This window comes from Lonchura striata, chromosome 21 (genome assembly GCF_050655825.1).
Source record: "Lonchura striata isolate lonStrDom1 chromosome 21, ASM5065582v1, whole genome shotgun sequence".
NCBI classification, from domain to species: domain Eukaryota; kingdom Metazoa; phylum Chordata; class Aves; order Passeriformes; family Estrildidae; genus Lonchura; species Lonchura striata.
This window is the reverse complement of record NC_140723.1, coordinates 712,783-951,492: the sequence shown is the minus strand read 5'-3', so window position 1 is coordinate 951,492 and position 238,710 is coordinate 712,783. Positions and strand designations below refer to the sequence as shown.

Below are 238,710 nucleotides of genomic sequence, written 5' to 3'. Positions count from 1 at the left end.
AGGACCGGTGCTGGGGAGGTTCCTGCTCTGGTTCTGTCTGTGATTTATCAGGAACAGTGTTGTGGCTCCAGTTCAGGGTGATTGCTGCTCTGAGCACAGAGTGCTGTTCCTGCAGCGGGCTCGGGGCAGGCAGGCAGGGCCTCATGACAAATGGCACGAGAGGCTGCTCTATTTATACCCCGTGGCATTTTATGAGGGGAAGGTCAGCTCTTGTCTGCTGCAAATAGCTTCTGAAAGTGCCTTTCCCGAGCCTGTGCTATTTATTTTGACATTTCTTTTTTAATTCCTTGTGCTCAACATAGAACTTGAGTGGGCTCAGGCTGCCCTACCCTGCTTAACAGGTTTTAAGTTTCCAGATGTAAAACGATGAATTCCACGGGGACGGGGCTGGAGAGGACTTTTACCCCTGGATAAATTGAACAATGCAGTTATTAACTTGTGGTTCTGTGTTAATGGGGTTGTGCCGTGGCAGGGTGAGAGCTGGAGGCCATCAGCTGCGTGGCTTTGTCACCTGCACCTTGGCAGAGTTTCTGTGGGGCCATTTGGGCTCCAGCAGCACATTAAAAAAAAAAAGTTAAATCAAAAAAGTTTAAAAAGTTAAATGGTGAGATTTGATCCTTCCTGGGCCGGGAATCCCCTTTGGAATGCCATGGGATTCCATGGAATGGGGTGGGCTGGAAGGGATCCCAGAGGCCATCACATCCCAGCCCCACCACGGGGCTTGCTTTCCACACCTGGACTGGTTCGGGGATTTAACGAGGACAGGAGGGGAAGGCGGGGTTGTGAGGAGTTCCCAGAAAGGAGGAGATGAGGGGAAGGCGGGTGGTGTGAGGGGTCCCAGTGCCAGGTAACAATGAGGGGAAGGCAGGGGTTGTGAGGGGTTCCCAGAAAGGAGGACAAGAGGGGAAGGCAGGGGTTGTGAGGGGTTCCCAGTAAGGACAGGAGGGGAAGGCAGGGGTTGTGAGGGGTTCCTGTGCCAGGCGAGGAAGGCACAGGTTGTGAGGGGTTCCCAGAAAGGAGGAGATGAGGGGAATGCAGGTGGTGTGAGGGGTTCCCAGTAAGGAGGACAGGAGGGGAAGGCAGGGGTTGTGAGGAGTTCCCAGAAAGGAGGACAAGAGGGGAAGGCAGGTGATGTGAGGGGTTCCTGTGCCAGGCGAGGAAGGCAGGGGTTGTGAGGGGTTCCCAGTAAGGAGGAGATGAGGGGAAGGCAGGGGTTGTGAGGGGTTCCCAGTAAGGACAGGAGGGGAAGGCAGGTGGTGTGAGGGGTCCCAGTGCCAGCTGACGAGGAGAGGCCACTCAGGTGTTGCTTGTTGGGAGATTTTGGCACTTTCGAAGCCCTGGAGCCGCTTTGGGGGAGTCGAGGGCGCTCTGAGGGGAGGGTGGGGCCGGGGCCTGGCACCTGAGGGATTCCAGAAGGTTCTGGAGCAGCCGAGAGAAGGTCGCAGGTAAGGTCCCGTCCTGTGCAGGGCAGAGGTGGCGGGAGGACAGCAGAGAGATCTGGGGCAGCCCAAGAGAGCCCCGGGGCTCCCTGTCCCTCGGTGCTCCTCCATCCCACCTCCCCCGGTGTCCGGTGTCCCCAGGCCAGCCCGGGGCTCACCTGGAGCTCACCTGGAGCTCACCTGGAGCTCACTCAAAGCTCACTCAGAGCTCACTCAAAGCTCACCCGGAGCTCACCCGGAGCTTGGTGTCCTCCGTCCCAGCGGCTGCACACACGCAGCTCGCCCCTCTGGCCCAGGCAGCTGTCCTGCACAAAATCCAGGTGTTCTGTGCTCCTGCGGGACAGGTGAGGCTGAGACAGCCCCGCTGGGCTGTGCTGGGTCCGTCCTTGGGGGTTTCTCACCCTCGGGGATCAGAAACATCTGAGGGGGGAAGAGCGGGGACATCCAGAGCAGCCTCTGCAATCTGCTGTGCTGTTTGTGTCCCGCTTTAATTAAAGCTGCTTTTTCTCTGTTGACTTTGCAAAACCAAACTGGAGCAAAAGATAAAAGCAGCGTAATGCAAACCGCAGATCCCACGTGGACAATTTAGCCAGGTTGTTTTTTTGTTCTCTGCAAGTGCTGATCTCTGGAGAAGTGGTAACTTGGCCCCTGCAAATTCAGCTACTCTTTCCCTCTTTCTCCCTAGAGAAATATCCAGTGAAGGAATCTGGCAAAAAAAAAAAAAAAAAAAAAAAAAAAAAAAAAAAAATTATCTGCGTGAACTCTCAGAGGTTTTTACAAAACTGAATTCTGGAATGGTCACCTGTGGCACCTGAATGCTGGTGCAGAGCAGGTTTCTGATACAACATAAGCACATCTTCCTTGGGCCTCACAAATGAGAGAAACGAGCCTTCACAATAAATATTGATCCATTTTCTGCTCAGATGAGTCATGGGAGAGGCTCAGGAAAAGATGCCACAAAAGATAGAATTTAATGAGGGGATAGCATTTAATGAGGAGAGGATGCTTGGCCGGTAGGGGTCAGGTCACATCCTGGGTAGGATTTGATTGTTTTACACATTTCAGGTTTTTAAAGTCAGAGTATGCAAATTTTAGGACATTAAATCAAGCCCAGCTTCATGGTGAGCACAAATAACTGCTGTTTGTTAATATTAATGCAGTAATGTGCTTTCCCAAGCACCAAGGCACCCCTGGGTAGCTCAGGAGTGCAGCTGTCAAAGATGTGGAAAGACTGAAGTGATTGTTGCCTGTTCTGTTACTCTGGGTGACTTTGCTGTGTCTTTCCGGTTTCTGCAATTCCATTCCACCATTTGTTAGCTCTTCCAGGGCTTGTCCCGTGTCCTCACCCGTGGCAATGTCAGCAGGAAGGAACGTTCCCTGTTCCCTGCAGAGGTGCCTGGCTGAACTCCCTGCCCGGGGAGAGAAATTATGGATAAATGCTGGGCTGGCCTTGGGAAACAGCTCGGTGTGAGGCCAGGGGAGCTGTATCTCACTTTGCCCGGGGTCCTGGCTCTGCTGGAACAGACTATTAGTCAAATCTGGAGGATGGAGGTTTCTCTGGCCTTGCAGCTTGTTGGAATGAGCCCCAATTTCAAAGTCTGGGCGGTCACAAGGAATCTGCTGCTCTTGCCTTGGTAATGTGGCTGAATTGGAGCTTTCAAAACACCCTCGGTGGGTTTTTCCTTCCTCTAAGTTGGATTGTTTTAGTGTCATCCAGCTGTCACTTTTATCCTTCTCTCTAGTTCACTCCTTCACAGTTTAACGCTCTTTATGGAGTGGCAAATAAAATGGACATCAGCAGCAGTGTTCTAAATGAAACGGACATCAGCAGCATGTCTGAAGCACTGCCAGAGGACCCTACGAGTAAAGGAACACACTGTGGGTGTCACCACTCTGCTTTCACGTTCCTTTGCTGCAGATTGTGTGATTCCAGACTACAGCATTCAGTGGATTGCAGAAACAAACTCCCTTTTCCGTCTATGTTATTTAAAGCCAAGCTCCTTGGCTTCGCTGATTTCTTCTGGAGACAGTTCCGGGGCCAGAAACTGTTGGGAGGTGTTGTGACAGAAATGCCTTCATCTAAATGTAAATGTTGCTGCCCTGCCTCGGGCTGCCTTTGAGAGGCTTTTTTCTGTGGCAAGCAGCTACAAAGTAATGGTCCCAGTCAATTTATTCATGTCAATAACAGCTCTTTTATATGTTTATTTGAAATGTATTCTGGGCTGATGGGACCGGTTTGTTTTTCAAGCAGGTGTGTCAGATGGAGCGAGGGATAGGGAGGAAAAGGAAAAGGAATCCTGTCGGTCTGGCTGGGAGCAGTTACAGTTTGGGGTCTTGAGGGGGGAAGAACGAAGGTGCCTCAATAGTGGGACACAAGGAAATGGGGGAAAACTCCTGGTGTTCCTCCCCGAGCCTGGGGCAGGCTCAGATTGGGCTGGGGTGCAGCAGAGGAGTTCAACGCAAAGTCCCTGACACAAACAGAGATTTTCTGAGTCACCCGAGCGCAGAAACATCTGCTTGTACATCTCGGACAAAGCTCGATGTTCTCTGGGCCCACCCCTCCTGTGTGCTGCAGGTAAGAGGGGCCACACAAACTGCAGAGCACAACTTTTAAATGTATTTTGTATTCCGCATTAAAGTGTGAATACTGTATGTGCCCCTCCTGCCAGCACCGCCCATGAGCAGGGCTCTGTGTGCCTGTATTTAATTTCCTTTTGACCTGAGCTCCAGTTTGGGGTGACCCCAGTGTGTTCTGGCAGCCACGGGCTAATGGGCCCGGGCAGGTGTTGATGGCAATTCGAGCTGCTCTGCCCCTCGGTTGTGTAATCCTGCCTGCAACTCCAGGCTTTTCTTTCTCTCCAGTACCAGTTTGGCATTCGTGACAAATTATTTAATGGCCCATTGAGGGATAAACCTGTGCCGCAGGGCTGGGCGATGCCTGTGCCAATCTGTCCAGGTGCAGCTCGGTTCTGCCACCACTCCCAGGGCTGCTGGGGCTCTACCTTGGCTTTCCTGTGTACAGAACAGGGGGAAAGCTTCTTACTGCCTCTAAATTACAGTTTAGTTCTTTCAAAAGAGCTGCCAACAAATGCATTTCCACTATTTATGCAAAAGCGATGGGAGAGAACTTAGTAAAGTTCTGAGAACTTAGTGAAGGGTTTTGAGAGCCTTGAATCCGAATGGCTGCAGGATTTGCAATTGCTGTGCCATAATTTCAGCGTGATTTGAACCTTGGCTGCTGGGTTACTTACACCTTGTGTTCTGCCCTGCAGTTCTGTGCTGTGCAGGCGGGAGGAGGGAATGCTGGAGCCTCTGCAGTGCTGCTCCCGACCTGTGCCAGCCCCTCTCTGCAGCTGCTTCAGCCCCACTGCTGCGTTCAGCTGCATTTACCCCGAGTGAGGAGAGCAGGTGAGGTCTGGGTGGGAGGAGAGCTGTCTGGGACACCGCAGAGCATTGCAAATGAGGTGAACCCAATGGGAAGACATGAGGATGTCTGACTCAATTCAGAAGACTGAATTATTTCTTTATTATAACTATGCTAAAATACATTAATATACTATATAAAAGGAGGATACTAAAACTCCACACTACTTTCTCTGACTCTAACACAACTCATGGGCCTCTCTGAGAGCCCAGCCCCAGGTGGGTTGGATTGGGTTGGGTTGGCCATCAGGCTCAAACAATCCTCACCAGAACCCAACCAAGCAATCACTTCAGGTAAACAATTTTCCAAACACATTCCACATGGGAAAACAAGGAGCAGAAATAGAAATTGTTGTCTCTTTCATTTCTCTCTGTGCACCTCTTTGAAAAATCCTGAGTGGGAGAGAAATGTGCTGCCACAGCAGAGCAGCAGCTGAGCCTGCACTGTGACATTTGTGCAGCGAGATCTGTGCTCTGCTTCTCCCGTTCCTGCGTGTTCTGTGCAGCCTCTCCAGTGGATTAGGTCCCTCTCTCACAAAGACATCATGATTGGCTGAGGAGTGGCAAACAGGCTCTGTCCTCAGAGCCCTGCTGTGGGATTCCTCCTTTGTAGTCAGCGGTCTGACACACTGGCAGTGCCTGCAGACTGCCCAGCGGGTTCTCACCGTGCCAGCCGCAGCTCTGGGCACTGCACAACAGACACTCCGTGTGTGCCTGGGCCCCAGGGCTCGTCTGGCTGGCTTTTATTTACCAGAGTGCAAATAAGTAAACATCAGCTGTTGGCTGATGGCCCTGGCATGGGTTCCTGTGCCCAGCTGGGCTGTGGGGGCTTGGCAAAGCTGCCTTTAGGAGGCCTCTGGCTCCTGAGTGTGGCCCTGGGCAAGGGGAGTCCCTGTCCCCCTGGGGCGAGGGGCAGGAGGGGAAGGACAGTGACATCGGCCCCAGGGATTGAGTAGGTTTGAGCTGAACAACTGTCCTGACTGCAGCTCTGGTGGGATTGGAGAGGGGGCACTGACCATGGCACCGACCAGGGCACTAACCTGGTCACTGACCTGGTCACTGATCATAGCACTGACCATGGAGCACTGACCATGGGGCACTGACCAGGGCACTGACCATGGCACTGACCATGGCACCGACCAGGGCACTAACCTGGTCACTGACCTGGTCACTGATCATAGCACTGACCATGGAGCACTGACCATGGGGCACTGACCATGGCACTGACCATGGGGCACTGACCACAGCACCAACCAGGGCACTAACCTGGTCACTGATCATAGCACTGACCATGGGGCACTGACCATGGGGCATTGACCAGGGCACTAACCTGGTCACTAACCTGGTCACTGATCATAGCACTGACCATGGAGCACTGACCATGGAGCACTGACCATGGGGCATTGACCAGGGCACTAACCTGGTCACTAACCTGGTCACTGATCATAGCACTGACCATGGGGCATTGACCATGGAGCACTGACCATGGCACTGACCATGGGGCACTGACCATGGCACTGACCATGGCACCGACCAGGGCACTTAACTGGTCACTAACCTGGTCACTGATCATAGCACTGACCATGGAGCACTGACCATGGCACTGACCATGGAGCACTGACCATGGGGCACTGACCAGGGCACTAACCTGGTCACTGATCATAGCACTGACCAGAGCACTGACCATGGGGCATTGACCATGGGGCACTGACCAGGGCACTGACCATGGCACTGACCATGGCACTGACCAGGGCACTAACCTGGTCACTGACCTGGGCACTGACCAGAGCACTGACCATGGGGCACTGACCATGGCACTGACCATGGCACTGACCAGGGCACTAACCTGGTCACTGACCTGGGCACTGACCAGAGCACTGACCATGGAGCACTGACCATGGCACTGACCATGGAGCACTGACCATGGGGCACTGACCAGGGCACTAACCTGGTCACTGATCATAGCACTGACCAGAGCACTGACCATGGGGCACTGACCAGGGCACCAACCAGGGCACTAACCTGGTCACTAACCTGGTCACTGATCATAGCACTGACCATGGAGCACTGACCATGGCACCGACCAGGGCACTAACCTGGTCACTAACCTGGTCACTGATCATAGCACTGACCATGGGGCACTGACCATGGCACTGACCATGGCACTGACCAGGGCACTAACCTGGTCACTAACCTGGTCACTGATCATAGCACTGACCATGGAGCACTGACCATGGGGCACTGACCATGGCACCGACCAGGGCACTAACCTGGTCACTGACCTGGTCACTGATCATAGCACTGACCATGGCACCGACCAGGGCACTGAGGGGCTCCCTCCCTTCTCCAGGGTGGCCGTGGTTGCTGTCCCTGTGCCCCAGGTGCCACGGCAGGATTTGCCACGGGATGGCAGCAGATTCTCGGGAATCAGGAATTCAACCCTCGAGCATCCGTGTCCTGCTTGGGAGCTCACGGGAAGCAGAGACCTCCACAGGCTGAGAATTTGGGCATCCCCATGGCGGGGTGAGAGCCCCGGGGGATCCGGGGCACTCCCACCTGCTTCCTGCCCTTCTCCCCTCCTGGGCGGGCACCTTTTGGCTCTGCCTGGCCGTGCCAATTCTGTTTCACTTTGCTTGCTCCGTGTCAGGGACTGGCAGAGCCGAACCTCTGAAGGGAGCTGCACTGTGTGTGTGTGTGTGCACATTTCTGTCCCAGAGCAATTCGGGCTGGGAATTCCTGTCTGCTGGCTGGGAAATGTCCTGCTGGCAGCTGTGACACCGCTGCACTGCTGCACTGTGTGTGACACCACTGCACTGCTGCATTGTGTGTGACACCACTGCGCCGTGTGTGACACCACTGCATTGTGTGTGACACCGCTGCATTGTGTGTGACACCGCTGCATTGTGTGTGACACCAATGCATTGTGTGTGACACCGCTGCACTGCTGCACTGTGTGTGACACCACTGCATTGTGTGTGACACCACTGCACCGCTGCATTGTGTGTGACACCGCTGCATTGTGTGTGACACCAATGCACTGCTGCATTGTGTGTGACACCACTGCACTGTGTGTGACACCACTGCATTGTGTGTGACACCAATGCATTGTGTGTGACACCGCTGCATTGTGTGTGACACTGCTGCATTGTGTGTGACACCAATGCATTGTGTGTGACACCGCTGCATTGTGTGTGACACCAATGCATTGTGTGTGACACCACTGCCCTGTCCCTCCCTCCGAGCAGAGCCTGCACGCCTGCTATGGTCACAGGGATAGAAACACAAGGCAGCTGCACTGCCAGTGTTTGTTTCTTTTAGATGGTCTCCACTTTTTAACTTGAAAAATGCACAAGCCATGCAATAATATTTAATAAAACCACCCCAGCTATTGCAGCTCTCTTCTTCCACACCTGAACACTGCACAAATGGACGTGGAATGGGGCAGCATTGCTGAGAGAGCCTCCTTTGGCTTTCATGCATCCTCCCAGCCAGGTGTTAAAGCTCTCCCAGAGCCCCTGCCTTGGTTGCCACCAGCCTCTATCCATAGCTTCTTCTGGTTAAATTTTATTTATTTCCCTGGAAATGAGCCTGCTTTAATGCCTTCTTAGTGTCTCCATATATAAAAACATCCGTGGAATGGCCTCCTTTGAGTTGCCTTGCCTGTATCGACACACAGGGATGGCCAAGCTGTTCTTGTCTTTTTTAATGGCTGAGAAATGGCTGCTGTTAATTCCATGTGATGACTGAGTTCACTGGGTGAAGTGCAGCTCTCTGTTCGCTTCTCTGAGCTCTCCTGTACTGTAAATACTTTTTTCAGTATGAAAGTCCTTTCTGCCATTCCTGATGTCCCTGCTCCAATGGCAGTATTGATTTCTTATATGAAGTGAACAAGATTTACTACTGATTTTCTGGAGACATTTCCTTGGACTACACTCCATCATTCTTGCTTCCAGAACTGCCCTTTCATTTAACTTTTCCTGCGAGGCCCCCAGCCACTGTTTAGCTCCCCGTTCCACATTCACAGCTTCACCTCATCTCCATTTTGGTTCAAAGACACAAAAAAGAGAACCCACCATGAATTCGCCAAAAAGGAAACCCAAAGTCTGCGATTTCAGCTGGGTAAACTTCTTGCCATTTTCAAAGGCAGACAGATGACTTTGAGATCAACAAGGTTCCACCCTGGAGCCGGTAATCAGTGTTTGGAAGGGACCAGAGGGGGGAAGAGGAACAGTTGCCCTCAGGACTGTTCTTTTGTATTGCTTTTTCCATGTCAATATATAGGCTTGGCCGGGCTGCTGTTATCCTGTGCTTGGGTGAAATGCAGGAATCATTGTGCTGATACCTGGACTTGTGGGTAAAATCCATCTGCTCAATGCTGTGCTCTCCGGGCAGTCCGTTCTGACAGGGATGTGCCCTGCACAGACACCCAGGCTAATTAACAACGGCTGGGGAGCAGCTCGCTCTCAGGGCGAGGGTGCAGTAAATAAAATATTAGCAAGGGTAGATGGGTGAGCCCAGAGACACAGGGCTGTGCAGAAGGGTTTTTCAGAAAGAAACGCTGTGGGGAGCCCACAGTGAAGGCAAGGCTGTCAAAAATGCACACAATAATCCATTTGCTGCCTGCCCCGCCGGAATGCCTGGGATTATGCAGTGCTGGACTTCTGGGAAATCAATCCCATGCACATGACCGTGCCTCTCTTTTCCCAATGGCAAGGAAGGATTGCAGCACATGGTGGGGAAGAGACGTGAGGAGCTTCCCTAACTGCCTTGTGCTCCAGCATTCGTTCCATTCATTAAAGGAGCCCTTTAAAGCCACTGGTGGAGCTTGTTGATGGTTCGGTGCACGGCGTGTTTTTATGGGGAGGTTGATCTGCCACTGCTGGCTCAGCCTTTCCCAGTGCTTCAGCTCCTCTTCTGCAGCCCCGAGAGTGGCACGAAGTTTGCACCGAGGGCTGTTAAATGCTCTGAGATCTTCGGTGGAAAAGATTCCAAGGGGTCTCGACACGATTTTGGGAAGCCACGGTGAAACCAGCTTGCCCCTGTGTCCTAAATGAGAATGTGTTGGACTTTAGCCTGGTTACCAGCAGCTTAGGCAAGGATGAAGCAATGTGGAGAGGCTTTGGCCTAAAAAACCAAAACCCTCAATGCTTAAAAAGTGGGTTTTGACCCATTCTTTCTTTTCTCCAGATGTGTAAAACAGGGAGCACCCAGGAGGGGAACTGCTCCTGGGGTAGAACAAGGTCAGAGAAGTCCTTCTAGGGCAAAAGAGCAGTTAAAAAACCATTTTGGTGCTTAACAGGGAGGCAGTGAAGCGACTAAAAAGCGGGTGTGATATGTTGAGATAATCTAATATAAGAAAGGACCCTGGAGGCAGAAGAAGCCATGGTTAAAACCAGCAGCAGGCACTGGAAAGGCTTATCAGGAGCAGCAGGAAGTTGGAATAATCAATCCTGGAAGGAACATGGTTCTTTGCTGCAGCAGGTAGAGCTATGAAACATTTCACATCTTGGTAGTATGACCTGGATTATCCAGAGTCCAGCTGCTGGATAAGACTTAACCTAGAAACAAAAACAAACAGAACAACATTTTTAAAGAAGGGGAAAAAAAAGGCAAAAACCAACCCTGACTCTCATTAAGGGTCACGTGCCACTTTTATCAAGAGGTCTCTGAATCCAAAAGCTGGAAAGAAAAATACATTCTAGAGCTCTGCTGGTTAGCTGAACCATTTTCATGTGTTCTGTTAGTCCTGAACTGAGAATCTAAAGCAGAGTATATAGAAAAAGGCTCATGTGGAATTCACTTAGGACTCCTGAAGATTTGTGACTTAGAATTGCAAAGATTTGGGTTAACCTCACCCTCCTTGCAGCAGTTTGGTGCCCAGTTTGGTGCTGGGGGTCTTGTATGGGTGCTGAGGGTTCTGTGCTGCCCTGGAAATGTTTTCTCCAGCTGGGGCAGGTGGGCACAGCCCTTGTTCCTTTGCAGGGCTCTCAGCCCTGTGTGCAGGTGACAATACAAATGTGGGCACGGCCAAACAGTTAAAGACTCATGTGTGTCCATGTTCACAGCCATAAAGACAGGGAGGAGAGAGCAGAAAACTTGTGAGTGAACGACAGGGAGGATGTGGTGTGCAGTGCAGGGCTGAGGGAAGAGGAGAGAGGAAGAGAAGAGAAGCCACCAGCTCTGGAGCAGTGGCACACGCAGCTGGCTCTGACGGTGGCATGACGGAAATGGGGCAGAAGCTCAGCCTTGCCTCTGGCTGAGCACGGGATAATGAGGGCACAGACAGCCACGGCCGGGCTCATTAGCCATTCTGCTGCCCAATTAGGCTGGGAGCTAATTGCTCATTAATGAGACCATACCTGCTGAGGCAGCTGGGCTTCCCTGGAACTCGCGGCTGGAGCGCAGCAGACGCTGGGGGGAACAGAAGCGAGGGTTGGAGCCAAGGAAATGGAAAAGCTGCTCTGCCACCACTCCCTGGGGACAGCAGCTTGATTCCTGGCAACGAGCCCCGAGTCCTCAGGGCTTCCTCTGCCTGGCATCCTGCAGCCTGGCAGGAGAGCCTGGGGGGATGCTGAGCCGTGCCCCTCTCCCGAGCATCCTCTGGAGCAGCCAAGGCCTCCCGAGGGGAGGAAGGCGGTGATGGGGACCAGCAGCCACAGCCAAGGGTCAGCCCTGGGGTGCTGGAGGCAGAAATGTGCTGAAGGCCACAGCTCAGCTGTGCTCTGGCATAAACATGGCTTGTTCAGTGGTGAAAGCACGGGGATTGTGGTGGGAATGAACCCTGTGCATGTCCCAGGTAACCCACTGCACAGGTGAGAGTGAACTCTGTGCATGTCCCAGGTAACCCACTGCACAGGTGAGAATGAACCCTGTGCATGTCCCAGGTAACCCCCTGCACAGGTGAGAATGAACTCTGTATGTGAGTCTCTCAGGTGAGAATGAACCCTGTGCGTGTCCCAGGTAACCCCCTGCACAGGTGAGTCTCCCAGGCATTGTGTGCACACCTGTGTCCCCCCAGCAAAACTCGTGTTACCAGCATCCCCAGGCTGTGCCTGAGAGCTGCCATGGGGGCAGAGCTAAACATCCTGTTTTAGTCTGGAGGCTCCTTGTCTCAAAGGGAAGCAGAGAGCCTCTGGCTTGGGCTGCACACTCCTGTGGCTTTTGGAGCAGACCCACACGGATTTGCTGTCAAGACGTGGCTGCAGGAGGAGGGAAGGCACAGGGAAGGAATGCATTTCTCATTATGTGCTGCAGCCTCTCCGCTCTGGCAGCCTCAGAAGAGAAATTCTCTCTCCCTCCCCAGGCCCTCTACCCCCTGCAGCTCGCTGATTATTTTTGGCTGAGGTGGAAAGCACAACCCCAGCATTTTTCCCAACAGGGAGTGACCCAGGCAGGAGGAGGGCGAAGCCTGGCCTGCTCCCTTTGTGCTCTCTCAATCAATAGCCACACCTTTGCTTGTCTGGAGCTCCTTTCCTCTGAGCACACCAAAGAGCTTTAAGAGCTGTTCCCCAGATCACCCTGACCTCAGCTGAGCAGGGGGGGTGAAACTGAGGCACAGCTCCCTGAAGTCACACAGGGGCTGGGACTTTCCATCCATCATACTGTGGCTCCTGCACAGCGCTGTTGGTAATTCCTGTGGCTACAGATTTTGAATGGGAACGTTCCTCTGTGTTGTGCCTTCAGTAAAATAGTTCTTGAAATAAGTAAAATACTCCTGCTCTGCCAGGCAAAGGGTTTGGCTTTTGAGGAATAGCTGTGTGTGAATGTGGGAGTCAGTCTGGCTACAGAACACGCCCAGGAGTTGGAAAGCTGAATGGAGAAGAGAATTGTGTGGAAGGGGGCTCGAGGGCACCCCAGGGAGCCTGAGAGGGGTGTCCACTCCCACCCACAGCACCTTAGTGCAGGGGGAAAGCCCAGCTGGGGCTCCCAGGTTCTCCCCTCTGCTCTCCCCACTGCACCAAGCCAAAGCCCCGGTGCTGGAGCAGCCTGCCTTGTTTTCCCAGCTAATAGAAAGCACATGAGGAGCACAGTCAGGCACGGCCACAGCTGCTGGGAGTGATTCATGTGGGACACAAACAGGAATGGAGTGCTGGCTGCTCCCTGGGCAGAGCTGTCCCTGCTCCAGGCCATTCCAGGGATGACTGAAGCTCCAGCCCCAGCAGTGACTCACTTCCTCCAGCCTTGCAGAAGGGCTGTGCACGAGGGCCAACGATGCTTTGGGGCATTAAACCTCCCAGAACTCTTCCTCCCTCTGCCCTGCCCCTTTGGAACGTGGCTTGTTCTGCTCTGAGGGCAGAGGCCATCCCTGGTAGATCTGCGGGGCCAGGAGGGAGGCTGCACCAAGGTCTCCAGGCAGAAGTAAACTGTGTTTTAGGAGCCAGCAGCAATGGGAGCTGAACTGGGAAGGCAGGAATAGATGTCCTGGCTGGGGATCACTGAGTGTGTGCAGCTAAAGGGGCAGGAGAGAAGGCAGCTCTCGAGTTTTGGGGTTGCCTACTGCTTGTTCACACCCCTTGCTGGCCCCTGCTGATTTTCTGTGGCCTTCCAGGACCAATGCACAGCCCGTGGAAGGTACAGGCTGTCTGTGATGGCCTGGGTTGGGTTTTGCCTGTCCTTTCTGCTTGTCTAACAGATTTAGAGCCTGTTCCAAAGTCTGATATGCTTTGAAGCAGCAAAGTCAAGAACAGCAAGGCTGGAGCGTCTCGGGGCACTGAGAGTCTTGGCTTGGCATGAAGGGCAGCCTGATTTTTCTCATCCTGACACACCAGATCCCAAATCCCAGGGGTGGAAGCTGCCAGTCCCCTTGCAGATCTGCTCAGTGCTCTGTGCCCCAGCCGGCGTCTGCTGCTCTGCGTTGTCCCTGTCCGTGTGCCAGCAGCTGGGAATTACTGGAGCAGAAGAGACACGCTGAGGTGCCCAGGCCTGGCACCAGCAGCAGAAAGGAGCTCGGGATGGGAGCGTCTCCTCCCTGACCTCTCTGGAGGCTTTGCAGCAAAACAGATTTGGAAAGACCCCGGCTCCGGCCGCTTTTGGAAGCAGGAGGGCTCTGTTTTAGGAAGGCTGGGCAGGGATGGTGGCACCTGCTCCCCCCGGTGCTCCAGGGCCATGTGTCACCCGCAGGAATCCCAGCTGCGCCGGGGAGCCTGGACGGCGCCACTGGGCCCCGACGGGGCCGGGCTCTGAAACTGGACCCTCTGTGCCCTTGCTGCAGCAGCCTGTCCCTGTGCCTCAGCAGACAGAGCCCTGCGTAAACTTGTGTCCCGTCAGCTGCTGGGCTTTGCCAGAGACCTCAGTCCTGACCCGTAACATCTTCTGCTGCTCCGGGCTCTGACAAACATCATGTGCTTCCAGCCTGACTTGCTGCGCTGGCTCCCCCAGCCAGGCACAGCCCTGATCCCTGCTTTCTGCTGTCCCACCCCGGGTTCCTCCCTTCTCTCCTGACAGATCCTGTGTGTCCTCGCTGGGGATCCACTCGGGTTTCTGTGACTCTTCTCTCAGCCCAGCTCCTGCAGTCCTTCTGTCCCTGCGCTTCTCGGAGCACCGCAGCACCTCAGCCAAGGGGTGTTTGCAGCAGCCCTGTGCTGCCCTGCTCCCTCAGGGAGGAGGGAACAGGCTGGGGAGGCACCTGCAGGTACCAAAACCAGGTGTGTTGGAAGGTGAGGGGAGCTCTGCTGGACTTGGTTCGTGGGATTGTAGGGTCAGTAAGGAGGATGTACAAGGTGGGAGACATCATGATCCTCCCTAGAGCCAAACCCCACTGACATTTCCTGGTATTTACATTGGGATTCAGGTGCTGCTATTCACTGCCTGACCACTTCTTCCACCCTGGCATCCTTTGGAGGGCAGCTTTGTGTTTTCTGGCTGTTGTCTCACCTGAGCATCCCCTCCTTGTTGCTCCAGTCTGTCTGGGCTTGCCTTTCCCATTGCCAAATTCCTTGGCTGGACTGTGCCAGCCCTGCTGGGCTGCTCTGGGGATGGATTTTGTCTGTTTGGCTTTACTTTATTCTATTTCCAGTCTGAAAAGCAAGGCAGGGATTAGGGAAGGGGAAGGTGGCTATTTTGGATGTTGCTGGTCACAAGCCAGCGAGCAGGGAAGGCAGGGGATGTGTGTGGGGTGTGTGTGGGGGGAAGCTGGGGTTTGCCAGGTCTGGAATCCCTCCTGTTTCTGTAGGCATGAACGCAAACCCCAAACCAGAGGTGGCTTTGGTTTTGACCTTGTAAAATGAAAACACGAGGGCTGAGCTGGTGCCAAAGCCCATCCCAGCCGCCTGTGCTGCAGCCTAGCTCTGGTCCCTGCTCCTGCCACCCCTGCTGGCTCTCCTGGCAGGCAGAGGCAGCAGGAAGCAGGAGGCTGGTCCTTCCCAGATGGGCTTGAACACATTCCTGCAGCAGCCGGGGCTGGGGGCGTCTCAGAGGCTCCCAAAGCGCCGCTCTGTAATCACAGCTTCCTCTGCAACTTTATTGTGCAAACCTTCCCTGGAACAGGCTCTGGAACCACGTTTTGGGCCCTCCAGCACACTTAAAGGCAGGAGCTTCCCCAGGCAGGGAGCAGAGCTGCTGGATTTGTTGGAAGGCAGAGCAGCCAGATGGTGACAAGGAAGGGGAGGGGAGGAGAAGGGGAATTGGTGAGGGAGCAGCTCCATATTCCAGTTTCCATTTGGGGCCCTGCTGCCGTGAGAGCCCTGACTGAGGCTGGCTGTGACAAGCTGCAAAGGCTGAGAACTGGGGAGAAAAGGGAGCAGGGATGTGGGAAGTGAGGGCAGGGGAGAGACGTGGCCATGGCAGCACGTACTGGAACGAAAATTGATATATGCACTTGTATCTTCCAAATAAAAACTGGGGCTAATAGTGTGGGTTTGAGGAGAAGTTTCCTGATGCTGTTGGGTGGACACATTAGAGTTTAAGGAATGAATTTGACTGCTCCCAAATCTTCTGGCAAGATTTCCACCAGAATTGGCCCAGATTGTGGTTTTATCAGTGCTACACCAGGAAAATGTTTACTGGCTTTGAAGCCACCCATCCCTAAACTGAATTTAAGGAGCAAATTCATATGGATGGGAGATGTGAATGTGACCCCGTGTCTGCTTTAGAAATGCATTTTGGTGTTTTGCTCTAGAATTTGTCTTGTAGGGTCTATGAATGGGGTGGGTGAGATCAGGACCCGTTTTTTGTGTCTCTGGCTTTAGCCCTTGGTGTTTGTCTTTGAGGAGGATGGAATTTCCTACTGGGCATGTAAACAGCATGTTTGAGCTTAAGTCAAGCCCTGCACGTAGTGATGGGAATTAATCTGTTTGGGATGTTTGTTGTCTACACACAATTCCCCTTTTAAAAGGGGCTGCAAGTGTGGGGAGGCCTCAGCTCTGCACGATGGGGAAGATCGGCTATAAACAAATTTGTGACACAGCTACTGGGGATAGCCAGAACGGCTCTGAGTTTCCTGCAGGCTGCAGCAAGTGGTGGTTTAAAACAAAATCAGGGGAAAGGGAACAGTCTTCCAAAATATGGAACACCTCATAAAGCTGGGGAGGTAGGAAACAAGCTGAGCAGTCCCAGCCATGGCTCAGGCTCTCAGGAGGCGAACTGTACAGTACATAAAGCCCAGGGAATCAGCTCAGGATGCCAACTAATGAGCTTTTTAATTAGCTGCAATTGCAGGCAAGGTTTAAAACCCAAAGAAGTAAGTAAATTAAAGATTTAAAAGACTGAACAGAATCGATGAGGGGTCAGCACTTAAAATATTAAAATGCCAAAGCAGTTGACTTTAAAGGAAGTTTGCAGCGCTGCAGCAGAGCCCCTTTAAGGAAGCAGCAGGCTCTGGGGTTCTGGTCCAAAGCCCTGTGGCTGGAACAGAGACCCATCAGTCACCCTGCACGGGCAGCCTGCAGTCCAGCAGCCCCTCCACGTGTGCTGGCCCCAGCCTGGAGCCTGCAGGGTGTTTCCTGCAGCTCCTCTGGGCTGCACCCAGGTGTTCCCCCAGCCACATCCCCGGGGCCAGGGGAGCACGGCCAGGAGCTCTCAGCCAGCTTGGCGTTCTGCCCTGCTCCGTGTGCAGACTGCAGCACTGATCCTGACTCTCAGACCCAGAGGTGTTGGTGGGTGTCCAGGGGAAACGGGGCATTGCTGGCTCCAAGCTGCCCCCTTTGCCACCTCCTCGGTGTCACCTCTGTCAGAAGCAATTCCAAGTGACCAAGGTGTCCCTTCCTTTGCAAGCCCAGGCTGCCACTGGCTCCTTCTCTATGCACCAATAATCACCTCCTGTGCCTGGGAGAGGAGGAAGGGAAGGTGCCTGTAATCACCATGATTAACTAAAGTCTCCTGTGTGAAGATCTCAAACAGCCTTGGAAGTATCAGCTGATGTAGCTCAGCTTGCACTTCTAGGAGAATAAATCTTCCTGTCCTGAGGCACAAAGGGGTCAGGGGAGAGCAGCAGAACTCTGGGGTGCTCCTGTCCTGCACTCAGTGCAGTGTTCCAGAGGCTGAGCAAGGTAAGTGCTGTGTGGAATGGAAACACTTTGCTCCGTTTCTATCAGCTGTGGTTTCAATTGCCAGTGTCCTCCTTTCCTGCCTGCTCTGTGCTCCCATCCTTGAGACTGCCCTGAGGAGAAGAAGCTGCTGGACCAACGTTCCCCTCTGGGTCAAACAATGCTTTGGACTTGATAAACCCCTGGGGACTCAGAGTAGAATCTCAACCCAGACTCTGGAAAACTCCTCCTTCTTTTCCTTCTTGTTTCTTTTTCTTTTAGACAAGACAGTAATGCACTAATTCAGAGCTGTTCCTCCTTGGACGTGCAACCCACATTGTGCACAGGGGCCAAATGGGTTTGTTCAAATGAAGATTTACTAAGACCTGTGTAAAAGAGGGGAGGAGAGGAACCAGAGGGGTGGGAGGCAAAGAAGAATCCAGCCCCCAGTGGCCTTGAAAGCAATCTGCCAGGGAGTGCTGTCTCCATGCTGATGGATTTGCTGTCACCTCTCCCTGGCATGAGGTGACAGATCTCTCCATGGGATGAAGCCAGAACCAATAGCCATCCATCACTGCAGGACAGGCAGGAGCAGCAGGAGGCACGGGGGAAGGAAGCAAACCTGGCAAAACATCTCCACCCTCCCTCCCTCCCTCCCTGTCAGTGCTGGGTCGGGGGGAATGGGACTTCTGCAGGCACGTACTGAGGGTGGATACTGGGAGTGGTTGGAATATTGCTGCCAGGAGGGATCTGAACAGCTCCTGCCCAGGAGAGCTCTCTGAGCGAGTTAAACACAGCACAGGTGGCTCAGGGCACAGACTGGGTGGGGGACTCTGCTGGAGTTGAGGAGGTGCTTCTCTGTGGCTTTAGGGTACCACAGATCCCGAGGTGGGGCAATTCCTGTGGTGGTGCAGTGTGAGAAATGCAGATTTTCTTTAAGATGAGTCCTGGTTGGCTTCAGGCAGGTGTGCAGCTCTGTGATGGGAGGAATGGCAGACACTGCCATCCTTTCCTGCCTTGTGGGACTTCTCCCTGGTGAAATCACTGTCCCTTCCACGTTTCCACGGTCCTGCCTGTGCTTTTCCCACTCCTCTGTCACGTGTAATAAACAGCAATGAGGTTTGGAGTGTGGATTTTCCTTTTGGAGAAAATCCAGATACTTCTCTACGTGGCTGATAAATGAGAGAATAGGCCAGAAACGTGGAATATTCCTACATGCCAAACAATCCCCTAAAGCCAAAAGGAGTCAGGCACTTCCTTCATTTCAGTGTTCCTCTAAATACTGCTAAGCATGTTTCTCAGTCTGTTGTAATCTAAAGAACTGGGTAAGTCTGGCTCAAAAATCTTTATGTGGAGTATTTATTTCTAAACTATTACAAAGAGCTGAAAGGGGGATCCCCCCCCCCAGCTGTTTGCTGAAAAGCAAAGAGCACAGGAGCGTTCCTTTAAACTGAATTAGCATGCACAGAGGCTGGGCTGCTGCCGAAGCTCTGCTGCTCCCAGGCCTCAGACTCTGCATCTGGTTTTTCATTTCCAATAGGCTAATGTGCTCTGACACTGCACCCCTCTGGGAAGGTGCTGACAGGCACTGTCAATATTTCCTTCCCAAAAAACCCCCAACCAATGCAGCCCTCCAAAGTGTTGCTTTCTGGCTTCAAATTATGCAGCGTGCAGCCTCCACCTGGAGAGAAGGTTCCCAGTCCAGCCCCTGCATTTCCTGCATCCCTGGAGTCCATTTTTTTGTTGTTGTCGTTTTCCTTCTGCTCCTCAGAAAAAAGAAAAGGAATGTGAACATCATTCGCTGTCATTTTTGGCAGCTGCTGGACTGGGTTATGCTGATGTCTATGCCAGGCTGTTGTGCTGTCAAACTGGAAGTGCTCCAATATTCAGGAGTCAGGCACCCAAAACCTGGAGTTGGCATGAAAGTCAGGAAAATTAAACACAGACGTTTGGAGGAATGTTTCCTTCCACTTTGTTTATGTTGTTCTGCTGTTCTACTCCTTCACTTTGACATTCTAACAGTTCTGCTTTCAAATTTTTCTATAGTATCAAAGGCCAGGAACTCTCCTTGAGAGTGAGAAAGATGCAGGTCTCAGACATCAGCACTTGACTCCAGGGGCGCAGGCTTTGAGAAACCCACTAAATATCCAAAGGCTTTGGTTATAAATCACAAGTGCTGACAGCAGCTGAGGTGTGTTTTCCCTCTGGGAAGGTGGAATTCACACCATTCCTTTCCATCTGGACAACTCTGTCCGTTGAAAGAAAACAAGAAAGGATGCAAAGGACACATCCCACCTCCACTGGTGGCATTGCTCCTGCCCACACTGCCCAGTGGCTGATTCCTTGGTTGTTGGAATTTTGGAATATTCCTTGGAATTCACTGAGCTCCCAGAACCCCAGGCAGGTGAGCCACCCCCAGCCACAGTCCTCAGCAGCCTCACTTATTCTGGTTGGCTGTGCAAGGGTTGAATTCCTCCTGTGGAATTCTGAGGGTGAGAATTGAGTTTGCATGGTTCACACAGAATTTGAAGCAGTTCCTGGTTCAGCAGGGAGCTGCTTCCCTTGGGGCAGCCTCACTGGATGGGCAGTGCTGGATTATTGAACTTCCTTTTAAAGGGACTCGGGGCTCCTGATCCTTCACACATCCTTCTTGCTGCTAATTGAGGTGTCCTTTTGGCTTAAGAGAACCTTTACTGTGAGTGCATTTCTTCTCATGTTAATAGCAACTCCAATTTCCTGTTTGAAACTCTAATGACACAGGTTATATTTCAATTTTCATATTAATGGGCTATTGTCCTATTACTCAAGGATGCTGAGAGAATTTCATTCATATTTTCTGGACTGTCCTGATTTCATTCTACCTCCCTGGAATCCCAACCTCCTGTTGCAGTGTCCAGAGTGGCTCAGTAATGAATGGGATGGTTTTGAATTCGCTTTCTTGATTCCCTTTTCTTCTAGATCCCTATGAGTAAGGATCTAAAAGGGCCTAAAAGAAAAAAAAAAAATCAGTCCTGTGGTTACTGCATCTTCAAGTTGTGCCCTTTGAATCAATTCTGCAACACCCCTGTGTTTTCTCCTACAATTTTAATTTCTGTTAAGGGGCAGAAGTGAGCACCCTGTGCCTGCACCAAACACAGAAACAACCGGGAACACACAACCCTGCAGTTTTCTCTTTGAGAAGAGCAGGAATTCAGGTCTGGATGCACCTGGAATGTCTACATTGCCCAGCAGGGCTCTCCCACCTCCCCCTGAACCAGCTAATCCTGACTCGGGAAGGAGAGGGAACTCCACCCAGGCTAATTACCTAATTACCGGGCCCAGGTTAATTAACCTGGCTGGCCACACAGGGCTCTGCTGCCTCGGGCTCCCCGGGCTGTGGGGCTGGCCAGCTCCTGTGGGGCTGGCTGTGCTGCTCCTGCTCTGCCATCCCCCTGCATGAACGTTGAATTAATTAACTTTCACTCCGATTTCATGGCTGTTTAATGATCTCTTTGTTATGGGTGGAGAACTGAGGCACAGAGCAATTAGGGACTCTGCCAAGGTCACCCAGGAATTCTCTGGGAGGGCTGGAGATGGAATCCAGCCTTGCCTGCCTGTGGCTTCTTTTTGGAAGGGCTGTGGCAGGGCCTGGGCTGGGAAGTGCATCCCTTGGCTGGGGTCTGTGGGGTGATCAGCTCCCCAGTACTGTGGGTTCATCCAGAGGCTTTTGGATCAAGCCTGGCTGTGCCACCGCAGCTCTGCTCAAATGCAGGAATGAGATTAAAGGTGAAGTTTCAGCCCAGAGCTCATCCCCGGGCAGGACAGAAAATAGAACCCAGTGAGGTCTCTGGGTTTTTCCCCAGCCTGGAGATGCTCTGTTGGCCAGAATGTCATTTCTGATTTTATTTGTGCTGTTCTCTCGTCCTTTCTCATTAACCCCTTGTCCCGTGCGGCTGCTCAGCCCGCACAGAGCTCTGCCCTGCAGCCACCGTGGCTGCCGGGGGATTTCTCTGCCTCTCTGAACTGGAATCCCCAATATGTGGGTCCTGCTCTTCTCTCCAGGCTCTCCTCCAGCCTTCCCCGATGTGTTGTTTACATTTTAACTGTTTGGTGGCTCTCCTCTCTCACAGCATCCCAGTCTCTGCCCCTGCTAACATCAAATGCTCCTCTCCTGCCGTCCCACCCTGCCCTGAGGATGGAGGTGGAGCAGGGTGCTGCCCAGTCCATCTGGCTGTGTTTTGACAAGGTTTATCCCCCAGCTTGTCCCATGCAGAGGGTGCCAAGGTGAACCTCTGGGCTCCCTCCTTGGTGGCTCCTCCTGCCCGAGGCTGCCCAGGCTGGGTGCTCCTCTCAGGGCTTTGCTGATGCCTTTCTCTGCCTCTCAGTAGCTTTTGGGAACATCTCCCTCTCCTCTTCACAGCGCTCTGTAGATGTGAGCCCATCCAGGAGCCAGCCCTCCTGGCACAGGGCACTGCAGCTGCCTGTCAGGAAAGGAGAGCTACAGCGTGACCCCAGAGCTGTTCTTTGGGGTGGAAAGTGCCCTTTTGGAGGGTGTTTCCAATCTGTGCAGCTCTGCAGGGCTCACTCCTGCCCACGGTGTCCACGAGAGGTCCTGCAGGGCAAGGAGTGGGCACAGAGCTGGTGCCAGAGCTGCTGCAGGGGACGCCGTGGGGACCACCAGCAATCCCAGCCCTCTGCCTGGCTTGGCTCTGCAGCCCTGCCCACCCAGCCCCTGCCTTCCTCCTGCCAGGCCTCCCATGCCAGAAAAGCCTCACTGCTTGGCTCTTCTCACTCTGGAGCAGCACAAATCTCTTTGTGCAGCCCGGCCAGCTCCTCTTTGTCAGGAGGAGGGACAAGCCTGGGTTATCACCTGCTTGTGGTCTCATCTATCACCTTGAATTGTGTTGCAGGATGAAATTACTCATCCAAACCTAATGTTAAATTTAATCAGGTCTGGAGCAAAGAGGATTAATGGGCTGTGCAGCACAGGCACACGTCTGGCACGGTGGCTGTGACCCAGGTGAAGTTTGAGAAGCTCGCTGGAAATGATGAAGCCAATCACCAGGTGGGGAAGGCTGCAGGAGTTCCTGCATCCTTTCTGCATCCCCTCTGCAGGAGTTCCTGCATCCCCTCTGCAGCAGTTCCTGCATCCCCCTGCAGGAATGCACTGGCTGTGGGGCCACTGCTCCTGCTGCAGGTGGAGGTGGCTCCTGGTGGAGTTTCCTGAGCTGTGTAGGGATTTCTCCAGAGAGGAGGAGTGTCTCTGCTGGGCTGGCAGCTGGCAGGGCTGGCTCCTCCTCCCTGCTCTGCTCAGTGCAATAGTCTGGGACAGCTCTGGGGCTTCACTGTGGCTCCGTCTCTGGTGCTAAAGGAAAGGGACCATCCCGGGATGCCCTTCAGCCTCGGAGCTGTGAGCATTCCTGAGCTGGCAGCCTTCCTGTGCCTGCTGAGCCCTTCAGGGTGTGAGCAGTGCAGATACTGAGCATCCCCATGTGCTGGTGCCCTGGAGACAGGCCTGGCTCAGCCCTGTTGGTGCCACGGGGACACTGAGGCACAGGGTGACAGTGGCTGCCAGGTGCTCTGTGCCCCCTGTCCTCCCTCCCACTCAAACCCTCAACAGCCTCCTAAAGCCTTTCATCATCCCAGCAGATGCTGTGAGGAGCCCCTTTATGAACTTCATGGGGGAAAAAAAAAGCCAAAATGAGAACTCAAGCTTCCCCTAGCCCGCCACTAAAACCTTGCCAATAATTAAAGTCAGCGTGCTTGAGGGGTGGGTGGTTCATCCCCAAAGCAAACAGGGCATTTCTCTGCCTCTCTCAGGTCTGGCTAAAAAAAGCAAATAAACCCCAGAGGAAGCACGTCATGGTGCAAAGCAGAACCAGATGGTGCCGTGAGAGCGTGGGAGGGGCCGGGGGCTTTCTCTGAACAGAGGGTGCCTGTGAAGGAGGAAAATCCTGAGAAAGGCAGCAGAGAGAACTCTTGTTTGGGTGACGCCTGGGGTTGCCCCAGCCCTGGCTGAGATCCTCCCTGGGGGAAGGAGGGGAAGTCTGTGACTGAAACCAAGAGTGGGGCTGTGGGTGGAAAACAGGGCAGGGCAGGACTCCCCTGTCAGCAGCAGCCTGCAGAGCACTCCCTGGGCTGCTTTCTTCTCTGATTCACTGCCCTGGCCCGTGGGCAGCGGGGACAGACCTGGCTACCCCCTGTCCCGAGTGTCCCCCTGTCCCGAGTGCCCCCTGTCCTGAGTGCCCCCTGTCCTGAGTGCCACCCCATCCTGAGTGTCCCCCTATCCTGTGGGCAGTGGGGACAGCCCTGAGTGCCCCCTGTCCCTCGTGCCCCCTGTCCCTCGTGCCCCCTGGCCCATGGGCAGCGGGGACAGACCTGGCTACCCCCTGTCCCGAGTGTCCCCTGTCCCGAGTGCCACCCCATCCTGAGTGCCACCCCATCCTGAGTGCCACCCCATCCTGAGTGTCCCCCTATCCTGTGGGCAGTGGGGACAGCCCTGAGTGCCCCCCTGTCCTGAGTGCCACCCTGTCCCTCGTGTCCCCCTGTCCTGTGGGCAGTGGGGACAGCTCTGAGTGCCCCCTGTCCCTTGTGTCCCCCTGTCCCCCGTGCCCCCTGTCCTGTGGGCAGTGGGGACAGCTCTGAGTGCCCCCTGTCCCTCATGTCCCCTGTCCCCCGTGCCCCCTGTCCCATGGGCAGCAGGGCCGTGGCTCCAGGGACAGGGACGTGCCCCGTGGGCACAGCAGAGTTCTGCCTCTCCCAGCCAGGAGCCTTCCCCAAAGGGAGCTGGCTGACAGGAGGGAGCCTGGGGCAGATCTGCTTCACCCAGCAGAGTGCCGAGGAAAGGGGAGAGGAAGAACCCCCAGGACACATCAAACTCCACTTGTTTTTTCCTCCAGCAGAGATGTGGGCGTCAGCATTCCCCCAGACAGGGACCCCTGGATCAGTAGTGTGTCTGTGGAGCAGAGCTGCTGGCCCAGGCATGCAGGGATATTTTCAGCAATACAAAATGCAGATTTGTTTTTTCCCAGTAAGGACTTTGTTATCTTTGCTTCCCTTCCCAGCTGCCAGCCCAGCACACACAGGCAGCTCCATCCCGAGCGCTCAGCTCCTGCTGCTGCCACCAGTTGTGCCCTGGGGGTGGCAGGGGGTGGCAGGGGCTCGGGAGGGATGGGACACGGGAGGTGAACAGCAGCAGCACTGCCAGGACCTCAGAGCAGCATTGCTGGAGAAGAGTTTGCTTCTCCTCTGGCTGCCTCTTGTTTCTCCTCCCTGTGCCTGAACTGCCCATCTCTGACCTGGGGCCACTGACATGAGCTGCTTGTGGGGTTGGTACTGAGGCAGAGTGTGGCTCCCAGCCTGTAATCCCTGAAAAACGTGCATCCTGAGGGAAAATCCATCTCCAAATCCAGACTGAATGGCTTAGGCTAATTGCTGGCCACTATTAGCAAAAAGCACTGACAGGACGTGGTGTTCACAGCTCGTTGCATAGGCATTGCCTGGAATGAACTCTCATTTATTTAATGGATAACTTGGATTTTCCTTCATTTGAGTGCTGGGAAGCATTTCTTGATGTCCTGGCTGAATGTCCCCACTCTGCAGTGTCCCTGAGGTGTGGGGAGAGCCGGTCCAGCCCCGTGTGCTGTCTGGGAGAAGGGTTTTGTGTGGCTTGGGCTGGGACACGGCTCGGGCTGGCTCTGGGTGACTGCAGTGGATGAACTGGGAGTCACAGCAGGGCAGGGTCCCTTCCTGCGTGGCAGCAATCCCATCCCTGCTGAGATGCAGCTGCTCTCAGCCCCGGGGCCAAGGCCGTGTCAGGAGCCCCAGAAATGTGAGCCCAGTGAAGTCCCAACAGCCTGAATCTGCTCTCAGCACCCAGGGGACTCCCCCACCCTCCCGCTCCTCCTTTTGTCGTGCCTGATGCCTTCCTCACTTGGTTCCTTTTCATTTTGTATTGGTACGTTTGGTTTTCTGTCTTCAGGCTGTCTCAGGGCAGAGAAGGGCTGTAGGGAAACCATCAGTCCTGCTTGGATGGCTTTGCTGAAGGATGGAGATGCTGTCTCCAGATCCCGTCTGGAGGGGCTTTGGGGCACATCTCTGCCCCTCCTGCTGCTCCACCTCTGCCGAGTCCTCAGCAAAGCTCCTTGTGCTCCTGGGAGCAGCTCTGGAGCCTCAGCCTTGCAGAGCCCCGCTCCACCAGGCAGGCTGGGCAGCAGTCTCAGTGGACATAGCTGAGGAGCCCTCTCACTGTTCTCAGCTTCTCTGCTCTAATAGATGGCAGGGACCAAAATAAAGCACTGGATGTCAGGAGGAATCCAGAGTATTTGGACATGCAGCAATTCCCTGAGTATTCAGAAAGAAAGAAAGGGAATTACTCAGATCAGAAAGCAACTATGAATCTAAAGGAAATATAACCACGATAAAATTCCTGAGCATAAAATTCTGATAAAATTCTGGAGCAGCATGGAGTTTAATCATTGGGGATTTTGAAAAGCTTTGGTATGTTTTGAGACATTTTTATTCTTTCAGGCAGGTATTTTGAGATAAAAAGCAATAAGCTAATTAAAATGTACCCAAGCGTGGCCGTGAGTAATAAGATGAGAGTATGGACATTAAAAAACCCAAACAAACATACATTAAATCCCTTCAGCCAGCTCAGGGTGTGGTCCCAGCCCTGTGAACTTTAGAATGATAAATCTGGGGACAATGTGTGGCCAGAGCCCAGTGGCCAGGCAGGAGCTGGCCCAGGGGCTCTGGGCTTGCAGCCTGAGCCCCATGCTGGCCCCGACCATCGAGGCTGAGGGACCTGATAGTGAAAAGTGAGTTGGGGTCACTTATGGGGTTTGGGGGTCACTTATGGGGTTTTAGGGTCATTTATTGATAACTTCTGGGTCACTACTGGGGTTTGGGGGTCAATTATGGAGCTGGTTTGGGGTCACTAATGGGGTTTGAGGGTCACTTAACCCTAACCCTAAACCTAACCCTATTCCCCAAGCACGGGACCTGCAAATGCTTGGATGTTCCATTCATCCATCAGGACTGGGTCCCTCTGCCATGGCCAGTTTTGCTCCTTTTGGGGCCCTGCATGAAGCAGCGCTGTCAATCTTCAGCTGAGCTTTCAGGGAGGTGCAACAGGGCAGGTCTGGAAGTTTGCTGGGACTTTGTGTTCTCTTCCTGCAGCGCCAGAGCCTGGAAAGGGATGGGATGCACGGGAGCCAAAGGCTGAGCAGCACCTGGGGGAATTGGGGGAATGAATGACTCGTTTACAGCCAGGGATGGAGAGCAGCGTTGTGCAGAGCTCCAGGGAGGCTGAGGGCACCCGGAGCTCCCTCCCCGCGCCCTGCTGTGCACACCAGAGTGTGGCTTGCATTTCCTGCAGCAGTGCTGGGAGCAGCCGGGCTGCCACTGCCTCCTCCTGCCCTTCCCAACGCCCCGTGCCCAGCCCGGGCTGCTTTGGGCACAGGCTGTGCCCCTGTGCTCCTGACAGACCCAGCAGGGCTGCAGGGCTGCCCCTGTGCCCCTGACAGACCCAGCAGTGCTGCAGGGCTGTGCCCCTGTGCCCCTGTGCCCCCTGACAGACCCAGCAGTGCTGCAGGGCTGCCCCTGTGCCCCTGACAGACCCAGCAGTGCTGCAGAGCTGCCCCTGTGCCCCTGTGCCCCTGACAGACCCAGCAGGGCTGCAGGGCTGCCCCTGTGCCCCTGTGCCCCTGACAGACCCAGCAGTGCTGCAGGGCTGCCCCTGTGCCCCTGTGCTCCTGACAGACCCAGCAGTGCTGCAGAGCTGCCCCTGTGCCCCTGACAGGCCCAGCAGTGCTGCAGGGCTGTGCCCCTGTGTCCCTGTGCCCCTGACAGACCCAGCAGGGCTGCAGGGCTGCCCCTGTGCCCCCTGACAGACCCAGCAGTGCTGCAGGGCTGCCCCTGTGCCCCTGTGCTCCTGACAGACCCAGCAGTGCTGCAGGGCTGCCCCTGTGCCCCTGTGCCCCTGACAGACCCAGCAGGGCTGCAGGGCTGCCCCTGTGCCCCTGACAGACCCAGCAGGGCTGCAGGGCTGCCCCTGTGCCCCTGCCCACACACTTGGTGACCTCTGCTTGCTCTTGGAAAGAAGTGCCTGGTGCTCACAGAGGTTCCAGTAAACAGGCAGTGAGTGGGAGCTGATTTGCACAGCACAGATGGAGAATTCTCCTCTCTCTGACAGCGCTGGGCTCAGTCCTGGTGCAGCTTTGCTCAGTGTACGTTTGACCCTTGCCTGCTCCAAGGCTGCTGAGTGTGCTTTAAGCCACAGATGTCTGAACTCGGAGTGAACCCGTTCCAATAAAGGTTCACAAAGGTGTTTTTGCAGTGTGCAGGATGGGGACAAGCCGGGACAGCAGAGAGCTGGTGTCTCTGTGTCACCCTGTGTCACACCTCTGTGCCACCCTGTGCTCCAGCGGCCAGCAGTGGTGGCAGCTGCTCTGCTCTGGTTTCCCCACAGTTCCAGGGTTTATTCCAAGGGCTTTTCCTGCCCAGTTTGGGCATTGCTGGCTGACTCTGGGCAGCCAGAGTGAGCGCTGGGATCCCTGTGAGCTCAGCTCTGCTGCAGGGCTGAGCCCAGCTCAGGCTCTGGGGGCATCCCAGCCCCAGCACTGCAGGGACCTGGGAAAGGCTCAGCTCTGCCCCGATCTCGGGCTGAGGGCAGGGAGGGTTATTCTGTGGATGCACTGGAGGTCTGATCCGCCTGTTCTATCACTCTGTTCCACCTGCCAAGGATGTTTAATGCATAAACCTCTTTCTGTGGGCAGGTAGGCTTGGGTGAAGCCTAAGGAATTCCAGCTGCAACCCTTCCCAGCATCCAGCAAGGGGAGCTGAGAAGCTGCTGGGCTCCCTCTGCCATCCCAGCGGCACAGGCTGGCCCCAGGGGAAGGGGCAGCTGCTCTGCTCAGCTCCCTGAGCCCAGGGCTGATCCTGCAGCCTCTGCTGGGCTGGGGCTGTGAGCAGAGCCCTGGGGGAGCCTGCCTGATGTGCAGGGCCCTGCTTCACAGCCACGCCTCAGGCTTTGGGTTCCTGTGAATTTGGGTTTGGTGGGGACAGTTCTTCTCCTCGAGCTGTGGTTTTCCATAGCCATTCTAGGAAGCTTCTGTGGAAGTTTATAATCCCTGGCTTCACTGTGGAGAAATACAGTTTTGTTCTTTTCTGCTTCCCTGACAGGGAAAGGAGAGAGATGCCGTCGATGTGAGATGTGCACAGCGAGTGATTCCTGAAGTAAGAACAGTCTTGAGAATGTGAGTAATAAACAGCTTCTAAAATCTTTTGGGAAATAACCCAGGAAACTCTTGTGAGCAGCACCACAGCTTCCATGTTCTCTGGCTGTGGATGCCCTTTGGACAGGGAAGTCGAAGCACCACTTTTCACTTCCTGGGCTTGGTGCTCCTGGCATTCAGCCTGGCAGGGCTGTTTGCCTCAGAGCTTTTCCATCCCTTTGAGTCACTTCCCATTGGGATCAGCCTTTGGTATCGATGGATTCCTGCATGCAGCATTCCCATGCAGGCAGTCAGATCTTTGCAGAAATTAACATTTAAATGACCTGGACTCTGCTGCAGCATTGGGAAGTGCTGGGATGGCAGAGCTCCCTTTGCCTGCTCCCTCTGGATGAGCACAGGAGCTGCAGGCTCGGGGCTCACACAAAGCTCCAGTGACAGCCAGAGAATGACCCCAGGTCCCCCTGGCAGGGCTGGGCTGGTGGCAGCAGCTCTGATGTCCCTGGGGCGCCCCTGCCCATCACCCTCTCCCCACACACTGAGCTCCAGGGCAGCCTGGAAAGAATGCCATCATTCATTCATTCCTGCCAAACCCCGAGGGCAATGCCCCAAACTGGGGGGACTGGCTCCTCCCCTTCCTTTCCTTGCCTTCATGCTTTGATTTAAAATATAATTTTTTTTTAAAGAGGCTTTTCTGCCTCCCAGATGCACTGTGGAGGTTGGCCCTGCGAGCCTTTGCTGGCCAAACCCCGTGGCTGCGGTGCTGGGAGTGCACATGTGGGCAGAGAGGGGACAGAGCTGCTGCCATAAGGCTTTTTCTTCCCACTTCTTGCCAACATAATCAAAATAACTCACTTGCACCTAATAAAATAAAATGCAGAATCCAAAAGCCTTCCTTCCCTCCAGCAGTTTGTCTGCATCCCATTCCTTGAAGCTGAGCTGAGAATGCCAGAGGGGGCTTTATTTTGGTTTTGTTGTTAACTTCTCCAGAATGAAAAATACCAACAGTGGGTCAGAAGGTGCAGCTCATTTCTGACACAGATGGAAGCTGAGTGTTCCTAAAGCTGCTCCTTTACGGGAGCCAAAGTTAATCTCAGTGTTTTTCCTTTTCTTGCTTTTCCCTCTCTCCCTTTTCTTTCTGTTTAAGGCAGATGGGGTTTATCCCCTCCTTCTCTACTCTAAATACAGATAATAATGTGTGCTTTTCCCATCAGTCCTGGTGTGCCCTTCCCTCTGCTCGTTTCCAGTGGCTCTTACCTGTGCCTCAGATTTGGCTGATGACAGAGACAGGGATTCTGTCCTTCAAACACATAAATGGTCCACTGAAGCCCCCGGGGCTGTGCTTATGCTCTTGAAGGTTCTTTTGGTTGTCCACCTTTATTACTGGTTAAATCATGTCTTAGAAACTTTGTTTCCAGTTCAGTCAGGACTTAGAGATTAAAAAATACATATATATATATAAAAGCCCACAGATTGATAGACAAAGGTCAGAAATGAAGGAAAATTATGCTCTAGGGCATGAAGGTAGAGGAACAAGGTCCATGTGCCTGCCCTGCAACCCCCAATTATTCAAAGAGGCAGCTGCAGAATAAGTGGGAAAATTAAGAGCACTGATCAGTCACAAAACCCTGCTCTTTTTAGATCATTGCAGTATGAAACATCCTTGAGTGAAACAGAGTTCTCATCCAAACCTGTAATTTTCAAGTAATCACTGAGTTTTGAGTGTTGTCATGTTAGCACCAGCAGTAACCAGCCTTTGGGGAGGAGGCAGCAGAGAGGTTCTATTAATAGGCAATCAGTAATATTTTCATCAATGGTGTGGTTAAAAGCTCACTCAGCCCTCCTGAATCCCCGTCTGCATCAGCAGTGTGGCAAAGGAGGGGAAAATTCTGATCATAAAGAACTGGAGACATGATGTGAGAGTCATAATGCAGTAATTTGCAGTTGGGATGGAAAAACATCAATGCTCAATTCTGCGTATGGAGCCGTTGTGTGTAAGTTATTATTAAAAATATAATTGCTCAGGCTCAGGTGCTGGTGGCAAGAGATTCCCTGTGATAAATCTGCCTCCAGCATAACTCAATTCTCTTCACTGGTGTTTGACCAAGGACAAATTAAGTTGTTTGCGTCTGAGAAGGAATTTGGTGGAAAAAGACTATTCCAAAGGGCCTGGAATATTGAGAAGGCAGGGCAAGGAAATTCTCCCTCACAGCAGAACCTCTTGGTGCAGGACTCAGAATTGCACCAGTCAGACACCCAGAAAGCAGCAGGGATTCTTTCTGCAGGCAGCACCTGCAGGTAGCATTGAACCACCAGCTCCGTTTTCAGTACCGAAACTCAGGAATTGTCACCTGCAGCTGCAGACACAAACCCATGGAGATGCCCAGTCCCTCAGGCAGCACCAGCTGCACAAACCCCTCCTCTTCCTCAGCATTTCACAGCCAGGCTGTTAAACTTCTCCATCGGTTTTGTAGGAATAGCAATGCTGAGATACCAAAAAATCACCCTGAAACATCAGGCAGGGATGAATTCTGTTTTTGCCTTTCTCAACGGTGTGTTACCAGCAGGGAGGGGCAAGGGGAAAGGGGAAAAGGAGAAAAGGAGAAACTGAGAAAAGGAGCAAAGGGATGGCTCCTGCTGTCCCTGGGGCTGCTGGCTTGGGAGAAAAGGAGAAAAGGAGAAACTGAGAAAAGGAGCAAAGGGATGGCTCCTGCTGTCCCTGGGCTGCTGGCTTGGGAGAAAAGGAGGAAAAAAGAAAAGGAGAAAAAGAAGAAAAGGAGAAAAGGAGCAAAGGGATGGATCCTGCTGTCCCTGGGGCTGCTGGCTGGGCTCTGGCAGGACACAGGGCACACTCTGAGCATGGAATGGGGACTCTGGATGATGCCACACAGCCAGTTAATGCACCAGCTAAAAACTACTTTTATACCCTGAAGAGATTAGTGTCTGTCATTTGGGCTTTTACTTTGGAGTCTAATAGCTGGAGATTTAATCCCTTATTCAGAGCAGTAATTATTGCTCACATAAATAGGTCTGGTGGAGTCAGTGAGCTGAGCTCCCTGAGGAGAGGAACAGTCACTTTTACCAATCCAACTCCCCACAGTGTTGTGCAATGCCTCTAGAGCTTGGTGCCTGCAGGAATGGTGGAATATATCCCACTTTTTCCATGGAAAAGTGTGGAAACATCGGGGTTTGGTGCTGAGCAGGGACTCCAGGGCTCCAGCTGCATGGGATTTCTCCTCCTGCAGAGCCCCTGGGCAGTGCTGGCTGCATGGCAGGACTGGAATTGAAGTTGTGCTCTGAGAGCCTGCTCTGGAGCTGGCTCTGAGTGCCCAGACCCCAGCCGAGCACCTGGCAGGGTCTGCTGAGGGAGTCAGGGGCTGGGGTTTTCCCCACTGAACAGAAACGTGCAATGGCATCGTTTTGAACTGCTAAATCCATTCGGGGTGCTTGAAACAAGGCAGCTGTGCAGGGATTTCTGGTGGGTTGTTCCCCTCCTGCCTGCACAGCTGGAGCTGGGTCTGAGGCTGCTCTCGGCAGTTGTTGCCAAGGAAGACAATTTAATAAAAAAAGAGTAAAAATCCCCAAACAAGGGGATGTTGTTTTTGTGCAGTCCCACTGCAGGCAGGAGCCCCAGCCCAGATGAGAACCTCAGCACCCTGAGCTCTTCCTCTGACCCCCAAATCTTGGCATTGGCTCTTCATTTCTGGGTTTTGTTTTGTTTGTTACCACCTAAGATAACAACAGGTCTGATTCTGCTCACAGCCTCTGTAGGAACGGAGCTGTGCCAGTATTGGTAATTTTGGGAGATCATTTGGCAGCGTGTGCCCAACCCCTGGAGGGGTTGCCTTTCGGAAACACAAAAATGAGGAGAAAAGATTTGGTCCAGTGATGCAGTTCCCAAACTGTTCATTGTATGACCTCAGGCAGCTCATTTAATTTCTCTGTGCCACAGTTTATCTCTCAGAGAAAATAGGGGGAAGCTACAAACACCTATTTATCTCTTGCAATAGGCTGGCAAATCTAATAAACGCTGGCAATAAGCTTCTGATCCCGTAAAATAACAGAGAATGGCAGAAGACAGCATTATTTACAAATTCATGTTTCCTTTCCCAGGTAATTGGCACTGTTATGGAGCTATTTGGGATTAAGCTGATGCTCAATAGTTTACTGGAGCAGAGTTAAACAGAGTCTGGGTCCTGGCACGTGGGCTGGGACTCCAGTGTGGAGATCCTCTTTATTTCAGTCCTTTTGGGCACAAACCCCAGCCAGGCCACCCCGCAGAGGATCAGAGCAGAGCCCTGCTCTGCTTTGGGACCACAGGGACAGCCCTGGCCGTGAGCAGGCAATCCTCTGCCCCTCCTCAGGAGATTCTGGGCTTGGGCTCAGGTGGAGTGAGGAGGACACACGTTGTGCTGTGGTTTGATGTGAAAACTGGTCCATAAACAAAATAAATCACAGCCCCAGGTGGAGCTGGAGCAGTGGAAGGAAGCAGCACTGGAAAATGAGTTTTGGTTAGGGGGATTTGTTGAAATGAATCATTTACCAATTTATATAATGTGTGCGCTCACCTGTGTCTGTAGCTGGGTGTGTTAGGAGGGTGGATCTCTGATGGTCACAGAGTGCCCACACAGAGCTTTAGGGAAGAAATGAATGGAAATGACAAAGTATTCAATTCCCTAATGACAAAGTGAAAATTAATGTAAGAAAGAAAGAATTCAGCCAATTCAGGAGGAGCAGAACCCTGTCAGCTGCACTGGAGGCATACACAGGGACACAGCAGGTTCCCAAGGCTCTCCAGGACTGCTCTGCCTTTCCCATAGAACATCAAATGGGTGATGAGAGCAGATCCCAAATTCGGCTCAAGGTCTCCCAGCCCTTATGGGGCCAGGGGCACAGGCACACCCAGGAGAAACAGGAAAAATTGTGCTATATGGAGGGAGAGGCTATAATTCAGGCTTTGAAACACCTAAAGGGGGATTAATACTTTAAAAATTAATAATATTAAAATCTCCCATCAGCAGGAAAATGCTGTGCAGGAGAAGGGAGCCTGGGAACTGAGAGCAGACTGGAACCCAGTGAATTAGGCTTAACTACAGCAAAAACAGCACTTGTGGAAACGAGGCCCCCGAGGGCCCATAACAGAGCAGTAAAATGTTACAGGAGGGAAGTCAGGCAGGGCCATAAACCTGGGGAGGCAGGAGAGGGGAGCCAGGAGCTGAGGCAGAAAGGAGGAGAGATGAAAGTGATGGATGAGGGCTGGGCAGGATGCAGGAATCCTCCCCAGCCTGAGCATCCTCCTGCCCTGGCCTGGGACAGGCTTGTGCCTCTGGCACTGCCCGGGGGCAGAACATCCCTGAGACACCCAGAGGGGCACAGCAGTGAGCAGTGCATGGTAAATAAAATAAGGAAATACAATCAAATCAACATTGAGTGTATTTGATTTAGGAGGACACCAGTGAATAGGGAAGGGGAGGAGAGTGGCAGGGTGAGAGTTGCTGTTGGGTAGGACCCCGGCTTGAGTGAGATATAGCTCGAGCCCTAAATTATCATCATCATTATTTTTTGGTTGGGCTGTGCTGTGACATCAATACCAATTTACACTCTGGGTGAGTAGCACTTACTACCTTCTTGTCTTCATAAATTGTGCATTGTCCTTATTTATTTGCCTCCCTGTCCCCTTCCTCCCTTCCTGCATTGCCTCTCTCCTTCCTTGGAAGCGTGATGAGGATGGAGCATCCTCCTGTGCCCTTGATGAGGCTGACATTTAACCCCAGTTCACTCCCTGGGAGCCAGGGATGGGGATGCTCAGCTTGTTTTCCTTGCTGGGAGGGGATGGGGTGCACAGAATGTTGGCACTGCTCTTGGCAGAGCTGACAGCAGCAGAAGCATTCTCTGTTTTCCAGCCTGGGAGCTGAGCTTTGTGAGTGCTCCTCACTGCTGGGATAAAGGAGGGTAGGGAGCAGCAAGGGACAGAGAATGCCCTGGTGTTCACTGGGGTTTGTGCCAAACCTCTGGGTTTTACCCTGAAAACCCTGGGTGCTGCACGTTCCACGTCCTGCCTTTGTGACTGGCTCATAATTAAATGAATGAGGCAAAGTCCATTTGGAAGTGGAGGCGTGCCAGCTTCCTTTCCCAGTTTCATCTGGAACTCTGATAGAAATTAAACTGGAAAAAGCCTCGTTTGGAATTTGAATTCTTTTTCAGGAGCTTAAAATCACACCTTAAATTGATCTGGTATCCCTCAACATATGGGATAACTCTTAATCTGCCCAGGAACTGAATTTGGCTGTCAGAGGGGCAGATGGTGAAGCTGAAATTCTCAGAATTACCTGTTTGGGATGAGGCAGGGGGAGCTCCTGGCTGTGGCAGGACAGCTGGTACCAGCTGGGTTATTTCAGAGCACGGGGTCCACCTGCAGCACCCAAAGGTGTTCTCCAACAAAGCCCAGGGAACAGGGTGGTACAAAGGCTTGAGCTGAGATTTCTGCTGTGTTCTCTGCACCTATCACCAGCATGTCTGTTAAAGCATGTCTGCCGAGGGCCCACAAAAATGCCTTTAAGGCAATTAATTTCCATTCTGGATCAGAAAATAACCCTGTTTACTTAAGGGCTTTCCTCAGTGACTCTGCCATTGTAACTGAAGCCATGGAACTGCACTGAGCCCTGCTAAGGAAAAGTCATCACGATGGCAGAGCTGCATCCTTTCAGGCCTTGTACTGTCAGAACTTTTCTGATAGAATCAAATTCTTCTCCTCTGTCTCTCCTAAATCTGCTAAAAAAGCTTTGCAAGGCCACACTTCAGAAGTCCTGTCAGGACTCCTGCTCCCTTCTGGCTCCTGGGACTGAAATTCTCCACCCTTATCTCATTGTCTCCTTTTGTTCACCTGTTTTGGCACCTTGTCACTGGCCAACAGGTCCTGACTCGGGATGTGCCAGGTAAAATTACCTCTGCCTCTGCTGGAAAGTTTTGCTGCTCCCCAAGGCTGGGCTCAGTTCCTGCAGGCTTTGCCCGGCTCTCCAGCCCGGGATGGTCTCAGGGTGGGTTTGGTTCCTGCAGGCTTTGCCCGATTCTCCAGCCTGCAACGCTTTCCCCGAGCCTGGGTTTGGTTCCTGCGGGCACTGCCCGGCTCTCCAACCCGGGATGGTCTCACTGAGGCTGCGTTTGGTCCCCACGGGCACTGCCCAGTTCTGCAGCCCGGGATGGTCTCAGGGTGGGTTCGGTTCCTGCAGGCTTTGCCTGGTTCTCCAGCCTGGAACACTTTCCCTGAGCCTGGGCTCGGTTCCTGCAGGCACTGCCCGGCTCTCCAGCCTGGAACACTTCCCCGAGCCTGAGTTTGGTCCCCACGGGCACTGCCCGGCTCTCCAGCCCAGGCTGGTCTCACTGAGGCTGGGTTTGGTCCCCACGGGCACTGCCCGGCTCTCCAGCCTGGAACACTTCCCCGAGCCTGGGCTGGGTCCCCGCGGGCTTTGCCGGTCCCCGTGTGCTGTGCCCGGCTCGGGGCCGGCCGGTTCTCGGCAGGGCTGTGCTCTGCGGCCCCCCGGCCCCGGGGACGGCGGAGCGGGGCGGATCGGAGCGGGGCGGCCTGGGGGAAGCAGAGCAGAGTGGAGCTGCCCGGGGAAGGTGCCCGGGGAAGGTGCCCGGGGAAGCAGAGCGGATCGGAGCTGCCCGGGGAAGGTGCCCGGGGAAGCTGGCAGGGGAAGCAGAGCGGAGCAGAGCGTAGCTGCCCGGGGAAGGTGCCCGGGGAAGCAGAGCGGATCGGATCGGAGCTGCCCGGGGAGGCAGAGCGGATCGGATCGGAGCTGCCCGGGGAAGGTGCCCGGGGAGGCAGAGCGGATCGGATCGGAGCTGCCCGGGGAAGCAGAGCGGATCGGATCGGAGCTGCCCGGGGAAGCAGAGCGGATCGGAGCTGCCCGGGGAGGCAGAGCGGAGCGGAGCTGCCCGGGGAAGCAGAGCGGAGCGGAGCTGCCGGGGCGCGGCTGCGGGCCCGCGGCCCCGCGCTAATTGAGCCGCGGCGGCGGCTCCGCTCCGACCGCGGCGGCGGCGGCGGCGCCCCGGGGGGACCGAGCGGCGCCAGCGGCGGGGCCGAGGCGGCCCGCCCGCCCCGCATCCCGCCGGGATGGCTCCGGGAAGGCTCCGGGATGCTGCCCTGCCCCCGGGATGCCGCCCCGGCGGGGCAGGCGGGGGGAGCCCCTCAGCTGCGGATGCCGGGAAGCGGGGAAATTCTCCCCTAATTCCCGTCCCCGCTGTGAAAGTGATTCTGCACGATGAGGCGTTCCCAGAGATGGCGCTAGGATTAGGGGGAAAGCTCTCTCCCTCGCTGCTTTGATTCCGGAGAGGAGATAATCGGATTACTCACAAAGTCCCTCTGATGCACAGCCGTACACGGGAAGTACAATACCGTATTGTTCTGTCTCCCCGTGGATTCCCACACCCTACCAGAGACACACCTGGAAATGCTGTGCCTCTGCAGCGTGGATTTTTTCGTTATTTCCCCCCTGTTTTCCATGTGTAGTTGTCACAGAGATTAAAAGAAAGCCTTTACCCCAAGAGGCGGCAGGGCTGCAGGAAGGGCATCGTGAAAGTGTTTAGAAATGGGGGGAACAGTTTCCCTTCTGGAAATACTGGAGTCAAATATCAAATGTAAGGAATGGGGTGGAGGGGTTGGGAGGGCGAGCAATTGTCCCCAGGTGGGGATCCCCCACAGGCAGCGTGGAGACCCTGTTTGACAAATCCTGCCCGTGGCACAACTCCAACTTATTCTGCAGAAAGCACGGCCCTGGCAGGTGTTGATGGCAGCAAAACAAATGCGGAATAGGTTGTGATAAAGGGAGTTCTCCTGGGAAGTGGAAAAAGCAGCGATAAATATCTTGAAACTGTTGGATCACAGGAAGAGTGAAGATGTGTTTGTTGGAGCACTTGGGGACTGTCCTCCAATGCATCAAATATTTCATCTGGGGGCCTGATGAAAGCCTAAGATTTCAGTTAAGTTTGTTTTCTTTTTTCTTTTCAGTATTTTCCTCTCCAAGGATAGACATTTGCCTATCTCAAGGAGTAGCAACAAATTTTGAATGATTTTGGGACCTTTGTTCTCAATGCGGTGAATGAAGCCCTGATTTGGGGGTCGCCTCTCATCTGATCTGGGTTTGAACCTGGTGGCTCCATTTCCTCCTTATCTCTGGGTCTTTCTGCTGCCAGGTACTTTCCTGCTCAACCTTTTTTTCAGTGCCTGCTTCCCAAGCATTTCACAGCTACAGCCAGGCCTGAAACTTCTCAATCTTCCACCGGAGCAACAACCACCTTGTGCAGGGCCTGACTCCCTGCCAGGGCTTTCCTCCTCCTCTTTCCAGGACGGTCTGAATTCCAGCCTCCTTTAGCTGAGCTCCACACATGGGATTTGCTTCCAAACAGCTCCGTGACAGGAGCTGGCAGGGTGCTGGGGCTGTCACTGCCTTGCTCTGGCTCTTGTCAAAGAACGGGGTTTTCACCAAAACCCAAAATGGCACAGGAGCCACAGCCCGGCTCAGGTGGGGAACTGGGAGGGAGGAAAGCAGGAGGGAGCTGTGTAATTAAAGATGGAAAAGCCATCTTTGCTGCCTTCGCCGTGCAGCATAAAATAAGAGCGAGGCTGAGGGGTTGGCTCCTGGCGATCCGGCTGTGGCAGCATGAAAAATGAGGAGGAGCGCGATAAGAAACTAATAATTTATGTTCCAAGCACAGACTCACACCAGTGCGGAGGGAAATTCATGCCAATAACTCCTACTAACTCAGAAAGGCACGCAATCTTTTATTGCACAAATTATTAACGACCAGAAAATAAATGACTCTGTAATCAGATTGGTGCTGCCGGCGCTTTTCGCTTCTCCTTTTATTTGTGTAAATTCTGCAGCCAGTCCCCCCCTGAAGCTGAGGCAGTGGGAACTTGCACTGGCCCAGTGCCCTGCCTGACAACAGAGCAGATTAAACAAGGATGGAACAGGAACGTCCTGGTATCTCCCTGCCTATCTGAGATGGGTTTGCTCCACAAGCTTTTCTGGCCCCTTCAGCAGCAGCGGCGGCTCTGGAGGTGCACAGGGCTCCCTGCTTTGGGTCTCCAGTGCAGAATGACTGCAACAGTCAAAGAAGAGCACAAAAAACAGCTCCCAGTGTCTCCCCTGGGCCCTGTCTTTTCCCAAGCTCCTGTCTTCACGTCCTTCCTTTGTCCTTGGGCTGCTGCTGTTGCGTTCCATGTGCTCCTGCTCTGTTTTTTCAGCATTTGTGCTCAATGTTCAGAAGTGCTGAGCACCTTCAGCAATTACCAGCTGTACTGGAACGGGGGATCCTCAGGCCAAGGGGAGTTTGGCCCTTGTACCTGCATGGGGAAGAAGCACGAGGAATTGCTTCATTTAGAGACCACATGGAAACAAAGCATGGAACACTTCCCTACCACTGCACTGCATCCTGTGATCTCTGCTCAGTGAAAATCCTTGTCAGGATGCTGAAGGAAAGAAGCAGTGCTGAAGAATGAACATGCTGAAGAGGAAAGCCCTGCTGGCAGCCCCGGCCTGTGATGTGGGCACGGGGCTGTTGGCCCTGGGGGGCTCCTGGCTCTGATCCCCCAGGTTTGCTGTGGTCCAGGTGAGCTCTGCCAGCCCAGGGACCTGGCTGAGGCTCCTTCCAGCCCCGTGCTTGAGGCTTGCAGGGTGATGCTTCTTCAATAAACAGGAACCTGAAGGCGAGGGGGTTCTCTGGATGGGATGCCTTTACTCCCTGCATTTCTCAGCTGGTGGAGGAGACTTTTGAAAGGCTGAGACTTTTCCTCTCCCCTCCCACTCCCCTGCCCTGTTTTGATTATGTGAACCATATGATAAGGAAGAAAAGTGTTCCTATTGTTAATTCAGCCCATTTGTTATCGGTGGCACCATCTCCCTGATGGCTTCATCTGCAGGAGGAGGGGGAGAGCTGCTCTCCCTGCTCTGGTTTTATGGTCAGGGGGTGTTGGGGAGGCTGCAATAATGAATAATGTGCAGATTGTTCCCGGGCCTGGGAGTGTTTTATTAAGGCAGGTTTTCTTAGACTGAATGCCCAATCACCACAGAACCATGAAACTCAAATTGCCTCACAGCTCTCTCATGAACATAGTTTTAATCTCATTGACCTGTCGTTATACTACAACACATAAATCCAGATTTGGAGATCTTATGTCCAATCATAAATTGGGCTGGCAGACTTCCGATCAACAGAATAAAACTGTCTCCTGTGAGGGGGGGTTTATTCATCAGTGCTGGGGGTGCAGTCAGCTTTTCTTAATAAACCATGCCTTAAAAAAATGGAGGGAAATAAGAAACCCATCATGAAATTCACAGAGAAAAAAAAAATAATAAGGTGGCGTTTAAATAACATTAACATTAGACATAAAGGCAGAATGTGGAAAGCTGTGAGTTAAGGGATGTTAACTCCTGCTAACATCCCAGAGAAGGGAGAGGAGAGGAGCAGAGGCTGTGCAGTGCCAGGCAGGCAGACAGCTTGGCCATAACTCTGTGTTTGTGGGGCAGGCACGTATGTAACAGGGTCAGACAATTCCTTCCTCTTCCCTTGTGTCCTTTTGTTCTTTTGCTTAAGTGAATAACCCAGAGGAAATCTGATTTCTCCCTCCCTGTTGTTCTGCTGTGTTTTGTCTGCATTCAGCAGTGGGTTTGGTGTTTCAGTGGGAATTTGGGTGGGAAGGGAGGCTTTGCTGTGCTGGTATCAGGTGTGGGTGCTCCTGCAGAAGGGCTTCCCTGATGATGGAAGTTCACAGCCACTAAATTCTGCTCAGGAGTTCAGCAGGGCCCCTGTGAGTGCTGGCATTGCACAGGGACCGTTCCTGCTGTCCCCAGCAGAGATGTGACACCTGAGATGCTGAGCACAGGTGGGAGAACTTTGGCTCTGCAGGGATGGGCACCCTCTCTCCTCTCAGTGGCTTCAGCTGGGGTGCATTACTGCTGAAACCCCTCCCTAGAGACAAAGAACAGCTCAAAAGGTCTCCTCAAACCACGCAGACCTCTTCCCAAGCTTTCCAGAAGAGTCTGTGGTGGAGAGGCTCATTTCAGGAGTGTCCCAGGCTGCTCAGGACCCGTGGAGCACAGGCAGGTGAGAGCAGCTCTAGAAGCCAGAGCTATTGCAGGAATCCCAGGCAGCTGTGCTCCCTCTCCCCGGGGGCTGGGCGGGCAGGGGAGCCCCCTGCCCACCCCTGGGGTGTTCTCTGCTCTCAGGGCCCAGCTTTGGGCAGAGGAGCAGCTCCAGCCCGGTGACCCTGGCTGGGTTCCGCTCCCACCTCGTACCTGGGCAGCTCAGCAGCAGCCACGGGGGCAGGTGAAGCACTTGGAGCCCTTCCCCCGGGCTTTGCTGTCCTCACAGTCCATTTTGGAAGGGCTGTGTTTCCCTGGTGCTGGGATGGATGGACCCCTGCACCGCAGAGCCAATTATGGAGCAGAATTTATTGGGCTTTATCCCGGAGCACGTTCCGTGCTGGGGCTGGGGGAGGAAGGAAACCCATGGCAACTGGAAATGTGAGGACTAGAAGCCCCCATAAATATACCTGACTTTGCCATCTCTTTTAATTAAATGCAAGCCGTGAAACACGGGCAGGGAGCGTGTTGGTGACAGGGTGCAGCAGAGCTCAGAGGCAGCACAAGAGTGAGGGGGGACTGCCAGCCTGGCCTGGGGCTCAGAGCAGAGCCAGCAGGGTTGAAGCTGCGGGGCTGATTTAGGGCAGGCCCTTGCCAGCCAGGCACAGGGAACCCTGCACTCGGTTATTAATGGTTCCTGGTTTATCTTCTCATCTTCACGGCTTTAATTGTAAATTATCCAGCACGCTGCGCTGCTCCGCTGTGTTCCCTTCTCCCAGCCCAGGGAGGTGGTAGAAGAGAAACTGCTGATGCTAACGAGGACAAGGGGGGGCTTAGGAAGGGTCTGTCCCCTCTGAGCTTTGCCTCAGGGCTCTGCAGCTCTGAACTGTGACATTTTGGGGGCTCTTTGCTGTGACTGGCCCCTCCTGTCCCCAGAATGAGAGCCCAGAATTGGGCTGTGAGCAGCCTTGCCTCCGGGGCTGGTGTCTGAGAGCCTGGGATGAGCACTGTGCTCATCCAGCCCTGCTGTAATGTAAACAGCTTCCTCCTTTTCCCCGTCCTGGGATCCAGGCATTTTCCCTTTCCCAGCTCACCTTCTCCCCCTGTGCTCCTGTGGGGCTCCTGTGTGCAGGAAATAAAGCCCATGCTTCAGCACTATCCATCTAATATCTTCTGACTGCCTTTAATCATAGCTTTTTCCATTTAATTGGGAAGGCAGGCACACTTTGCATATTAATACAGCACAGCCTGAGCACTGCAGCCGAGGCTGGGATGTGTTTCTGTGTTCCACCATGGCTGGGAACCTGCTGGGGTCCTTCAGCAGCTCTGTCAGTGAAATTCAATTCAAATCGACAGCCACAACAAATTCCCCCTTCCAAAAACCACATTTCTATGGATTGTCCCCATTTAAAGAGCTGCTCTGCTCCGTGCCTGTGTCTGGTGCACCCATGGTCTGCCTCAGATCCCAAAGGGAAAAAGATCATTTTTCCATGGGGAGCTGCTGGCTGTGGAGCACATTCCCCTTATGTGATCCATCCCTCCATCCCCAATTCTTTCTTTTCTTGGCTTCATCCTGGCACCCTGAGTGAAACCACTGGGTTTGTCTTGATGCCACCGTGGCTTTCATGACTTGTTGGTCAGACTTGCTTTGGGACAGGTATTTTGGGGTTGATTTGGAAAAGGTCTCTGGCTCCTTGAGGTCAAAAAAAGCTTTTTAGGATCACACACACCTTGAGGCACTGTGGGCAGCTGGGGCTGATTCCTGTCACCAGGAGATGATTGTTTCCTGTCCTCAGGGACAGCACAGGTCAAGAATTTTGGAAGGGGAGCAGTAAATGTTGTTCTAGTTATAAAAATTAGTCAGATTTTTTTTCCCCATAGGTCTGGAAATACAGCTCAAAAAAAAAAAACCAAAATAGAGACAGATCTGCTGCAAGGATTTTCCTTCCTGATCTGTCACTGTTCCTGCAGTGTCAGGAGCCCTCGTCACTCCTGTTTTTCTGGTCTAGTAAGAGCTATGTCATTGCATCTCTGGCTTGACCTACAGTTCCCTGCAGACTCCATAATTACAGCCTTCTTCAAAACAGACATCGCTTCCCATGCCAGGAATTGTCACAGTGTGGAGAAGTAGATCAAAATCCATTAGGGAACAAGAGGTGGCCAGATTAATTTCCACCTGAAATTTCAATTAAGCTTTTCAGGGTAGAATTAGTGTGTAAGCCAAGCCTAGACACGATGACTCTGGGGTTTGAGTTTTAGAATTGGTCTGGTGGGGAGAAACGGAGTTTTCTCTCGAGCCTGTGGGGCTGTGCGCGGCCCTAAATGTTCCAGAGGTTGAAAGCCACAAGTATGTGGAGGCTGTCGTGGTGTTAAATGTGTCTGATGGGTTTAAAAGCCCGAGATCCCCCTGGAAAGAAGTGGGAGCAGATCCTGCTGGAGCTGCTGAGCGCCGGGTCCCTGCAGGATCCAGGAGCCCGTGCTGGGCTCGGGGGAGGGCTCTGTGCATCGCTGGGCCCTTCTCAGGCTCCCTGGTGATGGTTTTGGGGACGTTTCCTGCTTTGGGGGAGCCAGGGCTCACCTGGTGCTGCCCTCGCTCTGCTCTGGGCGAGGACAGCACCAAGGGCACACTGCAAATGTTGCTGCAGAGCCAGACAAACCCAGCAGGGCTCGTGCTGCTGCCCAGGGTCCAAACCAGTCCTGAGAGGGTCCTGCCTGCAGGAGCTGCTTGGCTGCCTCGGGGTTTCTGTTCTTGCTGAAGCACCACACCTGAGCAAAGCTACAGAAACGTGGAGCAGTTTCTCTTTCTCCGTGGGCAGAAGAGAAAGAAGCTTTGTAGAATTTGGTACTTTTTTTTTTTTATATATAACTTACAGTAAGACCATGAGTTGCCCCCTCAAAAGCACAAGGGGATATTTTGAATCCTATTTTTTTTCAATTTGGCACAATGTCCCACATTTTCCCAACGTCTCCTTCCACACCATCAGTGTGTGTGTGTATAAAATGACATCAGTGCCTATTCAGTGCACACAGATCCACACAAACTTTGTGTGTTTGTGTGTCTGTGCACTTCACACTCACTGAGGTGCCAGGGACAGCCTTGGGTGTCCCCAGAGGACACTTTTCTTGCACTTATGTTGTGTCACCCTCATTCCTGATCTCGCAGGCTCTCCCCTCTCCCTGGCTCTCCTCAGCCCTGGATCTATTTCCTTTTATTATCCTGGCAGGAGCTGAGCTTCATTAGAGGAGTGGAGTCTCTAACAAGGATGGGGAATGGCAACAACAAAAGGATGCAGCAATATAAACTTATGTCAAAAAACCTTTACAAGAAAAACGGCTGACATTAGAAACAAGGGGCATTAAAAATTCAGCAGGGTTGGGAGGGAGGGGGCAAGACTGGGGAGAGAGAAACAAATAAATACCCAGGCTTTAAATTAATAAATCCTTTTATTTGGGAAATGCATCAAACCCTGCATGCTATTAGAACTGGTTTTATTTCTATTACTGTTAATAACGATGATAAATACATTTTTTCTGGGGTCTCAGTGTGGGCTATCAGCATTTTAAATACACATTTAACCAGGGAGGCAATCTTTCCCTTGTGCTCTTTCTGCTGCTGATGTTCAGTGCCTGGAAGCTGTTTCCTCCTGCCCAAAATGGAACTGCCTTGCTCAGCCAGCAGATAATTCTGGATGGATCTTGACCAGTAGCCCGAATTTAGTCAGCTCTGTAAAGTTACACCACCCCCGTTGTTTGGCTGAGCAGATATCCTGGGATCTCGGGATCCCTGAGGTTTTCTGCCCAAGTTCTTGTGGGGAATCTGTTGAGCTGAACACGCAAAACTCCCCAAATTCAGGCTGATCTGCAGGCAGGGGATGAATCGGTGTGTGTGAGGAGCTGAGCAGGCCAGATCTCCCTGGGAGGAGGAGGAGGAGGATGTGGAACTTGGCTTCCTGCGCTCTCCAGGCACTGGGGATTGACTTCAGCTGCTCTTTGCAGCCAGCCCCGACCATCTCAAACTGGGATTTATTCCCCTCCCTCGCTGCACGCTGACAAACACGTCTGCCCAGGGCAAAACTGGGGTGCTAAGCCAGGGCTGCAATCAGCAGAACTGGGAATTAGGACTTCCCCTTCCATCCCCTGCCTCACAGAGGGGTGCAGATGTGGGTGACGGGGAGCAATGTCCCTGTCCCCATCACCTGAGACAGGCAGGGCCTGCTGGGGTTAATTTGCAATGTGGCAGAGGGGAACTTTGTGTGCAGGCAGGCCCAGGAGCTGGGGGCTTTAAACTCCTGCTGTGATTCCTCCTGGGACCCTCTGAGCACTGAAATTCCTGCGCTGGGTTATTGCCTGCCTTGCCACGGGCAGCAGGGCAGGGGAGGAGGTGGTGCAGGGTGGTGGGGTCTGTGCTGGTGGGGACAGCCACCTCTCCTGCCTGTGTTTGCACAGCTCTGTGTGTGTGTGTGTGTGTGCAGGCTCTACCACACAATTCTCCCCTTAATATTATTCATCCTTATTACGTATCATTATTCTTTATTATGATTTATATGCCATGCCATGGCTTTATTATGATTTATACCCCCATCCCCAGAAGAGCTTATGGAAGGCATCACACAGCAGAAAGACAGCAGCCCTGCTCAGGGGAAGAAACATGGCTTTCTCCCCGAGCACAGCTCTAATGCTCCTTCTCAGCCATTAAGAACCTCATTCCTGGGCTCCCACAAAACAATTTGGGTGTAGTTGTACCAAGGCTTCAAGTCAAGCTTTTATCTAAACTCATGCTCTCCAATTTCTTTGCTGCTGTCCTTCCTTCTGCTTCTTCTAGGTCTTCATTTTCATCTTGCCTATTAAAAGAGATTAATTTAATGATTGCCCTTGAAGCAATCTTGGTTCTGTTTGGGGAGGAACCTCCTTGGCTGCTTTAGAGCAGCTGCACCCAGTGCTACTCTAAAAATCTGTCACAACTGAGGGACATTTCCAGGGCTCGGGACAAGAGTGGGAGCTTTCCACCTGGGTCCTTGTGTGTAAATAACAATGATCAAGTGCCAAATGCTTTCTGAGCTGCCAGTTATGTTTCAGTGTTTGCCTGGAGGAGCCTCAGCCTCTAAGTGACAGGTTTTGAGCCAAAAGGTCCTGTTTTGGTAACAGGATAACTCAGCTGGAAGAAGGAGCTTGCTCTGCAGGTGAAGGGCAGAATCTTCAAAGAATTGTAAAGGAGGCTGAGGCTCATCCCCCCAAATTCCATCCTGTGTCAGAGCCACACTCCCCACAGCCTCCTCCTGTCTCACCCCATTCACTGCTTGCCTCGAGGACTTTTCCTGGATGCACATGGGGAGAGGCAAAGCTGCCAGGAAACGGATTTCCCAGAGCTGGTGCTGTTCATGGCAAGGAAGGTCAGGGTTTGTGAGTGATGTGGAACCCAGGACAACCACAAAAACAGCCCCACCCAACCTCCCACTCCCTGATGGGCACAGGGATGGACACAGCAGGGGATGATCTCCACGGGGGAAATGGCTCTGAGTGGGGAAAAGCTTCTGAGAACCTTCCTGGGCTTGGGACTGCAGCAGTGAGAGGGCTGAGGTGTGGCTGCCAGGCCAGCTCCGTTTTCCGTGGGCTCTGCAGCATGAGGAGGCTCCAGCCCCCTTTGCTGGGCAGCCAGAGCGGCTCGTGGAGCCCCCAGAGAGCCAAAACCTTCCAGCCCAGCCCCTCCGCTGGGCCAGAGCAGAGGAAACAAACCCTGGATCCACACTGGATGCCAGGAGTTCCTCAGGCTGCTCAGGGTGGCTCTGATCCCGTCTGGGCCATTGGCACAGCCCACGTGGAATCCAGCGGCGCAGAGGAAGGGCAGAGCTGGGGGTGCAGCAGCTGTGTGGGACAGGGGCTGTTCCTGGTCCTTTGCACAGCCTGGGACGGTCTGGCCCTGCCTGGGAGAGAAGTGCAAATGGTAAATAATGTTTGAGGAGCTGCTCAGGGCTTGGGCAAGCACACATGGGTGCTCCCTGTCTGTGTGTGTGTGTGAATAAGTGTCAGAATTAGGGAGCAGCAAGTATTGAATCACAACAAATAGCCACATTGTCTTCCCTTTTCCTGAGGAGCATCCAGAGCATCCAGCTATTTTATTTATTTATTAAATATCGTTGGAGATAGTTCAGCAGCAGGGGAGTGCTCCTCTGTCTCCCAAACGATGACTGCCGTCGGGCTGGAGAAATCAGTCATTTCTGGCAAGGAAAAAACCCCTCTTTGGTGGGTTAATGATGCAGGGTAAATCCTGACAGTGGCCGGTGGTCTGAGCACATGAGACATGACCTAAGGGAATCATAGATTCTGGGGGGGCTGTTGCTGCTGCTCCTCTGTAATGGGATTGCTGCTTTATAATGGCTTCAACTTCTTCTCCTTTCCCCCCTTTATCATTATTGACCAAGGAGCACCAGTAAGGCTGGAGAATAAATAGTTCCCTGATGGTTAACAACAGGCCCTCCACCAATTGGAATTCAAGCTGTGCTCCCTGTTATATTCTTTATAATCACACGGGGCGGCAAATAACGCACCTCTCTCTCCATCCCCCCCTTTCCCTCCTCGCCCCCCGGGGAAATTGGGTGCTGCCTTCTCCTGGAGCAGGTGAGAGGAGGCTCCAGGGCTGAGCACCCACCAGCGGCACAGGCGGAGGATGCGCGGACAGGACCGTTCCCAGCAGGACCGTCCCCCGCATCCCTCCCGGCCGCTGTGCGGGACGGTCCGGCTGTGTTTGTGCTGCATCCCCATCCCCTCCCTGCATCCCCTCCCTGCATCCCCTCCCTGCATCCCATCCCATCCCCTCCCTGCATCCCCATCCCCTCCCTGCATCCCATCCCCTCCCTGCATCCCATCCCCTCCCTGCATCCCCATCCCCGCATCCCATCCCATCCCCTCCCCGTCCCCACCGCGGCCGCCCCCGCTGCCGCCACCCCCGGCGGCGCGGCCGGACGGGCCCGGCTGGCTCCGCCGCCCCCCGCCCGGGGCCGGCCCGGGGCTGGCTCCAGGCTCCCGGGGGCGGAGGTGATGATTTTCCAGTGGGTATTTGTCAGGTCGGAGTCTGCGCCGCCCGCCGGGCTCCGCGCCGCGCTCCCCGGGTTATTTATTACCTCTCTCCCCGGCGGCAGCGCTGCGGCTCCGGGGCCGCTGCCAGCAACCCGCGGCGGCGGCGGGGACCGGCCGGGGGGATCCCGAGCAGCGACGGGCGGCAGCGCCGCTCCGAGCCGGGCAGTGCTGCTCCGAGCCGGGCTGTGCCGCTCCGAGCCGGGCAGCGCCGCTCCGAGCCGGGCTGTGCCGCTCCGAGCCGGGCTGTGCCGCTCCGAGCCGGGCAGTGCTGCTCCGAGCCGGGCAGTGCCCCCCTGAGCCGGGCAGCGCCGCTCCGAGCCGGGCTGTGCCGCTCCGAGCCGGGCAGCGCCGCTCCGAGCCGGGCTGTGCCGCTCCGAGCCGGGCTGTGCCGCTCCGAGCCGGGCAGTGCTGCTCCGAGCCGGGCAGTGCCCCCCTGAGCCGGGCAGCACCGCTCCGAGCCGGGCTGTGCCACCCTGAGCCGGGCTGTGCCGCTCCGAGCCGGGCTGGGCCACCCTGAGCCGGGCAGCACCGCTCCGAGCCGGGCAGTGCTGCTCTGAGCCGGGCTGTGCCACCCTAAGCCGGGCAGCGCCGCTCCGAGCCGGGCTGTGCCACCCTGAGCCGGGCTGTGCCGCTCCGAGCCGGGCAGTGCTGCTCCGAGCCGGGCTGTGCCGCTCCGAGCCGGGCTGTGCCGCTCCGAGCCGGGCTGTGCTGCTCCGAGCCGGGCTGTGCCACCCTGAGCCCGACAGTGCCGCTCCGAGCCGGGCTGGGCCACCCTGAGCCGGGCTGTGCCGCTCCGAGCCGGGCTGGGCCACCCTGAGCCGGGCTGTGCCGCTCCGAGCTGGGCTGTGCCGCTCCGAGCCGGGCTGTGCCACCCTGAGCCTGACGGTGCCGAGCTGTGCCTCCCTGAGCCGGGCTGTGCCACCCTGAGCGTGAGAGTGCTGCTCCGAGCTGGGCTGTGCCACCCTGAGCCAGGCTGTGCCACTCCGAGCTGGGTTGTGCCACCCTGACCCTGACAGCGCTGCCCCGAGCCAAGCTATGCCACTCCTAGCCGGGCTGTGCCACTGTGCCACTCTGAGCCGAGCTGTGCCACTCCTGGCCCGGCTGTGCCCTGCTCCTGGCTCGGCTGTACAGCTCTAAGCCGGACTGTGCTGCTCCGAGCCAGGCTGTGCCACCCTGAGCCTGAGAGTGCTGCTCCGAGCCAGGCTGTGCCACCCTGAGCCGGGCTGGGCCACCCTGAGCCCACTGTGCCCCTCCTGGCCCAGCCGTGCCTTGTCCCTGTCCCCCGGATCATTCCCAGCACCCTCGTGGCTCAGAAAGGGACAGGCAGCAGGAAAAGGCTTTTCTGCAGTCTGGTGGTGAAAAGCTCCTCAGCTGAGTGAGGGGAAAGGGAGTTTGATGCTTCCCTGCTCGTGATTCTGTTCGGTGGGGCTGGAGACGGCGTTCCAGAGGAGAATCCCAGCACGGATCGCTGAGCTGGGACTCCTGGCTCCCCAAACACGTTCAGGCCTCCCTCGATCCCCAGCTCTGTCGAGCAGCGGGGAAATGTGGGTTTGCAGACTGGCAGGGAGTGCAGCCATGCCCGGGCAAGGCTGGCAGAGCCTGCAGCTGTGCTCGGGCAAGGCTGGCAGAGCCTGCAGCCTCGGCTCTCGGCTCTGGAGCCGGATGCAGAACCGGGGCTGTAGCTCGCTTTGGCTCTCACGCCTACCTGAGCTCAGGTGGGAAAAGCGAGGCACTCCTGTGCCTGGGACAGCTCTGGGGTGGGTGCTTGTCTGCTCCAGGAGTGCCCAGGCTGGCCTGGGCAGTGGGGTCAGAGCCGTGGCATCCTGCCAGCCAGTCCTGATAAAAAACTACTCAAAACCCACAGGGCAGCACCGTTACGCGATTTACATTTCTTACATTTTTGTTGAGTCACCGTATGCAAAGTTGGATTTTTCGATAAAACTGCATGCAGTCCCCAGGCTGACCTTATCTGCTGTCACCGGCTGTGTTGTGTTCCTAGGATACCTCTAATCCAAGGATTTCCTACTGCTTTCCAGACGTTCATTAACATTTCAGCCTTATTTCAGCCCGCTGATTCCTTGCATGCAAATTCCTCGTGAGCCCAATGAGTTTGGTTCCCTTGGCAGTAGCCAGTGTGAGCGCGGTGCTCCCATGGGTTGTGTCCCTGGGGCTGGGACATGAGCCAGCTCCAGGTGCTGGCACAGGAGCATCAGGGCAAGGCCTGATTTGTTGGCTGACTTGTCCAGGGAAATTCCCCCGTTTGTGGGGAGAATGTTTCTGTTGGTGGCGGGGATTCCAGGCTAAGATTTCCTTTCTGCACCTCTGGCCTGGGCTGTCCCTTGGATGGAGGAGAGTTCCTGGCTGCTGCTCTCCCTGGAAAGCACAAGCACTTAACCCTGATCCTCTGAGACAACTCCAGAGTCCCCACAGGTGACAGACAAGCCACCCCCATTTCTTCTGCAAGGACAAACAACTCACAATTCAGCCTGGCTCCTGACAGCTGAGCCCCCTGATCCTTAAGGTGACTTCCAGACTTGAAACTTCTGTGCTGCTTGCAGGTGAAAAAGAGTGAGAACCCCTCTCCCATCCTGATCAGAGCTCCTTGGGCACAAGGGAAAGCAGGCAGCAATGGAAATATTATTTAACTATTCTTTAGCTGTAGATTGTTTATTATTTCTCTCGTGATGTCCCCCGACTGTTGCCATGTCCAGGTTCCCCAGTGCCCCCGACCTCTTTTCTCCCTCCCTCCTGTCCCCATCCCAAGCAGTGAAACCACATCCCAAAACGCTCAGGGTCACTCCGGGGCTGGGTCAGGGCAGCTGCTGGGGAGGAGAGACATGAGGAGGGGAGCTGGGAGCTGGGAAACGCTAACGAGGGAAAGGCACTCAGGGCTGCTAATTAGCCCACACTCCTGCTTATCCTGGAAGGGAACTCTCCCTTTGATCCTCCTGCATTTCATCTGGTAAGGGGATGGGGGCTCCTCAGGTTGCTGCTGAGGGTTTTGGGAGCTGAGGGAAGGAGGTGTCCTCAATCAAGGGACAATCCCAGAGGTATTCCAGGAAGGAATGCTTGGGACACCACCCATCTTCCTGTCCCTGCTGAGGTACTGCTAAGATTTATTCCTGTTGTCTCTTGAATGGCCTCTTCTTTGCCACACACATCCTTACGGTTTCCCTTTTTTACTCAAATTTCATGGGGAGTGGAGCTAAACGTTTATTTCCTCCTGCTTTGAAGAGGTAGGAATTGGATTATGTTTGTGTCTCATTGCTGCAGTCCTGTATGACCATTCCAATAAATGGATTTACTGATTTAGGTGCATTTTGTGGTAGCTACTGCAGCAGCCAGTCTGAAGACAGCTCCAAGAACATCCACAGAAAGGGAATGCTGAATCCTGAATGCTGACAGCTCCAGAGGGAAGGAAGAACTGCGTTCACCCAGGAATGTGACAGAGAGGAGCCTGTGCCCCACCACCCCCAGGTCCTCAGGAGGTACAACAAGAGCACTGAGTGCCTTTTCCCCTCTAAAATGTTGAGTTTCCTTCCGAGATAAAGGTTAAAATCCTTCCCAAAGGAATGCCAAGCCCAGTGTCTCTGGAAGTGCTGATATCCCCTTAGCCCTGGGCTGGGATTTCAGTTCAGGACTGGTGGGATGGTCCCAGGCTGGTTCCCAGTGCAGATCTGTGAATGCCCACAGCCCTGGGCCTGCTGGAGGGGAGCTCTGCTCCACTGAGCAGCACAGAGAGCAAATGTGCAGCAATTTCAGATATGTATGGCTGTGCTGAGCTCCATAACCACGGACAGAATCTCTGTTGGGTTCGGAGGTGAAATTTAGGACTGGTATTACTGCAGTTTTTTGGAAGAAGGGAGGAGAAAGAATGGGAGGCTCAGCCCAGATTAATGTGGATATAACATCCCTAAGCAAATCCATCTTCCTGGGTTTTACCCAAACTTCTCAAAGTTGACACTAAAAGGGTCACGTTAATTTCATAAAGAGAGCAATAAATGGAATAACTTGCATTATTGCATTTGAAACTACAAATCTGATTAATATTATGTATAGAATGGCATGGGTGCACATGGCCACTGTGTGTGTGTGTGTGTGTGTGCAAACACGGATCTCTCCCAACAGACACAACACATTTGTGCTGCTCTGAAGGTTACTCCAGACTGGGACTTGATTTCCATTTCCACTCAGCAAGAGCTGATCCAGTCCCTGGAGCTCTGACAGAACTACTGAATGGGCTGGAACACCAGGCATTCCTGCAGTCAAACACAGAGAATTCCCTGGTGAGTTATGCTGGGGCTGCTCTCTTGGGTATCAGCAGGAGGAGGGGGAGAATCCTGTACTCAATAATTGATGGATCCATAAAGATTTTTTTTCTTTGAGCAAGCAATAATTCTTTGGAAATTAAAGTTAATTAAAAGCAATACCATCCTTACAAATGCACTCAGTTACTTGGTTAGGACAATTTTATATTTGCTTCCTATGCTGCTCCTACGTGCACCCTAATCAGTGTTTTGCTGTAATTGGGAGTACAGAGCATAGCAGAGAGACAGACTCCTGAAAAACTGGGTTCTAATAGACTTGAGGGGCTCCTGGATATTTACAGTGCATTAGGCTTTTTTAGTTTGGGGTCAGTGCAGCTTTAACCCCTGGGCAGTGGTTTATGGCTGATGGCTGCAGAGCACGGGTGAGAAGTGCCTGCTGCTTGCTGGACTTCAAAGGGACAGCAGGAACTTCTGAAGATCTCTTTCCTCTGCTCCTCATCCTCAGTGATTGGCCTCAGCTCCCTCCCCAGCCTTTCCTGGGTGATCAGGAAGGAAATGTGTGTTGGAGCCCAGGGGTACCATGCCTGATACAGCAGTTTTGGCTAAAGGGAAGATGTGTGACAAACAAAATCCTTCCCTCCTGCTGTGAACAAAACAGCGATTTGTATTTGCCAGAGAGTTTAGATAATAATTTTAGGCACCAGGCATTAAAAAGATTCATAAACAGCTTGCTCTGACATTTCTGCCTCTGCCATGTGTGCTGTGACTGCTCACAATTCCCTGGCTTTGCTCAGTGGCTGAGTTACTGAACCTGAGAGAAACAGAGCTCTGCAAATCCACGGAGTGGGATGGAAACGCCTCCGGAGTTTTGCAGAGATGTTTGCTCCCAGGCTGCTGAGGGAAGCACCTGAGTTTGGAGTCCCCAGGTGCTGCTGCAGTCCCACAGTGAAGCACAACAGGCAGAGGTTGGAATGCCTGACTGTGTAGAAAAGATCCCGTTTGGAAGTCTGACAACAAATAAAACTCAGTGGTAAGCAGCTGCAGCAGCTTTTCTCTCTGCACTGGCTGTGAAGGAGCAGAGAAGTTGCTCCTCTTCTGAGAAACTCAAATCACCATGAGGCGATCCAACTATGCAAATGCTTATTTACATGTTTTTTGAAATCCCCTTGTTTTGTTTTGGTTATCCCATCCTTATCTCTTATCTGAGTTTCTGTTTGATTGAAGCCCTCTGTTGCAGCGTAGTCATGGCAGGAGGTTTATATCAAGATGTCTGTTTTTATTGGGTTGTAGGGTTTGAAAAGAAAACGGAGCCCAACAAGATGAGCCCTCATGTGGTCCTGAGCCAGGAGCTCCTCATGACGAGCTGCGAGTGAGGACTGAGTACAAAGTTCTTGGAGCGTGTTTGTGAGTTCACTGCTCATGCCTGGGACTGTCTGGGGGGATGTTTTGGGTGTGTCTTGTTCAAATGTAAGAAAAGTGTAGAAGGGACCATGTTCTGGTCAGTGGTTCAGGAATTGCCTTCCTGAACTCACACAATCCATGAAATAAGTGCAGGGAAGGCCCAGCCCCAGGGCCTGCAGTGAGAATTCCCTGCAGAGACACAGTTCCACGCTGGGGAGCTCCTGTGGGATGTCCCTCCATGGGAGCTGTGGCAGAGGGACCCTGCTGGTCCTGTGTGCCCCTGCAGGACAGACACAGCCCCGAGCTGCACGTCCAGCTCCTCATGCTGGAACAATTAATTATTGCTGAGTTCCTGGGGGATGTGCTCCCTGCTGGAGAGGTGCTGGGTGCTGACCCCAGGGCAGTGACTCCACTGCAGCAGTTTCTAGAAAGGAGAAGAATCTGTTCTCTCTCTGCAGAGACACTCGCTGATTTAGTGACTTTAGAAGATGTTGGCTCTAATTAATGTGTTGGGAGCTGGGAGCCAGCTCAAGGTAGCACTTGAGCACCTCCTAAATTGGTCAAGACAGGTTCTACTGAGTCCTTAATTTGATCTTCCTAGTGTGTATTAAAAGCAGTCACACCTTGATTCCACCAGACCCTTCTGGCACATCACTTCCAAAGGATTCCTGAAAAAGGCTCGCCTCTCTCACCCAAAAAAGCTGCTCTGTGCACTCAGGCTTGTGTTCACCTGGGAATTACAGGAGTCACCCATGGCTTATTCTTTGTGGCCCTGCTTGATGCCAGGAGGGCACACCTCATGTTTTCTGCTTTTCAGTGGTCACTAATTTATCCTGGCTGGAAGCTGGCTGTAGATTCCAGCTGGGCAGCCAGCTCTGGCGTCCCCAGTTTCTGTTGCAGGGAGGGAAAGCAGGCAGGACCTCGGGGAAGTGGAGTGGGAAAAGGTGTTGGACACAGCCAGGCTTAATGAATCCACAGCCAGGTTAATGAATCTGCTCAGCATCTCCTGATGCAGCGAGGTTTCCTCAGCAGTGGGCAGAGAGGGATAAAGGTTTCAGGAAAAATGGAAATCTGGTGGGTGCCTGACAACGCTGATCTCTTTCACACCAGTTACAAATTAGCAATAAATAACCTCTGAGGAGAGAGGAACAGGCAAGGGAAAAAGATGAATTTTTAATTCCAGTGTGCACAAAGAATGGTTAATGCAGAGAGGAGGACAGGGAGCTGCCCAGCGACTGGAGCTGCAAAGAAGGGCCAGAGAACTGTTATTTCTTTGAAACTTAAGGTTTATTCCATTGGTGATTTCTGTAAGGGATTTTTTTGCACCATGGAGGCATGGTGCTAAACTTGTTTTCCAAAATCTTTGCAGAGAAGGGCAATCTCTTGCCTCTTATGGGGACTGGACACTGAAGGGGGTAGGTACTAAAAAATTGTTGTTGGTTTTAATGGAAATAGATTTGTGCCCTTATTATTTAGGAGAAAGGAGCAGCTGGTTTAGAACTGGAGTCCTTGCCTCCCAGATAAAAGTTCCTTCACTCCTTCCCAACAGACATTTAATTCCTCCAGGTTTTTTGAGTTCTGATCTACTCAGGTTATGGAGCTGCACAGGGCGCTGGCACGGGAGGCATTTTGTGAAAATGGTTGGGTAAGGAGAGTTTCTCAATCCACTGGAGGCAGCCAGAACCCTTCAGAAGGGAGGGGGACACGCCGTGGGTGAGCCCACAGCACCGTGACACTTCTCCCCAGAAAGGCAGGAGAAGCTCCAGGTTCCATCTCCACTCCAGCAAAAGGCAGAGTTCCGCAGCACCAGGATTAAAAGGTGAACAGCGTTCCTGGGAAAGCATTTTTTCAGAGGCAAAGCCCTTTGCAGTGTCCTTCCCTTCCCCGACAGGCAGGTGTGCCCTCCCCCAGTGCTGGGCTGTCAGAACATCTCTGCTAATGAAGCAGTCTGGCCCGAGGCTGCTCTCACTGCACTCCCCATCCTGCCACGGAGCTGCAGGAGGAGAGGACAAAGCCAGGGAATCCTGGCTCTGCCACCAAGGATGGGTCTGGCTGCCCCAGGAGGTGCTGCTGTGGCTCTCTGGTCTCCTCCCAGGGCAGCCACTTGCCAGGGAGAGGGTTGGCTTATGCAGGAATCTGTTTATGGATGGATCCAGGAGCTCTGGGTGGAATCTGTGCTGGATCCTATAGGGACACGAGCTCTGGATGGAATCTGTGCTGGATTCTGAAGCACAGGAGCTCTGGATCCCTTTCTGATCTGACAGGTAGCTGGGTTCCTCTCTCCTCCCAGCCTCAACCTGTCTTTCCTGTATCTGCAATGAGGGCCTGCATCTGCAGTCAGGTTTTAAAACAGCTCAAAGGACCTTTGATGTGAGTTAGAAACTCAGAGGTTTGCTGAAACACATGTAAATGAAGGTTTCCCTTCTTTTATTGGTTTAATAGTGGAGGAATATCCAGGATAAGTAATTTGTCCCTGAAACTGGTGATAGGATGCGGAGAAAAATCTTTTTCTCTTAAGTTTAAGAGCTGTTCTTGAAGCATTATCTCCACTTAGAAAACACTTTCTGGCACAGGTAACTCTTGGCAGTTGTTGACACATTTGACCTGAGAGAAAGGTTTTGTTTCAATCCGAGGTGATGTATCCCAGAGGTGGGGAACTGAATGTTGAAAAATGATCACTATTTCCTCTGTTTGCTGTGGCAGTGCCTCTGTGAGCAAATTGGGAATCGTGCTTTCACTTTGCCGGGCGCCCTGAAACACACACACAACAAAAAGCCACGGAGATTGCTGCCCCCAGCCTGGGAAACCTGTTCCAGTGCTCCGGGGGGGTTTGCAGAGCATACCTGGCTCCCCTCTAGCCACATGTGCAGGATTTGCGTGGCGCTCTCTGATCTGCTCTCCAGTGGTGAATCTGTTTACACTAATCCCAAAAGCTCTGCTATTAAAGAGGCTGGGGCTGAACAACCCCAGGCTCTGCTGCTGAGCTCAGCCAGCCAGAGCTCTCGCTCTTCACTGCCCCAGGACTCCGTGGTGGCTCCAGTGCATGGAGGAGGCTGCTGGGATCAGTCTGTGCCTCTCGCACCCCCGAGATCTGCCGAGCATCCTCCCCGTGTGAGAAAGGTTCCTGCAGGATCGGCCACGCCTGTCCTGCTCTCCTGAGACCTCTCCTGGAGGAAACACGGAGCCTTCCCCTGGAGGAGGCTGTGGCCAAGCCGTCCCTGCACTTGGAGCTGGAAGAGAAATAACCCAGGAAGCTTTGAGAGATAATCCCCACTCCCTTAGAAAAAGTGAAAGGAAATCGGGCCAGGAAGTCAAGTTCCAAAGAAGATGGAGTCCAGGGAAGTCTGAAGAGGGACCCAAGGCTCTCAAGAACCCAGAGCAGTTGGATGTGCCAGGAATGAAGGTTTCTGGGAGCTAAGAGGGAGCCCCTCTGCCCTCCATCCAGAATCCTCTGACTGCCACAGAAATGTCTGTCTCCCACAGCCTCTTCCAAGCATTTTCCTTGGATCATTAGGTGATAATAGAAAGTGATTTTTCCCCTGTCATCTTGAGCAATCAGAAGCATTAAGAATAAGAGCCTAAGCCTGAAAGCCTAAATGAGAGGGTTTGATGGGTCTGTGGATCTGCCTCCTTCATTAGAGCCAGAAGCAAAGATGGATCCCAGAGCTGGAGTTCCTTGAGGATAAAATGGCAAGAAACACGGATTGTGGTCAGGTAGCTCAGAAACGACCCTGCCAGCTCTGCCCGTGGCTGATGTCACACAGCAAAGCCACTTCTCACTGTCTGGCAGGCAAGGTCAATCTGCCCCCACCTCGCCCTGCAGGAAGGCAAGTCAGGGGACACAGCGTGGGACAAAGCTGGGGACTTTGTGTTGTTCTGGGAGCTCTGAGGCAGAGCTCACAGAAATCTCACTGTTCTGCCACGTGGTGGACACTTGTGGGCCACATTTCTTGTCCCGTGTTTGGGGGATAATTTGCTTTTGTTCCTCTCCTGGGTAGGATTCTTCCTGCCCAGTCGATCCCACATTGGCATCCAAAGGCAGGGAACTCCATCTTGCTGAGGTGACACATCCCTGTACCAACCACACAACTTCATTTTGGGCCACCTCGTCCTCTGGGGGCAGTTCCACACGGACCTCGTGCTGTGTCTGCCACAGCTTGTGACAGAAATTCACCCTGTGTGTCCTAAGCCTCCATCTGTCCGTCCATCCATCCATCCATCCATCCATCCATCCATCCATCCATCCATCCATCCATCCATCCCTCCCTCCCTCCATGGAACAGGGAAGGCTGGAGCCGGGTCCCAGCTGCCAGGGACTGCGGGCACGCAGCTCGGGGGTGCGGAGGGCCGGGCAGCAGCGGCTGGGTGCCCCCGGTGCCCCGGGCAGGCGGCAGCCGGCGCTGGCCCCGCCGTCCGTCGCTCACCCCCTCGCCGCCGCCGGCGCGGCGCTTCCCAGCGCCTCCGCTCTTTAAATGGGCCAAGTTGGAGAAGCGGCGGCGGCGGCGGCGGCGGAGGGAAATCTTGTTTGGTCGGAGTCTCCGAAGTGTGCGGTGACTTCTGAGCACCGATCAATACGTGTCTGTCCCGGCTCGGGGCCCGGCCCGGCGCTCGGGGGCTGCGGGCGGCGGGGGAGCGCAGGGCCGGCGGGGATGGCACTCTAGATGTCCGCGTGTCTGTGCGTGTGTAGCTGTGCTTGTATTTATATATATATATATATATATATATATACACAGAGGGTGTAAGGAGCGTAACACCGCCTTTCTTAAAATTTCCCGCAGGAGTGGGGATTAAAGCCCAGCTGGCGGGGATCAGAAAGGCTTCGGTGGGAGCGGGGCGAGTCTGCAGCGCGCAGGTGAAGGTGGGCGGCCCCGGGGAAAGTTCGCCGCCGCCGCCCGGGTGTCTGGAGCCCCGCGGGCAGAGCCGGCACCGGCCGGGGCTCCGTCCTCCGGCGGGCGCCGGCGGGGCGGGGAGGGGTCGCGGAGCGGCGGCGGGGGCGCAGCGTTTAATTTTAATTATTGCATATAAATAAATAAACCAGGTGTCAGTTTAAAGGAAGCAGGGGGGCAGGGTGAAAGGGGGCTGGCTGGCTAGGCGGCGGGGAACCCTCCAGCCTGGCGAGAAGGTGGGTTGATCTAGGGGAATCAATAAGCTTTTTTTTTTTTTTTTTTTTTTTCCTTAAACCAAAATAATGTCTACGGCAGCAGAGACCTCTCCGAGATGTCAGGTATTAGTCCGGAGGGGCAGATCTGCGAGGCACACAGCAGCTCCCGGGTCTACGGTACATTAGGCTCTCCGTGGGAGAGGGATCCCAGACAGCTCTGCTGGGGAGCCAGCCCAGGAGATTTGTTAGCGGGCTGCTCCGGGGGATACCAGCCACCTCCGGCACCCGAGCGCCAAAGGTGCTTGTGCTGCTGCTGCTGCTGCTGCTGGCGCATTTCATCCAAACTCCAGCCAGAGCCAGGGCAACTTGAACCGGAGACATTGGAGCCGCTGTGCTTCGGAGAGACGAGGGCGCACGGGGAGCGCGGCGGCACCATGCCTGCTATCAAGAAGGAGCGACTTGACAGGGAAGAGATGGCCCTGGCAGCTTTTAACCAGCCCATGGAAACCTTACCGGACTACCTCGCGCCTCTGGCCGCCGCTGCCATTCCGGTGGTCACCCCGCACCCGCCGGCTTACGACCAGATCTTCGCCCACCGCGCGTACCTGGGCTTCCAGGAGCCCCACCACCCCCACCCGCACCACCCCCACCACCTCCCCGAGGACCTGATGCTGGAGAGGTTTTCCTCCATCCCGGATTTCCAGCCCTTCTTTGACAACGGAGAGCCTTGCATCGAGGTGGAGTGCGGGGAGAACAAGGCGCTGCTCTACATCAATAAGTTGTGCCAAGGGAGCAAAGGACCCTCTATCCGGTACCGGGGAGAGTGGCTCACGCCCAACGAGTTCCAGTTCGTCAGCGGCAGAGAGACGGCCAAGGACTGGAAGCGCAGCATCAGGCACAAAGGTAAAGGCAGCGCTCGCCGCGTGCGGGGTCCCCGCTCCTCCTCGCATCCTCCCTCTCCCCCGTGCCCGGGCAGAGCCGAGCCCGCGGGGCAGAGCCGAGCCCGCGGGGCAGAGCCGAGCCCGCGGGGCACAGCCGAGCCCGCGGGGCACAGCCGAGCCGCCCTCCCCGCGCCCCCGGCCCCTCTCTGCCGGATCCCCGCGCCCCGGTACCGCCGAACTTTTCCGAGCGCTTTGGGAGCGGCTGCCTTTGGTGAGGGGGGGGTTGGGAAGCGGGGGGATACTTGGGGGGCTCCTCTCCGCCGGAGAGAAGTTCCGTGGGGCGCGGGCGGGGACCTGACCCCGGGCGGGAGCGCGGGGCTCGGGGCGGCAGCGCGGCCGGGCCGGCACCGGCGGGGCGGCGGGCGGGGCGGAGGGGGTGTTCCCCTCGCAGCTGGGTGGTGCGGGACCTCCGCCGCGCCGGCGGCTCTGACGGGCGCCTGCCCTGCCTCCCTCCCTCCCTCCCCGCCCGAGCCGGCGCCGCAGTCGCTCTCCGCGGCGGAGCTGCTGCTGCTGCGGGCGGCAGGTGGGGAGCGGGGCCGGGCGGCGATTAGGGGCGGCTGACGCCTCGCCTCGTTATTGAGCGGGGCTGCTTTGCGGCCGGGCTCCGCTGCCCTGGGGAAGCCTCCGTCGCTCCGCGGTGAGTCCGGAGGAGCTGCGGGAGCTGCCCGGGGCCGTGCCCGGAGCGGGGGCGGCGGGAGCGGCTCCGAGCCCGGCGGCACCGCGGGGGCTGTGCCCGGCTCCCCTCCGCCGGGACCTGCGGGGCAGAACTTGGCTGCAGGGGCAGGCGGGGTGGGCGCTGTAGGCAGGCGAGGGGAGGGCTGTTTATATGGAAGCAGACGCGTGCCTCCCCCTCCCCCCCTTCCCTAGATACTTTCCTTTTATAAGCGTGCTGATTCTTTTTCTTCTTCTTCTGCTTTTTCTTCTCTTCTGCATATAGGGAAAAGTTTGAAGACTCTTATGTCCAAAGGAATCTTACAGGTACATCCTCCAATCTGTGATTGCCCTGGGTGTCGAATTTCGTCTCCAGTGGTAAGATTATTGTTAAACTATGTGCTTTAGTTAAGACATCTTCCCTCTCCTCTGCCTCCTAACCTTAAACAAAACAAAAAAAATCCCTTTGCTTCTGTGCTCGTGGAACCGTGATCTGCGAGGGTCACGGAGGCTGCCAGAGCCCTGCCCGCACTGCTGCGGGTTCCAGCAGCGTTAGAGAGGAGCTTGGAAGCAGAGCAGACGGGAAGAGCAGCGCTTGACCTGAAGGAAGCAGCACTCGGTGGGAATTTTTGGTTTTCAGGGGGAGCTGTGTGCACGCAGAGGCAAATCATGGAGGAGCCTCTTCCGTGTTCCCACCCCTTGGTTTCTGTGCGTTGTGCACAGGTGTGAAAGTGGCTAAATAAAGCAGAAGGGAAATGTAATTGCACCCACGTGTCAGAGTCAGAGCCGGCACGGTTTATAAACCATCAGCTAGGTGAACTGCATGAGGAGCAGCTCAAATGCTGACAACTTGAGCATCGTTTGTGGCTTAGATCACTGGTGGCTTTTATAGGTCTTCCCAACTTTTGGGTTCCTTGTGTGTTCTTGCTTTTATCCTGAGACTTCCAGAATCTCTCATCAGCATTTTTGTGGGAAAGATGTTGATGGTATAAATAAAAGGTGACAGAAATCGTAGTAAAGTAAGGCCTTAAAACAGTTCATTGTGTGTGAAAGTAACCATGAAGTACAATAGCATCTAACTGGGAAGGCAGAGCTGTTGGTTTGGGAACTGAAGCCGCTCTTGGGCTGAAAGAACTTCAAACACTGCCAGTAGCGCTGTGGAAACAAATGCTGCTGGAAATTTATGTGATTTTATCCACTGGAAATCAACCGTTTTTGATTTTGTTGCTTGCTTATGCTTGAGTGGCCAGTCTGTGTTCAGAGGCAGCGTCTCTGTGATCGGAGATGACAGAGCTGGGAGCTGGCTCCTGCCTGCGTGGTGTCCCTGTGCACGCGTGGCTGTGTCCCAGACCCCCCCATTCCCACGGGAAGGGGCTGCAGCCACCTCCCCCAGTTCCAGACCAGTGGGGAGATGTGTCCTGCCTGTGTGGTGTGGCACAGCCACCCGCAGCAGTGCCTGGCATCTGAGCCCTGGCTCCTGCAGCTCCTGCAGCTGGGACAGCGTGTGAGGTGGTGCAGGCAGCTTTCTCCAGCTGGGAGCTCTGCCTGTGTTGTCAGCTGTGCGGCTCAGAGCCCAAAATCTGCCGGTGACAGGGATGTGCTGCTGTTGTGGGGATGCTGAGAGGTGCCTGGCCAGGTGATGCTGTCTGCTGGACATTTTCTGGGCTAGCAGTAGCCAAAAGGTCGTGATGCAGTTTCCTAGCAGCAGCATTTTCAGGAGTGGTGCAGGGGTAGGTGCATTTCCAGATGGGAAGCCAGCTGTGCATGAAGCCAGTGTCTGGCACAGCCTTTGAGAACTGGGTTTGGAAAGTACAGATAGAGGGGAAAAAAGAGGTTGGTGCAGTTTTGGGCAAGGAGAAATAAATCTTTCTGGACTTGGCTCCCACTGCTTCCCCAGCTGGGAAAGGGGTTTTGGATGTCAGAATTTGCACAGCGAGGTGAGAGCCCAGGGAGGAGTTCTGTCAGAGCTGTTCCTCAGTGCTCCTGCACTCTCTGTGCTGTACTTAGAGATGTCCCTGACCAAAGGACAGTTCCACATTTTGGACCTGAAGTCTTTGGGTAGTGCTCTGTGGTGGCTGCATCCACTGCACATCCAGAGCAGTCACACAAGGAGGGGGATTAGGAATTGGGCATGGCTTGTATTTCCCCATTTAGAGATCGCCCATTCGAGCACCGCTGAGATCCGAGGGCTGATTCTCCTGAGAAGCAGAAATGCTTTATATTTTACAGTGCAGGGGACAGAGACTTGCAGTGCCTGGTCCTCGTGTGATCCGGCGGGGGTGTGGCGATGGGAGCTGATGCTGTGTGCAGCTGGTTCCACTGCTCTGAAATCATCCCTGGGACAGCGGGAACCGGCCGGGAACACTCAAGCGGCGGCTGTGGCGGGGGCAGGCAGCCTCCCCTCGGGGTGCACAGAGCTCCGGGCGGAGCCGGCTGCCCCTGCGGGAGCGCGTCCCGGGCCAGCCCCGGGAGACGAGGGGTCGGTCTGGAGGGGAAACCGCGGCGAGCCGCAGCCCCCGGCCCGGGTTGAGCCCCCGGTGCCCCCGCTGCTCTCGGTGCCCCCGGTGCCCCCCGGCCGCCGCCGGCGCCGCGTCCCCGCCCGGGACCGGCGGGGCCGGGGCTCGGCGCCACCGCCCGCGCCGCTGCTCGCAGCGGGGCAGACGGGGCCGGCGCCGGGCCCGCTCCGCCACCGACCGCCGGTTTCCTGGCGGCTCGGCTCGGCTCGGCTCGGCGGAGCGGCCCCGCCGGCGCCGCCGCCCCCGGGCTGCTCCGCGCGGTCAGACATCCACCCCTCCTTCCTTCCATCCCTCCTTCCTTCCACCCCTCCTTCCTTCCATCCCTCCTTCCATCCATCCATCCATCCCTCCCTCCCTCCTTCCATCCATCCCTCCTTCCATCCATCCATCCATCCCTCCCTCCTTCCATCCATCCCTCCTTCCATCCATCCCTCCTTCCTTCCATCCCTCCTTCCATCCCTTCCTCCTTCCATCCCTCCCTCCTTCCATCCCTCCCTCCTTCCATCCATCCCTCCTTCCATCCATCCCTCCTTCCTTCCATCCCTCCTTCCATCCATCCCTCCCTCCTTCCATCCATCCATCCATCCATCCATCCCTCCCTCCTTCCATCCCTCCCTCCTTCCATCCCTCCCTCCTTCCATCCATCCCTCCTTCCATCCATCCATCCATCCTTCCTTCCTTCCTTCCTCCCTTCCTCCCTTCCTCCCTTCCTCCCTCCTTCCCTCCTTCCTTCCCTCCTTCCTTCCCTCCTTCCTTCCCTCCTTCCTTCCCTCCTTCCTTCCTCCTTCCCTCCCCCACCATCCATCCCTCCTTCCTTCCCTCCTTCCCTCCCCCACCATCCATCCATCCCTCCCTCCCTCCATCCCCATCCCTCCCTGCCTCCCCTGCACGCTGGGCTGCAGGAGGGGCTCCGTGCCCTTCGCAGGGCCGAGGTGCAGGCTCAGCCGTGGGGCAGCAGGGCAGAGCCTGTCCCGGCCTTTTCCCCTCTGTCCCTTCAGCCTGGGGGGGCACAGGGCGCCAGGCCTCCGCAGGGTGAGCTGCCAGATGTGCACAGGGCTCTCCCCCACGTTTGTACCATCAGTTGGGGCAGGCACAGTTCCTTTCAGAGCCCTGGGTGGATTGCAGTCTGCTCTGGTGAAACCCATTCCCACCAGGGCTGCCTCTGCTCCAGACCCTCCCCTGCCTTCTCAGCCAGGCTGGAGGGGGCAGTGGGCTCCTGCAGCCTGAGGAGGGGAGAACAGCTCTGAAATCCTCCCTGATGAACCAGAATACCTCAGATTTGTGAAATCCAGCGTCCAGGATAACAGTGAAGGACATGCCTGAACACTGCGTTGTTTCCCTTACCAGACTGTGACTCTCGCTGTGTTTTCCATTCTCGTGGTGCTGCCTCTGAAAGGGAGTTGGGGCTGGGGCTGGCTGCTCCTCATCCTCTTTTCCCATGGTTTTGGGCAGGGTGTCTGTTTGAAAGGTGGCCCTTCAGATAGAAAGAGCCATTTCCCCAAAGCTGTTGTGACACGGCCACACTCAAACAAACCAAGTCAGAAAGAGCAGTAAGTGATGTTTGGGTTTTGCCCCATGTGCATCACAAGCAGAGCCACAGGGTGGGTGTGCACTGCTTGGGCACTGTTTTGTTGTTGGCAATTTATTTGCTTGCTGGGGCCGTGTTTTGCTCTTGGTTTGATTTATATGTGATTCCTTTTATTTGCTGCTTTTTGCTTTTCATCATCGTGGTTGTTGTTTTCCTTTGCTGCCCTGAGGTTCAGGCGTCAGTCCAAGACTTTGTCAGGGATGGAAAAAGGAGCTATCTGCTGCTAACTTCAAAAATGCCAGTAATGAGCAAAATCTGTTCTTTGGCCCTGAGGTTTCTGAGCCTTCTCCTGGTCCCTGTTTTGGGTGGAAGGCAGCTCCGTGTGACCCCAGAGAGTGGCTTTGTGTCACTCGTGGTGCTGGGCTCTTCTGCCCGTCCCTGGTGTTCCCCTCCTGCTGCTCCACAGCTTCCCTGAGAGCCAGGAGCAGAGCAGCACCTGGGCAAGGAAGGGAGATCCCTGGGCTGCTCAGTGGTGGGATCCAAATTCAGGGGCTTTCTCCAAAAGGGGAATCTCCCACACCGGGCACGAGTCTTCCAGGAGAATTCTGCTATGGTAAGAGCACTTTGCCTGCTGGAGAATTTCCTTGGCTGCCTGCAGAAGCAGGATTCATTCTGAAATTTCACTGTTAACTGAATAGATTTGGGTTCCTTTTGAGCTGCCGTGGGCTCAGGGATGGGAGCTGGAGAATGTTGGGGTTTGTGTGCAGGGGACTGTTTTCATAACTTTGCCTTTGTGTCCCTCGGGGCTGCCTCATGAATGTGGAAAAAGCCCCTCTGTAAAGCAGACTTATAAACCTCCAAATACCCCCAAGGTCTTTGGCACAGTCTGTTGATTTTTATTTGTGGTTTCATGCTGATTTGGCTTGTTGCTTTTAATCCAGCACATTTTAGTTCAGGTTAGTGTTTGTTGGAGGTTCTGGAGATACATGGGCTTTTTTTGTTTGTTTGCAGGGTTTTTTTTTTTTGGTTGTGTTTTGTTTTGTTAAAGGACTTGGCCCAGGTGGATTTTAACCTGTGTTGCACTACAGACTTGCAAGTTCAAATGGAATTCTTAACAGAAGTTGATTGAAGCTCTGTCAGGTCTCAGCTTTCTGGGGGAGCTGCAGAGGAGGTGAATCCTGCTCTGAAGTGGGGCGGGGGTCTCGCTGTGCCCATCCAGTGCTGGGCAGGGGTGCTGAGTGTGGGTCCAGCTCACGGGGCTCCTGTGGGGGCAGTGGGGACCTGTGAGCTGCTGCTGTCACCGAGAGGTCCCTGAAATCCCCTGCTCTGGGGCCAGGGAGCGCGTCCAGCCGGGGATTTTCAGGGGCAAGCAGCTGGAAATGGGAGCCAGCGTGGCTGGGAGAGGAGCCCTGAATGCTCCGTGTGGTGGAAGTTATTGCTGATGGTCCCAGCTCGGGCTGCACTGGGAAAAGGAGCAGTTATTGCTCTGTACAGAGGCAAAACAAACCCAGATCAATGGCACCGAGAGTGCCAGCACAATGCTGAAGGATTTCATTTTGTGGATTATTAAATACCCTCTGGAAAGGAAAATATTAATTGGACTGCAGGCTTGTGAGTGAACAACGGAGATGTAGAAGCAGCTGTGGCTTAGGAAAATAATTTTCTCTTGCAGGAGGCTGTCAGGAGCTCCTGGGGGGCGAGGTTTGCCCCCGTGCAGGAGCCGGGGTGAGGATTCCTGCTCTTCAGGGAGCAGTGAGGAGACAATGGGGGCGAGAGGTCTGGCGTGATGGCAGGGCAGAGGAGGAGCCCTGTGCGAGGTCAGTGCTGGTGGGAAGCAGGCCAGGGAGGAGAGGGACAAGCTCCGTGCTGAGCTGGGTGTGGGAGGGAGCAGATCTTCTCCTGGGATGCTCTGGGGCTGCACGGGGGATTCCTCACCCCGCAGCCAGCACGGCGCTGATTCCCTCAAGTGCCCTGGGCTCTGCTGCAGGAAAAGGCAATTTCTGAGCCCGCAGTGTGACCCAGGAAATCAGCCAGCACTGCTGCCTGGCGCTGGAATTCTCCTCCTCTGAGGAGAAGAAAGTGAAGCCTGGGCAGAAGGACAGACAAATAAATGTGGAGAAGCAGGGGAAGCAGCATCATCTCATTAGTGCCGTGTCAAGGGCAGTGTAAAGGTGACACAGGAGAAGTAATTTTGCTGTCAAAATTATTTAGAGATGTCATTAAACTGCTTAGGGCTGTCTCTGGTGCTTCGGGGCACAGACACCTGGTTTTAATTTGCGCTGCTCCGTGTCCAGACTCGCTGGCCCGGCTCAAAGCGAGCGGTGCTGGTGGCAAAAGCTTTCAGTGAACTGGGGGCTGGGAGGCAAAGGGTGGCCAGGAGCAGGATGAACTCCCTCATAAACTCGTTAATTTAAAACTATCCATCAGCTCGGCTCTGCAGGGATGATGAGCTCCTCAGCTCTGGTTCAGCTATGGGACAGGGAGAGCAGAGAGCAGCTCCCTGCTGGGAACTGCTGGAGGTGTCCAGGCCAGCTGGGACAGGGCTCGGAGCAGCCTGGGATGCTGGAAGGTGTCCCTGCCATGCCAGGGGCTGCAGTTCAAGGTTCCTTCCAAGCCAGGCCAGTCTGGGGTTTTATCATTGGCCCTGGGCTTTGGAAAAGAAATCCCCTTTGTTTTTATTTAATTACTGCTTTGCCAAAATACTGCGCTTAAAAAATCACTTTGTTTGCTCTCTGTTTTTTCCTTTTTTTACCTCGTTTGTTTGCTTTTGTGGCGTTTGTTAGTTTGTTTGCTTTTGCTTCCCTCCTCATGCATTGTCCTGCCCTGTTTCTCCCGTGACCAGTCCGTTTCCTTTATCTGGAAAATGATTTGCTCCTCCTCCTGTTTGGCATCTTCCCTCCCTTCTCCCCTCTGTGGACAAGCATCGCCTTCACCTCCCCAGCTGCAGAATTCACCTCTCTCCCCATTTCAGGGCTGCTTTTTTCTCCTGGGGCACGCTCACCTCCCTCCCTGGCAGGTGTCCCTGCAGAGCTCATCGCAGTGTCCCAAAATTGTGTTTTCCAGCTGGGGGCAGGGAAATCCTCTCTGGAGGGTCCCGAGTGCTGCAGGATCAGGTGCAGGCTGTAAATAAACCAGAGCAGCTCTGCTGTGCCCATGGAGGTGTCTCTGTCCCTACCCCTGCTCTGGGTTTCCTTCCTGCTGTTCCTGCTCTTGTTTTGGCCAAGGCAGCAAGGACAGGGAGGAAATTTCACATTCCCCAGGTCAGAAATAGTCTGATAAGGGGTTTTCTTCTAACGGTGTCTGAGCTGAGGAGGGATGAATGGAGGGACTTCACAAGCACTGGAAGGTTCTTGCTCATTTATTTTGCCTCTAGCCCACGGGAAAATTGTAGCTTTTACTTTATTTTGCACATGGATACAAAGCCACAGGATCTGGGAAGGCCACCAAGCCCAAATTTGCCTTGTTTTTGGATTAGCTGCACAGAAACACTGCTGCACATCAAATCCCTCATTTTCAGATGTCAGGAAAGCTTCAGTCCCTGTGCAGGGCAGGTTCCTGAATCTCCTACATCTCCAGCTGGGAGGAAACCCAGAGGAGCACGGTCCTGGAGGCAGTGTCACCTTGGGGGGACATCCCCAGGCACCAGCCAGCGCTGGGAATGGGGATCCCAGAGCCCTGGGATGGGGAAACCTTGAGAGCTTCTGGTGGTGGAAGAGCCACGGGGCAGAAAATACAGAAAATACAGAAAATACAGAAAATACAGAAAATACAGAAAGACATGCAAGATTTCTGGTGACAGAAGTGCAGTGAAGTTGTGTTTGCTCGGAGCCGGTGCCCTGTTCAGTGCTGGGACTGATTTCAGTTGTGAAGGATTTGGGAGCTCTGAATTCCTGGGTAGGAAGCTCGGCTGCTCCCCGAAGAGCCAGAGCTCCCTGCCTGGCGTGTCCGTGGCGTGTCCGTGGCGTGTCCGTGGCGTGTCCGTGGCGTGTCCGTGGCGTGTCCGTGGCGTGTCCCTGCCTGGATCCCCGGATGGATGCTCTGGGTGCCACCGGCTGGGAGCTGCTGCCGCCGGGTTGCCAGGGCAACCAGAGATGGCCCCTGAAGACAGGAAAGGGCAAACATTCCTTTCTGCTACAGTCTGGAGCATCGGTGATTGAATGAGATTAGATGGAATTAGATAATCCTGAAATTCTCAGTGATTTGACGCCAGACCTTTATTAAATAAGTAAAAGTACCAGCCCTCATAATAAAAATGAATTCTTTTAGATCAATAACTTTCCCCACTGCTCGTCACAGCTGCGATTCTTGAGATCTCTTTTTCTGTGGCATAGGGGGAAGCACACAAACCTGCCTTTTTAAAATTTTATTTATTTTCCTTCTCCCAGAAGGGACAATAATATCAATTCCTCTTTTATTTCCCCCTTGTGATTCACCCACTTAACCCTAAAGTACCCTTGCAGAGGAAGGCACTGCAGGGTTCTTCAGGCTGATTCAGTGCACTGGAATTTACAGCTCTGGGGTTACTTAAACACTGCACACCGTTACTCTTAGCTATCACAATGTTTTAGAGTTAAAGAGAGAAAATGAAAATAGATGAAAGTGTGCCACGAATGGCTGGGGGTAGTTTTTTGTTCCTTGTGTGTCCCAACTCCTGGGACCTCATCGGTGCCCGTTCCTGCTGGCTGCAGAGGGACTGGCCTGCCAGACAGCACCGTGTTCACCTGTGCAGTGGATTTGGGTTAAAATGTGGTTAAAGCCGAGTGCAGGGTGCCCTTTGATGGCAGGCAGGTTCCAGTTCTGACTCCTGGCTTCCTTGGCATCCCCAGGCTGGCAGGGCTCGCTGTGCCCCACAGGACACCGGGCAGAGCGTGGAAAATTTGGGTGTTCCGGCCCTCAGGCGGTTCTGGTTTCTGTCAGGCTGTGTTGGCCCTTCCAGAGCAGAGGGTTGATTTATTCAGAGAGATTTTTTTCTGTGCTGCAGCTCCAGACACCCCTGCTGAGGGTGTTGCTGGCACGGTGGACAGTTCACGCTCTCACAGCAGAGCCTGGCTGCTCCTCTGCAGAATGCTTTTAATTCCGAGTTAAAATCCAATTCATTTTCTAATTCCCGCATTAGCAGTGTGATTTCTTAAAACATCTTTGGCTCGAAATCCATGAGCTGCTCATGCAGGTCTGGATCTAGACTCGTTTGTATCAGCAGTGTGCATCTGGGGTTTGCTTTTTTTTTTTGAAGTCTCACCTTGCTGTGATGGATTTCTCAGGCATAAGTTCAGTTCAGAGTAATTCCATGAGGCTGGGGGCATTTCTGTCCCCTGGCGTGTGCAGAGGACCGAAATCATCCTTGCTTTGGGAGGATTTAGTTCTGTCTTTGATGTGTCTGCTGTTGTCTTTAAATCACTGCAGGACCTGCAGAAAGCGTGTTTAAAGGATATTTGAAATGATGTCCTCCAAGTTGCTGTGCTTTTCCTTTTGCTGAAAAACTTCTGCCCTGAGAGTCGTTCTGGTGGTGTGGTGGGACTCCTCCAGCCCCCCGCACTGCTTTTCGTGGCACGCTCTGGAAACAGGAGAGAAAATTCATTTTTCCCCCCTGTCATAAGGAAATACTGACATGGAGCAAAGTGAGAGGGAGGGAGGGACAGAGAAATAAATGGGTGTTCAAGGCAAATTGAGCTGCACTGGGAAAAACCCCACCTCACCAGCAGAACAGGACCAGATGCTCATTTTTAGGGTCCTGGAACGGTTTGGGTTGGAAGTGACCTCAAATCCCTTAAATCCCACCCACCTTCCCCAGCCCAGGGTGTCTGGGGGATTCAGGCAGGCAGAGTTCTCCCTTGCAGGGCTCTGATTCCACATTCAGGAGGTTGTGTGGTGTCAGAGCAAATACCTCGCACAAATCCAAGCACATTATGTTGGCACTATTGTCTCAGCAAAAAAAGATATATTGGTTTAACATATTTTCCATTAACAAGCTTTAATTTGCATAAATTATATCACCCTCTGTTAATTTATTATTACTTTTTCGGTTTCCACTATTTCATTATTTCTCCTGGGGGTTATAAAATTACTTGGATTATTCTGCTTAAGCTTTTTAAAATACAGTCACAATGCTGTGTTTTCCCATTTACCTTGCATTTCCTCATTGTTCTGAGGCCTCATTAAAAATCTGAGTGAAGTGTCTCAGGAACTTCCCTGAATGAGAATCCTGCAAGTCTTTGAGAGCGACGTACCCAAGTTTGCGGATTTCAACCCAAATCATTTTGGGAGTTTCTGTTTGGACACCTCCTCATTCACTGCTGGAATGAAAAGTATTTCATGTCCAGAGCTGGCTTTTTCTCCCAGTGCAGAAACAAAACCAGGTTTTGTGGGAAGAGGAGGTGGGGACAGCTCAGGTGGCCCCAGCCCTGTCCTGCAGAGCTCTGCTGCAGGTGAGGCAGGGAGGGCAAACCAGGTGCTGGCTCTGAGCAGGCAGCATCACCCTGATTTTTAGGATTTTCTGAAACCTTCAGAGTTCACGTTCTTGTAGGAAACTTTCTCACACAACTTTGTGTAAATAACCTATTTTACATTCCTTCACAGAGGCGGAGAAATTGAATGTCCTCATAGTTTGTCCAGTGTCGTTGGAGAGGTGGGATATTCACCCTCCAATCCACTGTCACCTTTAGAAAAATATAAATGTAAATTAAATGCAATTTCTGTAAATTTAGAAAAATATAAACGAGGCAGCAATAAAACCTCCTCTTGGTTACTTCACAGTAGCAGAGGTATTTGCTGTTGTGAATAGCAGTAGGTGTTTGTGGTACAGTAGCAAGAGCTCAGGAGTGCCCATCCCAGTGCACATCCCTGGCTCCAAGGAGCATCCCAGGTGGGCAGGGCAGCAGGGGTGCCAGCACAGCTCTGGGAGCCTCCTCCAGGGCAGGGGCAGCTCCTGGTGCCCTGCCCTGGTCCCTGTGCCAGCTGCTGGGCTGGGTAAATCACACCCTGGTATCAGCCAGCCCTCCGTGCCCTCCCAAAAGCTGAATTTCCTTCCCCCTAAATCCCACCTTGGCTGTCTCACTGAAAGAATCCGTACTTATTGCTCCTTTAACTCGTGTTTTTACAACGCTGCTCTTGTCTTTTGTTTGCCTTCAAATGCCATTTCAGAGGGGATTTTTGTGGAGTTGCAGCTGGCACCCGGTGTCCAAACAAAGGCAGTTGTGTGCCTGCTGTGGCTTTGCTCTTGCTGTGTTTGGGAAGGGCTCACCTGCCTCAGCAGCGTGCACAGGGAGATCCAGCTGAGCCCCTGGGAAGCTCTGCAGGGATTTGTCCATCTGATCCCTGTTTATTTTAATGGGGCATTTACTGCTCAGGAGCTGCCTGTCAGACCTGAGCTGCTGTCTCCACAGCTAAGGGCTGTAAGAGTTTGACCCTAGTTTGATTTAACCCCTATTTTGGCCAGTTTTCCATCGGAATTTGGGTTTGTGCTGGGTTTGAGTTGGGTTTTGCTTGTGCAGAGATTACCCTGTGGAGTTCAGGGGATGTTGTGCTGTGCTCTGACATTGGTATTTTACTTTTGCTTTGAGCTGGAGTGAGGGAAATCCAGAGAAAGATTCCTGGAGCAGGATCTGTCCATGGCAGGAATTCCTGGAGCAGGATTTGTCCAAGGCAGAGATTCCTGGAGCAGGAATTGTCCATGGCAGGAATTCCTGGAGCAGGATTTGTCCAAGGCAGGAATTCCTGGAGCAGGATCTGTCCATGGCAGAGATTCTTGGAGCAGGATTTGTCCAAGGCAGAGATTCCTGGAGCAGGAATTGTCCATGGCAGGAATTCCTGGAGCAGGATTTGTCCAAGGCAGGAATTCCTGGAGCAGGATTTGTCCAAGGCAGGAACTCCTGGAGTAGGACCTGTCCAAGGCAGGGCTGTCCTGAGCTGGGGACAGGAATTTGGAATTCCTGGAGCAGGATCTGTCCAAGGCAGGGCTGTCCTGAGCTGGGGACAGGAATTTGGAATTCCTGGAGCAGGATCTGTCCAAGGCAGGGCTGTCCTGAGCTGGGGACAGGAATTTGGAATTCCTGGAGCAGGATCTGTCCAAGGCAGGGCTGTCCTGAGCTGGGGACAGGCATTTGGAATTCCTGGAGCAGGACCTGTCCATGGCAGGAGCTCCTGGAGCAGGATTCCTCCTTGGCCTTTCAAGCAGGTGTCCCTGGGGCTGGCTGGGGCACAGCCAGGGTGTGAACTGCAGGTGGTGGCTCCTGCAGGAGGAGGATGTGATGGGAAGCAGCCCAGGCTGGGATTTCACTTTCCCTTTGCCAGCCTCCTCCAGTGCAGGCGCTCCTGGGGTGACCCAGAGCTGCTTAGCAGAGCACAGGAGGATCAGGAGCCTCAGAGGAGTCTGTGTCTGCTGCAGGGGGGATTAGGGTTGGCAATGTCATTGCTAGAGCTTGTCTCTGGCTGGGTTTTTGTGTTTTAAGAGGCCTGGAAAATCAGCAGGTAAATCTGAAATCGGGACTGGGTGCTTGGAGTGGCATCTGTGTTCTCACAGCTCCCCTCCTCATCAGGTCAGCACAGCTGTGTTGTTCCTGAGTTTATCCGGGCAGAATTCCATCCAGGGGCTTCCCAAGCCCAGCCCAGCCTCATTCCAGCAGGGAATGACCAGCCTGGGCTGCTTGCCTCGTGCAGGACAAGCCCAGAGTGCTCACTCTGAAAACTCTGCTTTACTGGGCTGGGTTAAAGCAGGGCAGCTGCGGAATGGGCACCAGCAAAATGCAATTCTGCAGCGGGTTCTGCGTTAAAAATGAAGGAGAAACCTCAGAGCCCCAGAAGAGCAGTGGGCACAGTGGGGTTTGTGCACACAGAGGAGGGCTGGGGCTTGGGGCTCAGGGGGCAGGAGCTGCTGGAATTCCCTCGGGAATGCCAGCTGTGCTGTGCTGTGCTGAGCTGTGCTGTGCTGTGCTGAGCTGAGCTGTGCTGAGCTGTGCTCTGCTGTGCTGTGCTGTGCTGTGCTGAGCTGTGCTGTGCTCTGCTGTGCTGTGCCCCTGTGCACGGCCCTGCCAGTGCTGCTGGGTCAGAGCCCTGGCCAGGATCTGTCCATGGCAGGAATTCCTGGAGCAGGATTTGTCCAAGGCAGAGATTCCTGGAGCAGGATCTGTCCACGGCAGGAATTTCTGGAACAGGATTTGTCCATGGCAGGAATTCCTGGAGCAGGATTTGTCCAAGGCAGAGATTCCTGGAGCAGGATTTGTCCACGGCAGGAATTCCTGGAGCAGGATCTGTCCATGGCAGGGCTGTCCTGAGCTGGGGACAGGAACTTCCCCCTGGTTTACTCCAGCTAACTTTGGTCTGGTTTTCACTCCTGTGTGAGATTAGGGGTTTTTTCACCTTCTCAGAAAACTCTTCCCTCTGGCATTGCTTCTCTTTCTTCCCTTCCAGCTTCTTGTTTTTCACTCTTTTGATGAATTATTTACCTCTCTGGTAGTGCTTTTTTTTTATATTCTCTTTGTGTTTACCTTCAAAACACACAACTCCCAACACCCCCTGCATCCTCCCCTGCTCGTTGGGAAGCCACTGTATTTATTGGTCATTCATTTCCCAGTGTTATTTATAAATACAAATGTTGTAAAATCCTCTGGTGTCACCGGGTGGGGCTCCCAGTGTGCTGAGCCAGCTGGGTGTGTGTTCCTGGTGTTTCTGGGGGTCCAGGGGTTCATCCTTCACAGCTGGGTGTGTGTTCCTGGTGTTTCTGGGGGTCCAGGGGTTCATCCTTCGCAGCTGGATGTGTGTTCCTGGTGTTTCTGGGGGTCCAGGGGTTCATCCTTCACAGCTGGGTGTATGTTCCTGGTGTTTTTTGGGGTCCAGGGGTTCATCCTTCGCAGCTGGGTGTGTGTTCCTGGTGTTTTTTGGGGTACAGGGGTTCATCCCTCGCAGCTGGGTGTGTGTTCCTGGTGTTTCTGGGGGTCCAGGGGTTCATCCTTTGGGTTTGGTGGTGCTGACAGTGTCAGGGATCTGTGGTTCTGGTGCTGGGAGTGACCCCAGGTGCTGGCAGAACATGCCTGGGAGCAGGCAGGGCTGTGCTGGGGCCAGGATGTGTCCTCTCAGGTGAGCCCCTCAATCCTGGGGCTCCCCTCAGGTGATCTCCACCTTCCTGGGGCTCCCCTCAGGTGATCCCCTCAATCCTGGGGCTCCCCTCAGGTGATCCCCTCAATCCTGGGGCTCCCCTCAGGTGATCTCCACCTTCCTGGGGCTCTCCTCAGGTGAGCCCCACCTTCCTGGGGCTCCCCTCAGGTGATCCCCTCAATCCTGGGGCTCCCCTCAGGTGACCCCCACCTTCCTGGGACTCCCCTTAGGTGATCCCCTCAATCCTGGGGCTCCCCTCAGGTGACCCCCACCTTCCTGGGGCTCCCCTCAGGTGACCCCCTCAATCCTGGGGCTCCCCTCAGGTGAGCCCCTCAATCCTGGGGCTCCCCTCAGGTGATCCCCACCTTCCTGGGGCTCCCCTCAGGTGATCCCCTCAATCCTGGGGCTCCCCTCAGGTGATCCCCTCGATCCTGGGGCTCCCCTCAGGTGATCCCCTCAATCCTGGGGCTCCCAGCACCCAGGGCAGCTCAGCCCTGAGCGGTGCCAGGCACAGGGGGGATGCCCCAGCCCAGGCAGGGTTTGGAGTTTCCCTCAGCCTGGCACTGCCAGCCCCTCTCTCCGCTCTGAACTCTCCCCGTGCCCCAGCCGGGAGCAGGAGCTGCAGCTCCAGTGCCAGCAGCTGCTGAGAACCAGTTAATTTTTTATTGGATTTGAGTCGGGCTCCCTGGGCCGAGCCGCCCGCGGGCCGGAGCCGCCGGCAGCCGGGACTGGCTGTGGATAATTGACTTTCTCTGCCCTGGCCACCTCCATCACATCCACCTGAGAAACCTCCCGGCTCAGCCGTCAGGAGGAATGAAGTTAAACAAATGAAATTAAACAAATGAAATTAAACAAATGAAACGTGCCCTCCTCGGCCGCGGGGCTGTTCCCCCCCTACAGACAAGCAAAAAGCAGAAGAACTCGGCTCTGGAGCCGCCCCAGCCCCTCGCTGCAGGGACCTGAGCGGGCCCCAGGCTCTGCCCCCATCCTGCCCTCCTTGGGCTGAGGCTGCTGGAGCTGCTGCTGTGCCCAAAAGTTCTGCAGCTCCTGCCCAAAAGTCACACCAGGCCACCTCAGCCCAGCGGTTCTCCTGGGAGCCTCCTCCTCCTGCTCTGCCCTCCAAAACAACGGGATGCAGGTGAGAAAAGGGCCTGGCAGGGTGTCCCCAAGAGGGGATGAGCAGGGGATGAGGCCAGCCCCAAAGTTTGGGATGAGCAGGGGATGGATGTGGCCAGTCCCAAATTTTGGGATGAGCACTGGATGAGGCCAGGCCCAAAGGCTGTGAGTGGCCACTCCAGCTCTGTCCCCAGCTCCTTCCCCTGCATCTCCTTGACCTTGTGGCTGCCTGATCCCAGGATAATCTCTTTTAAAAACAATTTATTCCCATTATTCTCTAGAATGCTTTGGTCTGGTAGCAATGTTTGCTTCCAGCAGCCTCCTCTCTCTGTAGTCCAGGTAGAAATAAAAACCCCAAACCCTCCAGTTGTGCTTGGAGCCCTTTGCCATCCATCAGCCAGGGGTCACAGGAACTGCAGCTCGTGTGCTCGGGTCTCGAAACCTGCAGGAAATCAGTCTTGGTTACACGTGAAATAAAGCAGTCTATGGGGAAAATAACCATAAATGTTCATTATTTGTACAGGAAAATCAATTTGTAGGCCAATTGACCAAATAAAGTAATACAATTTGCTGGGAAATCCCCCAGGTGTGGCAGGCAAATCGCAGAGCAGGGATGGAGCCTGAGGTTTGTGTGGGGAATGTGGGGTGAGAGGCTGAGGAAAGGAGTAAAACTGCAGAAAAGGGCCCAGCCCATGGGGGGAGAGAGGAAAACGGCCCTTTTGGTGGTTTTGCATCACTCAGAGCGTGATGCCAGGGAAGGTGCTGTGGGGAGGGGTGGCAGGAGCAGGGGGACGGGGACAGCCCTGCCCTGAGAGCTGCTCTCCTTTTTTCTGGTGCTCTCCTGTTCTTCTGGTGCTCTCCTGTTCTTCTGCTGCTCTCCTGTTCTTCTGCTGCTCCAGAGGTGCAGCAGTAGGAGTGGGAAGAGAAGGGGAAATGTCTGAAAGCATCCATGCCCTTTGCTCCTTGTCTCTTCACCTGAGAGGTGGAGCAGGCAAGGAAAGAAAAAAGGGAAAAATCTGTAAGCTTTGCCTTTATTTAGGAGACAGCAGCAGTGTTCCACTCTCAGTGGTGTGAGTTGACTTTTGCTCCATCAGAGCTGACTTAGATTGCCTGAGGACCTGGTTCACATCACTGCTTCCTTCTTTGCAACCTCGGGCTGAAAGGGACAAACTCATTTGATGTGGAGACAGACACAGAAAACAGAGAGCAGGACACTCTGCAGCCTCCTTCCAAAGAGGTTCTGAAAGCAGGTAGCTCCAAAGGCCTGACAGATTTTCTATCTTGGACCTACCTGCCTTCAAAGCCTGGAAATTCCAGGTGGCTTTTCCCAGAAAAGCGTGGCTCTCGCACTCTTAACAAATTCTCCTTTGGGCTTTATAACTCACGGAGAGATTGTAAATGGGAAATGTTCCCCTCTGTTCCCACACCTTGGTTCTCTGTTTCTTCAGGGCTTCACAAAACCACGTTGTTAATTTTGATGGGAAGAGCTGCAGCTTCCCTTCTGGGCAACTTTCTTTTGAGTTAAAACTTCCACATTTCCTTCAGTTCCAGCAGGGCCCAATTTCCCTGCCTGCACAGATGAACCCCAGGAAGGGGGACAGGGACAGGGACAGGCAGGGAATGTGCTGGTGGTGGCTTTTGCAGCAGGAGCCTGAGCACAAGCAGTTCGAGGGAGGTGCTTGGGGTCACTCAGGGAAATTGTGGTCGAGGGTGATTTTCCTCTCTGGTTCTGTGGTCGAGGGTGATTTTTCCTCTCTGGTTCACTTGGAGATAAAATACCCTGGACAGGATCTGGGCTCTGCTGGGGCTGAGCCGCTCTCTGACTGCTGGCAGCTGAGGGGTGGCTCTGCTGGCACAGCTGTCCCCAGGGTCTCTGTGCCCTGGTGCCAGCAGACCTTGGGGAGGCTCTGCCTGTGCCCCATTTCTCTGTTTTTGTGCCCCTCAGGTCTCTGCCAGAGCCTGCAAAGCCCTGCCATGGCACTGCTGAAGGTTGTGGCAGTCTCCAAAAGCTGGGACAGTTCTGGTCTGTCCTGCCTCTGTTTTCTGCCCGAGCACTGGGCTCCTCCATCAGCTCTGCCCAGCTTTCCCAGGAATTCTGCCTCTTGCCAGGTTTATTTGGGAAGTTGAAACGAGCTGGTTTTTTCAGAGGAGATGTTGTTGCTCTTTAGTAATTGCTGCTGTGCCTCTGCTCCCTCTTGCTTTGGGCCATCCCGGCAGGGCTGGGGCAGTCCCGGTGTGACCCTGGTGTCCCTGGAGGAGGACAAACCTGTCAGTGCCCAGGGCTGGCACGGCTGCGAGGGGTCCTGGGGACGTGTTTTTTCACGAACCCTGGGCCAGGAGGTGGGATGGGAGCCTGGGCACTCCTGCAGCCCGTGGGCTCTGCTGGGATGCAGATCCCGCAGAGCCCAGGCTGGATTTGCTGCTGGAGCAGCGGGGCTGGGAGCACAGCGGGCTAATGAAGGCCCAGGGGACAGGGCAGGATTATCCTGGAAGGCAAGCTGACCCTCTGCGAGGTGTTTACACTAATCACAGCTGAAGGGAAATGCAAACTCTGCCAGTTATCCTGCAGGGGGATGTGTGGTCCCCACTGCTGTGTAATGGCCCTAATTAAAGCCATTCCGCCAGGTTTGTTATTTGGAAAAGCAAAAGGAAAATATCTCGGGCTCTCTGAACCTCCCCCTTTCCTTTCCCCTATCTTTATTATCAATAAAAAGAGAGAGAAAATGCCGTCTGGGCTTGAGGATTTCCTTCACATATGGAAGAGATTTAGAATTCTCCAGCTCCCAAACCTCCCCCCAGCATTCCCTGTCTGCTCCCTGTGTTTCCCAGCCTTACCTGTGGACAAGGGATGCACGGGCTGCTTTCTCCTGCAGGTATTTTTTTTATTCCAATAGTAATTACTTTTGAGGGTTGAATCACAGGCACGTGAATCATCCTGCAAACAGCTTTGATATTTTCAACTGGGAGCAAATTCTTGGGGCATTTGCATTTGCTGTGTGCCTTTTTGGTGGCCCTGGCTTGGCTGCCTGTGTCCCCAGGGACTGCACCTGCTCCTCTTGGGGTAAATTCCCACTGGGATCAGCTCCAGCCTTTCACTGGACTGCCAAACCTTTGCATTGTTGTTTTTATTTTGTTCTGTGGAGCTCTTTTTGCCTGGCAGCTCAATCTCTCTTGGTCTTTCCGTGGCTGGGATTAATTAAATTCTCACCAGGGGTTGTCCTGGCCAGGGCCCTGCCCTTCCCTTCCCATCTCCCCCAAGGTTCTTGTGCAGCTCCTTGGGTCTGGGGATTCTCGGATGGGTGGGAGCAGCAGGATTTGGTTTTGTAATCAGAATTTCCCCAGGAGGGAGCAAACCCCCCAGTGTTTCCCACCTTGCTGATGCTCCTTTCCTCTAGTGACAAAAAGATCAGCCTTCCAGGCTGCTCCACTCCAGACCCTGCTGCTGGTCCCAAGTTCTTGGTTGTTTTTATTTTTTTTTTTTTATTTTTTATTTTTTATTTTTAATTGCAGCTGCATCTCTGGGCTTGGATAACCTTAAATAATGTGCTTGCATCCATCTGATTTTTCCCGGGGAAAGGAAATATTCCTGGTGATTTTTTTTTTTTTTTTAAACCAAAGCCACCCCCTACCTGACAGCACTTTGGAGGCAATGAAAGCATTGATGGTGTCAGAAGAGCCTGGTGGGATGGGGTGGGAGCAGGAGAGGAGGGCGCTGGGGGTTATTGGCTCCAGCTGTGCCTCATTAGCTGCAGCCAGAACCCAAAAAATCCACCTTGAGCGAGGTTTGAAGGAGGGGAGGCTCGAGAGGAGGCTGCTCTGCAGAGACCTCAGCACTCACAGGGGCTTTGGAGGATTTTGGACAGGTTTGGCTATGTTAATTAAAGAGGAAAAGGGATTTTCTGCTCCCCATCCGAGGGCTGGGAGAGGAGGATGCAGCCCCCAGGAGGTTCCCTGAGCTGAGCCAGCGCTGGGAGCAGCTCTGGCCCCTTGCAGGCACTGCTGAGGGTGTTGGAGGGTTCCTGGGCCAGCATTCTGCATTATTCTGCATTATTCTGCACTATTCTGCATTATTCTGCACTATTTTGCATTATTCTGCACTATTTTGCATTACTCTGCACCTGCCCTGCCCCTCCCAGCTGTGTCTGGGAGCTGCTCCTCCCTGGGGATGTCCTGGAGAGGTTTTTCTGTTTGCAGCCTCCTTCCAAAGAGGTTCTGAAAGCAGGTAGCTCCAAAGGCCTGACAGATTTTCTATCTTGGACCTACCTGCCTTCAAAGCCTGGAAATTCCAGTTGGCTTTTCCCAGAAAAGCGTGGCTCTCGCTCTCTTAACAAATTCTCCTTTGGGCTTTATAACTCACGGAGAGATTGTAAATGGGAAATGTTCCCCTCTGTTCCCACACCTTGGTTCTCTGTTTCTTCAGGGCTTCACAAAACCACGTTGTTAATTTTGATGGGAAGAGCTGCAGCTTCCCTTCTGGGCAACTTTCTTTTGGGTTAAAACTTCCACATTTCCTTCAGTTCCAGCAGGGCCCAATTTCCCTGCCTGCACAGATGAACCCCAGGAAAGGGGACAGGGAAGGCAGAGCCCTCCCAGGCAATGGCAGGACAATTGATTCTGGAGCAGGTTCTGGGCCAGGCTTCTGGCTACCTTTGTGCTTAATTTGAAAGTGATTTGAAAGCGTGTCTGCTGCTGGATTCCTCTAAGCAGATTAGGGAAGTGCAATTGATTCCAAACCGGCTGTAGATGAGTATAAAAGGCAGAATTGATTGGCTCAGTCTATTTTAATTTTCTGGGGAGCGCAGTAAATAAATAAATAAATAAAGCACCCTCCAAACCTGAGGGTAAAAATACAGCGCAAGCAGGACTTGTGAAATGGGGTTGTTTGGGCGGGAATTCTGGGATTTACAAGGAGCAGCCCTGCTTCTTGTCCCCTTTTGGCTCTCCCGAGGTGGCTTTGGGCAGAGGCTGCCCTTGGGGCACGTCCCCTGTGTGCACAGGGAGGGCAGGACTGGAGGAGCACCTTGAACACAAAACGTGTCTGAGGGCAAGAGGTGCCCGGCTCATAAAGTGCATAAATTTTCCCAATTTTATGCCATTTTCCCCCACGGCTCCCCTCTCCCCTGCAGCTCAGGGGGAAAAGCTGCTGTGGCTCCTGGGGTGATGCCTTCCAGATGGGTTTAGCTCGTTATCACAGCCATTAGGGCTGCCCTTAACGACCACAACTGGGATTTATTGACAGAGGTAAACAAGTTTTTGTTTGGTATTTGTGGAAAGTTCTTAATCTGTTTAATTAAAAAAACCTGGGCTCTCCTATCAGCGTTCCTCCCCTGCAGAGCCTTCCCCAGGACTTCTGCCTTTTGCCAGGTTAATTTGGAAAGTTGAAATCGTTTTTTTTCCAGAGAAGCTGTTGCTCTCTAGGTGTTCTGTGCATTTACTGGCTTTATTTCACACACCTCTTCCCTGTCCAGAGAACGGGCACTTGCCCTGGCTGGGGTTCCTGTCCCAGTTCTGTGATTTTATTTGCTAAATTTGCAGATTCTGAGGCACTGCAGCCTCCCTGGTGTCCCTGCTGCTGGCAGGTGTCCCTTTCCAGGCCTGCATCACCTGCAGCATGACTTCCCTGGGCTGCTGGCAAAGCTTTAATGCAATGGTGATGTGGGAATATTAGCTGGGAAAGGTTCTGGAGGCAGAGTTTGGTGCCTGATTCTTTCCTCCCGGCGAGGGTGAGATGCAGGCTGGGCACGGAGGGGTGGCAGAGGCTGCAAGTGCAGGGCTTGGTCAGAAGTGGAAAAATCAGAAACAGAAGTGCCTGTGCCCCAAAGTCCTTTGCAAAATGACAAAGTGTGAGCCACGTGTGACGGCTTTGGCCTGCCAAAAAGAGCTTTTTGACAGGGGTAAACGGATTTTTGTGGAAATCCCGAGATTCCTCACCAAATCCTTGCTTTCTTCTCTTTCCAAACCCACCCCAGAACCGAGGCCGCCTGGCAGAGAAGAGGAGCATCCCCCTGCCCCCCAGCAGGGTCCCCAAGAAGGAGCTGAGCTCCCTCTTCTCCCACAGCGAGGACAGCCAGGAGAGCGACAAGAGCAATGGGCAGCAGCCCGAAGTGAAGCAGGAGGAGGATCTGCACATCAGTATCATGAAAAGAAGGTACCTGCAGGGTGGGCAGAGACACAGAAACCCGGGCAGAGGCAGCACTGCCCCTGGGTCACCTCCAGGGCTGGCATCCCACTGCCCAGGGCACGCTGCAGCTCACCCAGGGCAGCTGCTGGGGATTTGTCACCCCTCCTGGGAGTGCACTTTGCACTCTGGATTTGCAGATTGTCACTCGGGTCTCACTCTCTGCCCAGGGCTCTGTGGCTTTGTGGCCGAGGAAGTGACCAAGAAATCATCTGTGGGCTTCAGCTGTCTGAAATGCAGAGCCCCAAATCCCAAATCCTGCCTCCTGCTGTCAGCTGTGCCCAGATTGTGATGTGATTGAGGCTGGGGGTTCAGTGCTGGGGAGCAGAGTTTGGGAAGCAGCAAAGTGTGGGGTTTTTGTTTGGTCACAGAACAGATAGGTGTGGGGTTTTTGTTTGGTCACAGAACAGATAGGTGTGGGGTTTTTGTTTGGTCACAGAGCAGCAAGGTGTGGGGTTTTTATTTGGTCACAGAGCAGCAAGGTGTGGGTTTTTTCTTGGATTACAGAGCAGCAAGGTGTGGGTTTTTTATTTGGTCACAGAGCAGCAAGGTGTGGGGTTTTTTTGTTGGATTACAGAGCAGCAAGGTGTGGGTTTTTTCTTGGATTACAGAACAGCAAGGTGTGGGGTTTTTTCTTGGATTATAGAGCAGCACGGTGTGGGGTTTTTTCTTGGATTATAGAGCAGCAAGGTGTGGGGTTTTTTCTTGGATTACAAGTGTCAGAGCATCCTGAGAGCCTCCAGGAGTAGAGGAGGAGTGATGGAGTTGCAGCAGAGAGGAGGAGCTGCTTGATTTTGATCCTGTTCTCCTCAGTGCCGTGAGCATTCATCCTGGAGTTGTGCAGTCCTAGAGGAAGAGGAGCATGGATTGTCTTGAGTTCCTGGGAACCCTCACCTGGCTGCTCCTGGGAGGCCTCAGTGCCCCCAACATTCAGCTGCAAAATCCCAGGTGCTCCCAGCCCTCTGAAGAAGCAGGAATTTCAGGAAACCTGTAACCCCAGAGAACAAACCCCCGAGGGCAGCGTGCCTCAGCCCCCGTGCAGATCCCTGCAGCTCGGCTGGGTTGTCATCTCCCCGTGATGCACAGCAGGGCTCAGATCCTGAGACAAGCCCTGTAAAAGCAGAGCAGAGGGAGCTGAAGGGCTGGAATTGCTTTCCTGGTGTTTTATGTGCTCCTTGCCTGGCAGAGGAGAAGCTGCTGCCCCTTCCCTCAGACGGATGCCGAGGGCTCGGAGCAGGGAGGCAGAAGAGCAGCCAGCTCTGCCCATAAAGCCTCCTGTAATTAAAATCTGTCATTACTGCAGCTGCCCAGTGCTCCTGCTGGACATGGAAAGGTGTTTTGGGATGCACCTGGGCTGCTCAGGAGCACAGGGAACCCCGCAGTGGTTTTGGTGAAGTGCCCTGCTCCTCCTGCCCCTTTAACGATGCTTTTAATGCTGCAGAATTACACTGCTCGTTAGGAGGGAGAGCAACATGATAACTGTAATTGATAATGCTGGGCCCCCCAAATGCAAAGGGCCCTTATCTCAGATCTTTAATTACTGTAATTGCTTCGCCGTGTTTATTAGGAGTGGAGGAAGGCTGTGTGGCAGCTCTGGGCGGGGGTGCCCAGCCCGCCGTGCCCGCGCTCTGCAGCAGCTCGTGTCTCCTCGGAGGGGAGCAGGACTCTCCCAGCTGGGTTCAGCTCTCCCTGCTGCTGTGCCCTGCTTCTCCTCCTGCCCTGGGAGCTGGGCTGCAGCGTGGGGCACAGCTGGGCTCGGGGGGCAGGCACAATTCCTTCCTGAGAGGGCAGGAGCAGGAGAAACAGGAATTCAGTGCCCAGGGAACCCCTGCTGCCCCCAGCCCAGCACTGATCCCTCCGAAGGGGTGCCAGTCCTCCTGTCCCAGTGGGGTGAGACTGGGCACTGCAGCTGCTCCAGGGCCTCGAGTGGGGAGCAGGGACCCCCTCCTGCTGGCCTGGGGGGGGTCTGGGGCATCAGGAGCAGCCTGACCCCCTCCTGGTGTCTCTGGGGACATCAGGAGCAGCCTGACCTCCTCCTGGTATCTCTGGTGACATCAGGAGCAGCCTGACTCCCTCCTGCTGGCCCTGGGGACATCAGGAGCAGCCTGACCCCCTCCTGGTGGTCTGGGGACATCAGGAGCAGCCTGACTCCCTCCTGCTGGCCCTGGGGACATCAGGAGCAGCCTGACCCCCTCCTGGTGGTCTGGGGACATCAGGAGCAGCCTGACCCCCTCCTGGTATCTCTGGGGATTCAGGAGCAGCCTGACCCCCTCCTGCTGGCCCTGGGGACATCAGGAGCAGCCTGACCCCCTCCTGGTGTCTCTGGGGGCATCAGGAGCAGCCTGACCCCCTCCTGGTGTCTCTGGGGACATCAGGAGCAGCCTGACCCCCTCCTGGTGTCTCTGGGGGCATCAGGAGCAGCCTGACCCCCTCCTGGTGTCTCTGGGGGCATCAGGAGCAGCCTGACCCCCTCCTGCTGGCCCTGGGGACATCAGGAGCAGCCTGACTCCCTCCTGGTATCTCTGGGGACATCAGGAGCAGCCTGACCCCCTCCTGCTGGCCTTGGGGACATCAGGAGCAGCCTGACCCCCTCCTGCTGGCCCTGGGGACATCAGGAGCAGCCTGACCCCCTCCTGGTGGTCTGGGGGCATCAGGAGCAGCCTGACCCCCTCCTGGTGTCTCTGGGGATTCAGGAGCAGCCTGACCCCCTCCTGCTGGCCCTGGGGACATCAGGAGCAGCCTGACTCCCTCCTGGTGTCTCTGGGGGCATCAGGAGCAGCCTGACTCCCTCCTGGTATCTCTGGGGATTCAGGAGCAGCCTGACCCCCTCCTGGTGGTCTGGGGGCATCAGGAGCAGCCTGACCCCCTCCTGGTATCTCTGGGGATTCAGGAGCAGCCTGACCCCCTCCTGGTGTCTCTGGGGGCATCAGGAGCAGCCTGACCCCCTCCTGCTGGCCTGGGGGGGCTCTGGGGGCAGCAGCAGCAGCACAAAGGCGCCAGACCCAGACACGACAGCTGGGCCCTGCGGGGTCTGTGCCCCATCTGCTCCTGCCCTAATTCACCTGCTGTGTCCTCCCCCCGGGCCGGGGCTTTGCTGGCCCCCACTGAGAGCAGAACTAGGTTAAACTGGGATGGGGAAGCTGGGCCAGGCCTCAGCAGACCTGTGCTCTGCTCCTGCAGCCCTGGCTGTGCCCCCTGCACCCCTGGCACTGCCAACACCTCATTCCTGGTTCCAGCACTTGGCTTTTTCCTCCTTTCCCCGTTCCCAGTTTCCTGCTGCTCCGAGGGCTGGGCACTGGTGCAGGGGGGAGTCTGGGGATTATTCGAGCTGGAGTTGGAAGTTTCTTGGCTGGTCCCTCACCTCAGCCCTTGGCAGTCGTGGCTGTGCTGTGCTCTGGATTGTCCCAGACACAGGAGGGGAGGATTGTCCCCATCCCTGGAGGCTCCAGGAAGGTGCAGGTGGCACTGGGGGCACGGTTCAGGGTGAACGTGGCACTGCTGGTTGGACTGGATGAGCTTGGGGGGCTTTTCCAGCCTTCACGAGTCCCTAATTCCAAGTTAGACCCACAAATTCCATTGCTCTGCAGCAGTTTGGGGAGCTCTGGCTTCCCTCCCCTGGCAGGGAGATGCCAGCCAGCCCTGATGAGTGTGTGAGCTCAGCCTGGGAGCTGCCCAGCCTGTCGGGATCCCGGGTGTTATCCCAGGAATCTGCAGGCACTGAAAGCCAGGGGAGCCAGCGAGGAAGGCTCAGCTCTGACAGCAAGCTCCTCACACGCTGCTGGATGTCAGCCCAGCATTGTCCTGTGGCTGGATGCGTTTAATTCCTGTTTTAAAGAGTGGCCTCTTTCCCTGTGTGGGAGGAGAAATGCAGTGACAGCACCTGGGACTGAGCAGGGTGGGCAGGAACAGCCCTGGTGGGATGGGTGCAGGATGAGGGGAGGCTCCAGCACCTGCTCAGGGTGCTGGGAGGTGTCACTGACCTCATGAGGATGTGGAAAAAAGGGAAAAACAGCCCTGGATTCCCAGGGATGCTGCAGGCTGGACGGGGCAGGAATTGGGGCAGGAATTGGGGCAGGAATTGGGGCAGGAATTGGGGCAGGAATTGGGGCTGGATGAGGCAGAAATTTGGGCTGGACGGATCAGGAATTGGGGTAGGAATTGGGGCTGGACAGGGCAGGAATTGGGGCTGGACAGGGCAGGAATTGGGACTGGACGGGGCAGGAATTGGGGCAGGAATTGGGGCTGGACGGGGCAGGAATTGGGGCTGGATGAGGCAGAAATTTGGGCTGGACGGATCAGGAATTGGGGTAGGAATTGGGGCTGGACGGGGCAGGAATTGGGGCAGGAATTGGGGCTCTGAGGGCTGTGGGGGTCCCTGGGGTTTCAGGGGCAGGAGGTGAACGCTCAGCCCGTGCCTCTGACCTCTCTTTTTTGGTTGTTTGTTCCAGGATTCACACCCACTGGGATCTGAACATCTCCTTCCGAGAGACCTCTTGCAGGTACCTTTTTTGGGCACCTCTCTGTGGTAGGCTGAGAGTTTCTGATTTGTGGCCGGGTGCTGATGGATGTGAATGAACATTTCTGTCACTTCTGGGGCTTTTTTTTCTTCCTCCCTTTGTTCCTCATCCTCGCCTTCCCACACACCCTCTTTCGTTTTTATTTTGGGGGAAGTTGTGGGGATAACGAGTCCCTTTTACATTGGAAGAGAGAATTGATGAGATTTCTGAAGAAAGCCCAATTTTGCTGTGTTTACTCTGGTCCCAAGAAGGTGGGAATTCATAAATTGAAGATCTCCAGTTGCAAACATGGATATTCCTCTGTGATATCCTGTGTTGCCAGCAGTCACAAACTCTTCTTCTAATCCTTTAAAAATCCAGGAATTTGCACTAAAACCTGGGATTTTGAAAGGTCTCTTATATTCTGATCAGGAAAATCCAGAGTTGTGGAAAGCTGCTGGGTTTTTGGAATGAGAATAATAAATCTGAGCAGCTGGGAAATGTCTCAGGGAGGAGAAAATGAGGAGGAGGCAGCTGAGGGCAGGGTGAGGTCTGGGGTTGTGGGGAGATCAGGATCTGCTCTGTGGGATCCACTGGCAAAGAGCAACCCAGGGAGAAACTGGAGTTCTGCTGAAAGGGTTTTTGATGTTTTGTGTGAACCTGTTCAGTTAGAGATGGAAAAAAGGGAAAACAATACCCCAGGTGGAGCAGAGGACAATGTCCCTGCCTTGGAGAGGGAATTAAACCCTGGCCGTGGGAATGAAGGTGGGAAATCCACGTGGACTCCTCCTCCAACAGGGAGCAGTGAGGGCAGAGGAATTCTCTGTCATTTAACTCAGCCCAGGCTGTGGCTCTGAAGCACAAACCCCCATAATTCCTAAATTTTCCAGCGTTAAGAGCACAAACCCCACCCCACAGTGAGCACAATGAGCCAGTGCAGCAGCTCGGCACCCATAAAAACAGGTTTTTGAAAGGCAGCCTTAGAATAAAACCCCTGGTTAGCTGCTCCAAGCTTTTGGGACTCTCAAATACAAAAGGATGGATTCCTTCCAGGCAGAGCCTTTCATGCTAAATTTCAGCCCAGAGCAGAGTTTTATGGCTGTTATAAACTCCTAAAAGGCAGAGGTTTGGGATGGAAGTGCTGACAGTGCCTTAATTAATGGCCCTGTGAGCAATGATTCTGCACAATGGCAGCTGAGGGTGCCAACACCTTTGGAAATTAAAATCCCACTCTTAAAAAAATAATTCTGAGCTTGCAATGCGTGGAATAAAATAATGGTGTGATTTTTATGTCAGATACATTTGCTGGTCTTCCTCAGCTTGACTGTTCCCTTTGGTTTAGCTCTGTCCTGGAAGAAACCTCAGTAATTCCCTTTGGGAACAGAAGTTTTGCATTTCCTGAGGAGTCCAGCTGTCAAAAGCTGCCCATCCAGCCCATTTAAAAGGAAAAAAAAACCAACAAACTGGTTATGCTGTGTGGCAGAGGAAGGATTTGGGGTTTAAATGGCAGGAGAGAAGAGGCTGCTCTGTATTTGAGTGGCCCAAATTGGCAGCACACAGCCCTGCCAGCAGGTCTCAGTTCCAGCAGGGCTGGCAGAAAGGCTCAGCTGTGGGGTTACCAGGGACCTGCCCTGCTGGATGTGCAGCAGGAGGAAAAAGACATAAATCAGGGAAAACACCTGGGAAACGAGATGGGAGAAGCGAGGAAAATGGGAAATGCGGTGATTTAGCTGCTTCCTTGGGAAAGGAGAGCAGGGGAGGATTGAAAAGCAGCTGCTGCTCGAGGTGTCAAGGCTGCTCCTGACTCAGCAGAGCCCTGCTGGGTGACACAGGTGACGTTATCAGTGCCACAGCACTGCTGCTCTGCCCTGCCAGCGCTGACAGAGGAGCCTCTGGGGCTGCCTGCTTTTATTTTATTTATTTTTTTTTTCACTAGTAAGCTTTTCCTTTCTAATCTCCCAGACCTGAAAGCGGGGCTGAAAGGTCAGGGGGAGTTTTCAGCAGCTGGAGGCTGAAGGTGAGCCCTGAGCAGGTCCAGCAGGGCCAGGGGGAGCAGTGTCCCCAGGCAGGACCTGCCTGTCCCCTCTGGCAGTCCCTGCCTGCTCCCCAGCTGGAAAAGCTGCAGCTGAGCAGAACGAGCTGAGTTCTGCCCACCAGGACCTGCAGGGCTGTTCCAAAGCTCCTGGGGACTCTGCTGAGCAGAACAAGATGAATTCTGCCCATCAGGACCTGCAGGACTGTTCCACAGCTCCTGGGGACTCCGAGGACAGTTTGGCTCTAGGCTTCAGAAGTGCCCAGTGGGACACCACAGATGTGTCAGCCACGGCTGGCAGTGGCAGGAAAAGGACATTTATTTAATATCAGGCTGAATTCAGCCCATCCACATCGTTCCTGCCCTGGGTTTGGGCACGGGCTGCTCAGGGGAAGATTTCAGTCCTCACCCTGGGCTTTTAGGAATCGGGCACAGCAGAGGTACCTGAGTGGCTCTTCCCTTTCCTACAGGGATAAGGCCAAACCAGGAGAAAATCTGGAGTGATGAAAAGTATGACTCAATCTGAATTAATGATGTCATCATCGTTTCATTAGCAGCACTTTCTGCTCTTGCACTCACCCAGGAAGATTTATTTGGCCGCAGGGATGGGGCAGGGAAAGGAGACCATTTATGGTCTAGCAGAGATTCAGATGCTGAAGGGGAATGGGAGCTGCTAAACCAGCTCTACCTTGCATTTAAAACTGAAATTGCATTTCAAATAAAGGTGAGAAGAGTGTTCAGATTCCTGCAAGAAAAGTGGAAAGTTTATTAAGAGTAATTCTGGCCATGTTTATCCCCAGTGTGCTGGTGCAGCTGTCATGGGAGGGGGAAGTGGACCTTTTTGTAGGGTATCCTGAAGGATTTGGAATAAACTGTGTGTGTTGCTGGGCCTTGGGAGGAATTCCTAGTACCCTTCAGCTCACATAATCCTCAAAGGAAGAACCGACCCACAAAGAACAAACCCTCCGTGGGGCTGGGATGGTTTGGAGTGCCCTGGACACCCCTGGGTGCTGTGAGGGACTCCAGGGGATCCTCCCTCCCCTCCTGCCCCTGCACCCATTAAAGCTGCTCAGCCCAGGGATTTTGAATGTTTCATCAGCTGTGGGTGGAGGAAACGAGGGGAATTTGGGGGTTTAAGGAGCCCTGCCAGCCCCCGTCCCTCTCTTGGTGTGTCCCTGACAAGTCCCACTCTTGAGGGATCTCTCTCCTCCCCGTCTCTCGGGGTGCTGCAATTCCATCTTGTTTTTATTTATGGGCTTGCAGAGAGCTGAATGACAAAGCAGGCTTACAGTAAAAACATCTTCATACTTATTTCCACCTTATTTTGGAGTTGCCAGCCCTACTGATCATTTTTATGAACTGTCATGAGCATTAATGAAATTTTATGGGCATTTTGCTGGGGACGTTGCAGGATGATTAATTTGTTTTTTCAGGCTCAGTCTGCGGGGAGGTTTAGGGCGGTGCTGCCCATGGGTAGGGTTGGGATTTTCAGAACTCTCGGCTCCCTCGGCTTGGCAAAACTCGTTCATCCCTCCCTCCTCTTTTCCCCTCCCTCGTTTCCCTGCTGGGTGAGGTCCTGGGAGCTGGAGTTCCTGGGAGGAGACGTGGGATGCTGGCCAGTTCATGTCTGAGAAGGACAAAGAGTGACCCAAAAGGGCTTTTTGCCAGTGGTGAAGTTTGGAAAGCTACCCAAAAAGCCAAGCAATACAAATACAATATAAATCTAATATCATATATAATAATAATAATAATAACATATAACACAAATAATTAATAGTACACAAATAAACAAGTATTTAACAATAGAATATCTTTACACAATACATTTTACATTACAATACATTTTATATAACATACAAAACATTTATTTATATTTATTTATACAGTATATTTGTACAATATACAATATAATAGATAAAACATGGTATACATATACATAGTATAATACATATAGGTAGTATACATATACATAGTATAATACACATACATAGTATAATACATATAGATAATATAATACAATACATAATACTTGTAACAATGTACAATATATAATACAGTGTAATATATAATACAATATACTGTATAATTATATACAATGTATATAATAAAATATAATAATAAAATACACAATAAACAATAAATTTTACATTACAATACATTTTATACAACGTACAATACATTTATTTATATTTATTTATACAATATATTTGTACAATATACAATAAGATATAATACACGAAACATGATATACACATACATAGTATAATACACATACATAGTATAATACATATAGATAATAATATAATACAATACATAATACTTATAACAATGTACAATATAATACATAATACAGTGTGATATAGAATAATACAATATACTCTATAGTTATTGTGTAATATAAAAATGTAAATAATATATAAATTGTGTTTATATAATGAATATATTATGAATATTATAATATATTATATATAATATAATTATATTATATATAATATTTAATATATATTATATTATATATTATATTAATAATATATGTTATTAAAATGTAAATATAATACAAATTATTATAATATAAATAGTATTGTTTTATTTTAATATAAATTAGTATAAATATAAATTTTATTTAAATAGTAAATGCCAGAGAGGTGGAAGGGGAGGTGGCAGTGGTGGCAGGGGAGGTGGCAGTGCCCGCAGTTCCTGTGGCAGTGCCCGCCGTTCCTGTGGCAGTGCCCGCAGCTCCTGTGGCAGTGCCCGCAGCTCCTGTGGCAGTGCCCGCAGTTCCTGTGGCAGTGCCCGCCGTTCCTGTGGCAGTGCCCGCCGTTCCTGTGGCAGTGCCCGCAGTTCCTGTGGCAGTGCCCGCAGCTCCTGTGCCCGCAGCTCCTGTGGCAGTGCCTGCAGCTCCTGTGCCCGCAGTTCCTGTGGCAGTGCCCGCAGCTCCTGTGGCAGTGCCCGCCGTTCCTGTGGCAGCAGTGGCAGGGAGGTGGCAGTGCCAGCAGGGGAGGTGGCAGCAGTGCCCGCAGTTCCTGTGGCAGTGCCCGCCGTTCCTGTGGCAGTGCCTGCAGCTCCTGTGGCAGTGCCCGCAGCTCCTGTGGCAGCGCTGCCGGGGCAGCTGGGGCCGCTCCCGTGCCCCTCCTGTGCCCTGCCCCGTCCCCTTGGCCCCAATCCCGCGGTGCCCGCCCGGCCGGGGCCGGCTGGGGCTCTGGCCAAGGTGACCGGCGGCTGAGCCGCGGCTGTCCCTGATCCCCGTCCCTGCCCGCTGCTGACTCAGTGACCCTGGCCTTACTGCGGGCACGGCGGTCACCTTGGCACGGGGCCCTGCCAGTGCGAGGGAAGGTGTCCTCGGAGTTCATCTCCTGGGTGACCCCTGCCAGTGCGAGGGAAGGTGTCCTCGGAATTCATCTCCTGGGTGACCCCTACCAGGGCCCAGGGAAGGTATTCCTCAGAATTCATCTCCTGGGTAACCCCTGCCAGCGCCCAGGGAAGGTATTCCTTGGAATTCATCTCCTGGGTGACCCCTGCCAGCGCCCAGGGAAGTTATTCCTTGGAATTCATCTCCTGGGGTGACCCCTGCCAGTGCTGAGGGAAGGTATTCCTTGGAATTCATCTCCTGGGGTGACCCCTGCCAGTGCTGAGGGAAGGTATTCCTTGGAATTAATCTCCTGGGTGACCCCTGCCAGCGCCCAGGGAAGGTATTCCTTGGAATTCATCTCCTGGGGTGACTCCTGCCTTGTGCCAAGGGAAGTTATTCCTCAGAATTCCCTCCCAGAGTGACTCCAGCCTCTGTGGGTGATGCCAGGGCACTGCCAGGCTGCTGAGGGAAGTTATTCCTCAGAATTCCCTCTCCTAGGGTGATTCCTGCCTCATGCTGAGGGAAGTTATTCCTCAGAATTCCTCCCGGGGTGATTCCTGCCTCATGCTGAGGGAAGTTATTCCTCAGAATTCCCTCTCCTAGGGTGACTCCTGCCTCTGCGGGGCTGGACCGTGGCTCATCCCTCACTCCTTTGGTGCCCTGTCTGTGTGGGGGGCACTCAGAGCTTGTGAATTGGGGTTTTTTTAGGGTTTTTTAAAAATTTGTTAGGAAGCGTTGTGTTCTAGTAAGGAAGAAGCTGAGGGGATTCATCAGTTCTCGGGAATAAACATGATTTTATTCCCAGAGCACTGGATTTGGCATGGTCGGGGTTGGGATGGGGGATCTGTTCCTGCACAGCAGAGTCACAGCTCACACGTATTTTCCACTCTGAGCTGCCACCATTAACTGGGAGCACCAGGGGCTGATGTTCTGACAGGTCCTGTGCAGGAGGTCAGGGCAGGGAGATAGAGCAGTCCCCTCTGGGGCTTGAAAATCAATGAGTCTGTGATTAAATGGCCCACGGAGGCTGGACACTGCAGGTTGAGGGAAAAGCAATGATATTGGTGGTGGTTGATGTGGGGGCTGCAGCAGGAATTGCTCTTGCAGCTCTTCCAGGTCCTTGTACAACCTCCAGATTCAACAAATACAGGGTTTTTTTTCCAGGGCCTGGACTGGAGTGCTGATTTTTCTTTAGAAATCAGTTATTGGGTCTTTTTTTAAAATGCTAACTAGAAAATCTGGGCACCCTTGAGTGCCCAGGACCAGCCCTGCCTTCCCACGGTTGTGCTGTCACATCAGGTCGTTCCTCGGGGCTGTAATGATGCAGCAGCATTTATGGACTAACCCTTTAATGGCTTCCATAAAAAGCTCATTATTCCCTCCCCATGCCTGCCTGATTTGCATGCCTGGGTTTGGGCAGCCCTGAGGCACACACACCCCTCTGCAAATCCTGGCTCCCTCAGGCTGGAGAAGCCCTCCAGGGTCACCAGATCCAGCCCTAACCCTGCCCAGGCCAGCAGTGCCCGTGTCCCAGGGCTCCTGGGGCACTCCAGCACTGCCCAGGGCTTATTCCCCTGTTTTGGGTGGGAAATGTCCCTGATGTCCCACCTGAGCCTCCCCTGGTGCTGTTTCCTCCAGCAGCCGGTGGCTCTGGCTGGGACACTGCTCCTGACAGCAGAAACTTGGTTTTTTGTGCTGCTGAGACCAGCAGAGGAAAAACCCTTTGTGATTCTGCAGCTCCTGGGGATTTTCTCATCTCCTCGCAGCTTCCCTGCCACTCCTGGAGCCCCAGCCGGGTCAGGGGGGATCACTGCAGAGGGAACATCTCAGCCTGGCACCTGAGCCAGGTGAAGCATCCTGGAACCAGCCCCCCTGCCCTGGCCAGGTCACTGCCCTCGAGGCCTCTCCCCTGCAGGTCTGACATCCCTCCCTTTGCATATTGGATTTTTCCTTTCTTTATTGGAGGGAGGGGCAGAGGGTCGGGACAGTTTTATGGCTGCTGTATTGATCAGTAAAATTTAATATAATCCCTGCACTTACTGGGTAATCGTTAAGGGGATGGAGAGCCGGTGAAATGTGTTTTAAAAGAAATGTTTTTCCATTTTATTTCCTTCCCATTTTACTTTCTGAGTCTCTCTTTCCTCCCAGTCTGCTACTTTGCATTCTTTCAGAGATTTTTGACTGTGTTCTCCCAGCTTTCCTCTGGTTTGAGTATTAGGAAAAGTTACCCAGTAAAGGAGCTCTGTAAAATAGGCTTGATTGTTCCAATAGTGATAGTTGTAGTTTTAGTAGCAGTACCCTGTATGCTTCAGTGTGTGCAAAAAATAACGAGTAAGGCAGTATCTAATATTTTAGTTGTTCATCAGAAGGGAGGAGATGTTGGGGAAGATGAAATGGGAAAGCCTTGTAACTATGATTGCCTGGCAAAAGATTTGGAAAATGCAGAAACTATAAGCGGGATTGAGATAAGAACAGGCTTTGAGATACCAAACTTGGTCACTAAACAGCTGGAAAACAAGAGTACAGCCAGCTGTAGGCAATCCCCCTTTGATTAAACAGTGCCCTTACCTACAGACAGGTCCCAGGGTCAGGTGGAATGTTCTGTCTCTTCCCCCAAAAGAGGGAAGCTGCAGCCAGGGAAGCCAGGAAAGGCAGCCCCTGGTGGGAATTATTTCCATCCTGCCCAAACTGTTCTCCTTGCCCCTCTGCATCATTGCTGCAGTCTGAGCAGAGCCTGCGGGCGCCTGCTGCTCTGCAGAGCCTGACACTGATTTATATTTTGGTTAATTGTCTCCAGCCATTAGTCTGCCCGTCCCTCTCCTCCTCGGAGATGCACTCGCTGCTAATGGCTGGAATGAAACACGTTTGGAAGGTGCTGCTGCTCCAGTCTGGCTCTGCACGGGAGCTGCCACCCCCCTGCCCTGGCCCTGGGGGTGGCGTGTGCCCCTCGGGGGCACCTGGCAGCCCCTCTGTGCCCACCCAGGGGCCAAAGGGGCCTGGGGGCTGCCCGCTCCTCTCGTCCCCTCCTGAAGTTCCTGCATCCCCGTGTGTGGCTCAGCAGGGGCTGGGATGGAGAGTGGGGACTGGATCCTGCCTGACTCGTGAGTAAACTGAGGCAGCCTCGGAGCCTGGAGTGTGCCCGTGCCTCCCTGAGCGTGGGTTTGCTGGTGCACCTTTGCACACCACCATGGTTTTTATCTTAAACCCGTGGAAAATCTCCTGAAGGCAGGAGATTTTGGGGAGGGAGGGCAGCACTGCTGGTGTGGGGATGATTCCTTCTCCTGGGTTCTGTTTTTGCTGGATCTCTCCCGGTGTTCTGCCCTCTCTGGCTTTTGAGGGGCTGCTCCAGAGAGGGTTGCATTTTCCTGGTGGATAAACCAATCCCTCCCAGTAGCTGCACGTGTTGACACACCAGCGCTGCTCCGGGCTCGATTGGGATTCGAGGCACTGTGCAAATGCAAAGATGTAATTATCCCATTTTTCTCTTCCCACTCCCTGCTCTCCTGGCTCCTCTCCTCCGCCCTTTCCGGGCCTTGTGCTGATGGCAGCGTTTATCTGCATTTGTCCTCTGTCCCTGACAGCCACTTATTGATTGGCATGATTAAAAAGAACTGATAATCACTTCACATTAATCCCATAAATGACTTAAGACACCAAAATATTTGCATAATGCATCTTAAAGGTGGCAGCTAAAAGAGGATAAGACCCAAAACTGCTTGGCACAGGAGAAATGGGCTTCCCACTCACCTGTGGGCTCGCTTAAGTAATGAGCCTCGTGCTTGCATAAGGAGCACTCTGAAGTGCTTTGGGGGAGATGCATGGGTGCTCAGAGGATTTGGGATCCCAGCATCCCTTCTCCTGCTGATCCCCCTGAGGGATGGGGAATGGCGGGGCTGTTTGTGCCTGCAGCCTCCTCCCGTGGAAATCTGCAGCCAGACGCCCGCTGAAAGTCCCTAAAGACTTTCTGTCCTGAACTGATCTGATTAGCAGCGAGCTAGACACGGATTAGCCCCGGGGATGGGCTGGGCTGGGAGCACCGGGATCGGCCGGGGCAGCAGCACCGGGGGGATTGGGGGGGTATTTAAGGCAGATCAGGGCTGGGTAATTCTGCAGATAATGCACCCTCCGGGCTGCCCTGCCGGGCCCAGGTGAGGACACCCCTGGGTGGGAGCTGGCACGGGAGGGAGCTGTGGCTGGGCAGGGAGGGCAGCAGTCCTGATTTGTGTCGTTTCTGCCAAGTGTCTCTGCCTCTCCTGGCTGCCGTGTCCCCTTCAGAGGGAGGGCAGGAAGAAAAGTTGTCCCGTGTAGCTGAGCCCCTGGTGCTGGGAGGATGGGGAGCTCAGCATCTCCTGCAAACAAACAAACAAACAAAAGGGAGATGCTCCAGCACCACCAGCTCCTGCCATGGTTCCACCTTGCTCTTCCTCCTCACTCTTTGTAGATCAGGAATATTTTGCAGCTGGACAGTGGCTCGCCAGCAAAATCATTCACCACTGAGCTGCAGTATCTGCTACAGTGAATTGGTTGTGTTCTTCCTCTCCAGAGAAGGAAAAAAATCAGAAAAATGGGACTAAACCAGCCTAGTTAGCAGCAGTGTGATGCAAGGAGAACGGGCACAATATTGCTGAATTGCTCTAACACAGTCTCTTTTCCCAGAAGGAAGAGCATTGTTTCAGGATCTGTTGGAGGGGGAGTTGAAAGTGGGTTTTGTAAATAAATAAATCTGTCCCCTCAGCTCTGCTGTCCGGGCTCGTGGTGGGTTTCTCTCTGAGGAGAAGAACTATTATTCAATCAAATCAAGCAGCCTTTTGTCCCAGCACTGATGGAATGGAAAAACTTCGGTTTTTAAGAATAGAAGGGTGGCAGCTGATAGAAAACTATCAGTTATTTCAGTTCAAGTTTCCTATTCATTCTGCAGCAGATCTGCCAATTCCTCCGCTTTCAGTTTTTCCATCCTAGATGTGAGTCCTGGCCCACGCAAGTTCTATCTGGCAGGGCTGGGATCAGGAGCTCTGGCAGCTGCAGGGTCCTTGCTGGGAAATGAGAGGGGAGCTCGGGAAGGGCTTTGCACTCCCCAAAATCGAGGCGAGGTTTCGGAGGCACCCGTGGGAGGGAGGGAAGGGGAAAAAGGGGGAGCTCTCCTGCAATCCAGCACTGCTGGAGTGCACAAAAGCCTCTCCCAGATGGGCTCACACGTGGGGAAAAAAAAATCAATTCTGGGGGGCAGATGGGATTTCCCTAACGCGGGGTTTTTGTGCTCTGCCGCAGCCGCGACAGCGACCTCTCCACCATCATCTCCAACCTGCACCAGAGCCGCCAGCTCGTGATGCCAGAGAGCCAGAGCCGCTGTGAGTTCAAGAGGAACCCCCTGGACGTGGGGCTGGCAGCAGCAGGTGAGGGCTGGGCCACCTCCCGCTGCCCTGGGCTTGTGTTCTGCCTGCCCTGCCTTTCCCTCCTCTCCCTTTCGCCCCCGGTCTGTTCCTTTGCCTGTTGGATTTTTCAGTCTTGCAGCCCTGTGGCTGAAGATGAGCGAGGGAAGGGTTCCACGGTGGTGTGGAGCCTGTGGAGGTGCCAGCCTTGTGCTCTCAGATCCGGTGTCTGTGTCAAGGGAGCTTGTGGCAGCACGGCACCGAAACGTCCCCAGGGCTGGTGGCAGGTGAAGCAGAAAGGCCTCGCAGAGAGCGTGATTTGATTTCTAATTTCATTAAGCTGAGCTTCCCCACGCTGCTGCTGGGCTGCCAGCTCCTCTGGGAGCAGGATTGTTGGGGTTTCTGGGGCTGCCTGGCAGTTTTTGGGTTGTTCCCCTGGGTGTGGAACCAGAAATGCTCCTGTGGGATCCTGGATGTCGGGGGGGTGTGGGGAAGGATGCTCTGGTGGCAAACGTGCAGAAGTCAGCCTGTGAGAATAAATAAACCAAGATCTGCTCGTTGACTGCAGGGTCCTTCAATTAGAAAGAAAAGCTGAGGAAAAACTGGGGTTTCTGTCAGTTTTTGTTCTGAGTGACCCCTGCCCTTCCAAATCAGAGCTGGAGCTGTGTGTTAATTGAGGCCTTTTCAGAAAATCTGTCTGGTTGTGGAGTTGTTAATGTATTTTGTCAGTCATTCTGTGGAGTGTGTGAGTGAACCCCAAATCCAGAGGGAACCCCACACACCTGACACCCTTTGGGAATGTCTTTGGGAATGGGGGGGTGAAAACTTAAATCACATCTTCAGTCCCAGATGTGCCCAGGAGGGATTTGTGGTGTCTGTAAATCAGCCATGGCAGCTCCCAGACTTTGCTTTCACAGCTGAATCTCCAATCTCATCATTAACAATTTCCCAAAGCCCCTTTCCCTGCACAGCTCCAAAAGCCAAACTGGCCATAAATCCATTTTTCCCCATGACCCTGCTGGAGTCTGTGTGTCTCGGCTGACCCTGCGTGTCAGAATGGGTTTCAGAATTGTTTTGCTTTGCAGAGAAACTGCTGGGCTTGATCAGCATTGCTGGAATGCTCTGAGACCTGCGGCATTCCAGAAATGCAGAGGCTTCTTCTCCTTCCCACCAGGAGAAAAGATGAGGTGTAGGAGTTCTGATTCCTGTTTCTTAATTGGTCTTTGAGGTGCTCTGGTTTGTTTCTTAAATCAGGAACTGTAAGAAATGGCCTCAAGTTGTGCCAGGGGAGGTTTGGGTTCAGTATTAGGAACAATTTCCTGGGGAAAAGCTTTGGAAGAGGCTGCCCAGGGCAGTGGTGGGGTCACCACCCCTGGAGGTGCTGAGGTCACCTGGGGATGTGGCACCTGGGGACGTGGCTTGGCGGTGCTGGGTTCGTGCTTGGGCTGGGTGATCCTGGAGGTCTTTTCCAACCTTACTGATCATGAAATACTCGGGAGTGAAAAAGAAGAGGCTGAGGCGCGCAGGAGGCCACCAAGGCAGTGCCAGGCACGGCAGGTCTGGGGGGTTTGGAGGGGTCAGATGGGCAGAGGGGGTGTCTGAGGGGACCAGGGGCTTGGTCACCTCTGCCCAGGGCCAGGTCCACTCTGGGCTTTGGGGCTGGGCACTGCCAGGGCTGCTTTTGCTGCGAGGGGAGCTGGGAAATCAGGAATTGTTGCAGAATTTTCAGCAGTGGTGCTGGCTCCCTCAGAAGGACTGGTTGCTGTTGAAACCATTTTGTTCCAACAAGAAGGGGAGAGGAGCTTTGCCCCCGGCTGTCTGCCCTGTGGAACAGCTCTGTGTTTTGGGTTATGAGAATCTCCCCCTCCTAAAGGCAGCTGGAGATAAACAATGCTGAATAAATGATGCATCGGGTTCAGAAAGTTCTCCAGCACTCCTGCCTGGCAGCTGCAGGGGCTCTCCCAGGCTGCTGGGATCTGCTCTCAAGTGTCCTGGCACTGGTTTTTGGGTGGGGTTTGGCCCCAGGGAGGGCAGGAGGAGCTCTCTGGAGATCCCTGTGCTCCCCACGGAGCTCAGAGTGCTGCTGGAGCAGGGCTCAGCTGTGCCTGCTCCTCCCTGCCCGAGCCTCAGCAGAGCACTGGGAACAAGGACGGCACAAATGGCAGAGATCCGCTTGTTGCCAGCCCGTGGGGGCAGCAAAAAGGCTGAAGCTGGCAGGGCTGGCTGGTTTGTGATTAATTCTGCAAGGGAATTCCTTCACTTGTTGTTACAATCAGGATTAGAGGCAGTGCTGTAGTTCCAAACAGCATGGGCTGGGAAATCAGCAATATCACTGGGTCTTGAATGGTCTTTGAAATGCAGAAAGGGGCTGAAACGGATGGAAAAGAATTGTGTGTGCTTCTGGGGCTTTTCTGACTTCAGCAAGGTGGGAAAGGGCTCAGGCCGGAGCTGCCTGGGGCTGGGGGTGAGGCTGGGCAGGAGGAGGGGTGAGGCAGCCCTTGGCACTGCCAGCCTGCACAGGGGCAGGGAGAGCCCCTGGAAAAGCAGCTCGGGTGGTTCCCAAAGCCCCCAGAGCAGCTTCTCTGCAAACCACGGCTGCTCTCCCCTGGGCTGACCCTCGGAGGCTTCCCTGCTGCCCCTCCTGCCCGGCTGGTGCTGCAGTGGGGAGTGCTCTCCTTGGTGCTAATGGAGCTGCAGCTGGGCTGGAAGGGAAGGAGGAGAGGAAAAGGATGTGGAAGGGAAGGAGGAGAGCAAAAGGGTGTAGAATGGGCTCTGTGCTTCCTCAGAGGGTCTCGGAGAGTGCCTCCCCCGTGCTGGTGTGCTTTGCACGCCGCTCTAGGGCCTGAACCAGCTTTTTGCACCAGAGTCCTGGTCCCGAGGCTCTAATTCATTCCTGTCCTGCAAAAAAATCCTGTTAACTTCTCTTTCTCTCCTCAAACACCCTCTGTTCTGCAGTGCCACATTTCATGGGTTTCCAGTTGCAGTAGGACTAATTGCATGGATAGAAGTGGAGGATTCGGGCTCCCTCCTGCTAGAGGAAGGTGGGTAGCTCTTCCCTCTCTTCCTTCTGCCCCTCAGGGACTTGGTGTGGTGGCTGGAGATGGTCTCAGAGGGCACAGAGTGGGCACAGAGCCCCAGGTCCTGCCCCAAGCAGGGAGAAACTCCCTGTGGTTCTGCATCAAACATCTGGGGCTGAGGCTGCCCTGGCTGTGCTGTGGGGAGCAGCAGCAGGGCAGCTTTCCCGTGGGGCAGAGCTCCCAGAGAGGCTTTTCAGGGGTTTTTTTGGTCAGTGTGGTGGGAATGACAAACCCTGAGAGCCTTGCCCAGCAGGAGCAGGGATGACTGGTGCAGCTGCATCTTCACCTGCAGCGATTCCTGTGGGAATGCCATGTGCTGGGGACAGTGTGACACCTGTGTGTTCCTCAGGAGCCCTGATTTTTGGGGGCTGGGGACAGTGTGACACCCGCGTGCCCATCAGGAGCCCTGATTTTTGGGGGCTGGGGACAGTGTGGCAGCTGCTTTTTGGGGGCTGTGTGTTCCTGGTGCTTTCGCAGCCCTGCAGGAGCAGAATTCACCCACGTGTCTCCCAAACATCACGGAGCTGAGCTGGCTCTGTGAGAGGATTTGTTCTGCGCTCACCCTCTTGCCCCATCTTCCCACGTGGTGCCCTGTTGACTAAGCAAGGCAGAAGGAGGGATTTGGGAGCTGTGAAAAGATGGAAATGCCAGAATTTGGGGTTTTGTGACTTCCAGTGTGGCTGCACAGACCCAGCGCTGGGTTCTGTGTCCCTGCCCTGGCCATGGAGCCTTGCAGTGACCTCGTTTGCCTTTGCACTGAGACCCAGAGCTTTCATGTGCTAAGGAGGAGTTAATGTTGGTCTGAAAAGGAGCTGGGATCAGGGATGTTGCTGCTAATGGTTAGAGACAGCATCCCAGCACAGGCTGCTCTGGGGGCGCGGGATAATGAGCTGGGCTGCAGACATGTTTTCATTTAACTAAGCCAAACAACGGGGGAAAAAAGCAGCAGCCTTTATTGGACTGCTGCCTTAAATTGAGCAGAAAATCAGCACCAAATGGGCATCCAGGAGCTGGGAGGCCAGGCCCTGTTGTTGACGTGTTTTCCCGTGCAGGACAATTGTTTACCTTGGCAACGTGAGGGTCGAGGCTGTGTCCCTGCTCTGCGTCCCCTGGCCTTGGAGCTGGAGCACTGTCCCCTCTCTGGGCTCTGTTTCAGGTTGTTTTTCCAGCTCCTGAGGCCTTGCAGGAGCGGGATGCAACCACAGCCTTTGGTAACACAGGCAGAGGTCTTGGGAAGCGAGGGGAAAGTGGGAAAAGCCAACGCAGAGCTGTTTCCTTTGGCTGTGGCAGCACAGGTCAGTGCAGGGATTTTGCCGGTGTGAGTGCTCAGGTTTTATTCCTGGCTTGGCCACTGCTGGAGAAGGAGCTGAGGCAGTTCAGGGCCCCCTTGCTGGAGCTCAGCAAAGGTTGGAAAAGACCTCTGAGACCATCGAGGCCAGCCTGGGCAGGGCTCAGCGTCTCTGCTGACTCCTGGTGGTGCTTGGCCTCTACAGAGCAGATGAAGGAGCTGGGTGGGGATCTGCCAGGGTTAGATTGTGCACCTGTCACTGTGGGCACTGTCCTGCTGCTGCCCTGTGCCCAGGTAGAGCTCGTGGTTCCACAGTGCCCAGGGAGCGAGCAGCGCTTTGTGCCAGGCACGAGCAGACGTGGGAAGAGCTATTTAAGGATGGGCACAGGAAGGATTTCATTAATGATTTGCTGTGAGCAAGAAGAGGCTCAGCTGCCCGTTTCATTCATTTTTCAGCTCTGCACAGTCTTTTTGTTCCCAATTCCTTTTCTTGCCTTTGCTTCTTTCCCCTTCCATGCTTTTCTCCCTCCTCCTCGCATGTCTTTCTTCTCAGACCCTTTTTCCCCCCACTTCCTTTTCCATTCTTAATCTCCATCTCACACACACACACAGACACATCCTTCTTCCTTTCCATCCCTCCTCCTCCTGGGTTCCTTGTCCTGGTCCCTGCCCTCCCTTCCCCAGCTCCCTCCCTCTCCCAGCTCCTGGGGAAGAAGACAATTTGAAGGTTTTCCGCTCTGCTCTCAGCTGAGAGGCTCCTTCCCTCAAGCCAATCAATGGGAGCCTTTCAGCCCCACTGGGGCTTGGCAAACATGAGATCAATAAGTTATTAGCACCATTCTGTCAGCTGTAATGTGGAGATTGATCGGGGCCGGGGCTCCTGCTTGCTGCCTGGCACTTCCCCAGCCTGATAAAGATGACAGATTAAGGGAATAAGAAAAAGGAATTAAGGAGTCTGGCTGTCAAAGCTGTCACGGGCTGGAGGAGCAGCGTTTTTTTCAGGGGCTGAATGAGTGCAATTGGACATTTAAATGGTGCTAAGGGGGTCCAGCACCACCAGCAGCTCTGGGGATCGCCGGCCCCGGCCTTGCCTGTGCTGAGGAAACGCTCTGGAAGGAGCAGCCAGGAGCTGGAGCAGCTCTGCTGGCTCCTGAGGCCACCCCAGCACTCACCCCTGAGCCTGCAGGGGCACAGGAACGCTGTCCTGCCTCCCTGGTGACAGGGGACATCCCCGGGGCCATGGGGCCAGAGGAGCTCTGCCCCAGAGGTTTGTGCTCACAGAAGCCCAGAGTGCTGGAGGGGAATTCAATCCCACCCGGTGCCTCCCCTGCCATGGCAGGAAGCCCTTGCTCTGCCCCAGGCTGCTCCAAGCCCTGCCCAGCCTGGCCCTGGGGAATTCATCATCTGTCTGTGGCCAGGTCTGATTTATCAGACTTCCCCTCTGCTGTGGTACCTGCTCCTTTCCAGGCAGGAAGATGAGCCTCCAAAAGGCCTGGACTTGCAGCCCACTCTCCCAGCTGCGTTCTTTAAATCTTTTCTAAAAGAAAGTTGAGATTCGCAAGTTTGTGATTGCTAAAAAGCCTCTCTGCAGCATATAAAATTAATTCAGATCTCTCTCTTAAGTGCAGTATACCCTTTCCATGAGCGTTTTTCATACTATGAATATTTACCACCTTTCTGTGGCTTTGGTGCACGCTGTAAAAATGAATTTTATAAGAACCTGGGAGCCAGGAGGATGTTGGAGCACCTTCCCTGATAAACAGCTTCGTTCCAGGCAGGCAGCAGGATGGCTCCAGCAGCACCTGCACCTCCCTCCGTTCTGCTCCTCGGCACCTGAAACGTTGGACATCCCCTTCAGGTGCTTTGCTGCGGCTGGGGAGATGCAGTGAGGGGGTGGGAGGTGGCAGGATCCTGGGGATGGTGGGAGGAGAGGCAGATGGTCCCGTGGAGCTGAGGAAGGGGGTCCAGGCTGCTTCCCGTGCCCAGGGCAGGCTGCTTGGTGTGGTATCCCCTGGGAATCCTGCTCAGCCCCCTCCTTCCTGTGAGCTGTGCTGAGCTGGCGCTTGGGGAGGCTCGGGGAGCCCGGGCCAGCCTTTGGGGTGCTGCTGGACCTGCACTGAGGCCAAGTGCTGGTCCTCCCTGCAGCCCTCCTGTGCACAGCCAGGTGAGCCAAAGGCCTCCAAAAGGGAGCCAGGAGGAGAAGCCCCCTGGGGCACCCGGCAGTGCCTCCTCCTTGCTTTGCAGAGAGCCGTGCCCGTGTCCCATCCCTCCCTCCCCTGAATTCCCTGCTTTCCTCGCTGTGTCCTGGAGTCTCTGGGGCAGGGAGCTGGAGGGATGTGCTGAGGGAGGGTTCCCAGAGAGCCTGGCTGTGCTGGGGCAGTCCTGGGCCAGCAGTGCCCTCCTGCCCTGCTGCCAGGCTGCTCCTGCTGGATCTCAGTGGCATCCCCAGGGAGACAAAGGTCTCCACGAGGAGATAACCCATAACTGAGGCTGGGGCTGCTCCTGCCGTGTCCCAGCACCATTAACCAACCTGCTGGCAGGGGACTGCTGCCTTTATTTGTAGCTGGCTTGGATTCCCTGTGCAGACCCAGCAGTATTCCCTGCCCCGGGAGCTGCCCTGCTCTGGTTTTGTTCCAGGACCCCAAACCCCAGAAGCTGACTGCTTCCCTGCCCCCAGCTTCCCCAGTCGTTTTTCTGTCCCATTCTTGTTGCCCCCAGTTAAACCACGGCCCGTTCTTCCCATGACCTTGTGCTTCCCCTGCCTTTGTTCCCTGGATTCCTGCTGGCCAGAATGGATGGACAGATCCCCCTCTCCCTCTGCCAGCTTTTGTTGGGAGCAGCTCCGGGGCTGCTGAGCTGGGGCAGCTCCTCACAAATGCCCGTGGCTGGGACAGGGAGTCCCCAGGGTGTCCCCAGAGCTGTGCTGGACACAGGGACAGCAGGAGTGGCTGGGATGGAGCTCTGGGCTGGGCTGAGCAGAGCAGCTCCTGGGAGCTGTCCCTGCCAGAGGAGCACGGGGAGAGGCTGCCAGGGCATCCCAGACAGGCCAGTGGGGATTGTCCTCTTCAGGGCTGGAGTTAAGAGCCAGGGAGGATGTTTTTCCTTCTCTTAAAATAATGAGAAGGGAGATGGGAGAGGGGCTCTGGTCTCGTTGGATGCTGGCTGGCCCAGCCTGGGTGGTTTCCCGTGGAAGTTGGCTCCATTCTGTGTTTACTCAGGACTTCGTGGTCCAAGAAGCTTTCAGAGCAGCCCCAGTGCTGTGATGGGGAGCGTGGGATAGGTCTCGATGCTTCCCATTGTGCTGGAGCAGGAGCACAGTGCAGAGGAGTTTGGTGCAGTCCCTGGGCCGAAACTGAGACCCTTTGTAGCCCCTTCAGCAAAAGCCCCACTGATTTCCCTTCTCCAGGTGTCCCCCCTTGAGTGTCCTTGGGCAGATTCCCCGTGGAGAGTGGGATAAAGCCCCTGTGTCTTGGGGGAAGCCTGGGGATAGGTTTTCTAATCTCCCCAGACTTAGGCTCCCAAGCCCTCTGCTGAAAGCTGATCAGGAGGCTTGGGGCTCTTAGATGTGTTGGTGGGGATGACTCTTAAGCCAGGCAGCTCTGCTGAGTGCGGGGAGGCTGAGGATTAGAGCAGGCCAGGAGACAGAATACCCCCAGGCTGGCTGCCACACCGGCTGGCCCGGGCTGTGCCCGCTCCTTTCTCCTGCTGCTGCAGAGCCTGGCTGACCCAGCAGGGACAGAGGGACAGAGGGCTGCCCTGCTGCAGCTGCTGCCAGCCCTGCCTGCATGCCCCGCTGCAGGACTGCAGCAGGTGAGTGAGTGCTGCACCTCCCAGGAAAGAGGGGAGGAAATAAAAGGTCCGCTCTGATTTCTGCAGCTCTGGGGGAAGTGTTTGACTTTGGTCTCCAAATCCTCGCTCTGGTTGCTGGCTGTGCTGCCTTGGCAGGCCGGCAGGAGCCTGGGCTGTGCTGTGGGTCTGGGTTCCTGTGTGGGAGGCTGGCTCAGGGCTCAGGGCTGTGCTGCACTGCTGGCACTGGGGGCTCCGTTTGCCTGGGGCTGGGGTTATTGCCTGGCCTGGCTCCCTAATCTACGGTTCCACTGATAATGTCTTTCATTTTCAGCTGTAATATTAACAACTGCCCTGATTTGGCTTCCTTGCAGCTGCAGTGCTTTGTCAGGAGGCGGGGGAGAGGAGGCAGAAGCAGGGATTTGGGGAACAGAACCCCAGCCGTCCCTCCCCGTCCTCCCAGGTGGATGTTCCTTCTGCAGGTGCAGGGGCTGAGCCAAATCCGTCTTGGGGCTTTGTGGTCGATGAGCAGCACGGCACTGAATGCACAGCCTGTCTCTGGGAGGCTGGAGAGACACCAGAGCTGCTCTGCCAGCTCATTTGCAAAACATGTTGGGTTTTGCTGCTGCTGCAGCCGGGGGAGATGGCCGGGGGCCGCTGCCGTCGCGGTGCCCTGGCTCTGGGTGTCGGGGCACAGAGGGGCTGGGTGGGTGCTGGGTGGGTGCAGGGTCCCGTGGAGGGGCTGGGCAGGGGGCTGAGGAGGAGAGGATGGGTGCTGGAGGTGGTACCCTGGGAGCTGCCTGTTAATTGAGTCATTAAAGCAACTGGGACCTGCCTCTGCAGCTCCGAAGCGAAGGTGGGGTTTGACTTCCCAAAATGCTGAGCTGGGACTCAGCAAATGGGAGCTCAGTGCTGTGCTCTGCTCCTGGCTCAGTGCCTCTGATGGTCTTTGTGCTGGTCTTTATTCCCTTTTCCTTGCTCGCTGTGTCTCTCGCTGACTTAGTCCCCACACTCCTGGGCCAGAGGAAATTCTGAGATCCTGGGATCCTGGTCCTGCCTGCCCTGCTGCAGCCAGCTGGGAGGGAGGTGGGGCTGCTGGGAATGGCAGGGAATGGTGTGGGGATGGCTGGGAATGGTGTGGGGATGGCTGGGAATATCTTGGAATGGCTGTGAATATCTGTGGAATCTGGGAATAGCATGGAATATCAGGGAATGGCTGTGAATATCTGGGAATGGCAGGGATAGCTGTGAATATCTGTGGAATCTGGGAATAGCAGGGAATATCAGGGAATGGCTGTGAATATCTGGGAATGGCAGGGATAGCTGTGAATATCTGTGGAATCTGGGAATAGCAGGGAATATCAGGGAATGGCTGTGAATATCTGGGAATGGCAGGGATAGCTGTGAATATCTGTGGAATCTGGGAATAGCAGGGAATATCAGGGAATGGCTGTGAATATCTGGGAATGGCAGGGATAGCTGTGAATATCTGTGGAATCTGGGAATAGCAGGGAATATCAGGGAATGGCTGTGAATATCTGGGAATAGCAGGGATAGCTGTGAATATCTGTGGAATCTGGGAATAGCAGGGAATATCAGGGAATGGCTGTGAATATCTGGGAATAGCAGGGATAGCTGTGAATATCTGTGGAATCTGGGAATAGCAGGCCCCGGAGCAGTGTCTGCTGGCAGATGGGCCCGGGGGTGGGAAGGAGCAGCGGGAGGGAACAGGGATGGGGGGACGAGGTGCCTTGGCAGAGCTGTGAAAGCAGGGAATCTTGGCTGCTGGCATTCCAAGCGCTGTCACATGGAGCCCGTGCTTCTGCCACAGCCTTTTCCATGGAGCCTCCTCTGCTCCAGCCGGGCTGCGAGGGGCCAGCGGGGCTCGAGCTGCTCCAGAGGCACAAATCCTGCCCGGGAGCATCCCGAGGAGGAGCAGGGCATGGATCCTGGCCTCCAGCACTGGGGGTTTGCAGTCAAGGCTCCCAGGAAAAGCAGTGAGAGGGAGCGAGCTGGGGGCTCTGGGTGTGCTCCCGGCCAGGCACCCCCGAGCTCGGGGAGCTGTGGCTGTGGAGGAGTTATGTGAGGGGTAAACTGAGGCAGGAGGAGTGGGAAAATTCCGACGGTGTGGACAGGCTGAGCCAGCAGCTGGGATGTGAAGTGCTGAGGGAGCTCCAGCGCTGTCAGCAGTGCTTCTGTCCTTCCCTGGCCCTCCCCAGGTCCCTCAGAGCTTCTGTCCTTCCCTGGTTCTCCCCAGGTCCCTCGGAGCTTCTCTCCTTCCCTGGCTCTCCCCAGGTCCCTCGGTGCTTCTGTCCTTCCCTGGTTCTCCCCAGGTCCCTCGGTGCTTCTCTCCTTCCCTGGCTCTCCCCAGGTCCCTCGGTGCTTCTGTCCTTCCCTGGTCCTCACCAGGTCCCTTGGAGCTTCTCTCCTTCCCTGCCTTTGGGTCCTGCAGGCTCACAAGCCTCTGCACCGTCCCCCAGCGCCACTCTGCCCAGGATTTGGTGACAGGGTCGTGGCAAGCTGAGTTTGCAGGCAGCCTCGGTGCTCTTTAAAGCCTTGAAATGCCACTTGGAGCTGCTTGGGCAGAGGCACCTGCTGTGCTCAGCCCCGTGCTCTGATCCCCCAGAAATCCCTGCCACGGCAGCGACCTGGGCTGCTCAGCTGCATCCCGAGTGATGCTGAGCGCAGGGGACAGCTGCTGCCTGGAAATGTCCCCTGCAACGGGCAGAATGTGGTTGTTGTTGTTCTAAATAGGAGCGAGGGGGTTTGTAACCCTCCTTAACCCCCACGTTCCGGGCAGGCTGCAGCCGTGGTTGGGCTCACGGGCAGATCCAGTCCATTCTCACTCAAATGTGCTGCTTGTTTGTGAGATTTCTGGGGGGTTTTTTTTGGTTTTTTTTTTGTTTCTTTAAAGATGCTGCATCTTTAACAAGCCCTTGATAGATGAGAATTTGATGCTTGCAGTGACAAACAGGCTCTTCCTTCCTGCCCATATGCACCATCATGCTTTCAGTTTCCCCGGCGTTATTAGGGGAGGATATTGATTGGAAATCTGCTCGGGGACGCTGTAATTGTGTATTAGAGATTTGGTGTTGCTTCGGAGGGCTGCAGTAATGCAAAAGGCTTGAGTGTTTCCGTGCAATCCAGAGGGGGAAGATTGCTGAGGACCTTGAGGTTTTGAAGGAGGAGGGGGGAGGGAGGGGGAGAGACTGAGAGAGAGAGAGACAGAGAGGGAGAGACAGAGATACTGTGCTAGGAAGATTCAGAGATCTGTTGTGCCTTTTTTTTTTTTTTTTTTTTTCCCTGTGTTGTTTTTTTCCTCCCCTTCCTCTCCCCCAGTTGCTTTGCATCAGGGCATGAAAGGAGTGGAAACACCGGGGGGACAAAAGGCACCAGAGCAAATGATGAAACTCAGTAAGGAAATCAACTGGATTCAGAATTTATGGCTGGAAAACGTTGCATTGATCAGTGTATGAACAGTCATTATGTGCTTTTGGGCTGCGTGATTAGGAAAGCAGATCAAGGCTCTCAAGATGATGATTTTTCTTACTTTCATTTTTTCCTCTCTCTGCTTGCAATATCAGAGTGTGTGTGTGTCTGTGTGTGTGAGAGAGAGCAGCAAAATACCAAAGTCTCTCTGGTCGCTCCTGCAAAGAGGAAAGTGCAGCCTCCTCTGACACTCGGCTCTCTCATCTCTCTCCCAGATGAAATTTTAGGCAAGAGAAGAGTATGTTCTCCCAACAGCAGCAGTGAGTGTCCTTTAGAGAGCAAGAAAGCCCGAAGTGAGTCCCCAAAGGGTAAGTGCTGCTCTCCTCCCCCATCCCCTTCCCCTTTCTTCTCCTTTCCCCTGAGTGGAACTTAATTGAAATTAAGGAGGGAGGGCTGTGGGCTGGGAGCTGTGTCTGGCACTGGGGGTGCAGGAGGAGGCGCAGGGCTCTGCTTTTCCTTTATCTCCTGGGGGGAGCCTTGCAGGGCGGCAGAGGGATTGCCTCTTAATTACTGTAATTGCTTGATGATGGAAAAAAAAACAGGCTGCAGCCTTCCAGGTGGATTTAGGGGTGTTCCTGCTTTTTCAGGCAGAATGTCTTGATGACATGTTTAATGTGAAAGGTACACACGGGCTTATCGTGCTGGCATCTGCTCCTTTAAAGGGAAAAAAGGAGCCTGTCAGGGAGAATGGGGCTGCTGAGTTTTCTCTTATGCATTTATGGCACCGTTCCTATAGCGATGGAATCTGCAGAAGGTTTCTCTATTTAGGGTTTGGTTTGTTGGTTTTTTGTTGTTGTTGTTTTTTTTTATCTCTTGATTTGCCTTCCAGTTCTTTCCTATAAACAGGATTTTTAAACTTTCTTTACGACTGGCAAAGTGGGCTGGGTAATGGAGCCTGCAGTTAATGAGTTTGTCTCCAGGTTGAGTAAATGAGGTTTTGCAGGCCGTTTACTTAAAGGCTTTGTTGTTAATATCAGACTAATTAGCTGTCAGTAGCACCCACCTCCCTCCCTGTGCCTAGGCTGCACTCTGGCCACGGAGCACCCAGAGGTGTGTGAGGCTGGACCCTTGCAGTCCAGCTGAGCCTGTGCCAGGGCTGCATTCCCAGCCACCCATCCAGGGAATCTCGGGGCACTTCTTGCAGCAGTTGGTCCTGGAGCCTTCCTAAACCCACATGCTTCATATTCTGCTTGATGGGATCCACCGTGGGGCCCTGTCCTGCGTCCTGATCTCACAGAATGTTCCTGCTTCTTCCCTCCTTGTGCCCAAGTGATGCTCTGAAGGCAGAATTCTCTGAGAGGATGCCAGTGCTGGTGTCACTCCATAGCAAATACTAAATCCTCTCTTTTATGTAACCCTCTCCTGCCCATTAACTCCTTCATAACAGCAGGAATGCCTCAGATTTTACTGGGAACCCTTTAAACTGCTCCTCTTTATGCTTTGCTTGATTTTTTACCCCCCATCTGCTCTATTTGTGTTATGCCTGAAATGTTTCTGGTGGCAGGTGAGTTCCAGGTGATGCTTCCACAGGCTCATAAACAGATTTGTTCCATCACATGTGAGGCCCCGGGGACACATTTTCTATTTTTCTGTCCCTGCTGAGGTTGTGCCCCTCGTGTTTCCAAGTTTTTGTGGTGAGAACTGAGTCCAGGGATCAGAACCTGTGGGGCCTGGCTGGGAATGGGCTGAACTTTAACCAAGCACATGAAACCAAGGGATTGCCTTTGGATTCGTCCTAAAAAAGTGCCTGAGCTGGCACAGGTGGATGTTTCTGGCAGGGGTCAAGCGATCTCATTCTGTTCCTCTCCTTTGGCCTTCCCACCTTGTTTTTTGTGGGCTGAGGAGCCCTTGGCTTTGCAGGAAGCACTCAGGATCTGAATCCTGCTCCTCGGCTCCTGGAGTTTCAGGGACTCTCCCAGCTTTTTAACAGAGGGGTTCCCAGGAAGCCCTGAATAAAGCCAAGTTTTATTTTTTACTTCCACTCTGAGGTGAGACAGAATGGAAATTCAGGCTGGGGCAGTCCCTGCTCCCTCCAGAGCTGTGCAGGAATTTTAGCCCTGGCTGTGCTGATGCTGCCATTCCATTGGAATGGTGAGGAGCTGAGGTTTCTGTGCTTTGGGGCTGTTTCCTGGTGTGAAAAGGGGGTGACAGGAGTGGCTACCCCCAGGGTTTGTGTCCTAACCCCTGGCAGTGCCTTTTGGGAGTGGGAAGGGAAGCAAGGGCCGGCTGGAATGCAGGATCCCATCAGCCCCACGTGTCCTGCTGGAGGAGCCAGGGCTGCAGCATCTCCTGGGACCCCTTTTCCTGCAGCCTGGTGCTGCTCCTGCACCTCCTGCATCCCTGGGGTGGTGATGGGCTCCAGGCAGGATCTGCCCCTCTCCATCCCAGATCCCAGCAGGATCTGCCCCTCTCCATCCCACACTGGCCCTGGGAGCAGCTCTGGCTCAAGCACAGCTGGGCTGACTCTGGAAGAGGAGCCTGTGTAAGAGGAACCTTGGAAGAGGAGCCTGTGGAAGCTGAGCCCGTGGAAGAGGAGCCTGTGGAAGAGGAGCCTGTGGAAGCTGAGCCTCAGGAAGAGCAGCCTGTGGAAGCTGAGCCTATGGAAGAGGAGCCTTGGAAGAGGAGCCTGTGGAAGCTGAGCCTGTGGAAGCTGAGCCTCAGGAAGAGGAGCCTTGGAAGAGGAGCCTGTGGAAGCTGAGCCTCGGGAAGAGGAGCCTGTGGAAGAGGAACCTTGGAAGAGGAGCCTGTGGAAGAGGAGCCTGTGGAAGAGGAGCCTGTGGAAGCTGAGCCTCGGGAAGCTGAGCCTCGGGAAGAGGAACCTTGGAAGAGGAGCCTTGGAAGCTGAGCCTATGGAAGAGGAGCCTTGGAAGAGGAGCCTGTGGAAGCTGAGCCTCGGGAAGCTGAGCCTCGGGAAGAGGAGCCTCGGGAAGAGGAGCCTCTGGAAGAAGAGCCTGTGGAAGAGGAGCCTGTGGAAGCTGAGCCTATGGAAGCTGAGCCTATGGAAGAGGAGCCTTGGAAGAGGAGCCTTGGAAGAGGAGCCTTGGAAGAGGAGCGGTGACCCGGCTCCGCTCGCGCTGCCGTGGCCGCTCCTGGCGGGGCCCGGGGAGCAGAGGCAGCCAAGGAAATCACTGCTGAGCGAAAAAACACCTGCAGGGCTGGAAAGCCTCGCAGAGGGAAGCAGCCTTCCCTGCCCTGCCCCCTCCCCGAGCTCGCTCTGGAGATCAAAAGGGAGCCAGCCCTGTCTGGGGAACGCTGTCAGACGGAGCAGAACGTTCTGTGGGAGCCAGGGCTGTGCTGGCAGGGCACACGGGGGGCCAGGTTCCCATGGAACCTCCTCCTGCGTGGCTGGAGATCCTTCCCCAGCTCCTCAGGGCTCCTCCCCAGCACCTCCAGCCTGGAGGATGGGGGGAATGGGACGAGCGTCCCGGTTCCCTTCGGAGCAGCTGAGGAATGTCTGGCAGGGGGCTCGAGGAGGGTGGGCAGCAGGCTGGATGGAGAGCTGCAAGTCACACGTCGGGAACGCTCTGGGGCTCGTTCCCTGGGGTGAGGATGAGCTCACAGGCTGCTGCTGCTGCTGCCATCCCCCTCTGTGCTCTTGGGGACCATTTAAACCCAAAGAAGATCTCTGGTTAACGGAGGGGCCCAGAACCAGAGCTGAGCTGCAGCTGAGCACTTCAGATCCAGCCTCTGTCCGTCTGTCCCTCTGCTTTGGGGGCACATCCATCTGCTGGTGCCTCTGGCAGCTGTTCTGGTAGCCCAGGGGAAGAAATGAGGTTTAGGCCCCGTTCTTGCTGACAGCATCACTGCCCCAAAGCCAGGCTGCTGAACAAGGGTGGGCACAGGCAAGAAAAGCCCCTGGAGCTGCTGGCCAAGCCTGGCCTGGGCTCTGGGGTGAGATGGCTTTGCTGCAGGTCCTCGAGCTCGGCTTGGGGCTGGATAAAGGGAGCCTTGGCTTGTTGCAGGGCTGGATGGACAGGCTGGGTGCTCCTGTCGTGTCGGGGCTGCCGGGGAGGATGAGGCTGAGGAGATGTCCTGGAGAGGCCGTGCACAGCGAGGTGCCAAGGCTCTGGGAACCCGAGTGCCCTGGCACAGGCTGGGCTGGGCTGCTCAGGGGCATGTGCTGGCCCTGCAGAGGGCCCAGCAGATGCCCCGGGCTCGGCTCTGCCCCCCAGGGCCGTGCCAGAGTCCATTTCACACCTGGCGGCTGCGGGAGATTTGGCGAGATCAGTCTCCAGCATTACCCCTGGTAATGACAAAAGCAGACAGCAAAGCTCCAGCAAAGCTGGAATTACTGCTGGCTGAGTCATGTGAAATCTTCCAAGTTTTAAGCATGGAAATCCAGCCTTTCCCTGGATTCCTCCTTCCTCTTAGCCTCCCCTCGCCACCCCCATTCTCCCTCCCCTCCTTGCACCTGAAATCTGCTCTGCGGCTGATCCGATAGAGTTTATGGTAATTAAGTGTTATTAAATCCCCTCCCCCCTCCCTTTTTTTGCTTTAATGACACAGCTGTAGGGGGGAAAAAAAAAAAATCGGTGTTTTTCTAAATCAGGTCTGTGGCTTTGCTCGTGAGACCTTTGAGTAAGAGCATCGGGAGGGAACTGAAGCTTCTGCACCCCTGGGAGAGGTGGCAGCAGCAGCAGGAGGAGGAGGAGGGAATCCTCCCTGGTGGGAAGGAGACCTGGAAAGGAATTCTGCCCTCTCCTCCCTCCCCTGCTGCTTCCAGGGCTGTCCTGCAGGTTTGGGGTGGCACTGAGGGAGCAGGCAGAGCACGGCTGTTCCCAGAGCAGCCCCGGCCTGGGGTCTGGTTTTTGGGGCTGGGGGACCCCGGGCAGCGTGGGAACCCCGTCCCCATCCCAGCGGGGCCAGGAGCAGCCCCCGGAGCTGGGATCTGCCCGGGGGCAGCAGGGTGCAGATGTGTGCCCCTGCCTGGGGCACGAGCTGAGGCTGCAGGGGCAGCAGGGTGCCCTGCTGGAGGGCTGGGCTGAGCTGGGATCGTTTCCCTTTGGCACTCGGGAGCCTGGGATGCAGCCCTTGGTGTTGGAATGTTGTGCAGCTCAGACTCTATCATTATTATTATTATCATCATCATCATTATTGTTGTTGTTGTTACAATCACTATAATTACTATCATTATTATTGTTATTATCATTACTCATTATTCACTGTTACTTATTTTTATGTTTTATTATTGTTATATTTTATTATTATTGGGATGATGATGATGATGAGATGATGATGATGAGATGTTTGGGTTTGGGGGTCCCTGGGGTGGGTGGCAGCTCTGTCCCTGGGCTGTGTCACCACTGTCAGGCCTTCTGTGCTGAATTCTGAATTACCAACAGGCTTTATTAGATCTTATCAGGAAGAATTATGAATGACAAACATTTAACAGACTTCTTGTAGAGGAAAACAGTCTCTACAAGACTGTCTATGCCTGCAAAACCAAGAATTCTGTCCCATTAAAACCAGTGGAGAAAATATGTGAGCATATCTAGAGAGAAGAACTTAGAGACAGACTCGAGAGCCCTTAGCAAGCAGCGAGCTGGGTTTCACTCATTGCTGACCAGTTCAGTTTAGGAGAATCCCAGAATTTCTGGGCTGGGAGAGACCTCCAAGCCCATCGGGTCCAACCCTGGCACCCAGTGCCACATCCAGGCTTTGTTAGACACACCCAGGGATGGGGACTGCACCACCTCCCCGGGCAGCCATCCCAGAACTTCATCAAAACTCTTCCATAAAAACCTTCTCCCTATACATCCCACCTGAACCCTTCCATAAAAACCTTCTCCCTAACATCCCACCTGAACCCTTCCATAAAAACCTTCTCCCTAACATCCAACCTGAACCCTTCCATAAAAACCTTCTCCCTAACATCCAACCTGAACCCTTCCATAAAAACCTTCTCCCTATACATCCCACCTGAACCCTTCCATAAAAACCTTCTCCCTATACATCCCACCTGAACCCTTCCATAAAAACCTTCTCCCTATACATCCCACCTGAACCCTTCCATAAAAAACTTCTCCCTATACATCCAACCTGAACCCTTCCATAAAAACCTTCTCCCTAACATCCCACCTGAACCCTTCCATAAAAACCTTCTCCCTATACATCCCACCTGAACCCTTCCATAAAAACCTTCTCCCTATACATCCAACCTGAACCCTTCCATAAAAACCTTCTCCCTATACATCCCACCTGAACCCTTCCATAAAAACCTTCTCCCAGCTTTTCTGTTCCTGAGGCCCACGTGTGGCTGTTGAGGCAGGGAATAACGAGACCCCAAGTTCAGAAGGCAAAGAGTGAACGTTCATTCAAAATTCATCGCTCTTTTATAGATAACATCGTGAAGATTAATTTCATTGCTCTTAAAGTAAAGCCATTTCACACCGTTGGTGCAGCATGAGTAGCACACGGTGCTAGAACATCTGTAAACAATGTGAAGAGAGATAGTAGATAGTTTACATCCCTGGGACCTCTTCCCAGGCTTGGCCTGGCAGGAATCTTTCTCCTTTCCCTCTGGCTGAGCTGGAATACCCACACAGCTGCTTTATGGCAACGGGGCGCGTTGAAATGCGGATGAAAAACTAAATTCTATAATTTTAATAAAGATTTGTAGGGAATGGGTATGTTTATTTGTAGCGCTGTGGATGCATGTCGGGACTCATTGCTCTTTGATGGACATGCATACTTCTGAGAACTTTTGGTCTTTTTATATTAATTTTTAGATGCATAGAATTTTATAATAGGTTAATGCATATTAATTTTGGTGATTTTCTCTTATACTTACAGCTAGTTACACTTGTACTTAGTTTTTATTAGAAAGTACAGAAAGAACTCTTGGGTCATTTTGTCTTGTTTGTTTTAAGGCTTTTAAGGTTTGAGGAGTCTTTCTTATCTTTTATTTTTTAGTGTGGAAATCTGCATTTTCTTTCTTTAGCTGGGGTAGTTTCGTTAGGCTCGCAGTTACTAGATTAAACGGCGTATTTAGAAGCTGAAGGTGGCACGTTTCAGCTCGGTGGGATGGATTTCTCTGCTGTTGAACTCTGGCTCTGTGTCCGCGCCGCAGAGACGTCGCAGACGCCGCTGCTGGAGGAGGTGGCGCCCATGACCCCTGAGGAGCACTACCGGCGCATGATGTCGGCCCTCAACGAGCACGGCGCCTTCGAGGAGCAGCAGCAGCAGCAGCAGCGCCTCTACCAGCTGGCCAACAGCATGGCAGTGCCCAGCCACGGAGGTGGGGCTGCTGTGGGGACGGGCTGGGCCTTGGACTCCTTTGGGAGGGGTCTGGGAGATGTTCCTGAGCCCTGGTCTCCTTTGGGAGGGGTCTGGGAGATGTTCCTGAGCCTTGGGCTCCTTTGGGAGGGGTCTGGGAGATGTTCCTGAGCCTTGGGATCCTTTGGGAGGGGCCTGGGAGATGTTCCTGAGCCTTGGACTCCTTTGGGAGGGGTCTGGGAGATGTTCCTGAGCCTTGGACTCCTTTAGAAGGGGTCTGGGAGATGTTCCCTGGGCCCTGGATACCTTTGGGATGGGTCTGGGAGATGTTCCTGAGCCTTGGACTCCTTTGGGATGGGCCTGGGGAATGTTCCTGAGTCCTGGACTCATTTGGGAGGGGCCTGGGAGATGCTCCTGAGCCCTGCGTTCCTTTGGGAGGAGCCTGGGAGATGTTCCTGAGCCCTGGTCTCCTTTGGGAGGGGTCTGGGAGATGTTCCCTGGGCCCTGGACTCATTTGGGAGGGGTCTGGGAGATGTTCCTGAGCCCTGGGCTCCTTTGGGATGGGTCTGGGAGATGTTCCCTGGGCCCTGGATACCTTTGGGATAGATCTGGGAGCTGTTCCCTAAACCGTGAGTTCCTTTGGGATGGGTCTGAGAGATGTTCCTGAGCCCTGCAATTCTTTGGGAGATGCTCCTGAGCCCTGAGTTCCTTTGGGATAGATCTGGGAGATGTTCCTGAGCCCTGGACTCATTTGGGATGAGGCTGGGAGATGCTCCTGAGCCTTGGACTTGTTTGGGATGGGTTTGGGAGATTCCCTGAGCCCTGGTCTCATTTGGGAGATGTCCCCAAGCCCTGGACTCCTTTGGGATGGGCCCGGGGGATGTCCCCGAGCCCTGTGTGCACTGGGGGTGGGTGGGCTGCAGTCCTGGCTGTTTGTCTTGCCCTGGTGGTGCTGGGGGGGTCCTGCAGAGCCTTTCTCCATCTTTGTGGAGGAGTCTGCCCGTGGCTCCTTGTGTAGCCACCCATGGGGATGTGCTTTTCCTGGCTGGAGAGGTCAGCAGGGGAGGTGAGCGGGGTCCTTCTCTTGCTCCAGGAGTTTGTGTCCACCTGAATTCTGGAAATCTCTGAGTAAGAGATTCGGGTTGTGGTGTGGAGCAGAGGTTGAGATGTTGGAGTGCCAGCCTCCCTGGCATTTGGGGCTGGGAATGGTGAGATGGTGTTGCTGCCTCTCCTGGGGCTGGAGCAGGGTCTGGAGTCCGGGATGAGTCCCACAGGGACTGAGGAAGCTTTTCCCAGGATTTTGGGCAGAGCTGGCTGCACCCATGGCCTGGGCTGTGCCTAGAGGGGCACCAGGCGGTTGCAGGATCACGAGCGTCCCTGCACAGGTGTGGAGCATCCCTGCACAGGTAGAGACAGCATCCCTGCACAGGTGGGGAGCATCCCTGCACAGGTGGGGAGCATCCCTGCACAGGTGGGGAGCATCCCTGCACAGGTAGAGACAGCATCCCTGCACAGGTGCAGCATCCCTGCACAGGTAGAGACAGCATCCCTGCACAGGTGCAGCATCCCTGCACAGGTGGGGAGCATCCCTGCACAGGTGCAGCATCCCTGCACAGGTGGGGAGCATCCCTGCACAGGTGTGGAGCATCCCTGCACAGGTGTGGAGCATCCCTGCACAGGTGCAGCATCCCTGCACAGGTGGGGAGCATCCCTGCACAGGTAGAGACAGCATCCCTGCACAGGTAGAGACAGCATCCCTGCACAGGTAGAGAGAGCATCCCTGCACAGGTGTGGAGCATCCCTGCACAGGTAGAGCATCCCTGCACAGGTAGAGAGAGCATCCCTGCACAGGTGGGGAGCATCCCTGCACAGGTAGAGAGAGCATCCCTGCACAGGTGTGGAGCATCCCTGCCCAGGTAGAGACAGCATCCCTGCACAGGTGCAACATCCCTGCACAGGTAGAGAGAGCATCCCTGCACAGGTGTGGAGCATCCCTGCACAGGTGCAGCATCCCTGCACAGGTAGAGAGAGCATCCCTGCACAGGTGTGGAGCATCCCTGCACAGGTGCAGCATCCCTGCACAGGTAGAGAGAGCATCCCTGCACAGGTGTGGAGCATCCCTGCACAGGTGTGGAGCATCCCTGCACAGGTGCAGCATCCCTGCACAGGTGTGTGCTCCTCACCTGCCCTCGGGTGAGCAGAGCCTGCTGCACTGGCCCAGTTTGCCCCAGCAAAGCCGTGCCCTGTCCCACAGGGGAGGAGATAACTCGGCTGCATCAGCAGAGCTGGGGATGGGCAGAGGCCACAAAGTCTCACTGATTTGATCTGTTCAGGGGTCTGGAGCTCTGTGAAGGGCAGAGCCGTGCCAGGACCTGTCCCGTGCTGCTCCCTGCCCAGGTGGGCAGGGCTGGCACGTCCCTGCCTGGCTCGGTGGCAGCAAAGCCTCAGCAGGAGCTGCAGGAGGATTCTGCTCCGGAGTGTGAATCCCCAGGGCTCCTTGTTAGGTTAATGAAGAGGCTGTCTTCTTTTCCACTCTGTTTGATTTGACTGGCTTCTCTGGGGGCAGGGAGGCATCGCTGTGCAGGAAGGATTTGCTTATCAGCAAAGGCTGGGCACAAACCTGCCCCGGCCCCGTGGGGAGGTGGCACAGCTCGGGCTGGGGCTGCAGGCTCAGCTCCTGCCCGGGCAGCCGTGTGTGCCACGGGGCTGGGATGGCACGTGGGGCACGCAGAGAGGGAGGGACAGGGGGTGACAGAGCGTGGGGTGTGAGCAGAGGTGTGACAGACGCCAGCCCTGGGTGGCTGCTGGCCACAGGGACGTGTCCGTGCCACCGCTGTGAGCTGGGAGACAGCTGGATCCCCCCCTGCCCCCAAATTCATGAGAGGAGCTCGTTACCTTGAGAGCCTGGCGTGCTTTTATGGTGGTGATTGAATGCCCTCATCAGCATTTGTTGGGGGGTCTCGCTGGGGTTTTGGGGTGGGCAGGGGGGGAGAAGGAGCCTGCACAGCCAGGCTCACTCGGGGAACACTGACAAGACAAAACTTGGTGTATTTTTGGGTTGTCTCCACACCGCAGGGCTCCGGTTGGGCTATAAATTATTAGTGCCAGTACAAAGCGCAGTTTATCTGCGGGCTCACATGGAGGCACCAATAACATTAATAATTTAAAAAATGTTAATAATTTAGAAATCTTTTTTTTTTAATTGCTTTTCAGCCCCCCCCCGCCCTCCCGCCCCCGTTCTCCCAGTGGCATTCATCCCACATTCTGAATTCAGTCTGTCTCCGTGCCTGGAACCTCCATCCGCCAGCGTCCCACTGTCAATCAATCTGATTTCCCAACTGTCAGAGTGCGGGATTGTAAATAACAGATCCTGGGGGAAGGGAGAGGAGAGGGGGTGTGAGCGGGGGCTGCTGCGGTCACTCGGGATCGATGCGGCTCCTGGAGCTGGCTGCACGCCAGCCTTCTAAATTACAGCCGCCGTGGCAATCAGGAGTGACCTGGGTTTTTCAGATAATTAATTTATAAACATTGCAAGGTTGCACGGTCTCCCTGGCTCGGTGAATTCTCCGGGTTTTTTTCCTGTGATCTGGCGGTGTTTGGTTGTTTTCTTGCGGACTTGTGCAGTTCGGAATTGTCGTTTCGGTGCTTGTCCCCTGGGCTGGGGGCGTGGGGACAGGGGCAGGATTTGGGCACTGCTGTCCCCCCCTCCTGCCAGCAGAAGCAGCAGCTGGGGGAACATTCTCACCCCAGCACGGGGCTCCAGCCCTGAGCATCACCAAAATGTTGGCTGCTGCGGCTGATGGAGCTCAGGCTGGTGCCACTGGGGATGGCTGGGATTCCCAGAACCGAGGGAAAAGACACGGAGATGGAAAATGTGGCATTGCCAGGGTTGTGCAATGCTCCTGCAGCAACGTGGCTTTCCAAAGCAGCTGTGGGAGGGGTGGGTGTGGGGCTCTGCAGGGTCCGTGTCCCAGCAGAGCCTGCCCAGGCTGTGCTCGGGGCTGAATCTGCCTCTGCTCCTGTCCCCAGCCGTGTTTTGGTTTCCTCTGGCAGGCCCACGGTGGCAGGGAGGTTTCCTCTGCGGGGATGTTTCCTGTGCACGGCAGCAGAGGCCCTGGGGTGGGCTGGGAGCTGTGTGCAGGGGGATTCCACACAGGACTCGCCTGGCTCAGGTGTCCCTGTCCCTCGTGGCTCCCTGAGGCCGGGGCTGGCCACAGGGGCTGTACCTGCAGCACCTGCCCCTCCTGGGGCTGCTGTGGTGCTGGCCCTGCCCGCTCTGTCCTTCCCAGGGCACCGTGTGGCTGCCCTGGGCCCTGGAGGGGCTGTGCAGGTGGCGCAGGCAGGGTGGCACAGGTGTCACAGGCAGGGTGTCACGGGTGTCACAGGCAGGGTGGCACAGGTGTCATAGGCAGGGTGTCACGGGTGTCACAGGCAGGGTGTCACGGGTGTCACAGGCAGGGTGTCACGGGTGTCATAGGTAGGGTGGCACAGGTGACACAGGCAGGGTGTCACGGGTGTCATAGGCAGGGTGTCACGGGTGTCACAGGCAGGGTGACAGAGGTGTCACAGGCAGGGTGACAGAGGTGTCACAGGCAGGGTGGCACAGGTGACACAGGCAGAGTGGCACATTTGGCACAGGTGTCACAGGCAGGGTGGCACAGGTGTCACAGGCAGGGTGGCACAGGTGTCACAGGCAGGGTGGCACAGGTGACCCAGGCAGGGTGTCACGGGTATCGCAGGCAGGGTGACAGAGGTGTCACAGGCAGGGTGACACAGGCAGGGTGGCACAGGTGTCACAGGCAGGGTGGCACAGGTGTCACAGGTGTCACAGGCAGGGTGGCACAGGTGTCACAGGCAGGGTGGCACAGGTGTCACAGGTGTCACAGGCAGGGTGGCACAGGTGACACAGGCAGGGTGTCACGGGTATCGCAGGCAGGGTGACAGAGGTGTCACAGGCAGGGTGACACAGGCAGGGTGTCACAGGTGTCACAGGCAGGGTGGCACAGGTGACAGGTCCTGCCGCGGTGCCAGGGCTGCGTTTCCTCCTCACCTGCAGCTGTCTCCGGGCTGTGCCAGGGCGGGGGTTCCCCTTCTGTACCCCATCCTCAGCGGCTCCGGGGCCCAGCCCTTCCCTGTGCCGGGCCGGTTCAGCCCTGCAGAGCCCCGGAGGGGACCCGGCGGCAGCGGGGCCGGTGCCAGCGCGGCTCCGCTCGGGACCGGCCGGGAGAGGGAGTTGGGGGAATGCCTTCCTCTGCTCCCGCTCCCCTCCATCCCTCCTCGCATCCTTCCCTCCCTTTTTTCCGCTCCTCGCCGCCCTCCCTCCCTGCGGCAGGAAGGCAATTAACCCGCAAATCCACCCCCCTGCCGCGCTTGCACAATTCCCTCCGCCGCCACGCTCCGGGCCGCCGGGGGCGGACCGCGGCTCGGCCGGGGCAGCGCCGGGGCCGCCGCTGCCGCCGGGCTCCGGAGCCGCCCGAGCGGCGCGGTGGCCCCGGGGAAGGGCGGACGGCGGAGCCGCCGGGGCTGTGTCCGTGTGTCCGTGAGCGTGTCCGTGTGTCGGGGCCGGGCAGCTCCAGCAGCTCCTCAGCGCTGCCCTGCTGTCCCCAGATCTGCTCCGGGCGCGGCAGGAGGCGGCGGCGGCGGCGGCGCGGACCCCGGGCGCGATGGAAGCGCACATCCCCTCGGCCAGCAACTCGTCCAGCCAGCGCAGGAAGCAGGGCCTCCCCCAGCACCGCGACAGCCACTTCCCCGACAGGTACCGGGGCGGGCTCGGCACCGGCCGGGAGGGGTGGCACGGGCGGGTGGGAAGGGGGAGCGGCTGGGATGGGCAGCCGGGGAGCCGCCGGCCCTGGAAGTGCCCAAAAAGCCCCTGGAAGTGCCCAAAAAGCCCCTGGAAGTGCCCAAAAAGCGAGTGGATGTGGCACTGGGGACGTGCTTTGGTGGTGAGCACGGCAGTGCACGGTAATGGCTGGGCTCGGTGGTTTTAGAGGGCTTTGCCAACTTTTGGGATGGTGTCATTCCATGGCAGAGGGCGGCAGAGCTGATTTACCTGGGCAAGGTGTGGCCGTGGCCTCTGGGAGTTGTGCAGGTGCTGGCGATGCTCCTGCCCCACTCTGGGGTGGCTGTGGGCAGGGGGGGATCTGTGCCTGTGCTGATCTGCATCCACATCCAGGCTGGAATGGTCCCAGACCTGTGCTGGAGATGCTGCTCTCACCTCTTTGTAGGCACAACAAAGTGCAAATTGAGGTGTTGAAGTTTGCCTTGTGCAGCATCCCCGGGTAATGAGGGAGGAGAAAGGCTCTGAGATGGAACAGAAAGAGAAGTTTTTTCTTTGTTAAGGAAAGGAGCCTCAGCTTGCCTCTCCCACTGCTAGGAGTGCTGGAAAGCTGATATCCCCCCACCCCCAGGAAATTCTAGCTCATTTATCTTGCTCTGTGCCACGAGCCATTCCCTCTGCAATCAAGAACTTCAGAGGGAAATGAAATTAAAGCTGCATGCGTTCCTGACAGGGATGGAGGGGACAGGAGGGGGCTGTGGGGATGCAAAGCCTTTGGATGTCACGGGATGAGCAGTGAAAGGCTCAGGTATTTACACTTCTCTTGGCTTTTGTGTCGGGGTGGAGGCAGAGCAGGCTGCACTGTCGGCTCTGTGGCGTGTGTGTGGATGTTCTGAGTCCAGAGTCCCCCCCCCGTTTAGAGCCTTGGAGATCCTGTCTGGTTTTCCTCCTGTCCAGCAGCACCTTTGCAGCGTGGAGGGGCCGGCAGCCCTGGGAGCCTCTCTCCCAGAGCGTGTACTTTGGCTAACCCAGCCCATAAATCCCAGCTCCTGAGCAGACCTGGGAGGAATGCAGGGATGGAGGAGCCTCCTGCAGCTCTCAGCAGCGTTTCCCCAGCGCTGTGTGGGCTGGAGAGGAGCCAGGCCGGCCCCAGGGCTGCCTGGAAAAGCATCCACGGAAGGGTGGAGGCTGCTCACGGGGAGGTGCTGCTGGCAGGAGGGGTGGGCTGAGCACGGGGAGGTCCAGATCAACCCAGGGTGTCATTAGTGAATTAATTCGTGTTATTTTTGTTGCTCAGAAACAGGCTGGCAGGTTAGCTTTGTGGGGATGAGGCACGAGCACACGGATATGGATTTTCTTGGGCCAAGGTCCTGGCAGTGGCAGAGCGATCCCTTTTTCTCTTTGCTCCCTGGAGGCAGGGAAACTGAGCCCTCTTGCCAGAAGCAGACTCGAGCCACAGTCTGAAGAATTCATTTGGTTTCGTGGTTTTGGTTTCCCAGATCCTTTGGATGGATTCAGCTGGGATGCTGGCGTGCCAGGGCCCGGTGGTCTGTTTGGGGAGACGGTTGAGCTCAGTGTTATAAAAAGACTCGGAGGAGCAGAGGGTCCAACGGAGAGGTGCCACCGTAACCGCTCCAGCCTGGAGCTGTGCCCATCTGCACGCTGCTGCCTCTCCTGCAGAGCTGGCAGGTGGCTGTTCCCTGCAGAGCTGCTTGGATGCTGCTCCTTGGCTGCTGTCCCCAGCATTTGCTGGCAGTGCTCTGCTGGGGCCCTCCAGCCTGCCGTGCTCCTGCCAGGGCGCTCGTCCCTGTGTGCAGCCCGGGAGATTTTCCTCTGCAGGGAAGATCTCTGGTGCCCTGCCCGCCGGAGGGGTTGGAGGAGCTGGGGCAGGGCTGGCTGGGCTCTGGTCACTGGGGTGGAGCCCCTTGGCTGCCTTTGGTGCATCAGCTCCGTGCTGGGCGCTGGTTTCTGTGCCCGCAGCGGGAGCTGGGGGCTCGGGGGGTTCTGGGGGGGAGGCAGAGGCAGGCAGGAGCTGGGCTGGGGGTACAGGCAGGGTGGCTCTGTGCTCCTGAGCAGGCAGGGGAGCACGGCTCAGCCCCCGGGGTCTGGGGGAGGCAGCAGCAGTGCCAGGAGCACGGCATGCTGCCAGCCTGAGGTGCCAGCAGCCCCCCAGCCCGGGGTCCTGGGCAGCCCAGCCCTTGGCAGGAGGGAGCTGGGGCTGGGAGCCTGAGAGAGGCACCCCTGCCTCCCCGCAGGAGCTGCCAGACACCGAGCACCAGCCAGAGGCTCCCTCTGAGCAGAGATGTGCCCAAAATACCCAGCCCGGGGTTTTGGATTCCCTTCCTCCCATCTGCTGTTGCTACGGTTTGTTCTTCCACCGCCTCAGGCCTCCCCCCTGCTCTGGGGTGGTTTTCCTTTCCCTGCTGGCTCCTTGGGCATGGCTCCTGCCCTCTCCCTCTCTGGGCACGGCTCCTGCCCTCTCTGGGCACGGCTCCTGCCCTCTCTGGGCACTGCTCCTGCCCTCTCTGGGCACAGCTCCTGCCCCATCTGGGCACAGCTCCTGCCCTCTCCCTCTCTGGGCACGGCTCCTGCCCTCTCTGGGCACTCCTGCTCATACCCAGCCCAGCCCTGTGTCCCCTCCCCTCTCTGAGTCCCTGATGCTCTGATTTCTGCCCTGGCAGGATCTCTCCTCCCTGGTTCCCATCTGGCTGAACGTGCTGCGGAGCAAAGGCCAAAGAGCTGGCCCTGACTGAAGCAGTCTGCTTTCAGCAGCAGTTTGGATTTTGAGGGGGCAGCACAAACCAGCCCCTCTCCGTGGCCAGGCCACTGCAGCACGTGTTCTTTTCCTGCCTGGAAATCCCAAACAGCATTTTTAGCGAGGCCTTTGATTTTATTTCCTCTCCCTTGCTGGCAGTGTCTGGGGATGGCAGAGCAGCGAGGAGCTCTGTGCCTCCTGCCTGTTACCTCGGGTTTAAAGTGTCTCTTCCTATCAAATGCAGAGCAGAAGAAAGCAGAGCTTTCATGCATTCTTTCCCCCCCCTTTCCCCTCTTCTTCCATCCGTTCTAAATTTATTTCCATGCCTTGCCGGTTTCAATCTGCATTTCCTGACCCTCGCACATCTCCAGTCTCAGCCTGTGCTCCCAGCCTTCCCCCGAGCTTGGCTCGGGCCGGGGGAGCTCTGCTCAGCCTTGGAGGATATGATGGGGTTAAAGTGAAAGGCTTGGTTTTAACAGTATAATGTGTAACCCCATAATGACTTTAAATATTGATTATTTGAAGGCCATTAGTGCTTATTGTTAAAGAAAAGTCGATACTTTTTAAGCCTTGTGAACCATTTGTCTCCTGTTAAAGGACATATCAAATTTAGCAGCGTGCAGTGCAAATCCCCTAATACCCTGCTCACAAGCCTCCAGCTGGCATTTTAGGGGGGGAAAGGAGAAGGAGGCAGGGGGAGGAACGTGCAGCAACACAGAATTGCTCTCTTGGAGGGAAGGACAAGGCTTATCAGATGTAATTGCCAGGGGCTAAATTCACCTCCTCGGAGCAGGGCGCTCTAATTCTGCCTCTGAGCCGTGGAGGGAGAGGAGGAAGGAATTCGATGGGGGATTTGAGGCTGGCACTGGAGGAAGAGGAGGAAGGAATTTGCTGGGGGATTTGAGGCTGGCACTGGAGGAAGAGGAGGAAGGAATTTGCTGGGGGATTTGAGGCTGGCACTGGAGGAAGAGGAGGAAGGAATTTGATGGAGGATTTGAGGCTGGCACTGGAGGAAGAGGAGGAAGGAATTTGCTGGGGGATTTGAGGCTGGCACTGGAGGAAGAGGAGGAAGGAATTTGCTGGGGGATTTGAGGCTGGCACGTACCTGAAGGAAGAGGAGGAAGGAATTTGCTGGGGGATTTGAGGCTGGCACGTACCTGGGAGAGGATGCAGGGATCGGGGTTGGGTGCACGCCTGGCTGAAGGCACAGCAGCCTTTGTTAAAGTCTTGGGGGCTTTTTGCTCTGACCTTGCCAGTTCTTTTTCCCAGCTGGCTGGTGAGTCTGGGAGGGCTGCCCAGCCTGTGCCAGGGCACGACCTGGTGCTGCTGCCTCCCTCCTGTGCCAGCGCCCCGTGCCAAGGATGGGGCTGGCAGGGAGCAGGGCAGGTTCTGTGCCCGGCAGCGTGGCTCTGTGGCGTGGCACAGGGGCTCTGTCCCTCGTGGCCACGCAGCTGAGGGGCTCCCCAGGGCTCTGGCTGGCCCAGAGCAGGCCCAGGAAGGCAGGGAAGCTGTGAGGGAATGAACTGCAGAGTCTGGAGCAGATGTGAATTCCTCAGGGATCAAAGTCGTGCCCGGTAGCACAACACGAAAGCATAAAAACAACCTGGGATGAGCACTGGGCTGCCAGCAAAGGGAAAACCTTCCCTTTCCAGCCCCCAGCGCTGATCCCAGCCCACCCTCTGCTTCCTGGGCACAGGCTGGCATAAATCGAGGCTCTCCTTTGTTTTTGAGAGCAGCTTGGATCTCCCGCAGGATCCCTCCCCGCGCATCCCCAAGGCGGGCAGGGGGGAGGGCACGGCCACGCGATGGTTAACAGCGGCTTGATTTCCTAAATTGCTCCTTATAAAACGAGCAGCACGTCTGGCGGGCTCGTCTGCCCATGATTACAGCTAATTACGATCGAGCGGCCACCCCGAGCCCCGTCACGCCGTTTAATTGCCCGTTATTCATCGCCCCGGCCGGGCGCAGCAGCACTTGGCAGCCCGGCGGCCGCGGCCCCGGCTAATTGCGAGGCCCCGGGGATTAGGGCAGGTGATTACACACTTCACGCTGTAATTACATAAGCATCGCTTGGCTGCTGCCCCGGCTCGGAGCCGAAGGTCAGCGCGGCGTTACCTGAGATGAATTGGAGCTGCCAGCGGCGCGCGGGCGGCGTTGGCGTTGCAGGCGCCCGATCGATCCGCGCCGCGCCGCCAGACAGCGCCGGCTCCGCCAGCACGGGAGAGGAGAGCAGGGCAGGCCCGGCAGGGGACGGGGATGGGCACAGGGGCACGGAAAGGAGGGATTGGGAGCGCTCGGAGTTGTGCGGTGGCTGCACAGAACGGGGATACAGCTGTGCTGGGAAGGGCTCTCACTTTGTGCCCAGGAGTCCTTGGCTGGCTTTCCATGGGCTGATCCCATGGTCATGAGCTGATCCCATGGTCATGAGCTGATCTCATGGTCATGAGTTGATCCATGCCCTTAAACTGATCCATTTCCATGGGCTGATCCCTGCCCTTGAGCTAATCCATGCCCATGAGCTGCTCCATGCCCATGAGCTGACCCCTGCCCTTAAACTGATCCATTTCCATGGGCTGATCCATGTCCACGAGCTGATCCATGCCTTTAAACTGATCCATTTCCATGGGCTGATCCATGTCCACGAGCTGATCCATGCCTTTAAACTGATCCATTTCCATGGGCTGATCCATGTCCATGAGCTGATCCATGCCCTTAAACTGATCCATTTCCGTGGGCTGACCCATGCCCATGAGCTGATCCATGCCCACGAGCTGATCCTTTTCCATGAGCTGACCCCTGCCCTTAAACTGATCCATTTCCATGGGCTGATCCATGCCCACGAGCTGATCCATGCCCTTAAACTGATCCATTTCCGTGGGCTGACCCATGCCCATGAGCTGATCCATGCCCACGAGCTGATCCTTTTCCATGAGCTGACCCCTGCCCTTAAACTGATCCATTTCCATGGGCTGATCCATGCCCACGAGCTGATCCATTTCCATGGGCTGATCCATGCCCACAGGCTGATCCAAGGATGGCCAGGATGCTCCCGTTGTTATCCCCCCACTGCAGTGCCTCTGCACGTGCTGTGTTTGTTGCAAAGTCACAGGCACCTTCTGCCTCCCTCTCCCTTGGCCTCCAGCCTCTCCTGGAGCAGATTTTTCCAGGGAGATATTGTAAAATTAAAATAAACGGCCCCGCACTTGGCTCTGCCTCTGGGTGCCCTGCTGAAGGTAATAATGTTGTAAGTGGCCATCAAAAGGAATTAAGAGATGTGCAGCCGGAAAGCAGATTTGCTTGCAGGCTCCCAGGGCAGATTTGACTAATGGAAGAGACCTTGGCTCTTATTCCCTTCCTGCCTTTTTTTTCTCCCTGTGTTCCCTGCTGCTGCAAGGGCTCCGTGCCTCTTCTCCAGGATTGTCCCTTCCCACCACCCAGTCCTGCCTCTCTGAGTTTCCCCAGCCCCTGGCATCTGCTCTGCCCGTTCTGCCTGGCTTCACCCACCCTTCTCCAGCAGGATTCCTTCCCACTGACCCCATGGCCCTCCCTGCTCACATCCCTCTCCTGCCTGGATTTTCCTCTGCCTCACTTCCAGCTCTCCTCTCCACAATTAAAGGCCCAGCTGGGACAGGGGTTTTTTGCAAGGCAAGTCAGTGATGACTTCAGATCTTCCCAAACCCACTGTCCAAGCACAGAATTCCTTCTCAGGTGTGAGGTAATTGAGGCAGAAACACAAATGCGATGAGGGAGGGGCAGATGGAGAATCCTCAGCCTTCCCCTTTAAGCTGCCATGAGCAGGGAAAATCCTTTGGACGGCCCGGCTGAAAGGCCACAGGAGCAAAGGTGGGAAATGTGTGGGACCTGTGGAGTCCTGGCTGACTTCTTTCCGTTTCGGTTCTGCTGCTTTTGCTTTTTTCTCTCCATTTTAGAAGCTCTGCATGAGGGTGAAGAGGCAGAGAGCCGCCTCTGGGGCAGGATGCAGCTCATCTGCATCCAAGATGTTCTTCCTGAGCCCTTCGGAGCCTCCAGGTTTTCAACAGGGCTTTATTTTGTGATTCCTGCAGGGAGATATCCCACCCGCCGCCTCTGCTGTCGCCCCAGAGCGCTCCCCACATCGCCCTGGGGCCCCACTTGAGACCTCCCTTCCTCGGGGTGCCTTCGGCGCTGTGCCAGACGCCAGGTGAGCGCCCGGGTGCTGCTGTGGGCAGCAGGGCAGGGCAGAGGTGCAGCCTGTGGCCATCTGCAGCCCAGCCACGTTCTCTGTGTCTCCCCGTGACCCCTGTGCCAGCTTCACCCTGGTTCTGCAGCCAGAGGAGCGATTCCTTGGCTGCTCTTCCTGGCCCCGTGCTCCGGGCACGCTGCCGTGGCGGGGACGGGTGGCACTCGGGTTCCTTTTCCCCTCTGGGGAGCCGGCCCTGGGGCAGCCCGGGCTCCGGGCTGGCACGAGTGACCCGCGGCCTTCTCCTGCCCAGGTTACGGCTTCCTGCAGCCGGCACAGGCGGAGATGTTCGCGCGGCAGCAGGAGATGCTACGGAAGCAAAACCTGGCCAGGTAGGAGTGGGAAGGGCTGGCTTTGCTGGGTGTGGGGCCGGCTGGGCACAGATGGCACAGCGGGGTCTGCTCAGGCCCGTGGCAGGAGCTCTGGCAGGCTGGTGCTGTGACCTGTCCTGGGGAGCCTGTTCAGTGCCCAAACACCCTCTGGGTGAAAAACCTTTTCCTGATATCCAACCTAAACCTTCCCTGACACAAGTTCAGGCCATTTTTTCGGGTCCTGTAACTGATCACTTGAGAGAACAGATCACCTATTAGGCTTTTAATAGCAGGTGTGCAGGTGTGGAGCCGCCAGCTGGCTCCGGCGAGGCCGGGTGGGAGCACGTTCCCCCGGCCCCCCAGCAGAACCGCCTCTCCCCACGCAGGCTGGAGATGTCGGCCGAGCTGATCCGGCAGAAGGAGCTGGAGACGCTGCACCGGCAGCGGCTGCTGGCCGCGGACCCGCTGAGCCTGCACCCGGGGCTGCCCCCGGACCACCCCGCGCTGCGCAGCGTGCACGACGGCGCCGAGGGCCACGCGCTGCGCGACGAGCTGTCCCGGCGCAACGCCATGCTGGTGCTGCGGCACAGCACGGCCCCGCTGCTGGCGCTGGCGCCCGGCGGCCCCGGCGCGCCGCCCAAGGAGCCGCCGCGCCGCGCCGGCCGCAAGGCCCCGCAGCCCCGCGCCGAGCCGGGCCCCGAGGCGCGCACGCGGGACGGCAACGACGACGAGATGAAGGACTCGGAGAGCGACGCCGAGCCCGCCGAGGACAAGGCCGAGGGCGCCAAGGCCGAGGGCGGCCCGGCAGCGGAGCCGAAGGAGTGCAAGGACGGCGCGGGCAAGGCCTGCGAGGCGGCCAAGGAGCCGGGCGAGGCGGCGGCGCCCGGCGTGCCCTGCAGCTCCTCGAGCGCCGAGTCCCCCAGCCACCTGCTGGCGCCCGGCGTGGGCAAGGCCGAGGTGAAGTACCTGCCGCCGGCCTCCCTGCCCGCGCCGCAGCCGCTGCCCTTCGGCTTCCCCTACACCGTCAGCCCCTACTTCCACACAGGTGAGGGACGCGCCGGGCTGGGGCGTGGGGCTCTCCCCCTGCTCCTGGTTGTGCTTGCTGGGGCGGGTCTCTCGTTCGGAAAGGAGGAATTCTGCCTGGAAAAAGGGTGGTCAGGCGTTGGAAGGGCTGCCCAGGGAGGTGGCGGTGTCACCGTGCTGGGGGTGCCCAAGGAGGGATGGACGTGGCACTCGGTGCTCTGGGCTGGGACGAGGTGGGCGTTGGTCAGAGGTTGGATTTGGTGGCTTGGCAGGCGTTTCCAGCCGGATTCCCAGGTGCCCTGTGCCAGGGCAGGGCCAGCTGGGCGCTTGGTGCTGCGTTTCTGTGCCACAGGCAGGGGAGAGCTGGGCTGGGTGGGACGGGCAGGCACTGCCAGCTCTCTGTTCTCACTGCAGGGCACAAATGGGGCGTCCAACCCAGCCAAGAACCCAAATCTCCCCGGCTAATGACCTGGCAGAGCAATTAGCAGGCGGCAGGGCTGCTGGCACACAGGGGGAGCAGGGGGGCTGTGCTCTGCTGCTCCCCACGCCAGGAGCTGCCTGGGAGCAGGCTGCCCATCCCTCATTAGAGCTGCCTCCCAGCCAGGAAGGAGGAAGCGATTTTTCAGCGACAGGCAGGTGGCCAGGATGATAAATACTCCTGCTGCCTCGGGCTGCCCAGCGTTCCTCGCAGGAGCCTTTTCCTCCCGGCCATTAGAGAGGGACGGGCTCAGCCCCGTGGGGCTGGCGAGAGGCTCTGCAGGGAGGCCTGGGCTGGGGCTGGCTCCCCTCCTTCCCTCCCCCAGCAGTGTCTGAGTCGCTGAAATTTCCCATTTATTGTTAGCACCTCGGATTTCTGTCCCCAGCGCGCCCCGAGGCCCCGGCACGGCTCCGGGCTGGGGTTCCCTGCTCTCCTCTCCCGGGCTGTGCAGCCGTGCCAGGGCTGGATCCTTTCCGAGGGCAGTTGGAGGAGGAGAAGGAGGAGCTGCTGTGTCCCTGTCCTGTTCCTGCTCTATCCCTGCCCTGTCCCTTCTCTGTCCCCCTCCTGTCCCTATCCCTGCCCCTGCCCTGTCCCCGCCGGCTCCGGCTCCATTCCCGGAGCTGCTTTCTGGGGCTGTGGCTCGATGACCTCATCTCCTCAAGGTTTCAGCCTCCTCCTCCTCCTCCTCCTCCTCCTCCTGCAGCCCGGTCCTTAGGAAGAGGTGAGGGATGGAGTGCAGGAGGCTGAAATCCCTCTATCGATCGCAGAGCCACTCCCGCAGCCCTGTGCTGACCCCGGCGCTGCCAGGAGCGTGCCCAGGGCACGGGGAGGGGGCAGAGCCGAGCCCAGGGCTGCTGGGCTGGCTGCCAGGGGTGGCACTGCGTGCCCAGCCGGCCCCGAGCTGTCCCCTGTGGTGCCAGGGGCTCGGGCAGTGCCCGCAGAGCCGCTGCAGCCCTGGCAGCGCTGCCCTGCAGCCCCTGCAGCCCCTGCAGCCCTGGCAGCTCTGCCCTGCAGCCCCTGCAGCCCCTGCAGCCCCTGCAGCCCCTGCAGCCCCTGGCCTCTCCTGTGCAGCAGCTGGGTCTCGGGAGGAGCAGGGGGATTAGGAAGGGGCCGTGCCCGGTGCCCGGGCCGTGCTGGGACTCCTGTCCTGGCACCATGGATTCCTTGCAGCCCTGCCCGCCGGGCCCCAGCTGCTGCAGCGCTCCCGATCCATTGGGAGCATCATTCACCAGCCGGGCAGGCGGAGCAGGCTGCCAGGGGAGGCTGTGCCCTCCTGCCCTGCCAGGGGAGGCTGTGCCCTCCTGCCGGGGGAGGCTGTGCCCTCCTGCCCTGCCGGGGGAGGCTGTGCCCTCCTGCCGGGGGAGTCTGTGCCCTCCTGCCCTGCCAGGGGAGGCTGTGCCCTCCTGCCGGGGGAGGCTGTGCCCTCTGGGGCTCCTCGCAGAGCTGACACCTCCTTGGTGGGATGGAAGGTGCGGCCCCGCGGCCGCCTGGCACCCCTTTGTTCTCACTGTCCTGCCAGGGGCACAGGAGGCAGGGCAGGAGCCCCTCTGCCCCAGGGAGCTCAGGGTGGGCAGGGCTGGGGCTGCTCCAGGCACACGGAGGGGAAGGGACCCTGAGCAGCCCCAGAAACCCTCCCCAGGGTCATGGCTGGGCTGGCAGGGGGCACAGCTGGACACCAGCCTGGCTGAGGGCACCCAGGGTGGACCTGGTGAGGGTCCTGAGGGGTCTGGGGGGAACAGAGCTCTGGCAAGGAGGGCCCAGAGGTGTGAGGAGGGAGGAGCAGCCGTGTCCCTGCTCCAGAGCTGGAGAGGCAGCAGCCAGCACAGAACCCACGAGGGGTCGGCTTGGGGGGACCTCTGGAGCTCCTCTGGTCCAGCCCCTCCTCCAGGATCTCCTGAGAGCCCCCTCGGGGTTTTGGGGAGCCTTGGAGAGCTGCAGCCAAGCCAGGCTGGCTCTGGGGCTGCCCCTCCTCTTTGCTGTGGCTGTGGCAGGGCTCCCCTGGGCTCTGGAGCTGCCCCCTGCCCAAACTGAGGGGTGCAGGGACAGCCAGGGGAGCAAGAATTTGGGAAGGGAAATGTCTGGGACATTCCCAGCCCAGTTCCCAGCAGCTCAGGGACATTCCCAGCCCAATTCCCAGCAGCTCAGGGATATTCCCAGCACAATTCCCAGCAGCTCAGGACATTCCCAGCCCAATTCCCAGCAGCTCAGGGACATTCCCAGCAGCTCAAGGACATTCCCAGCCCAATTCCCAGCAGCTCAGGGACATTCCCAGCCCAATTCCCAGCAGCTCAGGGACATTCCCAGCACAATTCCCAGCAGCTCAGGGTGGAACGCAGCCCCGGGGCAGGCAGAGCTCCCGCTCTGCGCTGTGTGTGCAGAGGCTCCTGCAGCTCCCCCCTGCCCTGCTTCCCCCGCAGCTGAGGAGCATTAGGCACATGAAATGCATTAGTTGGGATTTTTCCTGCCCTCCCCCAGCCGGGGACCTCCAGGAGGAAGAGGCCGATGAATTGACCCTGCCCAGCGCTCTAATTGACAGGTCATTAAAGATGAATGTGTGGCTAGAGAGAAATATTCAGATTGCAGGCTGGTTGTTGTCCGTGTGGGATTTTAATGATTTATGTTCCTTTCTCCTCCCCTCCTTCCCACCCCTCTGGCTCCAAACAATCCAGGCACCATGGGAGGTCTGTTTCTGGACGGGGAGGAGAGCCCCGCGCTGGAAGACATCAGCAAATGGACGGTGGAGGATGTCTGCAGCTTCGTGTCCAGCTTGTCTGGCTGCACCGAGTACACTCAGGTAAATCCAGCGGCCCCAGGAGGTCCTGGCAGGAGCATCCCGGGTCCTGCAGCCCATTCCCTCCCTGCTGGGAGCTGCCTCTGGAGCCCTGCAGGGCCCTCCCGGGGTAAAACCCCCGGGGATGGCTGAACCTGCTGCCAGCCAAGGTGTGGGATGGGCCCTGCGAGCTTCCCTGGAACGCTGCACGTCCAGGGAGTCCTGGCTGGAATGCTGCAGCTCCAGAACCTGGAGAGTCCTGGAACATTCCCTGGAATGCTGATTCTAGAACCAGGAAATCCCTGCAGAATTCCCTGGAATGCTGTGGCTCCAGAACCAGGAAATCCCTGCAAAATTCCCTGGAATGCTGTGGTTCCAGAACCAGGGAATCCCTGCAGAATTCCCTGGAATGCTGTGGTTCCAGAACCAGGGAATCCCTGCAGAATTCCCTGGAATGCTGTGGTTCCAGAACCAGGAAATCCCTGCAGAATTCCCTGGAATGCTGTGGTTCCAGAACCAGGAAATCCCTGCAGAATTCCCTGGAATGCTGTGGTTCCAGAACCAGGGAATCCCTGCAGAATTCCCTGGAATGCTGTGGTTCCAGAACCAGGGAATCCCTGCAGAATTCCCTGGAATGCTGTGGCTCCAGAACCACGGCTCAGGCCCGCCAGGGATCCTCAGCACAGCCCAGAGTTGCCCCGGCCTGGCCAGGGTTCAGCTTTGTCTCTGCCCTGGAGCTGGGGGACACCCAGGGATGCTCCCCAAGGCCAGGATTTTCATGGAGTGTTCCAGGGAGGGTTTTGCTCCTGCAGAGGCAGGGAGGGAATGGGTGCAGCGAGTGGTGCAGCTCTGCAATAAAAATCCAGCTGGCTGCAAAGGGCTGGCTCCAGGCCGTGGATGCAGCCCTGGTGGGTCAGTTCAGGCTGAGGTTTTTCAGGTCACCTTTTGCACGGTGCCAGGGCAGCTCTGGTGGCTGAGGGCTGTCCCTGAGCCTGCCCTGTGTGTCCCTCAGGTATTCCGAGAGCAGGCCATCGACGGGGAGACCCTGCCCCTCCTGACAGAGGAGCACTTGCTGAACAACATGGGGCTCAAGCTGGGACCTGCCCTGAAGATCAGGTCACAGGTAGGAAAATCTCCTCTCTCAGAATAGGTGACACCATCCAAAGCTGTCCCTGGGGGTGTCCAGAAACGTGGTTTATGGAATATCATTTATTAAGCAATAATCCAGTTGCAGTTCTGTCTCAAGAATGCTTTATTTGTCCTTGAAAACGTTCCACAGCCTCACCTGAAAGCTGTCAGAGCTGTTTCAGGGAGAAATCCTCACCTGAAAGCTGTCACAGCTGTTTCAGGCAGAAAGCACCGACAGAATTCAGTGCTCGGGGCAGAAATAAATAGTCCAGGATGAGTGGTGGGAGGGATAGCAGGGATGCAGTGGGAGCTTTGCAATGGGCTGGCTCCAGCCACAGCAGTCCCATCCTCCTCCCCTCAGTGGGACTCAAACCCAGAACATCTCTGCTGGATTCTTTCCCACTGGGTGCTGGAAAATCCCTCCTGACACGTGTGGAGGCCGGGCTGTGCTGGAATTGTGTGCCCGGGCCCAGGGGCAGCAGTGCCAGCTCGGGCACAGGTCCCCAGAGCCACGCTGCTCGTGCTGTGCTGCAACAATGAGAGGCTTTGCTGCTTTCCCTGCAGCCCTCCCTGTTTATGAGGGGGCTCATAAAAAGGGTCTGTGGGCAATTGTTCCCCGTGGGTCAATTCAGGAGGAAATAAAACTCTTTATGTTCCTTAAAAAACAAGAGAGCCCTGAACAGCTCAGAGATGGGGCTTGGGGTGGGGGGAATGGGAGATATGAACTTGAAAAATTCCTTCAATTCCATCAGTAGTGTTTAAAGCTGTGTAACAAGGCAGGGCTGGGGGTTGGATGGGGGAACACAGCGCTGATGCTGCTCCCTGAATAAAGTCCCACTTGTCTGGGTCCAGCAGCAGCCCCTGGTTTTGTTTAAGCTCAAATGGGAAGCAGCTGTGGAGGTGCTGGGAGGCTGTGGGGCCTTTGGCCCGTGCTGGGAGGCAGCAGCTGCTGCAGGAGGGAGAGGTTCAGAGATTTATTTTCCCTCCCTGCCTTGGCCTTTGGAAGAGCAGTTCTTGCTGCTGCAATGAGGGCAGCAGGGCTGTGCCCTCAGCAGAGGGAGAGCAGAGTCCTGCTGAGGTGTCTGTGGGTGACGGGGCAGGAATGAGCAGCCCCCCTCAGCTGGGGGGTCCCAGCACTCCTGGGCAGACCTGGGGCTCCAAGAGGAGCGCAGGACAAAATCCTTGCGGAAATAAGAGCAGGAAACCTTCCCTGCTCTGCTTTTCAGGTGGATAGGAACAGGTTTGCTCCATTGCAGTGATGTTCCATAGAGTAATTTGGGGTGGATGGGACCTCAGCGCCACCCCCTGCCATGGGCAAGGCCACCCCACCATCCCGGGGTGCTCCAAGCTGTGTCCAGGCTGGCTTTGAACACGCCCAGGGATGGGAGAACCTGTTCTGCCAGCAGTCCTTGGTGTCCTGCACAAACCCCGGGGGATGTTCCTCGCACGAACCCCGGGGGATGTTCCTCGCAGGAACCCCGGGGGATGTTCCTCGCACGAACCCCGGGGGATGTTCCTCGCACGAACCCCGGGGGATGTTCCTCGCACAAACCCCGGAGGCTGTTCCTCGCACATTCCTCGCACAAACCCCGGGGGATGTTCCTCGCAGGAACCCCGGGGGATGTTCCTCACAGGAACCCCGGGGGATGTTCCTCGCAGGAACCCCGGGGGATGTTCCTCGCACGAACCCCGGGGGATGTTCCTCGCACAAACCCCGGGGGATGTTCCTCGCACGAACCTTGGGGGATGTTCCTCGCAGGAACCCCGGGGGATGTTCCTCGCACAAACCCCGGGGGATGTTCCTCGCAGGAACCCCGGGGGATGTTCCTCGCAAATTCCTCGCACGAACCCCGGGGGATGTTCCTCTCCCCTCTCCCGCCCCGCCCCTGGCTGAGCGCTTCTCCTCTCCCGCAGGTGGCCCGGCGGCTGGGCCGGGTGCTGTGCATGGCCGGGCTGCCGCTGGCGCTGCCGCCGCCGGGGCTGCGGCCGGAGCGGGAGGCGGCGGGCGAGCTCCGCCCGGCCTCGGCCGGCAGCGCGGCCTCGCCCTTCGTGCCGCCCAGCCGCGGCTCCCCGAGGCAGGAGAACGGCGGCGCTGCCCTGCTCGGCGACACCCCCAAGGCGCCCTGCTGACCCGGCTCCGAGGGACGCCGCGCTCTTTTGGGTTGTTTGTTTGGATGCATTTGCTTTTTTTTTTTTTTTTTATTATTATTATTTTGTTTTGTTTGGGGAAAATTAAAAGAAGAACCACGGAGATTTTTGAACTGTCAAAATAAAAGAATGAAAAGGAAGGAAGGAAAATGATCCAAAGATGTTGTCGTGGGACGACGCCGAGTGAAGAGGATGCTGGAGGATGGAGGCAGCATTCCCATTCCCTTCCACCCTGCACAGGGAATCATGGAATCATGGACAGGCTGCTCTTCGCCTCCAGGAGCTGCGGGCTGGGACTGCCAGGGAAGGGAAGGGAAGGGGCTCTGCTGCTCCCAGCGCTACTTCCAGCAAAAAAACCCCAACCCATCCACGCCCAGCGCAGCCAAGCTCTGCTCCTCCCTGCCAGCTGGGCTCCGTCCTCATTCAGGTGTTCTATGCATCTCTAGCAACTTTGAAAACAATACCAAAGACAGACAAAAAGGAGAAAAAGACAAAAAAAAAAAAAAAGACAAACACGAAGCAAGTTCCCGTCCATGTTTACTGGTGCGGATGGTACAGAGCCACCCTGGCCTGGCACGGGGCGGGCACAGCAGCGGGCACAGAGGGGACCCGGCCCTGCCCCGCTGGATTTGCCCCGGATGTTTGGTTTGCTGGGGGCAGGAGGGGCCCGGGGGGATTTTGAGCCGTGCTCCAGAGGTGATGTTCTGCTGGAACCACGGGCAGAGTTTTACTACTGTGAATGAGCTGGGAACTCCTGGGGTGACCCCTCCTGTGACTTGTACAGTTGTGAGCAACAATCACATGTGGTACTTTTGTCTCTTCTCCCCCCTCCCCAACCCCTTTTTATTTTTGGGTTTGTTTTTTTGTTTAAACGTTGCACGTGCTGCCGTTTTTCTTACAGAATAGCTTTGGTGGTACTTTAGCTTCTTTATATTGTAAAAAAAAAAAAAAGGGAAAAAAATTCATTAACCATCACATCACGATACAAATGCTTTCCAGCAATCAATTTAAATAAAAAAGAAAAACACTTAATTTACAAATGGTACCTGGCTTGACCCAAGCAGTCTCTGGCCTTCCTTTTGTGCCTGGAATACAGCCCAGGGTTGGTTCCCAGCTGGCAGAAGGCAGCCAGCACCTTGCCCAGCTAAGGTAGAGCCAGGAGAAAAAGGGAATTCCTCTCTCTTTGGGAAGAGCAGGTAAGTGAAAACTTTTCTTTACAGTTAAGGAGGTGCAGTTCTCACCTGGGCAGTGCTTCCTGCATTACCAATTTTGCCTTTCTTTATTCATTCATGCCTGCACGTGCCCAACCCAAGAAACTTTAATTTAAAGTTTCCTTCTGCAGCACTCTTGGAGCAGGTTGAACTGCTCAAGGCTGCCGGGGAAGCTGCAATACCCTGGCAGAGCCTCTGCAGTCCTGCAGGGCACCAGGGAGGGTCTGGTGAGGCCCCAGAGCCAAATCTGGACAGAACCCTCGGCCTGCCCTTGCTCTGCTCACTCAGCAGGAGCTGGGGGTGAACCCTGGGCTATTGCAAGCAGCAGATTGCAATGAGGGGCTTTTATTCCCTCTGCTGAGCAGTTTTTACTGGCCTTGACCTGGCCTGGGGGTTTATTGGTACCAAAACCAGAAGGGGCAGAAAAAGCTGGAGGAGTCCAAGCTGGGTTGGGAAGTCCAAGCTGTGCCAGTGAGCAGGTCCTGGGTGGCTCCTGGTCCCACCTGTGTGTCCTGGCTGAGCAGCTCCAGGTGCTGCAGAGGGGCTGCAGGGCTCAGTCCTCGTCAGAAACCTGCAGGTCCTGCACCACGTCCTCCCCGCCCTGCGCCAGCTGCTCCAGGTCGGAGCGGGACAGGCCCCGGGGGCAGCTCCGGCTCTCCCGGGAATCCTGGGCTGCTTCCTCGGCTGGGGAGAGGAGGGAGAGGCGTCAGTGAAACTCATTACAGCCCCAGGGCTGCAGGGCAGCCAGGAGCAGAAAGCCTGCAGGAGCACGGGAATCCCGAGTACCCCTGTGAGCGAGGATGGATGGATGGATGGATGGATGGATGGATGGATGGATGGATGGAAGGAAGGAAGGAAGGAAGGAAGGAAGGAGTCCAGACGGGCACAAGAGCAGAGTGGAGCCGCTGCACGACGAGCGATCTCTGTCCAAGTTGAACCCTTTAGGAAATCCTTGTGACATTTCTTCTGACTGTCCTGAGAGCTCCACCCATACTCAAACATGTCACACAAAACACTGTTGAAGAACAGCACCCAGAAAGGCCCCAGGGTGCTGTCACCCATTCCCCACTCACCCTCTGAGTCGCTGTCCTCTTCCAGTTCTTCCTCGTCCTCCTCCACCTCGTACCTCCCTTCTCCATCCTCCTCCTCCTCCCCGAACTCGCTGCTCTCCTCTGAGCTGTTGTCCGAGGCTCTGCCTCTCCCTGAGGGTTTCGGGGCTGAGGGGACATGAACAGAGCTCACAATCTGAAGGGGACATTTCCCACGTTTCTCACCGGCATCCTCCCAAAACCATTTCCATTTCCCTTTGCTCCAGAGGCCCAGCAGCTCTCCCTGGGCTCTTCCCAATCCCAGCTCTCCATTCCTGCTAGAAATGCAGCAGGAACTCGCAGGAGGGCCAGAGCCTCCCCAGCTCCTGCCTCTTCCCTGCTCAGCCATTCCCAGGCTGGATTCTCTCCCCTCCCCAGCCCGGATCCCCCCTGGAGCACCCAGGAGGGGCTGCACATTCCCCACACCCCCAGCACATCCCAAAGCCCAGGTGGAACAGCAGATTCATCCCCAATCTCTGGGAACCTCCCAGGAGGCTGCACGATTTCCTGTGGCCCTCTCGTGGTCACAGCCCAGGTGACATCAGCCCCTGCTCCCCAGGGTTTCTGGGCTTTGGGAATGCTTGGAACATCAGTCAGGATAAAATAAAAATTAAATAAAATTAAAAGAAAAAAAAAAGTAACATAAAATACAATATAAAATAAAATAACATAATTTTAAAATAAAACAAGAATTTAACAATACATTTAAAATTAATAAAAATAAGAAAATTCACAAAAATTTAAAATTCCATTAAATTACATTAAAATCAAATCAAAAAATACATCAGAAGTGCAGCAAGGACAGGATCAAACGTCCCCATGCTGCTGACAGCCCCTGACATGCACAGAACCTGCACAGGCCTCTCTTCATCCCCTGGTTTTTGGGCTCTGACCTTGTGGGTGACACAAGGAAGGTGCCAAGGGTGTGGGGCATGCCCAGGAAAAGAAACATGGGGCTGAGGCTTTCAAAAGAGCTGCACTGGGAGGGAGAGAGGGATAAAAGTGTCCCAAACACCTTCAGTGCCACTTCATCCTTACCAGGGAATCTTGTGAACCCAGCATGGAACCCCCTTAGGGCAGGGCCAAACTGACCCCCAAAACATGGAATTCTGGGCATGGAAAATGGGATTGGGGGCAAGGAAAGTGGGATTGAGGGCAAGGAAAATGGGATTGTGGATAAGGAAAAGGGGACTGTGGATAAGGAAAGTGGGGCTGTGGGCAAGGAGAAGACAAGCCCAGCCCTGTACCTTTCACAGAGAATCCACCCCTCTCCTCCTCAGAATCACTGTCCAGCTCGAAGAGATCCTTGAATTCCTTCTTATCCTCCTCCTTCCTCTCATCCTGCTTCCTGCGTTTGATTTCTGGGAAGTTCAAGTCTTCAAGCTGGAACGGAAACAAACGCCAGGGTAAGAGCAGCCCTCCTTTGTGTTTTCAAAGGCCAGAGGCTGTGTTTGAGGGCAGGACCTTGGCTTTGCCCAGCCCACCCAGAGCAGCTGCCTCTGTCTGCTGCCAGCACAGGTTTGTGAGGGGTCCCGGCTGGGCGAGGCACACGGGGCTCTGCTCGTCTTCCCCTGGCAAACTGCTCTTGCTAATGCAACAAAGGGGCAGGGTATCCTGCTCCTGTGGCAGCCCTGAGCTGGGGCTGGAACACCTCAGCATCTCTGCAGCAGCACTTCCCTGGTTTTGGGTGCAGATTTCAGCGATTCAGGTGCTGAGGGTGCTCAAGGTCTGCATCCATCCCCTGCCCTGGTGGAGATGGATGGGCCAAGAGCCCCCGAGCAGGCAGCCAATATCAATGCCATGAAAGGCCTCTCATTGACACCACCTCAGTGCTCTTTACACCTCTCCGCAGGGGGATTAGGGGGGGGATTTACTCGCAAGGCCTCAGGCCAGCAGGGCAGAGATAATCAGAATGCAAATGCAATCCCAAGTGCTCTCAGAGATCAGCTGCCCCTGCCTGGCTGCACTCAGGCATCAGCTCACAGCAGGGCTTGCTTGGGAACACCCAGCCCGGGGCCATCACTCACTTGCTGCCCCTGCCACCCCAAAACGCTCTCCTGTCCAGCCAGGGAGAGGGAAAGCACAGCCACAGGGCCAGGAGGGGGCTGAGGAGCAGCACATGGAGCTGTGGGTTTGCTCCTGCAGCCAATTCCAGCAATTCCTCCCAGGGTTATGGTTCCCAGCTGATCCTGGAGCTGAGCACTTCCCAGCACTGACCTGGGATGGGCAGGGGAGGGCAGAGGGGAACAAATCACACCCAGCACCATTTGAGTGGCCTCATTTGAAATCCTCACCTTCCCACTGCTCCTTCTGCCCCAGGGAGGGAGAGGCCCCTGGGCTGTCCCTGTCCCAATTCCCTGCTCCTCCCTGTCTGTGCTGGGCACCTCAAAATGATCCCCAGGATGGGCACCTCAAAATAAACCCCAGAATGGGCACCTCAAAATGAACCCCAAAATGGGCACCTCAAAATGAACCCCAGGATGGGCACCTCAAAATGAACCCCCAAAATGGGCACCTCAAAATAAACCCCAAAAATGGGCACCTCAAAATGAACCCCAGGATGGGCACCTCAAAATGAACCCCAGCTTGCTGTGGGGTGACCCCAAAGGACTGAGATTTGCACTGGCACAGCCCCTGTGCTCATCACACACAAGCACTAATTAGCTAATTTGGGGGCCAGCCTTTTAATCCCCAGCTAGAGGGTTCCTATCTGCAGATCTCAGCAAGCTGATTAGTCCCCATCCCATTAAAAACCATTGGGAAAAGCAAATGGAATGGGCAGAAAGGGTCAGAGCTGTTGTCTAAGGCAAGCTGCAGCTCCCAGCCAGGCTGCCTTTCTTTTTTTTCCCTCTTATTACCTTTTTTCCCCCCAATGGCTGCTAATGGGACATGGATTTTCCCAGCCCTAATGGGCCTCATGGTGTTCCCTCTCCTGCTGGGGCTCACAAAGCTGCATCATTAAGCCACCAGTCCCCACCGAGCCACACAACAGCCCCATTCACCAGCAGAGCTGCCAGGCAGCCTGCAGGACAGCAAACCCCAAATGTGCCTCTCTGTGCTGAGAGCAAACCCCAAATCTGCTTCTCTGTACAGAAAAAACACCCAAATCTACCTCTCTGTAGAGAAAAAAAAACCCAAATCTGCTTCTCTGTAGAGAAAAACTCCAAATGTGCCTCTCTGTGCTGAGAGCAAACCCCAAATCTGCTTCTCTGTACAGAAAAAAACCCAAATCCGCCTCTCTGTAGAGAAAAAAAAACCCAAATCTGCTTCTCTGTAGAGAAAAACCCCAAATCTGCCTCTCTGCATTGCAAACCCCAAATCTGACTCTCTGTGCTGAGCAAACCCCAAATCTGCTTCTCTGTAGAGAAAAAAACCCCAAATCTGCCTCTCTGTAGAGAAAAACCCCAAAACTACCTCTCTGTACAGAAAAAAAAAATCCCAAATCTGTCCCTCTCTGCAGAGAGCTGCTCCAGCAGCAGGGCCAGTCTGGGGCAGGAGCTTGGCCCCACTCTGGGCTGTCCCTGTCCCCAGTCCCTGCCTGTCCCTGGCCCCAGTCCCTGCCTGTCCCCTGTCCCCAGGACAGCCCTGCTGGCCCCACGTTCAGGATTTGGTTCTCACCCTCTCCTTGCCACTGATTTCCAGCTGGATCTCCTTCTCCCTCAGCTTCTTCCACTGCGTGTAGTACTTGCTCAGGGGCGTGCCCTCCTCCTTCACCTGTTTCTCCCACTGCTCCTGAGGAGAAAGGGGGGCGCATTTCCAGGTTTTCCAGGCACTTTTCCAATAAGCACGGGCAGTCAAGGGCACAAGGTGAAGACCCTTTCCCAAATTGGCAGCCACAACTCAGAGGCAAGCAGGACTAAATGAATTTCGCCTCGGTTATTTGAGCAGCTGCTGAGTCAGGAGTGCTGGGGCTGGGAACTCTCCCCCGGGCGCTGCAGGGACACACAGGGAGCCAGAGGCTGAGGTGGAACCTGGAAAACGCAATCCCGTGGTGCCACAGGCAGCGAGGGCAGCACAAAGGGGCAGCACAAAGGGGCATCTCTGGGGGTCCAGAGGATGCTTCAGCTCATGGCTGTCCCCGTGTCCCATGTCCCTGTGTCCCCAGGCTGTCCCCATGTCCCCAGGCTGTCCCCAGGCTGTCCCCGTGTCCCCAGGCTGTCCCCAGGCTGTCCCCATGTCCCATGTCCCTGTGTCCCCAGGCTGTCCCTGTGTCCCCAGGCTGTCCCCAGGCTGTCCCCGTGTCCCCAGGCTGTCCCCAGGCTGTCCCCGTGTCCCCAGGCTGTCCCCGTGTCCCATGTCCCCAGGCTGTCCCCGTGTCCCCAGGCTGTCCCCGTGTCCCCAGGCTGTCCCCGTGTCCCATGTCCCCAGGCTGTCCCCGTGTCCCCAGGCTGTCCCCGTGTCCCCAGGCTGTCCCCATGTCCCCAGGCTGTCCCCGTGTCCCCAGGCTGTCCCCGTGTCCCATGTCCCCAGGCTGTCCCCGTGTCCCCAGGCTGTCCCCATGTCCCCAGGCTGTCCCCATGTCCCCAGGCTGTCCCCAGGCTGTCCCCGTGTCCCCAGGCTGTCCCCGTGCCCCCAGGCTGTCCCCCAGTCCCCAGGCTGTCCCCGTGTCCCATGTCCCTGTGTCTCCAGGCTGTCCCCAGGCTGTCCCCGTGCCCCCAGGCTGTCCCCGTGTCCCCGGGCTCACCACGGCTGCAGTGCTGGCCACACCGAAGGCCGCTCGCTGCCTCCTGCTGCAGATGTGGGCCGAGTTCTCCTGCAGCTTCTCCAGCAGCTGCCGCATGGGCCTGCAGTAGTTGGCCACCTTGCACTCCTTCAGGAAGGATTTCAGCTGCCAGCAGGGAGAGGAGAGGAAGAATGAAAGCCATGCCAGGGTTCCCATAAACATCCCGTGGGTGAAAAGGCATCTCCCACCCTCGGGGACAAACAGCTGGCACCCTGAAATTCCCAGGACTGAAACCCTGCTCCAGCTGGCACCCTGACCTTCCCAGGACTGAAACCCTGCTCCAGCTGGCACCCCGACCTTCCCAGGGCTCAACCCCACACCAAAAATGACAACTGGCCTCTCCAGCCACCAGCAGCCTGCTGTGACACCCCAAGCCAGGAGCTGAGGCAGCCCTGGGTGCTGCTGGTGACCGAAGGGAGGTGGGGGTGCCAGGGTGATTCCTGGCTGGAATTCCAGTGGCTCCCCTGGCTGCTGCCAGCTGTCCCCAGCTCCAGCAGAGCTCTGTGAACCCTGCAGGCCCAGCTCTTTGCTGGAGCCAGAAATAAGCACACAAAAACTGCCCAGACATTGGATTTAGGGAAAGAGGCCCAATGAGGCAGGAGGAAACGGTTAACCAGGATGGAGCAGAAGGGAGGGCCCTGTCCCTCTCCCTCCAGCCCATCCCAGCTCAGAAAAATGGGAATTCAGACCCAGACCTTTCCTGCTCCCCCCGAAGCACAAAGAAACCATCAGCACAACAATCCTTCTGCTGCTGAAGCCTGTCCTGCCCTCACCCCCCCTTCCTAAAATATTTATTTTTTATAGGTGCTGCATATTTATCTCCACTGAGAGATGCATTTGTCATTCAATTTATCTCACTTGATCCCCCCAGCTGCAGCCCCAGATCCATTCCATCCGCTGCCACATCCATTATCATTTTTCTTCCCTTGCAGAAGTGTCACCAGAAATCCTGGAAAATCCTGGGCTCTGTCAGTGCAGTTTGGAGCTGTGTGCTCCCTCACTGCTCCATTCCTGCTCCCCTCACAGTCCCAGCCCCAGCTGCCACAAATATTAACAAAACCTAACGAGATTTCAGACAGGCAGGGACACAATGGGGAGGTAAAGGAAGATAAAGGACAGAGGGGGGAAAAGCAGGGTCTGTGTGTGCTTTTCCCTGCCCTGCCAAACGGAACAGTGGGATCTCTGCAGAGAAAAAGCAACCAGAACAGCAACGTGTGTCAGTGGATATGGCCCTGAGGCCTCACACCCAGCCCTGTCATTACTGGCGTTGATTCTGTCCCACTGCCAGCCTGCCACACCAAAGGCTTCTCCCAGCAGAGCCCACAGAGCTAAACCCCAGCTGCTCTTACTGGAAGCGATGCAGGGAAGCCAAACCCTGCCCAGAGCCCTGCTGACACCAGGAGCACTCCTGGGGATGGGGGAGCAGCAGCAGGAGTGCTGCTGGCAGGGCAAGGCGAGGCAAGCAGCACCTCCTGCCCCTCTGGCCCGCTGCAAGCCCGGCCTGGCTCCTGCCAGCTCCTGCCTCAGTGCCAGCTTTTCCCCTGCAGCCTCCCTCTTCTGCTCTGTGCTGCTCCGTGCTGCCTGCCAGGGCTCGGGGAGGGAAGGGGCTCTTCCCCCCAGCCCCTGATGGGGAGCAGTCCCACGCTCAGCCCTGGGGCAGCAGCTTTGAAGTGTTTCCCATCCCCACTGGCTCTCCTCTGCTGGTGCTTCCTGCCTTCCAGGCAGAGAGAATCTGGGAAGCTGAGGCTGGGAAGCTCAGCCCAGCTTCCCCAGAGCAGGAGGAGGAGGAGGAGGAGGAGGAGGAGGAAGAGGAGAAGGGGGGACACAGCCCCTGCCAGCCAGGCCAGCCCTGCCCGGGCTCTGGGAGAGGCGTGAGCCCAGCAGGGAGGGAAGGGAGGCCGGGCACAGCTGGATCTGCACAGAGGGCTGGCAGCTCTCCAGGAGAAAAGCCTCTCCCCACGCAGATTTTGGGAAGCCAAGGCCAGCCCCCAGCCCGGCAGACGCCACGAGGCTGCGGGCAGAGGCAGCCGAGCAGGAATCCATCCATCCATGCATCCATGCATCCATCCTCTGCAGAGCTCCAGCCTGGTCCCTGCTGCTGCTGCAGCCAGACATCGGCTCCTGCAGCTCCTGCAGCTCCCATGCTGCCAGCAGCCAGGACAGGCACAGGCACAGGAGCTGCTCTGCCTGTCACAGCTCCTGGTAGCCAAGGCAGCCCCTGTGCCAGCCCAGGGGACACGGCCAAGAGCCCAGCCCCAGGCAGGGACACGGAGCTCTGCTTCCCAAACAGCCTGTGGGGCACAGCCCCTGTGCCAGGGCATCCCAAACAGCCCGTGGGGCACAGGGGATGGAACCTGAGAAGGGAGGGAAGACTGGGAAGGGAAGACTGGGAAGGGAAGACTGGGAAGGGAAGACTGGGAGCAAAGGTTGCCATCTTGTGGAGAGCGCCCCGGGGAGGCTGAGGACAAGGAAAAGCTGGGGCTCAGAGCACAGGTTCTGCTCCCAGACCCCACAGGGACTGGGACAGCTCTGAAACCCCAAGAATTCACCCGAATTCACCATCCCAACCCCATCCCAGAGCAGCTCTGCAGCCTCTGCTCCACTCTGGCTCCCAACAGATGGCAAACTCCAGAGCCACCTTCCCTTACCTCCAGCCTAGTTAGATGTGACGCCTCTGCTCCTCCCAAAACACAGATAAAAATTAAATTTAAGCAGAGGTAAATGGCTCTGCCCTCACTTTGAGGGCCATCCTGAGGTCACTGTTAGAAGTGCCTGCCCCCTTACCTGGATGACAGTGGGGAGAACCAGCTCTGGAAAGCCAATGCTGTGGGCTTGGCCATGGAGATATTCCAGCAGCAGGTCATAGAGCTGGTCAATGAGCCCATCCTGAGCAGGAGAAACACAAATCAAGAGGCTGGCTACCACCTCAACCCCACAGATTTCCTACAGCACTTGAACCCCGTGGGTTTCCCAGCCTAGGAAAGGCGTGTGCTGCCTTTGGGGACGGGGACATGGAGCACATTCCTTGTCACAGGCACTGCTGGAGGCTGAGGTCCCACTTACCCTGAAGGCCTTTTCCTGCAGGTTGGCATTGGAGAGCTTCAGGATCACGGCGAAGTTGATGGGCTTGGAACTCATCCGTCCTGGCTTCTTGTTGAAATCCACTTGTTGGAAAACCTGGAAGAGAAAAAAAACAAAAGGGTGTAAATGTGATCACAGCACAAAGCAACCAGCACAGGACTCGGCCAAGGGCACGCAGGCGGTGGCAGAGCCAAGAACACAATCCAGAAACCCCAAAGCCTGATCCCTGCCCCACAGCTTTCCCAAATATCCCAAAATTTCCCAAATAGCCAGGGACAGGGAAGGAGCAAACACCAGCCACACCTGAAGCTGTGGTGTGCAAGGTGCTGTGGTGTGGAGAGGAAACCAACACAAGCAAGAGCACGAGAAGCTGAGGTTTGCTCCTCAGCCCTGGCTTTCTCATGGTCAGAGGCTGTACCCCAAAGCTGGAGCAAGTTTTGGAGCTGTCCCTGGAGGTGAGAAGAGTTTCAAAGCAAGACTAAGTGATGTTGACACCAAATTCACTCCTGTCACTGAAATACCTGTCCCAGGGACAGCTGCTCAAACCACTGGGGCTGAGGCAGAGCCCCACCAGAGGATCCCATGTGCAACCAAGGAGGCTTCCATCTCATTTAAACAACAAAAAAGCCACCAGCTGATGACATCTGCACATCTGGTGGCAGCCACAGAGGGGTGAGGAGCACGTCCTGCTCACCCCACTCTGCAGCAGCCCCAGCTCCTCTCTCCCTGTGCCCAAACACTCTGGGATTGCCTTCAGAGCAGGAAATCATCTCTTCCCTGTGTGCAGCAGCAGCCCCATGGTGGGGATGCAGCACGGGGGAGGCCGAGTGGAGCAGGAGGGAGAGGCTGCTCAGGTCACAGCAGTGCCCCCAGGCCACAGAAGCAGGAGACTGTTATTGATTTCTTACATTTTATTTGTCAATCCAGGTTATTTGGAACGGAGGGACAAGCGTGGGGGCTTGTGCAAACAAAGAGCCCTTGCCTGGGGAATCGATGCCATAAACCTCGTTATGCACAGTTATTTCTTTGGCCCAAACAGAGCTATTGATCCCCCAGGTCACACTCCCTGAAGGCACGGGGCTCCCTGGGATCCTCCCAGGCCTCCTGGCGGGCAGGGAAGGGCAGCCAGAGGCTCTGGAGGTGGCCCAGGAGGTGGCAGGGAGCTGGGCAGGGGCTCTGGGAAGGGAGAAGCGTGGTTCCCATGCCGAGGGCTGACAGCCAGGCTGGGGCACGGCCTCACTGGTGTCTGGGAATCCTTGGGGCGAGCTGGCACGGGGATAATGAGGGGCCAGGAGCCACAAGACGTCACCAGGCAGCAGTGTGGCTGAGGGGAAAACCACGGGCAGACAGAGGGAAGGACAGGCAGGGCAGGCAGGAGAGGGATTTGGGGATTTTGGGCACTCCCAAGCTCCCACTGCCAGAGCAGCCTGCCTCAGCCCATGCATGGGAGCAGTTCTGTGCCCCTGGGAATGCTCAGACATGCATTTGGGACTCCTGAATGAGCAGCAGCCACAGGCCCAGCCTGCTTGGTGCAGGAGGGAAATGCAGAGCTCCAGGCACCGCTTCCCCCAGCAGCTGCACTGAACCCACACTCCAAAACCTGCCCAGGACAGGGCCACAAACTCCACGGCTGCTCCTTCCCTGCACTCAGAGTCAGCTGGAACAGAGCAGGGGAGCAGCCCCTGGCCTGGGATCCTTCCTGCCCCAAACCATGCCCTGCCTGTACCAACCCCTGGCCTGGGATCCTTCCTGCCCCTCTCCTGCCCCAAACCATGCCCTGCCTGTACCAACCCCCTGCCCAGACCCTTCAGGATGGCCTGGGGAAGGGGCTCCAAACAGATTTTGGTTTGGGGCAAGGTGTGTTATGGGATTAGTGTCGTCAGAGAAAGCACTGCTGAATTTGGGAGCTGACAGCCACAGCTTCAGTGTTCAAGCACCAGAACACGGATCCTCCTCCCAGCACCAGCAAAGCCACCTGGGCACCGAGGGCAGGTCACCTCCCACACCTGGAATACAGCTGCTGAGGGGGCTCAGGAGGCTGGGTGGGATGGGACACCCGAGGGTGATCAGGGTGCAGAATGGCAGCACCTGGCTGGAGCCTGACACCCAGTTAGGGACAAGGTGTCAGGGACAGAATGCAAAGATGGAGGAAGGCTCAGAGTTTTGTCTCTTACAGCACTAAAAAGCAAAAGGAATCCTTCCTCTGGGCACCATGGCCCCAGGGGGGAGATGCCTCTGTCCCAAAATCTGGCTGGCAGGGTTTCAGACATGCAGGAGGAAGGAAGCAGGGGAATGGCAAAGCCACCCAGGCCAGGGAGCAGGAGGATTATAAACATCCCACAGGCTGAGGATGTGGTCTGCAAGGGACCTTTACAACAACCCCAAACCACAGAAGCCTTTGCTGCAAGAGAACTTGATCAGCAGTGAGCCTGGCTGAGTCAGGCCCTTATCCCAGCAGTGAGTGTCTCTCCTTCATGCCAAGCTTGAGTCTCACAGATATCTTCCTAAAGAAGATTTTACAATTCTTTAAGTGTTTTTTTCCTTCCATTTCCCTTTATCTGCAGTCAGGAACCACTCTGTCTTCACCAAGAGATGACCAGAGCAGCAGGATGGAGCTTGGGGAATTCCTGCAGCTCTGAATTCCCCTGGCAGGCCCTTTGCCTGCTCCAGCTGCACCAGTGCAAGCCCCTGGCAATGCATTCTGCACCCAGCTGGTCTCAGGTACAGCTCACAGATCACACAAGCTGAATCCCATTTTCCCAGCAATGTGCTGCTTGCCAGGGATTTTAGGGAGTGAGCAAAGTGGGAACCCCCGGAGCTGCTGGGGGGCAGGCAGAAGGTGCCAGCATGGACACAACCCACCTCCAGGATGAAGGGCAGCACGGGGATGAAGGTCCTGGTGCTCTGGGACAGCAGGGTGAGGGCACGGATGCAGTGCATGCGCAGGGGGTAGAACCGAGACGTTGGCACCAGCCTGGGCAGGAAAAACAAATTATAAAAATAAATAAATACAAAGAAAACCAAATAATATTAGGCCAAATTTACAGAGGAACTGCACCTGCAGCCTTCAGTGACACAGGAAAGCAACCTGGGCTGCTGGAGCCACCCGATAGCTAGAAATAAAATTCCCATAGAAGGGAGGAGAAGAGCCCTGACTGACTTGCACCCATATTTCAAATAATTAGGGTGATTAAGACAAAAGCTGAGCCCGCTCCATGTCAGGCTGGGACTGAGCAGAATCAGCTCCCCCTGGAGCAGGGAGAGAAGGAGAGGAACTCCTAAAACTCATTTCTGTCCCACTCTCAAGCCCCTCACGCAATGACCTGCACCTGAAGTCACAGAAGCCCCCAGCATTAAAAATTTTATGTTTTTAAACCACAGCTCACAGATGACAGAGCCAAGCTGATAAATGAACCCCTCCCTCCCCAAAGGACTTGCTGAGCAATCCAGGAGAGCCCACAAAATAAAAATGTTTGACCAGGCACCATAAATCAGCTGCATCCCCCTTCCAAATAGTGAAATAATTACCACTGGACCCATTACAGAAATAAATCTACTTTGCACCCCTGCTCTGGCACCTCTGGAGATGACGAAAGCCATTGTCAGGAATTAATTGATGGAGGAATAAAGCTGTTAAGTGTATGGATTTACTGTAAACCAAACCCATTCATTTCAGAGAGTGTGGCTGTGCCTGCTCCACATCCCAGGGCTGGATCCCCAGGAATGCCAAGCACAGCTGGAACCAGCCCTGCTCAGCTCCCTCCCAGCTCAGAGCAGTCCCCGGTGCTCTGCCATCACTTGGGGTGGCTCCCGTCCTGCTGCAGGGCTGGGAACTGCCCCAGGCTCGGTTTGGTTTGGCACAGCCCTTCCTGTGCCAGCCCTGGGGACAGAGGGGACAGAGCCACCTCCCCTCAGCACCAGGGCACCCAGGCTGGCCCTGCTCTCCCCCCTGCTCCTGCTGAGAGGCTGGAATGCCACAGGCACCAAAAATCCCCATTCAACCACACACACCAGGGAACAGCTCCATGTCTGCAGCTCAGACTGGGAGCAGGGCACAGATCCCAGCAGACAAGGCCAGGAAAAGGTGATGGGAAAAGGGGAAACCAGGACAGGAGCTTCTGCTGCTAAAAACAACCTCCAGCGTGGAGAGGGGCCAGCACAGGGGTTACAGCAGCTCAGGAGGACGGAGCAGGTCCCAGGGGTGTGGGGACATGGGACAGTCCTTGTGCTGGAGCCAGGCGCCACCTCCCGGCCCTGGGACAGCAGGAATGGGATTCTGCTCCCCTCCAGCCAAGGGAAATGCCACAGCAGCACAAAGAAGGGACTGCAGAGGACACACAGTGCCCTGGGCCACGGAGCCACAGCTCCCCCACACCCCAGCCACCATCCTGGCTCGGGGGGGATCCAGGTGGAATCACACAATCATGGAATGCTTGGGGTTGGAAGGGACTTAAACTCATCCAGTGCCATGGGCAGGGACACCTCCCGCTATGCCAGGCTGCTCCAAGTCCTGCCAGCCTGGTTGGACAGCTCCAGGGATGGGACAGCCACAGCTGCTCCGGGAAATCCATTCCAGGGCCTCCCCACCCTGAGGAGGAGGAATTTTCTCCTGCTATCTCATCTGAAGGCACACCCTCTGTCCTGTCCCTCCATCCTTTGGAAATCCTCTCTCCATCTTTCTCGTAGCTCCTTCAGCTCCTGGAAGGCCCCAGTGAGGTCACCCCAAACCCATCTGGGGTTCCCAATCCTCCAAAGCCTCGCCAGGCAGTACCAAGCTGCTAAAAACACTGCTGGGCCTTGCCCCTTCCCCTCTCCTCAGCCCCAGATCCTGATCTGCCTGCTGGACAGGCAGGAAGGTGCCTGGATCCACCCCAGGGCAGTGGGGGATGGCAGGAGGGATGTTTGCATCCTCTTATCTGATCGTTTAAATCTGCTTATCTCCATCACCGCTGGGGACTTCTTCCAGACCCGGGCTCTAAAGCTGAGAATCTGGTTAACAGAGCTAACAGGATTTGGGAGATCACAGAGATCCCAAAATTCCCTCAATGCTCCCTGTTAACAGCCACCTTGGAGCACAAACATTTCATCCACATAAACTGATGTGAGGAGGGAATTCTCAGCTGACATCCTGAAAATAACAACTGTGTCCCACTTCTTCCAATTCCAGCAAACAGGCACCAAAAATGCAGCTTCTAAATGCACTTACAGAGCTGCAGATGAGGATTTTCTGAAGCAAGGCAGATCATTCTCCTTGCAGTTACAAGGATAATCTGCCCAGGTTATTCAGACTGAGACTTTTCTTGTACAAAGAGGAAAGAATAACAACTCTGTCACCCCCTAAACAGCTGCTCAGACACATCTTGGGCTGGAAAATTTCAATTAAAAGCAGCTTTGAGACCATTCATGGTTAAATCCAAATCGCAGAACTGTAAAATAACACACCAAAGCAGAGAAAAAAGCATTAGGAATTCCACTCACTTGATGCAGCCAATAATGACCTGTGTCAGGGGGTAGATGAGGGGCTCCATGACCTCACTGGGGTGGATGGTGCTGAGAACTCGACACCAGAAGTACAGGCAGTGGATGTACTGCCAGTTATAGACTGACTGGAAGTTCTCCTGCAGGAAAGGGGGAAAAAAAATAATGGCAGAAAAGTGAAAATGTGGCATTTGACAGGTGCCCACTCTGCTTCCTGCCAGGCTTTTTATCCAGGACACTGCAATGCCCAGGGAGGAATAACAACACTGGAGCTGCCATTCCCAGGGCAGCAGGTTCTGTGGTGCCAGTCAGTGCCCAAAGGAAATAAAGTGAATAAAACCAGGCTGCAGAGAGAAGGAGCTCCCATCCTCACAGCAGGCACTGGGATGTGGCCAGGGAATCCTCAGCTGGGCACTGGGGCAAACCATCAGCACAGCACTTTTGGGGAAGACACCACCCAGGACAGCTTCATTGTTTGTAACTGCAGGGCAGAGGTGCCAGGCAGCAGAGCAGAGAGCCAAGCTGCAGCAGTGACAGCAGTGACCCAGCCTGGCTCAGCAGCACGGCCAGGAGTGGCCCAAGGCTTGCACCACACCAGGACACGGTTTTCAGTACTCAGGGCAGCAGCTCTCAGTGCCACAGTGAACAAAAGCCCAGCTGGAGCAGGAGCTCCTGAAGGAAACCCTTCCCTAAAGTCCTGTAGCCCTGCAGGTGCTGCCCAAAACCACAGCAGAGTGCACTCACGGGGTGCCTCAGCCCCCACTTGTGGTTTTTTCCAGCCTTCCAAGGCCCAGCTCATCTCTCCTGCATGGAAAAGCAGGATGCACAAGTGCTGAGACAGGCACAGAACCCTTTGGCTGCAGCCACTGGGCCCAAGCTTGCAGCAGGGCCTCAAGCCAAGGCACAGCTGGACACGGCAGGGCTGTGCCAGCCCTGCCCAGGTCAGTGAGATGGAGCAGAAAGCTTTTCCAGCTTCTCCTGCACAGAGCAGAGCAGCCTGCTCTGTAACACCCTCACCACCACCCAGTGTCCACGCAGACAGGCTCGGTGCTTGCACTGGGACATTCTGGTGGTGCCGTGCCCATCTGCAGTGCCACGAGCCTCCCAGCTGTGACATCAAGTGGATTTGCTCCTTGTCTGGGCCACAACTGAGGGTGTAAGGAGCCAGTGCAATCCAATTAGGGGATCTGCAGCCCAGACTTCATTTATCTCTGCTTATTTATCCCCATGTCTGACCAGCCAGCAGATTTAGCTGGGCACCAAGCCTGCCCTGTTTGGGGGCAGCTCAACAGTTAATCTGTGGGGTCTGTTTTGCTAAACAGGACTAAATCCAGGATTAGCAATCTGACTGGGATCTCCCAGGTCAGACTGGAGGTGGCTGAGAGCAGGGCTGCTCCCCAGAGCTCTGAGCTGCTCCGTTAAGTCCTTTAACAGCACGGACTCTCTGCAGCACCCCAGGGTGCCTCCTAAGCTGCTTTACCTGCAGGTTTTGTAACAGAGGCTGCAAACAGCAGCCTCAGAGGGGAAAAGGGTGTCCAGGATGGAAAGTGCAGCACAAACTCTTGCAAGTGTGGAGAGAAAAGCAACTCCCAGCCTGCAGCAGGGTTTGGGTTCAAAGGGACCTTAAAGATCATCCACGGGCAGGGACAGCTTCCAGGCCAGGCTCTGAGCTCCATCCAGCCTGCCTTGGACACTTCCAGGGATCCAGGGGCAGCCCCAGCTCTGGGAAATCCATTCCAGGGCCTCTCAGAGAAGGAAGAATTTTCTCCTGGTATCCAACTTAGCCCTCCAGTCAGTGGGAATCCATTCCCCCTCATCCTGCCACTGCAGGCCCTTGGAAATAGCTGGGCAGGGCCTTTCTCAGAGGCTCCTTTCAGGTCCTCTGAGGCCACAACGAGCTCGCCCCAAAGCTTCGGTTTTTTTCTCCTTCCAGGCTGAAATTTCAGCACAGAAAACTCCCAGGTGCTCCCTGGAGCAACGGGTCAGACACCACTGAAGTGGTCACTGCAATTCCTCCTCTCCACACACTTCCTGCTAGGAGGGGGGAAACTCATTCCTCATCAAGGAGTGATGCTTTAAATTTAGCTTTCTTTGTCAGGGGGGCAGAAAGACAGAGACTTTCTACAATACCTCAGATTCTGACATGCTGCGAAGGGCTTTGATAAATGCCCACTTTGGTGCCCAGCCCTGTCCCAGGAGCCCCCGAGGATGAGGAGGGTGCCCACCTTCTTCCTGAGGGTCATGGCGCTGCGCAGGTGGATGGCCAGCTGGCGGATGTAGATGAAGCTGTGCTGGTAGGAGCTGGGGCTGTCCAGGGCCAGCACCTCCGTCAGCGTGCGCTGCATGAAGTTGATCATGGGCAGCACGTTGGGAGAGGTGAACCTGGAGTTCTTCACAAAGGCAATGTACATTTGCTGCCAGGGGAAGGGGATGAGAAAGCAGCAATGTGAAACACAGCAAAAAGCATTCTCGGACTCCTCTGCCCCTCCAAACTGTCCCTGTGACCTCACCTTAGAGATTGATGAGGCACATGCTTCTTTAAGCAGTGAAAGAAGTGAATTAATTACAAACAATTACTATATTAATATAAATATTTAATTTAAATAATATAAAGCAGTGAATTAATAAGAGCCTGAATTTATAGGGCTTTCTGAAAGCATTGTGCCTAATTCTAATTGGTTGGGAAGTCGTTGTTACCTTGTTTGTTTGGTTATTTCACTAGAGGTGGTTACATGCTTGTGTCTCTTTTTAGACGTTGTTTGCATTTTTTCTTTTAATGATTCAGGCTACTTTTTACAGGTGCTGTGAACAGTTACAGCCTTCGAATTCTTTCTCAGGAGAATAAGCAGATTTTCACTGTTACAGGATTTTATTCTTATGGGAACTCATCAGGCTAGCTTAGCTCCCATCAGGATACTCACACTCTCTTAGCTAGAGAAGCAAGGCCCAAACCATGTTTGACAAGGCCTTTCTTCTGCAAGGTTTTACTTCTATTTAACACCCAACCAGGGCTGAAGTGCTGCTCTGACCACAGAAAGGAATAACCCAGCCTGCTCCTTCTCCAGGGCAGGCAGGAGCGTGTTTAGCTTGGAGATGTGCCCACCACTGCTGGGCAGCAGGAGGGGCTGAGCCACACCTGGGGATGGCTGGGCACAGCTCTCCTGCTCAGGTGCCACTGTGGCAGGAAAACACACCTGGGGACTCAGCTGAAAGGTCAGAGTGGCTCAGGAGGATGTCAGCACTCAGGAAACTGGGGGATGAAGATTCACCAGGGAGCTCCCCTGCTCGGTCTCTGTGCCCCCAGCAGGAAGGGGCAGCAGTGGGAGCAGGAATCACCCTGAGCTGACAGAATTTCTGCCCTGTTTGGTTTTCTGGAGCTGCCAGCATCACCCCAGCACCTCAAGGCTCAAGGCTCTGAGGTATTTGCACACAACATGAGGAAGAAGAGGTGCAGATCTCAGCAAGAGCCAGGCTTACCTTGATCAGGGGGCTGAGGTAAAGCTCCTTCTTGTACCTGCAGATCTTGTTCAGCACCAGGAAGGCCAGGACCCTGACTGTCTCCTCCCCTGTGCTCCACAGAGTGATGGTTTGCTGGGATAAACCACACAGACAGGTGAGTGGAGGCACAGAGAGCTCCTTGCTGGCCACAGACAGGCCTGAAGCTCCCTCCTTGCCAGCAAGAGGGCCGCCAGGAGGGAGGTGACAGAGAGGTGACACAGGTGACACAGAGGTGACATAGAGTGCTGTCAGTCAGTCACCGGCAGCCCTTCTGTCCTCACACCCTCACAACAGCCCAGGCTGATGTTTCCATGATCAGTGAAGGAACCTGTCCAAAACCAGCACCTCTAAAAAATACACAACTTTTCTTTGTGTGGTTAAACACTCATTTGAGCTCTCCTGAGTGACTCCATCTCCCCCAGCTTCACCTGGCCCTGGCAGGAAGCGCCTGGTGCCCCCCACAACCAGTCAGCTCAGCTGCACCAGTGAAATGCACAGCATACAGAGGGCTCACTGCAGGGCTGGAAAAGCCCTCCCAGAAATGCCTGCAGCAGCTGTGAGGTGTGCAGCCTCCAGCCCTGCATGACTCCAGTCATCTCCACCACCAAAGGCTTCCCTGCCTGCTTCCAGAGCTGCAGGTTCCAGTCAGATGCCACCCTGCTGCCCTGGGTGTCTCCCAGCCCTCCTGTGTTGTTGCTGACGCTCAGCAGTTGTGACTGAGCTGCCACAGAAATATTCCACCCCCAGCTCCCCGAGTGGAGAGGCAGCACAGACATTCCCAGAGCCTGGCAGCAACTCCTCCATCTGGGAGGAGGAAGCAGCTTCCCAAAACACCTCCCTGGGGAGCAGCAGCTACAAACAGAGCCACCCACACGCTCACCTCAGCCTGGCATCACCTCATGGCACCTGGAGAGAGGCAGGAATGCTCTCCAGGAACAGCAGCACAGCAAGGGAACACTACAAGGGACTGCCTGCCAGGGGATCCAGCCCAAACACCACAAATGCTCAGATGAAAGGAGAGGAAAAAGCATCTCAGGTGCCAGTGGCACATCCCAGCACACCCCCTTACCTTGAGCAGGGCCCGGCACTGCTTTGGGAAGGACAGGTAATAGGGCACTGTGCAGTTCACGTGCTGCAGGACTGCTGCTCCCACTGAGGCCTCTGTCAGGCACGCCAGCAGCTGTGGAGGAGAGCAGAACACCCTCAGTGTGCAGGCAGGGCTCACCACCCTCCCTGTGCCAGCTGCAATTCGCTGGTTCCAAACACTGCTCAGGCAGGAAGGAGCTCACACAGCCCAGCAGCTGGGCCAGGATCCAGCAGCTGGACCAGGGCAGGAGCAGGATCCAGGAGCTGGACCAGGGCAGGAGCAGAGGCTGAAGAGCTGCCCTGCAGCCCCCTCAGCCTGGAAATGGGAGCTCAGGCTGCTGCCCCTGCGTGGCTGATGGCCCCTGAGCTCACCACACAGCACCTCCCTTGTGGATGCTGCAAGATCTCCGTTTGGCTGCAGTGCAGGGCACCAAAGTGGCCAAACTCACCCGCAGCCTGCACAAGGAAACGTCACCTGAGCTGCCTGACAGCACACTGGATCTCTCCAGGATTTCTGGAATTCTTGTTTGGGTTAACTCTCCCTCAAGGAAAGGCTTTGACAAAATGTGAAGAAGCAAATCTCTGTGTCTGCAGCTTGTCCAGCTCAGCTGACCGCAGACAAACCCAGTTCCCAACCTGAGAGGCTCTGCCTGATGCAGTCCCAGCTCCTGGAAGCAGCACAGGCATTCTGTCCACATTTCATTTGCCTCCTCGCTGTCCTCCCTGCTCTGCAAGGATTCTGGACTGAGCACACTTGGCCAAGTCCCTCACACACCAAAAAGAGAAGATTTTGCTCAGAAATGGTGCCAGAAAAGCCACTGTGGGGAAGGCTGGGACTGAGGGCTCTCAGGAGCCAGCCCAGGAGCAGGGATTGCTCCCAGGGACTGCATTCCCAGCTTTTCCTTGCCTGCAATGCTCTGCTGCTGGAGACAGCACCACAGCTTGAGGGGAGGAAAAAAAAGCTCTCCTGATTAAATTGCTCTTTCTGCTAAGTCATTGTGCCAGCTCCCAGCTGAGGCACAGCAGCTCCTGGGCTGTCACTCCTGGTGTCCCTTCCCTCAGGAGAAGAATCACTGAATTCAGAATCACTGCTGAAGAATCAGTGTTGGTTTGGTTTTAATATTTCAATTTGGGGATGCTAATGAAGCAATCTCAAAAACAAAATTAAGTGGGGGTAGGAGTTTCCTTCAGAAATAATCCATAAATTATCTCTGAAACAGCAGAAATTTTGCATGGATGGGATGGAACCTTATCAGTCAGAGATGCCTCATGTGAGGTCACCAGCAGAACATCTCAGTGTTCGCCTCAAGTGGAGAGATCACAGCACCAAAAAATGAATTAATGATGCAGACTGCAGGAACACAGACTGCAAACTCCTTATAAGCCTATTAAATATTAATCTGCCAGACAAATTAAAACAGAGAGAGCTGCCAGAATGTTAATTCAACCCTTCTTTACTGCCTTACCTATTCTGACCCAAGCATCCTCTGAACCTCCAAACTGTTAATTGGACCAAACAATTCCAAAACAACACGGGGAAATAATGAACACAAACCTCAGAGGGGCAAACCCCATCTGCCTCACCCCAAAATATCCTACACAGCCCAGCAAGGCACAGACTGACCCCAGAAACAGAAAATGATGTTTCTTACTTGTATGGTACAGCCAAGATAAACTTTGATGTCCAGTCGTAGCTTTCCCCAGAGGGGGCTGGTGGAAGGGAGAACCATTCTGGAAAGGACCAAGAGTTGGGTTTAGCTTTAAAAAACAAAAACCCAAATAAACCAGATTTCAGCAGCAAAACAAGCAGTGAGATCAATTCCTTGCACCAACAACTGCCTGCAAAGCACAAGCTGGGGTCACACACTGCAGGGGCACAGCAGAAAGGTTGGTCCCTTCCTCTGAAAATGAATTCCCAGGGCCTGAAGTGCCCCCTGAGTGCAGGCACAGGAAATTCCAGACTCCCTGAAGCCACACGTGCTCTGCAAACACCTGGAGTTTGATACTGCAGGGGACACAAGCTGGGAGAAGAAAAGAAGAAGCCTGTGAGCATCAGCAGGCACTCAGTGCTTGGGAGGAGCTGGCAGCCCTTTCCCAGCCCAAAGGCAGCTCTGGAAATCCCCAGCAGCTTTCCTGAAGGTCTCAACCCCCTCCAAGACTTACTTGAGCTTGTTCTTGGGGGCTTTGGGGAGCAGCAGCTTGTGCAGGTGCTGGAACAGGTCCCGGATACAGAAGGACACCAGAGCGTTGAACACTGGGTGAAACAAGCCAGGAAAGCATTTGTCAGTGATTTCCCATGGATTCCTGCTTCTCCTAATGGGAAGAGGTCCCTGAGGAACTGGAGCCAGTGACTTCCATGGCACAACTCCTGCATTTCCCTCTAGACACCCCCAGTCTGCCTTATATTCAATTTTTGATTGAAGACTGGAAGGCACAGGGGCCACCTCCCCAAGGAAACAGCACCAAGAACCCCTGAAAGGAAAGATCCCAGAGCAGCACAGCAAGACAAGCTCCTGAAGGAAGTAAAAGGTGAATTAACTCCCCCCAGACGATGCCCCTTCCCTCACCTGCAGTGTCAGTCACCTGGAACTTGCTGGGGTCACCCCCACTGTCACCTCTGGTGGTGGCCACAGCTGCCTTGTAGGCTTGGGTGATCTCATGGAAGAGTTTTGGGGTGAGATTCCTCTGGGGAAAGAAGAAAAGGGGTTGCTGAGGAGGAGAGGCAAGGGATCTTCTGGAACTCTGAAGCTCCTGGCTGGGACAGGGGTACTGGAATTCACTGGGAATTTGATGGCAAAAGAGCCCCATCCTCAAGCACCAGGGCAGGGTTAACAAACTCAGGGGCCTTCACCTCCCCTGAAACCGGCTGAGGCTTGAGAAGGAATTAATCAGCTGCAAAAAATTCCCAGTTTGAGCTTCATTCCCCTCAGCTGCTCCATCACTACAAAATATGTGACTAAGAAAGCTCCTGGAGCTGCCAGAGGGTAAAATAATCCAAATTTGATCATTCTGGCCTCTTCTGAGCCACATTTCTACAGCTTCTCCCTCATATGGAATGGAAGTACTTGAATCTTGCAGCCCAAATTCATGCTGAAGGCACAAGAGCTCTGGGGACTTGGGACATAAATTTTGTGCCAGATGAACAAATAAATGAATAAATTTTGTGCCAGGTGAACAAATCCCAAGTTGGCCCTTTTATAGGCAGGGAGCAGAACTCTCCAGTGGTGTGTGTCCCAACCCCCTGCTCACCTGGGCAGCTTTCTTCCACTCCTCCACCATCTTCAAGCTCACAGGGATGAAGGAAACTTTCTTCCTCTTGACTTTTCCTTGTTCTTCGTCATCATCATCTTCATCCTCATCACTGGCTTCCTAGAGAGACCAGCAGGAGGAACTGAGGGAAGGTTCCTACAACCCCTGCCTGGCCCCAGCCCTTGTACTGAGCACTGAGGAGGGAGGCAGGGCTGACTACATGCAATCTGTGCAAAGCAGGGATGGTTCAGGTGGGACACTGGGAATAAACGGCCCCCTGTGAGGGAAGCTGGGCTGGGAATAACCTGCTCCCTGTGAGGGTGGCACAGGGAAGCTGGGGCTGCTCCAGCCCTGGCTGTGTCCAAGGCCAGGCTGGACAGGGCTTGGAGCAGCCTGGGCTTGGAGCAGGATGAGTTTTAAGGCCCTTTCCGACCCAAATCATGCCACGATTCAGGGCTGGCACTGGAACACAAAAACTGCCCGTGGAATTGAGGTCACTGATCCCAGGCAGGCACCTCGAGGGTATCAGGGGGTCTGTGCAGAGCCTCCTCCTCCTCTGAGCTGTCTGAGGCATCAAAGTCCAGCAGTTTGCGGTCGTTCTGCTCCAGAAACTTGTAAAACTCGGGGTCTCTGTCCTTCAGCCTGGAGAGCTGATCCTTGTGCTCAGACACCTTTCCCTTCTTCCTGCTGGGAGAGAATTCATTGTCCACTCACTGCTCAAAGTTCTGTCCAGGCTGGGACAAAAACATTTTGTTAAGGGTTAATCTTGACAGCAAGATACCAGATGGCAGTGGGATAGATGAACACGCCTGGCAAAACCACCACAGATCTTCTCAGCTCCTCAGAGCTGCTCCAGGCACTGCAGCATCTCCCTGGGCAATGCCTGACCACCCTTTCCATGCAGAAATTCCTCCCCTGGTGACACCGAGGCCGTTCCCTCTCCTCCTGTCCCCGTCAGAGCCCCACCTGGGGCTGTCCCCTCTTGTCAGAGAGCTGTAGAAAGGAAAAAAGCTCTTTTTCTCCAGGCTGAGCCCCCCTCACCTGCCCGGCCGTGCCTGCGGCCCCCGGGCCGCCTTCCCGCTCGGCCTCCTCTGCCTCGCGGCGCCGTTAAGGGCCCGGCTGCCTTCCTCCTTCTCCTCCTCCTCCTCCCAGCCGCTGTCATGCTCCGAGTCCGAGCCAGCAGCGAGGAACTCGTCCACACTCAGCTCTGCCAGCTTCCTGCGGGGAGAGAGGAGAGTGAGGGGAAAAGGAAAACGTGAGGGGGGAAAGGAGAGTGTGAGAGGGGAAAGGAGAAGGTGAGGGGGGAAAGGAGACTGTGAGGAAGGAAAGGAGAACGTGAGGGGGGAAAGGAGACTGTGAGGGAGGAAAGGAGAGCGTGAGGGGGGAAAGGAGAAGGAGAGGGAGGAAAGGAGAGTGTGAGGGGGAAAGGAGAACGTGAGGGGGGAAAGGAGAGTGTGAGAGGGGAAAGGAGAACGTGAGGGGTGAAAGGAGACTGTGAGGGAGGAAAGGAGAGTGTGAGGGGGAAAAGGAGAACGTGAGGGGGGAGAGTGTGAGGGGAGAAAGGAGAGTGTGAGGGGGGAGAGTGTGAGGGGGAAAAGGAGAATGTGAGGGGGGAAATGAGCGTGTGAGGGGGGAAAGGAGAGTGTGAGGGGGGAAAGGAGCGTGTGAGGGGAGAGTGTGAGGGGGAAAAGGAGAGCGTGGGGGGGAGGAAGGAGAGCGTGAGGGAGGAAAGGAGACTGTGAGGGGAGGAAGGAGAGCCTATGGGGGGAAAAGAAGCGCGTGAGGGGGAAAGGAGCGTGTCAGAGGAGAAAGCAGCCCGTGAGGGAAGGCTCATCCCGGCGTGTCCCGCATCCCCTCCGCCGCGGCGCTCACCGCCTCCCGGGGGCCGCCATGTTGCCTCCGCCACGCGGCCGCCGCTTCCGGTCCCGGCGTGGAGCGCGGCCGGGGCGGGGCGGGAGGCCACGCCCACAAATATGCAAATCAATTTGTTTTATTTGTAACCACGCCCCTGTCCCTATGCCACGCCCACAAATATGCAAATCACGTTGTTTTATGTATAACCACGCTCCCGCCCCTCCCGCCGCTCCCTCGGGCCCGGCTATTCCCGGGCGGAACCGGGACCGGGACCGGGGGGCCAGGGAAGGGACTATCGCCTTCCCTGCCCTGCAGGGGCCGTGCCCCGCGTGCCCTGTCCGCCTCTGGGCCGCTCACTTCGGGAAGGGCACTGGGGGGGCTGCGGTGTGTCCCCTGGAAGGGTATTGGGGTGTGGTGTGTCCTCTGGAAGGGTATTGGGGTGTGGTGTGTCCATTGGAAGGGTTTTGGGGTGCTGTGTGTCCCCTGGAAGGGTTTTGGGGTGCGGTGTGTCCACTGGAAGGGCATTGAGGGGCTGCAGTGTGTCCGAGGAAGGGGAATGGAGCTGGGGAAGGCTCTGCACCACATCTCCTGTGAGCAGCAGCTGAAGGAGCTGAGTGTGGAGAAAAGGAGGCTCAGGGGGGAGCCTCTCCCCCTCCACACCAACCTAACAGGAGGCTGTAGCCAGGTGTTGGTCACTCTCTGTCCATGTAACACGGTTGTGGTCACTGTTCATGTAACACAGTCGTGGTCACCCTCTTCGTCTGTGTAACACGGCGGTGGCAACTGCCCCTGTAACACAGTGGTGGTCACTCTCTTTGTCCATGTAACACTATGTTGGTCACTCTCTTTGTCCCTGTAACACAGTGGGGGTCACTCTCTTTGTCCAGGTAACACAGTGGTGGTCACTGTCCAGGTAACACAGTTGTGGTCACTCTCTTTGTCCCTGTAACACGGTTGTGGTCACTCTCTCTGTCCCTGTAACACGGTTGTGGTCACTGTCCCTGTAACACGATGTTGGTCACTCTCTTTGTCCAGGTAACACAGTGGTGGTCACTCTCTCTGTCCCTGTAACACAGTGGTGGTCACTCTCTCTGTCCAGGTGACATGGTTGTGGTCACTCTCTTTGTCCAGGTAACACAGTGGTGGTCACTCTCTCTGTCCAGGTAACGCGGTTGTGGTCACTGTCCCTGTAACACGATGATGTCACTCTCTCTGTCCCTGTAACACGGTTGTGGTCACTGTCCCTGTAACACGATGGTGGTCAGTCTTTGTCCCTGTACCAAGTGCCAGGACACAGGACGGAGTTTTGAGCTGCACCAGGCACGGTTTGAGGATGGCCACCAGGCGGGATGTCCCCGTGGAAGGGTGCCCAGGCCGCGCAGGGGCTGCGGGGCTCTCTGTCGCCCATCCCGGCGGTGCCAGGGCGCCCTGGAGGCGGCACTCAGCGCCTGGGTGGTGACAAGCCGCTGCCCGGCCCAGGCTGCGCTCCGTGACCCCAAACCTCCCCTGCCCAAATTATTTTGGGGCCCCTCAGGCCACGCCCCCTGCGCGCTGGCCACGCCCCCATTAACCCCGCCCCTCCTTTGTGCGGCGCGCGCCTGGGGGCGGGGCGATGCGAGAGGCCCCGCCCCGTTCCGGCGTGGCCCCGCCCCGCCGGCCCCGCCCCCGGTGCCGGTGCCGGTGCCGGGCCCGCAGCGGCGCCGGTGCCGCTCGGTTCGGTCCGAGCGGACACGCGTGCGGGGCCGGGCCGCGCCGCGGGGTTATTCCGGGGCACGGAGGAAGCCGCAGCCGCGGGGCCGCCCCGGCTCCCGCGGGAGCCGCCGCCGCCGCCGCCGCGCACCTGCCCGCCCCCGGCCCGCCCCGAATCCCCGGCGCGGTGCGGCTGATAGCGGCGACCCGCAGCATCCCCCGGCTTGGGCCGTGGCCGCCCCGGAGCCGTGAGTACCGCCGGGGCACGGCCCTGCCGCCCGCACCTCCTCTTCTCTTCCTCTCCGTCTGCCTCTTCCTCTCCCTCTTCTTCCTCCTCCTCTCTCCCGGTGTCCCTCTTCCCGGCAGGGCCGGGGCGCTCAGAGCCGCGGGAGGAGGGCGAGCGGGGGGTAACGGGATGGGGGCACAGCGGAGGGGTCACCGGGGATGACGGGGGGACCCCCGGAGGAGCTGCCGCTCCATCCCTCCCGGCGCTGCCCCTGCGCATCCCTCCTCGCGGAGCAAGTTTGTTTTCGGGGTACCACGCCGCACGTCCTGGGGTACCACCGGCGCCGCTGCCGAAGGTTTTGGGACAACTGGTGCCGTTTCCAAATAGCTGCGGAGGTTTGGAACAGCCGGCGCCCTTCCCGGCCTCTGTAGCACCGCGGCATCGTCCCCGGGGCCGGCAGCATCCCTGTCCTCTGCCAAGTGCTGGCTGGATCCGCTGGGAACGGGAGAGCCGCAGAGCGGGGCTGGCCCGGCCGTGCCCCTGCCGGGGGAGCCGCGCTCGGGGCTCGGGGCGACCTGAAGGGCACGGGGAGAAGCCTTGGAAACTCGCGGGGACCGTGGGACGCAGCTTTCTGTGGCCTCTGCAGTGGCTGTCGGGGCACAGGGATCTCCTTGAGCCACGGCAGCGCTGCCGGAGCTGGAGCTGGAGCTGGTCCCGGCAGCTCGGGCCAGGCTGGCAGCTGGGCTGGTTCTGCTGGCTGAGCAAACCAACCCTCCCTGGGAACAGAGCCCTGCACCTCGGCAGGCGAGGGGAAGGTGGCTGTCCCCTCTCTGTCCCCGCTCTGTCCCCACTCTGTCCCCTCTCTGTCCCCTCCTGTGCCAGCCTGCAGGAGCAGCAGCCTTGCTCTGGTGGCTCTCTGTGCTCTCCTGTGACTCCCTGCTGTCCCACAGCGTTATTCCGGGGGGCTCTGCATTGCTGGAGGTGATTCTGGAGTGATTCAGCAACACGTGGATGTTTCTGGGTGCCTTTAGCACCAAGAGGTGCTGGTTTGTTACAGGTCCGGTGTTTTGGGGCTCTCTGAGCTTCAGTGTCCAGCAGCCTTTTGGTTTTCATCCCTGCAGCCACAGCAAAGCCCTCTCTGCAATCCCTTCCCTCTGACCCCGAGTTTCCCTCCCGAGCCTGAACATCTGCTGGAAATCCTTTATTCAGCACAGCAGTGAGTAAGACTCGGGGAGATGTTGGGTGTAGAGATGTGAGTTTCCTTCCTGAGCACCGAGTGATTAATGAATCACAGCAAAGAGCAGCTAATTCCGAGCGCACCAGGAGCTGGCAGGCGGAACGGGCACCTGCTCTCTTGGCTTGGGAGCTCCATGCAAAGGGAGCTGCTCCCGAGCATCTCGGGGAGCTGGGACGGTCCCCGTGCCTGCTGCCAGCCCAGGGCAGCTCGTGGGGGTGGCACTGGCACGGCTTTGTCCTGCCAGCACAGACAGCGGCCATCTGCCCCTCTCCCCCGTGCCAGCCTGGAGTGCAAATCACAGCAGGCATCCTCTGAGGGCTGGAGATCTGCTGGGGAGCCTGCTCTGCCTCCTGGCTCTGGTGCAATCCGGGCTCAGCAGCTCCAGAGCTCCAGCAGCCCTGCTCACGTCCCACTGGAGCCTCCTGGATCCCCTCAGGAGCTGGAGCTGCCTCCAGAGCCCGGGGCAGGCCGGGCTCAGGGGGCCTGGGGGGCTCCATCTGCTCTGCCTGGCCCGTGCAAACCATCCCTGAAGGATGTGGCTGCTCGGGGACTGGAATTCGAGCTGCTCCAGCTGCATTCCCGGGCTCTGGGGCCCGCTGGCCTTGGCAGGCCCCGCTGTGCCAGCGAGCTCAAGGCCTGTCACATGCTGTTCGGAGCTCACTTTGGGGCTGTGGCCGGTGCTGCTGCTGCTTGCCAGGAGCTGGGAGGGAATCCTTTCCTTTCCTGCCTTGGAAAGGCTTTCCCACCGCCCCACAGAGGCTCAGGGCTCGTTCAGAGAGCTGGGCTGCTCCGTGTTGGCAGAGAGGGGCTGGAGGAGGCGTTGGAAGCATCCCCGAGCCAGGCAGTGCCCACGGTGACCTCCTGCTTGGAGAGAGCAGGATCATTCTGTGTCCTGTCCATCTGGGAAAGATCCCCCTGGCTGTTTGCAGCCAGCAGATCCCAGTGCTTTTTCCTGCTTCCCCTGCTGCTGCTGCCTCATGTCACGGAGTTACCCGTCCCTTTAGGAGCCAAGTGGTGTCTGCTGCAGAGCCTGCCCGAATTCATCACTGTGCCGTGCCCCCGGGGCACTGCTGGGCAGTGGTGACCTGCTCTGGGCTGGCACACTGTCCCCTGGAGCCACGAGAGCTGGCACAGCAGAGAGGGGAAGGACCCGGCCCCTCCTGCACCGGGGGTGCTGCAGGGAGGGAGCAGGTCTGGGAGGCAGGAGGGTGCCTGTGCCAGCCCGGGCTGCCTGTGCCAGCTCAGGCTGCCTGAGCGCTCTCCCCTGGTGCTCAACTGCCTGAAGAACGAGCTGGGGATGGAGATGCTGTCACAGGATGGGCAGAGCAGCCCGCTGGGGCTGGCACTGCCTGTGTGCAGCACTGGCACTGCCCGTGCCGTAGGGATGCGACAGAGGCTCCTCTGCCGAGGCTGCTGGCGACGCTGGCAAGGGGAATCAGGACGTGACCCACATTTCCAGCTCCTCGCAGAGCCGGAGGCTCCTGCAGCTCCGCTTTTGGTGTGCTCTGTGCTGGACTGCAGGAGCTGCAGCCCGGCCCCAGTGCAGCTGGGGCCTGCACGTTCTGCTGAATCCAAAGGCAAGAATGCATTTCCATTCCCCCCTAACCCGGGGGTTCAGCAGCCCCAAACCCTCTCCAGTCCTGACCCTCAGCAGCAATTAGTTGAAAATGACCCAAATATTGGCGCAGATCCTTGGAATCCCTCGAGCGTGGAGTCCTGCTGGGAGCTGCAAAACACGGGAGACAAAAGCTGAGTTTGGAGGTGTCTGAAGAAAGAGCTGCTGCCTGTGGCAGCTGAGGACGAGGCTGTGGGCACCGAGATGAGGATGATGAGGATGCCCTTCATCCCTCTGAGATATGAGAACACCCCAGGGCATTGAGCCTCTGCCTCGTGCTCCCTCCTCTCACTTTTTGGGGTGGCCGAGAGCGGCTTGGAGCCCCCACACAGAACTCCCCAGGGAATAACGAGGGGCTGGGCTTTAATTAGGAGAGGCTGGAGTGTGCAGCAGGGCGCAGGGAGGGGCTGAGGGGCTGTGCCCAGGTCGGGGTGCTGGGTGCCCTCCCTGCCTGGAGCCAGCGCTGTGTCTGTGCCTGGCGCTGGCAGCTGAGTGCAGCTTTTCCCTGTCCTCCCATCCCCCTGCCGAGGCTCCACATCTCCCTGGCAGCTTGTCACTTCTCTGCAGATGTCTAGACAGGAGGATCCAGTGCGTGTCACTTATGCCTAATTCATTAAATAAAAATAAAAAATAAAAAACAAAAAGGAGCCCCAGCCCTCCTGGGAGCAGGGGATTCTCGGTCCTGCAGCCTCAGCGCTGCCCTGCCCTGCCCCGAGGCTCCCTCGCAGCAGATCCGCTTGCAGGAGCTGCAGGGGATGCAGGGGATGCAGGGGATGCAGGGCAGGAGGTCTGGGGGGTTTAGGGGAGGGACAGCTCCCTTGCTGCCACTCTGCATCCAAAATCTCAGCCCTGGCCTCTGCACAGGAGCAAAACTCCAGCTCAGAGCATCCCCTGCAGCCGGAGCAGCTCCTGCCTCTGCCCTGCCAGGCTGGGCTCTGCCAGGCTGGGCTCTGCCAGGCCCAGCTCTGCCGGGCTCTGCCAGGCTGGGCTCTGCCAGGCCCAGCTCTGCCAGGCTGAGCTCTCCCAGACCCAGCTCTGCCAGGCCCAGCTCTGCCAGGTTCTGCCAGGCCCAGCTCTACCAGGCTCAGCTCTGCCAGGCTCAGCTCTGCCAGGGTCAGCTCTGCCAGGCTGAGCTCTGCCAGGCTCAGCTCTGCCAGGCCCAGCTCTGCCAGGCTGAGCTCACAACGAAGCCCATGTCAGCTGGAGCTGCTGCCCACTGTCGGTGCCAGTGGGAGCTCCCTGGGTGCAGCAGGGAAGGGACCCAGAGCGTTTCCCTTTCTGTGCCAGGGGCACTGCTGTGGCACGTCCTGCTGGGGACAGCCGCCAGGGTTTCGTGCCTGCTTTGCCCCTGGGCGGGCACAGCTGAGCGGTTCCCATCCTCTCTGCTCGTGTTTGTGGTGGGCAAGGGAGGGGGAGGGTGGCAATGCAATTTGTTTTGTCATCGGCCCTCTGGAAGTAGGGACAATTTGGGATATCTGAGTTTGATCTGCTGTAGCTCTGAAAACAGCCCTGGCATTTGATTATTGATTACCAAACGCTGCTCCACCGTGATCCTCTCCCTCCCAGGGATGCAGGAGTCTGGCTGTGCCAGTTTGGAGGGGAAGGGGCCTGGCCCGCGGTGCCGCCTGGCAGAGCTGGTCTGTGCTGCTGCGACGCCCTGGGCTGGCGCTGAGTGCCAGGAGGGCTGTGTGCCCTCTGCAGAGGCAGCGCTGCTGGGGAGCCCCAGGGCTGAGCACAAACAGCTGCTTTTCCGTCGGGGACGTGGCACAAAGGGACGGGGACACACGAGGGCACGGACTGAAGCTTGGCTGTGTGCCGGGCCCGCGGGCACGGGGCTGTCCCCGCTCCCCTGTCCCCTGTCTGAGCAGCTGCACAGGATGTGGCCCTGCTGCCTCCCAGGCTCCTGCCAGCCACCAAATCCCCATGCAGGCTGTCAACAAAAAGCCATTCTGCAGGGCCTTCCTGGGGAAAGGGCAGGCTCGGAACTTCTCCCTGGAGGATCCTCTGTTCCCTGTTTATTGCTCAGCACGCTTCTTTTCACTCCCAGCAAAATATGGTTTTTTGTGCCGAGAGAACAGGCCTCCCTTTGGGCAGGGATCATTTGCATTAATTAACAGAGCTGTTATGCATGGCCACGCTCTGGCGCAGAGAAGCCAAACAAACGCCTCCTTTTTTTGTTTTTTTGGGTTTTTTTTTGTGCCACGGCCTCGGAGTTATTCCAAGGGAGGCAGCACATCCGTCCCAGCCCGCGGGGACACGTGCAGTGCTGCTGCTGCCCACAAAAGTGGGTTTGTGCTTCCTTCCCCCTCTGAGCCCTGCACACTGCTGCCCTGTCTCCTGTGGTGCAGGCAGCGTTCCCCACGAATTGCATCCACACCCCCTCGTTTCCTGGGAATGGGGTTTTACAAGGAAATGAGGAATTTTCGGTGCTGCTGGCGAGCTGGGAGCTCGGCACAGGGAGCAGCACTGGGCTGTGCCACCCCTTTGCCACGCTGGTTTTGTTCTGACCCCTTCGAGCAGAGGAGCTGTGATGGGAACCAGTTCTTGTGGGGTGCAGGGGACAGTGGGGGCTGTACCCACTGCAGGGCTCCAGCCAGCCCCATGCCACGAGGGTGACACTCCCATGGGGCTGGTGGGAGGGTGAGCGGCTCCTCAGGGAGCCCGGAGCCCAAAAATCCCCAAGCACAGCTGGCTCAGGCTGCCAGGACTGTGCCCTGGCTTGGGGACACCCGTGGAGCCCAGTGGCTCGGGTGGCACCTCCCTCCTGTCCTGCTGGGACGTGGCACAGGCTGGGTGGCACCGTGGCGGTGTCACAGCTCAGGGAGGGTGGCACAGCCCTGTGCCAGCCTTGGGGACCGCAGGGAGAGCTCTGCCTGCTGGCCCTGGGAGTCACTGTGCCCACAGCCAGCATCACCCTTGTCACTCACCCAGGGCCACGCAGTGCCTGGTGGCAGGGCTGGAAGTGAGCCCGGCGCTCCCGAACCTTTGGAAGTGCCCCCAAAGCTCCAGCAGCACCCCCGGCCTGCTGTGCCCTCTGGGTGCTGCCCCAGGGTGCCAAACCCTGACTCACAGATCTCCAGGAGCAGCAATGCCACCTTCTCCAGGTGCAGCAATGCCACCTTCTCCGTGCTGTGTCCTGCCTGTCCCCTCTGAGCCCCGCCAGTGCTGCAGCTCCAGGAGCTCCGTGCCCCGTGCCAGCCCCGGAGGGACCAGGAGCAGGAACACGACTGCAGAGCTGCTGGGGGCAGCAGGGGTGGCACAGCAGGAAAACCTGACAGGACTGCAGAGCTGCTGGGGACAGCAGGGGTGGCACAGCAGGAAAACCTGACAGGACTGCAGAGCTGCTGGGGACAGCAGGGGTGGCACAGCAGGAAAACCTGACACGACTGCAGTGCTGCTGGGGACAGCAGGGGTGGCACAGCAGGAAAACCTGACAGGACTGCAGAGCTGCTGGGGACAGCAGGGGTGGCACAGCAGGAAAACCCCGGGGCTTGCAGCTGGGCATGGGCAGAGGTGGGGAAGCTCTGTCTGCTCCCTGCCCTGAAGCAGCTCTGGGAAAGGACCTCTGGAGCCAACCCTGCCCCTCTGGAGCCCAGGCAGGGATGTTCCTGACAAAAACCCCTCCTCTCTGTGGGCATCTCAGCCAGCAGATGGGAATTGGGAGATGGGGCGTCCCGGGGATGCTGCAGCTTCCCAGACGGGATGTGGGAGGACACGAGCTCGCTCCCGGGTTGCTCCCTGCTGCCCAGGGCACGGTGCCACCCTGCTGTCCCTGCTGGAAGGCACCAGCACGCCCTGCCTCTGCCCTGTGTGTGCCCCTGAGCCCTCCCTGCTGCCAGGGATCTCGTAGCACCCCGGCTGATGCCAGCAGCAAAGGGCATTGCGGGCTTCTCCCCGCTCAGGCGACGTGTTTATTCATCTTTTTGTCCTCCCCCAGACTCCCGTACGTGCTACAACTGCTCCTTAAACAGGCGAGGGCAGGCTGAGCAGGCGCAGGATTTTTGCTGGCTGCTATTTCTGGGCTCGGCAGGGCTGGTGTGGAGGTGTGCAGCAGCGGGGGCCGAGGGGATCCTCTCGCCGCGGGGATGCGGGGGCAGCTGGCAGGCTCGCCTTTGCTTCAAGCTGCTTTTTCCCTGCTGCTGCCTCCCCCTCCTCCCTCCTGCTGCTCTCTCGGCCCCTCCTCGCCCCCCCAGCTCCGGCAGAGGCAGCCAAAGGCCTTTCGGAGCAGCCTGGATGCAAACAGCGCTGGGGGAGGAAATTCTGCATGAATCAATGTTCCTGGATCAGGCTTTTGCTTTCCTAGAAGCACAGAATGGTTTGGGTGGGAAGGGACTGTAAAAATCATCTGGTTCCGTGGGCAGGGGCACCTTTCACTATCCCGGGGTGCTCTGAGCTCCTTCCAGCCTGGGGCAGCCACAGCTCCTCTGGGAAATCCATTCCAGGGCCTCCCCGCCCTCACAGGGAAGAATTCCTTCCCCATATTGAACCTGAATTTCCCCTCTTTGTTTGAACCAAGTGACATTTCCCCGGCAGGGCCTGGTCAGAGCTGTCAGGGTCGCTGTCAGCACAGGCTGTTTGAGCTGTGGTGGCTCCCACAGGGATCACCCGTGGCTAAAGCCTGGATTGATGCCTTAAGTTTTACCTTTCAGATTTTCCACATTCTCTGCTGCATTGGTTTGTAACGCTGAGCTTCACATGAAGTGTCAGCAAGTTCTCCTCACAGCTCAGGCACACGGAACAATCCTTTTCCAGCCCCAGCACCAAGGACACTGCTGCAGCTTCAGCCCCAAAAAGTGCCAACAACAGGAGAGTAAAGTGGGAGGATGGGACTGCACAGCCTGGAATTGGACAATGAACCCCAATATGGAAATGGACCCAAACTTACAAAAGTGTGAAAACTCGTGACTTGGATCCATCTTGGGTCTGTCTTGGATCCACCTTGGGTCCACCTTGGGTCCATCTTGGATCCATCTTGGGTCCCCCTTGGGTCCATCTTGGGTCCACCATGGGTCCCTCTTGGGTCCATCTTGGATCTCTCTTGGGTCCACCTTGGGTCCATCTTGGATCCATCTTGAGTCCCCCTTGGGTCCATCTTGGGTCCATCTTGGGTCCACCTTGGATCCATTCTGGGTCTGTCTTGGGTCTGTCTTGGATCCATCTTGAGTCCATCCTGGCTCCATCTTGGATCCATCCTGGGTCCACCTTGGGTCCACCTTGGGTCCATCTTGGATCTCTCTTGGGTCCATCTTGGATACATCCTGGGTCTGTCTTGGGTCTGTTGTGGGTCTGTCTTGGATCCATCTTGGGTCCATCCTGGGTCCCTTTTGGGTCCCTCTTGGGTCCCCCTCGTGTGCAGCCTCAGCCAGGCTCTCGCACTGCCCACGGCGACTCCTTCGAAGGCCTTCCAGCAAATCCCCAATTATTCCCCATCCAGCTGCTCCAGGGCTCCTCCTGGGGCAGCAGCTTAACCCTTTGTTTCCCCCAGAGGCGCAGCCATGGAGGGCGGCGTGCAGCTGCTGAGCCGCGACGGGCACAGCGTCTCGCACAACTCCAAGCGCCACTACCACGACGCCTTCGTCTGCATGAACCGCATGCGGCAGCGCGGGCTGCTCTGCGACATCGTCCTGCACGTGGCCACCAAGGAGATCAAGGCCCACAAGGTGGTGCTGGCCTCGTGCAGCCCCTACTTCCACGCCATGTTCACAAGCAAGTAGAGTCCTCTCTTCCCCAGGGCAGGCTGGCAGCTCACCCCTCTCCAGATCTCTTCCCCGCCCTGTCCCCCTCCCTGTTCTCGCTGCCCTGCCCTTTCATGTGTTGTTTCTGTCAGCAAGAGCAGGAATATTCCTCATTTCACTGCCTTCCCTGAGTCTCTTTGCCCCTGTGCAGGATCCTGGCGTCCCCCTCCTGCACAGGATCCTGTCCCCATCCTGCAGACCTGGCCCCCAATCCCTAGAGCTGGGCAGGAAACCTTCCAAAAACAAACCACTTGCTCCATGCATGGTTAAATCCTCCATTTCCCTCTCTGCCCTGATTCCCCTGCCCACAGCTCCCTGCCCAGGATCCTGGTGCCCTTTGTCTTGTCCTTGACCCCCAACTCCTACAGCTCCTCCTTGCCAAGAGCTGCACAGAAAACCTCCCTGGGCTGTGGTGTGGAGGTGGATGCAGCTCATTCCATGCATGGTTTAATCCTTCATTTCACTCCCTTCTCTGACTCCCTGCACAGGATCCTGCTGTCCCTCCCTGCACAGGGTCCTGGTGTCCCTCCTCCAGTCCTGCTCCCCATTCCCCAGAGCTGGACAGAAAACCTCCCTGAGCTGGCATGCAGAGGTGGATGCAGCTCGTTCCACGCATCCTCCTGTGGGGAAACAGCCCTGCTGAGGGGGGTTTTGTTCATTTTTGGTGTCCTTTGCCCCAGATGAGATGAGTGAGAGCCGCCAGACCCATGTGACACTGCATGACATCGACCCGCAGGCGCTGGAGCAGCTGGTGCAGTACGCCTACACGGCTGAGATCGTGGTGGGAGAGGGCAATGTGCAGGTAGGAGCTGTTCTTCCCCAAATCCCCCTTCTCCACAAAGCTGTTCTGTACTCCTGGGGACTCCTCCTGCTCAGCCCCGCCAGCTGTGGTGGCAGCTGGGTTTGGCAGTGGGCAGGGAGTTTAGCTGCTTCCCTTGCCAGAGGTGGCTCCTCAAAGCTCTGTGCAGTTCCCAGCTCTCTGGGCTGCTCTCCTGGCCCTGGGGGTGTTACAGGTGTCCTTCCCAGCTGCTCTTCACCTCAGAAACCAGGGGTGCTCTGTCCTTTCTGTGCTTCTGCGCCTGCAGGTGCTCACTAAACCTGCTCTGCTTGTGCCTCACAGTGGGACGAGGGTGAAAATCCTTTCCTTGCCCTGGAAACTCCCTTTTGCCCCGTTCTTTTCCACTGTGCCAGACCCTTCTTCCTGCTGCCAGCCTGCTTCAGCTCAATGGTGTGCGGGACGCTTGCTGCAAGTTCCTGCTCAGCCAGCTCGACCCCTCCAACTGCCTGGGCATCCGGGGCTTTGCTGACACCCACTCCTGCAGCGACCTCCTCAAGTCTGCCCACAAGTACGTCCTCCAGCACTTCGTGGAGGTGTCCAAGACAGAGGAGTTCATGCTGCTGCCCCTTAAACAGGTGAGGCCCCGCTGGCAGTGTGCAGGTCTGGGTGCAGCAAAGCTTGTCCTGCTCTGTCCGGGAGGGAAAAGCCTGAGGATGTGCCCCGGGGGAATGGGGTTGGCAGGGGGTGTAGCCAGGTCCTGGGCTTTGGCCCCACTCTGTTCAGGCTGTGGGAAGAGCTCTGTCAGCAGGCTGAATCCCACGGGAAATAAGGACAGGAGAACAGGACAGGGGCTCGTTTTGGTCACTGGTGCTTGCCACGTGAGCTCTGAGCACACTGCCCTGCCCCTGGGAATGGGTCCTGGCTGCCCTGGGCACGTGGCTGGGATGTTTAAATCAGTTTAAATCAGCTCAGTCAATGTTTCTTGCTGGTCATCATGTGGTGCCAGTGTGGCCCTGGCTCCTCTCCCCGGGCAGGAGCAATTCCCAGCCCTTGCTCTGCATCACCAACCTGTGAGGATCAGCAGGATCAGACACCTCCCCTCACCCATCCCCGGGGCAGTGGGAGGTGACAATGAGGGGAGCATCCACATCTCCCCTGCTGCAGCTCTGCAGGTGAAGGGACAGTTCTGGGAGCGGCCAGGCCTGCTGGGTCTGTGCCAGGAATTATGGAAGGGACAAACGCCAGCAGAGTCATCTCCCTGACACCACTGGCAGTGACATCGGGGAGAATTGTCAGCATTGCAGCAGCCTCAGCCACAGCGGGGGGAAGTGCCAGGGAGGGTGGTCAGAGATGTCCCCACAAAGCTGCACCTGCTGCTTTTGGGGCACCCTGTTGCTGTTTGGAACCCCCAGCACGTCCAGGAGGCAGAGCTCTACCTCTGGCACTGCTCTTCCACCGGGCTGTTCTCATGCTGGGAGCTGGGAGCTGGGAATGTCTCCTTTCCTCCCAGCCCACACCAAGCAGTACTGCCCTCCCCACCCTGCCCTGCAGGTGCTGGACCTCATTTCCAGCGACAGCCTCAACGTGCCCTCGGAGGAGGAGGTGTACAGGGCTGTGCTCAGCTGGGTCAAGCACGACGTGGACAGCAGGAGACAGCACGTGCCCAGGGTGAGCGTGCTGGGAAGGGGCTGAGAGTGCTGGGAAGGGGCTGAGAGTGGGCTGGGAAGGGGCTGAGAGTGCTGGGAAGAGGCTGAGAGTGGGCTGGGAAGAGGTGAGAGTGCTGGGAAGGGGCTGAGAGTGCTGGGAAAGGGCTGAGAGTGTTCTAGAAAGAGGTGAGAGTGCTGGGAAGGGGCTGGTGCTGCCCACCATCTCCGAGTCCCAGGGCTGGGTGGGCACGTGGCTGGAGGAAGCTGCAGGACAGGGCAGGAGCAGCAGGTCCCTGACCTACCACTTCCAGTCCCACCTCACTCCACGCCGTGCCATGGGCAGGGACACCTTCCACGAGCCCAGGCTGCTCCAGCCTGGCCTTGAACACTTCCAGGGGTGGGTCAGCCCAGGGCAGGCCGTGCCCCGCTCCGGGTAAAGAGTTTCTGGCAGCTCTCAGCCGTGCCCCTGCCCTGCCCACGCCCGTGGCCCAAGGCCTGCCCTGCTGTCCCCCCAGCTGATGAAGTGCGTGCGGCTGCCGCTGCTGAGCCGGGATTTCCTGATGAGCAACGTGGACACGGAGCTGCTGGTGCGGCACCACTCGGAGTGCAAGGACCTGCTGATCGAGGCGCTCAAGTACCACCTGATGCCCGAGCAGAGAGGGGTGCTGGGCAACAGCCGCACGCGGCCGCGGCGCTGCGAGGGGGCCAGCACCGTGCTCTTCGCCGTGGGTGAGCCCTGCGCCCTGCCGCCGGGCCCGGGCCGCGCCTGCGGCCCTGGGCAGCGTCACACGCAGGGGCTTGCACTGAAGCACCCGCGTGTCACAGAATTAGATATACATTTGTATGTGTAATATAATATATATATCATATTGAATGTGATTATAGGCAGGGGCTTGCACTGAAGCACCCGCGTGTCACAGAATTAGATATACATTTATATATATAATATAATATAATATATATATCATATATAATATGATTATAGGCAGGGGCTTGCATTGAAGCACCTGCATGTCACAGAATTAGATATACATTTGTATATGTAATATAATATATATATCATATTGAATATGATTATAGGCAGGGGCTTGCATTGAAGCAACTGCATACCATATAATTATATATATAATATATAATATATAATATATAATATATAATATATAATATATAATATATAATATTATATATTATATATTATATATTATATATTATATATTATATATTATATATTATATATTATATATTATATATTATATATATATAATATGATTATAGGCAGGGGCTTGCATTGAAGCAATTGCATATAATATAATTATATATATATAATATATAATATATAATATAATATATATGATATAATAAATATATCATATATAATATGAGTATATGTAGGTGCTTTTATTGGGAATCAGGGGTGCAGACCCAAATCTGACTCCTGGCTTTCGAGCTGAACGTATTTTATATTCTATCGTTATATAACTCACATATAAGTTATTAAACTTATATTGTTCTACTGTATACATTAACCTTATTCAAGCATGAGTTCCTTGTGATCTTTCTCAAGCCCCTGACCACAGTTTCTCATGGCTATTCTTCCGCCTTAGCAGTAATTACATTTAATTACTAAGCAATCATGGCATCTAGCAGTTGCGTCATTATCACATTGTGGTTAGGCAGCAGCACAAGGCCTGCCCTTTCCCAGGGTGTTTCCTTCCCCAGGGCCTCCCGAGGCAGCTTTCCTCGCAGCTCCCCGTGAGCTGCAGCCCTTTCCCCGTGCCCTCCCGCAGGTGGCGGGAGCCTCTTTGCCATCCACGGCGACTGCGAGGCCTACGACACGCGCACGGACCGCTGGCACATGGTGGCCTCCATGTCCACGCGCCGCGCCCGCGTCGGCGTGGCGGCCATCGGCAACAAGCTCTACGCCGTGGGCGGGTAAGGAGCACGGGCAGGGCGGCACGGGCAGGGTGGCACGGGCGCTCCGGGGGCACGGATGGGCAGCGGGATCTCGGGGGCTGCCGTGGTAAAGCCCCTTGCCTGGCACGGGGGTCTCTGTGCCCCTGGGGTGGCTCCTGCTGGCTGTGCTCTCGTGGCCAGCAGCAGAGATTCCTCCTGGCCACTGTGGGACAGCCGGGAGAAAAGGAATGAGGTCCCCCCAAAATGGTTCTCGTGGCAGGCGTGTGTGGCCAGAGCAGGACTCACCCCACAGAACTGACCTGGCAGGGGTGTGGAGGAAATGCCCCACGGGCATTCCCCGTGGGCAATGCCCCCTCCTGAACTGGGGCACTGCGCTCCCGTTTCCCTTAGCATGCCAGAGTGGTTGGGGTTGGAGCCTCAAAGCTCATCTCATCCCACCCACCACACCTTCCACCATCCCAGTTTGCTCCAAGCCCCATCCAGCTGGGACACCTCCAGGGATCCAAGGGCAACCACAGCTTCTCTGAGCAGCCTCTTCTCCCCTCCTGTCCCCACAGCTACGATGGCACCTCTGACCTGGCCACGGTGGAGTCCTACGACCCTGTCACCAACTCCTGGCAGCCCGAGGTGTCCATGGGCACCAGGAGGAGCTGCCTGGGTGTGGCAGCCCTCCATGGGCTCCTCTACGCTGCCGGGGGGTACGACGGGGCCTCGTGCCTCAACAGGTAGGGGTTGCCTTGCTCCAGCCCTCCCTGCTCCTGCATGCACTGTCCTGGAGCTGGGAGCCCTGCTCCTGACCCTTGAGCGGATGTTTTGCAACCCAGCTCCTCCTTCCAGTGGGAAAACCCCCACTTTGTAGCCCTCTGCCCTAGCAGAACCCAGCCTGTGTCAGCTCCTTCATTTCCCCTGTCCATCCCCAACTCCCTTGGAGCTGCCCCACATCCGAGAGCTTTGACCTGGGCTTTTCCAGCGTCCCACCTTTTGTCCCCGTGTCCCTGCAGTGCAGAGAGGTACGACCCCCTGACGGGCACCTGGACCTCCATCGCTGCCATGAGCACCCGGAGGCGCTACGTCCGCGTGGCCACGCTAGGTGGGTGCTGCCACGGGGGCTGGGGGGTCCTGGGCAGGATCTCCTGCACTGCTGAGGGTTCCTTTGGCTGCTCTGCTCCAGCTCCTGCCCCCTCTGCCACGTCCTGGTGTGCTCCCTGCCTCTGCCCTTCTCAGCCTCCCCAGCTGGGGATTCATCACAGCCTGGAGGCAGCTCCTAAGGGGATCCACAAATGGTTCCCTTCTGCTTTAGAGGAAGGGGCTGCCTGTGGAGGATCCCCTGTCCCTGGAGAGGAAGGGACAGCCTGATTAGTCCTTCACTGTGGAAGCAGGACAGTCCTTTCAGCAATGATCCCAGCTCCACTCTCACCCCAGCAGGAGCTGGATCTCCCTGGGGATGCTTCCCACCTGGCCCAGTGTCCCGTGCCTGTCCCTGCCCTGCTCTCTGCTTTCAGCTCTCGCTGCTGACCCAGAGCTCCCCTCCCCTCCATCCCCAGCTCCTTCAGAGCCTGCCACGCCGATCCTGGCATTCCCCTGCTCCTGCTCCTCTGCTGAAAACACCCCGGGGCTCCGGAGGGGAGCACTGGAAGGAGGTCAAGGAGCAGCAGCAGCAGCAGCAGCAGCTCTCTGGAGGACAGGAGCTGCCTGGTGAAGATTTCACACCACTCCTGCTGGAAAGGGAGGGAACGGGGCTGGCCGTGCTGGGAGGAGCTGCCCAGGGCAAGGGAGGCTCAGCCTGGACCCGTGTGGGCACCTCCAGGGTGGCACCTGTGGTGATGCTCAGCCTGGACCTGTGTGGGCACCTCCAGGGTGGCACCTGTGACTCTGTGAGGGGCTGTGCTAGCATAGGGACGTATCCTCACCTCATGCCTGTGCCTCTGTCTTTGCAGAAGGCAACCTCTATGCAGTCGGGGGCTACGACAGCTCATCGCACTTGGCCACGGTGGAGAAGTACGAGCCCCAGGTAAATGTGGGAGATTTGGGTGACTCTGCTGCTTCTTCCCTCCTCAGGAGGGCCTTAAGCCACCGTGCATGGCTGTGAGGTGCAGGGGGATCAGCAGGGACAGGGCACCCAGGGTGCAGTCCCGAGCAGAGGGATCCCAAGCTGCTCTGTGAGAGCTCTCTGTGGGGTTTTGGCTACCAGAACACCCCCTGGCCCCGGTGCCCCTGGTTCTGTGGGAAGCAGGGATCCTGCCCGTGCCCTGAGCTGTGCCCAGCTCCCAGCTGAGTTCCTGCTGGCGGCACACCAGCGTGCTGAGCAGGGAGTGTGGCAGGCTGGGGACACGTGTTGTGCCCAGGGACACAGCTCTGCTCCAGCAGGGTCGGTCACTGCAGCAAGATCAAAGAGAAGCTCCTGGAGGCTTTTCATGAGCTGCAAAACCACAGCTGCACTCACAGAGGTTGGAAATAGATACAGCTCAACCCCCGAGGCTGGGCTGGCATTCAGCTGGGGCACAACTGGTGGCCTGGCACGGGGATCTCTGTGCCCCTGGGGTGGCTCCTGCCAGCTGCTGCTGTGCTCTCTGAGCCAGGCAGCAGAGATGCCCCCTGAGAGCAGCGGGACAGCGAGGAGGAAAGAAGTGAGGTCCCCCCAAAAGGGTTTCATGGCAGGCACTGCTGGCCAGACAGGAGTGACCCCACAGAACTGACCCTGTGTGTGTGGGAAAGGGCCTGATGGGTTCCCTGTCCCCAGATCAACACCTGGACCCCCATTGCCAACATGCTGAGCCGCAGGAGCAGCGCGGGCGTGGCCGTGCTCGAGGGCATGCTCTACGTGGCTGGTGGCAATGATGGCACCAGCTGCCTTAACTCCGTGGAGCGCTACAACCCCAAATCCAACACCTGGGAGAGCGTGGCCCCCATGAACATCCGCAGGTAAGGGCTGTGCCCCTCTGGAGCCCCAGCTGCTGCAGCAGGACGGGGATCTCACCTTGCTGTGCCCTGCAAGCCATAAAACAGGCACAGCACGGGGTTTTAGGGTTTGTGGCTGCCCCACCACGCTCCCGCTGTGCTCAGAGGGATTGGAGGGCGTGCCAGGAGGGCACAGCAGGGATGTTCTGCACAGGGGTTTATCCTCAGCAGTTTGTGTGGCCATGAAGAACCAGGGGTTGAGCTCGCTGAGCCCACAGAGATGCTGCTGGGCTGTGGGAGGAATTAAAGCTTACAAGTCCGAGGATTTTGGGCTCTGAGGGTTTGGTATTTGGTGAGGTTTGGACGAGAGTGTCAGGGTGAAGGGGGAGATGTGTGGCTCTGTGCTGCTCTCTGCCTGTTTGTGCCTCAGCAGCTCATTTCCACGGGGAGTTTGTGGGGTGCTGGAGCTGTGGGCAGGTCCCTGCCACGCTGAGCTCCCCCCACACCTGCCAGCCTCACCCCTGTGCTCTCTGCTCGGCCCTTCCAGGAGCACCCACGACCTGGTGGCCATGGACGGGTGGCTTTACGCCGTGGGGGGCAACGACGGCAGCTCCAGCCTGAACTCCATCGAGAAGTACAACCCCCGCACCAACAAGTGGGTGGCCGCCTCCTGCATGTTCACCCGCCGCAGCAGCGTGGGGGTGGCCGTGCTGGAGCTCCTCAACTTCCCCCCGCCCTCCTCGCCCACCCTCTCGGTGTCCTCCACGAGCCTTTGACACCGAGCCCGGCCGTGCCTCGGCCCCGGGGGACAGCGGTGCCCCCCGCTCGCTCTGAGCACGAATGCCAGCCCAGCCCTCCTGGGGGGCTTTGCCCGCTCCGGGGCCACCAGGGCCACCAGAAGTGCTTCCAGGGCTGGCCCGTCCCTGGAGGGCGAGCAGAGGGGGCTCTCCCTCCGGCCAGACTCATCCAGCACCCCCCAAAAGCTCCTCTGGCCAAGGGGGAACCCGAACCATTGCTGCTTCTGGGGTTGCCGTGCTCCAGCCGTGCCACGGGCACTGCCAGCCCCGCGGCGGCCCCGGGGGGCACGGCCCACGTGCAACCCCCTCTCCTCTGAATGTCACCGTAGCCAAACTCAGCCCAAGCCTGCGTGCACTGCTCCGGACTCTGGGGCCGCTGCCCCGCACCGAGGGTGTCTCTTTGATGCCTTAACCCCAGCAAGAGAAGAAGCCCAGCCCAGGCACGGCCCTGCAGGATGGGGAGGGTCCTGAGCCCTCCCGTGCTCCCCTGACCCACTGGGATCCCAGCTGAGCGTGGCTCTGGCCAGGCAGGTGGCCGCAGGCACCTTGGGGGCATCGCTGCCATCGCTGGCCCAGGCTCCAGGACTGGAACTCGCTGTTCCCCTCTCTGCAAAGCAGATTCTGGGTTTGTGGAAAGGAGTCAGTTATTGGAAAAAGAACAGTCCAGCCTTCTGAACGAGAAGGATTGCCTGGCATTACTTTTTTGGGTATTAATTTTTTTATTTGCCTTTTTTTATTTGAACGCTAATATGATTTCATAGCCGTTTCTTTTTTACACTGCCCTGGTATTCCCCATCCCCTCTGCTCTCAAGGCAGCAGAAGGGATGCAGTTCCTTTTCTCATTTGTTGAGGAGATGATTCCTGTGCCCTGGAAGTTCTCTCTGGACGGGTGGGGTGTGTGCATGTGTGAGATGCCAAAAGCAGCACGGGAGAGACCGTTTTCCAATTAGCGACTCCCTGGCAATTAAGCAACCGCTTTAATTAACTAAAGCTTGGATAAATTCGCACTGTAAGGCCAGTCCCAGAGCCAGGGCTCCCGTGGTGTGGGGTTTTCAGGGTGTGCTGTGTGTGTGAGCCGTGAGCTGAGGCACAGATCAGGTGCTCTCCACACCACAGAGGAACGACTCAACCACTGGTACCTCAATCGTGTTCAAATGTAGCATTGGAAATATGGTCCAACTCTTTGGAACTCATTCCTTTCTCCTTTTTTTTCCCCTGCTCCCCAGTTCTCACTGACAGAGCTCAGATTTCACTCGTGTGGTACTTGTGGGCCTGAATTTTTAAGTAGCAAGAGATTTCTGCTTTATGGGGGGTGAAAGAAGGGTTTAAAATGAGACAGGGACTCCCCAATTTCAGATCCTTTGCTTGGTGGTCTGATTTTCCCTGGGCAGGTGCCTGCAGGTTTTCCAAGCCCACTGGCGTCCTTCACAAGCCCACTCACAGTGCCTCACGTTGTCCATCTGGAACTCCCAGCAGCTTCTGGAAAGCAGGGCTGCTTCCCCCTCCAGCCTCTCCCCCAGGACAGTCTGAGCTTCTCAGGCTGAGGAGGCCTTTTTGGCTTTTGGAACAGGCTCTAAATCTTCTTTTTGTCCCCTTGTCACTGCCCCAGCCTGTCACAGCTCAGCAGCTGCCCCGTTTCCCTGTCCTGCAGAGGCCCCTGCGAGTGTCCAGGCCTTGCAGTTGTCTCCTGGTCCATGTGGGCTGCCCCAGGAAGGTCAGAGCAATCTGCTTTGTTCAAAAACTGATGAAACCAGTGAAATCTGCTCTGTTTTCTGCATGTGCCTCCACCCAAGTGAGCTCTCAACCCTTTCCATCCCATTCCTGTAACCAGCAAAGGAATTTCACTCTCCTGCTGGGCTCACGTCAAGGTGTCCCTGGCTCCAGGGTCCCCTTTGCAGGAGGATCAGCCCAAAAGCCCCAAGGAGAGGTGGAAGGGGCTGGTGCTGAGCTTGGCCCGAGGTGCTGAGGGGCTCAGGAGGAGTCGGGAATGGAGAGTGGAGCCCAGCCAGGAGCTGCAGTGCAGGAGCTGCTGAGGGGGAAACAGGGCTGGTTTCAAACAAGGAGTGAGAGGTGGCAGCGGCTGGGCCTCTGCTCCAGCTGGGGCTGCTGCAGAGTGAAGAGGGAGCAAAACCTGAGGGGAGTGAGGAATGCAGCAGCTGAGCAGAATTTTGGTGCCACGTGCCCTTGGCCTCCGCTGGAATCCTCAGCGGCTGCACTGCAAATCCTGAGTGGTGCTGTCCTGCTTCCTGGGGAGCAGGGACAGGGGCAGGGGGCTCCTGTCCCCCCTGGCTGCATCCTGAGCAATATCCCACTGAGCCTGACCCCTGGAACGCGGCGAGGAGGGAGCCTCTTGTCTCTGCTGCCCAAACTATGCAGGTGCTCACTGCTCCCCTGTGCCGCAGGGAGGAGGGAGGAAAGGGCAAAACAATTCCCCAGCATCTTCTGGGGGTCCCCAGCCCCCCGACCCACACTGTGTGGACACGAGGTGTCAGCTCCTGCCCTGGGAGATGCCAGGGTGGGATTGCTCCTGGTGCTGCACGTCCCCTGCCGAGGAGGAGGAGGAGGAGGAGGAGGAGGAGGAGAGCTCGGAGGGGACGTGTGTCTGTGTCTGTCTGTCTGTGCGTAGCAACCCTGTCTGAGGGGAGGAGAACAACTCTGTGTGGCTTCCCTGCCAGTTTTAGTCCGTGGTGTCTCACCCAAGATGTTCCTTGTCTGCACTCCCAGCAGAGGAGCATCCCCAGCCAGGGGGCTCCGGGCTCTGGGGGTTTTTCCCAGCAGGGCCAGGCAGAAGCCCCTGCCCTGATTTGGGGGCAGAGGCTGCCTTGGCCTCCCTGCTGGGCACACCTGGTCCAGATCCATGTCCAAGCGTTGTTGTCACTTTGATTTCTCTGTAACTTATCCGACTTTATTTATGTGGAACTCTGTTTCTCTGAATTTTTTGCACTACGTGGGACTGGGGAGGGGATACAAGCAATAGAAGCCAACGTGTACAATAAAGACATTTTCTTGGATACCGGATCCTGCCTCGTGCATCCTTGACTCTCCCTTCCCTCCCCTGGCTGGCTCCTGGGGCTGTCCCTGCTTTCCAGTGCAGGCTGGGATCCCCAGGCAGAGGGTGCACTGCTCTGATCTGCCTGAGCAGCCAGGGGAGGTTCAGGTTGTGTCAGGGGAGGGTTTGGGATGGAGCTCAGGAAAAGATTCTTCCCCAGAGGGTGTTGGGCACTGCCCAGGCTCCCCAGGGAAGGGGTCCCAGAGCTCCAGGAGCTTTTGGACAGCTCCTGGGACAGGGTGGGGTTGTTGGGGTGTCTGAGCAGGGCCAGGGGTTGGACCCTGATCTAGTGGATCCCCTGTGACTTGGGATGTGATTCTATGAGATCTCATGTGCCTGGGTGCAGCTTTGAGGCGTTTGCTCAGAACTCCCATCTGGAGCCCAGCTGGGACTGGCCCTGCTGGGGGGGTGTTGGTAGAGGAGGCCAGAGGGGCCCAAACCAGTTTGGAAGGCCCTGCTGTGGCACAGCTGAGCTAAAAGGAGCAGCTTTCTGCCAAGTCCCAACCCCAGACTCAGCTGAGGGTGTTGGGGGCCTGGGTGGGTGTGGGGGTTTTGTATTCCCAGTGGGGATTTTGTGCTGGGAGTGTCCCCTCTGTGTCACCCTTCCCTTTATCACAGAGAGAACACGCTGGAGACCTCGGGGAAAAGCCCCAGCCCCAGAGGCTCCAGAGCTGATTTCCACCATCACAGCCCAGTTTGGTGTCCCTAGGAGTCCCTGCCAGCTCGCCCTGCAGCAGGAACAAGAACCAGGCCAGGAACCCCCTCCAGCTGCCACCTCAGCCCGTCCCTGTGGCTGGGGACACAGAGATGGCCCCAAGGCCGGGGACACAGAGATGTCTCCATGGCCGGGGACATGGAGATGGCCCCAAGGCTGGGGACACAGAGATGGCCCCAAGGCTGGGGACACAGAGATGGCTCCATGGCCGGGGACATGGAGATGGCCCCAAGGCTGGGGACACAGAGATGGCCCCAAGGCTGGGGACACAGAGATGTCTCCATGGCCGGGGACACGGAGATGGCCCCATGGCCGGGGACATGGAGATGGCCCCAAGGCTGGGGACACACAGATGGCCCCAAGGCTGGGGACACAGAGATGGCCCCAAGGCTGGGGACACAGGCCCCACCGTGCTTCCTGAACTGCTGGCCCAGGAGGGGAACACTGAGGACATTTCATGGAGGAGAACGCTGAGGCCATTTCACAGGGCAGGGGAACGCTGAGGACATTTCATGGGGCAGGGGAACGCTGAGGCCATTTCATGGAGGGGAATACTGAGGACATTTCACAGGGGAGGAGAATGCTGAGGACATTTCATGGAGGGGAATACTGAGGACATTTCACAGGGCAGGGGAACGCTGAGGCCATTTCACAGAGGGGAGAACTGAGGCCATTTCATGGGGCAGGGGAACCTGAGGCCATTTCACGAGGGGGAATTCTGAGGCCATTTCACACTGAGGCACATTTCACACTGAGGCCATTTCACACCGAGGCCATTTCACGAGGGGCAATGCTGAGGCCATTTCACACTAAGGCCATTTCACGAGGGGGAATTCTGAGGCCATCTCACACCGAGGCCATTTCACGAGGGGGAATTCTGAGGCCATCTCACCCCAGCCCATTTCACACTGAGGCACATTTCACACCGAGGCCATTTCATGAGGGGCAATGCTGAGGCCATTTCACACTGAAGCCATTTCACGAGGGGCAATGCTGAGGCCATCTCACCCCAGCCCATTTCACACTGAGGCACATTTCACACCGTGGCCATTTCACGAGGGGCAATGCTGAGGCCATCTCACCCCAGCCCATTTCACACTGAGCCCATTTCACATTTCACGGCGCCCCGGCACCAGCCCAGCCCTGGGGCCTGAGGGCAGCCGGGATTCCTGGCCCGGCACCAGCCCCGTGTGCCCTTTCCTGCTGCCCCTGCTCCTGCTTTGGCTCCTATAAATAACTGAACACTCGAAAAGCATTCCTGGAGTCCAGGGACTGCTTCCCGACAGTTCAGGCTCTCCTGCAAGCAGAACTGTGGGCTCTGGGAGAGCTTTGTGCCCTCACGCTGGTGGCGGGCCTGACCTCAGCCACCGGTGGAATGCCTTAAGTTTTACCTTTCAGATTTTCCACATTCTCTGCTGCATTGGTTCGCTGAGCTTCACATGAAGTGTCAGCAAGTTCTCCTCACAGCTCAGGCACACGGAACAATCATTTTCCAGCCCCAGCACCAAGAACACTGCTGTAGCTTCAACCCCAAAAAGTGCCAACAACAGGAGAGTAAAGTGGGAGGATGGGACTGCACAACCTGGAATTGGACAATGAACCCCGATATGGAAATGGACCCAAACTTATCAAAGTCTGAAACTCATGACTTGGAGTCCATCCTGGCTGTAGCCACGGCCAGGCTCCTGTACTGCCCAGGGTGTATCCTGTGAAGGCCTTTAAATAAATCCCCACTTTATTCCTTGAACTCTGTCTAGCCTTTAACTTCCTTTATTTATTTTAAACCCCGCTCTATCCCTTTAGCCCTGCCCAGCCTCTGCTCCAGGGCAGCCTCTGAGGGCAGCAGTGCCAGCTGGCCCTGCCAGCCCTGCTGGTGTCACTGCTGTCCCAGGGAGCAGGCAGGACCCGTGACAGCAGCAGGAGCTGCGGCAGCGCTTGTGTCCCTGCTCCGAGCCGGGAGGTTTTATTTAGAACAAACCAGAGGAACAGCACGTTTGTGGTCACGGCCTGACCGTGTTAGCCACGGGTCCGAGGGGGAATCACACTGTTCTGCACAAAACACAGCTGGGGCTGTGTGCTGCGGTGTCTGATCCCGGCCAGGAGGTGCTGGGCTGTTGCTGTGCTGTTTGCCAGCGGTGCAGAGAGCAGAGAGCAGCTCCTGCCATGAAAATCACGGAATTTGTGGCGGGGGCCCTCCGGAGGGGTGCCCTGCTGCTGTGCTGGGCCAGGAAGGGTTAATGGATTCTGGACACAAAGGGGAGGGGGATAAAGGAGCTGCTTTTAAAGGTCAGAAATGGGGAGAAATTCTATGGCACACCTGTTCTCAGCTGCTCCCTCCTGGCGAGTGTGGCCTGACTGTGCAATCCCTTTTTGGGGAATATTTTGTTAGTGCAAGGGTGAAACCACCACAAACTGGAACAGTCCAACACACCCTGTGTGTCTATCACAGCTAGATTCCTGCAGATTCTCCAGGAAAACCTCCTAAAATAACCCGCAGATTTGTCACACCACATCCTTTATGGTGTTTCTTACATCACTGTTATTTATGTTCACTAAATCTGATTTTTTTTTTCAAACATGCCATCAATTCAATTAGTTTTGACAAGATCTGATTTCCACAGCCCCATGTTAATTTGTATTAATTATATTCTCCTCCTGTAATTCTCAAAGTTAATCCAACTCCCTCACAGCTGTTACATCATTTTCCCAGGAATTACTGTCAACTGGCAACCCCATAATTACTGGGGTGGTTTTTTACCCATGGAAACATTGATATCCCTGTTAAATTATGCAATTTCTTTGCAAATTCTGTGGTCCTGCTAGACTGAACTGCAACAGTGACTCAAGCCCTTTGTGTTCAGCTCTTTCAAACTTTCTGATGTGAATTTCTCTATTTTTTGATCCAGAGCATTCTTTTTGTGTTTACTTCTTAGCAGCCACCTGAAAATGGAAAGGGTTTCTCGTTTCCTATGGGTGTAATTCCTGAGGGGTTTTTTTATCCAGCACAGAAATATTGAGTCTGCATTTACCTTTTGTCATTAACTTCTCATTTTTATTGTTTATATTTCCATGCAGTGATGCACTCTCAGCACGGTCAGAAATCTTCTGTTTGCTTCCTTTTAAAGCATTTCTGCTACAAATATTCTTTTTTTGCTGCTCATGCACATCTCCTTTTGCTCTTTGCTCCCTTGATCCGTCTCCTATAATTTCTAGATTTTGATTAGTGTCCCGTTTGATATTTTTTTCCCATTTTTTTTTTAATATCTTTAACCGCACTGGGAAGGGGGAACCCTTTGGAACCCTTCAACCCCAGGGGTTTTTGTTAATGCTTAAACAACAACCACCGACTTTATCTCACTGCATCCTTATCTCCACCCGGTGCAGTGGCTGAATTCCATTTGGGAAAACGCTGTGGGATGGGTTTGTGGGGACAGAATTCCATTTGGGAAAGAGTTCCAGGTTGGGTTTCTGGGAAAATGCTGCGGGAGGGGTTTGTGGGCAGAATTTCATTTGGGAAAACGCTCTGGGATAGGTTTATTGGCAGAATTCCTTTTGGGAGAATACTGTGGGATGGGTTTCTGGGCAGAATTCCTTTTGGGAAAACACTGCGGGATACGTCTCTGGGCAGAATTCCTTTTGGGAGAACGCCCTGGGATGGGTTTGTGGGCAGAATTCCTTTTGGGAGAATGCTCCTGGATGGGTTTGTGGGCAGAATTCCTTTCGGGATGGGTCTCTGGGCAGAATTCCTTTTGGGAGAACGCCCCGGGACGGGTTCCCGGCGGCCGCAGCTCCCCGCCGCCGCTGGCTCGGGAATGCCGGTGGCTCGGGTGGATTCCCAGGAACAGGTACCTGGCCCGCCCCTCCCAGCCCCGGGGCGGGAGCGAGGGGCAGGATCGGCTTTGGGCTCTGCCCACACCCACTCGAGTCGCGGCGGGCGGAGAGGAGCGGCCGGAGCGAGCCCGCACGGATCCCGCACGGATCCCGCACCGATCCCGCACCGATCCCGCAGCGAGCCCGCACGGATCCCGCACGGATCCCGCACCGATCCCGCACCGATCCCGCACGGATCCCGCACGGATCCCGCACCGATCCCGCACCGATCCCGCACCGATCCCGCACGGATCCCGCACGGATCCCGCACGGATCCCGCACGGATCCCGCACGGATCCCGCAGCCAGCCCGGCATGGGGAACATCGCCTGCGTCCCGCAGGCTCCCGGCGGCTTCAGGAGCTCCTTCCGAAGGAAACCCTCGCTGAAGAAGGAGTGAGTAACCCCCTCCGGCTCCGGCATGCGGGAGCGGGGCTGGATCTCCGGCGGGATCTCTGCCGCTGGGGATTTCCTATTTCCCGGAGGTTTTGGGGGTGCTGGGCACTGCCGGAGCCCGGCACCAGCTCGCCCCGAGCGCCGGGGATGGAATTCTCAGCCGGCAGGGAACGCCAGCCCTCGGGAGAAGCGGCGCTGAGTTAATTTTTGTTTGGGTAATAAGGCTTCCCCCGGCGGGCCAGGGTGCAGAGCACCTGATATTATTCCCTGTTTTCACTTGTGAGTGTTCTTATTCACAGTTGTGGTACTGTTGTGAGAAAACAACATTCCCACTCCTCAGGCTTTAGGGGAAAAGCCCCAAAATCCCAGCGCCCCGCCATCGGATTTGTGTTTGTAAACCCAAAGGAGGAGCGGCAGAAAATCTCAGTGCAATCTTTTGGGATTTGGGTGCTGGGCTGGCCAGGGCAGAGCTCAGGTACCGTGGCCGTGGGTGGCTGTCCCAAAATAGGACAGCCAGGGAATGCAGTACAGCTTCCCAGCTTTCCCATCAGCACGTCCAGAGCTGGAAAAGAGCTTTGAGGGAATGAGGTGATTCATCATGAACCTGTCTGCGTTGGGTTCAGTGTCAGGGGTCAAAACCACCCAAAAACCCCCCAAATCCCCCCAAAATTCTGCCAGGACAAGGGGTTTCTCATTGAAAGGAGAGCCTGAACTGCTCCCTTGGTGTCCTGTGCTGCCAGAAATCAGGGGCAAACCTGTAGGAGTTCCTGTGGGGTGAAAGAGAGGGGTAAAACATCCCTTGGGGTGTTTGGGGGAAAGAGAGGGGATCCCTTGGGTGTTTGGGGTAAAAGAGAGGGGATCCCTCGGGGGTTTGGGGTAAAAGAGAGGGGATCCCTTGGGGTTTGGGTAAAAGAGAGGGGATCCCTCAGGGGTTTGGGGTAAAAGAGAGGGGATCCCTCGGGGTGTTTGGGCTCTGGGGATCTCACATCAGGGTGCTGTGGTGGAGCAGCCAAGCCCCAGAGCTCCTCCTGTCCCACTGACTCCTGGCTTCCCACGCCCGTGGGGATTCTCCTGGTTTTCTGCTGCAATCTGAGGAAGTCCCAGCTCTTCCCAGCAGCACCAGTGGCTGCGTGGGACTGGTGTGCACCCAGGGAGAAACGGGGGAGTGGAGGGAAGGGAGAGGGAAGCCACCATGGCAGAAATGAGCTCTCCCTGTGAATATCTGCCACAGATCTGTGCGGATCCATCCCCACTCCAGGGGCTCTCCAGTAGCTGGGTTTGATTTTTGTGCTCTGCCATGGAACATCCAGGCCCTGTGCTCATTTGGGGGCACAAGATGAGTGAAGATGATCATTTGGCTGAGCAAAGAGCTGTAAAAAAGCAGAAAAACCCCAACAAATGCAGCAAAATCCTATTCCAGTCCTCCAAGGCTTTGTCAGCCCTGGCTGGGTTGGGATGACTCGAAAGCTTGTGACAAATTGCTTGCTTGGTGTCATGGCTTCCTTATTTCTGGGCAGGATTCACCATGCCTCAGCCTGGATTTCTGTTTCCATGTGTGTTTTGGGTTTTTTTTTTTCCCTTCCCTCTGTAGCCAAAATGGCAAGAAAAAGCTGCCCAGCTTCTTTGGGATAGACGGAGGCCAGGAGAGAGACACGACCACGGACAAAATCCTGCAGTATATTCCAGCCAAGGCAAGTTCCAGCACCTCCAACCCTCTCCCCACTGCCTGGGGGTTTATTCCCACCCGCCCCGAGTTGGGTTTGGCTCTGGGGCAGCAGCAGCCCTGTCCCAGGGAGAGCCAGGAGGGATGAGCCCTCCCAGCAGCCGGTCCCCGTGCAGGTGTGGAGGGCACCTGGCTGAGGCAGGGGTGCTGCTGGGAGCCCAGCAGGGACACGGGGACACGGGGACATCCCCGCCACACCACCTTTGCTCTGGGTTCTTCTGTTTCTGGGTCGGCTGCGAGGGAAGGGAAAAGCTTTGGCAGGTGGGATGATTCATTCCCATGGAGCAGGAGCCTGGGAAGGGAATCAGGAAGGGCAGGGCTGCCCCGGGCACGGCCCAGCCCTGCGGCCTCACGGCCCCGCTCCAGCGCCGCTGGGGGAACCGAGGGGAGCCAGCAGCCCCCGAGCGTTTGGGGGGTCCCGCTGGGTGGGCCGGGGCTGTGGGCGGAATTTTGGGAGCATCCGGGCGGTCATCGATCCCAGCTGTGCGCACGTGGGGAAGGGGAAACTGAGGCACGGCCTTGGTGCTAGGCAGAGGGAATTGCAGGGAGGGCTCCCTGTGGGAATCAGCTGGATCCAAAAGGATCAGGCAGCCAAAAGCAGGCCCCGGCCGGATCCTGGATTCCTCCCGGGGAAAGCAGGATAAGCTGTCAGGGTCAGTGGGTCCTGGGGAAGGAATCCTGGTGGAGGAAGGAATTCTCCCAGGAATTCTGGGAGAATGGGGAATGGGAATGGGGCTGGGAATGGAGCTGGGGAATGGGAATGGAGCCGGCCCATCTGGGAGCAGGGAGTGCAGGATCTCTCCAGGGATGGAAGGAAGGAGGGTGGAGCAGCTTTTCAGCCTTTACCCTGGCCTGGGGCAGAGGGGCTGCAAACTCCAGGCTCAGCCACACGCTGTGTGGCTGGAGGAATCCTGGGCTTTGCCCCTCTCTCCCTGCTGGCTTTGGCCGCAGCAGCAGCTGCAGGGCCGGCTCAGAGCCGAGCTGCCGGCACCGGGCACCTCCGAGGAGGTGGCATCGCCACCTGGGACCGGGGCAGGTGACATCCCTGCACCTGTGGCACCCCCAGCAGCCCCTGCCCCGATTCCCGGTGCCAGGCGGGGCAGGATGCGCCCCAGGAGCCGCTGGTTTGGTGTTTTTCCCACGAAAGAGCAGCTCCTGCTCTTCCTGCTGCTGATTCACCGGGGCTCGGGGGCTGCAGGGCCCGAGCAGTTAATGAGTAACTCGTTCTACCTGTAGGATGAGAACATGTCAGGGCACTTGCGGCTCGGGAGGAACCGGGTTTGCAAGGATCGGCGGTGCCCGGGAGCCAGCGGCAGCGCTGGGATAACGGGAATGGCCGGGATGGGGCTGGAGGAGGGCGCGCAGCCCAGGCGGGGCAGGATTCCGGAGGGGAGGAAAACGCCGGGCTCCTTCAGCTCCTTCAGCTCCTTCAGCTCCTTCAGCTCCTTCAGCTCCTTCAGCTCCTTCAGCTTTATCCCCGTGCTGTGGGAGCTGGAAGGGCAGCAGACTGCAGGGCTGTGATCCCGTTTTTCCACGGCCTCGGAGCTGCTCCTGTGCTCAGCCATTGCATCCCTCAGGCTCACTGCCACCCGTCCTGGGCTTGCTTGGGTGAGGGAAATATTCCATCTGTTCCTTGCCACGCGAGTGGAAGCTCTCCCTCTCCCTCCTGCCTGCGGGAGGATCCCTCTGGAAGCTCTTTCCCAACGCTGCTGCTGCTTTCCCAGCTCCCAGACTGCTTTTTCTTCTCGCTGCCTTGTTCATTCCTGGGAAATTTGGCTGCAGCAGCAGTACCCCGGCAGCTGGTGGCTGGTGCTGTTCCTTATCTCCGAGCCCATGATTTTATCACTTCACCCTCTCCCCACTCCCAGGTGCTGCTGGTGCCCTTATCCTGTGTTTTGTTATTGCTGTACCCGTGACCAGCTGCTCTTTGCTCTGCATTTGTGACACAAATACCATTTTTCCTACGCTGAGCTGCCCCAGTGAGCCACTTACTGGGCACGCAGCGTGTTCTCTAAACTCTGCTCCATAGCTGGGAAACTGGAGGGAGGATTTCAGCAGGAAAGGGTTAACTCATGTCCTAAAAACAACACTCCAAATTCAGCCAGGCCCTGGAAGGAGCCCTGTGCTCTGCAGGTGAAAGGGTCCTGACCACTTTTGGCTCCATTCCCACTTCCTCAGCTCTATTCCCAGCTTCCCAGCTCCATTCCCGGACCCATTCCCATTCCCCAGCTCCATTCCCGGTTCCCTGGCTCCATTCCCATTCCCAGCCCCATTCCCAGTTCCTGGGGCTGTCTGGAATGGGCTGACCCTGTGCCAGAGGGGTGAGTCACAGGACAGAGCTGAGTGTCCACGGTGTGGCTCCTCATCCTCATCCTCATCCTCATCCTCATCCTCATCCTCATCCTCATCCTCATCCTCATCCTCATCCTCATCCTTCACGGGCACACTCAGCTGTCCTGGCACAGCACAGCAGGAACGGGATTGGGAAGGGGTCAGGAACGGGCACAGCAGGAATGGGATCGGGAACAGGGTCAGGAACGGGATTGGGAATGGGTCAGGAACGGGCACAGAGGGAATGGGATGGGGAATGGGGTCAGGAACGGGCACAGAGGGAATGGGATCGGGAACAGGGTCAGGAACGGGATTGGGAAGGGGTCAGGAATGGGCACAGCAGGAATGGGATCGGGAACAGGGTCAGGAACGGGATTGGGAAGGGGTCAGGAACGGGCACAGAGGGAATGGGATCGGGAACAGGGTCAGGAATGGGATTGGGAAGGGGTCAGGAACGGGCACAGAGGGAATGGGATGCAGAATGGGGTCAGGAACAGGCACAGCAGGAACAGGGACGTGCTGGGACTGTCACCAGCCCTGCTGAACCCCAGGGAACCACTGCAAACCTCCCCTGGCCCGGCCACTTTTGGCTTGGTAGGAATTCCCAGAGCTTTATCCCCCAGGTGGGGAGAAGTGAGGGCTGTGCGGTTGTGCTGCTGGACAGGGGGAAGAATTCCCATAGAAGCAGGAAATCAGGGAAGCCCCAGCCCCGAGTGCTGCCTCCTCTCCTCAGCCCTGGCTCTCCCGTGGTGCTTCCAGTAGGTTTTTGCAGGAAAAATCTGCCTTGCAGCTGCTTTTGCCCCAAAACTGTCTGGCAGCCAGAACCCGGAGAAAGAGGGATCTGAGCGGGACCCGAGCTGGGAGAGCTGAGGGATCCAGGTGGAACCCGAGCAGAGGAAACCTCTCCACTCCCCGCCATGGAAGGCACACTCAGGGCGCACTGGGATGGTTTTTCTGTGGAGCTGGGACACCCTGAAAGTGAAATGTGCCTCTGCCCTCCCTTTTCCAGCCCAAGCCCCAGCTTTAGGTCAGGATCTCCTCACAGGCTCCCGGCAGCAAGCGAGCCCCGGCCCCATGTTGGCAAGGAGACCCAACAACAAACAGCCCATCCTGGGCACCTGCCCAGGGCGCCCTTCCCAGGAATCCCTGCTGGGAAGATGTTCTGGGAATGCCTCCTCCTCCAGCTCTCATCTGCTTTTCCCTCGGTACAGATTATTCAGAAGCAGGAAAACCAGAAGGAAAACTTGGACCAGAGGTTCCCCAGCCTGTTCAAGAAGGGCCGAAGGAAAACGGTTGTCAGGAATTTGGGCAAAATGATTTATTACTCCAAGGTCAAGTTTAAGTTCCAGCACTGCCAGGTAAACCTAAGGCACCTCTTTGGTGGGGGGGGGTTCTGTGCCCAGGGATGTACAGTAATTGAGAAGGGAGGAGAAATTCTGGGAAATTCTGGGAAATTCTGGGAAATGGGATCATGGAGAATTCCCTGGGCACGTGCCCACTGCTCCCATCAGCACAGATGTGGCCCTTGGAGAAGCTTTTCCGTGCCTGGGATGTGGAGGCAGGCTAGGAGGTGTCCTGGGATAACCCCAGAAGTGTCCTGGGATAACCCCAAAGGTGTCCTGGGATAACCCAAACTCTCCATTCTCCAGGAGGTCAACAGCTGCTTCCTGGAGCTCTTCCAGTCCTACCTGTACTTCCAATCCACAGCTCCCAATGGCCTCACCTACCAGGTAGGGCCTCACCTGGGCAAGCTGGGCTTTGGGCCCCGTGGCCACGCTGGGGCACCGCACATCCAAACTCCTGGAGATGTCCCCAAGTCCCTTCCCGGGGATGCTGAGCTCCAAAAGGGTGTTTTGTCCCACAGCCTGTCCCCAGAGCAGCTCAGGCTCACCTGGGCCGGGGGTGAAGGAGTCCAGGGACAGGCAGGAGGTGACCTGGAGCCACCTTTGTGCTGAGCAGCAGGCACAGCGAGCTGAGCCTTGGGAAACCTCAAATCCCCCGGCCTTGGTGCCCACGGGGGTCTAGGGGGAGTTCTCCATCTGCAGGAGGAGCTTTTCCAACATTAATGATTCTGTGGGAGAAGGGGGGAAGAGAAACTGAGCCTTGGGGAGCTCTGCTGGCAAACCGCTCATGAATCTTTTAACCTGGTGGTGCTGGGGAGTTGCAAATAATGAATGAACTGCTCTGCACCACAGCCAAACAGCCACAGCTGTGGAACAGCAAGCCCTGAATGTTTTCTTCCTCCACGCAACTGAGGAACTAAAACTGAGCATGTCTGAGAGGTGATTGTAAAATTAGTTCCTCTTAGAAATGATTAATTAGCCTTTAGGTGACTTTGAGGTTGGTGTAAAACATCAGGAAAACCTCTCCAGTCACCCCCAAGGCAGCCTTCAACTGAAAATTCCCATGTCAGGAGACAAACAACATCTCAAACTCTCCTGACTGCTTTAGAAACAGCTCCCGAGTTTATTAATTGTGGAGGAATTAACAAGGAATGAATGTGCCCCAGGGCATTAGAGCCATTAGCATCTTTCATGGAGGTTGTTTAGGCAGCCCAGAGAGGGGGGACAAAGTTGTCACTTGTTCCTGGGCTTTGGCAGAGTGGGAACCTGAGCAAGCTGGGAATTGGACAGCTCCCTTTTCCAGTCCCATTTTCTGCCTTTCTCCTGTTAAATCCTCACTATGTTGCTGAGGTTTCTCTTAAAACGAAAGAGGGAAAACCCTGTGGAATGGAAAGGCGCTCCCCAGGGCGGCAGAGGACGGAGCCCAGAGTAACCCCTGCCTTCCTTCCCCAGGGGCTGCTGCCCCTGAAGGAGCTGGAGGTGCGGGAGCTGGGCGCTGGGCAGAGCCCCGGGCAGCAGGACCACGCTTTCCACATCTCAGGTGGGTCTGGGCAGCCCGGGAGGGCACTGGGCTGGGTCTGCCCCGGGCCAGCGCCGGGGAGCACCCCCGGAGCTCCTGCGGGTGCCTTTCCTCGTTTTCTCTTCCTTCATGTGCCTTTCCCCATTTTCTCTTCCTTCGGGGCCCCGTTTGGATGTGGCACTGCGTGATGCCCTCGGGGTGTGCCCAGGGTGAGGGTCACACTGAGGATCAGCACCACTCCTGCTGGCTTTAATTTGCATTTCTAATTGGGGTGGATGCCAGGGAATGCCCCGAGAGCGGCATCACACCGGGAAACCAAGGCAAGAGGAAACGGGAGAGCTCCACGGACACGTGGATGCCCAGCAAATGCGTGACACCGAATTGCTGTCATGGGTTTGGAGTCACCCGGGAGTCTCTGCCCCGGTTCCCCACCTCAGCTTTGTTTACCCTGCATTTCCTGCAAGACAAACGCACTTCAAAGGCTCCGTGAACCGTTGTTTGTAAATAATGCAGGAATTAGGGCACTAAAGATACCTCAGAAGGGCAAAGTCCTGCGTGGGCTTATCTGGGCACCTCCAAGTCGCACAGAGGCAGATCCTTGGAGGCTGCAGCCAGCAGGGTTTAATATGGGTAAATTATTAATCACAAGCTCCACCGTGCATGCTGCCAGGAGTGGTTATTGCCCCCAGCAGGCTGTGCTGGGAGCAGGTAGCAGAGGGCGTGGGAGGCTGTGCTCCTGAGAGCTGGAAACTCGAAAATCCACAAGCTGCAGGCTGTCCCTCCCTGCGAGGGGATGTCTGGAGTCATCCTCAGCTTGCCTGGCACGGGTTAGATTCGGTGAGGCAATAAATAAACAAACAGTGTCAGAAAGCTGCCGGTGTTTACAGCTGGAGAGCCAGGCTGGACCTGGGAGATAACCGGGGCTTTCTGCCGGGGCAGCAGCACCTTGGCACGGCCCCTGCCTGCAGACAGGCTTCCCAAAAACTGCTGGGGGGTTTGAAAGCTGAAATCCACCTCAGGAGGTCAGGCTTGGCTTTTGGGCTGACTTTGGGATTTGTTAAAAAGTTTAAAAGTGCCTGGTGCTCAGGGCTTGGGGTGTCTGAGAAGGGGCTGGAGCAGTCTGGGAAGGCTGAGGTGACAAAAGGGTGGCAGGGAGGGCTGGAGGGGGGTGGCAGCAGGGCAGGGGTGTCCCCACACCCAAGGATGGCTCTGCAGGGTGGCAGCTCTGCCATCAGAGGGGTGGCAGCTGGGCTCTGGTGTCCCCACACCCAAGGATGGCTCTGCAGGGTGGCAGCTCTGCCATCAGAGGGGTGGCAGCTGGGCTCTGGTGTCCCTACACCCAAGGATGGCTCTGCAGGGTGGCAGCTCTGCCAGCTGGCCCCCGGTGGATGCTGCCATCCCTGCCCGTCCCTGCTCCGCTCACCGCGGGTCTCGCACCCCCAGGGCCCCTGCTGAACCCCCTGGTGGTGTTCTGCCCGTCCGAGGCCGAGCTGAAGCAGTGGCTGTACCACCTGGAGAAGCAGATCCAGCTCTGTGGAGGGAGCCTGGCCTTGCCCCTGCTGTGCCAGGTGGGTCCCGCGGCCGTGTCCCACCGCTGGCTCCCAGCTGGGACACGGGTGCGTTCCCTTGGATGGGAAAGAAGGGTGCAAAAGGAGCTTGCCCGAGGGGTGTGAGAGCCACGGGCAGGGGGGATGTGCTAGGAGGAAGAGCTGCCACCCATGGGTGCCACCAGCAGCACAGCCTCCATGGGGTCAGAGCTGGGGCTGCCTCGGAGCAGCTCTCACGCTTTTGGGCACTTGTGCAACCACCCAGAGCTTGCAAAACATCAGGAGGGGGAGGCTGAAGCCTAAAAAACAGAGAGAATTGTCTCTCCCAGCCTCTGAGGGTGTTTTAATTCCCTCCCCACGTGTCAAACAGAAATATCCCCCTTGGAAAGGCATTTCCAGGCAGTGCTGGGTGTGGAGAATGACAGCGCGTTCCCAGCTGGAAAACTGCCCCCTGCCCAGATTTGTCTCTCCTTTCCTGCTCCTGCCAGGGCAGAAGCTGTCCCAGGCGGGGCAGGCAGGCAGGGGGGCAGGCTTGTGGTCAGGGTGTGGTCAGTGGGTGGTCAGTGGGTGGTCAGTGGGTGGTCAGTGGGTGGTCAGGGTGTGGTCAGTGGGTGGTCAGTGGGTGGTCAGTGTGTGGTCAGGGTGTGGTCAGTGTGTGGTCAGTGGATGGTCAGTGGGTGGTCAGTGGGTGGTCAGTGTGTGGTCAGTGGGTGGTCAGGGTGTGGTCAGGGTGTGGTCAGTGGGTGGTCAGGGTGTGGTCAGGGTGTGGTCAGTGGGTGGTCAGCGGGTGGTCAGTGTGTGGTCAGTGTGTGGTCAGGGTGTGGTCAGTGTCTGGCCAGGTGGTCAGTGTGTGCTGTCCCTAGAGCGGCCGGACGCCGAGCGCCGGGGACAAGGAGGGGCTGCGCTGGTCCCTGCAGAACCTGCCCGTGCAGGACTGGAGAGGCACCCAGCGGGAATCCCTGGGAGAAATCCTCTGCGTGTCCAAGGTGAAGCTTCAGCACCTGCCCTTCCAGGTAGGACATGGCTCTGGAGGCATGGAGGGATGGAGGGATGGATGATGGATGGATGGATCCATGGATGGAGTCACTGGTGCATGCTCCATCTCTGAGCACAGGGAAGCAGCCAGGGCATTCCCAAATCCATCTCCCAGCACAGGGAGCAGCCAGGGCATTCCCAAATCCATCTCCCAGCACAGGGAGCAGCCTGGCCCATCCCAAATCCATCTCTGAGCACAGGGAAGCAGCCAGGGCATTCCCAAATCCATCTCCCAGCACAGGGAGCAGCCAGGGCATTCCCAAATCCATCTCCCAGCACAGGGAGCAGCCAGGGCATTCCCAAATCCATCTCCCAGCACAGGGAGCAGCCTGGCCCATCCCAAATCCATCTCTGAGCACAGGGAAGCAGCCAGGGCATTCCCAAATCCATCTCCCAGCACAGGGAGCAGCCAGGGCATTCCCAAATCCATCTCCCAGCACAGGGAGCAGCCAGGGCATTCCCAAATCCATCTCCCAGCACAGGGAGCAGCCAGGGCATTCCCAAATCCATCTCCCAGCACAGGGAGCAGCCAGGGCATTCCCAAATCCATCTCCCAGCACAGGGAAGCAGCCAGGGCATTCCCAAATCCATCTCTGAGCACAGGGAGCAGCCCAGCTCAGCTTGCCCTTGCCCCAGGCTGCTGTCAGCAGGACAAAGCCCGGGGCTCTCCAGCTCTGAGCCCTGCTGCTCCCAGGGATCCAAGCCTCTCCCTGTCTGCTTCCCAAGGAGCAGCACGACCGGCTCCTGGTGCTCTACCCCTCCACGCTGGTGATCGTGTCCGAGGAGCCCGGCGGCCTCTGCTTCAAGGTGAGTCCTGCTGCTCCCCACCCGCACCCCCTGCTCCTGGTGTCCCTCCTGTGCCAGCTGGCAGGGAGCAGCTCAGGGATGGAGCAAGATCCCTTCCCATGAGACACACCCTGCCCTCCCAGCAGCCCGGGGGAAGGAGCTGCCTGCCAAGGAGGCTCTGGGAGAGGAGGAGGAGGAGGAGGAGGAGGAGGAGGAGGTGCCATGGGGAAGGGCTCGGGAGGGGAGGGGAGGCTGCCGCTGGTGCAGCGCTGGCAGCGCTCTCCCTCTGCGGGAGCAGAAGGGACAGCAGGGACAGGGAGCATCCCGAGGGATGCCAGAGCAGCTCCTCTGCTGTGTCTGCCTGTGGGAGCAGCGCTGGAGCCCCAGCACAGGTAGAATGGCCCTAAAATCACCCAGTGACATCCCCGCGGCACTTGGGGACACAGCACGGCTGTGCTGGTTAATACTGGGCTCGGTGGTGCCCGAGGGCCTCTCTGCCCTTTCCTTGCCGTGGTTCTGTGATCTCGAGCATCGTCTGATGGCTCGCTCCGAGCCCTCTGCTCCTCCCGTGCTGAGCAAATGTGCCAAAAGCGGCGCTGACCCGTCTGTGACCCCGGAGCTGCTGCTCTGCCGCATCCCTGAGTCACCGAGGCAGGCACAAACAGCCCTGCGGAGCTGCAGGGCTGTGAAATGCACCGCGAAGCCCCGGGCCCTGCTCCACATCCTGCAGAACGCTTTCTCGTTATCCCTGGGGAGAGCATCTCCCGGAGGCTCCGTGCCGGGAGCGGAGCTCTCCCCATCCCGGAGCAGCTCCGGCGGCGTTTTCCAGGGCTGGGGCACGCCCCGGGCACAGCCTGGCTTGGGAATGCGCCGTTCGCAGCTCCTGGGATGGGGCAGCACTCGAGGCTGGGCTCTCCCATGAGCTCATCTCCTTTGAAACCCTAAACCTGCCCCGTGCATGTTCCCTTCGCAGCCGTGCTGGCTTCCCACGGTGCCGGGCTGATTCCCCGGCCTGGGACGGGAACCGGCTCTCCCGCAGCGTGTCCGGGCACGGGAGCCTCCCCCGGGGCTGCCGCGCTTCCCTTGCCGCAGCTCCGATCTGCTCTGCGGCTCCGCAGCCACCGCAGAGCCGCCCCTGCCGAGGGCTGGGGCTGGGACGGGGCTCACCCCAATCCTGCGGTGGGAAAGGCCCTGGGCCAGGTGGAAACCAGCGAGGGGGAGCTGCTGGGGGGGCTGGAGGTATCTGGGGATGTTGCTGAGCTTCCCGAGTGGGTGAGCTTATCCGGAGGGTGTCTCTGTGAAGGGGAGGGTGGAGCCCCATCCTGGGGGCAGGAACCCCGCTGGGATGTGCAGGAAGCAGGAATCTCACTGGGATGTGCAGAAAGCAGCAGGAATCCTGCTGGGATGTGCAGGAGGCAGGAATCCCGCTGGGATGTGCAGGAGGCAGCAGGAATCCCGCTGGGATGTGCAGGATGCAGCAGGGATGTGCAGGATGAGCAATCCCGCTGGGATGTGCAGGAGGCAGCAGGAATCCCGCTGGGATGTGCAGGAGGCAGGAATCCCGCTGGGATGTGCAGGAGGCAGCAGGGATGTGCAGGATGAGCAATCCCGCTGGAATTCCCCCTCCAGGATCCAGCCTCGGTGCCCGGTGCCCGCAGAGGCTGCACCCAGCGCTGTGCCCCGGAGCCCTGCCGGCTCCGACCCCAACCCTGCCCCTCTGTCCGCAGGGAGAGCTCCCCCTCAACGCCATCCAGGTGCTTTTTGAGGAGAACGACAAAACCTCCTTTTTGATCGAAGGTGGGTGTCCGGCACGGCGGGGGCACAGCCACGGGGCTCGGGGGTGTGCGGGGACACCCGGGCTCCCCGAGCTGCCCCGCTTGGAAATTTGGGGTGCTCTGCGTGTCCTGGCAGCAGAGCAGCACCAAGGGCAGAGCACTCCCTCCAATCCCGTGGGATGCGGGCTGGGATGGAGCAGGGCCGTTCCCGAGGGGTCCAGCCCGGCATCAGCAGCTGGGGACGTTTTTCCAGGCCGGCTGATAAATTCCATCCGGGTGACCTGTCCCAGCTACCAGGACTACCAGGAGTGGCTCTACTGCCTGAACACCGCCCAGTTCCGAAACGCCGACTCCTCCCTCTCGGGCTCCGAGAGCTTCTCCGCGGGGTCAAAGCCGCCGCACCCCAGCCAGGTACGGGATGCTGCAGCTCTGGGTGGGAAGCCGTGGCTGTGTCACTCCGGTGACGCGGCAGCCTCTGCTCGAAGCTGCTAATCCCTGGGGATTATTTAAATAATTATTTAATATTTTAAAATTATTTAAATTATTAATACAGGGTATTGTACGGGAAAAAAAAAAAAAGACATTGAATTGCTTCAAAAGCAGAGGCTGGACACGGCCTGTGACAGGGCTGGGCAGTGAAGCACTGGCATGGGGACAAGGATGGGGATGGACTCCGTGATCCCTGTGGGTCCCTTCCAAGCTGGGATATTCTGTAATTCCCACCAGGAACGGGAGACCCACCTGCCAGCTGGGACGGGGCTGGCTGCCTGGCACCCTTTTCCTGTTGGGCACCCCCCATTCCCCTCCCTCCCCCAAAACCAGCACGTGCCACACGCCAGGCCCAGGCCAGGGGCACACAGCCCCAGCCCGGGGCTGCAGGGCCGTGTCCCAGGGTGTCCCTGTCCCCTGCAGCTCAGCAGCAGCGGCCGGGGGTCCCTGAGCTCCGACGGCCGCAGCAGCTCCTGGGCGTCCGCAGGGAGAGCGGCCGCGCTGAGCCAGCCGTCCCTGCCCGACGGCCACCCCTTCCTGCTGGGCCCCGAGGGCCGGCTGCTCGAGCAGCCCCTGTCCCCCGGCTACGCGCAGCCTCTGCATGTAAGTGAGCCCCAGAAGCAGCCTGGGGTGCCTCTGGGGATCCCCTGGGCCGGGGGGCGCTGCCTTTGCTGCTGGCAGCGTTCGCTGTGGGCTTGGGGCAAATCCCGGCTGCAGCCTGGGCTTGTCCTGGCTCAGCTTGGTCAGGGGAATGCTGCTGAGGGATCCCAGTTCCAGTCCCAGTCCCATCCCAGTTCTAGTTCCAGTCCCAGTTCCAGGCCCATCCCAGTTTCAGTTCCAGTTCCAGTCCCAGTCCCAGTTCTAGTTCCAGTCCCAGTACCAGTCTCATCCCAGTCCCAGTCCCAATCCTAGTCCCATCCCAGTCCCATCCCAGTTCTAGTTCCAGTCCCATCCCAGTCCCAGTCCCAGTTCCAGTCCCAGTCCCAGTTCCATCCCAGTCCCATCCCAGTCCCAATCCCAGTCCCATCTCAGTCCCATCCCAGTCCCAGTTCCAGTCTCATCCCAGTCCCAGTTCCAGGCCTATCCCAGTTTCAGTCCCAGTTCCAGTCCCATCCCAGTCCCAGTCCCAGTCCCAGTCCCAGTCCCAGTCCCGTCCCAGTTCCAGTCCCATCCCAGTCCCAGTTCCAGTCCCATCCCAGTCCCAGTCCCATCCCAGTCCCAGTTCCAGTCCCATCCCAGTCCTTGCCCTGTACTGGAGCTTCTGGGGATTACAAAAGGGCAAACAGGAGGTTAAAGGCTGGTAAACCCCAAAATAAAAGCTGCAGGGGGGCAGCAGGGATGGCCAGGCAGGGCTTTTGCTCTGCCCCAGCACAGGCATGGCACCCCAAGGGATGGCAGAGCCGTGGGGCAGGGCCCGGGCAGGAGCTGGGCAATTCCCGAGCCCGGAGCGATGCCCACGGGCACTCCCAGCCCGAGGAGAGCCGGCTCCAGGTCTGTCCTCTCCCCACAGAGCCTGGCACAGCCCGGCTGGCCCACGCAGGAGCTGCGCAGGGGGAACAGCGCCAGGAAATCCAAGGGCAGGAGCAGCGGGCAGCAGCTGCCCAGCCAGGAGCCCGAGAGGGGCGTTGGCAGCCTCAGCCCCGAGAGGCCCATGGGGGAGACCCAGTCCCCGCTGTACCACGAGCCCTACACGGCCCCCGGCCCCCAGCAGCACCCCCGGGCACAGCGGGAGCTGGGCAGGGTAAGGGTCGGTGGGCAGGGTAAGGGATGGTGGGCATGGTAAGGGATGGTGGGCACGGGAGCGGGATGGATTGGGATGGCTGTGGATGGGGATGAGGGATGGAGATGGGATGGGAGATGGAAATGGAGGCGGGATCAGGATGGATATGGGATCAGGATGGATGTAGGATCAGGGTGGAGGTGGGATCAGGATGGATGTAGGATCAAGATGGATGTAGGATCAGGATGGATGTGGGATCAGGGTGGAGGTGGGATCAGGGTGGAGGTGGGATCAGGGTGGAGGTGGGATCAGGGTGGATGTGGGATCAGGATGGATGTAGGGTCAGGGTGGATGTGGGATCAGGATGGAGGTGGGATCAGGGTGGATGTGGGATCAGGATGGATGTAGGATCAAGATGGATGTAGGATCAGGATGGATGTAGGGTCAGGGTGGATGTGGGATCAGGATGGATGTAGGTTAATGATGGGTGTAGGACGGGGCTGCATGCAGGAGGGGCTGGATCCTCCTGCCTGGGAAAAGCAAGGTTCACCTTTCCCTGCTGGTGCTGCTGGCAGGGACAGGGCCCTGGCAGGTGCTTCAGAGCAGGTGTGAAAGCATTGCCGTGGGAAAAGGGGCCGTGGGAGGGAGGTTGCACATGGCAGATGGAGCAATGCCTCCCAGAGCCCTGGGATGTGGGCACCAGCTCCTGAGGCAACCCGTGAGTAGGAGGCTATTGCCTCATGGGACACAGCCTCCTCTTCCAAGGGTTTTCCAGCACGTCTGCATCCGTTTTTTAGTGTGATGCCACTTTCCCAACCCCTCGGTGACTGTTCCTTAAGGAATTCCCCTCCGTGGCCCAGCCCCATCACCCCACATGCATTTGGGACTTTATTTGCAGGGCCAGTCCCCACTCCAGCCCCTCCTGGGATGAGCTGCAAGTGCCCTGACCCTGTGTCCATCCTGTCCTGGGGTTGAACAGACAGAGCTGGGTGGGAATCCAGCACTCAGCAGCTCCCAGCTGCTCCCCCTTTGCACTGAGCCCTGCACTCCCAGTTCCCCCAGTGCTCCCAGTGCAGCCTCCTGCTGCTCCCAGCTGGCCCTGACTCAGCAGCCACGCTCCTGCCTCCGGGGCTCTTTCCTTCCTTCCCTGCCTTCTGAGGAGGGATGGAAACTCCAGAGCTGCATTTTGGGCTGGGGCAGGGCAGGGGGAGCAGCCTCCCCTGGCTGAGCACCGGCTGCACATCGCAGCCACCCCGGGGGAGGCAGGAGCCGCCAGACAAAGGCAGGAGCCAGACTGAGCCAGGCTCCCGAAACTGGAGATGAGTCAGAGCCAGAGCCCGCCCCGGCCACCCCAAAAAGTCCCAGCTGCGATAAGGAAGTGCCTGGAAAAGGCCACATTTCTGCCTGTGACAATCTGACAGGGAAAGGCTTCCTGAGTCATCCCCACCCTGGGGTGACCCCCTCCCTCCAGGGTCCTCCCTGGCCCCTGCACCCTGGAGCTGCCTTCATCCCCTGCACCCTGGGGCTGATTTCATCCCCTGCACCCCTGGGGCTGATTTCATCCCCTGCACCCCTGGGGCTGATTTCATCCCCTGCACCCTGGGGCTGATTTCATCCCCTGCACCCCTGGAGCTGCCTTCATCCCCTGCACCCCTGGGGCTGATTTCATCCCCTGCACCCCTGGAGCTGATTTCATCCCCTGCACCCTGGGGCTGATTTCATCCCCTGCACCACTGGGGCTGATTTCATCCCCTGCACCCTGGAGCTGCCTCATCCCCTGCACCCCCAGAGCTGATTTCATCCCCTGCACCCCCAGAGCTGATTTCATCCCCTGCACCCCCAGAGCTGATTTCATCCCCTGCACCCCTGGGGCAGAGCCAGCAACCCCTGCTTGGCTTGGCTGTGCTGCAGCAGGGCTGGGTTTGGGGTGGGCAGCACCAGGTGGGTGGGCAGCACCAGGCGGGCATTTCCCAGCCCTGCACAGCCGGGTCCAACGTGGGGCTGATTTTGTTGCAGTTCCTGCAGTGCCACGGGCAGACAGGACCAGCCCAGGGCCCCGTGCCGGGTCCCCAGCAGCTGTCCCTGGAGCAGTGGCACTGCCAGCCCCTGCCAGGGCACTGCAGGGAGGTGCCCACGCTCCCCATCTACAGCACCCCGGGCACCTCGCACCGCCTCCGGCCGCGGGCACCGGCCCAGGGCTCCTACCTGGGGGAGGTGAGGCTGGGAACTCCCCTGTGGGGTGTGGGGACACTCGGGGTGCAGGGGACACTTGGGGGGTGCTGGGGACACTTGGGGGGTGCTGGGGACACTCAGGGGTACAGGGGACACTCAGGGTTACAGGGGACACTTGGGGGGTGCAGGGGACATCGGGGGGTGCAGGGGACACTCGGGGTGCAGGGGTACAAATCTGGGGTCCCACTTTGCCCAGGTGGTCCCGGCAGGGCTCTGGGCCCTTTGCTCCACAGGGATGGGGCAGCGGGGCTGGCACGGCTGGCACAGGGTGGCACAGGGTGGCACAGGCTGGCACGGATGGCACAGGGTGGCACAGGCTGGCACAGGCTGGCACAGGTTGGCACAGGTTGGCACAGGCTGGCACGGGTTGGCACAGGCTGGCACGGCTGGCACAGGTTGGCACAGGCTGCCCCAGCCGTGCCACCCTCACGGGCTGTCCCTGTCCCCCCAGATCTCCGCCCTGCCACAGGAACACCTGAGCCCCGAGCTGCGTCCCCCAGGTGAGGCCTGGCACTGCCACTGCCACTGTCCCCTGTCCATGTGCATATATATATGTGTATATATATGTATATGTATATATATAATTATATATAATCTAGATATAATTATATTTTTATATTATATATATGTTGTGTAGTACATATACCCACATATTTATAATAGTAGGAATTATATATTTATATTCACATATATATATATAAATTACGAATTGTAAACATCCCTCCCTGTTTCCCCGCAGATGGCACCTATGACCTGGCAGAGGGCACCTGCCCCTGCTGGGACTCCATGTCCTGCCACAATAATTTTAATAATATATTTTTTTAATGCATATATATTAAGACTACTTATATTTATTTATTTATTTATTTATTTATAATAGTTTTATTCCATATTATTTGTTATATATTACTTATAAATATATATTTATCATAGCAGAAATTATACATTCATATTCATATATATATAAATTACGAATTGTAAACATCCCTCCCCGTTTCCTCGCAGATGGCACCTATGACCTGGCAGAGGGCACCTGCCCCTGCCGGGACTCCATGTCCTGCCACAATAATTATGATATTATTATATATATTTTGAATGTGTATATATTTTTTAATTATTTATTTTTATATATATTATTGTTTATTATATGTTATATATTACATATCAATATATATTTATTATAGTATAAAGTATATATTCATATTCATATATATATATATTTATTATTTTTTTTTAAATTCAAATTGTAAGCATCCCTCCCGTTTCCCCGCAGATGGCACCTACGACCTGCCGGATGGCAGCTGTGCCCTGGCAGGCCTGGCAGCTGGCAGCTGTGCCCTGGCAGAGGGCTCCTGCCCGTGCCAGGACTCGCTGTCGTGCCACGACTACGCCGAGCTGCAGAGCTCCCAGAGCGACCTGAGCTACGACAACCTGTGGGAGGCGGAGGGGAAGGAGCCCCCGCTCGTGTGCCAGGTCTGAGGTGCCCCTGGCACCCCGGCCCGCCTCCCCTCTGCCCCGCGGGGCTCAGCCCTGCCCCGCTGCCAGCGCGGGGCACAGCGGCCCCGGAGCAGCGCAGCCTCCGTGGGGCTGCAGGAAAACCCCAAATCTGCTCTGCCCCCCGAAAACCCCGGCGAGAAACGGGCCGGGCTCCCGCGGGCGAAGGGGCTCGGTGCTGGGGGAGAACCAAAAGGGGGCCTGGGTTAGCTCGGGTTCCTCTGTGCCCTCAGAGCTCCCCGTGGGCATCCCCTGGGAGCAGCCAGGGAGAGCTCCGGGGGCTGGCAGTGCCCACAGGGCATCAGCCAGATCACCCAGAGAGAGCTCCGGGGGCTGGCAGTGCCCACAGAGCATCCCCAGATCAGCCAGAGAGAGCTCTGGGGGCTGGCAGTGCCCACAGAGCATCCCCCAGGTCACCAGAGAGAGCTCTGGGGGCTGGCAGTGCCCACAGGGCATCCCCAGATCACCCAGAGAGAGCTCTGGGGGCTGGCAGTGCCCACAGGGCATCCCCTGGGAGCAGCCAGAGAGAGCTCCAGGGGCTGGCAGTGCCCACAGAGCATCCCCAGATCAGCCAGAGAGAGCTCTGGGGGCTGGCAGTGCCCACAGAGCATCCCCCAGGTCACCCAGAGAGAGCTCTGGGGGCTGGCAGTGCCCACAGGGCATCCCCTGTCCTGGCAGGGGGAAAACCCCAGCCCCACTGAGCACCGTGGGCTTTTCTTTCCACTTCGTGCCAGAAAAGTTCCTTCCTGCCAACGCTGGCTCCAAACCTGGTGCCAGCAAAAACTGCCGGGTGATCTGTGCCCCCAGCTCCTCCCTGCAGAGGAAACCCCAAATCCCCCCAAATGCCCCCAAACCAGGGGCTCCCTCCTTTCCTCCCAGCCCTGGGTTCACCCCAAACGCTGCCTGGGGCTGTCCAGGCAAGGAGGGGAGGAAATGCCCCGGGAGAAGCTGCAGGAGTGCCACGGTGCCCGGGCAGTGCCAGGGGGTCCCTGCGGAGCCCGGCCGAGGAACATCCCGGGGTTGTTCTGCAGCCTTTGGGGGTCAGCAGCAAATGCCAACGTTTCCCCCTTGGCTCCCTGCAGAGGCTGCAGACCAAGCAGAGCAACCTCGGCGGAACCTCTGCTTCGGTTCTTTCTGTGCTGCAAGCACGGCCATCTGTACTTGAGTATCTCTGCTTGTCATTTCGGGCTTTTCGGGGGGCACCCAACACAGTTTACGGGTAAAGGCTCAGTGGGTTCTGGGTATTTAAATGTAAATGTGGCTGACTTGAAGAGCTGTTTAATTTTCTAGCTGTGGCTGGTGTTCAGTTCTGTAAAACACCTTCAGGAGCGCGTGGCTTCGGGCCTCGGAGCTGTTGCTGTTTTCTCTCAGGTTTGCTCTGTTTTGGGGAGGATTTCTATCTGATAACACCCGAAAGATGGATTTATTCCGAGCTAAACCGTGCTAGGGGACATCCCAAATGTTCTGGGAGTGAACACGCTGAGGTCACCGTCATATTTTAATTGATTTGCAACAGCAACACCTGCGATGATCAGAGGGGGAGATCCCCTTCCTGTTGGTATTAAAGTTCCCCGTGGATTCCTGCCAGGTTGGACAATCCCAGCGTGCATCCCCTGGGATCATTTCCCTCTCTTTGCCATCCTCTGCTGCCATGGAGGTGAAGCTCTGCCCATCGCTGCTGCCCTGGGGCTCTGGGGAGGATTTCCAGGCTCCCGAGTGTGCCCGGGAGGATTTCCACACCCCTGAGTGTGCCCAGGAGGATTTCCAGGCTCCCGAGTGTGCCCAGGAGGATTTCCACACCCCTGAGTGTGCCCAGTGAAAAAAATCTGAGTGAAAAAAACCCAAGTGAAAGGAAAATCCGAGTGAAAAAAAATCTGAGTGAAAAAAATCCGAGTGAAAGAAAATTCAGAGTGAAGGAAAAATCTGAGAGAAGGAAAATTCCAAGGGAAGGAAAATCCAAAGGGAAGGAGAATTCCGAGGGAAGGAAAATCCAAAGGGAAGGAAAATCCAAAGGGAAGGAAAATTCTCAGGGAAGGAGAATTCCCAGGGAAGGGGAATTCCCAGGAAGGAAATTCCCAGGGAAGGAGAATTCCCAGGAAGGAGAATTCCCAGGAAGGAGAATTCCCAGGAAGGAAATTCCGAGGGAAGGAGAATTCCCAGGAAGGAGAATTCCCAGGAAGGAAAATCCAAATTCCCAGGGCAGGCGCTGCTGCGGCCGAGGCGTTCCGGGCCGGGGGCGGCCCTGGCTCTGCTGGAGGATCCGCGGCTCCCCGGCCGCCCCTGCCTGACTCTTCCAGCAGCCTGGCACTGCCGGGGCAGCGACGTGCGGGCACAGCGAGGGGCGGCAGGCAGGGTGGCACCGTGCCCAGCCCGGGCCAGCCGCGAGGTCCCGGCTGCCCGCGGGAGGGCAAAACCCCTCGGCCCCGGCAGCTTTGGCCGGGAGAGATCCTTGGGTATATTGAATTGGCGAGGTTTCATCTCCGCTTTGGCCGTGGGTGAAACATCCCCGGCGAGGCAGAGGAGAGCCGGGAAGGTCGGAGAATAATCCCAGAGCGGGGCAGAGGCTCCCAGACCCCCGAGACCAGCAGGACCTTTCAGCAATTCCTTCTGCTCCTGCTCCAGCTGGGAGCCTGCAGCTCCTCAAACGTTCGTGCCACGCTCTCCTTCCTGCCAGGGTGATCACGGCAGCGTGGAGGGCACCTGTGACCTGCTGGCACCTCTCTGGTGCTGAGTCCTGCTGGCACCTCCCGGGCCCTGCCCTGCAGGGTCACACACCAAAAACCAGGCAGCAAAGGGAGACGGGCACCCCTGTCACCCCAGAGCACCCGGCTCTCCCGGGGTATGGGCAGGGGGCAGTGGGGGAAAATTTGGGGGCACCGAGCCTTTCCCTGCTGGAGCGGCTCAGGGACAGCCAGGAGTCACTGTCCCCCTGTCCCCCTGTGCCCCTGTCCCCACTGTCCTCACTGTCCCCCTGTCCCCCTGTGCCCCTGTCCTCACTGTCCTCACTGTCCCCCTGTCCCCCTGTGCCCCTGTCCCCACTGTCCTCACTGTCCCCCTGTCCCCCTGTGCCCCTGTCCCCCTGTCCCCACTGTCCCCACTGTCCCCACTGTCCCCCCTGTCCCCCTGTCTTCACTGTCCCCACTGTCCTCACTGTGCCCCCTGTCCCCTCCCTGTCCCATCCCTGTCCCATCCCTGTCCCATCCCTGCCCCATTCCTGTCCCATCCCTGCCCCATCCCTGTCCCGTTCCTGTCCCGTTCCTGTCCCTGGAGCAGGCCGTGCACCAGGAGTGTTTTCAGTCAAGGGTTTGTCAGCCAGAAACCCCCCCCAGGTTTGGTCAATCCTCAATCCCTGGGACAGCCGAGAATCTCTCAGGCCAGGCTTAACCCCAGGGGTTCCCAGCTGAGGAGCAGCTCCAGGAGCTCCTGGATAAAGGATTAACCCCAGGGGTTCCCAGCCCTGCTGAGGACGCAGCTCCACAGCGGGATGGGGCAGCAGGGGGGGGATGGAGGCCGTGCCTGCTGCCCCTGATCTGTTCAGAGCAGCTGCCCAGAGCTCCTGAGCCAGGAGGGATCCGGGGATGGGGCTGCTGGTGCCCTGGGACAGCCTCAGAGGGGCAGGACCAGGACTGGGGACACTGCCCCGGGGACACTGCCCCGTGCCCCTGCCCGCTCTGTCCCCAGGGCTCCAAACCCGGCAGCTCCGGCAGCTCTGGCCCCACACAGCCCCGCGGGGCAGTGGTTTATCCTCCTGCAAAGCCCCTAAGGCCTCCCCCCAGACAGAGGGACGGACAGAGAGGCAGTGAATGAGACAGAGCTTTATTAGAAGCTTCCAGCACGTTCCATCCGCTCTCCTCCTCGCAGAAGCCCCCTCAGGGATGCCCAGCTGCTCCAGGCCATGCAGAGCCTGTCCAGCTCCAGCTCCCGTCCCCGACCTCGCTGTGCCCTCCTGCCAGCAGCACCCCGGCCTCCAGCCCAGCCTGCACCCCCAGAGCCTCTGGCACCCCCAGCAGAGGGAGAGGAACCTCGAGGAACCCCCCTGTCTGCTGCCACCGCACAAAGGCAGGGCAGAGCCCCCGTGGGTCCCAGTCCCGCACCGGAGCTGTCACCGGGCTGTGAGGGGAGCAAATCCCTCCTGAGCAATGCCCTGGAGTGGGGAGGGAGGCCCTGGGGAGAGGGAGCGGAACCATTCCATCCCATTCCGCTCCCCAGCCCCACGGCTCCCACCCTCCCCTCACCCCACGTCTCCCCAGGCAGTTGTGCCTCTCTAGGATGGGAGGCACGAAAGGAAATAAATGAAATATTCAGTCAGACATTTCCCTGCTGCCTGGCACAGCCGAACCTGCCCACCTCCTTCTCCCTCCTCTCCAACATCCTCCCGTCCCTCTTTCCTGAGGCTTCCCCGAGCTCAGCCCCTCTCCCTGCTGCCCTTCCCCACCCTGTGGGACCCTCCCCGGCTGCCCCTTCCCCCGTGCGACCCCCGCCCGTCCCCTGCCGCTGTCCCCGGGACGGAGCCGTGCGACAGAAACCTCATCCCCGCGCTGCTGCCACCGAGCTGGGCCTTTTTGGGCTGAAATCCAAGAGATCGAGCGCGACGGGAGCGATCCGAGCGGCGACGGGAGCGCCGGGCTCCGCCGAGGCGGCGGCTCCCGCATCCCCCGGTGGCTCCCGCATCCCCCGGCGGCTCCCGCATCCCCCGGCGGTCCCTGCATCCCCCGGTCGCTCCCGCATCCCCCGGCGGTCCCTGCATCCCCCGGTCGCTCCCGCATCCCCCGGTCGCTCCCGCATCCCCCGGTCGCTCCCGCATCCCCCGGCGGCTCCCGCATCCCCCGGTCGCTCCCGCATCCCCCGGTCGCTCCCGCATCCCCCGGCGGCTCCTGCATCCCCCGGTCGCTCCCGCATCCCCCGGCGGTCCCTGCATCCCCCGGCAGCTCCCGCATCCCCCGGCGGCTCCCGCATCCCCCGGCGGTCCCTGCATCCCCCGGCGCCGCCGCCCAGCCCGGCCGCAGCCGAGCCCTTCCCGAAGCTCCTCCAGAGACATCCCGGCTCTTTCGTCGGGATGGGCGCTGCCCCGCTGCCTCAGTGCCTCCCTCCCGTGCCACCCTCGAGGTTCCTCTCCCTGTGCCGGGGACTCCAGCGGGGCAGCGCCGGGCATCACCGCCGGGCAGGGCAGAGCCGGCCCTGCCCGCTCCTACCGTCAGCTCGGGAGGGTCCCGCTGCCGGTGCCGTCCTGTCCCGCCGGGGCCGGGCCGGGGAAGCTCCTGGCGCTGGCTCCAGGCTCCTCCCGCTGCCCACAACGAAGCCCCGGGCCCGGGCAGCGGCTCCGGCCGGGGTTAAGTCCGGGGCTGCCCTTCCCTGACCTGCCTTCGGAAGTAGCGGATGGCCGAGAGGGTGCCAAAGCTCGCCAGGAACACTGGAAAAGAGCCCAGAACGTTCCCACCGTCACTGCGGGTGCTCCTCCCGGCCCTGGGCTCCCAAACTGCTCCGTGGGGCGCGGGGGTCGCTCCCCTCCCTCCCCTCCCCTCCCGCCCTCGCCGTGCATCCCCAGCGCACGGAATCGGCTCCCGGCTGCCCACGGCCACCGCCAGCCCCGGGGGCTGCGGGCGTGGGATGCTCCACGCCCTAAAAAAAGGGAATTTGCAGGGAAATGCCCAGCAGGCTCCGCTGGAGTGGGCAGTGCTTGGATACAGAGATCCAGAGGGAGATTTAGTGGATGGGGTGGGTACCCAGATCCAGATTTCGTGGATTGGTTGGAGTCCCAGATCCAGATGGGGATTTCATGGACTGGTTGGAGTCACAGATTTGGAAATTTGATCTTGGGTGAGAGAAAGACACACCAGGAAAATCCCACCAGGACTTCAGGACAGCACCTTCATTTCCTGCTTCTCTTTGGGCCAGGAGGACACCAAGAAAAAATCCCATTTGGGGGATTTTCTGGGGATTTTCTGGTCCCAGCCCAAAGAAGAAAATATCCAAAACCACAAATCAAAAAATGTTAGTATACAAGAAAGTGATTTCACTAAAGGGGGTGAAACATGAACTCTGTACTTGCACAGTGTTTTCGATTTGGTTTATAAGGGACATTAAGCTCCCTTGATTCCTGAGCAAAACCAGGAATCCAAGCACGGTTTTGGACCTCACACTTTCAGTGCAGACCGGGTTCTGATTTATGTGCTGGTGGAATTTAAACCCAGCCTGTCAGGAGAGAAGGGCAGCTCCGGGCTGGGAGCTGCTCCTGCCTCCCTCCCCTCGTTATCGCACCCCGGGGCACGAGGAGCGAGGAGCGCATCCCCCTCCATCCCAAAACCTCAGCAGGACAGAGAGGAGCGCATCCCCCTTTCCACACCTCTCCAGGCCCTCCTCCATCCCAAAAACCTCAGCAGGACAGAGAGGAGTGCATCCCCCTTTCCACACCTCTCCGGGCCCTCGTCCATCCCAAAAACCTCAGCAGGACGGAGAGGAGTGCATCCCCCTTTCCACACCTCTCCGGGCCCTCCTCCATCCCAAAAACCTCAGCAGGATGGAGAGGAGTGCATCCCCCTTTCCACACCTCTCCGGGCCCTCCTCTATCCCAAAACCTCAGCAGGACAGAGAGGAGTGCATCCCCCTTTCCACACCTCTCCAGGCCCTCGTCCATCCCAAAACCTCAGCAGGACAGAGAGGAGTGCATCCCCCTTTCCACACCTCTCTGGGCCCTCCTCTATCCCAAAAACCTCAGCAGGATGGAGAGGAGCGCATCCCCCTTTCCACACCTCTCCGGGCCCTCCTCCATCCAAAAACCTCAGCAGGACGGAGCAGGCCGGGAGCTGCTGCCGGTGGGGGCAGCGAGCAGCCTCAGCTCAGCAGCTATTCCCTGACCTCGGCAGGGAACATTCCTGGCCTGCAGAGCAGCGGGAAGCTTCGATCCTGGAATTGCTTCCCATGGCAGGGCTCTGCAGGGCAGTGATGGGAATGCTGCTCTGGAAGGGCTCTGCAGGCTCTGGAAGGGCTCTCCTCTGGAAGGGCAGGATGATGATGGCTCCTCTTCTGGGAGAAGGTTAAACCTTCTGAGCACATCAGAAAAACGCAGGAATTTTGGTGCTGGATGAAGGTTTCGTCTCAGCTTTGGCTGTGGACAAAAGATCCCAGCCACGCTTGCCCTTGCTGTGAGAATTTTGTCGGGAATTTTGCTCCTGCTGGGATGAGGGAATCTAAACCTGCTCTCTGCAGGTCCTGACAAACCGAGCCCTGCCAGGGGCTGGATGGAGCAGGACCAGGCTCGGCTCCAGCCAGCAGCTGCTTTGCGGGGAAAGCACAAAACCGTGAGCAGGAGTCGGGATCAGAGGAGAGGAAAGGCTCAGAAACAGCTTTGGAAGAGCAGGAAGAGGCTGCAGCTCCCCACAGGCACTGCAGGTGTAAATATCCCGTTTTTCCTCCCTGCCAGGCGTCCCCCAGAGCCCTCCCCAGCCCTCTCCGGGCGGGCACTGCACGTACTGGTCTTCCAGGCATCCGGAGCCTGCAGGTCAGATGTCTTCACGGCCCAGGAGGCGAAGGCGCAGAAGACGAGGCACATGTCCTTGTGGCTCAGCACCCGGGGCTCCTCTGCTGCTCCTGCCACGAGAGGAGCACGAGCTCGGGGCTCTGTGCCACCCCTGCCACCCCTCTGCGAGAGGAGCACGAGTTTGGGGGCTCTGTGCCACCCCTGCCACCCCTCCACGAGAGGAGCACGAGCTCGGGGCTCTGTGCCACCCCTGCCACCCCTCCCTCCACACAGCAAATCCCCGGGGAATCACCCCTGAAGGTGCTTTGGCACCAGAGGTGGCACTGGAGGGGTCAGTTCGGGCTCTGTGCGCTCCCAAAGGACGGTGGCACATTTGTCACCCCCTCAGGCCTGCACTTGGTTAAAAACCCCAAGGAAATGTTTGTCAAACCACCCCAGGCTGCCTCGCCGCCTCCCTGCAGGTCTCCCCAGCCCGCTGTGGTGGCTGGAATTGGGTCTGGGGAGATTTGGGACAGAGCAATTGCTGGGGCCACAGGCGAGGTCCCTTCCTGTCACCCGTGTCCCCGGGCACCCCCAGCTCCAGGACAGCACCCGAGAGTGCTCAGCACCCTGCGGGCATCCCACCCCTCTCCTGCCTCCCCCCAGGATGAAGAGATCTCTGCATTCCCTGCTCCAGCCTGCAACAGCTGGAGACCAGGTTCCTTTGGCTCCTATTCATTTGATCAGGCTTTTAATTAAAGCTGGCTTATTAATTAGCCGTGACCACCTCAAAGGGGTTTTTCTCCGTGCAAACAGACTGGAAGCTCGAGGTTGAGGCTCCCTGTGGGATGGCTCCCTCATTGTTTGGGTTTAATATTAACTCTGAGGCTCCGAGCATCTTTGAAGCTCACAGACAACCCCCTGCCTGTCCTGGTGGATCAAACCTCCCCTTTATTCCCATTTCTCCCACCCGCCCCGGGAACAGGCAATGTTCAGGTGACCTCTGAGGTCTCCAGGGGATGTTTTTCTGCTCAGGGTGGGTTTTACAGTCCCACATTCCCTGCCCATGTGGGGGACCTGGCCAGGAGCACTGGCTTTGGCACGGGACAGAGAGGAGCATCCCAAGGGAGAAGCCCGGGGGACAGAGGGAGCACCCAAAGGACAGCCAGGGGGACACAGCCTGGGACGTGTCCCTGCGGGGGACACAGCATTTACCTCTCAGTGCCACGGCCCCGTCTGCATCTTCTGGCCACACCTGGGCTCCTCCCAGCGGGACCAGGGCGAGCTCCTCTCCGCATCTCCTGGGCACCAGGGCCTGGGAGGTCGAGGCTTGGCCTCCTCCCAGCTGGACCTGCCTCTGCAGCAGGGAGCTCAAAGCCCTCACAGCTTTCTTCACCTCGGAGGCCGGAGCCGCAGAGAAAATCCCTCTCCAGCCCATCCTGTTGGGGGCTGTCTCTGGGAGGAAGTGTTCGTACACGTCGGGGACTGAGAGAACCACGGTGTCCTCGCCTGGAGCGGAGCTGCGAGCCTCCTTGTGCAGCCCGGGGCGCTCCAGGCCTCTCAGCTTCTTCCTTTTCCTGTCTTTAGCTTTGCCTCTTTTCCTGCTTCCTTCTGGCTCGGTGAAAAAATACTCGTAGAGTTCCGGCCAGGAGATCTCCCCCTGCAAGGGGGATTTGCGGCCCTCCAGGGAGCTGCCCAGCTCCTCCTCCTCCTGGGAATCGCAGAACAGGTACTCGTACATCTCGGGCCAGGTCACATCCAGGCAGCTGGGCTTGCCAGGGGCCCCGGCAGCAAAGCCCAGCGGGCTCACGGCCCTGGGCAGCTCAGCCGCAGCTTCCCAAGGGATCCCGGCCCCAGGAACCGTGGGGATCCCGGCCCCAGGAACCGTGGGGATCCCAACTGCAGGAATTGTGGGGATCCCAACTGCAGGAACCGTGGGGATCCCAACTGCAGGAACCGTGGGGATCCTGGCCCCAGGAACTGTGGGGATCCCACCTAAAGGCTCACACGGGATCTCAATGGCAGGGATCCTGGGGATCTCAGCTGCAGGCTCACACGGGATCTCAATGGCAGGGATCCTGGGGAACTCAGCTGCAGGAATCCTGGGAATCTCAACGGCAGGGATCCTGGGGAACTCAGCTGCAGGAATCCTGGGGATCCCTGTTGCAGGCTCCCAAGGGATCCCCAGTGTAGGACTCTTGGGGATCCCAGCTGCAGGAGTCCTGGGGATCCCAGCTGCAGGCTCCCAAGGGCTTTCGGGTACAGGTTTCCTGGGAATCACAGCTGCAGGAACCTCAGGGGTCTCTGAGGGCTTCCTGGGAATCTCAGCTCCAGACTTCCTGGAGGTCTCACCAACAGCAATTCCAGGAATCTCAGCAGCAGCAATTCCAGGGATCTCAGGAGCAGCAATTCCAGGAATCTCAGCAGCAGCAATTCCAGGGATCTCAGGAGCAGCAATTCCAGGGATCTCAGCAGCAGCAATTCCAGGGATCTCAGCAGCAGGCTCCCCCCCAGCCCCCTCAGCAGCATTCCCTCCGAACTCTGCCACGTTCCCGGGCTGGAATGGCTTCCCTGGCATCTCCTGGCTCGCCTCTCCTGGAGGAGCCGCGGCTCCGTCGCCAGGGACCGCTGGGACACTGTCACGTACGCCCAAGCCAGCGGCCTGCCCTGCCTTTGGGGGCTTGGTGGCCTTCGCCTTCGCGGGGCCCTGCGCCCCCGGCTCCTTCCCCCGCGGCTTTGGGGCATCGCCGCCGTCCGCGCCGGGGCCGGGCAGCGCCCGCTTGTTCTCCGCCGCCTCCTCGCTGCCCAGCCTCGCCAGCGCTGCCTTGGCCGCCTTGTCCTTCCCTCTGCCCTTCCGAGGGGACACCGGGGAGCCCGGAGGTGCCTTCCCGGCGGCAGCCGCCGCGGGGTCCCTGTCCCCCTCGGGGCCGCCGGCTCCGCGCTGCTTGCGGCTCTTCCTGGGCTGCGCCGGCACCTTGGGCCGCACCACGCCGGGGGATCCGCCCGGGGAGCTCGGCTCCGTGCCCGCCTTCTCCTCCTCCGGTGCCAGCCTGGGCCCCGCGCCCGGGGACGGGCTCGGGGGGTCCCCGGCGGGTCCCCGCAGCCCGGGCCCGGCGGGGGCAGCGCTTTTCCCGGCCGCTCCCTCCGCGGGGGCAGAGGCTGCTGGAGCCTCCGGCTGTGCCACCGTCGCCGGCCGTGCCGCCGCTCCCGGCTCTGCCGGCGGGGCTCGTCCCCCTGCCGCGTCCCCGCCGTGCTCGGGGGCTCCGGGGGGCTCCGCGGCCCGGCCGCCCCCGGCCGCCGCGTCCTGCCCGGGGCCGCCCTGCGCCGGCAGCCTCCGCTGGGCGCTGGGCATGGCAGCGGCCGCCGGGCACGGGAACGTGCCCGCCGAGCCCCGCTCCGCTTCGTCCTCGCTGCCCGCCAGCGGCGCCGAGCCGTGCCCGCGCTCGCCGGTGTCGCCGGTGTCCCCGCGAGGGGCCGGGCCGGCCGTGCCCGGCGCTGGCTCGGTGCCCGGCCGCGCTGCGGGCACGCCGGCCGTGCCGCGGGGACGGTCCCGGCCCCGGCCGTCCCCGGGCTCAATGTCACTGAGGCTCTGCTCCTCGGCCGTGGCCAGCGAGGCCGGCGCCAGGCTGCACTCCTCGGACGCCCGCAGGAACTCGGCCCACTCGCGGTCGTTCAGCTGGATGCTGTACTCGAAGTTATCCATGCCTGCGCAGGGGAGCGGCCGCGCGTCAGGCAGGGCTGCGTGCCCCCGGCCCTTCCTCCCACGTCCTCCCTTCCATCTGCTCATCCTCGCCCGTTTCCAGCTGGAAATCCCGGCCCCTGGCGACCTCAGCAGGAGCATGAGCCAGCCAGCAGTGGGAGAAGCCACTGCCACCCCTCCGGTCCCCGCTGCCTCTGCTCCCCAGAGCTGCACAGGGGCTTTGGGATTGTCCCAGAGCTTCACAGGGGCTTTGGGATTGTCCCAGGGCTGCACTGGGGCTTTGGGATTGTCCCAGAGCTGCACAAAGACTTTGGGATTGTCCCCACAGCTGCACAGGGGCTTTGGAATTGTCCCAGAGCTGCACTGGGGCTTTGGGATTGTCCCCAGAGCTGCACAGGGGCTTTGGGATTGTCCCCAGGGCTGCACAAAGAGTTTGGGATTGTCCCCAGGGCTGCACAAAGAGTTTGGGATTGTCCCCAGGGCTGCACTGGGGCTTTGGGATTGTCCCCAGAGCTGCACAGGGGCTTTGGGATTGTCCCCAGGGCTGCACAAAGAGTTTGGGATTGTCCCCAGGGCTGCACTGGGGCTTTGGGATTGTCCCCAGAGCTGCACAGGGGCTTTGGGATTGTCCCCAGGGCTGCACAAAGAGTTTGGGATTGTCCCCAGGGCTGCACTGGGGCTTTGGGATTGTCCCCAGAGCTGCACAGGGGCTTTGGGATTGTCCCCAGAGCTGCACAGGGGCTTTGGGATTGTCCCCAGGGCTGCACTGGGGCTTTGGGATTGTCCCCAGAGCTGCACAGGGGCTTTGGGATTGTCCCCAGGGCTGCACAGGGGCTTTGGGATTGTCCCCAGAGCTGCACAGGGGCTTTGGGATTGTCCCCAGGGCTGCACTGGGGCTTTGGGGTGCTCCCCAGAGCTGCACAGGGGCTTTGGGATTGTCCCCAGAGCTGCACAGGGGCTTTGGGATTGTCCCCAGGGCTGCACAAAGAGTTTGGGATTGTCCCCAGGGCTGCACTGGGGCTTTGGGGTGCTCCCCAGAGCTGCAAAGGTTTGGGATTCTCTCCACAGCAGCATCACACCCCACACCCCCCTTTCCTACCCGTTTTGCCTACAAGCCCCCCTAAACCCGGCGGGGATGTCCCGAGCGTCCCCAAGCCCCGAGCACCCCGAGCCCGCCCAGCCTGGCAGCAGCACAGCCCGGGGCATGCGGCAGCGGGAGCAGCGGGAGGGGACAAAGGCCCGGGAGGTGACAAAGGCCGTCCTACCTGTCCCCCAGCCCCGGGCGGGGATGGAGCCATTCGCGCAGCCCCGCAGGAGAGCCCTCCCAGCACAACATGATGCCGTCCCCTGGCCGGGGGCAGAGCCCGGCTCCGGCTCAGATCCATTCAGGGGCTAAAAATAGTCCCCCCGTCCCTCCCCGCTGTCACTTGAGATCCCGGTGCCACCGGCCGGAGAGGGCAGCCCATATATAGAACTGCGGGGGACGTGCCAGGGTGGCACCCACGTGTGACTGCGCCACAGCCGCGACCGGGGGCACCGGGACCACCCCTGGTGGCCCTGCTCCCTTCTGGGGTCACTCCACGGGGAAGGGGACAGGCCACGGGGCTGCCAGCCTTCGGCACCCCTGGCTGGCGGTGTCTGTCCTTTCCGCCGCTCCTTTGCCTCAGCCACCCTCTCCAGGGTGACACAAAATCCCCTCGGGGCAGGGTTCACCTATTTAGGGCACTGCCGGCGCATTTCCTGCCGGCCTGCCCGGGGCGGTGGCATCAGGAGGTCACGGCCAGCTCCACAACCTTGTGACAAACCTGGCTGGCCCGGTGGCACCCAGGGCCACCCGCGCCTCGTGCTGCGGGAGCCGTGGGCAGGGGCTCGGGGGGAGCTGGCAGGGGGAGCGGCCAAGGGTGGCCCGGCAGGTCACGAAGCCGAGCCAAAAATAACCCTCAGCTCCCACGAGCCCCGAGCCTTCCTCCCACCTTCCTCCTCCTCCCCGTCCCAGGAATAGCAGCGCTGGAGGAGCTGCCTGCGGGACGGGGCTGGGAGAGCGAGCCCCGGACCGGCCCCGCTGCCCCAGCACGGCCCCGAGGCTCCGGCCGCCCCCCGGCACCGGGACACGGCGGCGGGACACGGCCGTGACGGGGCTGGGACACTGCGGGAGCGGAGAGGGACCCCCGGGCTCTGCACCCCGGGGTGCCACAAGGGCTGGGACCCCTGCATCCCCCGGGGTGCCACAAGGGATGGGACCCCTGCACGTCTTTGGGGGTCCCACAAGGGCTGGGTCCCCCGGGCTCTGCACCCCCGCACAGCCCCGCACAGCCCCGCAGCAGCCGCAGGAAACCCCGCCCGGGACTCGCAGCCCGGTCCGGCCCGGGACAGCCGGGGGAAGAGCTGCTCCTCCTCCCCAGCCCGTCCCCGACCTCCCCGCTCCCCTCGCAGCCCGAGGGGAAGCCGAGCGGTTTCCTCGTCTTGGCTCAGCCGACTTCCTTTCCTTTGAGCCGGGCCTGAGCCAGGGAAACCTTAAACTGAGACACCCTTAAACTGAGAAACCCCTAAACTCTGAAACCCTTGAACTCTGAAACCCCTAAAATCAGAAACCCTTAAACTGAGACACCCTTAAACTGAGACACCCTTAAACTGAGACACCCTTAAACTGAGAAACCCTTAAACTGAGAAACCCCTAAACTCTGAAACCCCTAAAATCAGAAACCCTTAAACTGAGACACCCTTAAACTGAGAAACCCTTAAACTGAGAAACCCTTAAACTGAGACACCCTTAAACTGAGAAACCCCTAAACTGAGAAACCCTTAATCTGAGAAACCCTTAAACTGAGAAACCCCTAAACTCTGAAACCCTTAAACTCAGAAACCCTTAAACTGAGACACCCTTAAACTGAGACACCCTTAAACTGAGACACCCTTAAACTGAGAAACCCTTAAACTCAGAAACCCTTAAACTCAGAAACCCTTAAACTGAGAAACCCTTAAACTGAGAAACCCTTAAACTCAGAAACCCTTAAATTCAGCCTGCAAAGCAGCAGGGAGGAGGGAGGGGACAGAGGCAGCAGCCAGGGCTGGCAGCCAGAGGCACACGGATGCTGGGATGGAGCTGGCATGATTCTGGGATGATTCTGGGATGATCCTGGGATGATTCTGGGATGATCCCGGGATGCTGCAGGGCTGCTCCAGCCCCGTCCTGTGGATGGCACCCAGCACCTCCAGGAGCGACGCTGTGGGATTGAGGACGTGATATAAATAACCAATGTCAACCTGTCACGAGAGAAGGGCCCGAAATAAAGCAGCAGATGGGCCCCCCCGTGCCTGGTGGGGCACAGCGTGGGAGACACAGCCAGCATCAAGGGCAGGGAAAGGGCAGGAAAGCTGGGAATGCCGTGGAGGGCACTTCCCTTGGGATGGAGACACCTCCAGGCTCAGCACTCGCCACTCCCACTGCAAAGGAACCTCAGTCTGGGAAAGGAGCTCTCAGGAATGGAATAATGGGAATATTCTCAATATGGAAAAATTGGAATAATTCCCTTCCTACCCAAGAAACTCCGCTGGGGAAAATTCTACCTTTGTGCAGCTTTTCAAAGCAGCACTGAAACATCACGGGTGTGGGGGCTTGGCTGAATTCCCCGTGAGACAGCCCAGACAATGCAGAGAAATGTGGGTTTGATTAGGAAGATCCTCCCTGCCCTGATCTACACCCATCGCATGCTGTGCAGCAGGGCAGGAAGGGAGAGATTGCAGGAAAAGCAGTGGGAAAAAAAAAAAAAATAAAGCAGAATGGAAAAAGAAATCTGTCCACAGCTTCAGGAGCAAGAGAGCCTTGCTGCGTGCCGGGACAGAGGGGTTTATTTGAGGTTCTTTTCTCACTCCTCCTGCAGTTCAGCTGGATGGGCACCGACAGCAGAGGCCTCGCGTGTCCGTGGCTGTCCCTGGACCCTCGTCCTGAGCTCTCCCTGCCCTCCCCCGCCGCGATCTGCCCCGGTCCGATCCATTCCTTCCTCCCCAAAACTCCCGCGGGTCCAGCCTGCCGGGGGGACAGCTCAGCGGGAATCGGGGAACGCTCAGGGCACCTCCCTGGCACAAACAGCAGCTGGGATGCGGCAGGCAACGCCTGGGAGGAAGAGCAGCGTGCTGAGGAAAGGGTTAACCGCGCAGCGAGCCTCGGAGCCGGCGGAGCCGCGAGCAGCCGCCCGCTTCTGCTGCGGGTGAGCCGCGGTCACCGCCCCCGGAGCACCGCACCGGCCCAAACCCTTCCACTTTGTTTGTTTTAGGGGTTTTTGCCCGAAACTCGCTGCCCGGGCTCTGTTCCAGCTCCAGCCCCGCTCCCCGAGCCGCGGCGGCTCTCGAAGGTCACGCTGGGCTGGCTGGAGCCCAGCCCGAAATCCCTGAACCCGCGCCAGGCGCTCCCGAGCTCGGCGCGGCTGATCCGAGCCCGGCCGGGCCACGTTCCTGCCAAAATTCGGCTGCGCCCGCCCGGGAGCAGCCCCGGGCCGGGCAGGGGTGGCAGTGCCAGGGCAGGAGTGGCAGGGGCAGGAGAGGGGTGGCAGTGACAGGAGAGGGGTGGCAGTGCCAGGGCAGGAGTGGCAGTGACAGGACAGGGGTGGCAGGGACGGGAGGGTGGCAGTGCCAGGGGCAGGAGAATGTCCCAGGCACGCTGGACAGGGCTCACAGCAGCCTGGAGCAGTGGAAGGTGGCACGGGTGGCACTGGGTGAACTCTGAAGTTCCTCCAAGCCAACCCCTTCCGTGATTCTGTGGCTCTGGGCACAGCGGGCCCGGGTGGCTGCGGTGCTTGGGGACAGCAGCGGTGGGGCCTGGGGACCTCTGCCCTGTCCCTGCCGTTCTCTTTAGTCTCTTGATTTGCTTTATTCTATTCTATTATTAATCCGTATTATTATTCCCCTGTCACTCTATTTATTCTATATTTTTTTTAAGTCCTGAAAAGAGGCCTCTGGGCTCTTTTCCAGCTCGCAGGAAGATGTTTTCCCCCGAGCGCGGCGGGATCAGGGTTTCACCCGGGCGCTCCTTTTCCTGCCGTTTCCACTAGATGTCACTTCCAGCCACCAAGTCAGCGCTGTCCCGGGATTTTTCACCTCCGCACGGGCGGAGCGAGTCTGCGGGAATCCCAAAACAGGGCCTGGGGTGCGCAGAACGGGCAGGGGTTGGGGATCTCCCGAGCTGCGGCGGGAGGAGGGAAAGTCCCGGTTCCAGCGGGCACTGCCCGGGCACGGGAGCGGTGAATGCTCGGGGGTGCTCCGGGCTCACGCCGCTCCCTGAGCCCGAAATCCCAAATCCGCCGCTCGCCTGGGAGGGAACAGGTCCGGTCTGAGCAGAGCTTCCTTCGCTTTGCTCCCACACTTGGAACACAAACCCGCAGAGGGTCCCGGGCAGCCCCGGCCTCTCGGGTTGGGGTTTTTGCAGAGTTTCGGAGCAGAGCTGGGATTGCAGCGCTGGAACGAGTTTGGATTCTTCATTCCGGTGCCTCGGGGCTCCCCGCAGCCGAGGCAGAGCAGCAGAGGGGAAAACGCAGAGCTGGGCCAAATCCGGGAATCCTGGGATGGTTTGGGCTGGAAAAAGGCTCAGTCCCACCCTCTGCCATGGGCAGGGACAACTTCCACCGGCCCAGGCTGCTCCGAGCCCCTGCAACCCGGCCTTGGGCGCTGCCAGGGATGGGCAGAGCCGTGCCAGGGCAGAGCCGTGCCAGGGATGGGGCAGAGCCGTGCCAGGGCAGAGCCGTGCCAGGGCAGAGCCGTGCCAGGGATGGGGCAGAGCCGTGCCAGGGCAGAGCCGTGCCAGGGCCTCCCCACCCAACATTTCTCCCCAAATTCTTCCTTTTCCAAGCCAAGTCCCGCGTCTCCCTGCCGCTTCCCCAGCCCCTTTCCCAGAGCCCCGCTGGCAGCCCGGGCTGGGCTCATCAGCTCGGGGTAATTAATTGGCCAGGCAGCGCCTGGAGCCAGCGCGGGGCTGCTGGAAAGGGGCCGGGGCGATCAGGCAGCAGCTGAGGCTGCTCCTGCACCTTTTTAATTCCTCCCCCGGGGCAGAGGGGCTCAGAACTCCCGGCGCGGCAGCAAGGCTCCCCGCTCCGGCATCTTAACGAGAAGCAGCTGCTGGAGAGGAGCCGCGCAAGGAAAAGGCCTCGCTGCATTCATTAAAGGTCACGGGGCCATTCCAGAGGCTCCCCAATTACCTCTGGAAGAGTGTGGCTAATGCGAGATAATGATGTCATCCAGCCGCTAATGAGGCAGGTTATCCAAACCCCGGCCCCCTCCCCGCGTGGATCTCCGGGATGAGCCCGAGGGAAAAGGGAAAAGGCTCTTCCCTCTGCACCTTTTCCTTGGGGACGCTGGCAAATGGAGCCAGGAGGAGCGGCCACGGCCCTCGCTCAGGTTTTGTGCCAGGAGCAGCCCGGCAAGGTCCCTTCCCCTCTGGAACTGCCCCTGGCAACAGGATGTTGGGGGGCTGACCCCGCTGCTCAGGGCTCCAGCCCCATGAGCGCTCCTTAATGACCCTAATTGGGAACTGGAAATCTGCCCCTGCCCTGGAAGGACCCAGCCCCGCGCTGGATGGGGACAAGGAGCCGCTGGATCTTCTCTCAGCATCCCTCAGGGTGGGAGGAGAAGTGCCCGGGGCTGTGGGACACAAAATCCCCCCGGGATGGGCCCTGAGGAGCATCCCCCTCCCCTCCCCTCCCTCCAGGGCTCTGGGTCAATACTGGCTGGGGGGGCAGATGGAAAAGTTGGAATGCTGAATTCCTGTCCCGGGCAGGATGGGCAGGGACAGAACCCTGGGACAGGGAGTGGAGTCAGCCACAAATGGGGAAAAGCCTCCGGGTGCCAGGGCAGGGATGGGGGAGCTGCACAGCTGGGGGAGCTGCACAGCTGGATGAGCTGCAGTGCTGGAAGAGGTGCACTGTGTTTGCTCGGGCAGCTCCTGCAGCAGCTCCTGCAGCAGCTCCTGCAGCAGCTCTCGTCTGCTCCGGGCCCAGGCCCCGCTTCCTCCAGGCCCTGCGCTGCCTCTCCTGGGTCATTTCTTCTCCCAGGCCAAGTGGCAGGGAGGCAGCACAAAGCAGAAATCAGGAGCCCTGCCCGGAGCCACGGCAGGGACAGAGGCAGGAGCAGCAATTCCTCCTCTCCTGGGGGAGCTGGGAGGTCTCCCCAGCCCTGCCCTGAGCCTGAGCCACAGCAAGGAGCTGCAGGTCCCGGGGTAAACTGCAGTGACCCTTCCCGGAGGAGCCCAGAGCGGATCCAGAGCCAGAAAATCGGAGTTTTGGGAGCAGGAGCTGCCGAGCCCAGAGCAGATCCGGAGCCAGAAAATCAGAGTTTTTGGGAGCAGGAGCTGCCGAGCCCAGAGCAGATCCAGAGCCAGAAAATCGGAGTTTTGGGAGCAGGAGCTGCCGAGCCCAGAGGGGATCCAGAGCCATAAAAGCAGTGGATCCAAGGCCAGAAAAATCAGATTTTTGGGAGCAGGAGCTGCCAGCTGCGACTGCCCAGCTCTGGGAACAGCACCTGACCGGGCTGAGCGCCGCAGGGGACGCGGAGGAGGAGGAGGAGGAGGAGGAGGAGGAGGAAGCTCGGAGCTCTCCCAGCACCCCGGGCTGGGCATCGCCCGCAGCTCCAGCCCTCCCACAGCCGCACGGCAGCAGGAGTTGGCCGGGAGAGGTGAACGGGGAGGAGAGGGAGATGGAAAGGCCAGAGGGCAGCGGCGGGGGAGCAGCAAGGATTGGCAGAGGTGCAGCCGGGATTGCCAGAGGTGCAGCAGGGATTTCCAGAGGTGCAGCAGGGATTGGCAGAGGTGCAGCAGGGATTGGCAGAGGTGCAGCAGGGATTGGCAGAGGTGCAGCAGAGATTTCCAGGGTGCAGCAGGGATTGGCAGAGGTGCAGCAGGGATTGCCAGGGTGCAGCAGGGATTGCCAGGGTGCAGCAGGGATTGCCAGGGGTGCAGCAGGGATTTCCAGGGTGCAGCAGGGATTTCCAGGGGCACAGCAGGGATTTCCAGGGTGCAGCAGGGATTTCCAGGGGTGCAGCAGGGATTTCCAGGGGCACAGCAGGGATTTCCAGGGGCACAGCAGGGATTTCCAGGGGCACAGCAGGTATTTCCAGGTGTGCAGCAGGGATTTCCAGGGTGCAGCAGGGATTTCCAGGGGTGCAGCAAGGATTTCCAGGGGTGCAGCAGGGATTTCCAGAGGCACAGCAGGGATTTCCAGGGTGCAGCAGGGATTTCCAGGGGAGGGTGCCAGGGACAGGAGGGCACGGCCTGGCTGATAAGGAGCAGAAGGCTGATAAGGAGCTTTCTGCCCAGCAGGATCCCGTGGATTTCCAGCAGCCGAGGGTGGGGAGTTGTCCCCCTGCCAGCACCGTGCCTCTGCCGCAGGAATTCTGCTCCCCAGCCTGGGTGGGATTTTTCCGTGCGCTCACGGATCAGCCTAAACCAACACAATCTCCCAAGCTGCAGCAAAGGAAGAGGCTGGGAAGGGCTGGAGCGCTCAGCCCCGACCTTTGCTGATCCCCAGGCAATCGGCGCGGGCGAGCAGCTCGCTGCCGGCGCTGCTGGCAGACTTTGCTCTCCCCAGGGCAGCGATTTTGACCTTTGCTGGCAGCCCGCGGAGCTGGAGCCGCTCCCAGGCTGCTCCCGGGGCCGGCGCTTCCAGGGAAGCTGGGATGTGCCCCTGGAGACCTCCCGAGAGCAGCAGCACCTCCCTTTGCTCACTTCTGCATTTCTAAAAATGGGGATAAGGAGGCTGAGGCCTTGGAGATGTTGCTATAAAAAACAATCCCCGTGTAGCAACTGGAGCGCTTACAGCACACTGGGAGGGGGCTCCTGCTTCCAAGCAAAACGTGGAATGTTCTGAGCAAATTCCTTGGCAGCATCGGGGCCCTCGGTCCCGAGCCAGGCCCAGTTCTGGGTGCAGGTCTCTGCTCCGGGTTCGTGCAGCCCTGGAAACGTCTCCAGCTTGGAGATACAAACAGAGGGTGGCAAAGCTGAGCAGCACCTGCTGCAAAGCCAGCCCAGCCTCCTCCTCCTCCTCCTCCTCCTCCTCCTCCTCCCCAGGCAGGAGCAGAGCTTCCCACCGGGAATATTCCTGTGTGGATCCGTGCCCCGCAGCCTGGCAGCCGTGCCAAGGCAGGGGAGCCGTGCCAAGGCAGGGGAGCCGTGCCAAGGCAGGGCAGCCGTGCCAAGGCAGGGCAGCCGTGCAGAGCCCTGTGCACCCACACGAGGGGCAGGAGCACGGCTGGTGCTGCCCTGGGGCTGGGGGCAGCAGGGCACCCCCACCTCCCGACCCCCAAGCCCTGAGGGGGGTGCAGGGTCAGCGGGGTGCAGGATTCCCGCGGGACGCGTTCAGATCCTGCCCCCAAAGGCTTCAAAGAAATGAAATGAAATAAATCCCGGGCAGGCGAGTGCCTGCTCAGGGGCTCCGGGGCACAGCCAGACCCTGCCTGGCTTTCCCCGTGCCCTGAGCCTGCCACGCTCTCACCGGTGCCACCGTCGGTGCCACCACGGTGCCACCACAGTGTCACCACGGTGCCACCGGCTCCTGCAGCGCTTGTGGTGACTCAGGGAACACTGACTCCGGGCAGAAAATAAACACCGAGTCTGTCGCCTCTGGGTTCCGGGCGGCTCTAGGGGCTGCAGGTGTGAAAAGTGAATTGTCTGACACCGCGGTTGATGACCCGCGGGCTGTGCCAGCCCACCCCGAGCGGGGATCGTGTCAGAGCTGTCACCATGCCCAGGAGGGTGCCCGCTGCCTCGGCTGCCCGGCTCCTGCCCGGCCCCGCGGGTGTCGCAATCGCGGCCGCGGCAGCTCGGAGGGTTTTGTGCTCGTGTGGATTGGGGGAGAGAAAATCCCCTCGGAGGCTTCCTTTGAACGCCCTCGGATGTTTGCAAAGCCATCAGCGAGCGGGGCCTGCCGGGACCCCCGGGGCTCGCACGGGGTGGGGATGGATGGAGCCGGGCAGTTTCCGTCAGGAAAGTGGAAAACCAGGATTACGGAGCTGCTCCCCTCCAGAGGGTAAATCAGGAGCACGCGTGGAGCACGGCGAGTTCCCACCCAGATCGTGAAAGGATTACAGGGCACGGGGAGCTCCCATCCCGCAGCTCACAGAGAACCGCCGGGCACCAGCGGGCGGCCCCGGGTGGCTTCGCCCTTCCCGAGGAAGGATTTTCCGGGCGGCCCCTGCGTGTCCCCGCGGCTGGCAGGGCCCCGGAGCCGGGCACGGCAGAGCTCCGGCCCGACTGCATCCCCAGCTTTGTGTCTGTGCCGGGCAGTGCCAGCCCCGGGCAGTGCCAGCCCCGGGGAGCAGGGGAGGTGGGCAGGAGGTTTGGGGAGCAGGGGAGGAGGTTTGGGGAGCAGGGCAGGAGGTTTGGGGGGCAGGGGAGGAGGTTTGGGGAGCAGGGGAGTTGGGCAGGAGGTTTGGGGAGCAGGGGAGGAGGTTTGGGGAGCAGGGCAGGAGGTTTGGGGGGCAGGGCAGGAGGTCTGGGGAGCGGGGAGGAGGTTTGGGGAGCAGGACAGGAGGTTTGGGGAGCAGGGGAGGAGGTCTGGGGAGCAGGACAGGAGGTTTGGGGAGCAGGGGAGGAGGTTTGGGGAGCAGGACAGGAGGTTTGGGGAGCAGGACAGGAGGTTTGGGGAGCAGGACAGGGAGCCAAGGCAGGGATGGGGAGCAGGGCAGGCAGGACCCCAGGCTCCTGAGGAGCCCTCCTGCCTTCTCCTCATGCCCACCAAGGCTCTGTTGCCCTGCTGGAGCACCCCCAGCGGCTCAGGGCTGGGGCAGAGGAGGGGCAGCGCTGCCTCGGCCTCCAGGGCAGGGCTGGTGGCCAAGGGGACCCTCAGGGAGGGACGCTGAGCTGAGCCGGGGCTGGCACGGCGCTGCTGCAGGCACTGGCGCCTCTCTGCCCACCCCAGAGCCCGGCCGGGGCAGGAGCTGATTTGGGGCAGGCCTTGCACCCCGCTGGGGAGCAGAGCAGCCTGCCCCAGCCGCCCTGAGCCTGGACTGGGCTGGAACCGGCCGGGGCCTCTTCTCCCGGGAGATCTGCTCGCCCCGGCAGACGCAGCAGCATCATCTCAGCTCTGCTGGGCCTCTGCCCTCGGTGCTGCGAGGGGGAATCAACCTTCGTTTGGCTGCCCAGCCTGTCCAGCCGAGGGCAGGGCTGGCTCTGCGGCAGCAGCTGGCACGGCGGGGCTGGGATCCGTCCGTGCCAGCAGGAAATGTCATCAGCGGAGCCGCCGCGGAGCCTGCGGGGAACGGAGCTTTAATATTTCATTCCAGGCCTGGCAGCTCCTCAGCGCTGCTTTCTCACCCCACGTGGGGCTGGGATTTAGGATTCCACAGCAGGAAAAACGCTCCGGAGTCCTAAACCCCACCTGCCCCCGTGCTCAGCACCTATTTATTTTGCTTTTCCACCAGCAAGTGCCCAGAGGAGCGCGGCTCCCGGGCTCTGTCAGGAGGAAGAGGAGAGCTCTGAAGGCCAGATGTGCGTCAGCTGGCTGGGAAGGAGGACGGGCGATGGGCTCGGCGCCGATGTGCGCGTTCAGCTGCTCCCCGGAGCTCCACCTGCTCCACGCGGGAGCGGCGTGGGAAAGCGCCGGTGAGCGGCTGGGCCGGCACCGGGAAGGTGTTTTCCGCCCTTATCAGCGCTGTGATTCCGCAATCCCCGTCCTTGCTTCAGCCACGCTCCGTCCGCACGCCCTGCGGCTCTGCCGGGCACCAAACGCCAGCGCCGGGGCAGCCCCGGCCCGGAGCAGCGCGGGGGAGACCGGAGAACGTCCGGGACGGGGCAGCATCCGTCCCCCGAGCCCAGCTCAGCTCCCCTGCCCAAAGAAACGGGGAATTGGCGGTGGCGCCGCGGCCCCGGGGCTCCCTCCCGCCTGCCTGGCTCCCGGCCCTGCCTCGGGAGTTTGTCCGCGTTTATCCGGGCGTGAGCCGCTGCTCGCCGCGGGCACTCGCCGGACCGGCAGCTCCGGCTGCTCCGGCTGCTCCGGCTGCCCCAGCAGCTCCGGCTGCCCCAGCTCCAGCAGCTCCGGCAGCTCCGGCTGTCCCAGCTCCGGCTGTCCCAGCTCCGGCTGCCCCAGCTCCGGCTGCTCCGGCTGCCCCAGCCCGGCTGCCCCAGCCCGGCTGCCCAGCCCGGGGCGCTGCCCCAGCTCCGGCTGCCCCAGCTCCAGCAGCTCCAGCTTCCCCAGCCCGGGGCGCTGCCCCAGCCCGGCTGCCCAGCCCGGGACGCTGCCCCGGCAGCGCCGGGTGAGCTCCGAGCCGGTCACCCCCCATGGCCCCCTCCCAGAGCATCAGGAGCGGCGGGTCCTCCCCGCGTTATTGCTCCATCCGTGGCCCAAAATCCCTCTAGAGAGGAGCCACAGCCGCACTCGTGCCTGGGGGCAGCACCCACAGCGCGGGGGCGGCCGGGCCGGGGCCCCGCGCCCCCGGGGACGCGCGGTCCCACCGGGACCAGCCCCCGGAGCATCCCCGAGGGGGGACAGCGATTCCCGGTGTCCCCAGGCTGTCCCCACCCTCCTGTCAGCGGAACGGCTCCGCGTTCGCAGGATGAAAGGCGTCCTGGGGCCGGGAGAAGTGTTATAAACAAATAAATAAACCCTCCGCGCCGCGAGGGGAGGGGAAGGGCTCCCGGGGAACCAGGCAGCCTCGCAAAAGGATGACGCAGGCGGCGAGAGCCGTGGAAGGATGCCAGGGGATCTGGAAAACAGGTTCTGGGGAAAAACACCCTGCAGCCGGCGCTGGAGCTCCCCCAAGCCCCGGAGCACCCCCAGACCCCCGCAGCCTTTCCGGGCTGCCCGGAGCCATCCCGGAGCTCCTCCGGGGCAGCCCCGGCCCAGCCCCGGCCCGGCCCGTGCGAGCTCGAAGCGCCGGGAGCCGCTGGAGCACGGGATGAGGAGGAGGAGGATGAGTCCCGCTCCCTTCCCACCATTGTCTGCCCTGGCAGGGTGCGGAAATCTTCCCTCAAGTGCCTCCAGAGGAGGGTTTTGTTTACCGCGTTGTTCTGCTGGGGTATCTCGAGCATGCCGAGGGCTGGGAAGGGGCAGGGGGCTGTGATTCCAGCTGGGAACCCGTGGAAAGGTGACCTGGGGGGTGTGATTCCAGCTGGGATCCCATGGAAAAGAGACCTGGGGGGTGTGATTCCAGCTGGGATCCATCTCAGCCATGGAGGGATGTGATTCCTGCTGGGATCCCGTGGAAAGGTGACCTGGGGGGTGTGATTCCAGCTGGGATCCCATGGAAAGGTGACCTGGGGGTGTGATTCCTGCTGGGATCCCATGGAAAGGTGACCTGGGGATGTGATTCCTGCTGGGATCCCATGGAAAGGTGACCTGGGGGATGTGATTCCAGCTGGGATCCCCTCCCAGCCATGGAAGGGTGACCTGGACGCAGCCTGCGCGTGCCGGGCTCTGTGTGTGCACAAACCTGCCGTGCCCAGCCCCAAAATTAACGGGGAAATGGGATTTTCTGGGAGCTGGGAGGGGAAGAAGAGAGGTGGAGTTGTCAGGGCATCTTCTGAGCTTTATCCCGCGGGGTCTGGGGGGTGCCCGCCCCCCGAATAAAGCTCGGGGTGAACTCCCAGCTCTTGGCCGGGCTGGAGGAGGCTGCGGGCACCGGGCTGGCACGGAGCGGGGCCGGGGCGCTTGTTCGCGGCTGTTTAATGAGCACATTCGAGCCCGGCGCTCAGCAGGGCCGGCAGTCTTTGGGGAGCAATTGTGCCGAGAAAAGGCGGCTCGGGGAGCGCCGCTTGATAAATGAACTTTGGCAACGCTCGCCGGCCGTGTCATGCCAATAAGGCAATTGAGAGTGAAAAAAGAGCTGGGCTGGAAAGGTGGGCGAGCCAGGGAAGTCCCGGGGACAATTGGCAGAGACAGGGCAGGGCCGGGCCCGGCGATTGTCCCTCCGCCGGGATGCCACCGCTGCAGCGCTTAAGGAAAAGTGACAGCCCCAAACCGGCGAGGCTCCTGCAGCGCCGGTGCCCCCGAAGCCCTTCCCGGAACCACAAATGAGCCGTGAAAGGCCGGGAGGGCCAGGCACCCACCAGCCTCCTCCCGGCACGCTTTTCATCCCAGATTAGAAGCGGGCCAGCAAACCCCATCCTGTCCCCTCCCCGCGCTGCAGCGCAGCCGGGCCGAGCTGCTGCTCGGGGCCACCCTGGAGCTCGCAGTGTTTTTCCAGCTGCAGTTTGGGTTTTTTTTTTTTTTTTGCTTTGCTCTTTCTGTCTCTTTCCTGTTTTGGTTTTTATTTTTTTTTTCCCCAGCCAGATTCCTCTCCAGCGGCGTTCTCCCGTTTGGAAAAGCGTAAACGCCTCCTGGGAGCCGACGGCAGCTCGAGGAAGTCGGGCAGAGGCAGCGCGGGCAGGGCAGGGCCGGGCAGGGCTTCCCCTTCCCCGGCCCCGAACTCCCTGACACGGAAACGGCCCCTGGCAGGGGAAATGGCCTCGGAGATTTGGCTTTTCTGGTTTGCAGGTTCTGAGCTGGTGTCTCCGGTTTTGGCTTTTCTGTTTTTCGGGTTCTGAGCTGCTTTATTTAGTGTGTGGCTCTGAGCTCCACACGAGGGGATGCTGAGCTCTCTGCACATAGCAGAGACAAAACAATTCCTGCTCCAGCTGGGCACCAAGGACAAATGATCCAAACCTCAGCCCAGGAGCACCAACAGCGTGGGCTGGAGAGAGAAAAACAAGCAGGGTGGGACTGATGGGCTGGAGCTGGAATGGGACAATGAACTCCAAGGTGCCAATGGAGCAGAACTGATCCCAGGGAGAGCCCCGGGAGCGCTCGTGCATTTTGGGGCCATTTTGGTTCATCTTGGGTTTTCATTTTGGGACCATTTTGGGTCATCTTGGGTTCATTTTGGGACCATTTTGGGTCATTTGGGTGCAGCCCTGGCTGGGCTCTGGTGCTGCCCGAGGTGGATCCATGAGGAGATCCTTGAATAAATCCCTGCTTTATTTTTATTCTTTAGCTCTGTTCCTGTAGTAAATCCCTGCTTTATTCTTTAACTCTGTCCAGCCTGGAGCTGCCAGGCCGGTGGGGGTGGCAGGGCTGGAATTGTGGCGGGTGTGGTGAGCAGGGAAGCTGCCCTGGGTGTCACCCCTAGCTTTGGGTGTCACCCCAGCCTTGGGTGTCACCCCAGCCCTGGGTGTCACCGCCGCCCCCGCGAACCCTTTGAGAGCGGCTGATTAGAGGCAATTAGCACTGCCCCCTAATTGGAGCGCCCGGCCCATGGGTGGATGCCTGGAGTCAGGCTCAGCTGCTGCCGGTGCTGCCTCGGGAAGGACGCCAGGGCTGACCCGGTGCCACCCGTGTCACCCGTGCCACCCGTGTCGGACACTGTGACCCAGGCGAGGTGCCCAGCCCGTCCCCTGGCACAGAAGGACACTGTGAATGGTGCCCAGCCCGTCCCCTGGCACAGCCAGGACTTCGTGGCCCCGGGGCAAGGCCAGCAGCGATTCCCACAGCCGGGAGTGCGGCACAGCTGCCAGGAGCTCACCGGGCAGGGTGGCAGGGGCTGAAACCCGGCTCTGCCCTCGCTGGGAACCGAGCTGCAGCCCCCAGCCCCGTCCTGGCAAGGCACCAGGGTCTCTGATCCCCCCTCTGCCTTTGGGGGTAACAAAAATGCAGCCCCCAGCCCACCCCAGAGCCCACCCCACACCCCAGGAAGGGTCTGGGATCTCAGATCCCCCCTCAGCCCCCAGCCCAGGAAGGGTCTGGGATCTCAGATCCCCCCTCAGCCCCCAGCCCACCCCAGAGCCTGTCCTATCCCAAATCCCACCCCAGAAAGGTGCTGGGATCTCAGATCTGCCCTCTGCTTCTGGGATAGCAAAAATGCAGCCCCCAGCCCACCCCAGAGCCCAGGAAGACTCGGGGGTCTCTGGTCCGCCCTCAGCCCCCAGCCCACCCCAGAGCCCAGGAAAGCTCTGGGATTTGGGATCCCCCCTCAGCCCCCAGCCCAGGAAAGCTCTGGGATCTGGGATCCCCCCTCAGCCCCCAGCCCACCCCCAGCCCAGGCAGGTTCTGGGATTTGGGATTCCCCCTCAGCCCCCAGCCCAGGAAGGGTCTGGGATTTGGGATCCCCCCTCAGCCCCCAGCCCAGGCAGGTTCTGGGATTTGGGATCCCCCCTCAGCCCCCAGCCCAGGCAGGCTCGGGGGTCTCTGCTCCCCCCAGCCCTCGGGAGTCCCTCTGCCCCTGGGAGGGCCCTGCCGGTGTCTGCCGCTGACTGGAGCTGTCATTATCAGCTCCATAAATCTCTGGCTCGGGTTTTATTGAATCCCTGCCGGAGGGGGAAGCAGCCGGGAAAGGTTGAGGAGAGCAGAGCTTTCCCACGCCTCAGCCACGCCGCCGGGGCTCTCGCACACATTCCGGGCCTGCCAGCGCTCCGCAAATGTTTGGACAGCCTTGAACAAATAACACACCTTTAAAGAGGCCAGCAGGAAATTTTTCCTCACCACCCAGGCACCCTGTGTGTGTGTGTGTGTGTGTGCGTGCGTGCTGCCTCGATTCCCCCTTCCCTTTGTGTGCGTGCAGGGCTCGGCTGCTCTCCAGCTGCGATTTTTGGGAGGAATTCTGGCGTTCTGCGCGCTGGCCTCCAGCCTGGCTGCCCGGCGCGCTGGGGGCAGGCGGGGGCCGGGATGGGAGCGCGGCCAAGGGAGGAGGGCTGCGCTGGCTCTGGCTTTTCTCCCGGCCACATTTCCTCCGGCAGGCTGGGCAGGGAGCGGCCCGCGGGGGTTTTCTGCTGGGCCCGTGCCAGGCTGCCCGCGGGCACCTCGGCATGCCCAGGGTTTCTCCAGGGGCTGCGTTTGGCTCCCGGCACGCTCCGGCAGCACTGCCGAGCCCTCCCCGCACAGCCCCGGCCCTGACCCCGGAGAACTCCCCCGAGCGGGGCCGGGGCCTCGGGAGGGGCCCCGAGCTCCAGGATTTCCTGGAGCCGTGGGATGAGCTCGGCACGGGCCGGGAGACAGCCCCGAGCGTGCCGGGGGCTGGGAAGCAGCCGGGCCGAGGAGGAGGAAAACCGGGATGGGAGAGCGCGGCCAGGCGGGCGCAGCCCCGCCGGGAGGGCCCCGAGCCGGGATAGGAGCGAATCCAGGGGATCCAGGGGGGATAGGAGCGAATCCAGGGGATCCAGCGGGGATAGGAGTGGATCCAGGGGGGATAGGAGCGAATCCGGGGGATCCAGGGGGGATAGGAGCGAATCCGGGGGATCCAGGGGGGATAGGAGTGAATCCGGGGGATCCAGGGGGGATAGGAGCGAATCCAGGGGGGATAGGAGCGAATCCAGGGGATCCAGGGGGGATAGGAGCGAATCCGGGGGATCCAGGGGGGATAGGAGCAAATCCAGGGATCCAGGGGGGATAGGAGTGAATCCAGGGGATCCAGGGGGGATAGGAGCGAATCGGGGGATCCAGGGGGGATAGGAGAGAATCCAGGGGATCCAGCGGGGATAGGAGCGAATCCAGGGGGGATAGGAGCGAATCCAGGGGATCCAGGGGGGATAGGAGCGAATCCAGGGGGGATAGGAGCGAATCCAGGGGATCCAGGGGGGATAGGAGTGGATCCAGGGGGGATAGGAGTGGATCCAGGGGGGATAGGAGAGAATCCAGGGGATCCAGGGGGGATAGGAGCGAATCCAGGGGGGATAGGAGTGGATCCAGGGGGGATAGGAGAGAATCCAGGGGATCCAGGGGGGATAGGAGCGAATCCCGGGGATCCAGCGGGGATAGGAGCGAATCCGGGGGATCCAGCGGGGATAGGAGTGAATCCAGGGGGGATAGGAGCGAATCCAGGGGGGATAGGAGCGAATCCAGAGCATCCAGGGGGGATAGGAGCGAATCCAGGGGATCCAGCGGGGATAGGAGCGAATCCAGGGGGGATAGGAGCGAATCCAGGGGATCCAGGGGGGATAGGAGCGGATCCAGGGGATCTAGCGGGGATAGGAGTGGATCCAGGGGGGATAGGAGAGAATCCAGGGGATCCAGCGGGGATAGGAGCGAATCCGGGGGATCCAGGGGGGATAGGAGCGAATCCAGGGGATCCAGGGGGGATAGGAGCGAATCCAGGGGATCCAGCGGGGATAGGAGCGAATCCAGGGGATCCAGGGAGGATAGGAGCGAATCCAGGGGATCCAGCGGGGATAGGAGTGGATCCAGGGGGGATAGGAGCGAATCCGGGGGATCCAGGGGGGATAGGAGTGGATCCAGGGGGGATAGGAGAGAATCCAGGGGATCAAGCGGGGATAGGAGTGAATCCAGGGGATCCAGGGGGGATAGGAGCGAATCCGGGGGATCCAGGGGGGATAGGAGTGAATCCAGGGGGGACAGGAGCGAATCCAGGGGATCCAGGGGGGATAGGAGCGAATCCGGGGGATCCAGGGGGGATAGGAGCGAATCCGGGGGATCCAGGGAGGATAGGAGCGAATCCAGGGGGGACAGGAGCGAATACAGAGGATCCAGCCGGGACAGGAGCTGCTCGGCTCCGGCCCAGCCCGCGGGAGGCGGCGGGGCAGGGCCGGGACAGCCCCGGGATGCGATGGTGCCCGGCGCGCCCCGGGGCACGGCAGGGATGCTCGGAGGGGCAGGGCAGGGATGCCCGGAGGGGCAGGAGGGGCTCGGAGGGATTCACGGGCCGGGCAGCGCCTCCCTGCTGCCCTTTGGCAGTGTGAAACATCTCATCAGCTCCTAAACCCCCCCTGCCGCACTTCCTGGCGCTGCTTTCCCAAACGCTGGAAGGCTTCGGGCTCCCGTGGATTAAAATTAAAAATAAAAATAAATAAAACAGCCTGGAGAGAATCCAGGAGGGGGATTTGTGCCTGCTCGGCCTCGGCTGTCGGCGGCTGGTTAAAGGCGAGGCAGAGGCGATGTGTCCCACGGCCCATCCCCTGCCAGGAGCGGCAACACCCCGGGGTGCCCAGTTTGGGGTTTATGTTCCCCAGTTTGGGGTTTATGTTCCCCAGTTTGGGGTTCATGTGCCCCAGTTTGGGGTTTATGTGCCCCAGTTTGGGGTTTATGTGCCCCAGTTTGGCTCTGTGTGTGCCCACCCATCTCACTGCGTTCATACTTCCTTCTTCAGCTTTCAAGTTGCTTTTTTTGGTGCTGATGCTGAGGGAAATTTGGGTTCCTGCTGGAGTTTGGGTTCTTTCCTCCAGAGCCTGGGATTTGGAGCATCCCAAAATCCACCCTGGGCTTCAGAACATCCCAAAAAGCACCCCAGGCTTTGGAGCATCCCAGAAGCCACCCTGGGGTTCGGAACACCCCAGAACCCACCCCGGTGAACCCTGCAAGGTTCGGGCGAGGTCTCGGGCTGCTTCCCCGCTGCAGCCACCCCACAAACAGCCCCGGGAGCCGCTCATCTGCCGGGGGGGCGGCCGAAAGTCGCTCTCAAGCCCCAAATGCTCCCTCAGCGAAGCGCAGAGCGCAGAACGGGCGGCCCCCGTCCTGGAGAAGGTGTGAAAAGCTGCCCGGCTCCCGCACGGGAAAGCAAACAAATAAACATGACCCGGAGCGGGGTTCGGTGCCTCCCTCCCCCCCAGCGGTGCCTGGATCCCCCGGGGCTGCAAAACAAACCCGGCCCGCCCGAGAAGAACCAGCCCCGAGGCGAGAGAGCCGGCCTGCAATCAGGAATCCGAAGTGTTTTAAACAAAGGGCAAAAGCAATCCGCGCGAGGTAATTAAAGCGGATTCAACGAGGCAAAATCATGGGAGCAGAAGTGCTGGGAGCGGGCCCAGAGGATGGGGATGGGAATGTGGGCGCGGGGGCAGCCGCGCTCCTCCGGCCCTCGGCGCCTCCGGGAGCAGCTCGGGCACTGAGACCCACGGGGAGGCGGCGGGGATCGATCCTGGGCTGGGGGGATCGATCCTGGGCTGGGGGGATTGATCCTGGGCTGGGGGGATCGATCCTGGGCTGGGGGGATTGATCCTGGGCTGGGGGGATTGATCCCGGAGCGGGGATCGATCCTGGGCTGGGGGGATCGATCCTGGGCTGGGGGGATCGATCCTGGGCTGGGGGGATCGATCCTGGGCTGGGGGGATCGATCCTGGGCTGGGGGGATTGATCCTGGTTTGGGGGGATTGATCCTGGTTTGGGGGGATCGATCCTGGGCTGGGGGGATCGATCCTGGTTTGGGGTGATCGATCCCGGAGCGGGGATCGATCCTGGTTTGGGGGGATTGATCCCGGAGTGGGGGTCGATCCTGGTTTGGGGGGATTGATCCCGGAGCGGGGGTCGATCCTGGTTTGGGGGGATTGATCCTGGAGTGGGGATTGAGCCCGGAGCGGGGATTGATCCTGGTTTGGGGGGATTGATCCTGGTTTGGGGGGATTGAGCCTGGTTTGGGGGCATTGATCCCAGAGCGGTGATCGATCCTGGTTTGGGGGGATTGAGCTTGGTCTGGGGGGATCGATCCTGGTTTGGGGGGATCGATCCTGGGCTGGGGGGATCGATCCCGGAGCAGGGATTGAGCCTGGTCTGGGGGGATTGAGCCCGGAGCGGGGATTGATCCTGGTTTGGGGGGATTGAGCCCGGAGCGGGGTCATTGATCCCAGTCCAGAGTGATTGATCCCTGTTCGGGGTGACTGATCCCGGAGCGGGGTCATTGAGCCCGGAGCGGGGTCATTGATCCTGGTCCGGTGTGATTGATCCCGGCACGGGGTGATTGATCCCAGTGCAGGGTCATTGATCCCGGCACAGGGTGATTGATCCCGGTCTGGGGTGATTGAGCCCAGCTCAGGGTGACTGATCCCGGTGCGGGGTCATTGATCCTGGTCCGGGGTGATTGAGCCTGGTGCGGAGTGATTGATCCTGGTCCGGGGTGATTGAGCCCGGTGCGGAGTGATTGATCCTGGTCCGGGGTGATTGAGCCCGGTTCAGGGTGACTGATCCCGGTGCGGGGTGATTGATCCCAGTTTGGGGTCATTTATCCCGGTCCGGGATGATTGATCCCTGTTCGGGGTGATTGATCCCTGTTCGGGGTGATTGATCCCAGTTTGGGGTGATTTATCCCAATTTGGGGTGATTTATCCCAGTTTGGGGTGATTTATCCCAATTTGGGGTGGTTTATCCCAGTTCAGGGTGATTGATCCCGGCTCAGGGTGGTTTATCCCGGCTCAGGGTGATTGATCCCAGTTTGGGGTGATTGATCCCGGCTCAGGGTGATTGATCCCAGTTTGGGGTGATTTATTATCCCGTTCTGGCCCGGGTGGACAGCCCCGGGGGGCAGCATTTGTTTTCTCAGCGGGCGGGGGACGGTGCCACGTGAGGAGAAGCTCTTGGTGCCAGTTCCTCCCTCCGAGCTGTTTATTTTTAGCACCTGGGTTTATACCAGGAGTGACAAATTTGGCACCCGTGCTCGGATGTGGCCGGGACAGGAGCGGCTCCAACAATAAAAACCCAAACGGGCTGAGACTGCCTCTTCCTCTTCCTCTTCCTCTTCCTCTTCCTCTTCCTCTTCCTCTTCCTCTTCCTCTTCCTCTTCCTCTTCCTCTTCCTCTTCCTCTTCCTCCCCCCTCCCTGAGCTCTGTCCCCGCTGTGCTCCTGGTGCGGCCCCAGGGACACGGGAGCTG

The 238,710-nt window shown here is 57.3% G+C and overlaps 5 protein-coding genes and 1 long non-coding RNA gene across 14 annotated transcripts; 3 read left to right on the top strand and 3 right to left on the bottom strand.

The window, feature by feature from the left end:
* Positions 1-55,765: 55,765 nt before the first annotated feature.
* On the bottom strand, positions 55,766-62,549 carry LOC146765659 (uncharacterized). 2 transcript variants are annotated; one of them, XR_014949754.1, is made up of 3 exons: positions 59,579-62,500; positions 56,209-59,343; positions 55,766-56,116 (listed from the first exon to the last, which is right to left on the bottom strand). It is a non-coding gene; the product is annotated as an uncharacterized LOC146765659 (long non-coding RNA). The 2 variants fall into 2 exon arrangements; XR_014949753.1 differs by having other exon boundaries at positions 55,766-59,343; positions 59,579-62,549.
* SAMD11 (sterile alpha motif domain containing 11) lies at positions 57,940-137,237 on the top strand. Of its 3 annotated transcripts, none has more exons than XM_085558649.1 (15): positions 57,940-58,040; positions 58,567-59,369; positions 60,345-60,385; positions 81,277-81,455; positions 85,934-85,984; positions 96,631-96,755; positions 108,587-108,679; positions 115,441-115,608; positions 121,194-121,341; positions 128,182-128,297; positions 128,590-128,668; positions 129,034-129,692; positions 132,818-132,942; positions 133,931-134,041; positions 135,961-137,237. In XM_085558649.1, exons 1-15 carry the CDS (start codon positions 58,027-58,029, stop codon positions 136,174-136,176), a joined length of 2,928 nt encoding a protein of 975 aa, XP_085414775.1. In that variant the 5' UTR covers positions 57,940-58,026; the 3' UTR covers positions 136,177-137,237. The 3 variants fall into 3 exon arrangements, with proteins under 3 accessions (XP_085414775.1, XP_085414774.1, XP_021393445.3); XM_085558648.1 differs by having other exon boundaries at positions 60,345-60,436; XM_021537770.4 differs by having other exon boundaries at positions 57,969-58,040; positions 58,570-59,369; positions 60,345-60,436.
* Positions 136,715-161,514, bottom strand: NOC2L (NOC2 like nucleolar associated transcriptional repressor). 2 transcript variants are annotated; one of them, XM_021537766.4, is made up of 19 exons: positions 161,481-161,514; positions 160,650-160,826; positions 160,124-160,295; positions 159,609-159,728; positions 158,927-159,044; positions 158,523-158,613; positions 158,012-158,090; positions 156,343-156,453; positions 155,253-155,366; positions 154,001-154,189; positions 151,776-151,915; positions 149,160-149,271; positions 146,280-146,393; positions 146,001-146,102; positions 143,178-143,321; positions 142,112-142,225; positions 139,741-139,876; positions 138,479-138,622; positions 136,715-138,089 (listed from the first exon to the last, which is right to left on the bottom strand). In XM_021537766.4, the coding sequence occupies exons 1-19, from the start codon at positions 161,498-161,500 to the stop codon at positions 137,959-137,961; spliced, it is 2,328 nt and encodes a 775-aa protein (XP_021393441.3). In that variant the 5' UTR covers positions 161,501-161,514; the 3' UTR covers positions 136,715-137,958. The 2 variants fall into 2 exon arrangements, with proteins under 2 accessions (XP_021393441.3, XP_021393442.3); XM_021537767.3 differs by having other exon boundaries at positions 160,124-160,292.
* Positions 161,515-163,147: 1,633 nt separating this feature from the next.
* On the top strand, positions 163,148-183,015 carry KLHL17 (kelch like family member 17). Of its 2 annotated transcripts, XM_021537769.4 has the most exons (12): positions 163,148-163,399; positions 171,715-171,935; positions 172,645-172,766; positions 173,156-173,377; positions 174,294-174,410; positions 174,904-175,117; positions 176,176-176,320; positions 176,860-177,027; positions 177,304-177,392; positions 178,240-178,313; positions 179,043-179,224; positions 179,748-183,015. In XM_021537769.4, the coding sequence occupies exons 2-12, from the start codon at positions 171,725-171,727 to the stop codon at positions 179,974-179,976; spliced, it is 1,773 nt and encodes a 590-aa protein (XP_021393444.1). In that variant the 5' UTR covers positions 163,148-163,399; positions 171,715-171,724; the 3' UTR covers positions 179,977-183,015. The 2 variants fall into 2 exon arrangements, with proteins under 2 accessions (XP_021393444.1, XP_085414773.1); XM_085558647.1 differs by lacking the exon at positions 173,156-173,377 and having other exon boundaries at positions 163,264-163,399.
* Positions 183,016-187,868: 4,853 nt separating this feature from the next.
* Positions 187,869-208,142, top strand: PLEKHN1 (pleckstrin homology domain containing N1). 3 transcript variants are annotated; one of them, XM_085558646.1, is made up of 15 exons: positions 187,869-188,025; positions 189,617-189,716; positions 193,291-193,437; positions 193,729-193,809; positions 194,875-194,962; positions 196,385-196,509; positions 197,352-197,501; positions 198,250-198,330; positions 200,037-200,106; positions 200,338-200,495; positions 200,997-201,176; positions 202,084-202,314; positions 204,310-204,507; positions 204,977-205,025; positions 205,799-208,142. In XM_085558646.1, the coding sequence occupies exons 1-15, from the start codon at positions 187,946-187,948 to the stop codon at positions 206,002-206,004; spliced, it is 1,944 nt and encodes a 647-aa protein (XP_085414772.1). In that variant the 5' UTR covers positions 187,869-187,945; the 3' UTR covers positions 206,005-208,142. The 3 variants fall into 3 exon arrangements, with proteins under 3 accessions (XP_085414772.1, XP_085414770.1, XP_085414771.1); XM_085558644.1 differs by lacking the exons at positions 187,869-188,025; positions 189,617-189,716 and having other exon boundaries at positions 192,472-193,437; XM_085558645.1 differs by lacking the exons at positions 187,869-188,025; positions 189,617-189,716; positions 205,799-208,142 and having other exon boundaries at positions 192,472-193,437; positions 204,977-205,315.
* A 1,677-nt stretch (positions 208,143-209,819) lies between these two features.
* Positions 209,820-218,765, bottom strand: PERM1 (PPARGC1 and ESRR induced regulator, muscle 1). Of its 2 annotated transcripts, XM_085558643.1 has the most exons (4): positions 218,441-218,765; positions 214,691-217,180; positions 213,490-213,606; positions 209,820-211,429 (listed from the first exon to the last, which is right to left on the bottom strand). In XM_085558643.1, exons 2-4 carry the CDS (start codon positions 217,176-217,178, stop codon positions 211,350-211,352), a joined length of 2,685 nt encoding a protein of 894 aa, XP_085414769.1. In that variant the 5' UTR covers positions 217,179-217,180; positions 218,441-218,765; the 3' UTR covers positions 209,820-211,349. The 2 variants fall into 2 exon arrangements, with proteins under 2 accessions (XP_085414769.1, XP_077644365.2); XM_077788239.2 differs by lacking the exon at positions 218,441-218,765 and having other exon boundaries at positions 214,691-217,418.
* Between the last annotated feature and the right edge of the window lie 19,945 nt (positions 218,766-238,710).

What these genes read in the sequence shown, in the direction of transcription:
- SAMD11 (XM_085558648.1), top strand. An exon ending in GTCGAATTTCGTCTCCAGTG is followed by an intron (nt 60,437 to 81,276) that starts GTAAGATTATTG and finishes AACCCACCCCAG; the next exon opens with AACCGAGGCCGCCTGGCAGA. An exon ending in CCGAAGTGAGTCCCCAAAGG is followed by an intron (nt 108,680 to 115,440) that starts GTAAGTGCTGCT and finishes TCCGCGCCGCAG; the next exon opens with AGACGTCGCAGACGCCGCTG.
- NOC2L (XM_021537766.4), bottom strand. Translation starts at nt 161,500, where the DNA reads ATGGCGGCCCCCGGGAGGCG. An exon ending in GACCCCCTGATACCCTCGAG is followed by an intron (nt 159,729 to 160,123) that starts GTGCCTGCCTGG and finishes TGGTCTCTCTAG; the next exon opens with GAAGCCAGTGATGAGGATGA. An exon ending in CCAGGTGACTGACACTGCAG is followed by an intron (nt 158,614 to 158,926) that starts GTGAGGGAAGGG and finishes TGTTTCACCCAG; the next exon opens with TGTTCAACGCTCTGGTGTCC.
- KLHL17 (XM_021537769.4), top strand. Translation starts at nt 171,725, where the DNA reads ATGGAGGGCGGCGTGCAGCTGCTGAGCCGCGACGGGCACAGCGTCTCG. An exon ending in CGTCCGCGTGGCCACGCTAG is followed by an intron (nt 177,393 to 178,239) that starts GTGGGTGCTGCC and finishes CTGTCTTTGCAG; the next exon opens with AAGGCAACCTCTATGCAGTC. An exon ending in TGGAGAAGTACGAGCCCCAG is followed by an intron (nt 178,314 to 179,042) that starts GTAAATGTGGGA and finishes CCCTGTCCCCAG; the next exon opens with ATCAACACCTGGACCCCCAT.
- PLEKHN1 (XM_085558644.1), top strand. Translation starts at nt 192,997, where the DNA reads ATGGAAGGCACACTCAGGGCGCACTGGGATGGTTTTTCTGTGGAGCTG. An exon ending in CCAATGGCCTCACCTACCAG is followed by an intron (nt 193,810 to 194,874) that starts GTAGGGCCTCAC and finishes TTCCTTCCCCAG; the next exon opens with GGGCTGCTGCCCCTGAAGGA. An exon ending in AGCCGCCGCACCCCAGCCAG is followed by an intron (nt 200,496 to 200,996) that starts GTACGGGATGCT and finishes TGTCCCCTGCAG; the next exon opens with CTCAGCAGCAGCGGCCGGGG.
- PERM1 (XM_077788239.2), bottom strand. Translation starts at nt 217,316, where the DNA reads ATGCTCCTGCTGAGGTCGCCAGGGGCCGGGATTTCCAGCTGGAAACGG. An exon ending in CGGGGCCGTGGCACTGAGAG is followed by an intron (nt 213,607 to 214,690) that starts GTAAATGCTGTG and finishes CTCTCGTGGCAG; the next exon opens with GAGCAGCAGAGGAGCCCCGG. An exon ending in TCCGGATGCCTGGAAGACCA is followed by an intron (nt 211,430 to 213,489) that starts GTACGTGCAGTG and finishes GCTCTTTTCCAG; the next exon opens with TGTTCCTGGCGAGCTTTGGC.